Source organism: Mobula hypostoma, chromosome 5 (assembly GCF_963921235.1).
Source record: "Mobula hypostoma chromosome 5, sMobHyp1.1, whole genome shotgun sequence".
In the NCBI taxonomy this organism is placed as follows: Eukaryota; Metazoa; Chordata; class Chondrichthyes; order Myliobatiformes; family Myliobatidae; genus Mobula; species Mobula hypostoma.
Genome location: NC_086101.1, coordinates 21,873,044 through 22,141,740, shown reverse-complemented (window position 1 = coordinate 22,141,740; position 268,697 = coordinate 21,873,044). Strand labels below are relative to the sequence as shown.

General features: G+C 44.7%; 3 protein-coding genes and 3 long non-coding RNA genes across 10 annotated transcripts; 2 read left to right on the top strand and 4 right to left on the bottom strand.

Annotated features, from left to right (window-relative positions):
• Window positions 1–5,963: 5,963 nt before the first annotated feature.
• Window positions 5,964–34,958, bottom strand: LOC134346154 (uncharacterized). 2 transcript variants are annotated; one of them, XM_063047458.1, is made up of 6 exons: window positions 34,757–34,958; window positions 32,182–32,574; window positions 25,942–26,043; window positions 24,856–24,911; window positions 7,416–7,517; window positions 5,964–6,070 (listed from the first exon to the last, which is right to left on the bottom strand). In XM_063047458.1, the coding sequence occupies exons 1-6, from the start codon at window positions 34,830–34,832 to the stop codon at window positions 6,053–6,055; spliced, it is 747 nt and encodes a 248-aa protein (XP_062903528.1). In that variant the 5' UTR covers window positions 34,833–34,958; the 3' UTR covers window positions 5,964–6,052. The 2 variants fall into 2 exon arrangements, with proteins under 2 accessions (XP_062903528.1, XP_062903529.1); XM_063047459.1 differs by lacking the exons at window positions 5,964–6,070; window positions 7,416–7,517 and adding an exon at window positions 12,324–13,331.
• A 27,941-nt stretch (window positions 34,959–62,899) lies between these two features.
• Window positions 62,900–69,896, bottom strand: LOC134346152 (uncharacterized). The gene is made up of 3 exons (XR_010017841.1): window positions 69,750–69,896; window positions 69,523–69,640; window positions 62,900–63,036 (listed from the first exon to the last, which is right to left on the bottom strand). It is a non-coding gene; the product is annotated as an uncharacterized LOC134346152 (long non-coding RNA).
• On the top strand, window positions 69,842–73,840 carry LOC134346153 (uncharacterized). 2 transcript variants are annotated; one of them, XR_010017843.1, is made up of 3 exons: window positions 69,842–69,962; window positions 71,407–71,525; window positions 72,644–73,840. It is a non-coding gene; the product is annotated as an uncharacterized LOC134346153 (long non-coding RNA). The 2 variants fall into 2 exon arrangements; XR_010017842.1 differs by lacking the exon at window positions 69,842–69,962 and adding an exon at window positions 70,041–70,222.
• Window positions 73,841–97,536: 23,696 nt separating this feature from the next.
• On the bottom strand, window positions 97,537–182,745 carry LOC134346151 (uncharacterized). Of its 2 annotated transcripts, XM_063047456.1 has the most exons (10): window positions 182,594–182,745; window positions 166,487–166,801; window positions 158,776–159,042; window positions 152,463–152,576; window positions 151,178–151,279; window positions 135,432–135,557; window positions 130,381–130,476; window positions 129,045–129,149; window positions 99,723–99,798; window positions 97,537–98,777 (listed from the first exon to the last, which is right to left on the bottom strand). In XM_063047456.1, exons 1-10 carry the CDS (start codon window positions 182,658–182,660, stop codon window positions 98,648–98,650), a joined length of 1,398 nt encoding a protein of 465 aa, XP_062903526.1. In that variant the 5' UTR covers window positions 182,661–182,745; the 3' UTR covers window positions 97,537–98,647. The 2 variants fall into 2 exon arrangements, with proteins under 2 accessions (XP_062903526.1, XP_062903527.1); XM_063047457.1 differs by lacking the exon at window positions 135,432–135,557.
• Window positions 108,992–119,991, top strand: LOC134346150 (uncharacterized). Of its 2 annotated transcripts, none has more exons than XM_063047455.1 (2): window positions 108,992–111,303; window positions 118,601–119,991. In XM_063047455.1, the coding sequence occupies exon 1, from the start codon at window positions 109,909–109,911 to the stop codon at window positions 110,932–110,934; it is 1,026 nt and encodes a 341-aa protein (XP_062903525.1). In that variant the 5' UTR covers window positions 108,992–109,908; the 3' UTR covers window positions 110,935–111,303; window positions 118,601–119,991. The 2 variants fall into 2 exon arrangements, 1 of the variants encoding a protein (XP_062903525.1); XR_010017840.1 differs by lacking the exon at window positions 108,992–111,303 and adding an exon at window positions 114,299–116,272.
• Window positions 182,746–190,319: 7,574 nt separating the features above from the next.
• On the bottom strand, window positions 190,320–217,451 carry LOC134346149 (uncharacterized). The gene is made up of 3 exons (XR_010017839.1): window positions 217,233–217,451; window positions 210,407–210,532; window positions 190,320–190,802 (listed from the first exon to the last, which is right to left on the bottom strand). It is a non-coding gene; the product is annotated as an uncharacterized LOC134346149 (long non-coding RNA).
• Window positions 217,452–268,697: the final 51,246 nt, after the last annotated feature.

The window sequence follows — 268,697 nt, the reverse complement described above, 5'->3', positions numbered from 1 at the left end:
TGCCAACAAAGACTGTACATTCCCAAACCAAAAGCCGTGGATGAGCCAGGAGATACGTCGTCTGCTGAAGACTAGATCTGTGGCATTAAGTCTGGCGACCCAGGCCTATACCAGAAAACCAGGTATGATGTGCGGAGGGCTATTTCAAGGGCAAAGAGACGATTTCAAACGAGGTTGGAGGCAATATCAGATGCACGGCAACTCTGGTAGGATCTGCAAGACATTACTTCCTACAAAGTGAAACCCAATAGCATGAGTGGCAGCAATGCTTCACTACCAGATGAACTCAACGTCCTCTATGCATGCTTTGAAAGAGAGAACACAACTACAACTGTGAAGATCCCTGCTGCACCTAATGATCCTGTAATCTCCGTCTCAGAGGCCGATGTTAAACTATCTTTAAAGAGTGAACCCACGCAAGGCAGAAGGTCCCAACGGAGTACCTGGCAAGGCTCTGAAAACCTGTGCCAACCAACTAGCGGGAGTATTCAAGGACATTTTCAACCTCTCTCTGCTATGGGCGGAAGTTCCCACTTGCTTCAAAAAGGCAGCAATTATACCAGTGCCTAAGAAGAATCATGTGAGCTGCCTTAATGGCTATCGCCCGGTAACACTCACATCAACAGTCAGATGTATCAATATTACAGCGGAATGAGGGAAATAACGGAGGCATGAGATAGGAGTTGGCCAGACTGATTTGAAAAAGAAACACTGGGAGGGATGACAGCAGAGCAGCAACGTCTGGAAGTTCTGGAAGCAATTCACAGGGCACAGGATATAAACATCACAAATAGAAGTATTCAAAAGGCAAGATGACACAACTGTGGCTAACAAGAGAAGTCAAGGCCAACATAAAAGCCAAAGAGAGGGCAGAGAATAGAGCAAAAATTAGTGGGAAGTTAGAGAATTGGGAAGCTTTTGAAAGTCAACAGAAGGCAACTAAAAAAGTCATTAAGAAGGTAAAGATGGAATATGAAAGTAAGCTAGTGAATAATATTAGAGGATACCAAAAGTTTCTTCAGATACACAAAGTGTAAAAGAGAGGTGAAAGTGGATTTCAGACCGCTGGACAAGGAAGTGGTGGATAAACTGAATAAGTATATATTGCATTCATCTTCACAGTGGAAGACATTCACAGTATGCTGGAAGTTCCGGGTGTCAGGGATCACGAAGTGTGTGCAGTCACCATAACTAGCAAGCTTCTTGGGAAACTGAAAGATCTGAAGGCAGATAAGTCACCTGGACCAGATGGTGTACATCTCAGTGTTATGAAAGAAGTGACTGAAGAGATGGTGGAGGAATTAGTGATGACCTTTCAAGAATCACTACATTCTGGAATGGTTCTTGAAGACTGGAAATTTGCAAATGTCACTGCATTTTTCAAGAAGGGAGAGAGGCAGAGGAAAGAAGATTGTAGGCCATTTGGTCTGACCTCAGTGGTTGGGAAGACGTTGGAGTCTATTGTTAAGGATGAGGTGTCAGGGAACTTGGAGGCGCATGATAAAATAGGCCATGGTTTCCTCAAGGGAAAATCTTGCCTGACAATCTGTGAGAATTCTTTGAAGAAATAACAAGCAGGATAGACAAAGGAGAATCACTTGATGTTGTGTACTTGAATTTTCAGAAGGCCTTTGAGAAGGTGTCACACATGAGGCTGCTTAACAGGATACAGGTCCATGATATTACAGGAAAGATTCTGGCATGGATACAGCAGAGGCCGATTGGCAGGAGGCAAGGAGTGGGAATAAAAGGAGCCTTTTCTGATTGGCTGCTGGTGACTAGTGGACTAGTTCCACAGTGGTCTGTGTTGGGACTGATTCTTTTTACATTATATGTCAATATTTGGATGATGGAATTGATGACTTTGTTGCAAAGTTTATGGATGATATGAAGAAAAGTGGAAGGGCAGGAAATTTTGGGGAAGTAGAGAGGCTACAGAAGGACTTACACAGATTAGGGGAATGGGCAATGGCGTGTCAGATGGAATACAGTGTTGGGAAGTGTATCGTCATGCTCTTTGATAGAAGAAATGGAAGGGTTGACTATTTTCAAAATGGAAAGAAAATACATAAAAACTGAGGCACAAAGGGACTTGAGAGTCCCTGTGCAGGATTCCCTGAAGGTTAATTTGCAGATTGAATCTGTGGCGTGGACTAAAATGCAAAAGGAAGGATATAATGTTGAGACTTAATAAAGCACTGGTGATGCCTCATGGAGCATTTTGAGCAGTTTTGGGCCCCTTATGTTAGAAAGGATGTGCTGAAACTGGAGACAGGTCGGAGAGATTCACAAGATGGTTCCAGGATTGAATGGTTTGTCATATGAAGTGTTTGATGGCTCTGGGCCTGTATTCAGTAGAATTCATAAAAATGTAGGGTTACCTCTTTGAAACCTACCAAATGGTGAAAGGCTTTGATAGATTGGATATGGAGATGATTTTTCCTATGGAGGGGAGAGTCTACGACCAGAGGACACAGCCTCAGAATAAGTTGTGCAAAAATGGAAATAAAAAAGTAGTGAAGTAGTGTTCATGGGTTCAATGTCCATTCAGAAATCTGATGGCAGAGGGGAAGAAGCTGTTCTTGAATCATTGATAGTGTGCTTTCATGCTTCTGTACCTCCTTCCTGATAGTAGTAATGAAAACAGGACATGACCTGAGTGATGGGGGTCCTTAATGATAGACGTTGCTTTTTTGAAGCATCACTCCTTGAAGGGGTCCTGGATACTATGGAGGCTGATGGTGACGATGGCGCTTCAGTCTAACTAATGTAAACTGCATGCAGATAAGTAGCAAAATAATAGCATGTGAATTGATGGGATCAGTGAATACTAAGATGGGCTACAGAGAAATAAGCAGAGGTGGAAGAGATTAGACTGCTGTTCTGGGAGATTGCATGTCCCCGATGGACTCAGTAATGCTTGTCTGATGCTATGAGCCTGCGATGCCGCTGCAAGTGAGTTTTTCATTGCACCTGTGCGTACGTCTACTTGTGTATGCGACGATGGATTTGACTTTTGACCTTTGACCGAATGATTGCCGTCTATGTAGTAACAAGTAAGTGACAAGATGCAGTGTGAGATGCACAGAGAAGTAAAAATGTACACAACCGTTTTCTATAATCTGCAGTACACTTTCAAATGGCATTCCGGTCCTCGTGGGGGCAAGCGGAAAGCTGGTGGCAGTACTCTGACGCCTGTACTCTCGGCGGATCTTCCAGGAGTCGCAGTGAAGTACCATACTGTGCAAATGAACAACCGATCATCCTACTAATTTGTAATCCCCAGAAAAGTTGAAGCCTGCTGGCTCCTTCACTGCAGGAATGAGGTTGAAGGGGGAGCTGATGATCCTGAGAATGAAGGGGTGTCAAAGAAAAAGAGACATAACTGTATTGTTCTTGCTGACAACACCCATGCAGCAGAAATGTCGCTTGGTGACTAGGCTATGTATACATTTTTTGTATGACTATTTTTACTGCTATCTGCCTTGTCCTGTGTATGACTATAGGACTATAAGATATAGGAACAGAAATAGGGCAGTCGGCCCATTGAGCCTGCTCTGCCAATCATGGGCTGATCCAATTCTACCAGTTATCTCCACTCCCCTGCCTTCACTCCATACCCCTTGATGCCCTGGCTAATCAAGAACCTACCTATCTCTGCCTTAAATACACCCAATGACTTGGCCTCCACAGCCACTCATGGCAACAAATTCCACAGATTTACCATCCTCTAACTAAAGTAATTTCTCTGCTTCTCAATTCTTAAAGGACGTCCTTCTATCCTGAAGTCGTGCCCTCTTTTCCTAGAATGCCCTACCATGGGAAATAACTTTGCCATATCTAATCTGTTCAGGCCTTTTAACATTCGGAATGTTTCTATGAGATCCCCCCTCATTCTCCTGAACTCCAGGAAATACAGCCCAAGAGCTGCCAGATGCTCCTCATACGGTAACCCTCTCATTCCTGGAATCATTCTCATTAATCTTCTCTAAACCCTCTCCAATGTCAGACTGATGGTGCAAGTTGAGTACTCCTTATCTGAAATGTGTGGGACTAGAAGAATTCCAGAATTTGGATTTTCCAGATTTTGGAATATATAATGAGATAGTTTAGGATCGCCATCATTTTTGACTCTGAATTTATGTGCAACCAGTAAGCAGTCTTTGTCTTACACTTGTTTATCACACATTTGTACGTCACTCTAAAAATTGTTGCATACCATTAATATAATATAACTGTAATGTGTGCAGGATAACAAAAACAGCACAGCAGTATCAGAGAATACCTGAATCAGCTGTTGAACAGCAAACAATGGCAGGATTTCAGTCTCTACCTATGATGCCGTCTTTTCATGAAATGTTTACAGCACACTGTGATTGCATTTGAGTTTTTTTTATAGGTTTTATGTAAGGCATTAAAACAATCAGCATTGTAAACTCATTCTGGTGTTAGATTTTCATCAGCAACAGTATTTGCAAGCTTATCAATGAATCTCTGCTGCTTTGTGATCAGCAGACACTTTAACATTCTTGAAATCTTTAAAAACTTAATGCCGTGCCTTTTCTTAAATTTCGGCAACCAGCCAGATAAATATTCATAATTACCTTCAATCTTCAGTTCATCGTGATAGATCTTCGCTTGTTTCATGATCGGCATACTGTTAAGCGGCATATGTTCATTCCAGTGCTGACGAAAGCTTACTTTCAATACACAATTGAGATCTTAATTTTTCACTTCATGCAATGGTTTTCTAGTTTTCATTAACATTACATTTGTGACGTCACTTCTCAGAACTGTCTGGCCAGAGAACCTCTCCAGCACCTTGTGGAAGTTTCCAGTTGTGATATCATGTCAGCACTTTGGAAAAAAAATGAGGATTTTGGCGGTTTTCAGATTTTGGAATTTCAGGTAATAAGTCCCCAACCTGTACCTCGTTTTGCACTTTGACCCCAGAGGAACACTGTTTCATTTGGCTGTATTCATCGGTATTCATGGATGGTTGAATGATAATTAAACATGAACACGAACTTAATATAATGGTGATGTTGATAAGGAAGAGTATCTTGCAGGGATACAGGATTTCTCAAAGGGACTGGGTGACGCATCTGTTCTATGGTTTTTCATGAAGTAAGGTGAAAGCAATCCCAATTCCCACCCCCATTCCTTTGGAATGTGTGAGGAAACCTGAGCACTCGGAGGAAGCCCGTGTGGTCACAGGGAGAGCACGTAGATTCCACTCCGACAGCCCCAGAGGCAGGGACTGAACTCGGCCACGACCAGGCCGTGTGAGGCGCTGGCTCCACCAGTGATGTCACTGTGCTACCCCAAAGTGAGCCAAAGATTCCCAGAAGTCCTGGAGCCAGACAACATGGAAGCAAACCTTTCAGCATGTTTGGTCCACAATGGATGCCAGGCACCCATTGACTCTAATTCACTGGCAATGATGCATTTATTTATGGAGGCTTTCAGCATATCCTTGAATGTGTTCCTCTGTCTACCTTGTAACTCCTTCCACCTGAATAGATCATCTGATTTAGGTCTCGGGTGCCAAGCACGTGAACGATATCCCTAGTTCGCTGCTGATGTTGTTCTTCCAGTGATTCCAAAAGTTTCAAAGGATTCAAAGGTACATTTAATGTCAGAGGAATGTATACAATATACATCCTGAAATTCTTTTTCTTTGCAACCATCCATAAAAACAGAGGAGTGCCCCAAAAATGAATGACAGTTAAATGTTAGAACCCCGAAGACCACCCACCAGATATTCTAACAGGGCTATGAGATACCTGCTGCAGATGGTGTAATTTATTTAAAAAATCATTCAAATTATATATTATCAGAATGAGGTTTAATATCGCTAACATAAGACAAGAAATTTGTTCTTTTATTTACAGTACAATACATTAAAAACTATAAATTACAATGAGAAATATGTATTTAAAAATTAACTTAAATAAGCTGGGCAAAAAGAGAGGAAAAGTAGTGAGCTAGTTGTCGATTCTGGTGATTTTTGATCTGCAGGTTCTTTTAGAGTCTGAGAATCAGAAACTTGTCACTTCACAATCTTTTGCTGAAAGTTTAAAACAGGGAAGTGGGTACAGGGGATGTGAAACTAAAGATTAAAGAACTAAGAACAACAAGAACTAGGATGCAAACAACAGGAATTCTGCAGATGCTGGAAATTCAAGCAACACACATAAAAGTTGCTGGTGAACGCAGCAGGCCAGCCAGCATCTCTAGGAAGAGGTGCATCGATGTTTCAGGCCGAGACCCTTCGTCAGGACTAACTGAAGGAAGAGTGAGTAAGGGATTTGAAAGTTGGAGGGGGAGGGGAAGATCCAAAATGATAGGAGAAGACAGGAGGGGGAGGGATGGAGCCAAGAGCTGGACAGGTGATAGGCAAAAGGGGATACGAGAGGATCATGGGACAGGAAGTCTGGGAAGAAAGACAAGGGGGGGGGACCCAGAGGATGGGCAAGAGGTATATTCAGAGGGACAGAGGGAGAAAAAGGAGAGAGAGAAAGAATGTGTGTATAAAAATAAGTAACAGATGGGGTACGAGGGGGAGGTGGGGCATTAGCGGAAGTTAGAGAAGTCAATGTTCATGCCATCAAGTTGGAGGCTACCCAGACGGAATATAAGGTGTTGTTCCTCCAACCTGAGTGTGGCTTCATCTTTACAGTAGAGGAGGCCGTGGATAGACATGTCAGAATGGGAATGGGATGTGGAATTAAAATGTGTGGCCACTGGGAGATCCTGCTTTCTCTGGCGGACAGAGTGTAGATGTTCAGCAAAGCGGTCTTCCAGTCTGCATTGGGTCTTGCCATTATATAAAAGGCCACATCGGGAGCACCGGACGCAGTGTATCACCCCAGCGGACTCACAGGTGAAGTGTCGCCTCACCTGGAAGGACTGTTTGGGGCCCTGAATGGTGGTAAGGGAAGAAGTGTAAGGGCATGTGTAGCACTTGTTCCGCTTACATGGGTAAGTGCCAGGAGGGAGATCAGTGGGAGGGATGGGGGGGACGAATGGACAAGGGAGTTGCGTAGGGAGCGATCCCTGCGGAATGCGGGGGGGGGGAGGGAAAGATGTGCTTAGTGGTGGGATCCCGTTGGAGGTGGCAGAAGTTACGGAGAATAATATGTTGGACCCGGAGGCTGGTGGGGTGGTAGGTGAGGACCAGGGGAACCCTATTCCTAGTGGGGTTGCGGGAGGATGGAGTGAGAGCAGATGCACGTGAAATGGGGGAGATGCGTTTAAGAGCAGAGTTGATAGGATGGTCATTTTTGCAGAAGGAGTCACTTTCATACCGAGTTAAGGCAAATTTCTGAGATAAACAAGGGCCTATTGGATGGCACACAGGTGTAGCATATTTAACACTCAGCCAATGAAAAATGAAAGATGATAAAACTTACATAAAAATGTAACTTATAACAAACATGAGGATATCTGCAGATGCTGGAAATCCAGAGGAACGCACACAAAATGGTGGAGGAACACAGCAGGTCAGGCAGCATCTATGGAAATGAATAAACAGTCAATGTTTCGGGCCAAGACACTTCATCAGGACTGGGAAAAAAGATGGGAAGTCAGAGTAAGAAGGTGGGGGGAGGGGAAGAAGAAGAAGAAGAAGAGGGTGATTAGTAATAAGTGAAACCAGAAGAGAGGAGGGGTGAAGTAAAGAGCTGGGAAGTTGATCGGTGAAAGAGATAGAGGACTGGAGAAGGAGGAATCTGACAGGAGAGGGTAGAAGGTCATGGAAGAAAGGGAAGGGGAGGAGAAACCAGAGGGAAGTGATGGCAAGAGATAGGAGAGGGAAAGAAACAGGAATGGGGAATCGTGGAAAGAGGGGGGTAATTACCAGAAGGTTGATAAATTTATGTTCATGCCATCAGGTTGGAGCCGACCCAGATGGAATATAAGATGTCGTTCCTCCATCCTGAGTGTGGCCTCATTATGGCAGTAGTGGAAGCCATGGACTGACTTCGGAATGGGAATGGGAAGTGGAATTGAAGGTGGTGGCTTTTTCTGGTGGATGGAGGGTGGGTGCTCGGTGAAGTGGCCTGCCAGTCTATGTTGGGTCTCACCGATATACAGGAGGCCACACTGGGAGCATCGGAAGCAGTAAATGTCGCCTCACCTGGAAGGACTGTTTGGGGTCCTGAATGGTAGTGAGGTTGGAGGTGTGGGGACAGGTGTTAGCACTTGTTTCACTCGCCAGGATAAATACCAGGAGGGAGATCATAAAATGCTATGTAACGGTTATATCATTTTGCCACCAGTAGGTGGAGTCTCACACCACATATTGTGAAAAATATAAGTTATACGTTAGGGAAACTACAAAAAACTCATTAATTCAATTTATAGCTTATTAAAAACTTAAAGAACAACCGATTCCACCAGTAGTGTTCATGGGCTGGTTCATAGTCCATTCAGAAATCCAACATTGGAAGGAAAGAAGCTGTTTCTAAAATGTTGAGTGTGTTCCTTCAGGCTCCTGTTCCTCCTCCCTCTTGGTAGTAACAAACATATTAAATAATGACATTCATTATATATCTTGCTCTACGTTTGTTGTAGCATCAGTAAAATGCTTTTCTTACAATATGTCAATGCTACTCAGAGTTCTTCCCTAAAGAAAGTGCCTCTGAGAGGATTTTACAAGGACCTAGCCCCTCTGTTTCCATGGCAGCAAAGCCCTGAACTGTGGTCCTTCCACACAGAGCCTCTGCTGTGGCTGCACTTGAACTTCAGTGCATCCCTCAGCATGGACTCCTGCAGCCTGGGCCCTGTCAATCAGCAGTGTTCATACGTGGGAACTCCTCACACTGGGAAGACCAGCAAGGTCTGCACAAATCAGTGTTCTGATAAAGAGATTAGCTTTATTTGTCATGTGTACGTCAAAAGATGCAGTGAAATGCGTTGTTTGTGTCAAATCAAGTCTCCGAGGATTATCCTTGGGCAGCCCACAAGTGTAGCCTCATTTCCAGTGCCAAGGTAGCATGCCCACAGCTAAATAACTGTCTCTGAGGGTCTTTGCAATGTGGGATTAAACCAGAGCACCCAGAGGAAATCATGTGGCCGCGGGGAGAACTTGCAAACCCCTGACAGGCAGCATAATGGAGTGAGGGCAATAAGGAAGGCTGAATCCCAACATAGAAGGTACAGGAGCCTCAGGTCTCACACCAACAGGTTCAGGTACAGTTATTACCCCTCAGCAATCAGGCCCTTGAACCAAATGGGATAACTTCACTCTACTTCATCACTGAAATGTTCCCACAACCTACGGACTCACTTTCAGGGCCTCTTCACCTCATGCTCTTTGCTATTTATTGCTCATTTATTTATTATTATTATTATTATTTATATTTGTATTTGCACAGTTTAAAGACTGTGCAAATACATCCTGGTTGGTGTGGTCTTCCATTGATTCTGTTATGGTTATTATTCTATTATGGATTTATTGAGTATGCCCACAAGAAAATGAATCTCAGGGTAGTATATGGTGACGTATATGTACCTTGATAATAAAATTACTTTGAACTTTGAATTTTCTCCCACCATTCTTACACCTGGTATTTTGGGTATTTAACTGACTGGAATTGGTTTATAATTTTCTCATGTACCAGGATCCAGTAAAAAGCTTATCTTGCAGATCATTGCATGGTGCGTTGAGGTGGAACAAGTTAAAACAATAACAGATGCAGTATACGGTGTAACGGTTACAGAGAAAGTGTAGTGTGCAGGTAATTGGCAGTGGTGAGTAGAGTCTGGGGCCATGTGGATGGTGGGAACATGAGGGGATTAGATTACAGAGGAAGTAACTAGGGAAAGGGGTTACTTTGTGATACTGCATGGACTTAATGGTCTGAATGGCCTCCTAATCTACATCATAAGGAAATATGGAAAATGAGAAAGCATTTGTGATAGTACTGAAAGAAAGCAGAGAAAGTTTACAAGGATGTTACCAGAACTTGAGGACCTGGGCTACAGGGAAAGATTGAATAGATTAGTACTTTATTCCCTGGAGAGCAGGGGAATGAGGGGAGAGTTGATAGAGGCATACAGGATTGTGAAAAGTAAAGTAAAGGCAAGAAGGCTGTTTTCACTGAGGTTGGGTGAGTCTAGAACTAGATGTCATGGGTTAAAGGGGAAAGGTGAAATGTTTAAGGGGATCATGAGGGAGGACTTTTTCACTCTGAGTGTCATGCAAGTGTGGAATGTGCTGCCAGTGCAAGTGGTAGATTTGGGTTTGATTTCAGCACTTAAGTGAAATTTAATTAGGTACGTGGATGGAAGGTGTATGGGGGCCAGGGTCTGGTGCAGGTTGATGGAACTAGGTGGAATAATAGTTCAGCACAGACTAGATGGGCCAAATGGCCTGTTTCTGTGCCCATAGTGTTCAATGCCTCCATGAGGGCCCCAAGACCATTCACTGGAAGAACACGTAGGCCCTGTGTGAGTGGCAGAAGGAGCTAATCACCTCACAAACTAGCACCCCTCCACTCCATTCCAATCACCATCCAGAAGGAACCATAGAGCCACAGAAACAGGCCATTCTGCACCCCACTCTGACCGCACACCAAGTATGGTTCTCCTGTGTATGAAACCAAGTAACTTACACTGGCTCTGTTGCTTGCTGTACCTTAGTATCTGAGATCCCCACACTGACCTCTGGACCAAACAAACTGGAGTGCCAGTATGACATACTAACTCCACGGGGTTGACTAAGAAGAGGGAGATTGAGAAGTAGAAGCCACTAGCGGAATTATAGTCTGGGATGGGAACACCAGAGCCTTTGAGTGGAAAATCCTACACAAGTTAGTGGATTCAGCCCAGTACATTACGGGTAAAATCTTCCCAACTCTCTATAGTGGGTACGATCGAGAGAGTGCAGAGGAGATTTATGAGGATGTTGCCTGGATTGGAGAGCATGCCTTTTGAAAATAGGTTGAGTGAACTTGGCCTTTTCTCCTTGGAGCGATGGAGGATGAGAGGTGACCTGATAAGAAGAGAGGCATTGACCATGTGGATAGCCAGAGGCTTTTTCCTAGGCTTGAAGTAGCTAACATAAAGGGGGCATAGTTTTAAGGTGCTTGCAAGTATGTACAAGGGGGATATCAAAGGTAAGTGTTTCACACAGAGAGTAGTGGGTGCGTGGAATGCACTGCCAGTGAAAGTGGTGGAGACGAATACAATAGGGTGTTTTAGAAGCCTCTTATTAGGTACATGGAGCTTAGAAAAACAGCTATGTGGTAGGGAAATTCTGGGCAGTTTCTAGAGTAGGTTATATGGTCAACTCAACATTGCGGGCCGAAGGGCCTGCAATGTGCAGTAGATTTCTAAGCTCTGTGTTCTAACCATTGAGCATATCTACATGAAACGTTGCCATAGAAAAGCATTATCCATCATTAAAGACAATCAGCACCCAGACCATGCTCTTTTCTCACTGCTGCCATCAGATAGAAGGTACAAGAGCCTCAGGACTCCACCACTAGGTTGAGGAACAGTTACTACCCCTCAACCATCAGCCTCTTGAACAAATGGGGATAACTAGGCTCATTTAAGGACTCTTTTATCTTGTTATTTCATGCTCATTATTTATTGTAATTTAGTTATTATCTGCATTTGCACAGTTTGTCATCGATTGATCCTGTTTACAGTTACTGTTCTATAGATTTGCTAACTACTCCTGTAAGAAAAGAGTCTCAGGGTTGTATGTGGTGACATGTATGTACTCTGATAATAAACTTTACTTTGAACTTTATTAAAGCTTGGAGCACCCAGTGGCACAAGTCCCTTTGCATACAACTGCACACAAGTAATAACAACCAAAGGAAAGAAGGGCTTGTGTTTATAAGTACTTTTTATGAATTCAGGATACCCTAAAATGCATCACAGAAGCTGGCATACTTTAGAATGTGTATTTATGGTTGTAACATAGGGAACATTTTACCAGTTTGCAAACTGCAAGGTTGCAAATGTGGCAATCTCATAACGTCGGTGAAAACGTCTGATTGTTGCACCGTATCTAGATGGGTATTGGGTTGAGTGGTGTGGAGGGAGGATCAGTGTGAGTGTCAATGCAAGGAATCAGCCTTGACCGAAGGGCAGGGCTGTACCTGGGATTTGCTGGCAGCACAGGATGACTGCAGTGAGCTGAAAGGTCGGGATCTGATGGTACTTGGATATTGGAATTGGACGGTGGATTTAAAGCAAAGATGTCTGGGGACTTAAAGCAGTTGAGTTTGTTGGATCTGGAGATGATATTGTCCAGAAATCACTTTGCAAGTCAAGAATGAAGCGTAAATCTTGTGGTTACAGTTTTATTAAGTCTCATAACACGGAAATAACAATAACCAACTCAGTCTTCTGTAATGAAGAAAGACAAAGAGCAAAGAACCTGTGGATATCTTTATACTGAAAACTACTTCAAACTAAACAGTCAGGCTTGGAGTTCTGATGAAACATTGACTGTTTATTCCTCTCCATCGATGCTGCTCGACCTGCTGAGTTTCTCCGGCATTTTGTGTGTGCTGCTCAGGATTTCCAGCATCTGCACAGTCTCTTAAGTTACAGATAAGAAAATTCTTTTGATAAGAAAAGCCTTTGAGAAAGTTCAATTTATGGCATGTCATAGGCTGCAGACAAAGAAACTATAGAAAGTACTGATAATCCACTGAGCATTTATAGGCAAACAGGTGATTATACAAACATAGAGTTAAAAGAAAATTAAACAAGAAAATTTACAATGTAGACTATAATCAAGTTGTTGTAGACTCAGTGGAAATTGACTTTTGTAATGTTAGAACCAAACACTAGGAAAATGTAGAAGATGAACCTCTTGGCATTAATTAGTGTCAAATTAAGTTTCACCCTCCAGTTACGATTGGCTTCAGTTCAGGTAGACTCAGATGTAGACAGAGACTCCCAGGGGCAGGAGGTATTTGTTTCGGTGATGAGAATGCAACACCTTTTCAAGCGTATGTGTTGACAATATACATTGAAGACTTGGAGCAAATTCTCTCAAATGCACTTTTCCTTAATTTGATTGAGAAATTCCATTCTCCAGACCACAAGCACCAGGAGATAAGTTCTTGTCCACCGGCCAATTATTGCTTAGTGTGTGTAGGTAACATGTCTACACATTTTGTTTGAGCAAATAAAAACAATTCATACAAACAAGGTTAACATTATTTTATGAATAATTACTCAGTTTCTGAAAATGGCCGCCTTCTGGTTTTTCACCACTTATCCGCTTTTCCCGTAATTCCTGCATATTCTGATGAGTTCATGTCAGAATAAATTACCATGGGGTTGCTTGTTGTTGGATTCTTATGTTAAATAAAGAAAAAGGAACAGATCACAAATTTTGTTAGAGTAATCTAGTAAAAATAGAATTTGATGCATGGAATATTTTTGTTTGTGGGGAGGTGAATTATCATCAATAGAATTTCTGATTTTATTTTGCATTTCCAGAAATTCACTGGTGGGCAAAGCTTTAGCTACTAACGTTGAGCTCTGTAACTCATTAGGACACAAGGACACTAGGAATAAAAGCCAATGTTTAGCTCTCTAGCCATTCCCGTCTGCTCCATGATTCCCCAAGACTTTTAACCTCAGTTCTATTTTCCAGCACTACCCCCACATCCCTCGATTGCCTTAGTAGTCAAAAAGAGCCTGGTATGTCACCAAAGTCTTTAGCAAATATGTGGGTCCTTAACAAAAACCCTCCAAAGATCCAAATATTGATTCCCCATTGTTTATTCTATTAGTCACACCCTTCATAATTCAGTAGATTAGTCAAAACATGATATCGAGCAAAACAAAACGTGTTGCTCAATGAACCTCAATATAGATGTTAATGATGTAAGAGATTCTACAGATGCTGAAAATCCTGAGCAACACACACAAGATGCTGGAGGAACTCAGCAGGTCAGGCAGCATCTATAGACAGAAATGAACAGTTGATGTTTTAGGCTGAGATGCTTCATTAGAATCAAAGCTTCCAATGTCCTGAAGTCCTCATGACGAATCCTTCACTTCCATTGATGCTGCCTGACCTGCTGAGTTCCTGCAACATTTTCTGTGTTTAGCTTGTTATGGGCTTCAGCATTTTCTCTCCAACTAAACTTCAGCTAAAAGCTTGGTAATTCTCTGTTTTCTCTCTTCTTTTCTAAAATAGTCTGGTCACATTTGCAATCCTCCAATCCAAAAGGGCAATTCTAAAATTTATGGAATTTTGGAATTCCCTCTCTAAACTTTTTCTGAAGTTCTAAGTTTGTTTCTATTTGAAGACCCTTCTTAAATATACTATATTGACCAAGATTTTGGTAATTTGATGTGGCATCTATTTTGTTTGATTTCACCTCCATATCATTCTTGGAATGTTTTGCCATTGCAAGTGGAATATTCCGGAAGATTCTGTTGCACTTGTTGTAGAAACATATGAATACGTAAATTAGGATCAGGCATAGGCCATTTGGCCCCTCAAGATTTCTATGTTACTTATTTTTATTATGCTAATTAACTTGACTTTATAATCTTAGCTCTGCAATTCCATCTACTCATGATAGCCTTTCACCAAAGTCTCTAGCACCATAAATATATTCAAAGACTCTGAATCAATGGCACTTTAAGGAAGAGAGGTGGAAAGACTCATTATCCCCTGATTGGAAAACCTTTGTCTCATTTTTCACTTAAGCAAATTTCCCTTGATTTTGAAGTGATCCCAAATTCTAGGTTCTTCCACAAGGAGAAACATCCTCCCCCCTTTAGTGCTGGAGAGCTTTGTGACACTAATGACTCCATCCTACCAAGACCCATCAAGATCGTCCTGCCGAAGTGTCTCAGCCCAAGCGTCGTCTGTACTTTTTTCCATAGACGTTGCCTGACCTGTTGAGTTCCTCCAGCATTTCATCCTTGTTGTTAAGATTAGATTTGTTTCATTCAAGTCACCAGGTTCTAAATCTCAGAGGTTACAAGCCTGGCTTTTCTAACCATCCCCCATACACCAGCCAACTCAGTAAACCAGTACAAATATGGCATTTTCAATTTCAGTAATGCCTAATACATGTGAAACACATTTCCTTATTTTGTATTCAGTTCCTCCAGCTTCCCATTGACTTGATGCACTGCATGTTAGCCATTTGCAGATCATGCACCAGGACACTCAGATCTCCGTGCATCTCTTGGACTAAAATCTTTGTGCCTTTCCAATGATGGAACAAGATAACGTTTGTGTTCAGCACCATTCAATACAATGAGAAAATTGGCTCTTTTTGCCAATAAAACAATAAAGTATGGATGGACAACAATTTCCCACTTTTCACAAAGAGCACTGAGCTATTAAAATGGCAGCTAATTTAGCCTTTCCAGTCTATTTTGTATTGTTATTGTTTTGCCTTGTCCTACCTCAATGTACGTGATCTGCATGACTGTTGGTAAGGCAAAATTTTTCACTGTATCTCTGTATACGTAACAATAATAAACCAATACCTATACCAGTATTGCTCATTTGGTACCAATAGTTAGTTATATTGTACACAATGAGAGCAATATCATGAATATTTATTTGTTCTCTTTTAACATTTGTAACTGATGGAATTACAGCCAGTTTACGAAGAGCGATGCACCTGATCAGAAAATTGTCCTGAATTTCTTTATTTCTTCCATTTCTCTCCCTGCTCCTCCAGTCATTAATTAGTTTCCGGGATGTGCACAGGACAGGTTGTAGAATATTGACTCCCACAGACAGCTCAGAGCTACCACTTCCCAATGACACCTTACTGATGAACCATGCATTTGTTCTTCAGGGCTGCCATCATAGCCAATATTCTGTGGGAGATCTCTGGCTGTGCCCGCTGTGGGAATCAAGGTCATATTGGCTGTGAGCATCTCTGTTATATCATCTTTAGCGATAACTATCATGGCCTAGAGTTGTAGAGTACTACAGCACAAACAGGCCTTTCAGCCCATCTAATACGTGCTAGCCTGGTCTTCTGCCTCATCCCAACTACCTGAACCTGAACCATAGCCCTCCAAATCTGTTCCATTCACGTACCTATCCAAACTTCTCTTAAATGTAACTATTGACCTCCCAACTAGCTTGCAGCTTGTTGCACACTTGCACGACCCTCTGTGTAAAGTTCTCCTTCAGATTCCCATTAACTATTTCACCTGTCACCCTAAACCTATGACCTCTAGATTGAGTCTCACGCAACCTGACAGGAAAAAGCCTGCTAACATTCATGGTATCTGTATCCCTGAGGTCTTCCAATTTGCTGCTCATCGTTGCACCAGGGAGATGATCTGGACACTATATTCACAAATAAGTCAATCAATACGATTTGATTTTGGTAATGAACAGATGCATCTAGGGCACCGGGACCTGCCAGCTTTCTGTGGCATCAAGCTCAGCGCAGAGCAACCAAGCAACAGTGATTCCATTCTCCTTTACTCTTCAGAGGCATGGGCAAACTGAAACCACTCGACAAGTATTACCCCTGCAAAGTTCACCAAACAAACAGGCAGGATAGGTGAGCTAACATCAGCACCTACTCCCAGGCCAATATCCTCAGCACTGATGTTCTGATCATGCTGAATTACCACTGGTGAGCATGTCATACCTGGACCCTGACTTCTGAAATTGGAAAATTATTCCAGGCTCTGGCGCGGGTTTCCAGGAACACAAAGAAAAGTCCTTCCTTGATAAAGTATAACATCTTCAGCAACTCCAGGAATCCTTGAGCTGTGCTTCTTCAAACTGCAGAATCCATTCAAAAACAGGAACCTAAAAGGTCTGAATCTACCCACCCCAGATCTGTCAGATATCATATCTGAACCCATATCTACCGCGGCAAATTCCGCATTGATCTGCAAGTCTCTGTTTCTCTTCCCACTTACTATCCATTGGAACTTCTTTCACTTTCTCTCTCTCTCTACTCTATTATATCTATCTATATATCTCTACCTCTATGAACCTATCTCATTCTCCCTCTATCTCTCTTTTTCTCTGTACACCTCCCTCCCTCTCTCGCTGTTTCTTTTTCTCTCTTACTGCCTATCTTTATATTTCTCCCTCTCTATCACTCTATCTATTTTGCTCTCCCTTTACATCTCTCTCTCCCTTGATCTAACGCCTTATCTCTCCCTTTGCCTCTCTGTCACTTTCTTACTCACTCACCATCCAAACTCTCGAATTAGAATTGTGAACCTCCCAGGAGGACCATACCTCACTCCCCCTGCCTTGTTACCAGAACAGCCGAGCAGCTGAGTGCACTCCTCATCTCTTCATTATCTGCCTTTCTTACTCTCTTTCTATCTTAACCTTTCTCTGTCTCTCACCCACGATATTCTTCTCATGTCCTCTCAGTTGGAACAGACGGTGATATGCATTAGAGTAGGAGATGTCCATGCAACCTTTTTGACATTTAATAGGATTACACCTTGCCAGTAAGAAAATCTTGTGCCCACTTTCTATTTTCTGTTAGATAGCCAGTCTTTTATCCAGCCCAGTCTGTTACCTCGTGCACTATCGCTGTATTTTGCACCATAACCTTTAATACAGATATTTATATAATGCTCTGTGGAAAATCTAAGTATACCACATTTCACAATTCCCTTAATTACACCATATGTTATTTCAAAGAAGCCCAATACATTGGTCAAGCACAATTTCCTTTCCACAAAACCATATTGATTTAGCTGTAAAGTTCTCTTTGAAGAGCATTGCTTTTTAAAAATTAACGCATTTCCTGAGCACTTTAACCTATCAGCCTTGCTTCAAGAGACATCGAAAGGTACACAGCAATGTCAGTAGCCTCCATACCAGTAAGAGCTATTTCTCTACGCTAAAGATTTAGAGAAGTGGCCACTTTATTAAGTATTTGCGTACACCTGCTCGTTAGTGCAAACATCTAATCTGCCAATTGTATGGCAGCAACTCAATGCATAAAAGCATTCAGATATGGTCAAGAGATTCGGTTGTTGTTCAGACCAAACATCAGAATGGGGAAGAAATGTGATCTCAGTGACTTTAACCGTGGAATGATTATTGGTGCCAGATACGGTGGTTTGAGTATTCCAGATTCCCCTGGAAGTATCATGCAGAGAATGGTGCAAAAATCAAAAATCATCCAGTGAGCAACAGTTCTGTGGGTGGAAATGCCTTGTTAATGACAGTGGTCAGAGAAGAATGTCCAGACTAGTTCAAGCTAACAGGAAGGCACCTAACCACAAGTTTCAACAGCGGTGTGCAGAACAGTATCTCTGAACACACAATGCACCAAACTTCAAAGGTGATGTGCTACAACAGCTGGAGGCAATAGATATACACTCAGTGGCTGCTTTATTCGGCACACTCCTGCACCTAATCAAATGGCCACTGAGTGTGTCTCTTTCCCCACAGGGAAATTACCAATACTCATGATGAGTTCTTTCTCTTTGCTGAATGTTTGAAAATTGTTGGTGGCTTTGCAACCACATACAAGCAAACAAAATCAAATAAGACCAGTGGGAAGAGATATGGCATTAATTTGTCCAATTAAATCCTCTATCTCAGTTCAATGCCCTTTTGATGACCTTCATGCTGGATTTTGATTGCCTAGAATTGCAGAGTCTCCTCCATGATTAGAATTGGGCTGATGGAAATCTGGTCATTGTTGTTTAGGGTCTGCTTGACGTCATTAATCCATGACATCCTTGCCACACATGGTCTGGCTTCCAGATGCTGGCCCTAGCTCTTTGAGGGAAAAATCTGGCAAGGCCTGTCTGTCTGTGGTGAACAACTGACTATAGGGGAGGGGTCTACTGCACAGGATCGAAATAAGCTTCAGAGAGTTGTCAACTTCGTGAGCTCCATCATGAGCACTAGCCACCATAGTATCCAGGATATATTCAAGGAGCGATGCCTCAAAAAGGTAGCGTCCATTGTGAAGCACCTCTACTACCCAGGACATGCCTTGTTCTCGTTGCTGTCATCAGGAAGAAGGTACAGAAGCCTGAAGGTACACATTCAACTATTCAGGAACAGCTTCTTCCCTTCTGCCATCTGATTTCTAAATGGACATTGAACCCGTGGAACTACCTCACTACTTAGTATTTCTATTTTTGCACTAGTTATTTAATTTAACTAATATATATATATAAATGTAATTCACCTTTTCTCTCTCTCTCTCTATTATTATGTATTACAATGTCCTGCTGCCACAAATACAACAAATTTCACGACATGTGCCAGTGATATTAAACCTGTTCTGATTCTAATTTTGAGTTGTCTAAAAGTGGCAGGAGGTAAACTGCTGTCCTGTAAAACGGGGACATCAGTGCCTGAGCCTGCACACCAGCTGATTTTTTTTTTAGGGGCAAGGGTCGACAACTGAGCAACTAAAGTACCAGATCATACTTCCATCACCTCAGCCTCCAACATTCACCTGCCTGGCCAGCCCTGATCACAGAGATGGGAAAACCAAAAATGCAGATGCTGCAAATTTAAAATGAAAATATAGAAAATGATTGAAGTACTGAGCTGGTCTGATAACATCTGTGGAAAGAGCATGAGAGTTAATGCTTCAGTTCAAAGACTTTGGCGCTTAACTGTCAATAGATCTGGGAGCTCTCCCTTATCCCCCATCCCATGTTCCCTGTTCTCTGTTTTCTGCCTTTCGTTCCCTATTCTGTATTTCCTGTAACCTGTCCTCTCTGTCTTGACACCTGTCCTCTGTTTCTTGTTCCCCATCCCCTATCACAGTCCTCTCCCTTCTGCTCCTGTCCCCTGTCCCTCCCTGTCGCCTGTCCCCTGTTCCCTATCACCAGGCCCCTGTCCTCTTTCCCCTGTCCACTATTCCCTGTCCCCTGTCCCCTGTCCCTGTCTCCTGTCCCCTGTCCCTGTTCCCTTTCCCTGTCCCCTTTCCCCTGTCCCCTGTCTCCGACCCCTGTTCCCTGTTCCCTGTCCCTGTCTCCTGTCTCCTGTCCCTGTTTCCTTTCCCTGTCCCCTTTCCCCTGTCCTCTGTCTCCTTTCCCCTGTCTCCTGTCCCCGTCCCGTTTCCTGTCCTTGTTCCCTCTCCCCTGCCCCCTGTCCCCTGTTCCCTCTTCCCTGTCACCAGTCTCCTGTTCCCTGTCCCTGTTTCCTGTCACTAATTCCCTGTCCCCCATTCCCAGTCCCCTGTCTCCCATTCCCAGTCCTGGTTCTCTGTCCCCAGTCCTTTGATCCCTGACCCCTGTCCCGTGTCAGCTGACATCTCTCTCTTGACCCCTATAGCCTCTAACTCCATCATTACTGCTGTCCGGCTGCCAAGCCAAGTGTGTCTTTAAGGACTGATTGTCTTTTAGTATTGCTATGCAGCAGTCTTGGAAGTTGCACATAATCTGTGGGAACACAACTTGGCACTTTGGAAGTCATGTTTCTGCACTCTTTCTGAGTGTAGGATACAACATCTTAAAACTTATGTACTTCCTTTGCAACGGAGAGAGACCCAACTGAGAGCTCAAACTCAAACAAGTAAGGAGGAGGAGGAGAAGATGGCGGTGCGACGCAGTGCGCAGCGCCACTCCGGTGAATGATACCTGTTATCTGTCAAGTAGGGTGCCGTGCAAAATCCTGATTTGATGGAGACAGATGTGAGAGCACAGAGGAACATCTGGAGAAACTTCTGAAATGCCTGCTTCACTGCCGCTGCTACTGTGTGATCCAGAATCTCCGGAGGAGAAGGCCCCGAGTCCTCGGCTTTGCTTGTTGTTCAGCAGCCGGGGGCAGGGGGGGGTGAGGGGGTCAAAGCGCTCAGCAGAGCATGGTGCTCGGGAGGCTGTATCAGAGGGGCTGGTCAGAGGTTCGAAGTTTTCGGACAGACTCAGAGTCAGCTGTGGTCGGGTGCTTCCAATGCGTTGACAGTTGTCGGCGCCTGGAGGTTTATGGCAGGGAGAGTTTCTCCCTTTTGCCACCTGCTATCGGGACTATCGGGAGTCGATTGGAACTTTGAGACTTTTTTTTTACCGTGCCCATGGTCTGCTCTTTATCAAATTATGGTATTGCTTTGCACTGCTGTAACTATAAGTTATAATTATGTGGTCTTGTCAGTGTTAGTCTTTGGTTTGTCCTTTTTTTTGTGATATCACTCTGGAGGAACATTGAATCATTTCTTAATGCATGCATTTCTAAATGACAATAAACGAGGACTGAGTGTCCTCATAATCTAATCTAATCTAAAATACAGTGACGTTTGTGAAGAAATTTTTTTAGCCAGAGGGTGGTGAATCTATGCAATTTGTTGCCACGGGCGGCAATGGAGGCTAAGTCATTGGGTGTATTTAAGGAAGAGATTGATAGGGATCTGAGTAGCCAGGGCATCAAAGGTTATGGTGAGAAGGCGGGGGAGTGGGACTAAATGGGAGAATGGATCAGCTCATGATAAAATGGCAGAGCAGACTCGATGGGCCGAATGGCCGACTTCTGCTCCTTTATCTTATGGTCTTATGGTTTTGCACCAAAGCAAAGTAGGTGCAATCTAATTTCCAGGCAATAATTTCCTGATGGATTTAAATTGAGGGATTAAGGTAAGAACTTGGGGACATTTTAGCCATTCTGTTCTATCTTTGTCTTCTAAAAAAATCTGTCGTTTTCTTCACACCACTGAATTGAGAAAAACAGAAGATTGAGATTCATCACTAATTGTAATATTATAGTTTAAAGGGGTTTGTTGCTTTTTTATGGTCATATCCTGCAGCAAAGCATAGGCTGTCACTTCCATTTCCTTTCGTTATTTTTGTGCTTTTAGGTCAGTTAATGTCTGTATATCTGCACCGGGCTTTTAGGTAAACATAAACCAGAAGTAGAAATGAGCTAAATGCCAACCGTAATGTGTGAGGTCACTTTGGCGTGAACATCTAACACTCGAAGATGGAAGAACATTGAATATAACCATCCACAATTACAAATCATGTTTACATGAATTAGAACAGATGCAATATTTTCCTTTGGGCTGTTTGTCACGGTTATAAATAATTCACAAATGGATAAAAATTAATTTAAAAGGAAAATGCGTTTTTGCTTTAAAAAAAATTCTAACTTTCAAACAGTATATTAATTGGAAAACTTTTATACTTCAGTCATAATACAAAAGATAGAAATGCAGAAAATAAAAGCAAGAGTTGGCCATTCTTTATAATAACAGCTGATTGCCTCAGTACTCTTGATGGCGTGATCTCTTTAGTCATCTAACTCCTCCATGAATATACAGTATTTAATCACTTTGTTTCTAAGATGTTCTGCGGTAGAGTTTCACCACTAGTTGGTGAAGGTACAAATAACACTGCCTTGCATCTCAAGGCACCTTGACCTCTGGGACTGCCTGTGTGGAGTTTGCATGTTTTCCCAAGTAGGTCAGCTTCCTTCCATATTCCAAAGAGGCACAGATTGCCCATTGGTTAGCCACTGTAAATCGTGGGGTGGAATCTAGGGGAGATAATGGGAATGTGGGTAGAATAAAATGGGATTAATATAGGATTATATTGACATGGAGACTCAGGAAGGCAGTATCCATCACTAAGGACCTTCACCATCTGGGACATGTCCTCTTCTCATTAGTACCAGAATCAGGTTTATTATCATGAGCATATGTTGTGAAATTTGTCCTTATGGAGAGGAGGTACAGGAGCCTGAAGATCCACACGCAATGTTTGAGGAACAGCTTCTTCCCCTCCACCGTCAGGTTCCTCAATAGTCCATGAACCCATGAACACCACATCACTATTCCTTGTTTGCATGATTTATTTATTTTATTTTTTATTGGTACTTAGTTTAATGGGTAAGTTTGCTGATGACGTGAAGCCATATATCACAAGTATGGTTGCCTAAGGACACAGCAGGGCATAGATTAGCTGAAATCCAAAGATCTGTGCAGGAGCCTGAACTGTCCACAAACTTATTAACTCCACATCATTATTCCACTTTTGCACTAGTTATTTATTTCTGTAACTTATAGTAATTTTAATGTCTTGCACAATATTGTTGCTGCACAGTATATTTCATGACATATGTCTGCAAAGGGTTTGGAGTGGCTATGGTCCAGGTGCAAGTAGACAGAAGACCATGTCGGCATGAAGTAGATGGGCCGAAAGTCCTGTTTCTGTGCTGTAGCAGTCCATGACTTAATGGGACTTGCTTAACCTTTCTGTTTCCTGTTTTCAATGTGCTGCTTAGATCTCCAGCTACTGTATCTGCCAAGATCATCGTCATTGTTATGTGCCATGTTGTATGACGTGGGTGATCGTGGTCTTTCCAACACTGTGGTTGTTCTTGGTAATTTTTTTTAACAAATGTGGTTTGCCATTGCTTTCCTCTGGGCAGTCTCTTTACAAGATGGGTGACTCCAGCCATTATCAATGCCCTTTGGAGATCGACTGCTGGCATCAGTGGTCACATAACCGGGACTAGTGGTATGCACCAGCTGCTCGTACGACCACCCACCACCTGCTCCCATGGCTTCACATGTTCCTGATTGGGGAGGGGAAGGCTAAGCAGGTATTACACCTTGCCCAAGGGTGACCTGCAGGCTAGCAGAGGAAATGAGTGCCGTACACCTCCTTTTGCAGAGAAGTATCTCCACCCCAGCACCCGACATGTCAGCAACAGGTTCAGAGAGGCTATGTTCCAGAGGGGACTATGTAGAAGATTGGGTTGGCACGGACTGGAGGCCGAATGGCCTGTTTCTGTGTTACAGCAGTCTTTGCTAACACTCTGTGTTAATGAGTTCCTTGTCTCTGCTGCCCTTCACCTTTAATCCGTTTCCTTGTCCTTGAACTGTCTGCTATTGGGAAGATGATATGTATTACAGGAATGTTACACATTTTTGGGAGCTATGCATAAGTTAAAGCATATGCAACAGTTGTGGACATGCACAGTAGATACCTTGGGCAATGAAACACAGAAAGGTCATGATATAACCATTTCACAGAAGAATATTGCTTGTGTTCAAACACGGTGTTGGGAATGTGATTATTGTGATGTATACCCTTTCAATTCTCATCTCCGTGCCCTCAGTACAATCATCTGAAAGCCCAGCCATAGCCCTATGGTCAGTGGCCTCTTGGTCAGCTACCTCCTCTACCTAATGAAGTGGCCACAGAGTGTACATTCCTGGTCTTCTGTGCTGTAGCCCATCCTCTTCAAGGTTTGATGTATCGTGCATTCAGAGAGACTCTTCTGCACACCACTGCTGTAATGCGCTGTCCTTGAGTTACTGCCATTTTCCTGTCAGCTTGAACCAGCCTGGCCGTTCTCCTTGGACCTCTCTCATTAACAAGGTATTTTCACTCACAGAACCTGCCACTCACTGGACGTTTTCCTTTGTCGCATCGTTCTCTGTAAACTCTGGAGACTGTTGTGCATGAAGATCACGGGAGATCAGCAGTTTCTGAGATACTCCGCCCGGCACCAATTATCATTCCACTAAGTCATATAGTCACATTTCTTCCCCATTCCGAGCAACAACTGAACCTCTTGAGCATGTCTGCATACTTTTATGCATTGAGTTGCTGCTATGTGATTGGATAATTGGATATTTGCATTAAGAAGCAAGTGTACGGGTGTACCAATAAAGTGACCACTAAGTGTATGCATGTAGGTCACTCACTATATGTAGAATGCTGATGCACAGCTTTACCACGCCATCCTGTTTCTCCACCCTTCCACCGTCACTAATACAACATCTCTTGCCAATAGCCAGCACCAGATGAGCCAAAGTGTTCTCTAAATACATATTAGAGAGCCCATATCTTTGCAGACTGTGGAGGAGCAGCAATTCAAGAATCAAATATCTACATGGATAAGATAATCTCAACGTTCCTCATGGTTGTGCTTACCTGACCATTCTGAGAAGCATTTCCTCTTTTTGATCGTTTTTGAGCTCGTTTAGAATCTAAGAAGAAAAAAAACTCATATTAGTCCCCCTTTGGCAATGAGCAGTTGCTGGTCAGAACCTTGAATTGGTACACTCCAGCCAAAATAATTATATATTAAACATTTAAAGTTGCACAGTAACATCTCAACTAATTTTCTCTTCTGTCAGGATTACAAGGAGTTTCTGTCATGCAAACATTATGTACTGTACTTAATTAATTTTTAACTGGAAGAGAAATGCTCTATCATAGATTCATTTAACAAATAGGATTGCAGAATATTCTATCATTTTAACTTTTATAGGAACTTCACGGCACTAATATTTAGTTATTACATTTATTAGTATTTGTTATTTTATTACTTTTGTAAAATGTTAATGTTGAGGAATTAATAGGTTCATGAGCAACAGTGGTTTCTACACCCATCCTAATTTGGGCGCCACGTATAACAGGCACTCAACTCAACCCATAAGATTGCCATGCAGAGAAAAGTTAAAATGTTACTAACTACACATATCATCATCATCATCATCATCATCATCATCGTGCCATGGAGAAATAGGATGATGTGATAAAGCCATGTATGGTGTAGAAACTGACCTACATACTTTCACTCAGTGGCCACTTTATTAGGTACACCTGTACGCTTGCTCATTATTTCAAATATTGTATCTAATTAGCCGACCATGTGGTAGCCGTGTCGTTTGGTATCTTTGACCATGACTGTACTTGGCAATTTTTCCTGCTGAAGCCTTCTGACCCAAACATCGACTGTTTATTCTGCTCCACAGACACTGCCTGGCCTGCTGAGTTCCTCCAACATTTTGAGTGTTGCTGTGGATTTCCAGTGTCTGTCAATTCTCTTGTGTTTATAATGTTGTTTTTATGTGGCTAAACTGATCTCAGATTGATAGAGGTACAATATGTAATCCGTATAACAGCACAGCATTTTATTAGTTTTGTGTATTAATAAAATAATTGAAAGTTGTAAAAAACACACAAATATCATGCTCAAGTATAGGTAGGCTGTGCCATATCATAATTGCTCACCTCTCCGTATCTTCATGGTAAAACACAAGAAAAACAAAATAAGAGTAAGAGTAACATATCGAATTTTGTCTTTGAATCCTGGAGTTATCTTCTTGGCTGTATCTGTAGAACAAGTCAGGATTGGAAGTTCAAAGTTCAAGGTAAATTTTATTATCAAAGTACATATATGTCACCATAAACAACCCTGAGATTAATTTTTTTGTGGATATACTCAACAAATCTCTAGAATAATAACACAATGGAATCAATGAAAGACCACTCAGCTAGGGTGTTCAACCAGGGTGCAGAAGAGAACAGACTGTGCAAATGCAAAAAGGAGAAACAATAATAATAAATAAATAAGCAATAAATGCCAAGGACATGAGATGGACAGTCCTTGAAAGTGAGTTCATTGGTTGTAGGAATATTTCAGTGATGGGATAAATCAAGTTATCCTCTTTCGTTGAAGAGCCTGATGGTTGAGGGGTAATAACTGTTCCTGAACCTGGTGGTGTGAGTCTTGAGGCTCCTGTACCTTCTTCCTGATGGCAGCAATGAGGAGATATTCAGGTACTTCAAACTTGACAATTGTCAAGCCAGTACATTCATTTAACCAATTTCCCCCTGGATCAATAAAGTATGACTATGACGATGACTATTTAGAAAGGAGGGGATCTCCAGCATGGGGGAAATTGGAACTTCTGCTAATTTCCCACTTAGATTTAGATTCTACATATAAATATAAAAATAAACATTTTATAAATATATAACTCAATAGTTTTATATAAAGTGGCCATACTTGCATTAACTGCTTCCATATAAGTACAAGTCGAAAATTAATTCTTTGGGTTACTGTAGGTTTATTTTTAAACTGATTCTCTCTGTGTGCACGTTGAAAGGAACACTTAAAAGACTTTTTGACTTTTAGGGTGTGTCTGAGAAAAAGAAAACAATATCACTCGCTTTCTGATCCTCTCACTCAGGTGGGATAGGGTTAGGGTTACCTTGATGCCACTACGAAAAAGAAATGATTCCTTACTAATCTTTTGTGATTTTCTGACATTGTTACTATCAGAATAGATAAGGGCAAACTAATTGTGGTCTAACTGAACCCTCAGAAAGTCTTTGATGAGGCACCACAGAAGAGGTTGTTGATAATTAGAGTGCACACTATTGCGAGTAACATACTGACTTGGATTGAAGATTGTTTAACGCATGAAAAGTAAAGATTAGGAATCTGACTAGATTTAACTTGACAAGATTCAGGTTCGGAGATTTTGACCAGTGTAGGGAGAGGAAGTTGGAGAGTGGGATCCCAGCTACTTACTGGATATGGTGAAATTTTGATAAGGGAATCTTGTATAATATATATGAGACAGCTGGTGATACGAAGTACAGAGCCAAAACACTTCAGGGTGCATGATAACATAGCAGTTAGTGCAATGCTACTTGTGTGCCAGTAACTCAGGTTCAGTTCCTGCTGATGTCTGTAAGAAGTCTGTACGTTCTTCCTGTGACCCATGTAGGTTTCCACCAGGTGCTCTGGTTTCCTCCCACATTCCAAAGATGTACAGGTTAGTAGGTTAATAGGTTGCATGTGTATTAGGCAGTGCAGGCCTGTTACCAAGCTAAATGAAGAAAGAAAATAGACGGAAGATGCAGAATCCAGATGATAAATCATAATGGGTCATTTCCTAATGTCCGCTCCCTGTTTGCCAAGATTATTGTTCATCACTCCTATCCACTCCCACCCCCATTCTATCTGCATCTGATTCCACCCATCACTGCCCAGCCTTTCTCCCATCCCTTTCTGACAGTTATAACAACAATCTTTCCTTTTCCCTCTCAGTCCTGATGAAGGGTGTTGTCCCGAAACTTACTCTTTTTGTCTCTGCGGATGCTGCTTAAACCTGGTGCTACAAAGTGGCAGTATGGTCTGTGAGGAGAATCCAAACGTGTTTTATGATGGCACAGTTAAAATTTGTGACTGGGTAATGACACGGCAAGTTGAATATAATGTGCAGAAATACAAGGGAGAAAAAGAGGAAGGAGGAGTATTTTCAAATGGTATGAGATTGAATGTCTTAATAGTCAGAGGGAGCTGGTTGTCCTTATAACATGTATTAATTTAGAGATGAGGCACAGTTACAGTCCCTTCTGGTCCAACGAGTCCCCGGTCACCCAGTTAAAGTTCAAAGGACACTTTATTATCGAAGTACATATACTACCCTGAAATTCATTTTCTTATGGGCATTCACAATAAATACAAAGAAACACAATAGAAATAGCAAAGATGGACAAACAACCAAGGTGCAAAATCACACCCACGTGACCAATCCATACATGATCGGAACGTGGGAGGAAACCGAGGCACCCGGAGGAAACCCACACGGTCACGGGGAGAACGTACAAACTCCTTACGGACAGGGGCGGGAATTGAACCTGGGTCACTGGTATTGTTATAGCATAATGCTCACTGTGACGTTCCACGCAAACTCAGAAATAACATATGGTTGCAGTAGGCAAAGGAAGGTAAGTGACTTGAAATTTCAACACTATATATGCTGAAAATACAAAATAAAAAAAAAATTGGAAGGTCTTCAGCCTGAGCTATTAACTCATTTCCTCTTTCCACAGATGTGGTCTGACCTACTGAATGGGTTTATGCCACGTGTATGTTGGCCTTTATTGTAAGAAGATTTGAGTACAAAATGAGAAAGTCTGAGTCCATGCCTGGTGTGCTAGGTGCAATCTTGATATGGATTTGATGTACGCTAATGTTAAGGATGCATACAGCTCCTCTCCCCTCCCCCTACTGGGAAGGTCAGATCACAACCTGGTGCATCTCAAACCCTGCTACGTGCCTCTGGTGAAGAGTAAACCTGCAACCTCAAGGACAGTGAGGAAATGGTCGGAGGAGGCTTATGAGGCGGTCCAGGGTTGTTTTGATGTGACAGACTGGCAGGCACTCTGTAAGCCACATGGAGAGGATATTGATGGGCTCTCAGAGTGCATCACTGATTACATCAACTTCTGTGTAGACTGCAATGTTCCGACAAGAACTGTCCTTTGTTATTCAAATAACAAGCCATGGGTAACAAAGGACATTAAGGACATCCTGAATCTAAAAAGAGGGTGTTTAGATAGATAGATATACTTTATTGATCCCGAGGGAAATTGGGTAAATTGGGTAGAGATGGAAGATGGAAGATAGAGACGGAAATAGGGAGGAGCTGAGGGCAATACAGAGGGACCTGAAAGCCAGGATCAGGGAGGCTAAAGACAGGTACAGGAGGAAGCTTGAGTGGAAACTCCAGCAGAACAACATGAAAGAGGTCTGGAGGGGGATGAGGGCCATCACTGGATTCCAGCAAACTAGCAACAGAGGAGCGGAAGGCAGTGTGGACAGGGCCAATGAGCTTAACCTGTTCTTTAACAGATTTGACATTGTGGCCCTGCCCATCCCCCACATGAGCCATCTGTTGTTGGCCCCCAACCAACACATATTCCTCTCTCCCCTCCTACCCCTCCTCACAGTCCCCCACCCTGCTCTCATGACCATATCCCTCCCCCACACGAAACCACCACGGTGGGCTTCACAGCTGAACAGGTGAGAGGACAGCTGAAACGTCTCAACTCAAGCAAGGCTGCAGGACCAGATGGTGTCAGTACCAGGGTGCTCAAAGCCTGTGCCCCTCAGCTATGTGGAGTACTTTGCCATGTATTCAACCTGAACCTGAGGCTCCGGAGGGTTCCTGTACTGTGGAAGACATCCTGCCTCGTCCCTGTGCTGAAGACGCCGCGCCCCAGCGGCCTCAATGACTACAGACCAGTGGCATTGACCTCCCACGTCATGAAGACCCTGGAGAGACTTGTCCTGGAGCTGCTCCGGCCTATGGTCAGGCCACACTTAGATCCCCTCCAGTTCGCCTACCAGCCCCGACTAGGAGTTGAGGATGCCATCGTCTACCTGCTGAACCGTGTCTACACCCTCCTGGACAAGCCAGCGAGCACCATGAGGGTCATGTTTTTTGACTTCTCCAGTGCATTCAACACCATCCGCCCTGCTCTGCTGGGGGAGAAGCTGACAGCGATGCAGGTGGTTGCACCCCTGGTGTCATGGATTCTTGATTACCTGACTGGCAGACCACAGTACGTGTGCTTGCAACACTGTGTGTCCAACAGAATGATCAGCAGCACTGGGGCTCCACAGGGGATTGTCTTGTCTCCCTTTCTCATCACCATTTACACCTCGGACTTCAACTACTGCACAGAGTCTTGTCATCTTCAGAAGTTTTCTGATGACTCTGCCATAGTTGGATGGATCAGCAAGGGAGATGAGGCTGAGTACAGGGCTACGGTAGGAAACTTTGTCACATGGTATGAGCAGAATTATCTGCAGCTTAATGTGAAAAAGACTAAGGAGCTGGTGGTAGACCTGAGGAGAACTAAGGTACCGGTGACCCCTGTTTCCATCCAGGGGGTCAGTGTGGATATGGTGGAGGATTACAAATACCTGGGGATACGAATTGACAATAAACTGGACTGGTCAAAGAACACTGAGGCTGTCTACAAGAAGGGTCAGAGCCGTCTCTATTTCCTGAGGAGACTGAGGTCCTTTAACATCTGCCGGACGATGTTGAGGATGTTCTACGAGTCTGTGGTGGCCAGTGCTATCATGTTTGCAGCAGGCTGAGGGTAGCAGACACCAACAGAATCAACAAACTCATTCGTAAGGCCAGTGATGTTGTGGGGATGGAACTGGACTCTCTCATGGTGGTGTCTGAAAAGAGGATGCTTTCTAAGTTGCATGCCATCTTGGACAATGTCTCCCATCCACTACATAATGTACTGGTTGGGCACAGGAGTACATTCAGCCAGAGACTCATTCCACCGAGATGCAGCACTGAGCATCATAGGAAGTCATTCCTGCCTGTGGCCATCAAACTTTACAACTCCTCCCCTGGAGTGTCAGACACCCTGAGCCAATAGGCTGGTCCTGGACTTATTTTCTGGCATAATTTACATATTACTATTTAACTATTTATGGTTTTATTACTATTTAATTATTTATGGTGCAACTGTAATGAAAACCCATTTCCCCCGGGATCAATAAAGTATGACTATGACTATGACTATATCCTCACTTAAATGACAACAGTTTAGATGGAGAGCAGCCAAGATGCAGCTGAATGGTTCTTGGGACACTGGATCTGTGAATGAGGAGAACATTAATGGACAAAGCCATAGTTGTCTTGAGCTTAGTGCAGTAGAATGTCATTGAAACATATAATATGAGGATTGGACAAAGCAGCATAAATGTATGGAGACTGGCTTAAGGTCAGAGCCTCAAATAATGGGCAGGCCATTCAGGCCTGAGGTTAAAGAAATGTCTTCAGTCTGAAAGTGGTGAATGTTTGGCATTTTCTAACCTATGACGAGAAGGCAGTCTGTGGAGAAGAGGGTGGATTTTTGGAAACCACATCTTTGAAATAATCTTTAAAACGTGCCACCTCTTTAGTGTTATACACACGCTCCAATCTTCTTTTGTGGTTAGGCATCAAATTCTGTAAATTAGCCTTCAAGATTCCTGTGATGTTTAACTACATTGAAAACCTGCATGAATACAACTCGCTGGGCTCGTCGTGCCTCATTTTAAATACAATTTCAAAGTTCAAGGTAAGTTTATTGTCAAAGTACGTGTATGTAACCATATACTATCCTGAGATTCATTTTCTGGCAGGCATTCACATTAGAATAAAGAAATACTACAGAATCACAGATAAAACTACACACAAGGACTGGCAAACAACCAGCGTGCAAAAGAAAACAAACTGCAAATACAGTAACTGAATGAACAGATAAATAACCAAATGCTTTGTGTAAGAAATAAATAAATATATAGACAGATACCGGGAACGTAAGTTCTAGAGTCGTTGAAAATGTGTCTACAGGTTGTGGATCAGATCTATGTTGAGGTGAGTGGAGTTACCCACGTTGGTTCAGGAGCCTGATGGTTGACGTGTAATAACTGTTCCTGAACCTGATAATGTGGGACCTAAGACTCCTGTACCTCCCTCGTGCTGGCAGCAGCGAGAAGAGAGCAAGGCACGGGAAAAAAAGTCCTTACAAGTGTTTTCTGTACGCCAGATCAAACTCATCAACGCTTTAAAAGATAACTACAGTTAATACGTTTCCCTCCTACAGTCCGAATCCAAACATTCTCAACACACGGAACAAAACTACTGGGAAGTTACCTACCCATTATCTCCCCGTGGCCGGTTTCATTTGCGTTGTCAGCCTGGACAACTAAGTTAAAGCTTCCTCTTTCGATTCCTCTTGCCTGGCTAACAGATAATTCATAAAGGCCACTGTCGTTAATCTGCAAATGTTTCAGCAGCAGCGAAGCGTTCTCCGGGAAAAGAACAACCCGGTGTTTATAGAGATCAGAGTAAGACATGACGTGGCTGCATTCATCTGAGTTGCTGTTTCGCTCTGATATGCATCTGTATTCCACAATTCTTTTCCCAGCCCTGCTCCATTTGATCCGCAGATAACCCCGTGGGTCCGAGATTGTGTAAGAGGCGGGTAGGAGCACAGAATGGTCCACGCTTCCGTTCAAGCGGTTCTGATGTACCCTCAGTGTTGCAACGGCTAAAGGTGGAGAGTGATACAAAACGAAATGATATTTAAATGATAAAGCCAATCATTGCTTAAACGACAGTGTATCACTAATTACAAAACGAAAACGCTCTCCGGTGTTTGACATTCCGCCGCCACCCGTAGACAGGGACATTAAAGGCGGAGTGGGCCATTCGGCCTTCGAACCGGCTCCGCCATTTAATACGATCATGGCGAATGTCAATACTGTGTTACTGCTCCCTTCCCAGGACCATGATCTCTTTGCCAGAAGAAAGTACCTACAAAGTGACAAACAGGAGAACATCTGCAGATGCTGGAAATCTAAGCAACACGCACAAATGCTGGAGGAACTCAGCAGGTCAGGCAGCGTCTATGGATGCTGAGACGCTTCAGCAGACTGGAGGGAACAAAGGTCCCTAAAAGTGTTTTCTGTCCATCAGAACAAACTCCTCAACGCTTTAAAGGATAACCACAGTTAATATATTCTACCAGCTGCAGTCCGAATCCAAACATTCTCAACAAACCTAACAAAAGAGAACGTCTCGCCCCGAAACGTCGACTGTACTCTTTCGCATAGATGCTGCCTGGCCTGCTGAGTTCTTTTTTATTATTTCAAAATATACTTTATTCAAAAATAAAATTACATACAATAAACCATTCAATGACTCAATCCTTTACATATGTTTCCATTATGGTCTCTACATATCCATATTTTTGGCCACCCACGTGGCGCTCTGTTGTTTCACCTTCCCACACCATTGTTGAGGGATACAGTATACTCCCCGCCACCCGACCCCTCCCACTCCAGCGGGAGAAGAACCCTAAACAGTGGTCCTTCCCCACCGGGCCCTTGCGGTGGCTGCACCGAGTTTCAGTGCGTCCCTCAGCACGGACTCCTGAAGCCGAGAATGTGCCAGTCGGCAGCATTCTGCCACGGACATCTCCATGTGCTGGTAGATCATCAAGTTTCAGGCCGACCAAAGAGCGTCTTTCACCGAGTTGATGATCTGCCAGTAGCACCGGTTGTTGGTCTCCGTGTGCGTCCCCGGGAACATCCGAGTTCCTCCGTGTTCGTGACCTTTTGTTGCTGTAGCCCACCCACTTCAAGGTTCGACAGGCTGTGCGTTCAGAGATGCTCTTCCGCACATCACTGTTGTAACGAGTGGTTATTTGAGTTACTGTCGCCTTCTTGTGAGCTTGAAGAAACAGTCTGGCCATTCTCATTTGATATCTTAATATACCTAACTCCTTAAATACTTTAATTACTTGTCTTCAGTTGTCTTCTGTGGTCGAGAATTTCAAATGAATACAACACGGCGATATTCTTGGTCCCCAGGGATTTAATGCGGGAACTTTATATTCGCCGGGTCAGAATCTGAATTATTTCCTAACATCACTGATAACTGTTACTATTAATACTATGATTCCTCCAAAAGGACCACAGCCCTGTCGTGGTTTGGAGGCCTGTATGCCTCAATGACCGGGAGAGCTTTGTTGGCTGGAGTCAGGGGCTTTGTGGTTTGTCTCTTGGTAGGGTCGCCCATGCCAAACAGGTCAATGGACCGAGGCCAGACGAAGAGTGGCCTACCAGTCCTCCAGGTTCGGGGGTTCAGCTCAGGGCGAACAACCCAAACTGGTCAAACAAAATTGTTACGGAAGCTTCAACATCTGAGTGCGATGGTATTCCTGAGTCCCCGGGTGGGACTTGCATGTCTAACAGTAGTCGTGAAAGCCGAGCTGTGACACGAAGAATCCCTGAACACCGCCAGAGATGGTGGACCTACTCTGCTGCCCCAAATGCCAGCGGTGAGAAATAGGCAGTCAGTATCACTAAGATTGTAGTGTTAATCGCGTTCTTTGTAGCATTCCGCCGGCAATTCTATGCCTTCTTCTTGTAGTTTTACACTGATCGATGAACAGTGTAGGGAGGTTGCCAAGGAGGAGCAGGGGCATCCCAGTGAAACCGGGGGCAGTCTGGCCCTGCGATTATCCACCCGATAATCACGCAAAAATAATCAAACCAGGTGCTCACTTTGAGCAGAACCGCAATTTACAGCGGTGTAAATATATTTTCCAAAATGGTAGCTCCGCTGGACATATTTTCGCCAAGGTAATCATCCGAGATATTTTTCCTACTCTTTGGCAATTATGATTGTAAGATAGACATTACACGAGTTAGTTAAGAAACACTTACCCATCGGGACCAGTAGAGTAAAAGTTAATAGCTGGACGCCATACACCCTGACCCCCTCACTTCGTCTGGGTGACATTATGACTCATTCCACTTGACTTTCCGAGAGGAGAGTTACTGTCAGCGTAAAAATGAGCAGCTTCATGCAGTGCCGCTTTACGCTTACACTTCACACCTCGTACCCACACTGACAGTGACCGTCCCGCCGTGTACAGTACTCAATGCCACGCTCAGACCGACAAGAGTTCCTCTTGCCAAGAGTGACTTTGTCATTGAATCATTTCCTGTCAGAGTCACTTCTTAGAGTCTGTACGGATTCTCCTGCACCTGGATCACATTATGTACATAAAATCAGCCCGTGTGTATAAACTAATCGTACATATACACACACACACACACACACACACGTATATGTGTATATATATATGTATATATGTGTGTGTGTGTATATATGGCCATGCTCAAACAGTTACTTACACACCATGCTCAGAGGATTGCTTTAAATTTATGTTTATTGTGTTTTATGATGCATCGGATCCGGACTAGCAATCACTTCGTTCTCCATTACTCTCCTGTACTGAAGAATAATAAGCTATCATAAATATCGAACCTCGTATCTTAAACATTAACTGTGACATCAACCAAATCCCTTTTCATAGATACGGATAATGTCACTTCTGGTACGAATCTCTCGTGTTAACGGTGATAATCTCACATAGGTGGCGGGGTGTACGGCGCTCCTTCCCTCCGCTAGCTGGAGGTCACCCTTGGGCAAGGTGTAGCACCTGTTTAGCCCCACTCTCCCAACCCTGATCAGGGTCAGGGGAACAGGGGGTGGCGGATTTGCGTATCACAAGTCCTGGTTATACGACCGCTGACGCCAGGCAGGCAATCTCTGAAGATATCGATAATGGCTGGGATCACCCATCCCGTAAAGCCACCGCCCTGAAGAAGGCAATGGCAAACCACTTCTGTCGAAAAAAAATGGCCAAAAACAATCATGGTCATGGATAGATCACGTAAGCTCACGTCATACCACACGGCACAAAATTGTGGTGATAAATCTCAGATCCAGGTCAAAGGCTGTATTGGCTGTATCGTTTCCGGGAATGTGAAAGGCACACTTAAAATGAGGTTCTGTGCAATAAGGTTCTGAACTTTCGTGTTGATATTTGAGAAGCAAAATTGTTAATGGGACTTTCCAGAGTTCTGCTGGAACTTTTAGGGTGTTCCAATGTTTGTACGGCAGTGTGAGGAGACAATTAATCAGAGCTACAGGGAAGTAATCACCCCGAAGTTGCAGGGGGCGAGTAGCTGGGTGACTGTCAGGAGAAATGTAAATGTAAATGAGCAGTTAGAACAGAGCTCCCCCATGGCCATTCCCCTCAAAAATAAGTATACCGCTTTGGATACTGTTGTGGAGGATGACCTCCCGGGGGAATGCCGCACAGACCGGGTTACAGGCACTGAGCATGGGTCCGTGGTGCAGACGGGAAAGAGTGAGAAGACGGGAGTGGTAGTGATAGGGGACTCGATAGTGAGGGGAACAGACAGGAGATTCTGTGGACGTGGATGGGACACCCGGATGGTACGTTCTCTCCCAAGTGCCAGGGTCAGGGTCGTCTCAGGTCGCGTCCACAACATTTTGGAGAGCGAGGTTGAGCAGCCAAATGTCTTGGTACATATTGGTACCAGTGACATCGGAAGGAACAAAGGTCATGAAAAGAGAATTTAGAGAGCTGGATAGAAAGCTGAAAAGCAGGACCTCACGGGTAGTAATTTCTGGATTGCTGCCTGTTCCACGTGGCAGTGAGGGTAGAAACAGGATGATTTGGCGGATGAATGCGTGGCTGAGAAGCTGGTGCGGGGGGCAGGGCTTCAGATTCTTGGATCATTGGGATCTCGTCTGGGGGAGGTATAACCTGTTCAAAAGTGAGGAGTTGCACCTGAACCCGAGGGGAACCAAAATTCTCAGGTTTTCTCGAGCTTTTGGGGAGGGTTTAATTTAATTTGGCAGTGGGGTAGGACCCAGAGTGATGGGATTCAGGATAGGATGGATGGTAAAAAAGTAAAGATAGCATGCAGTCATGTTGTCAGGAAGGGCATGTTGGTGATGGGACTTAGTTGCAGCCAACAGGTTGAGTAACAAAACATTAGGAATGCAGAATCAGAAAGGAAAGCAAATACAGTACTCGAGGTGTTGTATCTCAATGCATGGGGAATAAAAAATAAGTTGGATGATCTTTTTGCACTATTACAGATTGCCAAATATGATGTTGTGGCCATCACTGAATCATGTCAGAAGGATGGTTGTAGTTGGGAGCTGAATGTCCAAGGTTACACTTTGTATCAGAGTGATAGGAAGGTATACAGAGGGGGAGGTGTGGCTCTACTGGTAAAGAATGGCATCAGATCAGTAGAAAGCTGTGACATAGGATCAGAAGATGTTGAATCCTTGTGGGTCAAGTTAAGAAACCGCATGGTAAAAGGACATTGATGCAATATACAGGCCTCCCAACAGTATCTGGGAGGTGGGCCACAAATTACAACAGGAAATGGAAAAAGCGAGTCAAAAGGGCAATGTTATGATAGTCATGGGAAAGTTTAACATGCAGGTTGATTGTGAAAATCAGGTTGGAAATGAATCTCAAATGAGTGAGTTTGTTGAATACCTAAGAGGCAGGTTTTTTTTAGAGCAGATTGTCGTTGAGCCTACTAGGGGATCAGCTATACTGGATTGGGTGTTGTGTAATGAACTGGAGATGATTAGGGAGCTTAAGGTAAAAGAACCCTCAGGAACCAGTGATCACAATATGACCGAGTTCAACTTAAATTGGAAGGAGCTGCTGGCAGTGATGTCAGCAGAACAGCAATGGTGTGCATTTCTGAGAAAAATGAGGAAGGTGCAGGACATGTGTATTCCAAAAATGAAGAAATACTCAGATGGCAAAATTGTACAACTGTGGCTGACAAGGGAAGTCAAAGCTAATGTAAAAATAAAAGAGAGGGCATACAACAAAGCAAAAATTAGTTGGAAGATATAGGATTGGGACGTTTATAAAAACCTACAGAGAGCAACTAAAAGAGTCATTAGAAGGGAAAAAATGAAATATAAAAGCAAGCTAGCAAATAATATCAAAATGGATAGTAAAAGTATTTTCATGTATGCAAAAAATAAAAGAGAGCTGAGAGTGGTTATAGGACCGCGAGAAAATAAGGCAGGAGAAATAATAACGGGGGGGGGGGCAAGGAGATGGCAGATGAACTAAATGAGTATTCTGCATCAGTCTTCACTGTGGAAGACATGAGCAGTGTGCCAGATGTTGTAGTGAGTGAAGGAAGAGAAGTGGGTGCAGTTACTGTTACAAGGGAAAAGGTGCTTAAAAAGCTAAAAGACATTTGAGTACATAAGTCACCCGAACCAGATCAACTGCACCCGAGGGTGCTGGAAGATTAGTGGTAGAGGTTGTAGATGCAATAGTAATGATCTTTCAAAATTCATTGGACTTTGGTATGGTGCCAGATAACTGGAAAATTGCGTAAATCACTCCACTCTTTAAGAAAGGAGGAAGGCAGCAGAAGGGAAATTATAGACCTGTTAGCCTGACTCAGTGGTGGGAAGATGTTATAGTCAATTGTTAAGGATGAGATGATGGAGTACTTGGTGACACAGGACAAGATTGTCAGTATGGTTTCCTTCAGGGAAAATCCTGCTTGATGAATGTGTTGGAATTCTTTGAAGAGATTACAAGTAGGATAGATAAAGGAGATGCAATGGATGTTGTATATTTGGACAAGAGCCCATGGTATTACAGGAAAGTTACTAACATGATTAGAGCATTGGCTGATTGGAAGGAGGCAGTGAGTGGGAATAAAAGGATCCTTTTCTGGTTGGCTGCCGGTGACTAGTGGTGTTCCACAGGGTTCGGTGTTGGGACCACTTCTTTTTATGCTGTATATAAGTGATTTAGATGATGCAATAGATGGTTTTGTTGCCAAGTTTTCAGAAGATACGAAGATTGGTGGAGGTGCAGGTAGTGTTGAGGAAGCAGGTAGGATGCAGAAGGACTTAGGAAGATTAGAAGAATAGGTAATAAAGCGGCAAATGAAATATAATGTTGGAAAATGCATGGTCATGCACTTTGGTAGTAGAAATAAATGTGCAGACTATTTTCTGAATGGAGAGAAAATTCAATAATCTGAGATGCAAAGGGGCTTGGGAGTCCTTATGTAGAACACCCTGAAGGTTAACTTGCAGCTTGAGTCAGCGGTGAGGAAGACAAATGCAATGTTAGCATTCATTTCAAGAGGTCTAGAATAGAAAAGCAGGGTTGTGATGCTGAAGCTTTATAAGGCACTGGTGAGTATTGTGGACAGTTTTGGGCTCCTTATCTTAGAAAAGGTGTGCTGGCATTGGAGAGGGTCCAGAGGAGGTTCACAAGGATGATTCCAGGAATGAATGGGTTAGCATACGAGACACATTTGATTGCTCTGGATCTGGACTTTCTGGAACTTAGAAGGATGGTGGTGGTGGTGGGGGGAGGGGTTCTTATTGAAACCTTTTGAATGTTGGAAGGCCTAGGCAGAGTAGGTGTGGAAAGGATGTTTCTCATAGTGGGAGAGTCTAGGACAAGAGGACCCAGCCTCAGGATAGAATGGCATCCATTCAAAACAGGGATGCAGAGAAATTTCTTTAGCCGGAGGGTGGTGAATTTGTGGAATTTGTTGCCACATGCAGCTGTGGAGGCCTGGTCATTGGGTGCATTTAAAGCAGAGATTGATAGGCTCATGATTGGACATGGCATTAAAGGTTACAGGGTGAAGGCTGGAAAATAGGGTTGAGGATGAGAGAAAAATAAGTTGAACAATGATTGAATGGCAGAGCAGACTTGATGTGCCAAGTGGCCTAAGTCTGCTCCTATGTCTTGTAGTTTTATGGTCTAATATTGGACAGGATGATGAAGAGCCATTTAATTATGGTATCTGAATTTCTTTTTCCTGCCCCCCCCCCTTTGTCTCCTAACCTTCAATGTTTGGTTTTATATTTTTCATCTAACAAAAATCTGGCAATATCCCAAAGAATAGAACTGTATTATTCCATTTCAAAAATAAACTTTTTCATGATAAAAAAATATATGCAAGGTAAGAAATTTTCATGGTCCCGGCTGAACTTTGTCGGGCATCCAGGGTTCAGTGCTCCAATTCCCCAGAGTATGGTTAGCTGCCACTGTCAGACTGCCAATTATTGTCTGTCACATTCCTTCTCGAGAAGTCTGTACTTAAAGGTCCCATGCTGAGCACTCAGTGCTCAATCATAGGAGTTTGATTTCTAGTACTATTGTATGTTATTTTGCCTTTTGATTTTGTTTGTGCTGTCTTGTTATTTTTTGAGACTGAGTGTGAGTTAATTCTAGACCTTTCTCTGCACTTGGGTTCACCGCCATCTATAGCTCTCTCGAAAACATTCATGATTGGTTCATTCAGTAGTATAAACTTAAGAAAAATCACAAACATAGTGCCATTGTCCCTCATAAAGCTCCCTGAGGTGATCTCCCGTTCATGGTCAAGGGGTTTTGTCATGTATAGTAACTCAGCCCATCCATGTGTGGTAGCAGAAGGGGTCTGGATAGAACCTTAGTGTTGTCTGTTTGGAGCTTCCAGCATGTATCTCTACAGCCTGAACTGGGCCAGCCAACAGCATTTCCATATGGACATCTCACTGCGCTGGAAGACCAAAGTACATCTTTCAGAGAGCTGATCACCTACCAACACTTAATGTCTGTCTCAGTGTGTGACCCTGAGAACAGCCTGTAGATCGGAGAGTCCTCTTATACACAGCTATTGGAAAAGAACCTGGGCCCCTGCATCTGCCTCCACACCCTCTTAGCAAATCCACAATCTGTGAAGAGGTGGATGACCTTCCCCATCACAGCCGTCCCAAGGGCAGAGTACATATGTCATCTGTAGAGGAAAGCACTGACTCTGAGGGACCCTTTCTCTGTAAGCCAAATGAGGTCTTGGTGTTTGTTGGTCAGATCTGGTGATAGGACGTTATGCTAGATGGTTTGGATTGCTTGTTTAGGAAACAAACCCATGGACGACAATGTCCCTGCTCCACAGTATCTGCATTCCTTGCTGACCACGGACTATTGGACTTTGTTCAAAGATGGACTCTTCCAAAAAGGCCAGGTACTGCGGCAGCATCCAGCTGACCAGGACGTTGCTCGGCAATGGAGCCAGGCTTCTCTTCTGCAATACCAGGGACAGGTGGAATATCAGCATGTCGTGACACTTGGTGCCTTGGGCCACATTGCTCATGGTAAGATAGTGATGTGCTTGGATGCCATTGCCTCCCCGGGACCAAACAAAGGTGTTTTTCTTTTTTAAACATTTTTTTCTGATCACAGCATTTAGGACTCCATGGTCTGCAGGTCTACTCCAGAAGCGATAACAGAAGAGCTGGAGTAACCGCACTTGGTGCAGACTGTGCTGTTGTCTGCTCGGGAGGGGCATTGGAATTGGTGTGCAGTCTAACAGCGAGTGATTGTCTTGGATGTTTTCCTTGTGAATGCAAGACAATATTGGGCATTAGTAATGTAAAATAATGCAAGTTCGGGCCACTGGTATATTTGTGAAACTGACAGGGGAAGCAGCATGGCCTCCATTGTAGCAAGGACCAGGCCTCATGCCGCGGACTTGCCTGTTGCAGCAGTCCAGGAGGGGTGATGCCGGAGGCAGTATGGTGCGCTGTCCATGCGGGGTTGGGGGCTGGCCCAACCCCTGACTGGTGCTGCCCTCCAGTATTCACTCAGTGGAAAACAACCTTTGTCTACCTGCGTGCATGCATATGCTTGACTGCAGACTGCCGAAAACTGCTTGTTCTTGCCAACAGCACCCATGCACGATTAATTTGCGGGACAAGTCACTCAGGGACTTGGGCTATATACGAGGGGTGATTGATAAGTTTGTGGCCTAAGGTAGAAGGAGTCAATTTTAGAAAACCGAGCACATTTATTTTTCCTACATTTACACACAGTCCAGCGGTCGTGGAGCATACGGATCCCTTCTTTGTAGAAGTCGGCGTCTTGGCCCTCCAGAAATGGGCCCCCACTGCATGGGATGATTGATAAGTTCATGGCCACCAGTAGAACGAGATGAGTTATTAACTTCAAACTTACTGCATTTTCACTCAGATGTTGAACTGCACATACATGTAACGAGAACTGTATAACTCATCTCCTTCTACCTTAGGCCATGAACTAATCAATCACCCCTGCTGTGGACCACCTGGAGATCTAAGACACTCTCGTTACATGCATGTGCAGTTCAATTCTTTGAATGAAAATGCAGAAAGTTTGAAGTTAATAACTCATCTTCTTCTACCTTAGGCCACAAACTTATCAATCACCCCTCGTATATTTATTTTTGTGCATCTGTATGTTTATTGCTGTACCATATGTACTAAATGTGCTCTGTGCTGCGTTTGACTGTGTTCTGCACCTTGGCCCTGGGGACATGCTGTTTCATTTGGCCGTATACATGGGTGTTCAGTAAACGGTTGAATGATAATTAAACTTGAACTTGTTTCACAGAAAATTCAATTGAATCAATTTAAATTAACAAAGGGATAAATTGTTTTCATAACAGTTGGTCTATTTCAGGAGAAGAATAATTCAAAATAAATTTCTAGATTTCGGTTCATTTTCACTGTGGAATTTCTATCCCTCTAATCTTTATCCAACACAATAAATGGATACGATCGGGTCTTTTACGAGACTCCTGGATAGATACATAGAGCTTAGAAAAGTACGGGGCTATGGGTAACCCTAGGTAATTTCTAAGGTAAGGACATGCTCCGCACAGCTTTGTGGGCCGAAGGGCCTGTATTGTGCTGTAGGTTTTTTATGTTCTAACACCACTAAAGCAACAGGATTTTTTATTTCCTCTGGTAAAGAGGGCCAACCAGTCCCTCTCGCCCTCACACTTCCTTGATTGGCTGAGTTTGGTTTTCACCATGTACAACTTCCCATTTAACTCTGCTCACTTCCTCCAAATCAAGGGTTCCCAACCTGGGGTCCAAGGACCCCTCAGTTAATGACAGGGGTCCATGGCACAAAAAGATTGGGAACCCCTGTGCCAAATCAAAGTAATGGCTATGAAAACCCATATGGATCCACGTTGTTTGGGGAATAAATGGAAGTTTGCTTTAGTTCTGCTCACCTCTCTTTCTGTACATTAATGACTGTACTGGTGATGCTTCCTGTTCTAGTTCAGAATTTGTATGTTTCTTTACCCTTCATGCTGAACATTGATGGTCTATTTCAAAGTCAAAGTCAATTGTATTGCCATCTGCAGAAGTACATGTGTGTAGTACTTTCCAGTGCAAATCCTTACTTGTAGCAGGATCATAGGCATTCAGCATTAGAGACACAACATTTACAAGAAAAACATACATTAAACAAAATGATTCAAGAAAAACACACAAGAAAACGAACATGTTGCTGTACTGAGGTAGTGATTAGGGTTGTGCAGGTTGGTTCAAGGATCAAAGAGAAGTAGCTGTTCTTGCACCTGGTGGCATGGGTCATCAGGCCTCTGTACCTCTTGCCCGATGGCAGCTGCGATATGAAAACGTGGCTGGATGGCGGCAATCTTCGATGATTGTTGCTGTTTTCTGGAGGATGTGCCTCATGTCTATTCTCTCAGTGGTTGTGAGGAATGTGCCAGTGATCTATTGGGCTGAATCCATTACTCTCTGCAGTTTCTTACATTCCTGCATATTCAGATTGCCATTCCAGACCATGATGCAACCAGCAGGATACTTTCAACACTGTATCTGTGTAAATCAGAATGCTTAGTGACATGCTGAGCCTCCATAACTTTCTGAGAAAAAGATGCCAATGCACCTTTCTTGATATTTTCCATCCTTGCCATTTCTGATTCTTCCATTGTCTTTCATGACTTCTTGTCCCAATACAGATAATATTAAGTTCAATGTTCAAGGGTCAGAGTAACTTCATTATCAGAGGGCATACATGTCACCACATACAACCCTGAGAATCATTTTATTACGGTCATACACACTAAATCCAAGAAACATGATAGAATCAGTGAAAGACAGCACCCAGCAGGACGGACAAACAACCAAAGTGCAAAAGGCAACAAACTGTGCAAAGACAAAAGAAAAAAAGAAGTAAATATCGAGAATATGAGATGAATAGTCCTTGAAAGTGAATACAAAGGTTGTGGGAACATTTCAATGATGGGGCAAGAGAAGTTGAGTGAAGTTAACCCTACTGGTTTAAGAGCCTGATGGTTGAGGGGCAATAACTATTCCTGTATGATTTTCCATTCAAGGACATTGGTGTTTCCATACCAGGCTATGATGCAACCGGTCAATATACTTTCCATCACACTTCCATAAAAGCTGGTCAAAATCTTAGATGTCATGCTGAATCTTTGCAAACTTGTAAGAAAGCAGAGATACTGCTGTGCTCTCGTAATAATTGCCCTCACATGCAGGGCCCAGGAGAGGTCCTCCGAAATGATAACAATGAGAAATTTAAAGCTGCTGACCCTCTCCACCTCTGATCCCCCGGTGAGGATGGCCCACGGACCACCGGTTTCCTCCTCCTGAAGTCAATAATCAGCTCCTTCATCTTACTGACATTGAGTGAGAGGTTGTTGTTGTGGCACAACTCAGCCAGATTCTCAATCTCCCTCCTATATGCTGATCCATCATCACCTTCGATTCAGCCAATGACAGTGGTGTCGTTGGCAAACTTAAACATGGCATTAGAGCTGTCCTTAGCGTCACTGTCATAAGTGTAAAGTGAGCAGAGCAGGGGCCTAAGCACACAGCCTTCTGGTGCACCTGTGCTGACGGAGATTGTGGAGGAGGTGTTGCCAGTCCAAACTGAGGACATTGAGGGCCCAATTGCACAAGGAGGTTTGAGACCAAGGTCTTGAAGCTTATTGCTTAGATTTCAGGGGATGATGGTATTGAATGCTGAGCTGTAGTGGATAAAGAGCTTCCTAATCATGTATGCACCTTTGTTGTCCAGATATTCAAGGATTGAGCGAAGAGCGAATGAAATGGCATCTGCCGTGGACCTGTTGTGCTGGTAGGCAAATTGGAGCGGGTCTCTCAGCTGCTTCTCATGCATCACCAACCTCTCAAAGCACTTCATCACCGTGAATGTATGTGCTACTGGGTAATAGATATTTAGGCAGATTATGACAGTCTTCTTGGGCACTGGTATAATTGAAGCCTGCTTCAGACTGCTGAAGCGAGAGGTTCAAGGTATCGGTGAACACTTCATCTGGTTGATCAGCACAGGCAATTAGTACTTGGCCAGATACCCCAACTGACCTGGATGTTTTTCATGGCTTCACCCACTTGAAGGGTGATCTCACATTGGCCTCACAGGGTAATCGGGGCAGTGGGAGTTCGTGAATATTTCTCCATGTTCTAATGGTTAAAGCCAGCATCGAAGGCATTGGGCCTATCTTTAAGAGGGAAAAGCATTCAAGCCTTCCCACAGCGTTGAGCATCTGTCAGTGATTCAAGTTTGTCATGGAATTGCCACTTCTGGAAATCGTATTGGACCTCTTGCATCTTGGTTTGTCACCAAGCCTGAATGGCACTTTCTGGCCCTCAGCAGACCGCGATCTCATGGTTTGTCTAGGGCAGGGGTAGGCAACCTTATGCACAAATGATTTTCTAGCATGCGTTTTTCATTAATTTGAGGCAAAACATTTAAATATTTAAATGGATGTCCTCCCATTGGAACCACAAAGTTCTTCATGTTTTCCAGTATGCCTTGGACTTGGGATTCCCATAAATTGTTGAGGTTATTATGTTTATTGGTAAGATTAATATCAGCATGACCTTGAAACAGTTTCTTTATCCTCCTAAAGACGGCTTATCACAGCCCAGAGCAATCCTGAGTTAACAGAACAACACACACAAAATGCAGGAGGAACTCAGCAAGTCAGACAGCATCGATGGAATTGAATAAACAGCTGACATTTTGGGACGGCAACCTTCATCAGGACTGGAGAGGAAGGGGGAAGGTGCCAGAATAAGAAGGTGGGGGGAGGGGAAAGGGGACAAGCTAGAAGCTGATAAGTGGGGGTGGGGGATGAAGTAACAAGCTGGGAAGTGATAAGTGGAAAAGGCAAAGGCCTGGAGAAGCAGGAATCTGATAGGAGAGGAGAATGGACCTGGGAGAAAGGGAAAGAGGAGGGGCACTAGGGGGAGGTGAGGAGAAGAGGTAAGATGCCAGAGTGGGGGAATAAGGGAGAGGAAAGGTGGGGGAGCAGAAGTTGGAGAAATCGATGTTTGTGTCATCAGGTTGGAGGCTACATAGACAGAACATGAGGTGTTGCTCCTCCAGCCTGAAAGTGGCTTCATCATGGCAGAAGAGGAGGCCATGGTCCGATGTGTCAGAATGCGAATGGCGATAGGAATCAAAATGGTTGTCTGCTGGGAAATTCCACTTTGTGGATAGAGCTGAGGTGCTCAATGAAGCGTGTCCCAATCATCTACACTGGTTCTCACCAATGTGATGATAATAATAATAATATACACAAATGATAATATCCCAGCAGTAATATCTACAAGTGGTATCACCACAGTCACGACACAGTAGCACGAAACAATTAGGCCTATACAGCCATATCTATGCAAATCTCCAGAAAGCCTCAATAGTAAACACCACTAGAATAGTCGTAAAAATCCTAGCGATTAAGAAATGAGCGTGCTTGTCTATGTCTGTACCTCAGGTTTCACCAGCTTGAGCTGAGAAACGATAAAAATACGATAAGAACAATAACTTTATTTATAGAGTCCTTTCTATACAGATCATGTAGTTCAAAGCAATTTACAATGGGATAAAATTATAGGTATAAAAATAATATAAAATAGAAATAAACATGTAAATAAAAGACAAAACAATGTTCATTAATAGCAAGGTTAAATAAATCGGATTTGAGCTGGAGTTTAAAAGTGTCAACTGAGTCTGCATCCCCTATAGTTTTAGGTATTGAATTCCACAGAGTAGTTCAAAAAAGCTGGTAAAGGAGGCCACATCAGGAGCACTGTGTACAGCAGCCAGAATAATGTAGTGCTGTTTGGTTTTGTCTTTGATGAAATATGTGATTTTATTTGTGGGAGAACCGAAAGCTGCAATGGTGGTTAGTCCCAATGAAGCTGGAAGAAATCCAGTGAAGTTCCACTTAAAGTTTACAATTTAACTTTAATGTCATTTATGTCCCACTAATTAAATCTACCGTTTTTAATTGCATGCAGTATGACAATCAAAGCATTATCAATTTAGATCTTTAGTACGGATACATGTCACTTTTATTATTTTATATTGATAGTTTATGATTTTATTTTCAATGATGCTGAGACACCTCCTAGGATGCACTGGGACACATCATCAGTGATGTAATCTGCGGTCATCGGGTGTTTCAGGTCTTTCAGCATCAGACTCTCTCGCCCAGGTGAACCAGCCAGGGTTGATCAGTCCCTGGCTTGTGTCCCAGCAGCAATGGTCCTGGGGTCACAGCTCTTGATCCATAGCCATCTGGAGGCTCACTCAGCAGCCTCTGTGATGGTCCTGATGGTTCTTCTGTTTGCAGACCCTGTCATGTCAAGAAGAGAGTAGGTTCTGCACAGTGAGCAGCTGGCAGAACCTCTATACCCCACCTCTGTAGACTCTCATCGTGCCCTCCCCCCTGTCTCGGGCACTGCTCGACCAGCTCCTGGTACCTGGTTTTCTCACACTCAAGTGCCTCCTCAGTCCGGTCTTCCCACGGCACTGTCAGTTCTACCATGACCACCTGCTTTGAGGTTTCTGAGAGTGACCATGTGAGGCCTCAGGGATGATGATACGATGAAGGCCGGGAATTTGCCAATATCGACTTTCAGTTGCCAGTCAGGTGCCATGGTGAACAAACCTGCTGGTGGTTTGAGCTGAGGCTGTGGTTGTTTTCCAGCTTTGACAAAGGATGTGGGCTTTCTGGGTTGGTGGAGGTAATCCATATATATATGAAGAGTTCTAATTATTTTTATGTTTATATCATTATTTATTTAATATACTTTTCTCATAAAGATTCTCTTTTAATATCGTGATAATGATCTTATCATTTTATCACTGTTTACCCTTCCCTGTGGAGAAGTTTCATTTGGGTCCTTTTGATTTGCCCGTTCCTAGTCTCTCCTGGTTGAACACATCTCTTGATGGAGACGCCAAGTATAAATCCCAAGTGTGCACATTTGCACACAGCAATTATTTCATCTGAACAAGCTGCTACTTAGTTTTTGTAGAGAACCATTTCCTTCTGTGCCTCTGACCCTGTTGCTCTGGTTACTTCTTTGGAAGACATTGGTCACTGCTGATACCACTAGGACAGGAAATGTGCTTGCTTGTGGTTTCTCTCTCTCCAAGCACCTCGCTGTTATGGAATGGTTTCAAAAAACAGAAATATTTGTTAGTGTTTCAAGTGTATTCTTACTGAAAAATGTCAATTCGGTAAACACACTCTGTTAAACTTAACAGAACCAATCTTCTCTTTCAGTCAATGAGGCATTCAGTCATCTCTACACACATACATTGAAGAAGACACTTTCCCAGGACAGATATGGCTAATAAGAGGGGGCAGAATTTTAAGATGTGGGCACGTGGCCAAGTGGTTAAGGCATTCGACTAGTGATCTGAGGTCGTGAGTTCAAGCCCCAGCTGAGGCAGCGTGTTGTGTCCTTGAGCAAGGAACTTAATCACACATTGCTCTGCAACGACACTGGTGCCAAGCTCTTTGGGTCCTAATGCCCTTCCCTTGGACAACATCAGTGTCGTTGAGAGGGGAGACTTGCAACTTGGGCAACTGCTGGTCTTCCATTCAACCTTGCCCAGGCCTGCGCCCTGGAGAGTGAAGACTTTCCAGGCGCAGATCCATGGTCTCACAAGACTAATGGATGCCTTAATTAAATAATGTCAAGGAAAGTACAGGGTGAGTGTCAGAGATACTGTAGGTCTTTTACACAGAGAGTGGTGGGTGCATGGAATGTGCTGGCCGGGGTGGTGGTGGAGGCAGATACTTTAGGGATGTTTAAGAGAAGAGAAAAGAGAAAATGGACGTCCATGTGGGAGGAAAGTGTTAGATTGATCTTGGAGTAGGTTAAAAGGTCAGCACAACATTGTGGGCTGAAAGCCCTTTAGTGTGCTCTCATGTTCTGTGTTCTATGACATACTGTATAAAGGAAGCTGGCAGAGAGCTGGCTAAAAAGCTAAAAGGTCCTTGGTAGAAATTCAAAGTAGTGGAGAGAGATGGAGAATGAGAGAGATTCAGGAAGGGAATTCTCAGACCTTAGAATCATAACCACTAAAGACGCATGCCACCAATAATGACATGAAAACAGTGGAGCACACATGAATTGTTTATGCACTTTATGTTCCAGCTTGAAAAAGGAGTTATTTCATAAGTCAAGGGATAGAGTTTAAGAGTCACGGGGTAATGATACAGCTCTATAAAACTCTGTTTAGGCCACAGTTGGAGTACCGTGTCCATTTCTGGTCGCCTCACTGTAGGAAGGATGTGGAAGCATTGGAAAGGGTAAAGAGGAGATTCACAAGGATGTTGCCTGGTTTAGAGAGTATGCATTATGATCAGAGATTAAGGGAGCTAAGACTTTACTCTTTGGAGAGAAGGAGGATGAGAGGAGACATGATAGAGGTGTACAAGATAATAAGAGGAATAGATAGAGTGGATAGCTAGTGCCTCTTCCCCAGGGCACCACTGCTCAATACAAGAGGACATGGCTTTAAAGTAAGGGGTGGGAAGTTCAAGGGGGATATTAGAGGAAGGTTTTTTACTCAGAGAGTGGTTGGTGCGTGGAATGCACTGCCTGAGTCTGTGGTGGAAGCAGATACACTAGTGAAGTTTAAGAGACTACTAGACAGGTATATGGAGGAATTTAAGGTGGGGGGTTATATGGGAGGCAGGGTTTGAGGATCGGCATAATATTGTGGGCCGAAGGGCCTGACTGTGGGGTACTATTCTATGTTCTATGTTCTGTGTTCTATTGCAAGTTAACCATTCACTAGGACCTTACTTATATGGACAAAACTTAATAACCTAATTCACAGTTCCGGCAAGTATTCAACATCAAACAGACTACTGGGCAATGTGCCAAACAGGAAGGTTTGTAACACTAACAAGCAAAATTCAGTGAGACATGAACGATTTGCTGCTCTATCATTAGTGTTGAGATTTGGCGTGTACATTGTCTATTTTCATGTGGAAAATCCCCACAAAATCCATTTTGTATGTAACAGCACTCCGTGCCCACTTTATTACGAACCTCCTTCACCTCATAAAGTGGCCACAGAGTGTGACAGAGTGTATGTTTGTGGTTTTCTGCTGCTGTAACCCATCCACTTCAAGGCTTGACGTGTTGTGCATTCACAGATGCTCTTCTGCACACAACTGTGTTACAGTCACCTTCCTGTCTGCTTGAACAAGTCTGGCTATTCTCTTCTGATCTCTCTCATTACAAGGTGTTTTTGCCCACAGAACTGGCACTCACTGGAAGTCTTTTTGTTTTTCATGCCATTGTCTGTAAAATCTAGAGACATCTGTGCATGAAAATCCCAGGAGATCAGCAGTTTCTGAGATACTCAAACCACCCTGTCTGGCACCAGCAATCAATCCACGTTCTACGTCACTTAGATCACATTTCTTCCACACTCTAATGTTTGGTCTGAACAGAAAAAGGAACCTCTTGACCACATCTGCATGCTTCTATGCATTGATTTGCTGCCACATGATTGACTGACTAGATACTTGCATTGATGAGCAGGTGTTCAGGCATACCTAATAAAGTGCAAGAGTCTTCGGCACGCGTATTTGTCAACATGAGGTGGAGAGTGAGATTATAACGCAAACACATCCTTCCAGGTGAGGCGACACTTCACCTGTGAGTCGACTGGGGTGATATACTGCGCCCGGTGCTCCCGATGCGGCCTTCTCTACATTGGCGAGACCCGACGCAGACTGGGAGACCGATTCGCTGAACACCTACGCTCTGTCCGCCAGAGAAAGCAGGATCTCCCATTGGCCACTCATTTTAATTCCACATCCCATTCCCATTCTGATATGTCTATCCACGGCCTCCTCTACTGTCAAGATGAACCCACACTCAAGTTGGAGGAACAACACCTTATATTCCGTCTGGGTTGCCTCCAACCTGATGGCATGAACATCGACTTCTCTAACTCCCCTTCGTACCCCATCCCTTATTTATTTATTTATTATTATCCCACACCCCCCCGTTCCCCCCTTTTTTCCTCTCTTTTTTTCTCCCTCTGTCCCTCTCACTATAACTCCTTGCCCATCCTCTGGGCTCCCCTCCCCCTTTCTTTCTCCTTAGGCCTCCCATCCCATGATCCTCTCGTATCCCTTTTGCCAATCACCTGTCCAGCTCTTGGCTCCATCCCTCCCCCTCCTGTCTTCTATCATTTTGGATCTCCCCCTCCCCCTCCCACTTTAAAATCTCTTACTATCTCTTCTTTCAGTTAGTCCTGACAAAGAGTCTCGGCCCGAAACGTCATCTGTACCTCTTCCTAGAGATGCTCCTGGCCTGCTGCATTCACCAGCATTTTTTGAGTGAGATTATAAATCTGGAAGGAGCAAAAGACGTTGGAAATGGTGAGGATGGGGTGTCGTGGGAGGGGTGTGAGACAGAGGACAGAGAAGGAGTGCTAGGGGTTGGGGGAGGGTGGCATGGGTACAGACACACCCAGCCCTGAGACACCAGGCAAGGTCCTTTGATTCCAAACAATTGATTACAGAATGTCTCTCTGGTGCTTCCTGCTCCCTCCCCTCTCTTTTCCCCTTTTGCCAACCAGGATTCCCCTCTCCCTGCCTTCTTCCCACTGTCAGTCCACAATAGAGACCTGGATCAGATTCAAGTTCATCATCAGTCACGTTTATCATTACTTTTGTTTGTGTCAGCAGAACAAACCCACACTGTCCAATTGTTCCTATGTGACCAATAATCCTACTAACCATACATCTTTGGAATGTGGGAGGAAATGGGAGCACCCTCGTGGTCACAGGGAATGGTAGTAGTAGTCATAGTCTAGAATACGTACATTTCAGATAGTGGCAGGAATAGGGCCGTATAATACCATGAGATATTGGAGCAGAATTAGACCTTTCGGCTCATCAAGTCTGCTCTGCCATCTCATGGCTGATCAATTTTCCCTCTCAGCCCCAATCTCCTGCCTTCACCCTGTATCCCTTCATGCCCTGACCAATCAAGAATCTATCAAACTCTGCCTTAATGTACATAAAGATTTGGCCTCCACAGCCGCCAGTGGCAACAAATTCCACAGAGTCACCACTTCTGACTAAGAAATTCCTCCTTATCTCTGTTCTAAAAGGATGCTCCTCTGGTCCTAGACTCTCCCACCAGAGGAAACATCTTCTCCACATCCACTCAATTGAGGCCTTTCAACATTCCATAGGTTTAATATCAGGTCACCCCTCATTCTTCTGAATTCCAGTGAATACAGGCCCACAGCCGTCAAACGCTCTTCATATGACAAGCCATTTAATCCTAGAGTCATTTTCATGAACCTCCTTTGAAACCTCTCCAGTGTCAGCACACCCTCTCTAAGATAAGGGGCCCAAACCTGTTCACAATACTTCAGCTGAGGCCTCACCAGTGTCTCAACAGTATACTATTGCTTTATATTCCAGCCCTCGTAAACAGAATGCTAACATCACACTTGCCTCCCTCACCACCTGCAAATTAACCTTTCGGGAATCCTATGCAAGGATATGCAAGTCCTCTTGGATTTTCAAAATTTCTCTCCACTTAGAAAATAGTCTGCCCTTTTGTTTCTTCTAACAAAGTGCATGACCATACATTTCCTGACTCTGTATTCTATCTGCCATTTCTTTGCCCACTCTCCTGATCTTTCTAAGTCCTTCTGTTGACTCTCTACTTCCTCAAAACTACCTGCCCCTCCACCTTCGTATGGCATGCAAGCTTTGCGACAAAGCCATCAATTTTATCATTCAAGTCGTCGACATATAACGTGAAAACAAACACAGGCCCCTGTGGAACACCGCTAGTCACCGTCAGCCAACTAGAAAAGATCCAATGGTTCAATTTAATGTCAGTGAATGTACACAGTATGCAGCGTGAAATCCTTACCCTTTCGATACAACGTGTATCCTTTGATATTCAGCTCCCAGCTATAATCTTCTTTCAGTCATGGTTCAATGATGCCCACAACATCATACATGCCAAACTGCAACTGTGCTACAAATTCCTCTACATTATTCCATATACCAACTTCAGTCCTGTATTCATCCTTTTCAATTTTGTCTGTAACTCATCCTATTGACTGCAATTTTGCCCGATCGTCAGCCTCTCCTTGTTAGGAGTCTCACCATGCACTGCCTCGGTTTGTAAACCAGAACAACATGAGAGAGGTCTGGAGGGGGATGAGGACCATCACTGGGTTCCGGCAGACTAGCAACAGAGGAGCTGAAGGCAGTGTGGACAGGGCCAACGAACTTAACCTGTTCTTTAACAGATTTGACATTGTAACCCCTGCCCATCCTCCTCATGAGCCATCTGTTGTTGGCCCCCAATCAATACATATTCCACTCTCCCCTCCTACCCCTCCTCATAGCCCCCCACCCTGCTCTCATGACTATACCCCTTCCCCACACAAAACCACCACGGTGGGCTTCACAGCTGAACAGGTGAGAAGACAGCTGAAACGTCTCAACCCAAGCAAGGCCGCAGGACCGGATGGTGTCAGCACCAGAGTGCTCAAAGCCTGTGCTCCCCAGCTATGTGGAGTACTTCACCATGTCTTCAACCTGAGCCTGAGGCTCCGGATGGTTCCTGTGCTGTGGAAGATGTCCTGCCTCGTCCCTGTGCCGAAGACGCCGCGCCCCAGCGGCCTCAATGATTACAGACTGGTGGCATTGACCTCCCACATCATGAAGACCCTAGAGAGACTTGTTCTGGAGCTGCTCCAGCCTATGGTCAGGCCACACTTAGAACCCCTCCAGTTCGCCTACCAGCCCCGACTAGGAGTTGAGGATGCCATCGTCTACCTGCTGAACCGTGTCTACGCCCACCTGGACAAGCCAGCGAGCACTGTGAGGCTCATGTTTTTTGACTTCTCTAGTGCGTTCAACACCATCCGCCCTGCTCTGCTGGGGAAGAAGCTGACAGCGATGCAGGTGGATGCTTCCCTGGTGTCATGGATTCTTGATTACCTGAGTGGCAGACCACAGTACGTGTGCTTGCAACACTGTGTGTCTGACAGAGTGATCAGCAGCACTGGGGCTCCACAGGGAACTGTCTTGTTTCCCTTTCTCTTCACCATTTACACCTCAGACTTCAACTACTGCACAGAGTCTTGTCATCTTCAGAAGTTTTCTGATGACTCTGCCATAGTTGGATGCATCAGCAAGGGAGGTGAGGCTGAGTACAGGGCTACGGTGGGAAACTTTGTCACATGGTGTGAGCAGAATTATCTGCAGCTTAATGTGAAAAAGACTAAGGAGCTGGTGATAGACCTGAGGAGAGCTAAGGCACCGGTGACCCCTGTTTCCATCCAGGGGGTCAGTGTGGACATGGTGGAGGATTACAAATACCTGGGAATACGAATTGACAATAAACTGGACTGGTCAAAGAACACTGAGGCTGTCTACAAGAAGGGTCAGAGCCGTCTCTATTTCCTGAGGAGACCAGGTCCTTTAACATCTGCTGGACGATGTTGAGGATGTTCTACGAGTCTGCGATGGCCAGTGCTATCATGTTTGCTGTTGTGTGCTGGGGCAGCAGGCTGAGGGTAGCAGCAGACACCAACAGAATCAACAAACTCATTCGCAAGGCCAGTGATGTTGTGGGGATGGATCTGGACTCTCTGACGGTGGTGTCTGAAAAGAGGATGCTGTCCAAGTTGCATGCCATCTTTGACAATGCCTCCCATCCACTACAAAATGTACTGGTTGGGCACAGGAGTACATTCAGCCAGAGACTCATTCCACCGAGATGCAACACAGAGCGTCATGGGAAGTCATTCCTGCCTGTGGCCATCAAACTTTACAACTCCTCCCTTGGAGGGTCAGACACCCTGAGCCAATAGGCTGGTCCTGGACTTATTTCCATCTGGCATAATTTACATATTATTACTTAATTATTTATGGTTTTATTGCTATATTTATACTCTATTCTTGGTTGGTGCAACTGTAACGAAACCCAATTTCCCTCAGGATCAATAAAGTATGTCTATCTATCTATCTATCTACCTCATCCTCAGCACTATCATACCAGTTTCCATCCCTCCACCAAATTAGGTTAAACCCTCTCGAACAACTCTGGAAAACCTATCAAACCCCACTCGGTGATTGCGCTGACGGCTACACAGCCGCGCTGCTGGTGTGGCCTCTCTACAGGTATCCTTATCACTTCCTCTCCCATTTACCTCTACGTTATCATTTCCTGTCAGTCACCTTATGCGCAGACACTCCTGCACCTAGTATCACTTTATGTACATATGTATATGTTATATGGGCCTATACATATAATCAGAGTCAGAATCACCAGCCTGTCATGAAATTTGTTAACTTAGCAACAGCAATATGATGCAACATGATAATTGTAAGAAAATATAAATAAAACAATTACAGTAAATATGTATATGTATACTAAATAGTTAAATTAAAAATAGCGCAAAAATGAATAATAAAAAAATCCTCCGGCAATGTCTTTCAGATAGTCCACGAAACTGTTTATTTCACTTTTTGTACATCTTCCTTTTATCTTAAATGTGCTTCTGGGACTGTTAGAGTCGGCGATTTACAGTTTAGAGATTGAGTTATCTTGTGCTCTGCTGTCTCCCAGGAGACAAGTGTGTTCAGCCTCATGGTGAAACTCAGAGATGGGCGCGAGTCCATGATCCACTCCATTTCACCAATTAAAGCATCCATTAATTGGCAATTAAAGCGCTGAGGAAGATTGAAACCTCAAGGAGCCGACTATCTGCCTCTTGCAGCTGCCGGATAAGATGTCTGTGTGTGTCTGCCTGTCACTAATTGCTGATGATAAGATGTCTGTGTGTGACTGCCTATCACTCGTGGCTGATAGATTAGGTGTCTCTGTGTGATGATCTTCGCTGCTCTACCTCTGCCTCTGCCTCTGTGTACGAGTTGTCTTCCTCTTCCTCGAGGGTGTCGGAGGATGTTACCGAAGTTCTGTGAGTCATGGATTGGACTGGACTCTCTTCGGTTTAGTGTCAGAATCAGAATCAGAATTAGAATCGGGTTTAACATCACCGGCATATGTCGTGAAATGTGTTAACTCAGTGGCAGCAGTACAACGCAATACATGATAATATAGAATCAATCAATCTATCTATCAATTACAGTAAGTATATGTACGTATATTAATTAGTTAACTTAAAAATAGTGCAAAACAGAAGTTAACAAAGATAGTGTTCATGAGTTCAATGTCCATTTAGAAATCGGATGGCAAAGGGGGAAGAGGTTGCTCCTGAGTTGCTGAGTGTGTGTCTTCAGGCTCCTGTATCTCCTTCCTGATGGTAGCAATGAGAAGAGGGCAGGTCCTGGGTGATGGGGTCCTTAATAATGGACACTGCCCTTATGGATTATATTTATGTTATATATAAAACACCATTTGTACATTTATACAATCTTATGTATTATATTTATTGTGTTTTATTGTTATTATTCTGTATTTTATATTATCGTGTTTCGTTGCGCTGATCCAATCTGGAGTAACAATTGTTTCATTCTCTTTTACACCCGTGCAAAGGAAATGACATTAACCAGTTTTGAGTCTTGAATCTTGAATCTCTCATGGCCAACTCCCAGTGGTGTAGGCATCAAAACCTGTTGTGTTTGTCACCAGTTCAGTGTATCTGAAAGCTTCTGTCTCTGAGTCATTGAATCACAAATCACTACAACACAGAAACAGACCCTTTAGTCCATCTGGTCTGTGCCGAACTATTATTCTGACCAGAGCTACGACTCTTTCAAAAAGCTTTACTTAATGTTCCATCTTTCCAACAAAGCTGAACAGCCCATTATACCTTACTGTTAAACAAGCCTGCAGCCTTTAGGTTTTGGGTTAAAACGCCTGTTAATTAGCACAAGTGGTAGTTTGGTCGGACTGGGCAACGTCTCTTCTGATCGGCGTCAAGTTTTGAATGCATGTTCTGAAAGGGCCAGTTGGAAAACCCAAGGCCCATTGAAAAAAAATTGTGAAGTGATGCACTTCAGAAGGTCATATTGAAGGCAGATTACAAGGTTAATGACATGATTCTTAGTAAAATGTGTAGTGGTAGTTAATAGTGTTATTCCTATGGCACTCCATTAACCACTCCCACATGGGAGGAGTTCACATATTGTACAGGCAGGGTTATCAAGGCTGTTCACTCTATTAATGCCTGTTCATTTTGACACCTCTGTTAAGTCACCTCCCATCCCCCTTCGCTCCGAAGAGAAAAGCCCTAGTTCACTCGACCTTTCCTCATAAGACATGCTCTCTAATCCAGGCAGCATCCTAGTAAATCTCCTCTTCATGCTCTCCAAAGCTTCCACATCCTTCCAATACTCTAAGTATGGTCCAAGCAGTGTTATGAACCTGCAACGTTACCTCACGGATTTTGGATTCAATCACCAGAATAATGGAGAACAGCACACCATACACCTTCGCACCCGCCCAAGCAACTTGTGCAGCAACTTTGAGGGATCTGTAGACTGACACCCCAAGAGCCCTCTGTTGTATTCATTATTGAGGGAGGGTGCAGAGCACACCAGGATGCCAGCGTGCAGGATTCTGAACTGAACTCAGCTCAAACCGTGTCATCAAGTACGCGGCTGGCACAATAGTTGTTGGCCTTATCAAAAACGGTGACAAGATGGAGTATGGAGAGGAAGAGGAGTGGCTGGCAGATCGGTGTGAGGAGAACAACCTGAGCCTGAACGTGGACAACAGCAAGGAGATCATTGTGGACTTCAGGAAGATGCAGACAAACCATCCCCCCCTGTGAATAGTGCTCTGCTGTAGAGCGATTTAAGTGCACCAGGTTCCCGGGAGCTCACATCACAGATAACCTCACCTTAACAACACCTCCCTGAGCAAGGACCCTCAGCAGCACCTCCACTTCCTAAGAAGATTGAGGCAAGCAAGGCTACCCATCCCACCCCCCCCCCACCCAATCTTAACTGTGTTTCACAGGAGCACCATTGAGAACTTCCTGACAAGCTGCATCTCCATCTGGCATGGCAGCAGCTGGCATGGCATCAGACCAGAAATCCCCATAAAATCCCCATAAGGTGGTAGACCTGAGGAGAGCTAAGGTACCGGTGACCCCTGTTTCCATCCACGGGGTCAGTGTGGACACAGTGGTGGATTACAAATACCTGGGGATACAAATTGACAATAAACTGGACTGGTCAAAGAACACTGAGGCTGTCTACAGGAAGGGTCAGAGCCGTCTCTATTTCCTGAGGAGACTGAGGTCCTTTAACATCTGCCAGACGATGCTGAGGATGTTCTACGAGTCTGTGGTCCCAGTGCTATCATGTTTGCTGTTGTGTGCTGGGGCAGCAGGCTGAGGGTAGCAGACACCAACAGAATCAACAAACTCATTCGTAAGGCCAGTGATGCTGTGGGGATGGAACTGGACTCTCTGACAGTGGTGTCTGAGAAGAGGATGCTGTCCAAGTTGCATGCCATCTTGGTCAATGTCTCCCATCCACTACATAATGTACTGAGTGGGCACAGGAGTACATTCAGTCAGAGACTCATTCCACCGACATGCAGCACTGAGCATCATAGGAAGTCATTCCTGCCTGTGGCCATCAAACTTTACAACTCCTCCCTTGGAGGGTCAGACACCCTGAGCCAATAGGCTGGTCCTGGACTTATTTCCTGGCATAATTTACATATTACTTGTTACGAGAATACACATAAAATTAAGATGTTTGCTGGCCTGGGCTAGCATCAGTGGCATCAGCAGTTGGTCTGCTACCTGCCCTCAGGGGAAGGAGAGATAAGGAACAATGGAGCAGCGTCTGGAGATGTGTAATGAAGGGATGTGGGAGGAAGAGCTGTCTGGAGCGGCTCCCCCCTTTGAACCCTGAACTGTTTGAAGTGATGGACAGGCGATACCCCAGCAGGGGGATAAAAAGGGACAGGTTCGCTAAGACAGACACACGCCACCCGAGGTAACGAGACCCTGGAAGCGGTGCGCTTCTCACGAGTGGGTGAGAAGTCCCAGACAACGACAAGGGTGGAAAGGTACGATCAGCGGGAACCCGGTGTGTGTCCGCCCTTGCCTGGGTGCCGGGTTCACTGCAGAGGATCGACCGCATCTGGAGGAGGGGTCACAGTCGGTGACCTCAGGTGACATCACCAAGGACCCGCCCAAAAGCTGTTTGTGAGCCATCTCGCTGGTCTGTGAGCCATCTTGCTGGTCTGTGAGTGAAGCCGTTCTGAATGATGAGTTGTTCCTATTCTATCTCTCTCTTCCCCCACCTTGTCCATCGCCATGGCAACGATTACTGCGAACTGAACTACAAACTGGACTGAACTTTGAGTCATTTTGAAATTGGTCATTTACCCCTAGACAACGATAGAGCTTGATTGATGCTGTTATCTTAATTCTGTGCACATGTGTGGTTATCATTGTTGAATTGTTGCATTTATTATCCTTTCGATTACTGTGTTGCTTGTTTCTTTAATAAAACTTTCTTAGTTCTAGTACTCCAGACTCCAACTGAGTGATCCATTTCTGCTGGTTTGGCAACCCAGTTACGGGGTACGTAACATACTATTTAACTATTTATGGTTTTATTACTATTTATTATTTATGGTGCAACTGTAAGGGAAACCAATTTCCCCCGGGATCAATAAAGTATGACTATGACTATAAAGGGCTGTGAGAACAGCTGAGAGAATCACAGGGGTCTCCCTACCATCCATCGGGGACATTTATCAGGGGCGCCACATGCGCAGGGCCCGTGGTATTTTTAAGGAATCCACTGGTCCACATGGCATTCCTCTTTGACTTTCTACCATCAGGCAGCTGACTACGATGCACAAAAGCAAGACTGGTTAGGATAAGAAACAACTTCTTCTCCCAGGCCATTGGGCTTCTGAACTCCCGGCCGCAATGTATTCGAAGTGTTGCTCTGTACTTTACAATATTAAATATTAATGCACTTTAGTTTGTTATTTATGTGTGATTCACCTGTAAATTTTATCCTTTCCTTCTTAAGTTATAGTGTGTTATGCGTGTCATGTACTTTTCAACCTGGTTTGGAGAAACATTGTCTCGTGTCTATATGTATTACATGCGTGTTTGTAATTAAATGACAAACTTCACTTGACACTTGACAGATAGGCACATGGATGGAAAGGGATGGGTTAGATTGATCTTGGAGTGGGTTTATATGTTGGCACGCGAACTGCCTTTACTGTGTTGCACGGTTCCATGTTGTACGTTAACTCATTGGGAAATGGACAGTCGTCACTTTGGGCTGAGATTCGTCTTCACCTGGACTAACAGCTCCTTGTGTCTGCAAGGTCTGGTCTGGCAGCTCTGCTGTAAAACTGACACTGGCATGCTTGATGCTCTGCAGTCATTTTCAACTTTCCAGATGCCCCAAGCTGCGTAAGAAATGTGTGCATGATATTCAGAACCAGGATCTGAATCAGGATTAGGTTTAATATCACTCGCATGCTGTATGTCGTGAAATTTGCTGCTATGCAAGAGCAGTACACTGCAATTCATTATAATAAAAACTGTAAATTACAGTAAGAAATATATATTTTTAAAAAGTTAGTTGAATAAACACGTTAGCTTAATAAGCCATCCATGAGAACTATTGAAATTCAGTTTGACGTAAATAATAGAAAATATTTTTTAAAAAATGAGTGACTACTACATTAGGTTCATCTGTATAGCTGTTCATCTAATCTGCCAATCATGTTGCAGCAAAGAAAAAGCATGCAGACTTGGTCAAGAGGTTCAGTTGTTGTTCAGCCCAAACAGCAGAATGCGGAAGAAATGTGATCGAAGTGACTTTGATCATGGAATGATTGTTGGTCCCAGACAGGGTGGTTTTGAATAGCTCAGAACCTTTTGATCTCCGTAAGACCATAGATATAGGAGCAGAAGTAGGCCATTCAGCCCATTGAGTCTTCTCCGCCATTTAGTCATGAGCTGATCCAATTCTTCCAATCATCCCCACTCCCTTGCCTTCTCCCCATATCCTTTGATGCCCTGGCTAATCAAGAACCTCTCTATCTCTGCACCCAGTGATTTGAACTTCACAGCCGCTCGTGGCAAAAAATTCCACAGATTTACCACCCTCTGGCTAAAGTAATTTCTCCACCTCTCTATTCTAAATGGACGTCCTTCAATCCTGAAGTCGTGCCCTCTTGTTCTAGGCTGCCCTACTATGGGAAATAACTTTGTCATATCTAATCTGTTTAGACCTTCTAACATTCGGAATGTTTCCATGACATCCCAACTCAATCTCCTGAACTCCAGGGAATGCAGCCCAAGAGCTGCCAGACGTTCCTCATACGGTAATCCTTTCATTCCTGGAATCATTCTCATGAATCTTCTCTGAACCCTCTCCAATGTCAGTAAAGTAAAGTAAGTCTTGTGAGACCATGGATCTGCACCTGGAAAGTCTTCACTCTCCAGGGTGCAGGCCTGGGCAAGGTTGTATGGAAGACCAGCAGTTGCCCATGCTGCAAGTCTCCCCTCTCCATGACACCAATGTTGTCCAAGGGAAGGACATTAGGACCCATACAGCTTGGCACCAGTGTCGTCGCAGTGATTAAGTACCTTGCTCAAGGACACAACACGTTGCCTTGGCTGGGGCTCGAACTCACGACCTTCAGGTTGCTAGTCCAATGCCTTAATCACTTTGCCACATGCCCATGATGTCAGTACATCCTTTCTAAAATAAGGAGCCCAAAACTGCACACAGTACTCCAAGTGTGGTCTCACAAGTGCCTTATAGAGCCTCAACATCACATCCCTGCTCTTATATTGTATACCTCTAGAAATGAATGCCAACATTGCATTTGCCTTCTTCACCACTGACTCAGCCTAGAGGTGAACTTTTTGAGTATCCTGCACAAGGACTCCCAAGTCCCTTTGCATCTCTGCATTTTGAATTCTCTCCCCATCTAAGTAATAGTTTGCCCGTTTATTTCTTCCACCAAAGTGCATAACCATACACTTTCCAACATTGTACTTCATTTGTCACTTCTTTGCCCATTCCCCTAAACTATCTAAGTCTCTCTGCAGGTTCTCTGTTTCCTCAACACTACCCGCTCCTCCACCTATCTCCTGAGATTTTCATGTACAACTGTCTGGAGCGTTTATAGAGAGTGGTGCAAAAAACAAGATGTTTAACAAGATGCGTAACCCTCAGGTCCTCAGGTTCAGCCAGCCCGTGTTCGTCTAGGGGAAAACAGCCTCCGGCCCCACCAAACTGAGAAATCTCGTGTGTGGATGCTGTGTGATGTGTTGCCCGGTTACAAATCCTAACTGCAATGTACCAATCAGTACACCATATGGAATTAAATGATCACACTTCATAACTTTTATTCTGAAGATATTAAAATAAAGAAAAAGAAAATGGGTCCATTTTAAGGAAAAGGCAAAATTGCACGTTGGAGTTCACTGATATGGTCATTCATCAACCATCAAACTCCACCCAGTGTCGCTGATCTTCACTGATCCCAGTCCACTCCATGTGGTGGTCTACCAGGTCTCTCCACTCGCTTCTTCCCTCTTCATCTCTTGCTGACAAAAGACCGCGAAAAAGAACACCATCCCCCTCATTGGCTAACATTACATTCCAAAGTCCCCATTATCTCTAATCATAACCCAAACATTGCTGCTACAGAGAAACCATTACATTAGCAGTGAAACGTTACAGACGCTGAGGAGCGGAAAGAAGGATCAGCTATGATTGAACGGCAGAGCAGACTGGCAGGGCAAAATGGCCTGCGCGAGATTTTTCATGTAGAAAGTCATGATTTTCCAAATATGGGACACACAAGGCACATGAAGAAGAAACAGATTGCTTAATCATTTTGTTGATTTGCTTTCATCGTTACACAACATGGTCGGATGGATTGGATTTCAGTGTTGACTTCTTTTTTTGTTTGATTTTTGAGGCACACCCTGTAATATAGAAAAAAAAATATTAGATCAGTAGCTGCCATTTTCCTTGACAAACAAGTGCTGCTAAACCTAACAAATAAAGTACATCATGGAACGGTTTATTCCTGGAAAACAGGAATTTCCACACTGTGAACCCCTGAGAAGAGCTGACAAAAACTGTTGTTTCCTTTGCATTCTGTGTTTTCTTTAGGTTTTTTTTGATCACATAAAAATGGTATGTGTAGCTATTTATTTTGCATCTCAATTTTTTTGCGCTGCTTCATAAATTCCGTAGGACCAAATTTCCATTTCCAAACTGCCCTAGCATGGATGTACTGAATGCAATCAATGCCAATTTGCAATAATTTAGAAATCGTAATTTCCATCTAATGAAATCTTTCCGTCCAATTATCAGTTTAAATATGGACATTTAAACTTCACAATGTAAGTATGACTTGTATGTACATCCCTACCACCACTATGTGGCGCTGTGTCACCACTCTTGTCATTTTTGTTTGCCGGCTCCTCAAATTTGCTGTAATTCAATCATACAATTGTCTTACAGTGATATAAATGAATCAAAATACTATATTAAACACATGCAAAGTGTATTACTTTATTTGAGTCTATTGCAGATTATTTAGCGATTATCAGCTGTGATAAGCCATCATTAAAATATCAACATGTCATTGGACTACTGGGTGGATATGAATTAAATTAAACTCCAATATTTTTCTTAAAGGGTTTCCTGTCTTTTCATATATCTGTCAGGCTAATTATTTTTTCCAACTACTACTTCTTCCAAAGCCTAACTGTTTTTGTTTTCTCTGCATACTCAGAAGCTTGGGAGATTGCTTATTTATGGCAGGGACCATAATAGAACCAGAGTTAAGAACTGTTAATTAACACACTTGGAGGGGAGCAGAAAGTTGTATTTGTAACAGTAGCTCTGTTTTTCACAGCACATGAGAACAGTTAAAACACAGGTGAAGGTTCTGATGAAGAGGTTGCCAGCATTTGATAGGTAAAAGGTTAAATAGGCTAGTATATTATTCCCCGAAGCACAGGAGATTGAGGGGGATCTTGTGGAGGTACTCAGAAAGATGACTGAATGGGTAGGTGGATACATGGAGGCTTTCCACACCCCCCCCACCCCACCTCAGGTATGGTGAGATGAAAGCTAGGGGCCACAGGTTCAGGGAGAAAAGTGAAATATCTAAGGGGAACCTGAGGGCAAACTTTGTCGGTCAGAGGGTGGTGTGAGTGTGGAAGGAACTGCCAGAGGCGAGTTCAGTTGTAACAGGTAAGAGAAGCTTGGATAGGTACATGGATGAGAGGGGTATGGGAGGCTATGATCTGCGTCATTGAGGCAGAAGGCCAGTTTGGTCTATTTGAGCCAGAGGACCGGTTTCTGTGCTGTAGTGCTCTGTGGCTATGAGGTTGTTCAGCTCATCAAGTCACTACAGGCTCCACAGGAGGGAATTCCAGCTACTGGGCGGAGCTCATTTCGAATATTGTGAGCAATATTGTTATCTAAGGAAGGATGTGCTGGCCTTGGAAATGCTCTCAAGAATGATGCCAGAAATGAAAGAGTTAACATTCCAGGAGCACTTGATGTCTCTGGGTCTGTACTTGATGGACATCAGAAGAATTTGTGGGGGTGGGAGAATCTCTTTGAAACCTACTGAATTCTGAAATGTCTGGTAGAGAATGTTTCCATTAGCAAGGGAGACTAGGATCTAGGGACAGAATCTCAGAATAAGAATTTCTACAGATACAGATGCGTGCAAAAAGCTGGGGGAGCAAAACAGGTCACACAGCATCTATGGAGAGAAATAAAGAGCTGACATTTCGGGCCAAGACCCTGACCTGATGAGGGGTCTTGGCCCGGAATGTCAGCTGCTTATTCCCTTCAATAGATGCTACTGGTACTGCTGAATTCATCCAACGTTTTGCGTGTGCTGCTGAGAATAAAGTGAGATCACCTTAGAACTGAGGTGGAGGAATTTCTTCCACCAGACAGTGCTGAATCTGAGGAATTCATTCCCATGGACGGCTGTGGAGACCAAGTCATTGGGTATATTTAATGTGGAGGTTAATAGGTTCTTGATTAGTCTAGGCATCAAAAGTTATGAGGAGATGGCAGGAGAATAGGATTGGCAGGGACAATAAATCAGCCATGATGAAATGGCGAAGCAGCCTCAATGGGTCAAATAGCTCAACTTTGCTCTTATGTCTTATAGTCTAATAGAGATTTGGGTGAGGCAAATAAGTGGATGGATAAATGGCAGATGAATTTTAAAGCTGAAAAACTTTAATCATGGACGGAAATAATAAAAGGCACCTTTAATTAGATGCACAGTTCTACAATGTTTCAAGAACAAAGAAGGATGGAATTTATACATTGTTCATTGAATGTGGCATAGCAGGTTGAGGTAGCATATAGAATCCTGAGTTTCATAGATTCTCAGGACAAAAACAAGGATATAATGATGTACCTTTACAAATAAACTGGATCTGGCACAGGGAGAATAATATTTCCTGTTCTTGGCTCAATAATTTAGGAAAAATACAAATACATTAAGAATGCTGAAGAGTTACTAAAAATTGTTCCTTACATGGGAGAGAGGTCAGGTTGTTCTGCTTAGGACAGAGAGGCATTACAATGAGACATAAGACCATAAAATATAGGAGCAGGATTAGGCTATCTGGCCCATCGAGTCTGTTCCACCATTCAATCTGATTCTGTTAAACCCATTCGCCCACCTTTTCCTGTTACCATCAATCCCCCTACCAATCAAGAACCTATCAATCTCTGCCGAAATACACCCAATGACATGGCCTACACAGCCCTCTGAGGTAAATGAATCCCACAGATTCAGCACTCTCTGGCTGAAGAAATTGCTGGCTGTGCCCGCTGGTCCTAGACTCCCCCACTATAGGAAACATTTTCTCCATGTCCAATCTATCGAGGGATTTCAATATTCAATAGGTAAATTGATTGAAGTTCCATTAGCTTGTTCCACCATGGGTTACTGGCCTCCCTATCGTTGAGGGCATCTTCAAGGGGCAGTCTCTCAATAAGGTGACGTCAATCATTAAAGACCCTCACCATTCAGGATGTGCCTTTGTCTCATTACTAAAGACCCTCAACATTCAGCCCAGTGCTCGCCAGCCCCCGACACAGGCCCAAAGAACTCATTACAAAGATGATACAAAGATCACCAGCATTAGATAATGTAGAAAATTGCCAAGGCCGCAGCAGGATCAGTTGCAGATATGGGCAGAGGAGCGGCAGATGGAGTTTAATCCAGCCACGTATGAGGCATTGCACCTTGGGACAGTCCACCGCTAATGGCAGGACTGTTAGCGGTGTTGATGTGCAGAGAGGGTCCTGAGGTACAAGTCCGTAGCTCGTTTACGTTGAGCGGCTGATTAAGAGGTGTATGCCATGTTCATTTTATCAGTTGAGGATCTAATTTCAAGAGTCATGAAGCCATATGACAGCTTTATAAAGCTCTGGTTGGAGCATATCTGGAGTTCTGCTCAGCCCATTAAGTGAAGGATGCATGAGATGCAGCACAAGTTTACTAAGACGCTACCTGGGTTAGAAGGCACGTGCTGTAAGGAGAGGTTGGGTAAACTTTGGTTGTTTTTTTCTGGAGCAGCAGGAGGCTGAAGGAAGACCGGATAGTAGACCACAAGATTGTGAGAGGCACAGACAGAGTAGACAGCCAGTATCTTTTCCCATGGGCCGGCTAGTGGTGTAGTGGCATCAGCACTGGACTTCAGGGCAGACGGTCCTGAGCTGAAACCCGGGCAGCAGTGGTATCTGCGCGGAAGAAAGGCCTGGCAATCTGCTTCTGTGTCTTGCTATGAAAACCCCATGAGGTCATGAAGAGTCGGACTCGAACGAACAACAACAATCTTTCCCCAGGGTCAGTGTGTCTAATGCTGGACGGCATTATAGGGAGTAAGTTCCAAGGAGACGTGCAAGACCAGTGTTTCTGTTTTAGAGAGTGGTGGGGGCCAGGAACGAGCTGCCTGGCAAATACCAGAGAGGAGTTTTAAAGGTTCTTAGATAGCGACATGAATATGCAGAGAATGAAGGGATGTGGACATTGTGCAGACAGGGGGATTAGTTTAGTTAAGCACTTCATGAACAGAAGGTCCTGTTCTTGTGCTGGACTGTTCTATGGTTCTAAAACTTCAGTCAGATGTGGAGAAATGGTCTGCTGGAGGGACTCATCAGGCTGTGCAGCATCTCAGGGTGTGGGAGAAAGAACCGTCACCGTTTCCAGTCACGACACTGCATCAGTAGCCTTTTGTGCCTGCAGCAAAAATCTCAGTGCAACGAGATCTGGGTGTCCTTGTTCATCGGTCACTGAAAGTAAGCATGCAGGTACAGCAGGCAGTGAAGAAAGCTAATGGCATGTTGGCCTTCATAACAGGGGGAGTTGAGTATAGGAGCAAAGAGGTCCTTCTGCAGTTGCACAAGGCCTTGGTGAGACTACACCCGGAGTATTGTGTGCGGTTTTGGTCTCCAAATTTGAGGAAGGACATTTTTGCTATTGAGGGAGTGCAGCGGAGGTTCACGTGGTTAATTCCCGGGATGGCGGGACTGTCATATGTTGAAAGGTTGGAGCGACTAGGCTTCTATACACTGGAATTTGGAAGGATGAGAGGGGATCTTATTGAAACATATAAGATTATTAAGGGATTGGACACGCTGCAGGCAGAAAACATGTTCCCGATGTTGGGGGAGTCCAGGACCAAAGGCCACAATTTGAGAATAAGGTCTAGGCCATTTAGAACGGAGTTGAGGAAAAACTTTTTCACCCAGAGAGTTGTGGATCTGTGGAATGCTCTGCCTCAGAAGGCAGTGGAGTCCAATTCTCTGGATTCTTTCAAGAAAGAGTTAGATATTGCTCTTAATGATAGCGGAGTCAGGGGATATGGGGAGAAGGCAGGAATGGGGTACTGATCGTGGATGATCAGCCATGATCACAGTAAATGGTGGTGCTGGCTCGAAGGGGCCGAATGGCCTACTCTGGTACCTATTGTCTATTGTCCTTTGCATATGTTTCCTGTGGTTCACCTGATGCAAATAGAAACCAAATGTGGCACACATAGATTTCACAGACAAAAAGGAAGAACGCTGTAGGCCAGGCAGCATCTGTGGATGTTTCTGGCTGAGACCCTTCATTAACACTGGAATGGAAGGGGGAGGAAACGAGAGAAAGTCTGCAGACGCTGGAAATCCAGAGCAACACACACAAAATGCCGGAGGAACTCAGCAGGCTAGGCAGCATCTGTGGAAAGGAGTACAGTCGACAGGAAGGAGGGAGAAGTCAGAATAAGAAGGTAGCAGGAGGTGGGAAGTACAGGCAGGCAGGTGATAGGTAAAACCTGGCGAGGAGAGAAGTTCGGTGGCGGGTCGATGTGAGAAGCAGGGAGACGATAGGTGGCGAGGTAAACGGCTGAAGAAGCAGGAATCTGAAAGCAGAGGACAGCGGACCATGAATAGGCGGGGATATTTTGGGAGGTGATGGGCACACCACGGGGGGGGGGGGGGTTGGGAAAAAAAGAGGCGAGAGGACAGAGTTGGGAGGGTTCAGAGGGCGATGTTACCGGAAGTTAAGATAAATTTCTGTTTACCCAGCACTTCAAGAATGCCACACTTGCAGATTTGTTTGTGCCGTTACACTGAAGTTTCCCCTAAATAGAGAGGGAATACTCAGATGGAATTCAGAAATATCTATTATTTGTGGCCCCTTACTCCGTCAGAACTTGTTACTCGCACGGAACGGAATGAATTGTAGTCCCGAGAAGGGTCTCGGCCTGAAACGTCGACTGTCCCTCTTCCTAGAGATGCTGCCTGGCCTGCTGCGTTCACCAGCAACTTTGATGTGTGTTGCTTGTACTACAGTATCACTAGGTTAATCAACTGGTGTCTCCTGTTCTGCTCGATGAGGATGGCAGATAACGACATCCTCCAAATGAAGCAGAGATGGCATTTAAAAAAAGAACTGAGGTCGGTGGATTAGTCCGGGTAAACCCCTCTCCACATTAACTTTACATATTCTAGTCTGGGTTTCCATTGCTAGAGCAAAATATCAACACAACCCACACGTCAGCACTTGCTAGATCTGTCTGAGATCGCCAGAGAGACTTCCATAAACAACACACAAAAAATGCCGGAGAAATTTAGCAAGTCAGGCAGCATCTAATAGAGACGCTTCACTAGGTCTGAAAGCGAAAGAGAAATGAATCCCCTTCCACTGGTGCTGATCGACTTGCTGATTTTTCCAGCATTTTGCACGTATTGCCAGAGAACCCGGAGTGACACGCACACAATCCGGAGGAGCTCAACAGCTCAACATTCTTATCCGGCAGCCTCGATAAGAATCGACGCTTCGAGCCGAGACCCTTCACTGAGAGTTTTTTAACAGCTGGGCGGGAATGGGTGGGTTAAACTGCCGAGATCGCTGTGCGGCGAAGCAATACCTTGCTCTGTTCATCCTGCTCAGTCCTTCTCCCCATCAAGCATGTATTTCTCTCCAGCTCCTCCAGGTAGCGATCCCTGTAGGTCGACACACTGATAATGGCCACTTTGTCCATGAACCTACGGAGCGACAGAAATGTAAACTCAGCGGCATCCGGAGTTGCTCAGAGTTTGCAGCGATAAGTGACAGCACGCAAGTCTAACCGTCCATTGCGCCTTTCTGTCTTACCTTTCCAGTGGAGCCTGATACCATTTCATGGCAGATGTGGACATTTTTTTTTTGTTTTTTTAAATTTTTGAAGGGGTGAGGGGAGCCGGGTGTTCGACGTTACTGCCCCGCGATCAGCTGAAAACAAGTACCGAAATAGGGCGTGAAGTTTCTGATTGGATACCGAGCAGTTTCCGGGTTCATTTTCAAAATACTGGCGCGGAGTGGCTGCTGGTGATTTGCCAAGTCCTTTTTTTGGTTGGGATATCTTAAGTGAAATTTAACGGAAATGGGAAGTCTTTGCTTACCTTCAAAAGCCCATATTTCTCAATGTTTTGGGTGATCAGAACCATTTAAAGGCAGCGGGGAGCGTTTTGACAACCCTGCGGTTCACGGCAGACGAGAACTCCGGAGAGAAACCTTGGTTGCGCGAGGGGCGAAGTGGGCGCGACAGGTGGAATCGGAGGGGCCAGGAAGACGAAACACGGGATAATGTGAGGGAGGTGGGGAAGGCCGATAGGAATGGTGGAAGGGGGAACCAATGGGAGCAGGGCGTGGAGATGCTGGGCAATGGATCGGGTAGAGGAGGGCAAATGGTGAAGGGGGCTGTGGTGGATGTAGGGAGAACTGAGGAGAGAGATGAAAGGACGGATTGGGGGACTAGGTTAGCAGAAATTGGTGAGTTCAGTGTTCATGCCATTGAGAAAATAGGCTGGACACTTCAGATTGACAACTCCAAGTTCCCAGGGGCGACCATCTGTCCTGATCCAGCCACATCAATGACACGGCCTGGAAATCTTCTAATTCCTCCTTTCTGGATACATAACAGCTTGGTTTGGCATCTGCTCAGCACATGACCACAAGAAACTGCGGAGAGTTGCGGACATATCTCAGCATCTCACAGGAATCACCCTCCTCTCCAGGGACTCTGTTTACACTCTCGCTGCCTCCGTAAAGCAGACAGCATAATCAAAGACCCCTTCCAGCCGGATATTCTCTCTTCTCCCCCTCTCTCACCAGGAAGAAGATACAAAAGGCTGAAAACACATACCATCAGGCTCAAGGCCTGGTTCTATCCCGCTGTTATCAGACTCTTGAACGGCCCACCAACACTAGAACATGGATTCTTAACGTCACAATCTCCCTGCTTATGCTCTGACACCTCATTGTTCAGCCCGCACTGCAGTTTCTCTGTAGCTGATGCACATTACAGTATTCTGCATTGTTGTTGGTTTACCTTGTTCTGCCTTAATGCACATTGTAATGATCGGGTCCCTATGCAAGGCAAGCTTTCCTCTGTATCTTGGTACACGTGACAGTAGTAAACCATTCCAAGTACCCACACCTGTGCCAGTGCGGAGACTGTTGGTGTGGGCTTGGGGGAAGAAGTACAATGGCGGGAGGGCAGCTCCGGATGGCCGTGCTGGGTGGCGCTCAGGTGCTCAGCAAAGCAGATGTCCAGTTTGCACTTGATCTTACGGATGAAGAGGGTGCCACGTAGGGAGCTACAGGTGCGATGGACAAGGCTAGGAGAAGGGCAGTTTAGGTTCCCGGATGGGTGGTGAGCAAGCAGGTGTTGGCATGGGCGTTACAACTTCACAGTCACAGGGGACAGTGCCAGGGAATGGGGAGGGGTGGGTTTCAGTCTGAAACATCAACTCTTTATTTCCCTCTACAGGCAATGCCTGACCCGTTGAGTTGCCCCAGCAGGTTGTGTATGCTGCTCAATATTCCAAGCATCCCTCTGGCTTCATCGTGTGATTAGAGTGGTATTAGGGATGGTTAGTAGTCAACAAGGTGAGTTGTCATAAGATGGAGAATTCAATGTTGCTTCCTTTGTCTGTATCAGAAGTCATTTTTTATCTCTCTGTCACACTGTATCTCTCTGTATCTCACTCTATTTCTCTCTATCTCTCTGTATCTCACTGTATCGCTCTGTATCTCAGTGTACCTCACTGTATCTCAGTACATGTGCATCAGGTTTAATATCACTGGCAAATGTCATGAAATTTGTTAACTTTGCGGCAGCAGTACAATGCAATGCATGATAACTACAGAAAAACAATGAATTACAGTAAGTAAATATGTATCTAAATAGTTAAATTAAAGTAAGTCATGCAAAACAGAAATTTAAAAAGTAGTGAGGTCGTGTTCATGGGTTCAATGTCCATTTAGAAATCATATGGCAGAGGGGGAGAAGCCGTTCCTGAATTGCTGAGTGTGTGCCTTCAGGTTTCTGTACCTCCTTCCTGATGGTAACAATGAGAAGAGGGCATGTCTTGGGTGGTGGGGGCCCTTAATGGTGGATGCTGCCTTTCTGAGGCACCACTCCTTGAAGATGTTTTGGATAGTACCAAGATGGAGTGGATTAAATTTACAACTCTGTAGCTTCTCTTGATCCTGTGCATTAGACCCTCCCTCCCCATACCAGACAGTCAGAATGTTCTCCACAGTACATGTGTAGAAATTTTCAAATGTTTTAGGTGACAAACCGAATCTCCCCAAACTCCTAATGGAGTATAGCCACTGTCTCGCCTTCTTTCTTGCTCCATCAATATGTTACGACCCAGTTAGATTCTCAGAGATATTGACACACAGGAGCTTGAAATTGCTCACTCTCTCCACTTCTGATCCTTCTATGAGGTTTGGCTTATGATCTCTCATCTTAGCCTTCCTGGAGTCCACAATACTACTGCCATAAAGCAACAGGTCTCATGTGGCAGTGACAATAAACCTGATTATATGGGCTTTCATTGACTCTATTACATCGCTTTGTTCTGATGTGAACACCTGCTAGAAAATGCATCTCAAGATAGTCTATGGTAAAGTAAACTTACATACTTAGACCATAAATTTACTTTGAACATTGACTCTGATTCTAATTTATTTCACTCTCTTTCCTATTTCTGTTGAAGGGCCTCGAACCTGGAATATTAACTGTTCCTCCTTTCACCAATACTGCCTGACTTTCAGACTGATTCCAGAATTATAAGATAAAGGATTAGAATTAGGTTATTCAGCCCACTAAGTCCGCTCTGCCATCCAGTCATGGCCGATTTATTACCTCTCTCAACCCCATTTCCTGCCTTCTCCCTGTAGCATTTGACACCCTGACTAATCAAGAACCCATCAACCTCCATTTTAAATACACCCAATGACTTGGCCTCCACAGCCGTCTGAGGCAATGAATTCCACAGATTTGCCATCCTCTGGCTAAGTAAATCTACCCTCATCTCTGTTCTAAAGGAACATCCTTCTATTCTGATGCTGTGCCCTCTGGTCCTAGACTCCCGTCACTATAGGAAATATTCTCTCCATGTCCACCCCAACTAGGCCTTTCAATATTCAATAGGTTAAAATGAGATCCTCACTCATTCTTCTGAGCTCCAAGTACAGGCCCACAGCCATTAAACTCCTCCTACACCCTTTCATTCCAGGGATCACTCTTGTGAACCTCCTCCAGACCCTCTAAGTTGCCAGCAGAATCTTTCTTAATTAAGTGGCCCAAATTGGGAGGAGAAGATGGCGGGGCGCCTGCGTGCGCGCAGCCCTCCAGTGAAAAACGATACCGTATCTGTTAAAAAGGGGCCGTGGACAATTCTGATTTGATGGAGAATGGACGTGAAAGCACACAGGAACATCTGGAGAAATTTCTGAAACGCCCGTCTGCTGCTGTCATTACTGCGTGGTCGGGAATCTTTCAGAGGGTAGGCCTCAAAATCCCCGGCCTTGCCTGCTTTTGGCGACCGAGAAGGAGGTCGAATCGTTTGGACAGAGATGGCGCTCAGTACTCGGTGTCGGAGAGCTGATCAGAGCTCGAAGTTTTCAGATGACTCAGAGTCGGATTGTGGTCGGCATGGCAGGGAGAGTTTTTCTTCCCTCTCCCGACTGCGTGAGATGTGAGACATTTGAGAAACTTTGAACTTTACTGTGATCACAGACTTCTTCATCAAGTTATGGTATTGTTGCACTGTTGTAACTATATGTTATAATTATGTGGTTTTGTCAGTTTTTTCAGTCTCGGTCTGTCCTGTGTTTTGTGATATCACACCGGAGGAAATAATGTATCATTTCTTAATGCATGCATTACTAAATGACAATAAAAGAGGACTATGTGGCTTCATAATCTAATCTAAATCTAAACTATATTGTATTGCTTTATTTTTCAGTAAATACATGCAAGGTGGACTATGGTAACATATACGTACTTTCATAATAAATTTTACTTTGGCTTGACTTTGCCTTTGATGTGGAAGGTGACTGTGCAGAGAAAGTGCTCCCTGGGACAGAAGGCCAACAAAAATTAGATTCACTTTTCCACTAGTGGGGAAGAGACGGTCACTCTCCGCTTTGCGGACTGTGGGTTTGCGAAGAGGATGTAGCGGAAGATGCAAGGGGCCTGCGTCGCAGCTGCGTGATGGAGGACTCTCTGATCTACGAGCTCTCCCCAGGAACGCACACGGAGATGGACATCAAATGCTGGTCATTCAGGGCCCCAGACAGTCCTTCCAGGTGAGGCGACACTTCACCTGTGAGTCGGTTGGGGTGATATACTGCGTCCGGTTCTCCCGATGTGGCCTTCTATATATTGGCGAGACCCGATGCAGACTGGGAGACCGTTTCACTGAACACCTACGATCTGTCCGCCAGAGAAAGCAGGATCTCCCAGTGGCCACACATTTTAATTCCACATCACGTTCCCAGTCTGATACGTCTATCCACGGCCTCCTCTACTGTAAAGATGAAGCCACACTCAGGTTGGAGGAGCCTGGGTAGCCTCCAACCTGATGGCATGAACATTGACTTCTCTAACTTTCATTAATACCCCACCTCCCCTTCATACCCCATCTCTTATTTATTTATTTAATTAATTATTATTTATTTTTTTTCCCCTTACTTTCTCTCTTTTTTCTCCCTCTGTCCCTCTCACTATATCTTCCTCTGGTACTCCCCCTTCTTTCTTTCTCCCTAGACCTCCCATCCCATGAACCTCTCCCTTCTCCAGCCTTGTATCCCTTTTGCCAATCAACTTTCCAGCTCTTAGCTTTATCCCTCCCACCCCCATCTTCTCATAGAGAGCAGGCTATTCTGGGCTGGGTTTTGAGCAATGAGGAAGGGTTAATTAGCGATCTTGTCGTGAGAGGCCCCTTGGGTAAATGTGACCATAATATGGTGGAATTCTTCATTAAGATGGAGAGTGACATAGTTAATTCAGAAACAAAGGTTCTGAACTTAAAGAGGGGTAACTTTGAAGGTATGAGACGTGAATTAGCTAAGATAGACTGGCAAATGACACTTAAAGGATTGACGGTGGATATGCAATGGCAAGCATTTAAAGGTTGCATGGATGAACTACAACAATTGTTCATCCCAGTTTGGCAAAAGAATAAATCAAGGAAGGTAGTGCACCCGTGGCTGACAAGGAGAAATTAGGGATAGTATCAATTCCAAAGAAGAAGCATACAAATTAGCCAGAGAAAGTGGCTCACCTGAGGACTGGGAGAAATTCAGAGTTCAGCAGAGGAGGACAAAGGGCTTAATTAGGAAGGGGAAAAAAGATTATGAGAGAAAACTGGCAGGGAACATAAAAACGGACTGTAAAAGCTTTTATAGATATGTAAAAAGGAAAAGACTGGTAAAGACAAATGTAGGTCCCCTGCAAACAGAAACAGGTGAATTGATTATGGGGAGCAAGAACATGGCAGACCAATTGAATAATTACTTTGGTTCTGTCTTCACTAAGGAGGACATAAAAAATCTTCCAGAAATAGTAGGGGACAGAGGGTTTAGTGGGATGGAGGAACTGAGCGAAATACATGTTAGTAGGGAAGTGGTGTTAGGTAAATTGAAGGGATTGAAGGCAGATAAATCCCCAGGGCCAGATGGTCTGCATCCTAGAGTGCTTAAGGAAGTAGCCCAAGAAATAGTGGATGCATTAGTGATAATTTTTCAAAACTCATTAGATTCTGGACTGGTTCCTGAGGATTGGAGGGTGGCTAATGTAACTCCACTTTTTAAAAAAGGAGGGAGAGAGAAACTGGGGAATTATAGACCGGTTAGCCTAACGTCGGTGGTGGGGGAAACTGCTGGAGTCAGTTATCAAGGATGTGATAACAGCACATTTGGAAAGCGGTGAAATGATCGGACAAAGTCAGCATGGATTTGTGAAAGGAAAATCATGTCTGACGAATCTCATAGAATTTTTTGAGGATGTAACTAGTAGAGTGGATAGGGGAGAACCAGTGGATGTGGTATATTTGGATTTTCAAAAGGCTTTTGACAAGGTCCCACACAGGAGATTAGTGTGCAAACTTAAAGCACACGGTATTGGGGGTAAGGTATTGGTGTGGGTGGAGAATTGGTTAGCAGACAGGAAGCAAAGAGTGGGAATAAACGGGACCTTTTCAGAATGGCAGGCGGTGACTAGTGGGGTACCGCAAGGCTCAGTGCTGGGACCCCAGTTGTTTACAATATATATTAATGATTTGGATGAGGGAATTAAATGCAGCATCTCCAAGTTTGCGGATGACACGAAGCTGGGTGGCAGTGTTAGCTGTGAGGAGGATGCTAAGAGGATGCAGGGTGACTTGGATAGGTTGGGTGAGAGGGCAAATTCATGGCAGATGCAATTTAATGTGGATAAATGTGAAGTTATCCACTTTGGTGGCAAAAATAGGAAAACAGATTATTATCTGAATGGTGGCCGATTAGGAAAAGGGGAGGTGCAACGAGACCTGGGTGTCATTATACACCAGTCATTGAAAGTGGGCATGCAGGTACAGCAGGCGGTGAAAAAGGCGAACGGTATGCTGGCATTTATAGCGAGAGGATTCGAGTACAGGAGCAGGGAGGTACTACTGCAGTTGTACAAGGCCTTGGTGAGACCACACCTGGAGTATTGTGTGCAGTTTTGGTCCCCTAATCTGAGGAAAGACATCTTTGCCATAGAGGGAGTACAAAGAAGGTTCACCAGATTGATTCCTGGGATGGCAGGACTTTCATATGAAGAAAGACTGGATGAACTAGGCTTGTACTCGTTGAAATTTAGAAGATTAGGGGGGATCTGATTGAAACGTATAAGATCCTAAAGGGATTGGACAGGCTAGATTCAGGAAGATTGTTCCCGATGTTGGGGAAGTCCAGAACGAGGGGCCACAGTTTGAGGATAGAGGGGAAGCCTTTTAGGACCGAGATTAGGAAAAACTTCTTCACACAGGGAGTGGTGAATCTGTGGAATTCTCTGCCACAGGAAACAGTTGAGGCCAGTTCATTGGCTATATTTAAGAGGGAGTTAGATATGGCCCTTGTGGCTACGGGAGTCAGGGGGTATGGAGGGAAGGCTGGGGCGGGGTTCTGAGTTGGATGATCAGCCATGATCATAATAAATGGCGGTGCAGGCTCGAAGGGCCGAATGGCCTACTCCTGCACCTATTTTCTATGTTTCTATGTTTCTATGTTTACCAATTTTAGTTTCAGTATCTATGACGTACAAAATAATGGCATGTGTTATCAAGTAAATGAGTAATCTGATACCCGACATTAGAATTCTTAGCGTAAAGAAACTAAACACAGAAGTGAAAGAAGAGCACTAATTTAGTTAGGCTGTATGTAAAGATTTAAGTTTTGTTCCTGTCTATGTGACTCCGATGGAGTTGTACTGATACTTTAAAAATGCAGCACAACCAGTTTGTGCAGAACAGGGTCCCCTGAAGCAGAATTTCAATAACATCCATTTTATAATATGGTTGAGTAATAAACCTTTTGGAAGAACGGTGGCCAGCGCAACGCTTTACAGTGCCATCGACCTGGGGTCATTTCCTTTCACTGCCTGAAAGGAGTTTGTACGTTCTCCCCGTGACCGTGTGGGTTCCCTCTGGGTGCTCCAGTTTCCTCCCACACTCCAAAGACATACCGGTGGGTAGGTTAATTGGTCATCGTAAATTGTCCCGTGATTAGGTTGGGTTAAATTGGGGGTTGCTGGGAAGCACGACTTGAATGGCTGGAGAGGCCTGTTCCATGATCAAAATTATCAATAAATTAAAAAAAAATGAATAACTGCTCCTTCGAAAAAGTGTACCAAGATCCTTTTACATCAATGTAAGAAAGCTCGTTTTCTATCTGATATAGAATCCATACAGTGATCAACTGTATTCGCCATGAACATTTCCATGTTTACGTTGGAGGGTGATGAATATTGGTAGCTCGGGTTGAGGCGTTTGATGTTGCCGTGTTTGCCGGGCTGGGCAATTAGCTTTCAGACGTTTCGTCGCCAGCCGAGGTGACATTTCCAGTGCGCTGTTGTTGGTGTTCCTCTCTGGGAGTGCTTGTCTTTATATAGCCCCTCACCCCCATCCCCCGTTCACTTGTCTCGTTCCCTTCGGTTGACCTTTGAATTCTACTGGCTCCCATTTCTTTTGGCGGCTCGTAGATGGTGATTACGAGACAATAGCATTCAAAGGTCAGCTGAAGGGGTAGCCAATCAGGACTAAGACAAGCGGATGGGGGGCCATATAAATGCGAGCACTCCCAGACAGAAACACCAACATCTGTGCACTGAGGATGTCACCCTGACTGGCAATGGAAGGCCTGCAAGCTACTGTAATCGCCAAGCTCGGTGAACAGTACAACATCAAACATTTTCATGCATTCGGGACTTGCTGTGGTGTGTTGTTGCAACATGCAACAAAAAGTAACAACGTTCAACAAATATAAGAATAAAGTATTATATCAAAATAAACTAAGTGGTTAAAGTATGGATATAGAATAAAGTGTGTATAAACACATAAATACCAGTGTGTATTGACAATGTAAACAGCATTATAAAAAGTGGTTTAAAGTGTTTACAGTACAGTGCAGTTCCTGTGGGTGGGGTATATGCAGATGTCAGAGTAGATTTTACAATCAAATGCCTGCAGGCTGAGTGGGTTTTGTTGTATGCACGTAAGGGCACTTCATTCATTTGGATTGCAAATGAGCATCAGGTGTAAATTCAAACCGTGATATTATACTGCATCAATATTTGTAATGACATAATGACAGCCTCTGGGGAAAGCAAGTTGCAACTTGCTGGAGTTGTTGTTCATTCTGTACAGATCCCCAAGGTGGAAGAATAAAATTCCTTTGGAAACCACAGTCTCAAACTTAGTCAAAATAATTTGATTATCAAAGTACATATCATCATACAGAAACATAGAAACATAGAAAATAGGTGCAGGAGTAGGCCATTCGGCCCTTCGAGCCTGCACGCCATTTATTATGATCATGGCTGATCATCCAACTCAGAACCCTGCCCCAGCCTTCCCTCCATACCCCCTGACCCCCGTAGCCACAAGGGCCATATCTAACTCCCTCTTAAATATAGCCAATGAACTGGCCTCAACTGTTGACTGTGGCAGAGAATTCCACAGATTCACCACTCTCTGTGTGAAGAAGTTTTTCCTAATCTCGGTCCTAAAAGGCTTCCCCTTTATCCTCAAACTGTGACCCCTTGTTCTGGACTTCCCCAACATCGGGAACAATCTTCCTGCATCTAGCCTGTCCAATCCCTTTAGGATCTTATACGTTTCAATCAGATCCCCCCTCAATCTTCTAAATTCCAACGAGTACAAGCCCAATTCATCCAATCTTTCTTCATATGAAAGTCCCGCCATCCCAGGAATCAATCTGGTGAACCTTCTTTGTACTCCCTCTATGGCAAAGATGTCTTTCCTCAAATTAGGGGACCAAAACTGCACACAATACTCCAGGTGTGGTCTCACCAAGGCCTTGTACAACTGCGGTAGTACGTCCCTGCTCCTGTACTCGAATCCTCTCGCTATAAATGCCAGCATACCATTCGCCTTTTTCACCGCCTGCTGTACCTGCATGCCCACTTTCAATGACTGGTGTATAATGACACCCAGGTCTCGTTGCACCTCCCCTTTTCCTAATCGGCCACCATTCAGATAATAATCTGTTTTCCTATTTTTGCCACCAAAGTGGATAACTTCACATTTATCCACATTAAATTGCATCTGCCATGAATTTGCCCACTCACCCAACCTATCCAAGTCACCCTGCATCCTCTTAGCATCCTCCCCACATCTAACACTGCCACCCAGCTTCGTGTCATCTGCAAACTTGGAGATGCTGCATTTAATTCCCTCATCCAAGTCATTAATATATATTGTAAACAACTGGAGTCCCAGCACTGAGCCTTGCGGTACCCCACTAGTCACCGCCTGCCATTCTGAAAAGGTCCCGTTTATTCCCACTCTTTGCTTCCTGTCTGCTAACCAATTCTCCACCCACACCAATACCTTACCCCCAATACCGTGTGCTTTACGTTTGCACACTAACTCCTGTGTGGGACCTTGTCAAAAGCCTTTTGAAAATCCAAATATACCACATCCACTGGTTCTCCCCTATCCACTCTACTAGTTACATCCTCAAAAAATTCTATGAGATTCGTCAGACATGATTTTCCTTTCACAAATCCATGCTGACTTTGTCCGATCATTTCACCGCTTTCCAAATGTGCTGTTATCACATCCTTGATAACTGACTCCAACAGTTTCCCCCACCACCGACGTTAGGCTAACCGGTCTATAATTCCCCGGTTTCTCTCTCCCTCCTTTTTTAAAAAGTGGAGTTACATTAGCCACCCTCCAATCCTCAGGAACTAGTCCAGAATCTAACGAGTTTTGAAAAATTATCACTAATGCATCCACTATTTCTTGGGCTACTTCTTTAAGCACTCTAGGATGCAGACCATCTGGCCCTGGGGATTTATCTGCCTTTAATCCCTTCAATTTACCTAACACCACTTCCCTACTAACATGTATTTCGCTCAGTTCCTCCATCCCACTGGACCCTTTGTCCCTTACTATTTCTGGAAGATTATTTATGTCCTCCTAAGTGAAGACAGAACCAAAGTAATTATTCAATTGGTCTGCCATGTCCTTGCTCCCCATAATCAATTCACCTGTTTCTGTCTGCAGGGGACCTACATTTGTCTTTACCAGTCTTTTCCTTTTTACATATCTATAAAAGCTTTTACAGTCTGTTTTTATGTTCCCTGCCAGTTTTCTCTCATAATCTTTTTTCCCCTTCCTAATTAAGCCCTTTGTCCTCCTCAGCTGAACTCTGAATTTCTCCCAGTCCTCAGGTGAGCCACTTTCTCTGGCTAATTTGTATGCTTTTTCTTTGGAATTGATACTATCCCTAATTTCTCTTGTCAGCCACGGGTGCACTACCTTCCTTGATTTATTCTTTTGCCAAACTGGGATGAACAATTGTTGTAGTTCATCCATGCAACCTTTAAATGCTTGCCATTGCATATCCACCGTCAATCCTTTAAGTGTCATTTGCCAGTCTATCTTAGCTAATTCACGTCTCATACCTTCAAAGTTACCCCTCTTTAAGTTCAGAACCTTTGTTTCTGAATTAACTATGTCACTCTCCATCTTAATGAAAAATTCCACCATATTATGGTCACTCTTACCCAAGGGGCCTCTCACGACAAGATCGCTAATTAACCCTTCCTCATTGCTCAAAACCCAGTCCAGAATAGCCTGCTCTCTAGTTGGTTCCTCGACATGTTGGTTCAAAAAACCATCCCGCACACATTCCAAGAAATCCTCTTCCTCAGCACCTTTACCAATTTGGTTCACCCAGTCTACATGTAGATTGAAGTCACCCATTATATCTGCTGTTCCTTTATTGCACACATTTCTAATTTCCTGTTTAATACCATCTCCGACCTCACTACTACTGTTAGGTGGCCTGTACACAACTCCCACCAGCGTCTTCTGCCCCTTGGTGTTACGCAGCTCTACCCATATCGATTCCACATCTTCCCGGCTTATGTCCTTCCTTTCTATTGCGTTAATCTCTTCTTTAACCAGCAACGCCACCCCACCTCCCCTTCCTTCATGTCTATCCCTCCTGAATATTGAATATCCCTGAACGTTGAGCTCCCATCCCTGGTCACCCTGGAGCCACGTCTCTGTGATCCCAACTATATCATAATCATTAATAACAATCTGCACTTTCAATTCATCCACCTTATTACGAATGCTCCTTGCATTGACACATAAAGCCTTCAGGCGCTCTTTTACAACTCTCTTAGCCCTTATACAATTATGTTGAAAAGTGGCACTTTTTAATGCTTGCCCTGGATTTGTCATGCATTTACAGGAAAATAAAGAAATACTATAACATTTATGAAAAGCTATACATAAAGAAAATATAAAGGAGCACCATTGTGCAAAAGAAAATAAATTGTGCAAATTAGAAAAACATTGTTGAAAACATGAGTTGTAGAGTCCTTGAAAGTGAGTCTGTACATTGTGGATTCAGCTCAGAGCTACAGTGAGTGAAGATATTGACTCTGGTCCCAGAGCCTGATCAACGTAGCATAATAACTGATCCTGAACCTGGCGCTGTGAGACCTAAGGCTCCTGTACTTTCTTCCCAATGGTAGTAGCAAGAAGAGAACCTGGTCTGGATGGTGGTGGCCCTTGAGGAGGGACGATGCTTTCCTGTAGCAGTGCGTGGGTAGAGGGTGATACTGATAAAAGGGAAAATGGATTCAATCCTTGCAATATATGAGATGGAGAAAATTTTAAGAAATGCTCTCCTTTCAATAAATTAATATTACTCTGAGAAATAAGCTTTCCATGGTAAAAGGTAACTTCAGGTAGCTTTGGAGTAACGGGAATATAACATTACCAAAAAAGAGCAAATTGCAGAGCTGGAAAACTTAGCATATGTGAGTAAAGTAATGAAAATGATTTTAAGACTCTGTATGCTGTGTTAAGTAAGGACTTGGCTAAGATATTAAACAAATACTTGTATTTCTCTTCATTGCAGAATATTGCATGTCTCACACCACTTTGAAAGATTATTGAACCTGTTTGTTTTTCAGCTGCTGAGCTGCTGAGTTCCTCCAGCATGTTGTGGTTGTTCTTCTGCATTTCCAGCCTCTGCAGAGCCTCTTGTCTTTATGAATGCTTTCAGCAGGTCAGGAGGCATCCACAGAGGGAAACAAACAGTTGATGTTTTGGGCCAAGATTCTCCATCTGGACTGGAAAGGAAGGTTGACCCCCATTTTCGTGGCCCTCTCTCCCCTTCTCTTCTCTCTCAGCCCACATGAGCTCCTTCTGATACTTTACCTCCTTCCCTTAATGTCATGATCCACTGCCCTCTCCTGTCAGATTCCTTCTTCTTCAGCCCTTTACTATTTCCACCCTCCCCTCCCAGGTTCTCACATCATCCCGCCTCCCCCACCAACCTAACCTCCCCTCCCCTCCCCTCACCTGCTTTCACATATCACTTGTCAGCTCGTACGTTTTCCCTTCCCCCACCACTTACTGGCTTCTTCCTCCTTACTTTTCATTCCCGATGAGGGTTCTCAGCCCAAAAAGTTGACTGTTCTTTCCTCTCCATAGATGTCACCTGACCTGCTGAGCTCCCCCAGCATTGTGTGTGTCGCTGTGAATTTACAGCTTATGCCCAATCTTTTGTGTCCCAGTTACAGATACCTACGTTTCAACTATGAATTTAACCCCTGGGTCTTCCTGTTCGGAATATATTTGTACCTGTACTGAGAATCCAAACAGAGGTCATAAATATAAAATAGTCACTCTAAAAATCATTAAAGGAAGTCTGGGTAATCCCTACAATCAGTCCCCATTTTATTAGAATCAGTGACGTTAGGGATAAATTTGTCCCGGTGAGGAAGATAAAGAATGGTAGGGTGAAGGAACCAAGGGTGACAAGTGAGGTGGAAAATCTAGTCAGGTGGAAGAAGGCAGCATACATGATGTTTAGGAAGCAAGGATCAGATGGGTCTATTGAGGAATATAGGGTAGCAAGAAAGGAGCTTAAGAAGGGCCTGAGAAGAGCATGAAGGGGGCATGAGAAGGCCTTGGTGAGTAGGGTAAAGGAAAACCCCAAGGCATTCTTCAATTATGTGAAGAACAAAAGGATGACAGGAGTGAAGGTAGGAACAATTAGAGATAAAGGTGGGAAGATGTACCTGGAGGCTGTGGAAGTGAGCGAGGTCCTCAATGAATACTTCTCTTCGGTATTCACCAATGAGAGGGAACTTGAGGACAGTGAGGACAATATGAGTGAGGTTGATGTTCTGGAGCATGTTGATATTAAGGGAGAGGAGGTGTTGGAGTTGTTAAAATACATTAGGACGGATAAGTCCCCGGGGCCTGACAGAATATTCCCCAGGTTGCTCCATGAGGTGAGGGAAGAGATTGCTGAGCCTCTGGCTAGGATCTTTATGTCCTCGTTGTCCACGGGAATGGTACCAGAGGATTGGAGGGAGGCGAATGTTGTCCCCTTGTTCAAAAAAGGTAGTAGGGATAGTCCAGGTAATTATAGACCAGTGAGCCTTACGTCTGTGGTGGAAAAGTTGTTGGGAAAGATTCTTAGAGATAGGATCTATAGGCATTTAGAGAATCATGGTCTGATCAGGGACAGTCAGCATGGCTTTGTGAAGGGCAGATTGTGTCTAACAAGCCTGATAGAGTTCTTTGAGAAGGTGACCAGGCATATAGATAAGGGTAGTGTAGTGGATGTGATCTACATGGATTTTAGTAAGCATTTGACAAGGTTCCACAGGGTAGGCTTATTCAGAAAGTCAGAAGGCATGGGATCCAGGGAAATTTGGGCAGGTGGATTCAGAATTGGCTTGCCTGCAGAAAGCAAAGGGTCATGGTGGAGGGAGTACATTTGGATTGGAGGGTTGTAACTAGTGGTGTCCCACAAGGATTGGTTCTGGGACCTCTACTCTTCGTGATTTTTATTAATGACTTATGTAACGCTCAGCTATATTGGCTCATATTTTTCTAGGGGAAACCCCGTCTGCCGCCAAAACCCCCTGATTCCCAGCCATATGAGACAGCATTTCACCCCAAGAAAGAATAACATGGACACCCATTGGTTCATTTACTCTGTTATAACCCAAGCAAAGTGCTAGCTAGAGACTTTATCAGCATTTAACATAACAAAGAAGCCATTTTAATTAACATACGCTGTAACATAAAAGATGAAACCCCTTACACCTGGATGTGGGGGTAGAAGGGTGGATTGGCAAGTTTGCAGATGACACAAAGGTTGGTGGTGTTGTAGATAGTGTAGAGGATTGTCGAAGATTGCAGAGAGACATTGATAGGATGCAGAAGTGGGCTGAGAAGTGGCAGATGGAGCTCAACCCGGAGAAGTGTGAGGTGGTACACTTTGGAAGGACAAACTCCAGGGCAGAGTACAAAGTAAATGGCAGGATACTTGGTAGTGTGGAGGAGCAGAGGGATCTGGGGGTACATGACCACAGATCCCTGAAAGTTGCCACACAGGTAGATAGGGTAGTTAAGAAAGCTTATGGGGTGTTAGCTTTCATAAGTCGAGGGATAGAGTTTAAGAGTTGCGAGGTAATGATGCAGCTCTATAAAACTCTGGTTAGGCTACACTCGGAGTACTGTGCCCAATTCTGGTCACCTCATGATAGGAAGGATGTGGAAGCATTGGAAAGGGTACAAAGGAGATTTACCAGGATGCTGCCTGGTTTAGAAAGTATGCATTATGATGAGAGATTAACAGAGCTAGGGCTTTACTCTTTGGAGAGAAGGAGGATGAGAGGAGACATGATAGAAGTGTACAAGATATTAAGAGGAATAGATAGAGTGGACAGCCAGCGCCTCTTCCCCAGGGCACCACTGCTCAATGCAAGAGGACATGGCTTTAAGGTAAGGGGTGGGAAGTTCAAGGGGGATATTAGAGGAAGATTTTTTACTCAGAGAGTGGTTGGTGCGTGGAATGCACTGCCTGAGTCAGTGGTGGATGCAGATACACTAGTGAAATTTAAGAAACTACTAGACAGGTATATGGAGGAATTTAAGGTGGGGGCTTATATGGGAGGCAGGGTTTGAGGTCATCACCCAGGACATCTTTCAATTCATCTGGGATCCAAAGCTGAGCAGCTCCAATGAGTTAGAAAGCACGTTTCCAGTAAACGGGGACAAAAGTGTATGCAATGTCGCCCTCATGCCAATGAACACCTTTACATGTGGCTGCTTCAGACCGTGTAGAAGCAAAGTTTGTGGACATCAAGTTTACCTGACCCCGGTGTTGTGGAGGATAGATTTGACTCCGTTGCTGCACAACATCCCAGTCAGCTGGACATTGCCACATTACTAGTCCTTGGTGGAAGTGTTCTTCCAAGCAAACACCTTTGAACAAGTCCATCAGGCAGTGAAACATCCTGTAGACGTTGCAGGACAGGGACTCTGTGGTGGTTCCCTGAGCAAACTGGCAGAACACCTCATTACCAGATCTGAGTAATAAGCACCAGGACCTTCTATGGCTGGCAGTAAGAGGGATCATTCCCACAGTAAGATCCTTCCTGAAATATGTAGGGTTGTCAGGTGAATGATTAGTTTTTGTTGTACTGCAGATTATGGTCTTTCTTGGTGGCTTTGTAATTGCTTGGTTGGTGGGTTGAGGGTGTTGATGCTTTTTGCTAAAGTAAGTAGGGGTGTCGATGCTGTGCTGTGGCTTTGCATGGGAGGGGGAGTAGGAAGGTTTGGGGTTCTACATTTTTACTGTCATTCATTCTTTGGGACACTCTTCTGTTTTCGTGGATGCCTGCAAAGAACAAAAATTCCAGTTGTATATCGTCATAGTCATAGTCATAGTCATACTTTATTGATCCCGAGGGAAATTGATTTTCACTACAGTTGCTCTCTGATACACTAAGGTAGACTCTCTGATATTAAATGGAACTATTGAACTATTGAAATATCATCTGCAATAGGTAAAGCCTTTGGAACAGCTGCGGTGATGGCTTTGAGGGAACTATCGTCGTGGACTTCAAGATCCCCCTATTCCTCTACATTGTTAATAGCCCTGACATTAACATGAGGATCAGAGGGATCTTGGGGTCTGAGTCCATAGGACACTCAAAGCAGCTACGCAGGTTGACTCTGTGGTTAAGAAGGCTACGGTGTATTGGCCTTCATCAATTGTGGAATTGAATTTAGGAGCCGTGAGGTAATGTTGCAGCTATATAGGACCCTGGTCAGACCTCACTTGGAGTACTGTGCTCAGTTCTGGTCACCTCACTACAGGAAGGATGTGGAAGCCATAGAAAGAGTGCAGAGGAGATTTACAAGGATGTTGTCTCGATTGGGGAGCATGCCTTATGAGAATAGGTTGAGTGACCTCAGCCTTTTCTCTTTGGAGCGGCGGAGGATGAGAGGTGTCCTGATAGAGGAGTATATGATGATGAGAGGCATTGGTCATGTGGATAGTCAGAGGCTTATTCCCAGGGCTGAAATGATTGCCACAAGAGGACACAGGTTTAAGGTGCTGGGGAGTAGATACAGAGGAGATGTCAGGGGTAAGTTTTTTACTCAGAGTGGTAGTGCGTGAAATGGGCTACTGGCAACGGTGGTGGAGGTAGATACGACAGGGTCTTTTAAGAGACTTTTGGATGGTACATTGAGCTTAGACAAATTGAGGGCTATAGGTAAGCCTAGTAATTTCTAATATAGGGACATGTTTGGCACAACTTTGTGGGCTGAAGGGCCTGTATTGTGTTGTAAGTTTTCTATGTTTCTATTAAGTCACACTGCCACTTGAAGTACAACTTTGGCTCAGAAAGTGTATCCCCTTTAAAGGTCCAGAGACTCTGATTATATGAAAGATACACAGAGTAATTAGCAGGGAACTTTGCCAGTAGTACATGGGTGGGAACCAGAACACAAAGAAATTGGGAAACAGAGCAAATGGGAAAGGTGGAGACTTGCAAAGGTTTGCCTCTTCGTGCTGTGACAGGCATGAAAAACCTGATTGAACATTTAATTGAAAAGAAAAGCTTGGAGAAAGATAGGGAATGAGAATTATTGGGAAGGGGTTTCTACCTGTCTCAGCTAATATTGGAAGGGATCTGAAAAAGTCACTCGATAATAATCATACACAAGAATTAACAGGAGGTTGTTGACAGTTCCTTGCAGGATGATGTGTTCTAAACATCATGCAATGGGCTTGAGGGAGTTACACCACAGAATGAAGTCATCCTCAACAAATTCCATTGTTTCAGCCTTAGTCCCATTGGATAGATTCATACTATGTTACCCTGCCCTTCCACGCAGATATGGTCATAACGGGGGAGGCAAGTGGGTAGGGGGAGATTACCCTGTCTAACCCTGGGCTGGACAGCACATATCCCTGACTGTCACAGGCAGGGACACTCCCCATGCTCCTCACTGTAACATTTTAAAGCAATGTCACACTATTTCTTTGTAGCCAGACATTTCAGCCCCTGTGTTTTCATTAGAATGAGTTTCCAGTGATTCTAGTATGTAAAGTGAAGGGGAAAGATTCCCTATACTACTCCAGCATGTGGTGAAAACTGCCCAGCGGATTATTGGCACCCAATTGCCCACCATTGAGAACATCTACCATAAACGCTGCTTGGGCAGGGTGAAAAGCATTATCAGGGATGCATCTCACCCTAAGCATGGACTTTTTACTCTCCTCCCATGCGGTAGGTGCTACAGGAAACTCCGCTCACGCCCCAGCAGGCACAGGAAGAGCTTCTTCCCTGAGGATGTGACCGTGCTGAACCTCACATCACAGCACTAAGCAGTATTGCACCCTTATTGTACTGTCTCAGTACTTTTATATTTGTTTGTGGTAACACTTTTTTTTATTCACAGTTATTTTGTAAATAACACTATTCTTTGCATTTCCGGTCAGATGCTAAATGCATTTCATTGGCTCTGCATCTATACTTGGCACAATGACAATAAAGTTGAATCTAATCTAATCTAATCTGTGGTGTTATTAACTCATTGTTGAGTTAACAACAAAAACAGAATTTTTGGAATGAGTCTGTTGGTCAAGCAGCATCTGTGGAGAGAGGAAGCAGTCAGTATCTTGGATCGGTGATGCTGGAAGGAGGAGCGAAAGCCTATGCAGGCACTCTCCATGACATGGTTATTCAGGGTACAGAAACTTACCCTTACAGAATTCATGTGAAGCTACACACACCAAGTGTAGGAGGAACTCGGCAGGTTGGCCAGCATCTATGGAAATGAATAAACAGGTGAGAGTTCTGGCTGAGTCCTTCTTCAAGACTGGAAAGGAAGGGGGGAGACGCCAGAATAAAACCTGGGGGAGGGGAAGGAGGACATGTTCGAGAATGATAGGTGCAGCCAGATGGGTGGGAAGGGTAAAGGGCTGGAGAAAAGGGAATCCGTTAGGAGAGGAGAGCGGACCATGGGAGAAAGGGGAGAAAGGGAAGAAGGAGGGGCCCCGGGGGAGGGGACAGGCGGGTGAGGAGAAGAGGTAGGAGAGCTGAGTGGGGGAATAGAAGAAGGGGGAAGGGGAAGGGAGGAGAAATCAATATTCACGCTATCAGGTTGGCAGCTTTATGTGGTGTGGCTGAGTTATATGTACTGTGTTGTGCAGCTTGGTCCCAACAAAGGTGATTTACATGTACACGGTTTAATGACAATAAACTTGAAGTTGAACTTGATCCACCACTTCCAATGGCAATTTCTTCACTTATTCTAAGTGAAGTTCCTCCTCAAGTTCCCTTTAATTATTTCACCCTTCACCCTTAGTCAAGAGCTCTAGTTCTACCCTCACCATCTACAGTTTGCATATACCCAGTCTATAGCCCTCATACTTCCCTCAGGCATGGTTGTTGTGGGTCAGAAAGTGGTGCGGGACAATGTTGAGAAGCCAGGAGGTATTTGTGATTGAGGCAACAATGCTTACCAACCATGGGTTCTTGGCATCACCTCGACAAGCAGTGAATAAGTCCATTCTTCGTCAACGCTCTCTGTGGTTACAATGTAGAGGCTAAGGTGGTGAAACTGGTGTTGGTTTCTCATTTGGCAGCCTTGCAGGATTAATTATGACAAGGTTCTGCTTCAGCCTTGTGGGTCGTGTTGTGCCTGGAAATACTTGCTTATGGTTCCCATTCTGTTCCACTGCCAGAGTGAGTAGATCAGGAGGTGCCACACTCATTCTTCACCTCTGCTTGGCCCCCACATGTCCAAGATACTCCATGCTTTCCTGGGTCTCCCCTTTCAACTTTAAGTAGTCACTTAAAGTTCCCATTAGATATCCTTCTGGCCAGGCCATCGTCTCCCACACCATCACCAACCTAGTTAACTCTGGAGATCTCCCATCCACCGCCACCGACCACATAGTTCCCACGGCCTGCACCTCCCGTTTCCATCTCCTACCCAAGATCCACAAAGCCACTTGTTCAGGTAGACCCATTGTTTCAGTTTGAACCTGCCCCACTGAACTTATATCGGCATACCTCAACTCTGTTTTATCCCCCTAGTTGAATCCTTTCTATCTACATCACGTGCTCTGGATCTTTTCAATAATTTCAGGTCCACTCACCCCCATCACCTTATTTTCACTATGGATGTCCAGTCCCTATACACCTCCATCCCCACCAGGAAGGCTTTAAAGTTCTCCGTTTTTTTTTTCTGGACAATAGACCCAACCAGTTCCCTCCACCACCACTCCCCTCCATCTGGTGAAACTTGTCCTCACTCTAAATAATTTTTCTTTTGGCCCCTTCTTCTTCCTTCATATAAAAAATGTAGCCATAGGCACTCGCATGGGTCCCAGCTATGCCTGGCTGTTTCTCGGCTATGTGAAACAGTCTATGTTCCAAGCCTACACTGGTGATCGTCCTGCACCTTCCCCCCACTACATCGATGACTGTATTGGTGCTACACCCATGCTGAACTCGTCGACTTCATCCACCTTGCATCTAGCTTCTACCCTGCCCTCAAATTTATCTTGTCCCTTTCCGACACCTCCCTCCACTTTCTTGATCTCTCTGCCTCTATCTCTGGAGACAGCTTATCTATTGACATCTGTTACAAATCCACAGACTCCCACAGCTACCTGGACTATACCCCCTCCCACTCTGTTACTTGTAAAAATACCAACCCTTCACTCAATTCCTCCGTCTCCATCGCATCTGTTCTCAGGACGAGGCCTTTCATTCCAGAATAAAAGAGATGTCCTCCTCCTTCAAAGAAAGGGGCTTCCCTTCCTCCACCGTCAATGCTGCCCTCAACCGCAACTCTTCGATTTCATGCATGTCGGCTCTCACCTCATCCTCCCGCCACTCTAGCAGGGATAAGGTTCCACTTGTCCTCACCTACCACTCCACCACCCTCCGCGTCCAGCGCATAATTCTCCGCAGCTTCTGCCACCAATGGGATCCCACCGCCGAGGACAGCTTTTCCTCCCCCCAAACTTTCTGTTTTACTCAGGGATCACTCCCTACGCAACTCCCTTGTCCATTCATCCCTCCCCACTGATTGCTCTCCTGGAATTTATCCTTGCAGGTGGAACAAGTGTTATACCTGCCCCTATACCTCTTCCCTCACTACCATTCAGGGCCCCCAAGCAGTCCTTCCAGGTGAGATGACACTTCTCCATTGAGCCTTTTGGGGTCACTTACAGTGTCCGGCGCTCCTGGTCTGGCCTCCTGTATATCGGTGAGACCTGACGTAGATTGGTAAACCGCTTTGCTGAGCACCTACACTCCATCCACCAGAAAAAGTGGGATCTCCCAGTGCCCACCCATTTGGATTCCACTTCCCATTCCCATTCCAATATGTCTATCCATGGCCTCCTCCACTGTCGTGATGAGGCCACACTTAGGTTGGAGGAACACCACCTTATATGCCACCTGGGTAGCCTCCAATACGTTGGCATGAATATCAACAACTTGAAATTCTGGTAATGCCCCCCACCATTCACCTTTTCCCATCCCCTTTGCCCTCTTATCGCCTTTCCCACCCATCACCTCCCTTTGGAGCTCCCCCCCCCACTTTTCTCTCTTCCGTGGCCTTCTGTCCTCTCCTGTCAGACACCCCCCTTCTCCAGCCCTGTATCCCTTTCATCTACCAACTTCCCAGCTCTTTACTTCATTCCTCTCCCTTCATGTTTCTCCTGTCACCTTGTGAGCCATAGAACAAAGGGACCAGGGAATGTGGATGCACAAGTGAGAGAGATACTTTTATTGATTCCAAAGGAAATTACAGTGTCACAGTGGCATTACAAGTGTACAGATATACAAATATTAGAAGAGAAGTAAGAAAGAATAAAAAATCAGTTACCTTAAACAGTCTAACGTGGGGGGGGGGTGGGGTGCAGGGCTGGTCATCACTTCCTCAGCTATAGGTTGACTTATTATAGAGCCTAATGGCTGAGGGTAAGAATGACCTGATATAATGCTCTTCAGAGCAACACAGTTGTCTTAGTGTATCACTAAAGATGCTCCTCTGCTCAGTCAAGGTGGCATACAGAGGGTGAGAAACATTGTCCAGAATTGCCAGGATTTTCCATAGGGTCCTTTATTCTACTACAGACAATAGACAATAGGTGCAGGAGTAGGCCATTCGGCCCTTCGAGCCAGCACCGCCATTCACAGTGATCATGGTTGATCATCCACAATCAGTATCCAGTTCCTGCCTTATCCCCATAACCTTTGATTCCGCTATCTTTAAGAGCTCTATCCATCTCTTTCCTGAAAGCATCCAGAGACTTGGCCTCCACAGCCTTCTGGGGCAGAGCATTCCATATATCCACCAATCTCTGGGTGAAAAAGTTTTTCCTCAACTCTGTTCTAAATGGCCTACTCCTTATTCTTAAACTGTGGCCTCTGGTTCTGGACTCACCCATCAGCGGGAACATGCTTCCTGCCTCCAGCATGTCCAATCCCTTAATAATCTTATATGTTTCAATAAGATCCCCTCTCAGCCTTCTAAATTCCAAAGTGTACAAGCCCAGTCGCTCCAATCTTTCGACATATGACAGTCCTGCCATCCGGGGAATTAACCTTGTGAACCTACAGGCTCCAGTCTGTCCAGTTTAACTCTTATAACTCTTTCTAATCAGCTTATTGAGCCTGTTGACATCGCCCCTGTTGATGCTATTGCCCCGGAACACCACCACATGGAAGACCATATTGGCGACAACAGACTGGTAGAATGTGTGAAGGAGAGGCTTGCATGCTTCAAAGGGCATCAGACTCCTCAGGAAGTAAAAGTGACTCTGGCCCTTCTTGTACACAGCCTCTGTGTTGGTGCTCCACTCAAGTCTGTCATCCAGGTGCACCCCCAGGTACTTGTAGGTCCTCACCACATCCACGTCCTCACCATCAATAGTAACAGAGAGCAGTGCATGCTTTCTCTTCCTAAAGTCCATCACCATCTCCTTTGTCTTACTGATGCTGAGCTGCAGATGATTCAGCTTGCACCATTTGACAAAGTCCTCCACCAGGGCCCTGAATTAATTCTCCCGACCTCCCTTTGTACACCCAGCTATTGCAGAGTCATCAGCGAGTGTCTGCAGATGACATGACTTAGTGTTGTATCGAGAGTCTGAGATATACAGGGTAAACAGGAAGGGAGTAAATATATTCCCCTGTGGGGCCCCAGTGCTGCTTATAGCCATGTCTGACACACAGCTCTGAAGCCACAGAGTCTGTGGTCTTCCAGTCAGCTAGTCCATTATCCAGGATACACTGGAAATGCCAACCTGCATTGAACAGAGCTACCCACCCCTCCTCCCTCCCCCCCCCCCCAGCAGTGAGGGCTGTATGGTATTGAAGGCACTTGAGTAATCAAAAAAGAACAAGATCCTCACTGTGCTGCCCCTCATTCTGATGCTTGGTCTGAACAGCAACTGAACATCTTGACCACAAAATGCTCTGCAGATACTGGGGTCAAAGCAACACTCACAACATGCTGGAGGAACTCAGCAGGTCGGGCAGCATCCGTGGGAAAGATCAGTCGCCATGTCGGGCCGGAAACCTTCGTCAGGACTGTAGAGGGAAGGGGCAGAGGCCCTATGAAGAAGGTGGGGGGAGGGTGGGAAGGAGAAGGCTGGTAGGTTCCAGGTGAAAAACCAGTAAGGGGAAAGATAAAGGGGTGGGGGAAGGGAGGCAGGGAGGTGATAGGCAGGAAAGGTGAAGAAGGAATAGGGGAAAGCACAATGGGTAGTAGAAGGAGGCAGAACCAAGAGGGAGGTGATAGGCAGCTGGGGAGAGGGGGCAGAGTGAAACTGGGATGGGGGAACGGAGGGGGACGGAATTACCAGAAGTTGGAGAATTCGATGTTCATGCCCAGGAACTGGAGACTACCCAGACATTTCACTCTGCCCCCTCTCCCCAGCTGCCTATCACCTCCCTCTTGGTTCTGCCTCCTTCTACTACCCATTGTGCTTTCCCCTATTCTTTCTTCACCTTTCATGCCTATCACCTCCCTGCTTCCCCTCCCCCACCCTTTTATCTTTCCCCTTACTGGTTTTTCACCTGGAACCTACCAGTCTTCTCCTTCCCACCCTCCCCCCACCTTCTTTATAGGGCCTCTGCCACTTCCCTCTTCAGTCCTGATGAAGGGTTCCGGCCCGAAACGTTGACTGATCGTTTCCACGGATGCTGCCCGACCTGCTGAGTTCCTCCAGCGTGTTGTGAACCTCTTGACCATACCTGCATGCCTTTATGCATTGACTTGCTGCCACATGATTGGAAGATTAAATAATTGCATAACAAGCAGGTCTACCTAATAAAGCAGCTACTGCATGTATTTCCAAGATCAGTGTATAATTCAGAGGAAAGGTTGAAAATAGTGGTGTTTCCATGCTGTTTTATCCTTGGAGGTAGAGTTTTCAAGTCCAGGAGATGCTACTCATCAAGGCAGATGGGACAGCTTATTGCAAGGACCCCTTTTAGCCTTAATGCTTTTTACAAATAACAGTGTACATACAACAAGGATGAAAAATGATTGTGCCTTGATAATTTTGTGATTGATCTACAGTGTTTGGGTGGGTTTAAACTAATTTGGCAGGGGAATGGGAACCAGAGGGTTAGTGCTAAGGATGAGGTAGTTGCTTTACAAATAAAGGCAATGTGTAGTGAGACTCCTAGCAAGGAGAGGGCGATGATTGGGTAAAATTGCAGTCAACAGGATGAGTTGCAAAGTATAAGGTAGACAAAATCAAAAATGGTGAACATAGAACATAGAATAGTATAGCACATTACAGGCCCTTTGGCCCACAATGTTGTGCCGGCCCTCAAACCCTGCCTCCTATATAACCCCCACCTTAAATTCCTCCATATACCTGTCTAGTAGTCTCTTAAACTTCACTAGTGTATCTGCCTCCACCACTGACTCAGGCAGTGCATTCCATGCACCAACCACTCTCTGAGTAAAAAACCTTCCTCTAATATCCCGCTTGAACTTCCCACCCCTTACCTTAAAGCCATGTCCTCTTGTATTGAGCAGTGGTGCCCTGGGGAAGAGGCGCTGGCTGTCCAGTCTATCTATTCCTCTTAATATCTTGTACACTTCTATCATGTCTCCTCTCATCCTCCCTCTCTCCAAAGAGTAAAGCCCTAGCTCCCTTAATCTCTGATCATAATGCATACTCTCTAAACCAGGCAGCATCCTGATCAATCTCCTTTGTACGCTTTCCAATGCTTCCACAACCTTCCCATAGTGAGGCGACCAGAACTGGACATAGTACTCCAAATGTGGCCTAACCAGAGTTTTATAGAGCTGCATCATTACATCGCGAATCTTAAACTCTATCCCTCAACTCTATCCCTTAACTCTATCCCTCATGGGCTAACACCCCATAAGCTTTCTTAACTACCCTATCTACCCGTGAGGCAACTTTCAGGGATCGGTGAACATGTGCCCCCAGATCCCTCTGCTCCTCCACACTACCAAGTATCCTGCCATTTACTTTGTAGTCTGCCTTGGAGTTTGTCCTTCCAAGGTGTACCACCTCACACTTCTCCAGGTTGAACTCCATCTGCCACTTCTCAGCCCACTCCTGCATCCTATCAATGTCTCTCTGCAATCTTTGACAATCCTCTACACTATCTACAACACCACCAACCTTTGTGTCATCTGCAAACTTGCCAACCTACCCTTCTATCCCCACATCCAGGTCACTGATAAATATCACGAAAAGTAGAGGTCTCAGAACAGATCCTTGTGGGACACCATGAGTCACAACCCTCCAATCTAAATGTATTCCCTCCACTACGACCCTCTGCCTTCTGCAGGCAAGCCAACTCTGAATCCACCTGGCCAAACTTCCCTGAATCCCATACCTTCTGACTTTCTGAATAAGCCTACTGTGTGGAACCTTGTCTAATGCCTTACCAAAATCCATGTAGATCACATCCACTGCACTCCCCTCATCCTGGTCACCTTCTCAAAGAACTCTCTCAACCTTGTTAGACACAATCTGCCCTTCACAAAGCCACACTGACTGTCCCTGATCAGATGATTCTCTAAATGCCCATAGATCCTATCTCTAAGAATCTTTTCCAACAGCTTTCCCACCACAGACGTAAGGCTCACTGGTCTATAATTACCCGGACTATCCCTACGACCTTTTTTGAACAAGGGGACAACATTCGCCTCCCTCCAATCCTCCGGTACCATTCCAGTGGGCAAGGAGGACATAAAGATCCTAGCCAGATCTCTTCCCACGCCTTGTGGAGCAGCCTGGGGAATATTCCGTCAGGCCCTGGGGACTTATCTGTCCTAATGTATTTTAACAACTCCAACACCTCCTCTCCCTTAATATCAACATGCTCCAGAACATCAATCTCACTCATATTGTCCTCACCATCATCAACTTCCCTCTCATTGGTGAATACCGAAGAGAAGTATTCATTGAGGACCTCGCTCACTTCAACAGCCTCCAGGCACATCTTCCCACCTTTATCTCTAATCGGTCCTACCTTCACTCCTGTGATCCTTTTGTTCTTCACATAATTGAAAAATGCCTTGGGGTTTTCCTTTACCCTACTCGTCAAGGCCTTCTCATGCCCCCTTCTTGCTCTTCTCAGCCCCTTCATAAGCTCCTTTCTTGCTTCCCTATATTCCTCAATAGACCCATCTGATCCTTGCTTCCTGAACCTCATGTCTGCTGCCTTCTTCCACCTGACTAGATTTTCCACCTCACTTGTCACCCATGGTTCCTTCACCCTTACTATTCTTTATCTTCCTCACCGGGACAAATTTATCCCTAACATTCTGCAAGAGATCTCTAAACATCGACCACATGTCCATAGTACATTTCCTTGCAAAAACATCATCCCAATTCACACCCGCAAGTTCTACTCTTATAGCCTCATAATCTGCCCTTCCCCAATTAAAAAATTTCCTGTCTTCTCTGATTCTATCCTTTTCCATGATAATGCTAAAGGCCAGAGAGTGGTGGTCACTGACCCCCAGATGCTCACCCACTGAGAGATCTGTGACCTGACCCGGTTCATTACCTAGCACTAGATCTAGTATGGCATTCCCCCTAGTCGGCCTGTCAACTTACTGTGACAGGAATCCGTCCTGGACACACTTAACAAACTCTGCCCCATCTAAACCCTTGGAACGAATCAGGTGCCAATCAACATTAGGGAAGTTAAAGTCACCCATGATAACAACCCTGCTATTTTTGCACCTTTCCAAAATCTGCCTCTCAATCTGCTCCTCTGTATCTCTGCTGCTACCAGGGGGCCTATAGAATACCCCCAATAGAGTAACTGCTCCCTTCCTGTTCCTGACTTCCACCCATACCGACTCAAAAGAGGATCCTGCTACATTACCCACCCTTTTGGTAGCTGTAATAGTATCCCTGACAAGTAGTGCCTCCCTTCCTCCCCCTTCCCCCCCTTCCCCCCTTCCCCCCTTCCCCCCTTCCCCTCCTCCCCCCTCCTCCCCCCCCCTTTCTTTCCCTTTTAAAGCACTAAGATCCAGGAATATTGAGAATCCATTCCTGGCCTGGTGCCAGCCAGGTCTCTGTAATGGCCACTACCTCATAATTCCATGTATGTATCCAAGCTCTCAGTTCATCACCTTTGCTCCTGATGCTTCTTGCATTGAAGTACACACACTTTAGCCCTTCTACCTTCCTATCTTTATACCCTTTATTCTGCTTCTCTTTCCTCAAAGCCTCTCTATAGGTTAGATCTGGCTTTACTCCATGCACTTCTTTCACTGCTGTATCGCTCTGGGTCCCATCCCCCTTGCAAATTAGTTTAAACCCTCCCAAACCATGCTAACAAATCTACCTGCAAGGATATTGCTCCCCCTTGAGTTCAGGTGCAACCCATCCAATCTGTACAGGTCCCACCTTCCCCAGAATATAGGACTGAAGGCATTATATTTGAGTGTGTACAACAAATGTCACTCCTCTCTTCAAGAAAGGCAAGAGGCAGAAGAAAGGAAATTATAGGCCTGTTAGTCTGACCTCAGTGATTGGGAAGATGTTGGAGTTGATAGTTAAGGATGTGGTTTTGGGGTACTTGGAGGCACATGATAAAATAGGCCATTGTCAGCATGGTTTCCTCAAGAACAGAAAATGCAGAGTCCACGAAAATGGAAAGTGAGAGCACGGCCACAGAGCAGATGCACCGCTGGAGCCAGTCAAAGAGCTTGACGAGCAAAATCAGTTCAGAGCAGATGAAAGTAAACCTCATGGAGCAGTGAGCTGAACATCATCCCCCACCACCCAAACTTTCCAATCTAGCGGGAATCTTAAATTGTCCAAGGTGTACTGTCGTCTTAAAAAGCACAACTCACAGAGGGAAGTTACAGGCTGTTGTTTGCCAGAAAAAAAACGATTAATTAATTAGTGCAATTAATAATGTAGTAAGTGATTTTGTTAGTTGCTGGAAAAGGATCACTGAATCTTGATTGTGCCGCCTTTCATCCCTTTGGGGTTCTGTGTTTAAGATGACAATAGACAATAGGTGCAGGAGTAGGCCATTTGGCCTTTTGAGCCAGCACTGGCTGATCATCCACTATCAGTATCCAGTTCCTGCCTTATCCCCATAACCTTTGATTCCACAATCTTTAAGAGCTCTGTCCATCTCCTTCTTGAAAGCATCCAGAGCCTTGGCCTCCACTGCCTTCTGGGGCAGAGCATTCCACGTGTCCACCAGTCTCTGTCCTATTAGATGGCTCTGTTCCATTAACAGAATCACTGCAAGTGAAAGGAAACAGGCATCAGAGTTAAAAGAAATTAAAGGCCAGATAAAAAGAAAAGGTTAAAACAAGCTTGTAAATTCTGCAGAGTTTGCCTGACCATTTGTAACTCTGGTGGCAAGCAAATTCAAAAACCAAAGTTTGGAGTAAATCTATTATCGAAGTACACATACATTATCACATACAACCATGATATTTGTTTTCTTGAGGGCATTCATAGCAAACATGAAACACGGTAGAATCATAGAGTTATGGAGAAGTACAGCACAGAAACAGGCCATTCAGCCCATCTAGTCCATGCCAAAACCATTTAAGCGCTTACTCCCTTTGACCATAGCACTTCATTCCCTACCATCCTTGCACCTCTCCAAACTTCTCTTAAACATTGAAATTAAGCTTGCATGCACCACTTGCACTGAGAGCTCATATCACACTCTCACGACCCTTTGAACGAAGAAGTTTCCCTTCATATTCCCCATAAACTTCTCACCTTTCACCCTTAACCTATAACCTCAGGTTGCAGTCCCACACAATCTTAGTGGAAAGAGCCTGCTTGTACCTACCTTGTCAATACCCCTCATAATTTTGTATATCTCTAAAAAAATCTCCTCTCAATCTTCTACAATCTAGGGAATACAGTCCTAATCTAATCAATCTTTCCTTATAACTTGGGTCCTCCAGACCTAGCCACATCCTTGTAAATTTTCTGTGTACTCTTTCAACCTTGTTTACATCTTTCCTGGAGGTAGGTGACCAAAAATGCACACAATACTCCAAATTAGGCCTCACCAATGTCTTATACAACTTTAACATAAGATCCTGTCTTCTGTACTCAATACATTGACTTATGAAGGCCAATGTGCCAAAAGCTTTCTTTATGACCCCTTCTACACGTGATACTGCTTTCAACACATTACGGACTTGGCACCTGCCAGGTACTAACCCTGCTGTGAGGGGGATGTCGACACCTTGTTGTTGATCCGTCCGATTTCCCCTCTGTTGCTTCTTGTGTTTTGCATCTGTCAATTAGACCACATAACAAGTTATTTTAATCCTTAAATTTACCAAACTTTCTTTTTAACATACTGATACATTTGGATAACTGGAAAAAAAGACACAATTCCCCAATAATATTTCAATAGACGCTGCCTGAACTGCTGAATTCCTCCAGCACATTGTCTGTGCTGCTTTGGATTTCCAGCTTCTGTAGAATTTATGATTTCCAACTCCCCAAGAATATTGCAATACTGGAAAATATTTGTACTTGGAATTGAAGACTCCTCGGGTATCCTCCAACTCCACAATGGACAGTCCTCAGCCTGGTTGCAATAGGAGGAGGGTTGGACATTGGGCAAGCAACCTCATCCCATAAAAACCCAGTGCTACAAAAACACCAACAGAAGCTCCAAAGATCTCATCCCTGGAAGAGAAAGGATCTTCGAAGTTGGGCTACACCTGGGAGCGATTTGAAAGACTGGCCCAGAACTGAGTTGCTGTTGGTGGTCCGTGCCCCAGCAGAGCTGATGGGTTGAAGAAGAAGAGTTCCCCCTATTGGAAAGTCATTGGTTTGTGATGTTCTCTCTACTTCGTTCCCCATCAATGCTTTCTGACCTCATCATGTTCTGATTTTATTTTGGATCTCTGGTACGCACAGTTCGGCAAGGATTCAAGCATAACCCTCCCCCGCAACCACCGCAGACCCAGCATACTACCAGCTAATGACCAGGCCATTGACACCAACATTGATCATTATAACACCATAAGACACAGGAGCAGAATAAGTCATTTGCCCATCGAGTCTGCTCTGCCATTCCATTATGGTTGATGTATAACGTCCTGCTCAACCCTATTCTCCTGCCGTCCCGTACCTTTGAGGTCTTTAGCAATTAAGAATCTATCAACCTTCACTTTAGACTGCCCCAATGACCAAGCCTCCTGTGGTAATGAATTCCATAGATTCACACTCCTCTGTCTAAAGAAAGTCTTTTTTATCCCCGTACTAAAGGGACACCACTCTATTATACGATTGTACCCCCTGGTTCTAGACTCCCCCACTTGAGAAAATATGATGAAATGCAGGAGCAGACTCAATGGGCCAAATGGCCTAATTCTGCTCCTACATCTTATGATCCTAAAAGAGAGGTTATGTGCCTTAATGACTACCGCCCTATGGTCCTGATATCCACCATTATAAAGCGCTTAAAGAGGCTGGTGATGTACAGTAACTCCAGACTCCCAAACAACATCAACCCACTGCAATTTGCCTACCGTCGGAACAGGTCTACAGTGGATGACATCTTGGCCTTAAACCCATCTCTGGAGCATCTGTACAGTAAAAGCACTTCTGTTAAACTACTTGTTGACTACAACTCAGCCTTCAATACAATATCTCTTGGTCAAGATGGCACCAGCGAACGATTCCCTGGGCGACACCTTTCAGATAGCAAATCCATCCGACTTTTCACTTTTTCTACACCTTTTGCTTTTCTTTTTGTCTTGTCTGTGTTACGGAAAATGTTGGTGCATGTGAGGTACAGTTGGGAACTCGACTGAAGGATGCAGCATGCTGCCCCGTCCGGAGAGCAGCCTCCTGGAGGTCGGAGGTGGGGGGAGGGTGGGGCGGCGGTGCAAGAAGGACCGAGAACACAAGCTGACTTGTGGAAAAGACCAGAGATGAGGTGAGGGGTCATGAAACATCTTGGAGTGGCGAGGAAGATCGAAGCAACAAGGTGAATGCGGAGGTGGTCAGAGATGTCTCCCAGCAGAGACGGTTACCAGCTGGATTGGCACGTTCGACCCGGATCGGCAGTGTTCAGACCTGGGTCGGAGACTCCTGGATGAGTACATGGAGGTTAGAAAAATAGAGGGCTATGGGTAAGCCTAGTAGTTCTAAGGTAGGGACATGTTCGGCACAGCTTTGTGGGCCAAAAGGCCTGTATTGTGCTGTTTGTTTCTATGTTATCTTTCAGGGTTATTGGCTATGGGTCATCTGACTGACCTTTACACCTTCTTATTGGGCTGATCAGGTTGTGGTAGGTAGGAGGCATTAGTTTTTTTGTGGGGAAGGTTGATTTACTTTTTAGCTGGTTCAGCACAACATTGTGGGCCGAAGGGCCTGTTCCTGTTCCTGTTCCTGTACTGTTCTATGTTCTGTGGTACGACATCTGCTCTGTCTGAGGCCCCAACAAATGGCAGAAATCTGTGGACGCAGCTCAGAAACCACCCTCCTCTCCATGGATTCTGTCTACGTCTCTCGCTGTTTCAGTACAGCAACGAGACATAATCAATTGCTCCTCCCACCCCGGACATCTCTCTTTCCCTCCTACCCTCTGGGCAGGGGGTACAAAAGCCTGAAAGCATGCACCACCAAGCTCAAGGACAGTTTCTATCCCATCATTAAAAGACTATTGAACAGACCCACCCCTCCCCATCCAATAAGTTGGACTCTTAACCTCACAATCTACCTTGTAATGGCCTTGAAAATTTTTGTCTGCCTACACTGTTTTTTCTCCACTATTGTAACACTTCCTTTTGCACTCTGTGATTGTTTTCCCTTGTACTACCTCAATGTGAATAAATGCTCAGTACAAAATTGTTCACTGTACCTCAATAAACCAATTTACCAATTTACATTCACCTTCTACTCCAGTTTGGCTTGGAGACAAGAACAGGAAAATCTGCTCCAACTGCTCATTTCCAGTAAACTCTGACATGAACTTTCAGTATGTACAATCATATGCCACGAATTCATATGGAACTTCCTCGTACATTTGTTTTTGGAAACTTATGTTGCTCAGATGACACATAAGTTTCATATTATAATGAAAGTTATCATGAGGCGATGACAAGTTGAGGAAGATCAGCTGGCCGCCCACTGTGGTTTCAAAGAAAGGCAATGGATTAAGAAGGATTTGTAATATTATTGGAATGTCAAAACATTCTCTGATTTCTGAGTTTGTTGCCCACAAGGAAGAAAGCGACGTATCTGGTCTCCTCTATAAATCGAGAAGCTAATTCTTATAGGAAACACTTTGTTGAACAACTGCACCTAATTTAATCTGCAGGCACAACCCTGTAACCCCCCCTGGAATTAAGTTTTCCTTCTCTCTTCAGTGGAAGTTCTGTGTGACAGTCTGTCACAGCACCCCTCCTCTGCGAGTGTCCTGGTGAAGGATGACAGCCCGAATTGTTAATTGTTCATGTGAGTCCATAGATGGTGCCTGATCCGCTGAGTTCCTCCAGCATCTTGTGTACGTTCATCGGATTTCCAACACCTGCAGAATCTCCCAACCTGTGTCTGTTCTACAGAGGCAACCCTGTTGCCAACTCTAAAGATCTCCTCTTCTCCTCGACAGCTGGTCTGTGAGACCCTTACTCACTGCTTGCCCCTTTGTGATCTCTGACACTCTCCGACACTTCGACTGTGTGCTCACGCATTCCTGCTTTCACAGCCATGTGTCCTTCCAGTCCTGAAGCAGGGTCTTAGCCCAAAATGTTGACTGTTCCCCTTCACACATGCTGTCTGACCCGCTGAGTTCCTCCCGCCTTTTCTATACGTTGATTCTATTGCCTGCCACTTTAATTCATCATTCTACTCTCCCTCTGACCTGACAGCTTCTGGGCTCCAGTACTGTTGCAGTGAAGTCCATCGCAGTTCCTATTCCAGAGGAGTCCAGAAGGTTACAACATGCCCAGAGAGCTTTCATAGCTGTTCCATTTTGTGTGTTTTTTTGTGCAGGGAGGGGGATTTAGGGGTTGGTGTGTCCATTCTGTTTTTGTTTATTTTTTGTGCAGAGAGTGGGGTATGGGGGTTGATATGCCTGTTCCGTTTTGTTCATTTTTTTTGAGCAGGGAGGGGGACTTTGGGGTTGATGTGCCTGTTCTGTTTTTGTTCATTTTTTTTTGAGCAGGGAGGAGGATTTGGGGGCTGATGATCATGCTGCCTTTCTTTTCTTCCTTGATTTAATGGCTGCCTGGAGAAGAAGAATTTCACGTTGAATGCTTTGATGAAAAATGAATGTTTGAACATCTGAGATGCAATGTAGAATTGCAGGCCGATTTTGATGTGATCTTTGACGTGTTTCCTTTGCCCAGCAAGGGCTCACTGACCTTCCCTCAACTGGGAGCCAGGGATCTGTTGGGGGAAGATGTGAGCTAGGGTGTCCGAACGACATGGCCTATCCAGCCAGGGCCGGACTTTAGGCAGGGCTAGGCTGAGCTGCAGCCCAGGGCCCAAGCTGTAGAGGGGCCCAAAATAGGTAGCTATCATCATGGCGGACAAAAAAAAATACGAGAGTGGAGCACAGAAAAGAAAAAGGAAACAAGAAAAAGAGGACCATGAGAAAGAAGCATTAAAAAAGACATTGAAATTGACAGAATTTCTTAAACCTGTTCTTGATGGTGCACCATCGTTCTTGTCACAGTCTGAGACCGGTGGACAAACGGAGACTTGTTCAACAGCTAGCACTAGCACCAGTGTTAGCACGGGACCACCGTCCTTGCCACAGTCAGCAGCTAACGTTGAATAGGCACAGAGCATGACTTTGGGATTCCCAGCCACAGAGGTCTCCAAACAACCAAGTCGGGCTGCCATTAGTGTTAACGTTTCTGCTACTGAAGCTCCTTACAGCACTGATCCTGCTCGCTGGGGAAAGGAAACGTTAGATGATTCAGTCGGAGCGTACTGGGCTAAGAAAGGGCTGGAGTCCTGCCAGAACAAGGGTGTGGATATCAAAGCTTCGGAATGAGTATACAAACAGCAGAGACATTTTTTCTCCAAATTTCACTTCAAACGCAAGCTCGTAAATGGTGGGTACATATCAAGGCAATGACTCTTAAATTCCCCTTCCACCGGCTGTTTGTTTTGTTTTGCATGCTGCATCTTCAGTGATGGTAACTGTCAGTCCATCTTCGAAACTGGCTTTAGTGACTGGAAACATGCCGCTGAGCGCATAGGAGAGTATGAAAATAGCAAACACCACAGGAAAACAATACTGACCTACGTTACACTGGCATCTGACAGCGGAAGAATAGATACAGAACTGCAAAAACAGTTCGAGTCAGAGAGTGTCTACTGGACCAACGTATTGAGAAGAGTGTTGGTGGTTGTGAAGTTTTTGGTCGAGAGGGTACTGGCTATCCGAGGCTGCAGTGACATATTTGGCAGGCCTGATAACGGCAACTACATAGGCTCAGATCCACAATGGGACAGGACAGGCTGAGTCGTCTTACTCTGATGTCACTCGAAAGTGATCTTGTTCGGAAACTGGATTTTAGTGATCTGATCAAGGACTTTGCTGCAAAGAAATCCAGAAGAACTAGGCTTTAATTTTGAAAAACAAGCATCTGACTTTGTAAATGTCTAGGCTTGCGTGTCAGTTCTGTTCCTGTTTTTGTGGCAATAGGCTAATAGTTGACTGTTTACAAACCTAGTAAAGTGGTCTTTACTCTGCAAGCCACACAGCACAGCAATAGGTTAGAATGTGCTAGATCTCATTTTTCAAAAAGATTGTTGGAGTATTGTCAAGTTTCCTAGTTTGCCATAGTGCCATCTCTCTCGGCCTTTATGTCTTTCATTTCCATTTTACTTTCTCAGAACACACGGTTGAGAAAAATACCTAGATAAAAATGCTTTGGCATTGTTTGAGAGATAAGGCCTATGGTATGTGCAGCAATAGCAAAATAAAGATTTAAGATTGGGTACATCATACTTCATCTCCCTCATAACTTTACTAAGCCAACTAAGTCTAGGTCACTTTTGAGTGCTTTAGATGCTGTCCTTCAAACTAAGAATCTGCATTACTTTCTGTCCTCCCTCTTAAGGCCTGTACATTTATAGCCTACGTATTGTACTAAACCAATGTCTTGGTCCACAGCTGTGATAGTTAGACCAGTACGACCTTTGCTCTTGTTCTTGCCTTTTTTTTGCTTGGTACAGCAGCATCTTACGGTGTTGGCAGGAGCCCATCAGGACCTCCAACCCAGGGGCCCTGGCCCCACTAAATATGGCCCTGTATCCAGCAGGCTTGCAGCTGCTTTATCGTGCTGGAGATGCTGTTCCTTCTAACCTGCGTAAATCCGAAGCAAAAAGTGTGTGTGACGGTGTTAATGGGGTTTAACGGAAAGTCTGCCAGTCCATCCCATTAAAGTCTTTAACATGCCGCCTTATTGAAATGCTATGATTTCCGGCAAACTGAGCCTTTGGCAGCAGCCAAATGGATTTTTGAATTGGCAGAGTTTAATTTCCATGACCTTGTAATGAGTGGTTGGATTGTGTCCTCTGCTGTGAGGGACCCACGGCTGCCCTTATCCAGGATTATGTGTGAGAGAACATTACCCTCTCACCTCCCCCACCTCCCATCGGCTGTGGAATGAATGGTTTGATTTTGCTCATTCCTGGCCAGTATACTGATTACAAACTGTTCTCAAAGAGCCACTCTCTCCCATATACTCTCTCATGAAAACGAAAATGCCCTGCTTAAAAATGTGGACCCCAGGGCTCTTTTGCAGTACCGAGCTCAGCTTCAGCCATGAGGTAGAGCTGTGGGAGCTCCTCTCGCTTCTGGATCGAGTACCGTGAGGCGGCACGGGACTGCGGTGGTGAGCCTGATGCATTACAGCTGTAAGATCGGCGTTCGATTCCTGCCGCTGCCGTTTGGGAAGTTCGTGTGCTCTCCCCATGGGTGAGAGGGTTTCCCCTGGGTGCTCTGGTTTCCTCCCACATTCCAAAGACACGAATCACTTAGGGTTAGTGAGCTGTGGGCATGCTACATTGGCACCATAAGCACAGCGACACTCGAGGGATGCCCAAGTACAATCGTTACTGATTTGACTTGACACAAAGTGACACATTTCACTGTATGTGTCGACACAAATGAGACACATAGAGCTCATCTAATCTAACACCTCGAGACCTGACGCAGACTGGGAGATCATTTCACTGAACACCTACACTCTGTCCGCCAGAGAAAGCAGGATCTCCCAGTGGCCACACATTTTAATTCCACGTCCCATTCCCATTCTGATATGTCTATCCACGGCCTCCTCTACTGTCAAGATGAAGCCACACTCAGGTTGGAGGAACAACACCTTATATTCCGTCTGGGTAGCCTCCGACCTGATGGCATGAACATCGACTTCTCTAACTTCCGCTAATGCCCCACCTCCCCTTCATACCCCATCCATTATTTATTTACATACACACATTCTTTCTCTCTCCTTTTTCTCCCTCTGTCCCTCTCACTACACCGCTTGCCCATCGTCTGGGCTTTTTTACCCCACTCCCCCTTGTCTTTCTTCCCGGACCTCCTGTCCCATGATCCTCTCATATCCCTTTTGCCAATCACCTGTCCAGCTCTTGGCTCCATCCCTCCCCCTCCTGTCTTCTCCTATCATTTCGGATCTCCCCCTCCCCCTCCCACTCCCACTTTCAAATCTCTTACTAACTCTTCCTTTCAGTTAGTCCTGACAAAGGGTCTCGGTCCAAAACGTCGACTGTACCTCTTCCTAGAGATGCTGCCTGGCCTGCTGCGTTCACCAGCAACTTTGATGTGTGTTACCTCCCTGTAAAATTATTTTTGCTGCCACTGACCACCCTCCTCTCTCTTCCACAAGGTCCATCCCTGACAGTCCATCAGCAGGGTGGGTGGGATCCTTCATGATGTTACTGGCCCTTTGCTGGCACCGTTCTGTATGTATGGCCTTGATGACGGGTAGGCCAGTGCCCGTCATGCTTTGACTACCTCTTGAAGAGCCATCCTGTCCGTTACAGTGCAACTTCCACACCACCCATTGATGGAGCTTGTTAGGGTGCTCCCCGCTGCACATCCGTAGGAGAGTAGGGATATAGATGCACATGGTCCAGCTCCCTTCAGCTAGGAAAACAGAGGGTAATGGGTAACCCTAGGCAACTTCCAAAGTAAGGACATGTTCGGCACATCATTGTGGGCCGAAGGGCCTGTATTGTGATGTAGGTTTTCTATGTTTCTAATACAGGACAGGTCAGAAGGAAGGGCAAGGATGTCAAGGAAAGAGAGCTTCGGATGTTGAGAGAGGTGATGAATTTAGTCAAATAGAAGAAAGAAAAGGAATTAGTGCTAGGGAAATTTTAGGCCGTCTGTAGAGTAGGCTACAGGGTCAGCACAACTTAGTGGGCCAAAAGGCCTGTAATGTGCAGTAAACTTCTATGTTCTTTGTCCTGTGAATGTTAAACTTAAAAAAGCTAAAATCAAACAGAGCCCTGAAGGATTATAAAGAAACTAGAAAAGAATTCAAGAAAGGGATTAGGAAGGCCAGGAGGGACCAGGAAAGTAAAATTAAAGAGAATCCCAAGGAATTCTGAACATACGTCAAGAGCAAGAGAATAATTAAGGAGAGGTTAGGACCACTCAAGAATAAAGAAGGTAACATTTGCTCAGATGCGGAGGATTGGTTAAGGTCCTTAATGAGTAATTTAAATTGGCATTTACCAAGGATAGGGAGATCGGAACTGACCATATTGATATTTTAGGGCATTTTAAGGTAAAGGACAAGGGTGGTGTTGATTTCTCTTAGGGAGCATTGAGGTGGATAAATACCCAGGGCCTTATGAAATATACCCCTGGTTATTGGGAGAGATAAGAACAATATTTTTCTGTCCTCTTATGCCACAGATGAGGTCCCAGAGGACTGACGAGCAGCTAATATTGATCTATTATTCAAGAAGAGAATTAGGGATAATCCTGGAAACCAAAGATCTCCGAGTCTTACCTCAGTGGTAGGGAAATTGCTGGAAAGTATTCTGAGGGATAGGATTTAGGAGCATTTAGAACACCGTGGCCTAATTAGGGAGAGCTAGCTTGGCTTGTGTCTTATTCGAGTAACACATGCAAAATGCTGGAAGAACTCAGCAGATCAGGCAGCATCTATGGAAGTGAACTTGATTGAGTTTTCTGATGAGGAGACTCAGGTGACTGATGTAGGTAGAGCTGTGGTTGTCGTCTACATGGATTTTAGGAAGGCATTTGAGAGTCCCTCATGGTGGGGGGCTTATACAAAATATTAAGATGCATGAGATCAATGGTGAATTGTCTGTTTGGATTCGGAACTGGCTTGCCTGTAGAAGGGACCAAACGTGAGGGGATCCTGGAGTGCCCCTATTAACTGTTTAAAGAGAGACAGCGAGAGACCTTCATCATTGATGGTTTGTTTTGAAGAGATAGAGAGATGAAGATTAACAGTTGGACTGTCACTTTAAGGCATTGGAAGTAACTTTGGATTTTTACTGAGTTTGGAGTTGGAGACAGCACCGAGCAGCTCGAAGGTTGCTATGGTGACCAAAGGCAGATTGTTGATGTTACTTTCAAGGACTTGTTGCCTGCTTGCACTTCTTTACAGACAAAGGAGGGAGGGACTCTTTGAATGACAGGTGATGCTCAGCCTGGTGAGATAAATGGGAGGTCAGACGATACAGACCTCAGACACATGATCTGGACACTGAATGAGCATTGTTGTGCCCGCAGAGAAAGTAGGTTTTGGAGGATCGATCAGGCGGATCGATTCCAAATTGCAATTCCAACGTAGGAGAAGGGGTTGACTGGTGGGGAGTTGTCTATGTGTCCACCCTTGCCGGGGTGATAGCTCCACCGCAGGAAAACTGGTCCCCCTGGTTAAAGTCACAGTCGGTGACTTGTACAGGATTTCGGAGGACGACGAGAAGATTGACGGCATCAGCTCAGCTGAAGACTCGACTCGTCTCTCTCTCTCTCTCTCTCTCTCTCTCTCTCTCTCTCCATAGCCACTCAACTAAATACCACTAACTGAACTATACTTAACATCGTAACTTTACTTTTCATACATATATATTCTACACTTACTTTTATATATAATCATTGCTAACCTGTGTGAAATTATTTACTTTGATATTACTGTATTGCGTAGTTACCAATAAATATTAGTAGTTTATAGCAATACGAGACTCCAAAGTGGTTTCTATTTCTGCTGGTTCTTTATCCCCGTCACGGGGTAAGTGACATAAATTGGGGCCTGCGTCCGCAATATGAACAAATTCGTCGGGAGGCTGGTTTGAATTGATTGGGGAAAATCTGTTTTGATTTGGACTTTTGATTTGGTTGTGTGGAAAAACAGCAGAAATGGATGTTAGGGACTTTCTGAAATCATCAGACCCGGTGACTTTGAAGTTAACTAAAAAGGATGATGTGCAGGACACTGCTAAGGAATTGAGAATTGAGGTAAAGAAGGGTGTGAGTAAAGTAGAAATTCAAAGGAAAATAGTTGAATATTATATAGATAAGGGAACATTTGATGAGGGGGCGTTAGAGTTGTTCGTGGAAGGTGAACCTACTGAGGATGAGCTTCAGCTTCTGTTGGAAATAGTAAACAGGGAGCATGAACTGAAATTAAAACAGCTCGAGAGAGAGGCCAGAGAGGCAGCAAAACAGAGAGAAGAGGCAGAAAGACAGAGACAGCTCGAGAGGGAGAAATGGCAACGTGAAGATCACGTGGCAGAAAGGCAGAGACAGTTTAAAAGGGAGAAGTTGCAGCAAAAAGGTTTAGTGTCAGACCCTGATGATCTTCACAGCTCGGAAGGGCTCGTTTTGTGTGATGAATTTGAAAGTTGTATTCCTGGTGAGGTAAGGGCATACCCAGTGGCAGAGGATGCCCCTACCCTGAAGGGGTTTGATAAGAAAGCAGACAAAGAAGTTTTAACCCACAAGGTTGGGTTTACTCCAGAAAGGAGTTTGCCAGAGAGTAGCTGGGAGGTTCGAGATGACCTTGAATTTGAAACTGGGACAAGTGATGACAGCCCAGAAGAGGCAGTTGTTCTGATTGATTGTGTTCAGGTTGTTGAAGTACCTGTGAGTTCACAGGATTCTGAACATAATGTTGAGGCTCAGTTAAAGTCTGAGGTGCCTGACTTGGTTGAAAGGGAATGCAGTCCTTGTGTGTCAGATGATCTTGGTTCAGTGAGTAAGGGGTTAACCTTGGTACCAGTGGAAAGTGAGGATTCTCAGTCATTTGTAGTAGACCGTGTTTTGGAAGCTGATGAGGTCAATGTTGCTGGAAGTAATGGGAAGAGTGCTGTTCCTGGAATTTTGGATAAAGTGCTGGAAAAGGTTGGATTGGTTGTGCGACCTTTGACCCTGCTTGCAGGATAAAGGCCTGCTGAGAGAGGATGTGCTAGTTTGTTGGATTTTGTTTGGACATGTGGAAGTAAGCACCCGCAAGGTCATGCTGTTATTCAGTGTAATGGGATGGAAGCAAGGCGTAGTGAAGGTCGGAGAAAGTTGATAAAGAGTTTGTTTGGCCTCTTTCATATTCTCATCAGCCTGATGATGGTACTGAGTTTAATAAACAATGGAGGCATGTTGACAGCTCTCCAAGATAAGAGTGTTTCAGCAATTCAGCTAATGAGCAATGCTGCTGCTGAGGCCTATAGCAAGACCAAAGGTTTAAATTATGATGTGTCAGAGACTTTTCTACCTTCCAGATTTCAGCAGGACTTAGAGAGTCGTACAGCTGATAAGGTAAACACAAAATAATCTGCAGATGCTGGGGTCAAAGCAACACTCACAACACGCTGACACGCTGTAGGAACTCAGCCGGTCAGGCAGCATCCGTGGAAAAGATCCGTCGACGTTTCGGGCCGGAACCCTTTGTCAGGACTGTAGGGGGAAGAGGCAGAGGCCCTATAAAGAAGGTGAGGGGAGGGTCGGAAGGAGAAGACTGGTAGGTGCCAGGTGAAAAACCAGTAAGGGGAAAGATAAAGGGGTGGGGGAAGGGAAACAGGGAGGTGATAGGCAGGAAAGGTGAAGAAGGAATAGGGGAAAACACAATGGGTAGTAGAAGGAGGCAGAACCATGGGGGAGGTGATAGGCGACTGGGGGAGGGGGCAGAGTGACATAGGGATAGGGGAAGGGAGGGGTAGGGAATTTCCAGAAGTTGGAGAATTCTGTTCATACCAAGGGGCTGGAGACTACCTAGACCGTATATGAGGTGTTGCTCCTCCAACCTGAGTTTAGCCTCATCATGGCAGTAGAGGAGGCCATGTATGGACATATCTGAATGGGAGTGGGAAGCAGAGTTGAAGTGGGTGGCTACTAGGAGATCCTGTCTGTTTTCGCGGATGGAGTGGAGGTGCTCGATGAAGCGGTCCCCCAATCTGCGTCAGGTTTCACCGATGTAGAGGAGGCTGCATCGGGAGCACCGGATGCAATAGATGACCCCAACAGACTCAGACTCACAAGTGAAGTGTTGCCTCACTTGGAAGGACTGTTTGGGGCCCTGAATGGTAGCAAGAGAGGAGGTGTAGGGACAGGTGTAGCACTTGCACTTACAGGGATAAGTGCCAGGTGGGAGATCCGTGGGGTGATAAGGGTAAGGTGTATAAGAAAGGTTTGGCTTTGTTGAGAAAGGAATGTATCTAGGAACAGAAGCGAGATTCTGGAATGGTGGCTCTCACAGGAAAGGAGGTTCAGAGAGAGTCAGTGGAACGTTACCTTAAAGATGAGGTGTTGATGAGGAAGTGGAGACCAGCTACTATGCCTGCAATTCACGTGGTGGTTTTGAAAGGTTATAGGGTTGAAATGTTCAACATGGCTTACAGTATGCCTTTAGGTGGACATCACTGTGTGAGAAATGAGGAAAATGGGAACGAGGGGGTTCCCCTCCTTTTATTTATTGTTGGAGATTTGATTCAGAAGGCAGTGAAGGGTAATTTGTTGGAACCTGTGTTCAATTACAGGCCAAAAGGACCTTTGACCCTACTCAGAGAACACTGGAAGGGATTTAGTGAGTTTTGTGACTTTGCTAAGGAAAGTTTACAAAATAGTCGAGTCAAAATAAGACACTTGTTTACTAGAATTGCAGCTGGGAGAATTGTTGAAGTACAAAATGGAATTGTGAAATCTGATAATGGAATGGAAAGGCATGCTTACCCACTGAATCTAGACTCACCAAGATGTCAGAATTCCATTGTTTTGAAAAATATTACTGATAAGGTCCACCAGTTGGATCCAAAACCAAAAAACTAATTGGTGTTTTGAAATGGTGCACAGGTGCAGTGCATCACGTCATTATGAATCCAGCCCAGCCTGTGAAACAGCATCTTCACAGAGTGAAATTTGAGGAAAGTAAAATGGGTGAAGAAGAAATTATAAACAAGAAAGAACAAAGAAAGAGAATGGAACACTGTATTGCTAGAGTGGGGAAGGCTAAATACCTTATTAAGATTGACTTGTTAAAAGGGTACCGGGGTGTTCCTTTAACAGAGAGGGCTAAAGAGATATCAGCATTTGTGACACCATCTTGACTGTATGAATACAATGTTTTACACTTCAGGATGAAGAATGCTCTGGAAACATAGAAACATAGAAACATAGAAAATAGGTGCAGGAGTAGGCCATTCGGCCCTTCGAGCCTGCACCGCCATTTATTATGATCATGGCTGATCATCCAACTCAGAACCCAGCCTTCCCTCCATACCCCCTGACCCCTGTAGCCACAAGGGCCATATCTAACTTCCTTTTAAACATAGCTAATGAACTGGCCTCAACAGTTTGCTGTGGCAGAGAATTCCACAGATTCACCACTCTCTGTGTGAAGAAGTTTTTCCTAACCTCGGTCCTAAAAGGCTTCCCCTCTATCCTCAAACTGTGACCCCTCGTTCTAGACCTCCCCAACATCGGGAACAATCTTCCCGCATCTAGCCTGTCCAATCCCTTTAGGATCTTATACGTTTCAATCAGATCCCCCCTCAATCTTCTAAATTCCAATGAGTACAAGCCCAGTTCATCCAGTCTTTCTTCATATGAAAGACCTGCCATCCCAGGAATCAATCTGGTGAACCTTCTTTGTACTCCCTCTATGGCAAAGATGTCTTTCCTCAGATTAGGGGACCAAAACTGCACACAATACTCCAGGTGTGGTCTCACCAAGGCCTTGTACAACTGCAGTAGTACCTCCCTGCTCCTGTACTCGAATCCTCTCGCTATAAATGCCAGCATACCGTTCGCCTTTTTCACCGCCTGCTGTACCTGCATGCCCACTTTCAATGACTGGTGTATAATGACACCCAGGTCTCGTTGCACCTCCCCTTTTCCTAATCGGCCACCATTCAGATAATAATCTGTTTTCCTATTTTTGCCACCAAAGTGGATAACTTCACATTTATCCACATTAAATTGCATCTGCCATGAGTTTGCCCACTCACCCAACCTATCCAAGTCACCCTGCATCCTCTTAGCATCCTCCTCACTGCTAACACTGCCACCCAGCTTTGTGTCATCCGCAAACTTGGAGATGCTGCATTTAATTCCCTCATCCAAGTCATTAATATATATTGTAAACAACTGGGGTCCCAGCACTGAGCCTTGCGGTACCCCACTAGTCACCGCCTGCCATTCTGAAAAGGTCCCGTTTATTCCCACTCTTTGCTTCCTGTCTGCTAACCAATTCTCCACCCACACCAATACCTTACCCCCAATACCGTGTGCTTTAAGTTTGCACACTAATCTCCTATGTGGGACCTTGTCAAAAGCCTTTTGAAAATCCAAATATACCACATCCACTGGTTCTCCCCTATCCACTCTACTAGTTACATCCTCAAAAAATTCTATGAGATTCGTCAGACATGATTTTCCTTTCACAAATCCATGCTGACTTTGTCCGATCATTTCACCGCTTTCCAAATGTGCTGTTATCACATCCTTGATAACTGACTCCAGCAGTTTCCCCACCACCGACGTTAGGCTAACCGGCCTATAATTCCCCGGTTTCTCTCTCCCTCCTTTTTTAAAAAATTTCAAAGGATAATCAATTTGGTGATTGGAGGGTTAGAAAGCACAGGAGTTCATATCAATGATTTAGTGGTCTGGAATGACACATGGGAAGAACATATTGCAGTTGTAGAAAAACTGTTTGATAGACTGTCTAAGGTCAATCTTACAGTGACCCTTGCTAAAAGTGAATTTGGCCATGCCACAGTCACATACCTGGGTTATGTGGTGGGCCAAGGCCAACTGGCTTCTGTACAGGCCAAGGTTCAAGCTATTGCTGAAGTTCCTGTTCCGACTAGCAAGAAAGCTTTGAGAAGGTTTTTAGGGATGGTTGGGTATTATCATAAGTTATGTAAGAACTTTGCTGACATCGTTTTCCCCCTAACAAAACTCCTGGGGAAGAGTGAAAGATTTGAATGGAGTGACCTTTGCCTGGAGGCATTTGAATGTCTGGAAACCATCCTGCGTTATCATCCTGTGCTCAAAGCACCTGATTTTTCGAAGCCATTTTCTATAGCAACAGATGCTAGTGACGAAGCTGCTGGGGCAGTACTGTTACAGAAGGGAGTGAATGACATTGAACATCCAGTAACTTATTTCTCAAAGAACTTTAATGTACACCAGAAAAATTATTCAACTGTTGAAAAGGAATTACTAGCACTTATTCTGGCTTTACAACATTTTGAGGCCTATGATCAGTGACCTCAAAACCCTTCTGTTGCTCTGAAGCCACTTGTGGTTTACATGGGTTATAATCCGCTGGTGTTTTTAAATAAAATGAAGGATAATAATAGAAGGTTGTTAAATTGGAGTCTAGTATTGCAGGAAGGTGACTTAAAAATCAAACATGTAAAAGGTACTGACAATGTTATAGCCGATTAGTTATCCAGATGTTAAGTAGGAAATTGTACACATTTTTTTTTGCTTTGTCATCTGATGTTTTTTTTCCCCGTATTGTTTAAAACCCTGTGATGGACATTTTAAAAAAATCATCTTCGACAATTTTTTTCCCCTGATGAAGGGGAGTGTGAGGGGATCCTGGAGTGCCCCTATTAACTGTTTAAAGAGAGACAGCGAGAGACCTTCATCATTGATGGTTTGTTTTGAAGAGATAGAGAGATGAAGATTAACAGTTGGACTGTCACTTTAAGGCATTGGAAGTAACTTTGGATTTTTACTGAGTTTGGAGTTGGAGACAGCACCGAGCAGCTCGAAGGTTGCTATGGTGACCAAAGGCAGATTGTTGATGTTACTTTCAAGGACTTGTTGCCTGCTTGCACTTCTTTACAGACAAAGGAGGGAGGGACTCTTTGAATGACAGGTGATGCTCAGCCTGGTGAAATAAATGGGAGGTCAGACGATACAGACCTCAGACGCATGATCCGGACACTGAATGAGCATTGTTGTGCCCGCAGAGAAAGTGGGTTTTGGAGGATCGATCAGGCGGATCGATTCCAAGTTGCAATTCCAACGTAGGAGAAGGGGTTGACTGGTGGGGAGTTGTCTATCTGTCCACCCTTGCCGGGGTGATAGCTCCACCACAGGAAAACTGGTCCCCCTGGTTAAAGTCACAGTCGGTGACTTGTAAAGGATTTCAGAGGACGACGAGAAGATCAACGGCATCAGCTCACCTGAAGACTCAACTCACTCTCTCTCTCTCTCTCCATCACTACTCAACTAAATACCACGAACTGAACTGAACTGAACTTTACTCAACATCGTAAGACTGTATCTTTTTACCTCTAGACTTAAAGAAGCTTGTTTTTTATCATACATATATATTCCACACTTACTTTTATATATAATCATTGCTAACCTGCGTGAACTATTCACTTTGATATTACTGTATTGCGTAGTTTCTAATAAATATTAGTAGTTTATAGCAATACAAGACTCCAAAGTGGTTTCTATTTCTGCTGGTTCTTTATCCCCGTCACGGGGTACGTGACACAAATGTCTGAAGCTTTTGCACCTTGGCTGGTCAAATGTAGAGAAAGTACACTGTTCAGGACAGTATTGATGAGGGTGTTGAAGTTCAAGTTCATAGCTCCCTGAAAGTGTCTACACAGTTTGATGGAGTGGTTAACAAGGCCTGTGGCATGCTTGTCTTTATTATTTGTAGGCACTGATTTCAAAGGTCAGAAAATTATGTTGCAGCTTTATAAATCTCTAGTTAGGCCACATCTGGAGTATTGTGTATATTATAGGATAGATGCTTAGGCTTAAGAGAGGGTGTGGAATAGGTCTACCGGGATGATGCCTCAATTGTAACGACTGGGCAAACCTGGGTTACTTTCGCTGGAGCATCAGAGGCTAAGGGAAACCTGATAGAGGTTTATAAGATTATGAAGGCATAGATAGAGTTGGCAGACAATATCATTTTCCCAGGGTTGAAACGTCTGATACCAGAGGCCATGCATTTGAGGTGACAGTGAGTAAATTCAAAGGAGATGTGAGAGGAAGTTTTTTTTTTCACAGAGATTGTGGGTGCCTGGGGAACGTGGTGTCTGGGATGGTGGTAGAGGCAAATACATTTAGGACATTTAAGAGATGTTTGAACTTCTGCTGCTAAGTTAACAAATTTCATGACACGTGTCGGTGACAATAAACCTGATTCTGATTCTGAACCTGGGCCTCTGTTCCTCCCTCTGTAATTCCATCCTGGACTTCCTAACTGGAAGACCATGATCTGTGTGGATTGGAAATATATCTCCACCTCACTGAAAATTAACACTGACACACCTCAGGGGTGTGTACTTAGCCCACTGCTCTACTCTCTCTCCACACCCACGACTAAATTTGCTGGTGATACAATCATTGTTGGCAGAATCTCAAATGGTGACAAAAGGGAGTACAGGAGTGAAATATATCAGCTAGTTGAGTGGTGTCGTAGCAACAACCTTGCACTCAACATCAGTAAGACCAAAGAAATGATTGTGGACTTCAGAAGGGATAAGATGAAGGAACACACACCAGTCTTCATAGAGGGGATCAGAAGTGGAAAGAATGGGTAATTTTAAGTTCCTTGGTGTCAATATCTCTGAGGATTTAACCTGAACTCAACATATTGATGCAGCTACAAAGAAGGCAAGACAGCAGATCTATTTCATAGGGTGTTTGAGAAGATTTAGTTTGTCACCAAGAACACTTGAAAATTTCTACAGCTGTACTGTGGAGAGCATTCTAACTGGTTGCATCACCGTCTGGTATGGGGCGAGGGGGGGGGGCTACTGTAGAGGTCGAAGTGAGCTTTGGAGAGTTGTAAACTCACTCTGCTCCATATTATCCAGGACCTCTTCAAGGAGGGACACCTTATATATACGTATATTAATAGAGGGTTTTCCCCTCTATTATTATGTATTGCATTTTACTGCTCCTGCAAAGTCAACAAATTTTATGACACATGCCAGTGATATTAAACCTGATTCTGATTCCCCTCAACACTGACTCCACAATCTATTGGCTCACTTCCGAGGTCTCTGCAACTCAGTATTATTCACATAATTCAAGATTGTTTAATGTCATTTCCGGTAAATGTGTAAAGGAGAACGGAATAATTGTTACTCTGGATCTGATGCAGGACGAAAAAAAACCCACAGTAAGATAAAGAACAATGTAAAGAATAATGTAAAAAGAAAACAAAGACTGTAGATGCTTAAGAAAGCTTATGCATGTTTATTGATTGTACTTCTGTAAAGTGAGGCCTGGCACAGGAGTGTCTGTACGTGAGACGACTGACAAGAAATGATAAAGCAATGCTATTTGGGGATGTGGAGGGGTGAGTTAGCGGGTGGAAGTACTGATCAGTTTTACTGTTTGAGGAAAGTAACTATACAGCCTCCTCCTTGACGGGAGTAGGACAAACTTATTTGCTTTTTAAATTATTTGCATGATTTATATTCTGTTGCATACTGGTTGTTTGTCAGTCTTTGCAGGTTATAGCTTCTCACAAATTGGATTGCATTTCTTTACATTTGCCTGCCAGAAAAACAAATCTCAAGGTAGAATCCACTTTGATAATAAACTTATTTTGAACTTTAATCTGCAGAAGCGAAAGGAGAGTGGACACGAGAGACTGACGATGCCGGAAGACATAACAGAGTGCAGTCAAGCCCTGAAGCAGGGTCTGGCCTGGACGTTGCCTCTACAGATGCTGCCTGACCCACTGAGCTCCTCCAGTACTTTGATTTCTTTTAAACTTCAGTTTTTTAAAATTTTATTTTGAGGCTTCAGGATCATGTTGGAGCCAGACCAAGTTAGAGCTTAGTACAAAATGTTGAAAGCTTCCTCTGACCCTTATTGTAGGGTTTGGAGGCTTGTGTGTCCCCTAGGCCTGAGTCGACGTAGTAGTAGTAGTAGTGTCTCAAGGACCCCGAGAGCTATATTGGCAGGAGTCTGGGGCTTTATGCTTTAGGGTCACACATGCCAAGCAGGTCAAAGGGTAAAGGCCAGACTAAAGAGTGGTCCACTTGTCCTCCAGGTCTGGAGGTTCAGCTCAGGGCTAACAACCCTGAATGGTCAAACAAAAATTTGTTACGAAAACATCAACGAACATTCATTCTACGTGGCCAAAGACAGAGAGAGATGGAGAACCTTCATTGCTGCTCTAAATGCCAGCAGCATAGCAGGAAATTAATTAAAAACTATAGAGGTATACAGAATTATGAGAGATATAGATAGGGTAAGCACAAGGTGTTTTCCTCTGAGGTTGAGTCAGAGTAGAGCTAGAGGTCATAGGTATTTCACATTCGTTTTAAACTTAAGGGCAACCACAGGGGAATTTTCTTCACTCAGAGTGTGGTGCAAGTGTGGATTAAGCTGCCAACAGACGTGGTGGATACAGCTTCAGTTAACGCAGTTAAAGGAACTTTGGATAGGTTCATCAATGAGAGGACTGTGGAGGACTATGGGTAGATGGGACCTTGCAGAAAAATGTGTTGGTCTGGACCAGATGGGCCGAAGGACCTTTTTCTATGCTGCAGTGCTCTATGGCTCCACTTTAAACTGTGGTTTACAGTGACATGAGTAAAGGAAACTGGACGAGACACAAGCAGACTAAAGTGGAAGCCAGCGAGGAGGATTTGTTCACTGGAAGATTGATGTCAAAATAAAGTGAGATAAATTACAGCAGAGTCATTGAAAGTTGAGCCAAAAAAAAAAGCACCGTCCTTCTGCAAACAGTGAGGAATCTGTGGGGAAATGGTCTGGACACCCCACATCAGTGAGGCTAGCGGGGCATTCAGGATGTGCTGATATATGGGGCATGTCACATGCCAGCCAGGGAAGTGCAAAGCTTTCGTCTCCAATGTGTAAGTGTCCAACCACCTGCCTGCAATATTTAGAGCGACACACAAAAGGCCAGAGGAACTCAGTGGGTCAGGCAACATCTCTGGAGGGGACAAAGAGTCGATGTTTTGGGCTGAGACCATTCACCAGGACTGGAAAGGAAAGGGACAGAAGCCAGGATAAGGTGGTTGGGGGGTAGTGGGGAGGAAAAGAAGCTGGCAAGTGATAGGTGAGATCAGGTGAAGTGGGGAGGGGGAGAGGGGGACTATATGTTATATTCACAAACCAGAGCATTACTGAGCCTTCCATTATCAAAACCCAGGAAACCATTGATGGAGGAGAGATGCAAGGTCAGAGGCTAGGTACTTTGCAGTGAACAAATAACTTCCTGGCTCCTTATTTACATTTTTTAAGGGAAGGTTGGTGAGCTGTTAACTCTCCCAGATCCAGGGTTCCCAACTTGGAGCCCATGGCGTAAAAAAGGTTGGGAACCCTTTCTCTAGATTGTTTTACCTTTCACGAAAACTTTAAAACATCAGTTAGCTTCCCTCCCTACCACCCATGACTGGGCTTAGGCTGAGATGATACTCTGCCCTTCCCCATGAAAGATAGTCATCTCTGTTCAAACTGCAGGTGCAACCCTGAGCTTCCAGACTCATGATTCAGATTCGGACTGAGCTCAAAACATACAGTAAAATGTTCCGTGTGCAGTGACCCCCAGGGATGTGCCGGGGGAAACCTGCAAGTGACATGCCCACGCTCGGCTCCTCTGCTCCATTCTTACTGGTCTCGATTCAGCTTCATCCAATGCTCGATGTAGACTTGACAAACAGCTACACATCCGCATAACCATGATACATTTCTCAGCACTCACCACAGTACAATTCTGGGAACTAGTCTGATAACATCAGAAACCCAAGCCCGCGCAATTCTATCACACCACTCAGCCGATTTATCTCCGTGTAAACTTGTGTTTGTTTCAATTTCATTTTATGACAGCTCTCAGTTTTTGGAGCCTCACTCTTTGTATTGGAAACTAAGAGCAGGAATGAGGGTTGAAAATGGGACAAGTGATTTTGTCCCGATTAAGAGGGGAAACAGACAGGGTTGTGTTCTCTTGCCCGACCTATTCAATCTTCATAGGGAGAAGATCCTAAGAGAAGTTAGCAGTATTCCAGGCATGATAATGGGTGGATGCAATCTGAAGAAACTGCAATAAGCAGATGGTACAGTCCTGATAGCTAGCTTTAAGAGAATCTCCAAGAATACTAGATGAAGTTGCTGAAGAAAGTCACAACAGCTTCGTGTGCTATGCAACAGATTTCAACTGACATCCTGCTTGCCTGCACAGGCCATGGAAGATGGTAAATTATACTCCATTTCTGCACTGAAGTATGCGATTTGGTGCGTTTGCCATCATTAGTCGGGGGATTGAGTTCAAGAGCCGCCAGGTAATGCTGCAGCTCTATAAAAGCATAATTAGACAACACCTTTTCTCGTATTGTGTTGTATTGTGATCACCGCCTCATGAGAAGGAGGTGGAAACTTTAGAGGGTGCAGCGGAGAATTATCAGGTACTGCCCACATTAATGAGCATGTCTTCTGAGGATAGGCTTTCTTAGGGCGGAAGGACAATGAAAGGTGATTTAATAGAGGTGTACAAGATGATAAAAGGCATAGACTGAGTGGACAGCCAGGGATATTTTTTTCCCCCAGGGCAGAAATGGTTGACATGAGGGGGCATGATATTAAGGGGCTGGCAGAGTGGAGATACATTTCTACCAAAGGAGGTGTAAGGTGCTCCTTCTCTCCACTAAACTGCAGGTCACACTTGGGCAAGGTGCAACACCGGCTTAGCCTCCCCCCACCCACCCACCGACCAGAGCCACGTGAAGCTATAGGGAGCAGGTTGCGATGGTCATACGAGCATCTGGTGCATATCCCATGTGCTAGTTATAGAATAGTACAGCACACTACAGGCCCTTCAGCCCACAATGTTGTGCCGACCCTCAAACCCTGCCTCCCATATAAGCCCCCACCTTAAATTCCTCCATATACCTGTCTAGTAGTCTCTTAAACTTCACTAGTGTATCTGCCTCCACCACTGACACAGGCAGTGCATTCCACGCACCAACCACTCTCTGAGTAAAACCTTCCTCTAACATCCCCCTTGAACTTCCCACCCCTTACCTTAAAGCCATGTCCTCTTGTATTGAGCAGTGGTGCCCTGGGGAAGAGGCGCTGGCTATCCACTCTATGTATTCCTCTTATTATCTTGTACACCTCTATCATGTCTCCTCTCATCCTCCTTCTCTCCAAACAGTAAAGCCCTAGCTCCCTTAATCTCTGATCATAATGCATACTTTCTAAACCAGGCAGCATCCTGGTAAATCTCCTCTGTACCCTTTCCAATGCTTCCACATCCTTCCTATCGTGAGGCGACCAGAATTGGGCACAGTACTCCGAGTGTGGCCTAACCAGAGTTTTATAGAGCTGTATCATTACCTCGCAACTCTTAAACTCCATCCCTCGACTTATGAAAGCTAACACCACATAAGCTTTCTTAACTACCCTATCCACCTGTGAGGCAACTTTCAGGGATCTGTGGACATGTACCCCGAGATCCCTCTGCTCCTCCACACTACCAAGTATCCTGCCATTTAATTGTACTCTGCCTTGGAGTTTGTCCTTCCAAAGTGTACAACCTCGCACTTCTCCGGGTTGAGCTCCATCTGCCACTTCTCAGCCCACTTCTGCATCCTATCAATATCTCTCTGCAATCTTTGACAATCCTCTACACTATCTACAACACCACCAACCTTTGTGTCATCTGCAAACTTGCCAACCCACCCTTCTACCCCCACATCCAGGTCGTTAATAAATTCACGAAAGTAGAGGTCCCAGAACAGATCCTTGTGGGACACCACTAGTCACAATCCTCCAATCTGAATGTACACCCTCCACCACCACCCTCTACCTTCTGCAGGCAAGCCAATTCTGAATTCACCTGGCCAAACTTCCCTGGATCCCATGCCTTCTAACTTTCTGAATAAGCCTACCGTGTGGAACCTTGTCAAATGCCTTACTAAAATCCATATAGATCACATCCACTGCACTACACTCATCTATATGCCGAGTCACCTCCTCAAAGAACTCTATCAGGCTTGTTAGACACAATCTGCCCTTCACAAAGGAATGTTGATTGTCCCTGATCAGACCATGATTCTCTAAATGCCTATAGATCCTATCTCTAAGAACATTTTCCAACAGCTTTCCCACCACAGACGTAAGCCTCACTGGTCTATAATTACCCAGACTATCCCTACTACCTTTTTTGAACAAGGGGACAACATTCGCCTCCCTCCAATCCTCTGGTACCATTCCCGTGGACAACGAGGACATAAAGATCCTAGCCAGAGGCTCAGCAATCTCTTCTCTCGCCTCATGGAGCAGCCTGGGGAATATTCCGTCAGGCCCCGGGGACTTATCTGTCCGAATGTATTTTAACAACTCCAGCACCTCCTCTCCCTTAATATCAACATGCTCCAGAACATCAACCTCACTCATATTGTCCTCACCGTCATCAAGTTCCCTCTCATTGGTGAATACCGAAGAGAAGTATTCATTGAGGACCTCGCTCACTTGCACAGTCTCCAGGCACATCTTCCCACCTTTATCTCTAATCAGTCCTACCTTCACTCCTGTCATCCTTTTTTTCTTCACATAATTGAAGAATGCCTTGGGGTTTTCCTTTACCCTACTCGCCAAGGCCTTCTCATGCCCCCTTCTTGCTCTTCTCAGCCCATTGTTAAGCTCCTTTCTTGCTTCCCTATATTCCTCAATAGACCCATCTGATCCTTGCTTCCTAAACCTCATGTATGCTGCCTTCTTCTTCCTGACTAGATTTTCTACCTCACTTGTCACCCATGGTTCCTTCACCCTACCATTCTTTATCTTTAGGGACAAATTTATCCCTAACATCCCGCAAGGGATCTCTAAACATCGACCACACGTCTGTAGTACATTTCCCTGCAAAATCATTATCCCAATTCACACCTGCAAGTTCTAGCCTTATAGCCTCATAATTTGCCTTTCCCCGATTAAAAATTTTCCTGTCTTCTCTGATTCTATCCTTTTCCATGATAATGCTAAAGGCCAGGGAGCGGTGGTCACTGTCCCCCAGATGCTCACCCACTGAGAGATCTGTGACCTGACCCGGTTCATTACTTAGTACTAGATCTAGTATGGCATTCCCCCTGGTTGATCTGTCCACGTACTGTGACAGGAATCCGTCCTGGACTCACCTAACAAACTCTCCTCCATCTAAACCCTTGGAACTAATCAGGTGCCAATCAATATTAGGGAAGTTAAAGTCACCCATGATAACAACCCTGTTATTTTTGCACCTTTCCAAAATCTGCCTCCCAATCTGCTCCTCTGTATCTCTGCTGCTACCAGGGGGTCTATAGAATATCCCCAATAGAGTAACTGCTCCCTTCCTGTTCCTGACTTCCAACCATATTGACTCAAAAGAGGATCCTGCTACATTACCCACCCTTTCTGTAGCTGTAATATTATCCCTGACCAGTAATGCCACCCCTCCTCCCCTTTTCCCCCCTCTCTATCCCTTTTAAAGCACTGAAATCCAGGAATATTGAGAATCCATTCCTGCCCTGGTGCCAGCCAAGTTTCTGTAATGGCCACTACATCATAATTCCATGTATGTATCCAAGCTCTCAGTTCATCACCTTTGTCCCTGATGCTTCTTGCATTGAGGTACATACAATAGACAATAGACAATAGGTGCAGGAGTAGGCCATTCGGCCCTTCGAGCCAGCACTGCCATTCACTGTGATCATGGCTGATCATCCACTATCAGTATCCAGTTCCTGCCTTATCCCCATAACCTCTGATTCTGCTATCTTTAAGAGCTCTATCCATCTCCTTCTTGAAAGCATCCAGAGACTTGACCTCCACAGCCTTCTGGGACAGAGCATTCCACATATCCACCACTCTCTCGGTGAAAAAGTTTTTCTTCAACTCCGTTCTAAATAGCCTACCCCTAATTCTTAAACTGTGGCCTCTGGTTCTGGATTCACCCATCAGCAGGAACATGCTTCCTGCCTGCAGCGTGTCCAATCCCTTAATAATCTTATATGTTTCAATAAGATCCCCTCTCAGCCTTCTAAATTCCAGAGTATACAAGTCCAATTGCTCCAATCTTTCGACATATGACAGTCCCGCCATCCTGGGAATTAACCTTGTGAACCTACGCTGCACTCCCTCAATAACAAGAATGTCCTTCCTCAAATTTGGAGACCAAAACTGCACACAGTACTCCAGGTGTGGTCTTACCAGGGCCCTGTACAGCTGCAGAAGGACCTCTTTGCTCTTATACTCAATTCCCTTTGTTATGAAGGCCTGCATGCCATTAGCTTTTTTCACTGCCTGCTGTACTTGCATGCTTGCTTTCAGTGACTGATGTACAAGAACACCTAGATCTCGTTGTGCTTCCCTTTTTCCTAACTTGACTCCATTTAGATAATAATCTGCCTTCCCGTTCTTACCACCAAAGTGGATAACCTCACATTTATCCACAGTAAACTGCATCTGCCATGCATCTGCCCACTCACCCAGCCTGTCCAAGTCACCCTGCATTCTCATAACATCCTCCTCACATTTCACACTGTCTCCCAGCTTTGTGTCATCAGCAAATTTGCTAATGTTACTTTTAATTCCCTCATCTAAATCATTAATACATATTGTAAACAGCTGCGGTCCCAGCACTGAACCCTGCAGTACCCCACTGGTCACGACCTGCCATTCCGAAAGGGACCCGTTAATCGCTACTCTTTGTTTTCTGTCAGCCAGCCAATTTTCAATCCATGTCAGTACTCTGCCACCAATACCATGTGCCCTAATTTTGCCCACTAATCTCCTATGTGGGACTTTATCAAAGGCTTTCTGAAAGTCCAGGTACACTACATCCACTGGCTCTTCAAACATTTCAGCCCTTCTACCTTACTGTCTTTACACGATTTATTCTGCTTCTCTCTCCTCAAAGCCTCTCTGTATGTTAGATCTGGCTTTACTCCATGCACTTCTTTCACTGATCTATTACTCTGAGTTCCATCCCCCTCGCAAATTAGTTTAAACCCTCCCGAACCATGCTAGCAAACCAACATCTGCAAAGATATTGCTCCCCCTCGAGTTCAGGTGCAACCCATCCAATCTGTACAGGTCCCACCTTCCCCAGAAGAGATCCCAATGATCTAAAAATCTAAAACCCTGCTCCCTGCATAAACTCCCCAGCCACGCATTCAACTGCCATCTCCTCCAATTCTTACCATCACTGTCACGTAGCACTGGCAGCAATCCTGAGAACGCCACCCTTGAGGTCCTGTTCTTCAGCCTTCTGCCTAGTTCCCGAAACTCACACTTCAGGACCTCATCCCTCTTCCTGCCTATGTCATTGGTCCCAACATGTATCACGACTTTTGGTTGCTTTCCCTCTCGTACCAGGATGTCGTGCACCCGGACAGAGACATCCCGGACCCTGGCACCCGGGAGACAACAAACCATGCGGGTGTCCTTCTCACGTCCACAAAATCTCCTGTCTGCTCCCCTGACTATAGAGCCTCCAATGACGACAGCTCTCCCCTTCTCCGTCCCACCCTTCTGCACCACAGGCTCAGACTCAGTGCCGGAGGCCCTGCCACAGTGGCTCACACCTGGTCGGTCGTTCCCCGCCAGCAGTATCCAGGACGGTAAACTTATTATTCAGGGGAATGGCTACAGGGGTGCTCTGCACTACCTGTCTGCTCACCTTCGCTTTCCCCCCTCTGACTGTCACCCAACGACCAGCTTCTGACAGCCTAGGTGTGACTACCTCCCTGTAGCTCTCATCTATGACTGCCTCGTTCTCCTTTATGAGTTGAAGGTCATCCAGCTGCTGCTCCAGATTCCTTACACGGTCATCCAGATCGCCCAGCCGTATACACTTCTGGCAGATGTGACTCTGCGGGAGAGGGGAGTTCCCCCATGACTGCCACATCTCACATGAGAGGCACATCACCGTCTCAGGAGACATTGTAGAAACTAACTGCGAGCTAGCTTGTCCTCCGCAACTTCTCGTCGAAGCCTCTCGAGTCAAAGCCTCAAAGCTCCACTCCTTCACTGGCCCACTCACTCACTGGCCGCTTTCTACTGTAATTTACTTTTATGTAACCACTGATGCCAGGTAGGCAATCTCTGAGGAGTACTGATAATGGCTGGGGTCACCTGTCTTGTAAAGACCCTGCCCAGAAGAAAGCAGTAGCAAACCACTTCTGCAGGAGAATCTGTCAAGAACAATCATATGAACCATGACTGCCAACGTCTTACAACACTGCATATGATGATGATGATGATAGCAATTATAAGGTAATTGGAGAAAAGTATAGTGCCACATGTCAGAATTAGGTACTCTATTTTAACTTGTTCTGTTATTCTTTTATTTTGGTGTGGGTGTGGAACATGCTGCCAGGAGTGTGGCAGAGTACTCGAGGGATACTTAAGAAACTCGTAGGTGTGTACTTTTACAAAGGTATCCAAACAATGGTAAATGCACAGCTTTTCTGACCTTTCACCTTTCACCTTTCACCAAAGTGAACTGTGGATTCATGACCTGGGATCTAGAACAGAAGGCAGCCAGCACAATGGGTGACAGACCTGCTTCAGGTTGCTTGCCTGATCAAATGTGACAAAAGAGGAGCCTCGAGCCTTTGAATAACTGGAGGGGGTGGGTCCTCACTAAATTCCCTACTTGCCCCTCACCATGTATCCGAGTCCTTCTGCCTCCATCACCTCCACAACCACCACCAGAATTCCCAATTCCTCCTCACCGTCCCATCACAACCACAATGGTCTCCTAGCGCATCATGTCTCCAGCTCTCATGCAGATGTTCAGCTCATCCTGGAGATCCTTGTTCTTGCCCTCACGACAGCAAAGGGTGACCGAGAGGTGCAAAATGTCAAAGGTGGATATGATCAGGGCCGTTACGCAACAGTGCTCTGTGATGTGAACTCATGCACAAAATATGTGTTGCACCCATTCTATTTTCCAAGTGTACATCAATTCCTAGGTCAAAGTAAGCAACCACATGGAGTGGTAGTCTTCATTAGTTCAGGAGCCATGAGGCAATGTCACTGCTCTATAAAACTTTGCTTAGGCCACATTTGAGATATTGCATTCAGTTCTGGTTGTCTCATTATAGGAAGGATGTAGAAGCTTTAGGGATGGCGCAGAGGAGATGCACCAGGATGCTGCCTGGATTGGAGAGCACGTCTTATGCAGAAAGATTGAGCGAGCTGGGGCTTTTCTTTTTGGCGTGAAGGAATATGCGAAGCAACTTGATGGAGGTGCAGAGGATGATAGGATCACAGAGCAAGTGAATAGCCAGAGACTGTTTCTCCGGGTTTGAAATGGGAAATATGATGGGGCATAATTTTAAGGTGATCAGAGAAAAGTATAGCGGATGTCAGAGATGAGTTCTTTTTGTTTAACACAGAGAGTGGTGGGTACATGGAACGCACTGCCAAGGCTGGTGGCAGAGGCAGATACATTAGGGACATTTAAGATAGATACATGGATGATAGAAAACTAGATGGTTATGTCGGAGGGACGGGTTAGATTGATCTTGGAGTAGGTTAAATGCTCAGTGCAAAATTAAGGGCCAAAGGGCCTATATTGTGCTGTAATTCAAGATTCAAGATTGTTTCATGTCATTTCTAGTACACAAGTGTAAAGGAGAACAAAATAGTTGTTACTCCAGATGTAAAAAGCACACCAAGATAAAGAGCCATATAATAAAAAACACAATAAGTATAAATACAAAAGACTGCTTATACACATAGATTGAGAGCATGCCCACAAAATAATGGTAGACGCAGGGTGTGCCTGTACGTGAGGCGATTGACAGGAAATGATAAGGAGGTGATGTTTGGGGCATGGGGGTGTTGACAAGCCTTATCAAAGGCTGGTGGTTCGGTTGTGGATACCAGACAACCTCCTCCCAGATCTGAGTGGAACAAACAGTCCATGAGCAGGGTGGGTGGGATCCTTCATGATCTGTGTTCTAAATGATCTTGAAACATATTACTCTGCATCATACATACACGGTTGCTGTGACATAATTTTGTTCTGTATTTGTGGTAAGGTTACTTACAAAATAAGGCATAAACTGTGAAGATGATCACCAGAACTATCAATGGTACCACCACAGTAAAGATGATACTTGTCTGTAAATTGGCCGGCGTTTTGCACCCTTTTCCTGCCAACAGAGAGCATCATGTCAATAAACAAACTGCATATTGTTTGCAATTTACCAGTTAAAAAAAAACACATGCAAATTCCAACTCTTGATAAGAGGGTGGCCTCATCTTGGAGCCAGTGATAAAATGAGGGGTGTAGAATCGAGGGAACATTATGCACTGTGCACCCCAATGTTGAAGGTAAGGGTTAGAATCGTAAGTCTATTTCTGAGTACACTGTACAAACCATTGCCTCATTGCCAGAACTCATCAAGACCTCACTTGGCTGACAGTGAGTGGTGTCCTCCCTGTCAGAACTTCCCCCTACAGATGACATACCTTCGCCAATGCACACTGGCCTCTGGACAACCGTGGTAGAGAAGAGACAGTCTCTCACGTCTCGGCAGACTGTGCTCCTGCTGAGATGTTGTGGAGGTGCGTGCAAGGGTCCGTGCTGTGCTTCATCCCCGGCAGCTGAATAAGAGGACTCTCTGATCTCCGGGCTGATCCCAGGGTCACACACTGAGACAGACATCATCTGCTGTGGGAGCGGCATCAGCTCAGTGATGGGTGCTTTCTGGTCCGCCCGAAACTTACTGCGGTGTTCCAGCGCAGCGATATACCCATGAGGGAATGCTGCTGACTGGATACATTTCCGGGTATGGGAGTACGTGCTGAGGCTCTGTGGAGAAGAACTACAGGATCGGTGCCTTCCACTACTGCGCATGGATGGGCTGAGTGGGGTGGAAACCCCCCTCAAACATCAATGTACTGTGTTACCACGGGGGGGGGGGCTCATGAGTGGCAATGGTGTTAGAGTTTAAAAACACGGTAACACTACTGAATGCAATAGTTTTACACTGCATCTTCTTTTGTATGTTTGTATTATTGTGAATAAAGATTTTGAACTATAATGAACTTTAGTCGGGGTGTGAAGAGGTTTGAAAACCTTCTTCACCAGACACACTGTCACAAGGAGTGGCTGAGATGGGGATCATTGCACCTGATAAGAGGAAAGATAACACAGGACTAAGGAGAAAGTCTGGTTCAGCACTGCTGTGCTTGGATTAGTCCAGCAAAGCATAGCACAGGCGCAGCAAGTCGAATAGCCCCCTCCAAGGTGCTGAATTTTGGTTTTAAGCCTTTCCGCAACGTCTCTCAAGAATTAGCATGGCAGTTTCTCTACTATCTCATGGACTGTTACTTTAAGAATTAATCTTATGATTAGGGCGACCACCAGTTAACACCCACCGCTTTCTTTTGTTATTTTTGAGATCAGGATTGAAGATGAACAGATGACGATGATTCCACTCAGGGGGCTTACGACATCCAGAATGACCCTGCAAACTGTTACCAGATAAAACAGTAAGTGTTACAGTATTCTCAACAAATGCACCCAATCCTAAACCAAAACACAGAGTGCAAGAGGAACTCAGCAGGCCAGGCATCAACTATGGAAGATTTATTATTGTTACAGCAAGAAGTTTGTCTTGCATACTGTTCATACAGATTGACTCATTGCGCAGTGCATTAGGGAACCATTCAGTGATTGTCTAACGGTGGAGTAGAAGCTGTTCTTAAGCCTGGTGGTACATTCTTTCAGGCTTTTGTATCTTCTGCCCAATGGAGAGGAGAGAAGAGAGAAAGTGCAGGACTCGTCTGGGTTGTTCGATTTGCTGGCTACCTTACCAAAGCAGTGAGAAGCATAGACAGTCCATGGAGGGGAGGCTGGTTTCTGTGATGTGCTGAGCTGTGTCCACGTCTCTCTGCAGTTTCTCGAGGTCACAGGCAGAGCAGTTGCCATACCAGGTTATGGTGCACCCAGATAGGATGCTTTCTCTGGTACATCGATAGAATAATTGAAGAGGGCCGAAGGGGACATACCAAGTCTCCAACTGAGACTTGAATCCAGATGAAGGGTCTTAACCTGAAACGTCAACTGCTCATTTCCCTCCACAGATGCTACCTAACCAATTGAGCTCCTCCAGCACTTTGTGCATTTTTCTTGATTCCAGCATCTGCAGTCTCGTGTCTCCACAACACTAAACTCTGTTTCCACCAGTGCATGAGGGAGAAGTTGTTTGCTGAGGACAGAAGGTGTTTACTAGACAATTAGGAGTCAGGTGGATGCATAGAAAATGGGAAGAATGTTTAAGTAATGACCAAAAAATCCTCTCGCACTCTGGCTAATAATCATCGATTTGTTACTTGTTCTACCAGATACTGGCTAACCCTACTGACTTCCTGGAAGGTACAAAGGATTCTGGACTTTGTTTTCCTGCACACTGCAGTGCAGAAGGTGGGAGCACACCAAGATTAAATCTGGATGCATTCAATCATTGAATTACCATAAAACAATACAGCACAGTTTTGGCTCTTTGGCCCATAGTGTTGTGCTGACCTTTTTACCTTCTCCAAGGTCAGTCTATCCCTTCCTTGCACACACAGCCCTCCATTTTACTTTCATCATTGTGCCTTTCTAAGAGTCTCTTACATGTCCCTCATGAATCTGCCTCTGCCACTGCTAAAAAGAGCTTCCTCTCGGCTCAAAGTCTGTTCTTGATATCACAGCCATCATGACATTAACATTGAAGGTTACTTTGGGTTTTCTGTGTTCATCGTCTAAACTTTGAATTCTGTTTTCAATAGTTTTTTTTTTCTGAATTGAAGTCTGAGGCCACTTGGTCTGTTGCTCCTTTTCCAAGTTGAATACATGGTCCCTAGCTACTGGTTTAAAAAAATCTCTGCTCTTTATTTTGGGCTCTTCCTGACCCTTGCCTCCAGTCCAGGTTTGGGGAGTATCCAGATGGATGGGGTTTATTAATAAGCTGAGGACAGATGCCTGAACTAATGAAACCCACTCAGAATAGCCCTGTCCCTGGTGATACAGACATATGGGGCATGAAGTACCGAAGTCTGAGATCCCACGTCACCAGGTCCAGCCAGCACGTCTAATCTCCACAGTTTAGCAACACTGCGACCACTTTAACAAGTTTCCACTAAAGTGGGTTTTGCTATTTCTTGTTCTAATTGAGTTCTCTCTTGTAGCCAATGCGTGTGGATTCTGTTTAGCTTATGCCTTTCTTGTGAATGCTGTTTATATGATACCATGTGCCTGGGGTACTGCTGCAGGTTTGTTTTTCATTGCACTTGTGCATACATGCACACAACAATAAACTTGACTTTGACCTTCACAAAAGCTCGCATTTTTGTAGCGACTTTGATGTCATTCAACATCACAAAATAATTCATTGGAATCGTTACCAAACAGAATGTGAATGGAGGCTTACAGTGAGACACTTAGGAAGACAGTCAATCTTGGCTAACATTGTGAATTATGATATCCAAAAATACCCTCCCATAAGGAATATAGAAGTGGAGATGTTTAGAGAGGAGGCTAAGCCCAAGAGTTATAAAGAGACTACGTCACCATGGCAGTGATAGAACTTTGATATGCAAAATGGTGAGACAATGGAGAGCGGGAGGTTACAAGAAAAGTTAGGTGAGAATATTAGAATTGTGATGTAATCAAATCAGCTGTCAATGTGGTGCAGTCGGACTGGGAATGTGCACATTGTGAACAGTAGGGTATTGGATAAGGGCAGCTTTAATGGCCTGGAGGCTGCTGAATCTGCACAATGAAAGTCTACCTGTGGAGAGTGTAGACCTTTCATTTGTGGTTCTCCTAGTGGATTTTATCAGTCTTGGTTGATGTGTGCTGACTGAATGACTGTGAAAGTGAGCAATTATACATCATTTCTCTCTTCAGTAGCAGGGTCATAGAGTTACAGAAATCTACAGCACAGAAACAGGTCTTTCATCTCATCCATCAAATCATAAGACACAGGAGCAGAATTAGGCCCATCAAGTTTGCTCCACCACACAATCATGGCTGATCCTTTTTTACCTCCTCAACCCCTTTCCCGGCCTTCTCCCCATAACCTTCGATGCCATGTCCAATCAAGAACCTATCAATCTCTGCCTTAAATACACCCAACGACCTGGCCCCATAGCTGCACGTGGCAACAAATTCCACAAATTCACTACTCTCTGGCTAAACAAATCTCTCCACATCTCTGTTTTGAATGGATGCTCCTCGATCCTGTGCCCTCTTGTCCGAGACTCTCCCACCATAGGAAACATCCTTTCCACAACTACTCTGTCTTGGCATTTCAACATTTGAAAGAGATCACCCCTTAACCTTCTAAATTCCAGTGAGTACAGACCTAGAGTCATCAAATATTCAACGTATGATACCACTTTCATTCCCGGGAATCATCCTTGTGAATCTCCTCTGGACCCTGTCCAATGCCAGCACATCTTTTCTAAGATGAGGGGCCCAAAAGTGTTCACAATACTCAAGGTGAGGCCTCACCAGTGCCTTATAAACCCTAAACTCATATCCCTACTGTTGTATTCTAGACCTCTTGAAATAAATGCTAACATTGCATTTGCCTTCCTCACCACTGACTCAACCTACAAGTTAACCTGTAGAGTGTTCTTTCTGCACAAGGACTCCCAAGTCCCTTTGCATCTCAGATTTTTGGATTTTCTCCCCGTTTAGAAAATAGTCCGCACATTTATTTCTACTATCAAAGTGCATGACCTTATATTTTCCAACATTATATTTCATTTGCCTCTTTCTTGCCCATTCCTCTACTCTTTCTAAGTCTTTCTGCATCCTACCTGTTTCCTCAACACTACCTGCCCCTCCACCAATCTTCATATCATCTGCAAACCTGGCAACAAAACCATCTATTTCATCATCTAAATCATTTATGTACAGCATAAAAAGAAATGGTCCCAACACCGACCCCTGCAGAATACCATTAGTCACTGGTAGCCAACTAATCAAGGCTCCTTTTATTCCCACTCGCTGCCTCCTACCGGTCAGCCTACGTTCGAACCATGTTAGTAACTTTCCTGTAATACCATAGGTTCTTAACTTGGTAAGCAGCCTCATGTGTGGTACCTTGTCAAAGGCCTTCTGAAAGTCCAAATGTAGTCCATGTTGGCCTGATCTTCTGCCTAGTCTCATCTGCCTGCACACATCCCTGCCATGTACTTAGCCAAGCTTCTCTTAAGTTACAAAGGAACCCACATCCACCATCCCCACTAGCAGCTCGTTCCACACCGCATCACACTGCGCGAAGAAATTTCTTCTCAGATGTCCCTTCAGTATTTCACCAATCACCCTTAACAATGACCTCTAGTTCACAGTTCACCCAACCCGAGGGGAATAGCCTGCATGTATTCACCCTATTTATGCCCCTCATCATTTTGTGTACCTCTATGGCATCGCCCCTCATTCTCCCGTGCTTTACTTAGCTTGTTTGTAAGAGACAAGAATAATTGGGCTTTATCTTGCCTCTCGCAAACAAGCAGGAATATAATTGAGCTCCCTTCAGTGCATACCTGTTAAGCATCAGACTCAAACATCTCAATAACGAGGGAGATAACTAGGTAGAGGAAGCAAGTTAACTTTCCTGGGAGAAGTTTACAGAAGATAGTCATTCTGTTTGAGTAATTGTTGAAGGGAATATTCTCTTGAGAAACCAAGCCAGGAATGTGTTCATTAATGCTTTGGGAGACATACTGATGAAGTCGACAGGAGAATGGGTTAAAGCTATAGAGAGCATTTAGAGAAGTAGGAAAGGATGAGGTCTAAATAAATAGACTATGAAGAAATCTAACCTTGGCTTTTAAACATGTTTTGCAAGATATAATACACACAAGAGATTCTGCGGATGCTGGAAATCCTGAGGAACACACACAAAATGCTGGAGGAACTCCACAGCGTCGATGGAGGGGTAGAAACAGTCAATGTTTCAGGCAGAGTTCCTTCATCAGGACTGAAAGGAAGGGGGAAGAAGCCCGATTAAGAAGGTGGGCTGGGGAGAAGGGGAGTTAGTACAAGCTGCCAGCTAATAGTTGAAGCCAGGCGAGGGAGGGGAGAAGTGGTTGGATGGAGGAGAGGGGATGAAGTGAGAAGTGGAAAAGGTAAAGGGCAGAAAATGAAGGACTCTGACAGGAGAGGAGAGTGGACCATGCGGAAAAGGAAAGGGGGCGGGGTACCAGAGGGAGGTGATGGGCAAGTGAAGAGAGAAGAAGGGTGAAGAAGGAAGCGAGAATGTGCAATGGAATAAGAGAGAAGGGGAAGGGGCAAGAAGTTAACAGAGTTTAGTGAAATTGTTGTTTAAGCCACCATGTTGGAGGCGACCCAGACAGAATATGAGGCATTGTTCTTTCAACCTGAGAGTGGCTTCTTTTTTAAAAATATGATAACTCTTTTTTGAACTTACATTTGGTTGAGAACATTTTATTGATCCAGTTCGTGTGATATTCCTTCATACTACACATCGCCAATATAACCAGTATTAGCAGAAGGCACAAAATCACCATCAAGGTCACTGGGACGTCAGAATATCCTAATAAAAGAACAAGATGAAGCTACTTTATACATGAAATTTAAAACTACAGAGAACACTAAGCACTACATTAAAGAATGATCAAAGAAAGCAGAAGCTGAAAACCTGAAATAAAAGCAGAATGCTGGAATAAGTGTCGGTCAGGCGGTATCTGCGGAAAGAGAAATAATTCACATTGCTGTTCGAAGATCCTTTATCGGAACTGAGAAAGAGGAAATAAGTTAGTGAAATTTGCAGAGAAGGTAGGGGAGGCCAACCAGTAGAACGAAACGAATTTCTGTGATACGATGAAATATTGTAGCCATTAAGTGAGCTATTAAGTTCACAGGTAAGGGAGCTCACATACGAGTATGATGATAAATCTGATTCTGATATGAGTCTCTGTTGTGGACTGAGAGTGGGAAGGGTTCAGGAGAGGAGAATCATGGTTGGGAAAAGGTAAAGGGAGAGGGGAGAGGAGAGCGAGCAGGAAACAGAAGGGTCCTGCCGAAGGGTTTCCGCCCGAAACGTCGACTGTACTTTTTCCCATAGTTGCTGCCTGGGCTGCTGAGTTCCTCCAGCATTTTGTGGGTGTTGCTCAGATTTCCAGCATCTGCAGATTTTCTCTTGTTTGTGACATTATGTAATGATCGATAAACCAATGGTTTGGAATCAAATGGCCTTGCCTAGTGTGTCTGCACCCACACTCTGGCCCCTGGCACTGCTGTCCCAAAACCCTCTCACACTGCTCCATCTTTGCCATTCCCAACATCCTTTGCTCCCATCAGATTTCAAACTTGCTCTCTGCTCTACCTTACAAATACAGTATTATTCAAAAGTCTTAGGCAACCCAGCTCGATAATATTATATGCTAAAACAGCAGTAAGGTCAACGAGAGAAGAAACCAAAGGAACTGTAAGTAAAGTTACACTCAATACCCACTTTATTCACTACCTCCTGTACCTAATAAAGTGGTCACTGAGTGTATCTGAAATTGAGCAGTGAACATGATGTCCAGTAGGTGCTTTGTGCCCAGTTAAAAGCTGAAGTGATGTTAAAGGAGCTGGTTGGACCTTGTAACAGTGCAAGGAGCCAAAGACAAAGACAAAGTGGGACAGTAAATTATATTAGAAGGCAATCAGACACTCAGGTTCACTTCTGAGGACTGGGCGTGGGTGCTTCACAAAGTGATCCAACAGGTTATGCCTGACCTCTCCGATATAGAGAGGAGACAGTGATCTACCTGCCCTTCTTCCTGTCTGCTGAACTGAATTTGATCTTCGGAAGTGTGGCCTTCTCCAAACTCAGAAACCACTTGGGTGATCAATTTGTGAAGCGGCTGGGCACAGTCTGCAGCGGGGATCACCAGTTTCCTGTTACCATTGGTACACCTAACCAGGGGGAATGAGAATTACGAAGGAGAATTTCATTGAAACTGATCAAATATTGAGAGGCCCAGACAGAGTGGATAGAGAAAGGATGTTCTCTATGGTGGCAGAGCTGAGGATCAGAGGGACAGACTCAGAGTAGAAGGATGTCCCATTAGAACAGAGATGAAGGGTAAATTTCTTCAGCCAAATGATGATCAATCTGTGGAATTTATTGCCCTAGACAGCTGTGGAGGTCAAGGCATTGGGTATATGTAAAGTAGAGGTTGATAGGTTCTTGATTAGTAAGGGCAAGGGTTTGGCAAGAGGACAGGTTAATAAATCAGCCATGATGGAATGGTGGGACGGTCTTGATGGGGTGTTGGCCTAATGCTGCTCCTTTGTCTTATAATGGGAATACTTTTTAAAGATTTGATATTGAATTGTCATTTGTAATTTCCTGAGAAGGAATGATGATTATTTTGTTTCCTGAACTGCACGTTGACAGTAGAGATACAACTCATTTGACCCATGGGACGTGTAGCAGTTCCATGTTGAATTGCTTCACCCTGCTGATTCTCCACAGACCCCCTAATATTCCCTGAGAATGTACCGTGGTCTTAGTGCTCCAGCCAAGGTTATGGTTCAATAATCTTGGTATCAAGGAGATTCTTCCCAACCCATCTGCTTACCACCTCAGTGACATTAAATTTCTCAGCACTATCAAGTGTTACGAGAATACACCTAAAATTAAGATGTTTGCTGGCCTGGGCTAGCATCAGTGGCATCAGCAGTTGGTCTGCCACCTGCCCTCAGGGGAAGGAGAGATAAGGAACAATGGAGCAGCGTCTGGGGATGTGTAATGAGGGGATGTGGGAGGAAGAGCTGTCTGGAGCGGCTCCCCCCTTTGAACCCTGAACTGTTTGAAGTGATGGACAGGCGATACCCCAGCAGGGGGATAAAAAGGGACAGGTTCGCTAAGACGACACACACGCCACCCGAGGTAACGAGACCCTGGAAGCGGTGCGCTTCTCACGAGTGGGTGAGAAGTACCGGACAACGACAAGGGTGGAAAGGTACGATCAGCGGGAACCCGGTGTGTGTCCGCCCTTGCCTGGGTGCCGGGTTCACTGCAGAGGATCGACCGCATCTGGAGGAGGGGTCACAGTCGGTGACCTCAGGTGACATCACCAAGGACCTGCCCAAAAGCTGTCTGTGAGCCATCCCACTGGTCTGTGAGCCATCTTGCTGGTCTGTGAGTGAAGCCGTTCTGAATGATGAGTTGTTCCTATTCTATCTCTCTCTTCCCCCACGTTGTCCACCGCCATGGCAACGATTACTGCGAACTGAACTACTAAACTGGACTGAACTTTGAGTCATTTTGAAATTGGTCATTTACCCCTAGACAACGATAGAGCTTGATTGATGCTGTTATCTTAATTCTGTGCACATGTGTGTTTATCATCACTGAACTGTTGCATTTATTATCCTTTCGATTACTGTGTTGCTTGTTTCTGTAATAAAACTTTCTTAGTTCTAGTACTCCAGACTCCAACTGAGTGATCCATTTCTGCTGGTTTGGCAACCCAGTTACGGGGTACGTAACATAAGTGGGGTTCTCGTCCGCGATTTTGAACGCTAAATTTGGGACGGAGTAAATTGATTGGGTTAAAATTCCCGAAAGAAAGAAAAGACAAACAGCAGAAATGGAGGTTGAGGAATTTATAAAGGCGCCGACCTTGGAGGCATTAGAGGATGCCAGGAAATCGGAATTGATAGCTGTGGCAAAACGGGTGAATCTTGCTAAGGTGAAGTCGACAATGAGGAGAGAGGAGATACACAGAGCTATTGTAGAGCACTATGTATCTAAAGGTGTGTTTCCCCAAGGTGAGCTGGGGGAGGTGTCTATTGAAAAACCTGCTGGAGACGCGGTACAGGTACAGCTTGAAAAACTGAGACTCGAGCACGAGTTCCGGGTACGGCAGTTAGAACACGAAGAGAAGCAGTTAGAAAGGCAGGAGAGGGAGTTAGAAAGGCGGGAGAAAGAGAGAGAGTTAGAAAGGCAGGAGAAAGAGAGAGAGTTAGAAAGGCAGCAGAAAGAGAGAGAGTTAGAAAGGCGGGAGAGAGAGAAAGAGTTAGAAAGGCGGGAGAGAGAGAAAGAGGTAGAAAGGCAAGAGAGAGAAAGACAGTTGGAGAGAGAGGAGAAACAGAGGGAAAGGGAATTTGAGCTGGAGAAGTTAAAGATAAGGGCCGAGCAGGGGCTCGTGCCGAACCAAGGTGGAGGGTTCCGGGCGACCCAGGAGGTTAGGCTGGTTCCCCCATTTGACGATACCGATGTGGATCGGTACTTCCTCCACTTCGAAAAAGTGGCTATAAGTCAGGACTGGCCGAGGGATAAGTGGGTTGTTTTACTTCAGTAGTACTGAAAGGGAAGGCCCAACAAGCTTACTCCGCTTTATCCGCGGAAGATGCCCAGAAGTATGAGGTGGTGAAGGAGGCCATCCTCAGGATTTATGAGTTGGTCCCGGAGGCATATCGGCAGAGGTTCCGGAATGCGAGGAAGCGGTGGGACCGCACGTATTTGGAGTTTGCTCGCGAGATGCAAACATATTGTGAGCGTTGGTGCGCCTCGAAAGGGGTAGAGGGGGATTATGACAGACTGCTGCAGCTGATTCTGATTGAGCAGTTTAAAGGTTGTGTCCCTGAGGGTATGAGACCCTACCTCGATGAGAAAGAGGCAGCCACGTTAGCCGCAACTGCTAAGTTAGCGGATGAGTATGCGTTGACGCATAAAATGAAGTTTGCCCCGAGTAAAGGCTACCAGAAGGGTAGTCAGGACGGCGGGGAGAGTCCACCGGAAAAGTCAGAAAGTAAGCCGGGGACTAGTGAAAAGGATAAGGTAGACCGGGAGCAGTCTGGTAGGAAGTCTCCTGGGGTCGTCTGTTATAATTGTGGGAAAGTCGGACACTTTGCGTCCAGGTGCTTTGCCCCAAGGAAGGAGACGGGGAAAGGAAAAGCGGAAATTTTGAATGGCTGTATTGAGCTGTTAAGCGAACCGCTAGGGAAGGACAGGTCTGAAAAAGTCCAGGAAGGGCGCGAGAGGTTTATCTCGGCCGGACTGGTGTCAGTGAAGGAGAGGTTAAAACCAGTTCCAGTGCGGATCTGGAGAGACACGGGAGCGTGTCAGTCACTAATACTGAAGAGTGTATTAGAGTTTAGCTCAGAGACCCAGACTGGGGAGGTAGAGGTCAAAGGTGTTGGGGAAGGGACAGAGTCAGTCCCTTTGCACCAGATACACTTACAGAGCAACCTGGTCTCTGGACTAGTCACGATTGGGGTGAGGTCCGAATTACCGATGAAAGACGTGGAAGTCTTGCTCGGTAATGACATCGCCGGAGGAATCGTGTTCCCAGTCGTGAGATTGACGGGTCAGCCTGCCAGCATGGAGGCCCCGCCCGCGATGGTGAATTTGGCTGAAACATTTCTGCCAACCTTGTATGAGACAGGGTGTAGTGAGATAAGAGGTAGTGAGGGAGCTGGGACGGACGTAGCAGTAGCCAGGAAAGAATTTGTGCAGACGCAGGAGCGAGACGAGGGGCTGATGGTTTTTGCCGAGACCGCTCTCTCTGACACAGCCTTGACAAGCTATTGTGCGGATGAGGAAGTGCTAAGGAAGAAAGGGAAATCAAGTACAGCATCCGCAGATGAGGAGTGGGGGGTGGTGCAAAAGAGTTATGGGGATGAGGTTTTTAACATGGCCCACGAGGTACCCCCGGTGGACATTTTGCGGTGCTGGAGGAAACAGTTGGTGGAATCATGAAAGAGAGTTACCGGCTGCCCAGGGGGAAAAATGTTATTGATCATGACCGACGCGAACTGAGACGGTCACCGGCTTTTGATATGCTAACAAACCTAGTCGGTGTTAGCGTGGAAATCAATGAAGCTAGGGGCCCCCTGCTAAGAGAAAAAAACCATTTTGAAAAGATTAGGATGGGATCGGTCAGATGGGAGAAGGCTATTGTTTTGGCCAGGTCTACTGATAAGGTCTCTCCCTTAATCCCCGAAGGAGTAATTAAACGACTCGCACCCATGTGTTTGATTGTCCCGAGGAAATGCAAAGAACTGGGACGTTGGGTGATTGTGGTTACAATAGGGCAGCCAAGCAAACAACACCCATATTTTTCGAGTAATTCAGTGACTAAAGGGCTGATGAACACAGAAGTGTGTATTGGCAATTTAACACGGCTGTCTGAAGCCAGTTTGATAGTGAACCTTGAAAAAAATGAATTTGGCCACACGAGAGTCACTTACCTGGGAATTGTGGTGACACAGGGGCAGCTGGCAGAGATGCAAGCTACAGTGCAGGCTATCGCTGACCTCCCAACCCCGACAGACAAGAGGGCCCTCAGAAGGCTCTTGGAGATGGTGGCGTACTGCAGGAAGTTTTGCAATAACTCTGCGGTCAATACCCGTCCCCCTCCTACTAAGCCCTTGCGAGAGAAAATTGAGTCGGAATGGGACGACCCTTGTTGTTGTGGTCCGGGACAAAACCAAATGAGAGGTTACATTGGTCGCAATTCATCAGTGTTTTTGGCCACTATGAAGTTTGCTGAGTTGGAGCCTGGTCTAAGGGATTATTAATAACACGTGTAAAAGGAACAGAAAATGTGATGACTGTCTGTCAAGGTGTTGACAGCTTCAAATTCTCTGTATTAGCTAAATAACTGTTAAAGATGTATATTGTGTATGTATCAGATAATGTAGTCATGTTTGTAATTTTTACCTCCCGGTAAAAGTCCTTAAAGGGGGGAAGTGTTACGAGAATACACCTAAAATTAAGATGTTTGCTGGCCTGGGCTAGCATCAGTGGCATCAGCAGTTGGTCTGCCACCTGCCCTCAGGGGAAGGAGAGATAAGGAACAATGGAGCAGCGTCTGGGGATGTGTAATGAGGGGATGTGGGAGGAAGAGCTGTCTGGAGCGGCTCCCCCCTTTGAACCCTGAACTGTTTGAAGTGATGGACAGGCGATACCCCAGCAGGGGGATAAAAAGGGACAGGTTCGCTAAGACGACACACACGCCACCCGAGGTAACGAGACCCTGGAAGCGGTGCGCTTCTCACGAGTGGGTGAGAAGTACCGGACAACGACAAGGGTGGAAAGGTACGATCAGCGGGAACCCGGTGTGTGTCCGCCCTTGCCTGGGTGCCGGGTTCACTGCAGAGGATCGACCGCATCTGGAGGAGGGGTCACAGTCGGTGACCTCAGGTGACATCACCAAGGACCTGCCCAAAAGCTGTCTGTGAGCCATCCCGCTGGTCTGTGAGCCATCTTGCTGGTCTGTGAGTGAAGCCGTTCTGAATGATGAGTTGTTCCTATTCTATCTCTCTCTTCCCCCACGTTGTCCACCGCCATGGCAACGATTACTGCGAACTGAACTACTAAACTGGACTGAACTTTGAGTCATTTTGAAATTGGTCATTTACCCCTAGACAACGATAGAGCTTGATTGATGCTGTTATCTTAATTCTGTGCACATGTGTGTTTATCATCACTGAACTGTTGCATTTATTATCCTTTCGATTACTGTGTTGCTTGTTTCTGTAATAAAACTTTCTTAGTTCTAGTACTCCAGACTCCAACTGAGTGATCCATTTCTGCTGGTTTGGCAACCCAGTTACGGGGTACGTAACACAAGGAACCAGTGTACAAGTACCATTACGAAACGGGCATGGCAGTGTCCCTGTCCTGTACAAGACCAGAGGACCATAAGACATAGGGACAGAATTAGGTCCTTCAGCCCAACAAATCTGCTCCGCCATTCAATCATGGCTGATCCTTTATTCCTTACCTCAGCCCTTTTCCCTGGCTTTCTCCCTATAACCTTTGATGCCATGTCTAATCAAGAACCTATCACTCATCATCTTAAATGCACCAAACAACCTGGCCTCCACAACTGCCTGTGGTAACAAATTCCACAAATTCACCACCCTCAGACTTAAGAAATTTATCTGCATCTCTGTTTTGAATAGATGCCTCTCTATCCTAAGTCGGTGCCCTTTTGTCCTAGACTCCCCTACCATGGGAAATATCCTTTCCACATCTACTCTGTATAGGCCTTTCAACATTAGAAAGGTTTCAATGAGATCCCCCTTCATCCTTCTGATTTCCAGCGAGTACAGACCCAGAGCCATCAAATATACCTCATATGATAACCTTTTCATTCTTGGAATCATCTTTGTGAACCTCTTCCGAACCCTCTCGAATACCAGCACATCTTTTCTAAGATGAGGAGCCCAAAACTGTTCACAATACTCAAGGTGAGGCCTCACCAATGCCTTATAAAGCCTCAGCATCACATCCCTGCTGTTATATTCCACATCTTGAAATGAATTCTAACATTGCATTTGTCTTCCTCAGCACCGACTCAACCTGCAAGTTAAACTTTTGGGTTTTCTTAGAACCTTACCTTTTAGAAGTTTGCTCAGATTCAGTATGTCATCTAAAACTTTGACAGGCTTCCATAGATGCACAGTGGAGAGTATAATGACTGGTTCCATCATGGTCTGGTATGGAAATTCCAATTCTCTTTTGTGGAAAAGCCCACAAAAAATTGTAGAGTTCAGTCTGTCACAACCTCCCCACCACTGAGAATATCTACATGGAGCAGTGTCAAAGAAAAGAAGCATCTATCTATCATCAAGTATCCCCACCATTCAGGCCATGCTCCTTTCATACTGCTCTCATCAGGAAGGAGGTAACAGAACCTCAGGACCTGCATCCCCAGGTTCAGGAACAGTTATTACCCCTCAACCATCAGGCTCGTGAACCAGGGTGGATAACTTCACTCACATCCAACTGAACTGATACTAGAAACTATGGATTCACTTTCAAGGACTTTCAAAGAGCTTGAGGATGTTTGGTATGTCACCAAAAGCACTTACAAGTTTCTACAGATATACCATGGAGAACATTCTACATTCTAACTGGTATGGTGGGGTGGGGTGGGGTGGCGGTGGAATCTACTGCACAGGATCAAAGCAAGCTGCAGGGAGTTATAAACTTAGTCAGCTCCATCATGGGCACTAACCTCCGTAGTATCGAGGACATCTTCAAGTAGCTTTGCCTCAAAATGGTGGCGTCTATCATTAAGGAGCCCACCACCCAGGTAATGCCTTGTTCTCATTGCTACCATCAGGAGGGAAGTACAGAAGCACGAAGGCACATGCTCAGTAATTCAGCAACAGTTTCTTCCTCTCTACCATCCAATTTCTGAATGGACATTGAACCCATGAACACTACCTCACTACTTTTTTTATTTCTATTTTTGCACTACTTTTAATTTAACTATTTTATTTATTGGGCAGGATGAGAACCCATTTCTTCCCCTGGGCCATGATATACTAAATTCCAGGCCACATTGTATTCAAAGTGTCACTGGTTAATCTCACAAGATCACAAGACAAAGGAGCAGAAGTAGGCCATTCGGCCCATCGACTCTGCTCCGCAGCTCCCCCATGAGCTAAACTATTCACCCATCTAGTTCCAATTTCCGGCTTTTTCCCCATATCCCTTGATACCCTGACTAATTAGATACCTGTCAATCTCCTCCTTAAACACCCTCAATGATAAAGCCTCCACAGCTGTATGTGGCAACAAATTCCACAAATCCACGACGCTCTGGCTAAAAAAATTTCTCCTCATCTCTGTTTTAACTGGGTACCCTCTAATTCTAAGACAATGGCCTCTTGTCCTGGACTCACCCACCAAGGGTAACAACCTTTCCACATCTACTCTGTCCAACCCTTTCAACATTCGAAATGTTTCTATGAGATCCCCTCTCATTCTTCTATACTCTAATGAATACAGTCCAAGAGCCAACAAATGCTCATCATATGTTAGCCCCTGCATTCCAGGAATCATCTTCGTAAATCTTCTCTGAACTCTCTCCTACATCAGTATATCCTTTCTAAGATAGGGGGCCCAAAACTGCACACAGTATTCCAAATGAGGTCTCACTAATGCCCCATAGAGCCTCATCAACACCTCCTTACTCTTATATACTATTCCTCTTGAAATGAATGCCAACATAGCATTCGCTTTTCTTACCGCCAATCCAACTTGGTGGTTAACCTTTAGGGTATCCTGCACGAGGACCCCCAAGTCCCTCTGCACTTCCGATTTTTGAATTTTCTCCCCATCTAAATAATAATCTGCCCGATTATTTCTTCCTCCAAAATGTACAACCGTACATTTGTCAGCGTTGTATCTCATCTACCATTTCTTTGCCCACTCTCCTAAACTGACTAAGTCTTTCTGCAATCTTTCCGTTTCTTCAACATTTCCTGCTCCTCCACCTATCTTGGTGTCATCCGCAAACTTGGCCACAAAACCATTTAATCCATAATCCAAATCATCGATATGCATCGTAAAAAGAAGCGGCCCCAACACCAACCCCTGCGGAACACCACTAGTAACCGGCAACCAGTCAGAATAGGATCCCTTTATTCCCACCGTTTGCTTTCTGCCTATCAGCCAATGCTCCACCCATTCCAATATCTTTCCTATATTTCCATGGGATCTCATCTTATTAAGCAGCCTCATATGCGGCACCTTATCAAAGGCCTTTTGAAAATCCAAATACACAACATCCACAGCCTCTCCCTTGTCAATCTTATTCGAGATTACCTCAAAAAATTCCAATAAGTTGGTGAGGCAGGATCTTCTCTTCATGAAACCATGCTGGCTTCGGCCTATCTTGTCATGCACCTCGAGGTATTTCATAACCTCGTCCTTGAGGATTGACTCCAATATCTTTCCAACTACCGATGTCAGACTAATAGGTCTGTAATTTTCTTTTTGCTGCCTCCTTCCTTTCTTAAATAGCGGAACTACAGTTGCGACCTTCCAGTCCTCCGGAACCATGCCAGAGTCTATTGATTCCTGGAAGATCATTTCCAATGCTTCCACAATCTCCAAAGCCACCTCCTTCAGAACCCTTGGGTGCACCGCATCCAGACTGGGAGACTTATCTATTCTTAGTCCACTTAGGTTTCCAAGCACTTTCTCTCTAGTAATCTTGACTGTACCTAATTCTATTCTATTCTATTCTAATTCTCCCAGTAGAGGTTGATTGTAGGGGATTCATAGCCCGTTCTTTAGTTAGAGCCTTCAGCATTTTGGGCATCGAGGGAGAGAGGAAGAGGAGAGCCATCCGCAGTACCACCGATGCGGCAGAGAGGGCCTCAAGATGGCTGTGGCTCAAAAGAGGGGAGCCATGGAGTCATAAGTAGCTAGCTATCTGGACACAAGCTGGGGTCTGATCAGCCCCGGCTGGGTCACCTGGAGGAGGTTGTATGATGTTGAAAGACCCGAAACACCCGACGATTCCAGGAACATCACTGAAGATGTGTCCAGAAGCATCAATAGATGTATGTACACAGCTATTCCCTGATACCTCTGGCTATCAGGTATATTGCTCATGTCTTCCACTGTGAAGACTGATGCAAAATACTCATTCAATTCCTCCGCCATCTCTTTGTTATCCATTATAATTTCTCCAGCATCATTTTCAATCGGTCCTGTATCTACCCTTGCCACTCTTTTACTCTTCATATATTTAAAAAAAATTCTTAGTATCCTTTTTTATGTTAATCGCCAATTTCCTTTCATAATTCATCTTTTCTTTCCTAATGACTTTCTTAGTTTCCTTCTGTAAGTTTTTGAAAGTCTTCCAGTCCTTATTTTTCCCACTAATTTTTGCTTCTTTGTACGCCGTTTCTTTTGCTTTTATTTTTGCCTTAACTTCTCTCATTAGCCACATTTGTGCCATTTTTCCATTCATGATTTTCTTTATTCTTGGAATATATTTTTCCTGCATTTTCCTTATCTCATGTAGGAATTTCATCCAATTCTGCTTTGCCGTCCCTCCATTTAGTTTACTTTTCCAATTGACTTGGGCCAGTTCCTCTCTCATACCACTGTAATTTCCCCTGTTCCACTGAAATATCGATACACCTGATACCAGCTTCTCCTTTTCAAATTTGAAACTGAACTCAATCATATTATGATCACTACTTCCAAGGGGTTCCTTTACCTCCAGCTCCCTAATCACCTCAGCTTCGTTACACAGCACCCAATCCAAAACAGCCAGTCCCCTGGTGGGCTTCTGGGCAAGCTGCTCCAAAAAGCCATCCTGTAGGCATTCTACAAACTCCCTCTCCTGAGATCCATTACCTTCCCGACTTTCCCAATCCACTTTCATATTAAAATCCCTCATAATTATCTTGATATTTTCCTTCTGACACGCTTTTTCTATTCCAAACCTTACAATATTTAATATTAATGTACTTCAGCTTCTGGTTTATGTGTGATTTATCTGTAGATTTTATCCTCACCTTCACAAGTAATCAAGTGTTTTACACCCTGGCTCAAAGAAACATCTCTTTTTTATACATTATATGCATGTATGTTGTTAAATGACAATAAACTTCACTTAACTAATATATCATACACTCACACACTGTAATTTATAGGTATTTTCTAATATCATGTATTGCATTGATACTACTGCCACAAAGTTGACAAATTTCATGAAATATGCTGGTGATATTAAATCTGATTCTGATGTTTTCAGTATTATTAATTAATTAATTTGTTTATTTTTTTCATATTGGCCAGTTTGTCTTCATTTGCACATTGGTTGTTTGTCAGCCTTTGTGTGTATCATTGCTTTCATTAATTCTATTGCATTCGTTGTTCAGCTAATAATGCTTGCATGAAAATGAATCTCAGTAGCAAATACTGGTATATATGTATGTTGATAGTAAGTTTACTTCGAACTTTCAACTTGAAATTAATTCAGTGCTAGTTGTTTCCACACTCAAAAATACCTCTTCAGCAGGAAAGGAGTGAAAGGGACTGTATAAAGCCACATTGTTCTTTTATGGTTAACTATCGGTTATCACCAACTCTGTCAGCTGTAATTAAAGAACATATACAAGGTAGTAAAATAACCCAAATCCCTATGTAAGTGCTACGAAACATGATCTGATGCAAACACCCCTGAAGGAGATATAAAACCAACTGAAACCATTGTCAAGAGAGCATACTTAAATCAGGAAAGAGAGGGTATGACAAAGGAATTACAAGCGGTGATTGATAAGTTCATGGCCTAAGGTAGAAGGAGTCAATTTTAGAAAACCCAGCACATTTATTTTTCAACATAGTCCCCCTCCTACATTTACACACTTAATCCAGTGGTCCTGGAGCATACAGATCTTGGACCTCCGGAAAGTGTCCGCAGCAGGGGTGATTAATAAGTTCATGGCCTAATGTAGAAGGAGATGAGTTATACAGCTCTCGTTACATGCACATGCAGTTCAACTCTGAGTGATTATGCAGTAAGTGTGAAGTTAATAACTTATCCCCTTCTACCTTAGGCCACGAATTTATTAATCACCCCTGATGTGTTATTAACTGATGAGTTATTAACTTCAAAATTTCTGCATAATCACTCAAAGAATTGATCTGCATGTGCATGTATCGAGAGCTGTATAACTCATCTCCTTCTACCTTAGGCCATGAACTTAATATAACACCTGCTGTGGACACTTTCTGGAGGTCCAAGATCTGTAAATTCCACGACTGCTGGATTAAGTGTGTAAATGTAGGTGGGGACTTGTTGAAAAACAAATGTGCTAGGTTTTCTAAAATTGACTCCTTGTGCCTTAGGCCACAAACTCAGACCTCCCACCTCTCCGGGAGTTCTGGGAGTCTCCCGCATATCGACAGTGGCTCCCTGATGCCCTCAATTTATATACAACATCCCGGAAATCTATTTTTTAGAGAGGGAGAGGGAGAGGGAAAAAAAGAAAGAAAATGAATGAATCCTGCTTGATCTCTCTTTGTGCTAGGTAAACCTATCAGTTTTTTCTGTGGGCGGGTTTCACAGTCAACCTCTCTCTCTCTTCCATAGTCCATCAGTTCAGTTACTGCCACCTGTAATGACGCTGAAATCATCCAGACAACTGTCGGTGATGAAGTACAAAAGCCAGGTGAAGAAATTCCCAAGGCTGGCGGTGGCAACCTGCCTGTGCAAGGCTGTCCTATCGAGGCGGGGCGCGTTGGCGTCTTAAAGGGGATTAGAGCAGGGTTTAAATTGGAGCGAAATTCCAAAATCGTCCACTAAGACATCTTTAAAAACGCGCTCGCAGCAAACAAATTCTTTGTTTTTTTTTCCCTGAAACACTTCCACTTACAGGTACATCGAAGCCCGCGATGGGTTGGGTTTAAGCACAGCTGTTTTCAGAAGAAAAAACAATTTTAATAAATACCCGGCCCCCACCGAGGTCTCGTCATTAGGACAGCGAACTCTTTACCTCTGCTGCGCACTTTGTATGCATTTTGAATTACACTTTATTAAATAATATGGTAATATATTGTTTTATCTGGTGTGCGTGATGTTTGTATTGTGGCTACACCATGGTCCGGACAGAGGTTGTTTCATTTGTGGACAATCAGCCAGATGACAATAAACTTGAACTTGAAAATACAGAACTTCTAAATCACTCATTTAAAACCCCCCATTTCGATGTAAAAAAGTAAGTTCTGATCCCGACTATTCGTCGTTGTCGTGGCTGTCCCTCGAGGTCGAGGATAATGGTCTTCGTTCTATTGATCTATAAGAAGTGGCCCACAGAGCGAAGGTGCCCGTGCGTGTATTTGTTTAACGTGTACTTGATGTTGCACTCCAAGAAGCACACGATACTTCACAAATCAACCAACTGATTCCAATGGCATGGAAACCACGATGATTGGAGCTGATGGATTTGTTGCAGCCTTCATCCGCCTTCACAGGTGTTGAGTTCATCCGCCTGTTCCACCGTTGAGTCTTGGTTGGATTGTTCTTTGTCAGGGACCTCACCCTCGACCTTACCGCCATGGGTGACCCTACCAGCAGCATAGCTCCAGACAGCATCGCTCTCGGGATCTCGGGACCACACAAGCTTCTCCACCACGACAAGGTGACAATCCACAGAGAAGTACCGACTCTGTGTGTGTGTGTGTGTGTGTGTGTGTGTGTGTGTGTGTGTGTGTGTGTGTGTGTGTCTGTGTCTGAGTGTGAGACTACGGACGTATATGAGATCGGACGTTGTCCGAATGAACGTTAAGCGGCGCACACCTGTAATAAGGATACACCTTATGCTTTTATTTCTTTTAGGGACCACAACATATTAGGTAGGCTAAGCGCAGGGAAGGCTGCTCAAGTATTTCACAGTTTTTTTCAGCAGAAAACCAAAGTCTGACAGAGAAGGTCACTAGAGCTGAGGTGTACTTTACATCTTTCATCGTTGAGCATAACCTGCCATTCCAGGTATGTAAGCACACAGGCAAGCTATTCAGCAAAACGTTTCCTGATTCAGAAATAGCAAAAAAACTATGCCTGCTCGTCAACCAAGACAGCAGCTATTGTGAACATGGCACATTAAGACAGAATTCAGAAGTCAGCTGTCTCACAAAACACTTGTGAGTCTGATGTCTTGCAAGATTAACAAATTCATTGACACAGACTGCTATAAGGTTGAGACTTCCAGTTGAGACCTCCCTGAAATGAGTTTTTGCAGGGTAGGATGTCTGCAAACTTATCAATCACCCCTCGTACATGGTTTAATGCCATGGCAACCAAAAAAAAATCCTGCAGTGTATCAATTACAATTGGAATGTGCAGGATTTTGACCATACTTATCTTCAAAGTTCAAAGTAAATTTATTGTCAAAGTGTGTATGTGTCATATACTGCACTGTGAATAATCTTCTTGTCAGGATTCACAGTAGAACAAAGGAATACAATAGAATCAATGAAAAATTATGCAAAAAGAATGACAAACAAAGAAAGCCATAAGAATAGATACATAGATGGATAGATAGATATATTGAGGCCATGTGTTGGGGAGTACTTGGAAGTGAATCCGAAGGTTGTGGAATCACTTTAGTGATGAGGTGAGTGAAGTTGTCCGTGCTGGTTCAGGGGCCTGGTGGTTAACTGTTTCTGAACCAGATGGAGTGGGACCTAAGGCTCCTGTACCTCCTTCTCAATGGTGGCAGCAAGGAGAAAGTATGGCCTGGATGGTGGGGGTTCTTGATGACGGATGCTGCTTACTTGTGGCAGGGCTTCTTGTAGCTGTGTTCCTATACTAAATGCTCACCATACTATTATACCTACAAGATTAGATAACAAGTTATCAGCTAAGAGAGAAACAGATGCGCATACTGTACCTGCAGTTGCTCCCCAGCACAAAATTGCAGCCAAGAGAACAATGAGGGAAAGTGCTCCAGCACAAAGGTGAAATAGCAGCATCTTTTTTTGCAAAGGAAGAGCTGGAAAAAATAAGCATTCTGTTTCAACATTACACCTAGGATCATACAATGTTACCATTCAGAACGTGCTCAGTCATCTGGTCCTGTCTACTTTTTATTGAAAAGCGACATGTCCAACCCTCCCCCACTCACTCCACCCCCATAAACATTGTTTACGCTTCCCACTGCCTCAGTAAGGCAGCCGGCATAATCAAGGACCCCACCCATCCTGGCCATTCTCTCTCCTCCCTCCCCCATTGGGCAGAAGATACAAAAGCCCACAAGAAATAGGAGTAGAAATAGGCTATTTGGCCCATCAAGTCTGAAAGCACGAACCAGGCACGAGGACAGCTTCTACTCGCTTACTAAAGAACTATTGAACTATTCACTAGTACGTTAACATGGACGCCTGATTTCATAGTCTACCTCGTTATGATCTTGCGACTTATTGTTTACCTGAGCTGCAATTTCTTTGTAGCTGTTACACTTTATTCTGCATCCATTATCATTTTACCTTGTACTACCCTCAATGTACTCTGTAATGATACAATCTGCATGAACTGCATGCAAGACACTGTACCTCATTAATAATAAACCAATTCTGATATGGAAATTCAAATTGGGAACCATTTTCAGTTTATTCTTACAAGCTTTTTCTATTGATCTAATGCCACTTGAAAGCTGTGATCAAATTTGGTTCTAGCTGGAGAATGAATCTGTGGAAATCAGTGCCACAGACTATTGTGGAGGCCAACAGTCTTTGGGTATATTTAAAGCAGAGGTTAATAATTTCTTGATTGGTAAGGGTGTCAAAGGTTACAAGGAGAAGGCAAGAGAACTGGGTTGAGGGGGAAAACAATTCAGCTGTGAATGAATGGCGGAGCAGACACGATGGGCTGAACGGCCCAATTCTACTCCTATGTCTTATGATCTTAAGCAGGGGTTTCCAGACTGGGGTCAATGGACACCACTGGCCCTCGGTTAATGGGAGGGGCTCATGGCAATGTAAGGTTGGGAACCCCTGGTCTTAAGGCCCACAGCCTTTCCAAACATAGATCATCCACACATTCAAATTAATCACTTCACACCCAAAGACAAGAATTTCAGACCATTTGGATGTCATAAGCCAATTTATACAGGGCTCAATGTTTAAGATGTAATACATTTAAAAATTTCAACAGTACAAATAACAAAAACCTCTTACTGATTGTGCTTTCTTCATGCAAACAGAAACTTATTATGCCGACGAAGACAGCAACTCCACAAATTAGTGCTACAATGGACAGATTCAAGGTAGAGTGATGCAGAGTTGAAAAACCTGAAAGAGTGAATATTATATTAAACATTTTAGTTCAAAACAACATTGCAAATTGCTACAGGGATGTGTTTTTCTCAACAGCACAACTATGAACACTCATAGTAGAAAGAGCAAAAGGGTGATCTCAGGGAAGTATATGATGACATACGTGTACTTTGATAATAAATTTACTTTGAATTGGATTTACTCAAAGTAATTAAAATTATGAGGAATTTTGATGAAAGGATGGGGTCTGCAACTAGTGGATACAAATTTAAGGTAAACTGTGTGAAAAAAAATCACAGAGCAGACTTGTTTAAGCTGATCCAAAATTCAATACCTGAAAGGATGGTGAAAGCAGATTGGATGATACGGAAAGAATGAGATTGTTTGAGAGCTCTATTAGTATGTTGCACTGAATATTCATGTCCAATATAAAGATAAATGCCAACATAAAGCAACCCAATGCATGGAACAATAAAAGTATTCATGGCTTTGCACAAACATTTGCGACTAAGTTTTGTACAAACCATATTCCACAAAAGCAGCGTTAGGACTTGGCTAAATAAGTATGACATTAGTCACACCATGCTCAATCTTTTGATTCCTGACCTTGTCTGAGGGCTTAACAACATCTGTCTCCGTAACTTCTCCCCTATTGTATCTGTTCTGGCATTCTGGTTCCCATCCCCCTGTAACTCTAGTTTAACCTCCCCACACTCCCCGTGCTGCATTAGTAAACCTTCTTGCTGGGATATTAGTCCCACTCTCGTTCCAGTGCAAGCTGTCTCTTCTGTACAGGTCCCACCTTCCCTGGAAGCGAGTCCAGTGTAGGTGAAGCTCTATTCTAAGACTCAGTCCTCAGAAATAAATTTTGCAGGATGAAATTTTCATTATCAACATCAGGCCTTCTGTTGGGATCCTTCGATGCTAATTTTATTGTGAACTCGATTTCAGAAAGAACACTCTTATCAGCATTTCCCACAGTTCTCAGCTGAACAATGTTTGGAGGTATGTGAAAATAATGGGAAGATTTCCAAACTAGCAGGTTATGTGAAAGATGCACATTCTCTAAAATACTAACTTAAAAAAGTGATTTTCTTCTCAGAGTAACGCCCAAAATTCTGAAGCAATTCAGCAGGACAGGCCACATCTAGGAACAGGAATGGAGTCAATATTTCAGAACATAAACTCTTCATCAGGATGCTGCCTGACCTGCTGAGTTGCTCCAGCATTTTGTGCGGATTTTCAGCATCGGCAGAATCACTTGTGCCTATGATTTTCTTCTCACTTTTCCACCCTGTGTAGAATAACATAGAACATAGAAATTTACAGCACATTACAGGCCCTTTGGCCCATAATGTTGTGTCAGCCATGTAACCTGCTCTAGAAACTGCCTAGAATTTCCCTAGTGCATAGCCCTCTATTTTTCTAAGCTCCAAGTATCTATCCAAGTTATCCACTTCCACCACCGCCAACGGCAGTGCATTCCACGCACCCACCACTCTCTGTGTGAAAAACTTACCCCTGACATCCCCTCTATACCTATTTCCAAGCACCTTAAAATTATGCCCCCTCATGTTAGCCATTTAAGCCCTGGGGAAAATCCTCTGGCTATCCACATGATCAATGCCCCTCATTGTCTTATACATCTCCATCATGACACCTCTCATCCTCCATCTCCAAGGAGAAAAGGCCAGGTACACTCAGCCTATTCTTATAAGGTATGCCCTCCAATCCAGGCAACATCCTTGTAAACCTCCTCTGCACTCTCTCTCTTTGATCGAGGCACGACTGCGCAAGTGTGTGGACATCAGTGAGTTAGAACAGCGAGAAGAGTTTTAAAAGGAGAGCAGCTTTATAGAGCGGGCGCCCAAGTAGAGAGACACAGAGTAGGAGGGCTTTGGTGGTAACGGGTCGAGGCGAGGTAGGATATCTGTGAAGAATAGGAATAGGAAATATATCTGTGAGGCCAGTGTTCTGTACTGGGAGTCAGATGTGGGATGTCTGGGAGAGTGAGGAGATGATAGATAAGAGCTATAGGGAAGTAGTCACACCAGGGCCTTGGGATACAGATAAGTGGGTTACAGTCTGGAGAGGGAAAGGCAAGAGTCATATACTAGAGAGTACCCCTGTGGCTGTCCCCCTTAACAATAAGTACTCCTGTTAGAGTGCTGTTTTGGTGGGGGGGGGGTCAGCCTACCTGGGGGAAGCAACAGTGGCCATGCCTCTGGCACAGAGTCTGGCCCTGTGGCTCAGAAGCGCAGGGAAAGGAAGAGGATGGTAGCAGTGATAGGGAACTTTATAGTTAGGGGGTCAGACAGGCAATTCTGTGGATGCAGGAAAGAAGCACGGATGGTATTTGCCTCCCAGGTGCCAGGGTCCGGGATGTTTTCGATAGTGTCCATGATATCCTGAAGTGGGAAGGAGAACAGACATGTACATATGGTACCAACGATATGGGCAGGAAAAGGGAGGAGGTCCTGAAAACAGACTACAGGGAGTTAGGAAGGCAGTTGAGAAGCAGGACCTCAAAGGTAGTAATCTCAGGATTACTGCCTGTGCCACATGATAGTGAGAATAGGCATAAAATGAGGTGGAGGATAAATGCGTGGTTGAGGGATTGGAGCAGGGAGCACGGATTCAGATTTCTAGATCATCGGGACCTCTTTTGGAACAGGCATGACCTGTACAAAAAGAACGGGTTGCACTTGAATCCCAGGGGGACCAATATCCTGGTGGGGAGGTTTGCTAAGGCTACTGGGGAGAGTTTAAACTAGAATTGCTGGGGGGTAGGAACCGAACTGAAGAGACGGAGGAAGGGGCGGTTGGCTTAAAAACAGAGAGAGCTTGGAGACAGTGCGAGAGGGAGGATAGGCAAGTGATAGAGAAGGGATGCGCTCAGACCGATGGTTTGAGTTGTGTCTATTTTAATGCATTATGAACATAGCAGATAAGCTTAGATCAGTACTTCGAACTATGATGTGGTGGCCATTACAGAGACTTAGAAGGCAGGAATAGTTTCTTGGAGTACCAGGCTATAGATATTTCAGAAAGGACAGGGAGGGAGGGAAGAGAGGTGGGGGCATGGCACTGTTGATCAGAGATAGTGTCACGGCTGCAGAAAAGGAGGAAGTCATGGAGGGATTGTCTACTGAGACTCTGTGGGTGGAAGTCAGGAATAGGGAGGGGTGAATAAATCTACTGGGGTTTTTTATAGACCACCCAATAGTAACAGGAACATCGAGGAGCAGATAGGGAGACAGATTCTGGAAAGGTGTAATAATAACAGCGTTGGCGTGGTGGGAAATTTTAATTTCCCAAATATTGATTGGCATCTCCCGAGAGCAAGGGGTTTAGATGGAGCAGAATTTGTTAGGTGTGTTCAGGAAGGTTTCTTGACACAATTGTTTATATGTAAGCCTACAAGAGGAGAGGCTGTACTTGATCTGATATTGGGAAATGAACCTGGTCAGGTGTCTAATCTCTCAGTGAGAGAGCATTTTGGAGATAGTGATCACAATTCTATCTCCTTTACCATAGCATTAGAGAGGGATAGGTACAGACAAGTTAGAAAAGCGTTTAATTGGAGTAAGGGAAAATATGAAGCTATCAGGCAGGAACTTGGAAGAATAGATTGGGAATAGATGTTCTCAGGGAAATGTACGGCAGAGATGTGGCAAATGTTCAAGGGATATTTGTGTGGGGTTCTACATAGGTGTGTTCCAATGAGACAGGGAAAGGATGGTAGGGTGCAGGAACCATGGTGTACAAAGGCTGTTCAAAATCAAGTCAAGAAGAAAAGAAAAGCTTATGAAAGGTTATAAAAAACTAGGCAATGATAGAGATCAAGAAGATTATAAGGCCAACAGGAATGAGTTTAAGAATGAATTTAAGAATGAAGGGGCCATGAGAAGGCCTTGGTGGGTAAGATTAAGGAAAACCCCAAGGCATTCTACAAGTATGTGAACAGCAGGAGGATAAGATGTGAGAGAATAGGACCAATAAAGTGTGACAGTGGGAAAGTGTGTATGGAACCGGAGGAGATAGCAGAGGTACTTAATGAATACTTTGCATCAGTATTCACTACAGAATAGGATCTTGGCGATTTTAGGGATGACTTGCAGCGGACTGAAAAGCTTGAGCATGTAGATATTAAGGAAGAGGATGTGCTGGAGCTTTTGGAAAGCATCAAGTTGGATAGGTCACTGGGACCGGATGAGATGTACCCTAGGCTACTGTGGGAGGCGAGGGAGGAGATTGCTGAGCCTCTAGTGATGATCTTTGGATGATCAATGGGGATGGGAGAGGTTCCAGAGGATTGGAAGGTTGTGGATGTTGTCCCCTTATTCAAGAAAGGGAGTAGGGATAGCCCAGGAAAAAATAGACCAGTGAGTCTTACTTCAGTGTTGGTAAGCTGATGCAAAACATCCTGAGATGTTTATGAACATTTGGAGAAGCGTAATATGATTAAGAAGAGTCAGCACGGCTTTGTCAGAGGCAGGTTGTGCCTTACGAGCCTGATTGAATTTTTTGAGGATGTGACAAAACACACTGATGAACTTAGAGCAGTAGATGTAGTGTATATGGATTTCAGCAAGGCATTTGATAAGGTACCCCATACAAGGCTTATTGAGAAAGTAAGGAGGCATGGGATCCAAGGGGACATTGCTTTGTGGATCCAGAACTGGCTTGCCCACAGAAGGCAAAGAGTGGTTGTAGATGGGTCATATTCTGCTTGGAGGTTAGTGACCAATGGTGAGCCTTAGGGATCTGTTCTGGGACCCTTACTCTTTGTGATTTTTATAAATGACCTAGATGAGAAAGTGGAGGGATGGGTTAGTAAATTTGCTGATGGCACAAACGTTGGAGGTGTTGTGGATACTGCGGAGGGCTGTCAGTGTTTACGGCGGTACATCAATAGGGTGCAAATCTGGGCTGAGAAGTGGCAGATGGAGTTCAACCCAGATATGTGTGAGGTGGTTCATTTTAGTGGTCAAATATGATGGTAGAATTTAGTATCAATGGTAAGATCCTTGGCAGTGTGTAGGATTAGAGGGATCTTGGGGTCCGAGCCCATAGGACACTCAAAGCTGCTACACAGGTTGACTCAGTGGTTAAGAAGGCATATGGTGCATTGGCCTTCATCAACCATGGGAATGAGTTTAGGAGCCAAGTGGTAATGTTGCAGCTATATAGGAACCTGGTCCGACCCCATTTAGAGTACTGTGCTCAGTTCTGGTTGCCTCACTACAGGAAGGATGTAGAAGCCATAGAAAGGGTGCAGAGGAGATTTACAAGGATGTTTTCTGGATTGGGGAGCATGCCTTATGAGAATAGGTTGAGCGAACTCTGTCTTTTCTCCTCGGAGCGACGGAGGATGAAAGGTGTATAAGATGATAAGAGACATTGATCATGTGGATAGTCAGAGACTTCTTCCCGGGGCTGAAATGATTAACACAAGAGGGCACAGATTTAAGGTGCTTGGAAATAGTACAGAGGAGATGCGAATTATTTTTACACAGAGAGTGGTGAGTGCGTGTAATGGGCTGCCGGCGACGGTGGTGGAGGCGGATACGATAGGGTCTTTTAAGAGACTCCTGGATAGGTACACGAAGCTTGGAAAAATAGAGGGCTATATTTAACCCTAGGTAATTTCTAAAGTAAGTACATGTTTGGCACAGCATTGTATTGTGTGCCTGTATTGTGCTGTAGGTTTTCTATGTTTCTATAGTATCTACAATACGTAAGTAATGTATACTCTGAAAGTGGACACGACCAAAATATTTCTTTTTAATTTATTTTCATTTATTTCGGGATACAGAAAGGAACAGGCAGTCTAAATGTCTGATAATCAGCTCCGCCCAGCAACTCACCTATTTAACAGTAGCCTCATTACAAGACTATTTAGTGACCAATTAACCTACAAACCAGTATGTCTCTGAGCACCTAGAGGAAATCTGTGTGTCACGTGACAACTTTGAAAGTCCTTACAGACTGTGCCGGAACTGATCTCCAGGCTCTGATGGCCTGAGCTTTAAGAGTATTGTGCTAACCGCTACCCTGGCGCCTCATTTCTTCTAAACAGGAATTTCAAGGCATCTTGTGGGGAACTGCCAAGTAAATGTCTATGACAACACACAGTGTATCCTTGAATATCCTTTGAGTCCAGTGGAAAGGCATATGTACTGATTTTCAAAAAGAAATGGATTTCACTCACCGTAAACATCAAGCTGGTAAGAACTGTTCTCCTGGCTCACAGCGTTCTCTATTAAGCAGGAGTACATCCCGCAGTCCGATTTCTTGGCTTGAGAAATCAGTAACGTGCGATTGTCTTCCATGAACTGGTACTGGCCACTGTTTATCACTTCGTTATCTTTCATCCAGAGAATGGAACGTGGAATTCCCACAGGTATTTGGCAAGCCAGTGCAATGTCGGTGTCCACAAAGGTAGAATTACCGCTGATCAAAGGTTTTGACAGTCGTTCTGATAATTAATGAAAATAAATAGTCTGAGCATTAAGGTCACATTATGGTTTTGCACCACAGGGCATATCTGTGAAAAACTGTGTTATTTATCCAAGCTTTAGAGTCAGGATCGCTGATGTTACTTCCAGTACACAAGTGTAAAGGAGAAAAAAATCATTGTTCTCCAGCGCTGATGCAGCACCCAAAAAACACAATAAAGAGTACAATAATAACAAAACACAAGAAATATAAATACACAAGATAGCTTGTACAGATAGATTGATTTTATGTACATAAAGTGACTAGGCGTAGGATTGTCTGTACAAAGTTGACTCTGACAGGAAATGACAAAGTACTGGTGGTAGGGTGGGTTAGTGGGTGGAGGTGTTGATCAGCCTTACTGCTTGGGGAAAGTAACTGTTTTTGAGTCTGGTTGTGCTGAAGTGGATATTATGCAGCCTCCTCCCTGATTGAACAGAGCTTAGATTTTCCCTCCACATGTGCTACTTGGTCTGCTCGATATCGCTAGGATTCTCTTCTGTTTCAAGATTGCATTTTTCTCTTGACTGCCCTCGTTCACCTCTGTACCAGGCACACACCCCACCCCCCATCTTAAATCAACAGATCAACTATAAATAACAACATTTCTGTTATATGGACAGCCTTGGTCCGTACCCTATCCCTCGTTCCTCTGTTCTCCATCTCTATATGATGCTCTCTTGATCTCCAGGTGTATTTCGTTATGACCTTGCACCTCACTGTCTACCTGCCCTGCACTTTTGCTATAACTGGAGCACTTTAGTCTTTCCCTACCCCTGCCCCCCCCACTTTCCGCAGGGATCGCTCCCTACACGACTCCCTTGTCCATTCGTTCCCCCCCAATCCCTCCCCACTGATCTCCCTCCCGACACTTATCCTTGTAAGCAGAACAAGTGCTACACATGCCCTTACACTTCCTCCCTTACCACCATTCAGGGCCCCAGACAGTCCTTCCAGGTGAGGCGACATTTCACCTGTGAGTCGGCTGGGGTGATATACTGCGTCCGGTGCTCCCGGTGCGGCCTTCTATATATTGGTGAGACCCGACACAGGCTAGGAGATCATTTTGTTGAACACCTACACTCTGTCCGCCAGAGAAATCAGGATCTCCCAGTGGCCACACATTTTAATTCCACGTCCCATTCCCATTCTGATACGTCTATCCACGGCCTCCTCTACTGTAAAGATGAAGCCACACTCAGCTTGGAGGAACAACACCTTCTATTCCGTCTGATTAGCCTCCAACCTGATGGCATGAACACTGACTTCTCTAACTTCCGTTAATGCCCCACCTCCCCTTCGTACCCCATCCTATATCTATATATTTTTTTTCCTCTCTCTCCTTTTTCACCCTCTGTCACTCTCACTATACTCCTTGCCCATCCTCTGGGCTTCCCTCCTCCCCCTTCCTTTCTCCCTAGGTCCCATGATTCTCTCATATCCTTTTTGCCAATGAACTTTCCAGCTCTTAGCTTCATCCCTCCCCCTCCTGTCTTCTCCTATCATTTTGGATCTCCCCCTCCCCCTCCACTTTCAAATCTCTTACTATCTCTTCTTACAGTTAGTCCTGACGAAGGGTCTCGGCCCAAAACGTCGACTGTACCTCTTCCTAGAGATGCTGCCTGGCCTGCTGCGTTCACGAGCAACTTTGATGTGTGTTGCCTGAAATTCCAGCATCTGAAGATTTCCTCATGTTTGAGTCTGAACTCTGTTACTGTTTCACTTTGCCATGGCAACTGCTCAGCCCGGGTGCAACCACCGCAAGGGCCCGGTGGGGAAGGACCACAGTTTTGGTTTCTTCACCCGCGGGAGCGGGAGTGGGAGGGGTCGGGGGGCAGGGAGTATACACCTCAACAATGATGTGGTAAGGTGAACAACTGGAGTGTCACGTGGGTGGCCATAAGTATGGATATGTACAGACTATAATGGAAACGTATGTAAAGGATGGAAAGTTATTGAATGGTTTATTGTATATAATTTTATTTTTGAATAAAGTATATTTTGAAATTTGAAAAAAAACTGCTCAGCTCAGGACTGCAAGAACTTGCAGAGGCGTCAACATTATCACAGGAACCTTCTGTCCATGGACTGGCTTTACTTCTCACTGCCTTGATAAAGCAGCCAGCATAATCCAAAACCCACCCACCCCAGGAACTCTCTCTTCTCCACCCTCCCGTCAGCTAGAAGATACTAAAGCTGTAAAGCACATACCCACAGGATCAGGGACAGCTTCTACCACACTTATAAGACAATTGAATAATTTCCTTTTACAATAAGATGGACTATTGACCTCACTGTGCATCTCAATATGACCTTGCACCTGGTTGTCTACCTGCACTACACATCCTCTAAAATTGTAACATTTTGTTCTGCACTGTTATTGTTTTACCCTGTGCTACCTCAACGCAATGTTGTAAAGAATTTGTTTGTAGGAATGGTATGCAAGGCAGGTTTTCAATGTGTCTTGGTATATGCAGCGATAACATGCCAATGTACCACTTTTATGAGGAGCATTCGATAGCTTTGGGCCTGTACTCACTGGAGTTCAGAAGAATGAGGGGAGGATCTCATTGAAACCTATTGAACATTGAAAGTCCTCAGTAGAGTGGATGTGGAGTGGATGTTTCCTACGATGGGAGAGCTTAAGACCAGAGAACACAGCCTTGGAATAGAGGGACGTCTATTTAGAACGGAAATGAGGAGGAATTTATTTAATCAGATGGTGGTGAACCTGTGGATTCATTGCCACAGGCAACTATGGAAGTCAAGTCATTGGGTAGATTAAAGGCAGAGATTGATAAATTCTTGACTAGTTAGGGCACGAAGGCTTATGGGGAGAAGGCAGGAGACGGGGGCTGAGAGGGAAATGGATTAGCCATGATGAAATGGCAAAGCAGACTCAATGGGCAAAATGGCCTACTTCTGCTCCTATATCTCATGGTCTGTTCCAATACTTTTTTTCTCACTTTTCCAGTCTGAAATATTACTGACAAAAGATTTTAACTTTGCTTCTTGCTTCACAGATGCTACCTAACCTGCAGATCACATACAAAATACTTTTGTTATTATCTATGTGCTTTGTAGTAGTTTTATCTGTGTGAGACTGCATCCAGTAAACGTTAACCATTGACATGAATATATAGAGTCTATATTAACTTGTTCTGTGACCCCAATATTAGCATATTCCATTCTACATTAAGGAATCAAAGAATTCTCCCTTCGAAATACATAGGCAGAGAATGACAGGGATCATGCTTCTTTTAGGCTTTGTGGTGTTAGAATACTGAATATTGAAAAAGACCATATTTATGATGAATATGATGAATTTCCTCAAGTAATTGGAGAAAATATGGGTCTATCAGAATATACCAGAGACTCTGACAGGGATCATAGGCTATTGCATTTTTTAAGCAAGATTCCTTTGCTGTGTCTGTGGAAGAGTAGTTAGACCATAAGTTCACAAAGCATAAGAGCAGAATTAGGGCATTTGGCCCACCGAGTCTGCTCTGCCATTTCATCATAGCTCTTTTATTATCCCTCTCAACCTCCTTCTCTCTATAACCTTTGACACCCTGACTAATCAAGAACTTACCAACCTCGATTTTAAATATACCCAGTGACATGGCCTCCAAAACCATCTGTGGCAATGAATCCTATAGATTCGCTACCCTCCAGCTGAAAAAATTCCTCCTCATCTCTTTTGTAAAGGGGTGTCCTTGTATTCTAGGCTTTGCCCTCTGGTCCTAGACTCCCTCACGCTCGGAAATACCCCCTACATGTCCATTCTATCTAGGCCTTTCAACATTTGATACATTTCAATGAGATTCCCCCCCGCCTTGTTCTTCTAAACTCCAGTCAGTACAGACTCAGAGCCATCAAACACTCCTCATAAGTTAACTCTTTCATTCCCAGAATCATTCCCAGAATCATTCTCTTAACATTAGTGATAATTAGTGATGCATTAGTGATAATTTTTCAAAACTTGTTAGATTCTGGACTAGTTCCTGAGGATTGGAGGGTGGCTAATGTAACCCCACTTTTTAAAAAAGGAGGGAGAGAGAAACCGGGGAATTATAGACCGGTTAGCCTAACGTCGGTGGTGGGGAAACTGCTGGAGTCAGTTATCAAGGATGTGATAACAGCACATTTGGAAAGCGGTGAAATGATCGGACAAAGTCAGCATGGATTTGTGAAAGGAAAATCATGTCTGACGAATCTCATAGAATTTTTTGAGGATGTAACTAGTAGAGTGGATAGGGGAGAACCAGTGGATGTGGTATATTTGGATTTTCAAAAGGCTTTTGACAAGGTCCCACACAGGAGATTAGTGTGCAAACTTAAAGCACACGGTATTGGGGGTAAGGTATTGGTGTGGGTGGAGAATTGGTTAGCAGACAGGAAGCAAAGAGTGGGAATAAACGGGACCTTTTCAGAATGGCAGGCGGTGACTAGTGGGGTACCGCAAGGCGCAGTGCTGGGACCCCAGTTGTTTACAATATATATTAATGACTTGGATGAGGGAATTAAATGCAGCATCTCCAAGTTTGCGGATGACACGAAGCTGGGTGGCAGTGTTAGCAGTGAGGAGGATGCTAAGAGGATGCAGGGTGACTTGGATAGGTTGGGTGAGTGGGCAAACTCATGGCAGATGCAATTTAATGTGGATAAATGTGAAGTTATCCACTTTGGTGGCAAAAATAGGAAAACAGATTATTATCTGAATGGTGGCCGATTAGGAAAAGGGGAGGTGCAACGAGACCTGGGTGTCATTATACACCAGTCATTGAAAGTGGGCATGCAGGTACAGCAGGCGGTGAAAAAGGCGAATGGTATGCTGGCATTTATAGCGAGAGGATTCAAGTACAGGAGCAGGGACGTACTACTGCAGTTGTACAAGGCCTTGGTGAGACCACACCTGGAGTATTGTGTGCAGTTTTGGTCCCCTAATCTGAGGAAAGACATCTTTGCCATAGAGGGAGTACAAAGAGGTTCACCAGATTGATTCCTGGGATGGCAGGACTTTCATATGAAGAAAGATTGGATGAACTGGGCTTGTACTCGTTGGAATTTAGAAGATTGAAGGGGGATCTGACTGAAACGTATACGATCCTAAAGGGATTGGACAGGCGAGATGCAGGAAGATTGTTCCCGATTTTGGGGAGGTCCAGAACGAGGGGTCACAGTTTGAGGATAGAGGGGAAGCCTTTTAGGACCGAGATTAGGAAAAACTTCTTCACACAGAGAGTGGTGAATCTGTGGAATTCTCTGCCACAGGAAACTGTTGAGGCCAGTTCATTGGCTATGTTTAAGAGGGAGTTAGATATGGCCCTTGTGGCTACAGGGGTCAGGGGGTATGGAGGGAAGGCTGGGGCGGGATTCTGAGTTGGATGATCAGCCATGATCATAATAAATGGCGGTGCAGGTTCGAAGGGCCGAATGGCCTACTCCTGCATCTATTTTCTATGTCTCTATGTTTCTATGTTAACCTCCTCTGGACCCTCTCCAATGCCAGCACAACTTTTCTTAGATAAGGGGCGCAACTCTGTTCACAGTACTCAAAGTGCAGTCTGGTGTTAGCATCACATCCTTGCTCATATGTTCTAGTCCTCCTGAAATGAATGCTAACATCATATTCGCCTTCTCTACCACCTGCTCAAACTGCAAGTTAACATTTAGGGAATCCTGCACGAGGTTTCCAAGGTCCCTTTGCACTTCTGATTCCTGAATTTTCTCCCTGTTTATAAAATAGTCTATGCCTTTGTTCCTTCTAACAAAGTGCATGACCAAATACTTCACAACATTATATTTATCTGCCACTTTGCGGCCAAAAAGTTCTATTCAAAATGTTCAAAAGAACATCAAAATAAGCCTGATGCATTTTGGAAACAAGTCCTGTGGACTTAAAAGTTAAAATAGAACTTTTTGGCCGCAATGAGCAAAGGTGTTTGGAGAAAAAAGGGTGCAGAATTTCATGCAAAGAACCCCTCTCCCACTGTTAAGCACGGGGGTGGATTGATCATGCTTTGGGCTTGTGTTGCAGCCAGTGGCACGGGGAACATTTCACTGGTAGAGGGAAGAATGTATTCAATTAAATACCAGCAAATTCTGGAAGCAAACATCACACCGTCTGTAAAAAAGCTGAAGATGAAAAGAGGATGGCTTCAACAACAGGATAATGATCCTAAACACACCTCAAAATCCACAATGGACTACCTCAAGATGCGCAAGCTGAAGGTTTTGCCATGGCCCTCACAGTCCCCCGACCTAAACATCATCGAAAATCTGTGGATAGGCCTCAAAAGAGCAGTGCATGCAAGACAGCCCAAGAATCTCACAGAACTAGAAGCCTTTTGCAGGAAGAATGGGCGAAAATCCCCCAAACAAGAATTGAAAGACTCTTAGCTGGCTACAAAAAGTGCTTACAAGCTGTGATACTTGCCAAAGGGGGTATTACTAAGTACTGATCATGCAGGGTGCCCAAACTTCTGCTTCGGGCCCTTTCCCTTTTTTTGTTATTTTGAAACCGTAAAAGATGGAAGTAAAAAAGTAATCTTGCTTAAAATATTAAAGAAATGTGTCATCTTCAACTTCATGCCTTTTGGAAATCAGGTCATCTTTTACTCGCTTAGCTATTCACAGTAACAGAAATTTTAACCGGGGTGCCCAAACTTTTGCATGCCACTGTATAGTGAAGAGCCATAGGAGGGGTGTGGGACCAGTGGCAGAGAAGGAGTGCAGGGCAGGATGCAGCCTTGGTGCAGTACACCCAGTCCTGAGACACCAGGCAAGGTAATTTGATTCCAAGCAATTGCAAATATCTAATTGGCCAATCATGTGGCGGCTACTCAATGCATAGAAGTATTCAGACATGATCAAGAGCTTCAGTTATTGTTCAGACAACACCCTCTTTTCATCAAAATGGGAGAAAGAAATGTCTCCTAAGTGATGTTGTCTGTGGAATTATTGTTGGTGCCAGATGGGGTGGTTTGAATATGTCAGAAATTGCTGACCCCCTTGGATTTTCACGCACTACAGTCTCTAGAGTTCACAGAAACTGGAAAAAAAACATCCAGTGGGTGGCAGTTCTGTGGGCAAAAGTGCTTTGTTAATAAGAGATGTTGGAGGAGAATGGTCATACTGTTTCATGCTGACGGAATGGCAACAGTAACTCAGATAACCATGTGTTACAACAGCGGTGTATGTTTCTGAACATGCACATCGAATCTTGAAGTCCATGAACATACACTCCGTGACCTCATATATTAGGTACAGCATTTCTGATTAATATTAAAGACATGTTATAAATGCAAGTTTTTCTTCTTTGAAGTACATTGACTGTGAAGAATGGAATAGCAGGCTTGCCACCTTTCAATACAAGAGTCTCGAGTTGAAGCAACACAGTAATAAATAGACTCTGCACTTACCAATAACATGCAGTTTTATGATTTTGCTTCTGTTGGCTTCTAAATTGATGGTAATTTTGTAGAGTCCCTCATCGTGGCTCACTATATTTTCCAATAGCAGTGATCCATTGGAAGAGAAGAAGGTACATCGGTTCCTGTATGGGTTGGTGAAGCTGGCGTTTTTTGATTTATCATAGTAATCTAGAATCCGTGTATCGCCGAACTCCCACCGAATATGCTGTACATTCTTAACTTCACCGTTAAAACCAGGCAACAAAATGGATCCGCCAATGGCACAGGGGAATTCCTGGTTTACCTTCCATGTTTCCTGGTGTCCTGGTGGCCAAGGAAAGAAGTGATCATGCAGGAGGCACAGACATTTCCAGGTAGGAGCATTGATTTGACCTTGGGCAGATTCCAGTTCACCTCTTAACGTGCTGAAGAGAATGAAGAGGTATTTCGCCAGAGTGGGGCTGATTGTTGTGAAAATGCTCAGATGACTGGGGAGATGGGAGGTTACCTGCAATACTGGGTGACTGAGTATTCGAAGAAAGTGGTCAAAATTGCTTTCTTATTGAGAATGGAAAAAGAGAAAAAAGAATACTTCCCACGTAAATACTTGCGTGGGAAGTATTTACTAGAAGTTAGGGAATTTTCTCATTTGATTCTATTACTCATTGTCACTGGGTGAGTAACATACACAAAATGCAGGAGGAACTCAACAGCTCAGGCACCATCTCTGAAGCACAGTCAACGTTTCTGTCAGAGGCCCTTCATCTGAAAAAGGGCCTTCAGCCTGTTTCTCTTTCCAGAGATGTGACCTGTGCTGTGGAGCAGTTGGGCTGAAAAAACCTGTTGCTGAGCTGTTGTGGTCTATGATTCTGTGACTCTAAACCACAGAGCAACTGCCCTGAGTGGTCTGCTTCTGCACTGCAGAATTCTGAATAGTCAGCACAAATTAAAGTAGCTGGAGCACTCGTGAAATTGGTACAAAATGCAAGTAGAACTGGAGATGAAGAAATTTTTCAGAAAACATTAAGTTTTTGTTTTAATATCCTAATGGTGCTCTCCAGAAAGGAACATTTGGAAAAGGTAGTTTACAGGCTCACAATGACTTTTCCTGCCCATTTTTTTCATCCTGGACACATGCAGGTCCTACAGAAATGGTAGACTGCAGCCTATGACCTTTTCTGCTAACCTGACAGGAAGTACTAAAGCAGTATTGACAACATACCTTTCCCTCCCATTTGCAGCCACGAGACCAGGGTGCACTCTGCTAATTAAGCTCTCCAGTTCCCTATTCCTAACTGGTTCCACCACAGTCAGGATGCACAGCCCCTTTATGCCTCCGCTCCAGATCCAGGGAATTTGCTTCTTCCCTGAATGGAGGCCTAACCTTTTCAAACAAACTAATTTGGCAGCTGCGTTTCTCTTCACGTTAAGAGACTCCATCTTCACTTACTTCCTCTAGGTCAAAAGTGTCATTATGGGTGCAAGCTACTTTGCTTGTGGGAGGGAAAGAGGAAAAAGGAACCGTTGTCTTAGTTTCAGAAACTCAAGCAATTCTTTAGATGCTGGAAATCCAGAACAACAGATACAAAATGCAGGAGGAACTCAGCCAGGCAACGGCCAAGGAATGGAACAAATAGTCAATGTTCCAGGGCGCGAACCTTCTTCTGTACCGGAAAGGAAGATGGAAGAAGCCAAAATAAGATGGTGGTGGGAGTGGAAGCAGTACAAGCGAGAAGATGATAGGTGAGGGGTAAGATAGATGGGTGGGGGAGGCGGAATGAAATGAGAAACTGGGAGGTGATAAGCTGAAAAGGTAAAGGGGTTGAAGAAGGAGTCTGATAGGAGAGGAGAGTGAACCATAGGAGAAGGGGTGTCATGGTCTGGTCCATGAAGTCCACATTCCAGTTCACGGTTTGGTCCATTGATCCGTATTCCAGGTTTTCCGGTTTTCCCTTGTCCTGTTGTGTGCCTTAATTGAGGGACATGATTCTGATCTTGGGCTGCCTACATAAACAGCTCCTGGGTTCAGCTTCAGTTGCTGGACTGTTCCCTTCCCTTCGCTTCCTCCCGGAGCCCTGCTTGAAGCCTTGCCTCACCTTGCATCACCTTGCCTTGCCTCACCTTGCCTCATCTGAAGCCTTGCCTCACCTTGCCTCGTCTGAAGCCTTGCCTCGCCTTGCCTCGCCTTGCCTCGTCTGAAGCCTTGCCTCACCTGAAGCCTTGCCTCGCCTGAAGTCTTGTCTGTAACCTTCGCCTGCACCACTGTCAAGTTCAACTGTCGGAGCAAGACCAGAGCCTTGCTGTGTCAGGATAAGAAACTATCTGTCATTGTTTGGAACTGTCTCTCTGTGTCCACACCTCCACTAGCTAGTGTTGGGAACTGTGTCTGTGTCCACGCCTCCGTGAGGTAGGTCCGGCCGTTTGCCGCTACCTAGTGTTGGGAACTGTGTCTGTGTCCACGCCTTCACTAGGTAGGTCCAGCTGTTTGCCACTACCTTGTGTTGGGAACTGTCTCCCTGTGTTCTGTATACAAGTCCCGGCCCTACGTCCTGCTCCCGAGGAAGGGTTCTGACTCTGTGTAGAGCCCCAGCCCCAAGTCCTGTTTCCAAGGAGCGGTCCCTTCTTGGTGTTCCATGTCTCTGCGCTCCTGTCCTCTCAAGACCAAGGCTTTGTGTTCCTGTCCTCCCTCAACCAAGGTTCTGCGTTCCTATCTCCCTCGACCTAATCAAGGTTTCGTATTCTCATCCTGTTAATGTGCCTCACCCAGCCCAGTGCTTGGGTTCCCTCGTCCTGTCCAAGACATGTCCAAGAACCTCGTCCTGTCCAAGTCAAGGCTTTGTGTCCTCATCCTGTCTGTGTGCCTCGTCCTGTGCAGGAGTTCCACGTCTAGTCCTGTAGCCACGTCATGTTTTCGTCTAGTTCCGGAGTCCGAGCCCGAGTCAAGACCCAGGTTCTTGGTCCTTGCCCAGTCTCTGGCTCAGAGTCCATACCCAAGCCTCATCATGTCCTCACCTTGAGAAGCCCAAGCCTCGTCATGTCCTCACCTCGAGGAGCCCAAGCCCCGTCATGTTCTCACCACGAGGAGACCAAGTCATGAAGTACCCAAGCATGAAGAACCCAAGCCTCATCATGTCCTCGCCTCGAGGAACCCAAGCATGAAGAACACAATCCATGTCCAGTCCTGTAACCACTTCATGTCCTTGCCTAGTTCCGGGGTCCGAGCCCGAGTCAAGACCCAGATTCCGGGTCCTTGTCCAGTCTCCGGCTTGGAGTCCAAGCCCAGGCTCCGAGTTCCCAGTGCCTTGTCCTGGTCCTGCTTGCCGAGCCAATGTCCGAGCCCAGTCTGTGTTCTTGTCCCAGCTCTCTAGTCAAGTCTTGTTCCTAGTACTTCAGTGTCTGTGTCTTGCATCTCGGTCTGCTCCCAATGCACCCCGTATGACAGAACAGTCCAGCCAAATATGGACCCAGCAACACAGACAATGTCGTTTAGCTCTCGTTATCCTGGCTTCTCTCCTGTTGAATGCCCCCCCAATCACCCATGTCATCCTTAGTCCTAGAGAGCCTGTTCAGTCGCCAAAAGGCTCCCATGGGTGGGGGGGGGGGCGGGCGGTACTGTCATGGTCCGGTCCATTGATTCGTATTCCAGGTTTTCCGGATTTCCCTTGTTCTGTTGGTGCCTTAATTCAGGTACATGATTCTGATCTTGGGCTGGCTACATGAACAGCTCCTGGGTTCAGCTTCAGTTGATGGACTGTTCCCTTCCCTTCCCTTCCTCCTGGAGCCCTGCCTGAATGAAGCCTTGCCTCGCCTTGCCTGAAACCTTGCCTCACCTCACCTGAAACCTCACCTCATCTTGCCTCGCCTCACCTCGCCTGAAGCCTTGCCTGCACCACTGTCAAGTTCAACTGTTGGAGCAAGACCGGAGCTTTGCTGTTTCAGGATAAGAAACTGTCTGTCATTGTTTGGAACTGTCTCTCTGTGTCCACACCTCCGCTAGGTAGGTCCGGCCATTTGCCGCTACCTAGTGTTGGGAACTGTGTCTGCGTCCATGCCTTCGCTAGGTAGGTCTGACCATTTGCTGCTACCTAGTGTTGGGAACTGTGTCTGTGTCCACGCCTTCACTAGGTCGGTCTGGCCGTTTCCCGCTACCTTGTGTTTTGAACCGTATCTGTGTCCATGCCTTTGCTAGGCAGGTCTGGCTGTTTGCCGCTACCTTGTGTTGGAACTGTCTCCCTGTGTTCTGTATACAAGTCCCGGCCCTACGTCCTGCTCCCTAGGAAGGGTTCTGACTCTGTGTAGAGCCCCGGCCCCAAGTCCTGTTTCCAAAGAGAGGTCCCGGCTTGGTGTTCCATGTCTCTGCGTTCCTGTCCTCTCAAGACCAAGGCTTTGTGTTCCTGTCCTCCCTCAACCAAGGTTCTGCACTCCTGCCTCCCTCGACCTAGTCAAGGTTTCGTATTCTCATCCTGTCAAAGTGCCTCGCCCTGCCCAGGAGAACAACACCCAGCCCGGTGCTGGGGTTCCCTTCGCCTGTCCAAGTCACGTCCAAGAACCTCGTCCTGTCCAAGTCAAGGCTTTGTGTCCTCGTCCTGTCTGTGTGCCTCATCCTATGCAGGAGTTCCATGTCCACTCTGCGTCTAGTTCTGGAGTCCAAGCCCTAGTCAAGACGCAGGTTCTGGGTCCTTGCCCAGTCTCTGACTCGGAGTCCATACACAATCCTCATCATGTCCTCGCCTCGAGGAGCCCAAGCCTTGTCATGTCCTTGCCTCGAGGAGCCCAAGCCTTATCATGTCCTCGCCACAAGGAGCCCAAGTCATGAAGTATCCAAACATGAAGAACCCAGGCCTCGTCATTTCCTCGCCACGAGGAACCCAAGCCATGAAGTACCCAAGCATGAAGAACTCAAGCCATGTCCAGCCCTGTAGCCACGTCATGTCCTCGCCTAGTTCCAGGGTCCAAGCTCGAGTCAAGACTAAGATTCTGGGTCCTTGTCCAGTCTCCGGCTTGGAGTCCAAGCCCAGGCTCCGAGTTCCCAGTGCCTTGTCCTGGTCCTGCTTGCCGAGCCAATGTCCGAGCCCAAGTCTGTGTTCTTGTCCCAGCTCTCTAGTCAAGTCTTGTTCCTAGTACTTCGGTGTCTGTGTCTTGCATCTGGGTCCGCTCCCAACGCCCCCATTATGACAGAGCAGTCCAGCCAAATATGTCGTTTAGCTCTCACTATCCTGGCTTCTCTCCTGTTGAATGCCCCCCACCCCAACCACCCATGTCGTCCTTAGTCCTAGAGAGCCTGTTCGGTTGCCAAAAGGCTCCCATGGGTTGGGGGGGGGGTGGTAGTGTCATGGTCCGGTCCATCGATCCGTATTCCAGGTTTTCCGGATTTCCCTTGTTCTGTTGGTGCCTTAATTCAGGCACATGATTCCGATCTTGGGCTGGCTACATAAACAGCTCCTGGATTCAACTTCAGTTGCTGGACTGTTCCCTTCCCTTCCCTTCATCCCGGAGCCCTGCCTGAAGCCTTGCCTTGCCTCACCTCACCTTGCCTTGCCTGAAACCTCATCTCGCCTCGCCTCACCTGAAGCCTCACCTCGCCTGCACCCGTGTCAAGTTCAACCATCGGAGCAACACCTTGCTGTGTCAGGATAAGAAACTGTCTGTTATTGTTTGGAACTGTCTCTCTGTGTCCACACCTTCGCTAGGTAGGTCCGGCCATTTGCCGCTACCGAGTGTTGAGAACTGCCTCTCTGTGTTCTGTGTATGAGTCCTAGTCCTATGTCCTGCTCCCTAGGAGGGGTCCTGACTCTGTGTAGAACCCCGTCCCTAAGTCCTGTTCCCAAGGAGGGGTCCCAGCTCTGTGTTCCATGTCTCTGCATTCCTGTCCTCTCAAGACCAAGGCTCTGCGTTCCTGTCGTCCCTCAACCAAGGTTGTGCATTTCTGTCTCCCTCTACCTAGTCAAGGCTTCGTGTTCTCGACCTGTCCATGTGCCTCGCCCAGCCCAGGAGTACCGCACCCAGCCTGGTGCTGGGGTTCCCTCATCCTATGCTGGGGTTCCCTCGTCCTGTTCAGGAGTTTCTCATCCTGTCCAAGCCACATCCAAGAACCTCGTCCTGTCCAAGTCAAGGCTTTGCATCCTCGTCCTGTCCGTGTGCCTGGTCCTGTGCAGGAGTTCCACATCATGTCTTCGTCTAGTTCTGGAGTCCGAGCCCCAGTCAAGACCCAGGATCTGGGTCCTTGCCCAGTCTCTGGCTCGGAGTCCATACCCAAGCCTCGTCACGTCCTCACCTCGAGGAACCCAAGACATGTCCAGTCCTGCAGCCACGTCATGCCCTCGCCTAGTTCCGGGGTCCAAGCCCGAGTCAAGACCCAGGTTCTGGGTTCTTGTCCAGTCTCTGGCTTGGAGTCCAAGCCCAGGCTCCTAGTTCCCAGTTCCTTGTCCTGGTCCCGCTTGCCGAGCCAATGTCCGAGCCTAAGTCTGCGTTCTTGTCCCAGCTCTCTAGTCAAGTCCTGTTCCTAGTACTTCAGTGTCTGTGTCTTGCATTTGGGTCCGCTTCCAATGCCACCCGCCCCCCCCCCCCCCGTGACAGAACAGTCCAGCCAAATATGGGCCCAGAGACACAGACGTGCCGTTTAACTCTTGCTATCCTGGGATCTCTGCTGTTGAATGCCTCCCTACCCACCCATGTCGTCCTTAGTCCTGGAGAGCCTGTTTGTTTGTCAGGAGGCTCCCATAGAGTTGGGGGGGGGAATACTGTCATGGTCTGGTTTGTGAAGTCTGCATTCGGGTTCACGGTCCAGTCCATCGATCCGTATTCCAGGTGTTACGGTTTTCCCTTGTCCTGTTGTGTGCCTTAATTGAGGGACATGATTCTGATCTTGGGCTGCCTACATAAACAGCTCCTGGGTTCAGCTTCAGTTGCTGGACTGTTCCCTTCCCTTCACCTTCCTCCTGAAGCCTTCAACCTTCGCCTGCACCACTGTCAAGTTCAACCATCAGAGAAGGACCTGAGCTTTTCTGTGTCAGGATAAGAAACTGTCTGTCATTGTTTGGAACAGTCTCTCTGTGTCCACACCTTCGCTAGGTAGGTCCAACCATTTGCCGCTACCTAGTGTCGGGAAACTTATCTGTGTCCACGCCTTCGCTTGGTTGGTCCGGCCGTTTGTCACTACCTTGTGTTGGGAACTGTCTCTCTGTGTTCTGTGTATGAGTCCCGGCCCTATGTCCTGCTCCCTAGGAGGGGTCCTGACTCTGTGTAGAGCCCTGGCTCCAAGTCCTGTTTCCAAGGAGAGGTCCCGGCTCTGTGTTCCATGTCTCCGGGTTCCTGTCCTCTCAAGATCAAGGGTCTGTGTTCCTGTCCTCCCCCAACCAAGGTTCTGCGCTCCTGTCTCCCTCGACCTAGTCAAGGTTTCATGTTCTTGTCCTGTCCATGTGCCTTGCCCAGCCCAGTGCTGGGGTTACCTCATCCTGTCCAAGCCACATCCAAGAACCTTGTCCTGTCCAGGTCAAGGCTTTGCATCCTCGTGCTGTGCAGGAGTACCACGTCCAGTCCTGTAGCCACATCATGTCTTCGTCTAGTTCTGGAGTCCGAGCCCGAGTCAAGACCCCCCAAGTTCTGGGTCCTTGCCCAGTCTCTGGCTCAGTGTCCAAACCCAAGCCCCGTCATATCCTCGCCTCGAGGAACCCAAGCCCCATCATGTCCTCGCCTCAAGGAACCCAAGCCCCGTCATGTCCTCGCCTTGAGGAACCCAAGCCTTGTCATGTCCTCGCCATGAAGAACCCAAGCCATGTCCAATCCTGTAGCCATGTCATGTCCTCGCCTGGTTCCGGGGTCCAAGCCCGAGTCAAGACCCAGATTCTGGGTCCTTGTCCAGTCTCTGGCTCAGAGTCCAAGCCCAGGCTCCTAGTTCCCGGTACCTTGTCCTGGTCCCACTTGCCGAGCCAATGTCCTAGCCCAAGTCGTGTTCATAGTACTTCAGTGTCTCTGTCTTGCATTTGGGTCCACTCCCAGTGCCCTCCCTTAAGAGAAGGGGAAGGAGGAGAAGCACCAGAGAGAAGTGGAGAAGCAAAAGGGAAGCCAGAACGGGGAAGAGAAAGAGGGAGAAGGATAAGGGGGGAAATTACCAGAGGTTAGATAAACTAATGCATTTCTCTTTCAGTTTTTTGATTTGAAGGAGGAGTGCACCAGAGGGCGGTGGGAGGTAGATGATAAGAAGAGTTAAGAGGGGACCCGGAGTTGTAAATGGCGGAAGGGAGGGGGAAGGGAAAAGTTACCAGAAGTCAGAGAAATAGATGTACGGTGTATGTAATCAGGTTGGAGGCAACTCAGGTAGAAATTGAATGTGTCGCTCCTCCAATGTGAGTGAGTGGCCTCATTGACACTGTGGAGGAGGCTTTGCCTCGGTCCTGCTCAAGTTCACTCCCCAAAATCTCTGGAAGAATCAGTGACTCTGTATTCATAATATTTCCTGCAGCTTGTACCAAACTCAGAAACGCAACATTTTTGCTGCCATTTTTTCACCAGCTCATTACCTTTATTTATTCCATTCTCACCCCTTTCCTTTCTGGATCTCTCCATCTTCATCCAGTCTCTGATTGTCCGCACAAGTCCACACATTCCTTCCAAACATGCCTCACTTTCCCCATTCCACCCCCCCATCACAATGTATTCTCTCCAATGATGAGATGCCCCAGATGCCTCTGAATTGCCTTCTTTCTTCCTGAACCCTGGATTCCCTCCACCATAGTAACCACTTCTCCTTTGATTCATGTGCACCTCTCTAATCTCCTCTCCTCCTGGATGGAGCTCCTGCGGCCCTCATCTTCCGCCTTCACGTTCAAAGCATCATCCTGCCACCTGTATCAATATTTTGCCAATTCATCATTCTTCCTGCCACTGCCCTCTGATGCAGACCATATTTAATTTATGAACTTCTTGCCCACTCACCAATTCTGTCAGTGTTTACATTTAAGCCAATTGTCCTGACCCCTATGTTTTATTTTATTTTCATATTTTTGCCTGTTGTTGAAATCAACTGCAGTTTCTCTGCAGCCACTCATTACAGTTGTCAACTTACAGATGACCTTTTTATGCAACACACATCAAAGTTGCTGGTGAATGCAGCAGGCCAGGCAGCATCTCTAGGAAGAGGTACAGTCGACGTTTCGGGCTGAGACCCTTCGTCAGGACTAACTGAAAGAAGAGCTAGTAAGAGATTTGAAAGTGGGAGGGGGAGATCTGAAAAATAAACCTGATTCTGATTCTATGTCCACTAGCTTCTGTGTCTCCCCGGTAACTTGGTTCACGATACAACAGCAGAAACAGTACGAAATTTGTTAACAGTTGTAAAATGGTGGGAATGTTTGCTTGATGCTGTTAGAATGAAATGCTATAAGCTGGAGATGAGAGTGCATAGAGGGGTGAGATATGCCAACTAGTGGAGTGGTGTCGCAGGAACAATCTTGCACTCAAAAGGGCTGATCGTGGACTTCAGGAAGGGTAAGATGAGGGAACATATACCAATCCTCAGAGGGATCAGAAGTAGAGAGAGTGAGCAGTTTTAAGTTCCTGTCTGTCAAGACCTCTGAGGATCTAGCCTTGTCCCAGCATATCGATGCAGTTATAAAGAAGGCAAGGCAGTGGATATATTCTGTTAGCAGTTTGAAGAGATTTGGATTTTCAACTAAAACACTCAAAAATTTCTACAGATGTACTGTGGAGAGCATTCTGACTGGCTGCATCACTGTCTGGTATGTTGGTTGGGGCTTGGAGCGGTGGGGGTGGGGGTGGTGTTACTGCACAGAACTGAAAGAAGCTAAGAAAGTTGCAATATTAGTCAGCTCCATCTTGGGTACCAGCCTCCATAGTACCCAAGACATCCTCAAGGAGTGGTACCTCAGAAAGCTGACATTCATTATTAAGGACCCTCAATCACCCAAGACATGCCCTCTTCTCACTGTTACTATCGGGAAGGAGGTACAGAAGCCTGAAGGTACACACTCAGCACTACAGGAACATCTTCTTCCCTTCTGCCAGACAATTCCTAAATGGACATTGAACACACACACATACACTGTTTACACTAAGTATACACTTACTGTAATTGATTTCCTTCTTTTTCTTTTTATACTATCATGTATTGCATTGAACTGCTGCTGCTAAGTTAACAAGTTTCACGACACGTGCCGGTGATAATAGACCTGATTCCAATTCTGAAAAGATACAGTTAAAATTAAATCAAAAGTCCTCGTAGAGGCTGATCTCGCCACATACACTTCCACAGAAGCAGGCCGTTTGCAGGTTGACTTTTGCTGACTCTTTTCCTAATAGATATCATCTCCTATTCAAGCACTAACTTGGCTCAAGTCAGATTAGGATCTTGGATCACAAATAATCATGATAATGGAGCCGAAGGCATTGCGGCCAACTTTGCAGATACCATGATAGGTGGTGGCGGTGTGGAGATATGCCTCTATCAGAGGAGGTGCTTCCCTCTGTTGACCTTGGGCAAGGTGTAGCACTTGCTTACCACCACCGCCCCCACCCCCCCGATCAGGGGAATAGGTGGTGGATGGTCGTATGGGTAACTGGTGCGTATCTCAAGACTTTGTTATATGACTACTGACGCCAGGCAGACAATCTCTGAAGAGCATTGATAATAGCTGGGGTCACCCGTCTTGTTAAGACACTTCCCGGAAGAAGGCAGTGGTAAAACCACTTCTGTAGAAAAATTTGCAAGAACAACCCTGGTCATGGAAAGACTGTGATCGCCCATATCATACGACAAGGCACATAACCAACGAATGAATCTTGATAGGTGGAAGGATGGACACTGTTGCAGAAACAGGAAGTCTTAAGAAGGACTTGGGAAGGTTAGGAGAGTGGCAAGGACGTGGCGGATGGAACACAGTGTAGGAAGTGTGTGGTCATGCCCTTTGGTAAGAACAATAAAGGTGCCGAGTATTTTCTAAATGGGGAGAAAATTCAGACGTCAGTGGTGCAAAGGGACCTGGGTCTCATAGTTCAAGATTCCCTCGAGGTTAGTCAGTAGTAAAGAAGGCAAATGAAAAGTTAGCATTCATTTTGAGGGGGCTAGTATATAAAATCAAAAATGTACTGCTGGGGCTTTATAAGGCATTTATCAGAACGCATTTGAAATATTGGGAGCAATTCTAAGCCCCATACTTAAAGATTGATGTGCTGGCCATAGAGAGGGTCTGGAGAAGGTTCACAGAAATGATCCCAGGAATGAAAGGTTCAACATACTAGGTGTGTTTAATGTGCCTGGGCCTGTAGTTGGTGAAGTTTGAAGCCTTTGAAATACTGCAAATCCTAGATAAAGTGGAAGTACAGAGGATGTTTCCTTTAGTAGGAAAGTCTGGGGTATGAGGGCACAGACTCAGAATAAAGAGGCACCCTTTAGAAATGAGATGAGGAGGAATTTTTTCAGCCAGTGGGTGGTGAATCTGTGGAATTCATTGCCACGGAGGGCTGTGGAGATTAGGTTATTGGGCATGTTTAAGACAGAGATTAATAGGAATTAAGGTGCAGAGATTAATAGGATCTTGATGGGAAAGGGAATTAAGGTTTTCAGCGATCAGGTAAATGAATAGCATTAAAACAGCCATGATTGAATGGCAGAACAGACTAGATGAGCTGAATGGTCTAATTCTGCACTTGGTCTTATGAATCAGGAATTTGCAGAGGAGTAGCAACAGGCAAAAATGAAGAGAAAGTTCCATAGCAAAAATAGTAGCGTAATTATTGTTGATAATAAGAGATCAAAAACTTGCATTTATGTAGCATTTGTAATGTAGGTACTTTACAGGATATTAAGTGGAGGAACCAGAAGTGAGAAGTTAGAACAGCAGTTGAAAAAAAAACTAGAAATAAAAGTAGGAATATTTGTAAAAAGTGGATCTGAATTGTATTAAATTTACAGTGTGGAGTTGGCCCATTTGATGTAGGCTGGTATCATATGAGCATACTGCTGTCCAAGAATACACTTATATCCTTTTCTCCCTCAAATACTCATCCAACTTTACTCTAAAGAACTTCCACTCTGTTTGCCCCAAATATTTCCTGTGTATATCCCAAATACTATTGTGCTGATCAATCCAGGCTTGGAGCTCCTGTGTTCCTTACAGGTGATTGGCTTATGTTTATGGGCCCTGACTTTGGACTCCACTGTGGCTCAAACATTTCCACCACTCTCTCACCAAACCCTTGTCTACTTCTGATAACCTCTAGGAAGTCATGAATCTACGATGAAAGGGAAGTGATTTCCCCTGAAACCTGTTTTCCTCCATCAGTATCAACTTTAAATCATATGGAAAACACAAGGCATGGTTCAATGAGACTTTGACCTAGCTTCTCTAAGTTTACATACATTTCTTTTGCAATGTGAATAAGTATTTAATAGCTGAAGTTTAAAGGCAAATACACATCAGGCAAAGCCCTCCCCACCATTGAGTACATTCACATGAGCATCCATCATCAAAAATAGGCCCCGTCCAGACCATGCTCTCTTCTAGGTCCTACCATCAGGCAGGAGGTACAGGAGCCACACCACCAGGTTCAGGGACAATTTTTACCCTCCAACCATCAGGCTTCTGAACCACCATGGATACCTTCACTCACCATTACTCTGAACTGATTCTACAACCTACAGACTCACTTGCAAGGACAGTTTACAACTCAGGTTGTCAGTATTATTTTCAATTGCAAAATTTGTCTTGCACATTGGTTATTTGTCAATCTTTGTTCACTTATGCATAGTTTTTGTATTTCTAATTTCCCTGTAAATGCCTGCATGAAAATGAATCACAAGGTAGTATATGATAAAATATGCCTTCTTTGAAAATATTTTTTTTAATTATAGGAGGAGTGCTGATCATAAAGAATGTCCATGACTTTACATCATCCCTTTTGTTAGGCAATTGTTATTCACAACTTTAAAGTTGTGACAGAATTACACCAGCCTGCTTTAACCTTACAGTTTAACCACATTGTATTAAAATAGACTTTCTGTTCTATTTGCTTTCTTTCATAGAGTCATAGAAACATAAAGTACAGAAACAGACCCTTCAGCCCATCTAGTCAATGCCAATTATTTAATCTGCCCTGCTCATCAACCTGCACTGGGACCACAGCCCTCCATATCCCTAACATCTCTATACCTATACAAATTTCTCTTAAATATTGAAATTACATTTGCATGCTTCACTTTCACTGGTAACTCATAAACCATTCTCACGACCCTCTGAGTGAAGATGTCTCCCCTCATGTTCCCCTTAAACTTTACACCTTTCACCCTTAACCCATGACCTCTAGTTATATTTTAATTCAGCGTTCGTGAAAAAAGCTTTCTTGCATTTACTCTATCTACCTCTTTTCAATCTTCTACATTCCAAGGAATAAATTCCTAAGCTATTCAATCTTTACTTACAACTCAAATCCCCCAAATTCGGCAACATCCTTGTGAATTTTCTCAGTACTCTTTCAACCTTATTTACATCTTTTCTGTATGTAGGTGACCAAAACTGAATACTTCAAATTAGGCCTTAGCAATGTCTTATTCCAATTTCTTGTAATTACTGTGCATAATTTATATTTAATTTATGTTTTATTTCTTATGAATGTTGCTTCTATGCTTATATGTGCCCATGATCCAATTGTAAGTAAACTTGCATATGACAATAAACTCTACTTTGATGAATAAACTCCTGGCATTTAAGAGACATTTGGACATGGCAAATGATTGTGCAGGGCTGGAGGGGCAGTGATCATGTGCAGGCAGAAGAGGTCACACAATGGATTCTGCAGATGCTGGAAATCTTGAACGACAATATACAAAATGCTAAAGAGACTCAGCAGATCAGACAACATGCATGGAGAGGAACAAACAGATAACATTTTGGGATGGGACTCTTCATCAGAAAGGATCAACTGAATCAGACATTATGTTCTCACACACACATTGTGGACACAAGGGTCTGTTCCTCTGCTGTTCTGCTATAGAGTCATTGAGTCATAGAAGTCTACAGCAGAGAAAGATGCTGAACTATTCAACTACCTAGTCCCATTGACCTGGACCTGGACCATGCCCCTCCATACTTCTCCCATCCATGTACCTATCCAAATTTCTCTAAAATGTTGACGTTGAACCTGGATCTACCACTTCCTCCAGCAGCTCACTTACACTTTCACCACCCAAGTTGGAGTTCATGGTTTAAAGGTGAAAGGTGACTTTCGCTCAAAGATTCCCTCTCAGGTTCCTCTTAAACATTTCACCTTTCACCCTTAACCCATGACCTCCAGTTTTAGCCTCACCCAACTTCAGTGGAAAAAGCCTGCTTGCATTAACCCTATCTATACCCCTCATAATTTTGTGTTATCAATTTCGTTATATGCTGTATCGTATGACATGGGTGATCATGGTCTTTGAGCATGATTGTTTTTAGCAAATTTTTCTGCAGAAGCAGTTTGTCATTGCCTTCTTTTGGCCAGTGTCTTTACAGGATGGGTGACCCCAACCATTATCAATATTCTTCAGAGATTGTCTGCCTGGCGTCAGTGGTCGCATAACCAGGACTTGTGATGTGCACCAGCTGCTCATACAACCATCCTATGGCTTCACCTGACCCTGGTAGTGGGGCTAAGCAGGTGCTACACCTTACCCAAGGGTGACCTGTAAGCTAGCGGAGTGAAGGAGCACCTACACCTCCATTTGTAGAGACACACTTCCATCCCACCACCCTATCACATCACTTCTTATTCTTCTCTGCTCCAGGGATTAAAGTTCTAATCCATTCACCGTTCCACAACAACTCAGGTCAAGTCCTTACAACATTCTTGTAGATTTTCTCTGAACTCTTTCAATCTTATTGATGTCTTTCCTGTTGGAAGGTGAGCAGAAATGAACATAATACTCAGAATCAGAATATTCTGAGTAGTAAGAATGCATCTTAATGCATGCATTACTAAATGACAATAAAAGAGCACTGTGTGTCCTCATAATCTAATCTAAAAAATATGGTTTACTATCACCGGCATGTGTTGTGAAATTTGTTAACTTATCAGCAGCAGTTATATAATATGTAACTTGCAATATGTAATATAGAAAAAAACAAAATAAAATAATAATAATAAATAAGTAAATCAATTAAACTATATAGAATAGATTTAAAAATCATGCAAAAAACAGAAATAATATACATTAAAATGAGACCTCAAACTAAGCCTCAAAGTGTTTCTTCAAGTGTTATTTATTTAAATTTCGCTAATCTCTTTTAAGGATTATATCTCATTCTCGCATCCTTAATTAAACTGTAAATATCTGTATATATTTTGTTCAAATTTGCATGAGCAATTAAATTTATTTCCAGTTTCCTTTTACTAAATTTTACATTCTGTACAGTTTTCATTTGAAGTTCTATCTATCGCCCCCATTTTCCAGGTTCATCATCACGTTTGACTTTTTTTTGAGTGTTTTATACAGTATTATGAAACTCTACACTTTACCCATGACTAGGTTTGCTCAGTTCGCCGTGTTTCTTCAGACTTGCCCAGGTAAAGAATTTACACTCAATTCACCCTTAACACATATGATCATGTCCGAGGTTCCATCTCCGCTTTTCGACCTGTTCTCAGTGGAAAAAGTTTTAAAGCAACGGCGGCAGAATACAGATTACAAATTACCCCTGTGACAAAAGTGGCATGAGAAATCCGAATTTACGCCTGGACATAGCATTAAAATGCCCATAGCAGCGGGACCAAATGAAACCCTGCAAGAGGTGATAATGGAGATTGCGCGCAAAGTGATGTCAGGCGGCAAGTGTGGAAAACTACTATGTCCGAGTGCCGCCCAAAGCAGGTTTTGTTTCAAAATGAATGAAATGACAACCCGGAAGTCGATGGGAGAGAACAGTTACAATGACCAAACTGTAGCGAGGGGGCATCTACCTGAAAACCATTCAAGCAGAAAGTTTGAAATTCCGTCCCGCTGTTAGATAGGGAAACGCGAACTGTAAGAAAAGGGTGTACCCTTCCGCTGCAGCGCGCTTGGAGATTACCTCTCACAACTTTCACAAACGGCGAGATTTGTTCTAAAACGCCCATGTAGTTTACCTGCAGAAGCAACGAGGTCAGGGCGAAGGAATAAAACGGCGACAGCGTAGAAACTGTATTTGGACATTACTGGACACTTGCTTTGCAAACTCCTTCACGTTTCAGCGGTGCTGAAGCCTCCCAGTAACACAGTGTGGCTGTCGCAGGCTGAGTTATCAAATGTAAATCCAAGATTTACCGGATATATACCAGTTTAATTACATGAGGTATCCAATGGTCGTGACTGAAATGAAATGAGCATCAGTCTTTAAAAGCTAGTGGCTATTAATATTCCTTGTATGACCGAGATAATACACCAGTTACTCGCATTTACTGGCATTTAATGCGCTCGCTTATATATATATATATATTTTGCAGTTATACGTCGATTACACAATCACAAATTTGAAACTCAAGCACAATTACATTTATCTTTGCTGACTCGGGTTCTGTTTACTTTTGCAAGGGGGGAATAGGCATAAACTGAAAGCAGGAGAAACACGCCGGGGCCAGCGGCTAAGCAGAAGCAGGTGGCGCGGGGAGGAACTGTCTCGACAGGGAAATAGTAGAGCAGCTATTAAGGGACGAGGGCCATGTTCTCCCGCCCTCTGTGTCATCGCCACACCCTCCCCTACCTTTGTTTTTACCCATTCTCTCCACCCCTGCTCGAGCCTTTAATTCTTTCAGAACATAGGACAGGCCCATCAGTTCACAGCACTGTGGCAAAAATTAAACTAGTAATCAGATGTCGAACTAATTTCTGTCTACACAATGCCCATATGCGCCCGTTCTCTGCCCGTGCCGAAGAGTTTATAAAACCCCTGACTGCTTATTCCGGGCTTCCAACAGTGTAAGAAAAAAACCATCACCTTTGAAATTCCATCACCCCTCTCACCAGCACACACACGCTAAATGCATGCCCTTTAGTATTAGATCGTTTTACCCTGATTCTGGCTGTATATCAATGCCTAGCGTAATCATGTATGCGCTAAAGATGCTGGCTGTGTGTGTCTATCGGGGCTCCCCTCAGCATCCGACGCTCCAGAGAAAACAGGGTACTCCATGATAAGGTTCCCCAATCAAGGCTTATTGAGAAAGTAAGGAGGCATGGGATCCAAAGGGACATTGCTCTGTGGATCACAGAAGGCAAAGAGTGGTTGTAAACGGGTCATATTCTGCATGGAGGTCGGTCACCAGTGGAGTGCCTCAGAGATCTGTTCTGCGACCCTTACTCTTGGTGATTTTTATAAATGACCTGGATGAGGAAGTAGAGGGATGGGATAGTAAGTTTGCTGATGACACAAAGGTTGGAGGTGTTGTGGATAGTGTGGAGGGCTGTCAGAGGTTACAGCGGGACATTGATAGGATGCAAAATGGGCTGAGAAGTGGCAGAGGGAGTTCAACCCAGATAAGTGTGAGGTGGTTCATTTTGGTTGGTCAAATATGATGGCAGAATATAGTATTAATGGTAAGACTCTTGGCAGTATGGAGGAACAGAGGGATCTTGGGGTCCGAGTCCATAGGATGCTCAAAGCTGCTACACAGGTTGACTCTGTGGTTAAGAAAGCATACGGTGCATTGGCCTTCATCACTTGTGGAATTGAATTTGGGAGTCAGAGGTAATGTTGCAGTTATATAAGACCTTGGTCATACCTCACTTGGAGTACTGTGTTCTGTTCTGGTCACCTCACTACAGGAAGGATGCGGATACTCTCGAGAGAATGCAGAGGAGATTTACAAGGATGTTGCCCGTAATGGAGGGCGTACCTTATGAGAATATGCTGTGTGAACTTGGCCTTTTCTCCTTAGAGTAACGGAGGATGAGAAGTGACCTGATAGAGGTGTATAGGATGATGAGGCACATTGATCATGTAGACAGCATGAGGCTTTTTCCCAGGGCTGAAATGGCTACCACAAAGGGGCATAGTTTTACGGTGCTTGGAAATAGGTACCTAGAGGATGTCAGGGATAAGTTTTTCACACAGAGAGTGGTAGGTGTGTGGAATACACTGCCAGTGGCGGTGCTGGAAATGGCTATAATAGGGTCTTTTAAGAGCCTCTTAGATAGATACATGGAGCTTAGAAAAATAGAGGGCTATATGCAAGGGAAATCCTAGGCAGTTTCTAGAGTTGTCATGGTCCAGTCTGTGAAGTCCACATTCCGGTTCATGGTCTGGTCCATGGACTCAGGACTCTGGGTCTTCCAGCTGTCCCTTGTTTCGGTTGGGTTAATCATAGGCACCTGATTCTCATCTTGGAGCTTGGAATATAAATAGCCTTGGAGTTGAGTGTGGGCTGCTGGTTTGTCTTGTCAAGATTCCCGGGGAGCATCCTGCCGGTGGAAGGCTAGAGCAGCCACTTGCCATCTTTCGGCCTCATTGGTGAACCATTGCTTCATGGAGCTTTGCGGTCGGTAGTCGGATCTGTCTTTGCAATATGGATTTGCTGTATGGATTTGGCTGTTTCCTGGACCAGCTGAGTGGCCGTCAGCCGCTCCGAGCTAAATAGGGATCCGGCTATTTCCATAGCCAGCCGAGGTTGCTAGCCATAACTGCGACTTGGAGCAACCCCGATGCAGAGATGGAACTGTCTGTCATTCTTCGGTGTTTGTCTCTTCTTGTCCTCACCTCTGTGGGGTAAATCAGGCCATTCTGCTCTTGCCCTGTGGGGGGATCTGTCTTGTCCTCACCTACGTGGGGCAAGTCAGGCTGTTCTGCCGTTGCCCTGCGGGGGGACCTGTCTTGTCTTGTCTTTGCCTCTGTTGGGTAAGTCCAACTGTTCTGCCGTTACCTGATGGATGGACCTGTCCCACCTTGGTGTGGAGATAAAGATGAGTCCCGGCTTTTCGAAGGATAAGTCCCAGCTCTGTGTTGATGTTCAGTTCTCAGTCTGTCTCCGAGCTCCAGCCTCTGAGTTACCAGCCTCCGTATTCCTAGACTGCAGCCTCAAGCCTCAAGCCTCAAGACCCCAGCCTCAAACCTCAAGCCTCTAGACCCTGGCCACATCCTGACATGTAGCCAAGTCATGTCCTTGCCTGGTTCTGGGGTTTGAGCCCAAGGCAAGACCCAGTTTCTGGGTCCTTGTCCAGTCTCTGGCTCGGAGTCCAAGCCCAGGCTTCTAGTTCAGGGTTCCTTGTCCTGGTCCCGCTTTCCCAAATCCAGGCTCCTAGTTCATGGTTCCTAGTCCCGGTCCTGCTTTCCCAAGCCCAGGCTCCTAGTTCTTAGTTCCTTGTCTGGGTTCCCTGTTTCTTGTCCATGTCTTTGCCCAGGTCCTGCATCCTAGTACTGTCCCTAGTACTTCAGTGTCTGTATCTTGCATTTGGGTCAGTTCCCAATGCCTCCCCCCATTGTGACCGAACAAACCAGCCATTCATGTACCCAGCAATGCAGACACTGTCGTCTAACTCCCTCACCCTGAGTTCCCTCCTGATTGAATACCCCCCTCCAGCACCCGCCTGAGTTGTCCTTAGTTCGGGAGAGCCTCTTTGGTCACTCGGATGCTCCCATAGATGGCGGGGGGTTACTGTCATGGTCTGGTCCGTGAAGTCCGCATTCCAGTTCACGGTCTGGTCCGTGGACTCAGGACCCCAGGTCTTCCGGCTGTCCCTTGTTTCAGTTGGGTTAATCATAGGTATCTGATTCCCATCTTGGGGCTTGGAATATAAGTAGCCTTGGGGTTGAGTGTGGGCTGCTGGTTTGTCTTGTCAAGATTCCCGGGGAGCATCCTGCCAGTGGAAGGCTAGAGCAGCCACTTGCTATTTTTCGGCTGCATTGGTGAACCATCACTTCATGGAGTCTTGCTGTCAGTAGTCGGAACTGACTTTGCTGTATGGATTCGGCTGTTTCCCGAGCCAGCTGAGTGGCCGTCAGCCGCTCCGAGCTAAGTAGGGATCCGGCTATTTCCATAGCCAGCCGAGGTTGCTGGCTGTAACTGTGACTTGGAGCAACCCCAATGCAGAGATGGAACTGACTGTCATTCTTCGGTGTTTGTCTCTTCTTGTCCTTGCCTCTGTGGAGTAAGTCAGGCCGTTCTACCGTTGCCCTGTGGGGGGATCTGTCTTGTCTTGTCCTCGCCTCTGTGGGGTAAGTCAGGCCATTCTGCTGTTGCCCTGTGGGGGGACCTGTCTTGTTTTGTCTTTGCCTCTGTTGGATAAGTCCGGCCGTTCTGCCATTACCCGTCGGACGGACCTGTCCCACCTTGGTGCGGAGATAAAGATGAATCCTGGCTTTTTGAAGGGTAAATCCCAGCTGTATGTTGATGTTCAGTCTGTCTCCGAGCTCCAGTCTCTGAGTTATCAGCCTCAAGCCTCAAGCCTCAAGCCTCTAGACCCCAGCCACATCCTGTCCTTGCCTGGTTCTGGGGTCCGAGCCTGAGGCAAGACCCAGGTTCTGGGTCCGTGTCCAGTCTCTGGCTCAGAGTCCAAGCCTTGGCTCCTAGTCCACGGTTTCTAGTCCTGGTCCCGCCTTCCCAAGCCCAGGCTCCTAGTTCTTAGTTTCTTGTCCGGGTTCCCTGTTTCTTGTCCATGTGCTTGCCCAGGTCCTGCATCCTAATCCTATCCCTAGTACTTCAGTGTCTGTGTCTTGCATTTGGGTCCGTTCCCAATGCCTCCCCCCATTGTGACAAGAGTAGATTACATGGTTGGTACAACATTGTGGTCCGAAGGGCCTGTAATGTGCTGTAGATTTTTATGTTCTATATTCTGTGCACTGATTTGATGCCATTTTTACCAGCAGAGTCCCGCCAACCCCTCTGCCTACCTTTCTATGCCTCTGATACAAAATGTATCCTTGGACACTCAGCTCCCAACTACAACCATTCTTCAGCCACGATTCAGTGATGGCCACAACATCTTACCTGGCAATCTGTAAAAGTGAAACAAGGTCATCCACCTTATTTCTACACTCCGCGCATTGAGATGTAACACTTTTGAGTACTGTATTTGCTACCCTTTTTGGTTCTACATCCTTAATGTGCTGATATCCCTGCTGGCTGCAATTTCATCCTATCATCTGCCTGCCCTTCCTGACTGCTTGACTGCACGTTGTCTTTTCTGTCCTGGGGTCCTTCACTCCGATTCCCATCCCGCTCAGTTTAAACCCTCCCCTCAGGTTCAGGTGCAACCCGACCCTTTCCTATCAGTCATACCTCCCCCAGAAAAGGTCCTAATAATCGAAGAACCTGAAGTTCCCCCCCACCCCCGATTCAGAAAAAAATGGAAATTTAATAAAACTTACCCGGATAACTTACCCAGAACCAACGCCTCCTCCGAGCTGAAGCCTCCTTTGAACTAAAGCCTGACACTGCCACTCTCACGAACGAAATGACACGAAAGTTCTTTAAAACGAGCGCACCGACCTGTGGGAAACCTCGCCGTACATTGTCACCGCCGGAATGACACTGTACGCCCGCGAAGTAAAGACAGAGTGGGTGTGTGGGTGGGGGGGGGGGGGTGGGCAATGATTGTGAGAGAGGGAAGAGTATTTGAGGTCCTGAGAGTGTCAGTCCTCAAGATCGGCCGTTGGTGATTCAGTAATGCATCATAACAGTAATGGTGAGCAGAGTCTGAGTGTGCAGCTCAGAGCTGTGGTAAAGCAGACCATCAAAACATTGACAGAACTATAAAGCGGTGATGTTGTAAATCAAACAGAAACCTTGGTACTAAAGGAGAGGAGGTGGCGCGAGTGCGGGACAAGCTGTCAGCGAAAGTGATAAACGCAGAATCCATTGAAACATCGAAGAGAAGTCTGGGTAGGTACGTGGATGAGAGAGGTATGGAGGGCTACGCCCTGGGTGTGGGCAGCAAGGACTAGGCAGAAATGAGGATCAGCATGGACTAGATGGGCTAAAAAGCTTGCTTCTGTGCTGTAGTGCCCTAAGAGCCAAAATGTGGTGAACCTGTGGAATTTATTGCCGCACATGGCAGTGGAGGCCAAGTCATTGAGTATATTTAAGGTGAAGACTGGTGGCTTCTTGATTACTAAAGGTGTCAAAGGTTACTGGGAGAGGGCAGAAGAATGGGGTTTTGGGAGATAATAAATCAGCCATGATGGAGTAGCAGAGCAGACTCGATGGACTGAATGGCCTAATTCTGCTTCTATGCCTTATGATGTTTTAACTCCTTAAAAAATAGGAGCCGGGGTAGGCCATTCAGCCCTTCAATCCTGCTAGAAAATTGAACAAGATTGTGGTTGACCTTCCAATATTAAATTTCCACTCCCCTGGTAGAAGTGAATAAATTAGGAGAGGTCTTGATAGGGTAGGCAGTCAGAATCTATTTCCTAGGGTCGAACTGTCAAATACAAGAGGGCATGTATTTAAGTTCGGGGTGGGGGAGTTTAAAGGAGAAGTATGGGGCAAGGTTTTTTTTTACAGGAGAAGTGAGTATCTGGATCAGGCTGCCAGTGTGGTGGTGAAATTAGATACAGTAGCAGCCGTATAAGAGGCTGTTAGATAGACACATGAATACACAGAGAGTGGAGGGGGGTGCATCATGTACAGACAGGAGGGGTGTTGCTTAATTTGGCATCATGTTCAGCACAGACACTATAGTCAGAAGGGCCTGTTCCTGTGTAGTCCTGGTCTCTGTGAACGTTCGTGGGGCTTTCTCTCTGTCTGGTGTGCTGGTGGCGGCATCTCCCTCACCTGTCTCAGTTGTAGGACTGCCATCTTGCTGTGGTGCTTGTTCATCAAATGAAGTTTGGTCATCATTATCACCATCTGTTTGAGTAGAATTGTTCTTCTCATTCTCATTGCTCTGATTATCAGCATGTCCTGTACCGCTTACACTGTCACTTGGCACTGCAGCCCCATGCTGTGACGATGGTGCAGTCGGCAGGCCTTTACAGATTCAGGTATAGAGGCCCAGGTTTTGGAGTTTGCTGATTAGTACTGAAGGCATGATGGTGTTGAATGCCATCAGACTGCTTAATTCATGCTGACGCAACTGTATTTCTATGTTATATTGACTATCCTGTTATACATAATATTTATCATAAATAATATAATTGCTCATTGCACATTTGAGCGGAGATGTAATGTAAAGATTTTTACTCCTCATGTATTTGAAGGATATAAGTAATAAAGTCAATTCAATTCATACCTTCTAGTTTCCTTTCAGTGACCTGTGTAAAGGGACACCAAAATTCCTTTCCACATTAATGTTTCTCCTTTCACTATACAGTACTGTCTCAATAATACTCTTCTGCTTATACAAAGCGAGTGTATAGATTTTCTGCGTCTGCTCACTGTAACATCAAATTGAGGAACATGATGCTCAGGGTCTTGGGCTATATATGCGTTTTTTGATGTGACTATGATTTTATTTTTGCTCGCTGTTTTGCATGAACTGTTGTTTGTTTTATGCCTTGGCCCCAGAGGAATACTGTTTTGTTTGGCTGTGCTCATGTATGTTTGAACGATAATTAAAGACGAATTTGATTTGATTTGGTTTGAACATAGACAACTTCACATTTACCTGTGTTACAGTGTCTACTTCTATTTGCCTGTTCACTCAATTTAAAAAGGTCAGAGGTCCAATTCAATGTCAGAGAAATGTATACAATATACATCCTGAAATGCTTTTTCTTCACAAACTTCCACGAAAACAGAGGGGTACCCCAAAGAATGAAGGGCAGTTAAACATAAGAACCCCAAAGTCCCCCCACCTCCCCTCCCTCCCGCGCGTAAGCAGCGGTGAGCAACAATCCCCCCCTCCCCCCACTGGCAAAAACAAACCAAGCATTGGCACTGTTGCCGAGCACTCAAGCATGAGCAAAGCAATAGCAAAGACACGGACTTGCAGCTACCCCAACGACTTCACGTTTCACCCAGTATTTGACATACCGCAGGTTCTCTCTCTCCCTAATAAGGGAGAAAGAGGTGTCTTCATTTTCCCAGAGAGCAGGGAGACATAAGAAACAACTTGCTGCCTTACGATGTTAAGAGTCTGTTACGTTGCTTTTTCCAGATCGCCAAGATCTCAGGCCTTCAGGCCCACATCAGTAGATTTTCCGACTTCCCCGACGACAGACGTCTCCTGCCGCGACACCAACCCTCGATCTGCCCATCTCCAGAGTCCCAAGCTTTTAAGCTTTCAAATCCGAGCTGGACTCTCAGACCGAACCCTTGGTGGGCCGAACAACGGCCAGTCCTGAACCCCCGAGAGCAGGTCCCATTCCCGCAAAGAACCGAAATCAGCGTGTAACTCCAGGTGAGGGTCTTCAATAGCACCCTGAAAGGGAAAAATAAAGATATTAAAGATGGAAATAGAACATATCACATGGAACACTGCAGCACAGTACCAGCCCTTTGGCCCACAATGCTATGCTGATTTTGTAATCTACTCCAAGATCAAACTAAATTTCCCTCACACGTAACCTTTCATTTTTCTTTCATCCATGTGCCTATCGCAGAATCTCTTAAATGTGCCGACTACATCTGCCTCTACCACTACCCCTGGCAGCACCCTATATGTAAAAAAAAGAGACCCTGCCTTCTATATCCTACTATATGTACAGATGAGTGATGAAAGTGTGCTGGCTGGCTGCATTACGGCCTGGAATGGGAACACCGATGCATTTGAGTGGAAAATCCTACAAAAGGTAATGGGTTTGGCGCAATACATCATGGGCAAAACCCCTCTCAACCATTGAGCTCATCTACATGAAACGTGGTCGTAGAAAAGCAGCATCCATCATCAAAGATCCTCACCACCCAGGCCGTGCTCTTTTCTCGCTGCTGCCATCAGGTAGAAGGTACAAGTGCCTTAGGACTGGCACCACCAGGTTTAAGAACAGTTACTACCCCTCAACCATCAGGCTCTTGAACAAAAGGGGGTGACTGTACTCATTTAAGGACTCTATTATATTGTAGTTTCATACACATTATTTATTGCTATTTATCTATATCTGCATTTGCCCAGTTTGTTTACAGTTTACAGTCCCTGATGTTTACAGTTCGGTTACTGTTCTATAGATTTGTTAAGTATGCTCACAGAAAAAGAGTCTCAGGGTTGTATGGGGTGACATGTGTTTACTCCGAAAATAAATTTTACTTTGAGCTTTGAAATCACCTTAAAATTATGCACCCTCATATTAACCATAACATGCCTGTCCACTCTACCTATGCCTCTAATCATATTGTATACCTCTATCAATTCACATCTCATCCTCCTTCTCGCCAAAGAGAAAATACCTAGCTCACTCAACCTATCCTCATAAAACATGTTCTCTAATCCCAGAAACACGAGGAAATCTGCAGATGCTGGAATTTCAAGCAACACACATAAAAATTGCTGGTGAATGCAGCAGGCCAGGCAGCATCTCTAGGAAGAGGTACGGTCGACGTTTCAGGAGGGGTCTGGGCCCGAAACGTCGACTGTACCTCTTCCTAGAGATGCTGCCTGGCCTGCTGCGTTCACCAGCAACTTTTATGTGTGTCTCTAATCCCAGCATAGTTTGGACAAGTTGTCTTGAAGTTGCTTTCCTCCCCCCTCACAACTCACAACCCCATCGGGTCTTGCAGAACCAACAAACTTGGAAACAGTACGCCTGCTTTCCTCATCCAAGTCATCGATATATATTGTGAATGTCCAGGGCAGAAGCAATGGTCCCTTAACTACACTACTAGTCAGCACCTCCCACTCTTGCAAAAAAGAATCTTCCTCCTCTTTGCTTCCCATTTATCAAACTATTATCAATTTAGTCAAATATATTAGAGTGATATTGTGCACTTTAATTTTGCACCCTCAGCAAGAGATCAGATTTCAGATTCAATGCAAATCTATTTATCCCATGTACGTGGAATCATTCAGTGAAATGAGTCATTTGCATTAACAGCCATCACATCCAAGGATGCGCTGTAGACAGCAATTAAAACCACAGCAAGCCTCTTTGCTCCCTCTTACCTAAACACACACTCAGACAGTCCTCCAATCTTAATATAGGCCTCCAGTCTCCAGGCTTCAAGGCAAGGCAAGTTTATTTGTACAGTATAACACTTTTCAAACACAAGATAGTTCAAAGTGCTTTACACAGAACAAGATAGAAAAATCAAACATCAAATTTCAGATAATATAAAGGAGAATCAAATCATGTAAAAATAAGATAAATAGATTAAATAGGAATAAAAGTTATAGTGCAGGAGATTCTATTCGAAAGCTACAGTGAAAAGAAAAGTTTCAAGCCTTAATTTAAAGGAGCTGAAAGTTGAGTCAGACTTCAGGTCCTCTGGAATGTTATTCCAAATATGTGGAGCATAGTAACTAAGAGCTGCTTCACCATGTTTAGTTTTGACCCTGGGGACAGTAAGCAGACCTGCCGCAGATGGCCTGGGAGCTCGGGAAGTTTCATAATGCAGCGGGAGATCAGAGATGTATTTTGACCCCAGACCATTCAGTGCTTTATAAACCAGTGGTAATATTTTAAAGTTAATCATATGATGGACAGGAAGCCAGTGGGGTGATCTGAGAACTGGGGTGATGTGTTCTACTTCCTTGGACTTAGTGACTGGGCTTTAACTTCCAGACTTCTGATCAACCTTGGGGCTTCAATCTTCAGTATCAATCCCCAGACTAGTAGAAGATGGGAACCCAGATTCCAGGCTCGAAGTCAGGTCTTGCCAACTGTCCGACCCCTATGCCTCCTGCACCCACAGACATCAGACCCTCGGACCCATCGACGTGGGACAGCCTGACATCCATGAATGTCCTTCCTCACACAGCCATGTCACTGGCCTTTGAGGGCAGAGCAGCGGCCGAAACTCTGGATGTCCTTCATTGCCACGTCCACATCACAGGACCTGGAGCACGGAGCAAAGGCCGGAACTCCAGGCGTTCCTCATCACCGTCCATGTTGCTGGACTTCAAACGCAGAGTGGAGGGAGGTGTATCATGTACAGGTAGAAGAAATGTTGTTAAATCTGGCATCGTGTTCAGCACAGACACTATAGTCAGAGGAGCCTGTTCATGAACAAGACTGGCCAACCTTCTATGTTCCTCTTATTACTTTTGCCTTATGGGTTTAGAAATGGGGAGTATGAGGTTTAGAATTGCACAGATTCTCCACACTCAGCGTGAAGAACTGTATCCTCAGCTCAGTCCTAAATATCATATTTGTATCCCAAGACTGTGGCCTCACATTCCATGTGCCAAGGCCAGAAAGACAATCATCACTCCACTTCGCTGTTTAAGGTGTCGAGGAAGATTGAGACATCGAGACAAATGTGGAAGGCAAACGAGACTACCTTCCTTTTGATTGCTGCCGGGGAGGGAATCTGTGTGAGGCCTGTCGCTGTGTGGCTCGCTGTGGCAGTCAGGTAGGCCTCTCTGCCTTCGTGTGGTCTCCCTCTCTTTGGATGGTAATGTGGTTCTGCCTTTATGGATTGCACTGTTGTGTTCATGAACCGTGAACTTTTTGTGGTTTTAATATTCTGTGTTGTTTATCACCTGTTCCTTTTCCTTTTTATTATGTGAGTGGAAGGTGTTTGGGGGTTGATATTCTGTTAGTATTTTTGTGTGGAAGAGGGGTTTTTTGGTGGTCGATATTCCTGTTCCATTTCCTGTGGGGGGAGGGAGTTTTGGGGGGTTAGTGATCACGATGCTGCTCTTTTTTGTATGGGGAGGGTGGATTTGATGTCGCTCTCTGACTGATTTTCATGCTGTTTCTTTGTCTCGTGATGATCTGGAGAATACAAATTTCAGATTAGGATATTAATAGCAACACACATCAAAGTTGCTGGTGAACGCAGCAGGCCAGGCAGCATCTCTAGGAAGAGGTACAGTTGACGTTTTGGGCTGAGACCCTTCGTCAGGACTAACTGAAGGAAGAGTGAGTAAGAGATTTGAAAGTGGGAGGGGGAGGGGGAGATCCAAAATGATAGGAGAAAACAGGAGGGGGAGGGATGGAACCAAGAGCTGGACAGGTGATAGGCAAAGGGGATATGAGAGGATCATGGGACAGGAGGTCCGGGAAGAAAGACAAGGGGAGGGGGAACCAAAGGATGGGCAAGGGGTATATTCAGAGGGATAGAGGGAGAAAAAGGAGAGTGAGAGAAAGAATGTGTGTATAAAAATAAATAACAGATGGGGTACGAGGGGGAGGTGGGGAATTAGCAGAAGTTTGAGAAGTCAATGTTCATGCCATCAGGTTGGAGACTACCCAGACGGAATATAAGGTGCATATATGTATATGTAAGGAGTGTGTGTGTGTGTGTGTGTGTGTGTGTGTGTACTAATACATGTTTTGGTGATACATGAACCTAAAACTGTAAAATACTTGTAAGTTTCGTGGAGATCCACTCAAATTTCTCTGTTACATTCTCTCTGTGGTGAGAGAGTACTTTGTACTTTGTTGAGAATGGAAAGCTCCAGTTGTGATCTGACTAAAGCTCTCTACAGGTGAGTTAGCCACGCTTGCTCCTGCACTGAGAGCCGTTTGCACTGAATCAGAATCAGAATCAAGTTTAATATCACTGGCATTTGTCATGAAATCTGTTTTGTGACAACAGTACATTGCAGTACAGAATAAAAATCTTTAAACTGCTAAAAGAAATATATGTATATATAAATTAAATTGAATTTGTGCAAACTGAGAAAAGTTGAGGGCATAGTTCATTGTCCATTCAGAAATCTGATGGCGGAGAGGAAGAAGCTGTTCCTAAAACACTGAGTGTGTGTCTTCAGCCTCCTGTACCTCCTCCCTGATGGCAGAAATAAGGGGAGGGCCTGTCCGGGGTGATAGAGATCCTTAAAGATGGATGCTGCCTTTTGAGATATCCTCTGTGCTGGGGGGTGGTGGGACTAGTGCCCATGATAGACCGGGGTCAAGTCAATGGCTCTGCTCTATCTATGCTTTTGTGAATATCTGCGCACAAGCAATGGTCCCTTCATTACACAGCTAGCCAGCAACTACTACTCGTGCAAAGCAAAAACATTTCTCCCACCTCTTTACTTCCTATTTATCAACTATATTCAATTTATCCAAATATAGTACACTCGTATCATGTGCTTTACTTTTGCAGGCTAATATCTTATTGCAGGTCCTTAACCAAAGATCATATCTCAGATTTATTTATCCCACATACGTGGAAACAAAATTAATCATTTAAATTAACAACCATCACACACAAAGCAAAACTAAAACCACAAAAAAACAAGCCCTTTGCTCCCTGTCATCAGCCACAGACTCGGACAGTCCTCCAACCTCCACGAGCCACCAGTCTCCAGGCTTCAGTGACTGGACTTCAACTTTCAGAATTCTGATCAGCCTTTGGGCTTCAATCTTCGGTATCGATCCCCAGATCAGTAGATAATGGGATGCCAAACTCCAGGCTCAAAGTCAGGGCTTGCCAACTGACCGACCCTCATGCCTCCTGCTCCTACAGACATCAAATCCTCGGATCCATCGACGTGGGACAGCCCAACATCCCTGAATGTCCTTCCTCACACAGCCATGTCAGGGGCCTTTCAGGGCGGATCAGAGGGTGAAACTCTGAATGGCCTTCTTCACCATGTCCACGTCACAGGACTTTGAGCATGGAGTAGAGACTGGGACTCCAGGCCTTCCTCATCACCATCCATGTTGCTGGATTTCAGGAAGCCTGACCTGTAACTCCCCCACATCACTGTCCCTAAACCCTAACCTGGCCTCCAACTGCCCCACATCACTGTCCCTAAACCCCAATCTGACCTATAACTGCCCTACATCACTGTCCCTAAACCCTAACCTGGCCTCCAACTGCCCCACATCACTGTCCCTAAACCCCAATCTGACCTATAACTGCCCTACATCACTGTCCCTAAACCCTAACCTGGCCTCCAACTGCCCCACATCACTGTCCCTAAACCCCAATGTGACCTATAACTTCCCACATCACTGTCCCTAAACCCCAATCTGATCTATAACTCCCCCACATCACTGTCCCTAAACCCCAATCTGACCTATAACTCCCCACATCACTGTCCCTAAACCACAATCTGACCTATAACTCCCCTACATCACTGTCCCTAAACCCCTACCTGACCTCCAACTGCCCTACATCACTGTCCCTAAACCCCAATCTGACCCATAACTCCCCACATCACTGTCCCTAAATCACAATCTGACCTATAACTACCCCAAATCACTGTCCCTAAACCACAATCTGACCTATAACTCCCCGACATCACTGTCCCTAAACCCCAATCTGAGCTGTAACTCCCCACATCACTGTCCCTAAACCACAATCTGACCTATAACTCCCCACATCACTGTCCCTAAATTCCTACCTGACCTCCAACTGCCCCACATCACTGTCCCTAATCCCCAATCTGACCTATAACTCCCCCAAATCACTGTCCCTAAACCACAATCTGACCCATAACTCCCTACATCACTGTCCCTAAACCACAATCTGACCCATAACTCCCCACATCACTGTCCCTAAAGCACAATCTGACCTATAACTCCCCTACATCACTGTCCCTAAACCCTAACCTGGCCTCCAACTGCCCCACATCACTGTCCCTAAACCCCAATCTGACCTGTAACTCCCCACATCACTGTCTCTAAACCACAATCTGACCTATAACTCCCCTACATAACTGTCCCTAAACCCTAATCTGACCTATAACACCCCACATCACTGTCCCTAAACCCCAATCTGACCTGTAACTCCCCACATCACTGTCCATAAACCCCAATCTGACCTATAACTCCTCCACATCACTGTCCCTAAACCCCTACCTGACCTATAACTCCCCACATTCCTGTCCCTAAACCCCTACCTGACCTATAACTCCCCCACATTCCTGTGCCTAAACCCCAATCTGACCTATAACTACCCCAAATCACTGTCCCTAAACCACAATCTGACCTATAACTCCCCGACATCACTGTCCCTAAACCCCAATCTGAGCTGTAACTCCCCACATCACTGTCCCTAAACCACAATCTGACCTATAACTCCCCACATCACTGTCCCTAAATTCCTACCTGACCTCCAACTGCCCCACATCACTGTCCCTAATCCCCAATCTGACCTATAACTCCCCCAAATCACTGTCCCTAAACCACAATCTGACCCATAACTCCCTACATCACTGTCCCTAAACCACAATCTGACCCATAACTCCCCACATCACTGTCCCTAAAGCACAATCTGACCTATAACTCCCCTACATCACTGTCCCTAAACCCTAACCTGGCCTCCAACTGCCCCACATCACTGTCCCTAAACCCCAATCTGACCTGTAACTCCCCACATCACTGTCTCTAAACCACAATCTGACCTATAACTCCCCTACATAACTGTCCCTAAACCCTAATCTGACCTATAACACCCCACATCACTGTCCCTAAACCCCAATCTGACCTATAACACACCACATCACTGTCCCTAAACCCCAATCTGACCTGTAACTCCCCCACACACCTGTCCCTAAACTCTAACCTGGCCTCCAACTGCCCCACATCACTGTCCCTAAACCCCAATCTGACCCATAACTCCCCTACATCACTGTCCCTAAACCCTAACCTGGCCTCCAACTGCCCCACATTACTGTCCCTAAACCCCAATCTGACCCATAACTCCCCACATCACTGTCCCTAAACCACAATCTGACCTATAACTTCCCACATCACTGTCCCTAAACCCCAATCTGACCTATAACTCCCCACATCACTGTCCCTAAACCACAATCTGACCTGTAACTCCCCGACATCACTGTCCCTAAACTCTAACCTGGCCTCCAACTGCCCCACATCACTGTCCCTAAACCCCTACCTGACCTGTAGCTCCCTACATTCCTGTGCCTAAACCCCAATCTGACCTATAACTCCCCCATCACTGTCCCTAAACCCCAATCTGACCTATAACTCCCCACATCACTGTCCCTAAACCCCAATCTGACCTATAACTCCCCACATCACTGTCCCTAAACCCCAATCTGACCTATAACACCCCACATCACTGTCCCTAAACCACAACCTGACCTATAACACCCCACATCACTGTCCCTAAACCACAATCTGACCTGTAACACCCCACATCACTGTCCCTAAACCACAATCTGACCTATAACACCCCACATCACTGTCCCTAAACCCCAATCTGACCTATAACACCCCACACAACTGTCCCTAAACCCCAATCTGACCTATAACTCCTCCACATCACTGTCCCTAAACCACAATCTGACCTATAGCACCCCACATCACTGTCCCTAAACCACAATCTGACCTATAACACCCCACATCACTGTCCCTAAACCACAATCTGACCTATAACACCCCACATCACTGTCCATAAACCCCAATCTGACCTATAACTCCTCCACATCACTGTCCCTAAACCCCTACCTGACCTATAACTCCCCACATTCCTGTCCCTAAACCCCTACCTGACCTATAACTCCCCCACATTCCTGTGCCTAAACCCCAATCTGACCTATAACTACCCCAAATCACTGTCCCTAAACCACAATCTGACCTATAACTCCCCGACATCACTGTCCCTAAACCCCAATCTGAGCTGTAACTCCCCCCACATCACTGTCCCTAAACCACAATCTGACCTATAACTCCCCACATCACTGTCCCTAAATTCCTACCTGACCTCCAACTGCCCCACATCACTGTCCCTAATCCCCAATCTGACCTATAACTCCCCCAAATCACTGTCCCTAAACCACAATCTGACCCATAACTCCCTACATCACTGTCCCTAAACCACAATCTGACCCATAACTCCCCACATCACTGTCCCTAAAGCACAATCTGACCTATAACTCCCCTACATCACTGTCCCTAAACCCTAACCTGGCCTCCAACTGCCCCACATCACTGTCCCTAAACCCCAATCTGACCTGTAACTCCCCACATCACTGTCTCTAAACCACAATCTGACCTATAACTCCCCTACATAACTGTCCCTAAACCCTAATCTGACCTATAACACCCCACATCACTGTCCCTAAACCCCAATCTGACCTATAACACACCACATCACTGTCCCTAAACCCCAATCTGACCTGTAACTCCCCCACACACCTGTCCCTAAACTCTAACCTGGCCTCCAACTGCCCCACATCACTGTCCCTAAACCCCAATCTGACCCATAACTCCCCTACATCACTGTCCCTAAACCACAATCTGACCTATAACACCCCACATCACTGTCCCTAAACCACAATCTGACCTATAACACCCCACATCACTGTCCCTAAACCCCAATCTGACCTATAACACCCCACACAACTGTCCCTAAACCCCAATCTGACCTATAACTCCTCCACATCACTGTCCCTAAACCACAATCTGACCTATAGCACCCCACATCACTGTCCCTAAACCACAATCTGACCTATAACACCCCACATCACTGTCCCTAAACCACAATCTGACCTATAACACCCCACATCACTGTCCATAAACCCCAATCTGACCTATAACTCCTCCACATCACTGTCCCTAAACCCCTACCTGACCTATAACTCCCCACATTCCTGTCCCTAAACCCCTACCTGACCTATAACTCCCACACATTCCTGTGCCTAAACCCCAATCTGACCTATAACTACCCCAAATCACTGTCCCTAAACCACAATCTGACCTATAACTCCCCGACATCACTGTCCCTAAACCCCAATCTGAGCTGTAACTCCCCACATCACTGTCCCTAAACCACAATCTGACCTATAACTCCCCACATCACTGTCCCTAAATTCCTACCTGACCTCCAACTGCCCCACATCACTGTCCCTAATCCCCAATCTGACCTATAACTCCCCCAAATCACTGTCCCTAAACCACAATCTGACCCATAACTCCCTACATCACTGTCCCTAAACCACAATCTGACCCATAACTCCCCACATCACTGTCCCTAAAGCACAATCTGACCTATAACTCCCCTACATCACTGTCCCTAAACCCTAACCTGGCCTCCAACTGCCCCACATCACTGTCCCTAAACCCCAATCTGACCTGTAACTCCCCACATCACTGTCTCTAAACCACAATCTGACCTATAACTCCCCTACATAACTGTCCCTAAACCCTAATCTGACCTATAACACCCCACATCACTGTCCCTAAACCCCAATCTGACCTATAACACACCACATCACTGTCCCTAAACCCCAATCTGACCTATAACTCCCCACCATCACTGTCCCTAAACCACAATCTGACCTATAACTTCCCACATCACTGTCCCTAAACCCCAATCTGACCTATAACACACCACATCACTGTCCCTAAACCCCAATCTGACCTGTAACTCCCCCCCACACCTGTCCCTAAACTCTAACCTGGCCTCCAACTGCCCCACATCACTGTCCCTAAACCCCAATCTGACCCATAACTCCCCACATCACTGTCCCTAAACCACAATCTGACCTATAACTTCCCACATCACTGTCCCTAAACCCCAATCTGACCTATAACTCCCCACATCACTGTCCCTAAACCACAATCTGACCTGTAACTCCCCGACATCACTGTCCCTAAACTCTAACCTGGCCTCCAACTGCCCCACATCACTGTCCCTAAACCCCTACCTGACCTGTAGCTCCCTACATTCCTGTGCCTAAACCCCAATCTGACCTATAACTCCCCCATCACTGTCCCTAAACCCCAATCTGACCTATAACTCCCCACATCACTGTCCCTAAACCCCAATCTGACCTATAACTCCCCACATCACTGTCCCTAAACCCCAATCTGACCTATAACACCCCACATCACTGTCCCTAAACCACAACCTGACCTATAACACCCCACATCACTGTCCCTAAACCACAATCTGACCTATAACACCCCACATCACTGTCCCTAAACCACAATCTGACCTATAACACCCCACATCACTGTCCCTAAACCCCAATCTGACCTATAACACCCCACACAACTGTCCCTAAACCCCAATCTGACCTATAACTCCTCCACATCACTGTCCCTAAACCACAATCTGACCTATAACACCCCACATCACTGTCCCTAAACCACAATCTGACCTATAACACCCCACATCACTGTCCCTAAACCACAATCTGACCTATAACACCCCACATCACTGTCCATAAACCCCAATCTGACCTATAACTCCTCCACATCACTGTCCCTAAACCCCTACCTGACCTATAACTCCCCACATTCCTGTCCCTAAACCCCTACCTGACCTATAACTCCCCCACATTCCTGTGCCTAAACCCCAATCTGACCTATAACTACCCCAAATCACTGTCCCTAAACCACAATCTGACCTATAACTCCCCGACATCACTGTCCCTAAACCCCAATCTGAGCTGTAACTCCCCACATCACTGTCCCTAAACCACAATCTGACCTATAACTCCCCACATCACTGTCCCTAAACCACAATCTGACCTATAACTCCCCCACATCACTGTCCATAAACCCCAATCTGACCTATAACACCCCACATCCCTGTCCCTAAACCCCTACCTGACCTATAACTCCTTCACATTCCTGTCCTTAAACACTTATCTGACCCTTATCTCCCCCCTCTGACCCCAAAAGAGACAACTAAGTCTGAATAATGATCTTGACGGAGACCAGAGTTTCCCTTGTACCACAACATTCTCCAAAAACTCCGGCAATTTATCAGAGATGGTTTCTGTTTCATAGATCCATGTAAAATTTATCTTGTTGACATTTTCTGACAGATCATTAGCACATCTATATCTTAGACTCTAAAGACTGTTAGTTTAATTAACTATCTATAGTTGCGATTTCTGCCCCAGCCTTATGTAAATAGTGGATTATATTTACCACACTCCAACCTATAGGATCTGTGCTGTAAAAAATAGAACTTTGGAAGATGACTACCATTACCCACCTCTTTTAGTCCCATTAATTTCTCCGGCATTTCTTACTAGCCAATAAGACAATTTGTTCTGTAGTTGCTGGAAATCCAGTGTACCACACACAAAATGATGGAAGAAATTAACAGGTCAGGCAGCATCTATGGAGAGGAATAAATAGTTGACATTTTGGGCTGAGACCCTTCATCATGACAGTCCTGATGAAGGGTCTCAGCCTGAAACGTCGACTGTTTATTCCTGTCTATAAATACTGCCTGTCCTGCTCAATTCTTCCAGCATTTTGTGGGTGTTTTATGAATTAATACCACTTAGCACAAAACCAGCTCTAAAGGTGGTAAAAACCTGGCCGGGGGGGGGGGGGGGAAACAATGTCAGCATTTCAGAACAGCTTTGAAAACACAAATTGGATATTCAGTGAGGTTACAACCACATTAATATCGAGGAGTATGTGGATACTGTGACCCAGCTATATAGAGAAGTGTACTGAGGAAGTTCCCATCATGAAACACACCCATGTGAGGGCAAATGGCTTACTGTAGAGGTCCATGCACAGCTGAGGGATCGTGATGCTGCCTTTAGATGCAACAGCTGTCAGTGAAGCAAGTGCTGTGCTTTCCCACTCCAACAGGAAAGCAAATAGGGGCATTCTCAGAGAATATACAACCACTTCCTTGATACCAAAGACACGAGGCACAGGCAGCAGAGAATTCAGAGGATTACAAACTACAAGGGGCTGGTCATGGAGCACATTAAAGATTTTCTCCTGGCTGCATTGGACCTTTTCCAGTTCAATTATCACTCAAATTGATCCATAATTTTGACTGCACCACTGATGTTCGATCTCAGTTATGAGTGCTATCACATTTTGGTAGTTCTTCCATAATCACCCAACAAGTCATTCAAAGTTCAAAGAAAAGTTAAAGTACATATACGTCACCATATACAACCCTGAGATTCATTTTCTTGCAGGCATATTCAGTGAATCCAAGAAGTATAATAGAATCAATGAAAGACCACACCCAACAGGATGGGTAAACAGCAATTGCGCAAAAGATAACAATCTGCGCAAGTACAAAAGCAAAGAAAAACATAAGTATTAAATATCAAGAACATGAGGTTAAGAGTCCTTGTAAGTGAGTCCACAGGTTGTGGAGACAGTTCAGTGGCGGGGTAAGTGAAGTCGAGTGAAGTTATTGCCACTGGTCAACAGGCTGATGGTTGAGAGGTAATAACCGTTCTTGAATACTGTCTTGAGACTCCTGTAGCTTCTTCCTGATGGCAGCAGTGAGAGGAGAACATGGCCAGGGTAGTAGGGGTCCCCGAAGATAGATCTGCTTTCTACGACGCTCTGTGTCGATGTGGTCAATGGTGGGGAGGCCTTTACCTGTGATGGACTCGGTGATATCCACTACCTTTTGTAGGATTTCCCATTTATGGGAATTGGTATTTCCATATCAGGCTGTGATGCAACCAGTCAATGGACTTTGCACCACACATCTGAAAGTTTATCAAAGTTTTAGATGTCACATCAGAAAACACATTCTCATTGGACAGTGTACAATAGCCTGTTTCCTATTTGGCTGGTCAACAAATAATCCTGAAAAAAATTATCCCCATACATTCCAGGAATAGTTTTGTCAGTCGTACATAGATTAATAAAACCCATGATTAATGTTGTGTTCTTATTGGACACAATAAGTCCTGATGAAGGGTCTCAGTCCGAAATGCTGGCTCTTTATTTATTTCCATAGATGCTGTCCAACCACTGAGCTCTCCCAGCATTTTCATGTGTTGCTCTGGGTTTCCAGCAACAATATTGAATATTGTTGGAAAGTCAGTACCCAGCCTGAGTTACTTACATAGATGGAACACAACATAAGGCATTGGTCAGACCACTTTTGTTTTTTTTTGTGGGTGGTTTTATGCCCCATATCTAAGAAAGGATATGTTGATATTGCAGAAGGTCCAGAGGAGGTTTATGAGAATGTTTGTGGGAAATAAAGGGTTAATGTATGAGAAGTACTTTCTGGCTCTGGGCCTGTACTCAATGGAGTTTAGAAGAATGGGGGTGGATTTCATTGAAACCTGCTGAATACTGAAAGGCCCAGAAAGAGTGAATAAGGAGAAGATGTTTCCAATAGAAAAAGTCCAGGACCAGAGGGCACAGACTCAGAATACTAGGGCATCCAATCCAGACTATGCTCTCTTCTCTCTGCTACCATCTGAAATGAGGTACAGGAGCCTTAGGTCACACATCACCAGGTTCAGGAACAGTTATTACATTCAACCGTCAGCTTCCTGAACCAGCGTGGATAACTTCACTCACCCCAACACTGAACTGATTGAATAACCTGTGGACTCACTCCCAAGGACTCAACAACTCATGTTCTCAGTATTATTTATTTGTTTGTCTGTCTGTATTTGGACAGTTTGACTTCTTTTGCACATTCATTGCTTGTGTAGTTCTACATTGAATCTATTGTATTTCTTGGTTCTACTACGAATGCCTGTAAGAAAATGAATCTTAGTGTTGGTGTATACATACATGGATAATAAATTTACTTTGAACTTTGAATTTCTTCAGCCAAAGGGTGTTGAATTTGGAGGTCAAGTCTTTGGGTGTATTTAAAGCAGAGGTTAATACGTTCTAGATTAGAATGGGTGTTAAAGGTTACTGGGAGAAGGCAGGAGAACATAGTTGAGAGGGACAATGAATCAGCTGTGATTGACTGGCAGAGAAAATCAAAGAGCCAAGTGGGCTAACTTTGCTTCTATGTCTTACTTTGCCACCATACAGAAAGGAGGTCAAGGCAGTGCAAAGATACCTGAGCCCACTCATCAATGCTACAGTAAAAAGAAGTCTTTAAAATTTCTGGATTGCTGCCAGTGTCACTGACCAATGAGTACAGAGCAAGAAAGGTAGAAGAGATGAATTCATGGCGGGGAGATGATGAACAAAGGAGCGCATCTGATCCTGCGGTATTGGGGCTGTTTCTGGTGCACAACAGATTCTGCAGATGCTGGAAATCCTGAGCCAAAATGCAGGAGGAACTCAGCAGGTCAGGCTGTTCACTTCCCTAACTTACAGATTTCCTCCAGCATTTTTACGTGTCTGACATCAATGGTGGGAAAATGATCAGAGAAGACTCTTAGAGACAGGATTTATAAACATTTTCAGAAGCACAGTCTGATTAGGGATAGTTAGCATGGCTCTGTAAGGGGTAGGTTGCGCCTCATGAGCTTGATTGAATTCTTTGAGGAAGTAACAAAACAAATTGATGAAGGTAGAGCAGTGGATGTAGTGTATGTCCTCCGTGACTGCTTTGAATCGGTGGACTGGTTAGTATTCAAGGACTTGGCAGCTAACCTCGATGAGTATGCCTCAGCTGTCACGGACTTTATTTGGAAATTCATGGAGGACTGTGTGTCTTGCAAGACGATCTGGGTATTCCCTAACTGGAAACCTTGGATGAATTATGCGGTCAAGTCCCCGTTAAAGACTAGAGCTGCGGCTTTTAGGTCCAGTGATGCCAGTCGCTACACGGAATCCAGGCGCGAACTCCGGAAAGCCATTAAGGGCACCAAGAGGCAATATCGAGCCAAGTTGGAAGCCCAGGCTAACCAAAGGGATGCCAGTAGACTATGGCAGGGTCTAAATGAGATCACTGGGCGCAAAGAAAAGGCTGGAAATATCAATAACTGTGGCGCTTCTCTTCCTGACGAACTTAACGTTTTCTACGCAAGATTCGAACAGAAGAGGAGCGTCCCGCTCCCTCCGGATGAACCGGACCTGGTGGCATCGAGATTCATTGTCACCGAGGAGGATGTTAGAAGGGCCTTCCTGAAGATAAATCCAAGGAAGGCGACGGGCCCAGATGGCGTCCCAGGACGGGTTCTCCGGGCCTGTGCAAGCGAGCTAGCTGGAGTGTTTGCTGATATCTTCAACTGCTCCTTGCTTCAGTCTAAGATCCCCTCGTGTTTTAAGAAGGCAACGACAATCCCAGTGCCGAAGAAGAGCAAGGTGGCATTCCTGAATGACTATCGAGCTGTGGCTCTGACATCAATTGCTATGAAGTGCTTCGAGAGATTGGTTATGGCACACATCAACCACAGCCTACCCGTCAACCTCGATACTTCGCAATTCGCCTACCGGAGCAACAGGTCAATGGCAGATGCCATCTCTCTGGCCCTACATTCCTCCTTAGAACACCTGGAGAATAAAGACGCATACGTAAGGCTCCTTTTCATTGACTACAGCTCTGCCTTTAATACCATCATTCCAAATACATGAAAACTGATTCCTAAGCTCCGGAACCTGGGCCTTAGCACTCAGATCTGCAGCTGGATCTTCAACTTCCTCACAGACAGGACCCAGGCTGTAAAAATAAGGGACAAGCTCTCCTCTACAATCACTCTGAGCACAGGTGCCCCACAAGGCTGTGTACTCAGCCCCCTGCTGTACTCACTGTACACCCATAGTTGTGTAGCCAAGTTTCCATCAAACTCAATATACAAGTTTGCTGATGACACAACAATTGTCGGCCGTATCTCGCGTAATGATGAGTTTGAGTACAGAGAGGAAATTAAGAACCTGGTGGCATGGTGTGAAGACAATAACCTATCCCTCAACATCAGCAAGATGAAGGAATTGGTTGTTGACTTCAGAAGGAGTAGCGGACCGCAAGGCCCAATTTACATCGATGGTGCGCAAGTGGAACAGGTCAAAAGCTTTAAGTTCCTCAGGGTCAATATCACAAATGACCTGACTTGGTCCAACCAAGCAGAGTCCACTGCCAAGAAGGCCCACCAGTGCCTTTACTTCCTGAGAAAACTAAAGAAATTTGGCCTGTCCCCTAAAATCCTCACTAATTTTTATAGATGCGCCGTAGAAAGCATTCTTCTAGGGTGCATCACAACCTGGTATGGAGGTTGTCCTCTCCAAGACCGGAAGAAGCTGCAGAAGATCGTGAACACTGCACAGAACATCACACAAACCAATCTTCCGTCCTTGGACTCACTTTACACCACACGCTGTCGGAGCAGTGCTGCCAGGATAATCAAGGACAAGACCCACACAGCCAACACACTTTTCGTTCCTCTTCCCTCTGGGAGAAGGCTCAGGAGCTTGAAGACTCGTACGGCCAGATTTGGGAAGAGCTTCTTTCCAACTGTGATAAGACTGCTGAATGGATCCTGACCCGGATCTGGCCCATATCCTCCAAATATCCGGACCTGCCTCTCCGTTTTTTTGCACTACCTTACTTCCCATTTTTCTATTTTCTATTTATGACTTATAATTTAAAATGTTAATATTTATTAATTTAAACTATTTTTAATATTTAATATTTGTACTCCAGGGAGTGTGAAGTGCAGAATCAAATATCGCTGTGATGATTGCACATTCTAGTACCGTGCCGAGCTTTAAATATCAAACTTTTAGAAACGTTCTGAAGACTGTTACAGTGGATCCTGATCCGGTGTCAGTGGGAGGGAGGGGTTGCTGCAACTCGAGACCAGACTGCTGAACGGATACTAAAACTCACGCATAAGTGGATAGATAGATAGATAGATATACTTTGTTAAACCCGAGGGAAATTTGGTTTCGTTACAGCCGCACCAACCAAGAATAGAGCGTAAATATAGCAATACAAAAAACTCCAACTATCAAACACCAAAATGCAAACTATGCCAGATGGAAAATAAGTCCAGGACCAGTCTATTGGCTCAGGGTGTCTGACCCTCCATGGGAGGAGCTGCACGTTCAATGGACACAGGCAGGAACGACTTCCCGTGCCGCCCAGTGTTGTATCTCGGTGAAATGTGGCCGAAGTCCAACAGTAAAAAGTTCAATAGCCAGTCTGCAAACACGTTTCTTGATCGTAATATACCTCGGATTGCACCATCCGTTGTTAGCCAGAACAGTAAGCACCCAATTCCTTTGCGCTTACCGCTCTTAGTGCACTTCCGGTCAGCCGGAACGGTATTACCCACCAAACTCCTCTTCTCCAAAAGTCGCTGTTGTCTCGACCCGGTCCTCTTTCCTCCGATTGTGATCTCCCTCTGTGTGTTTTCCACCGGATTTCAGCAGGGATAGGCATGACACCTGTTATCTACTTATATACTTCTATACAGGTACACACAGGTAGGCTCAGGGACAGATCCCCTTGTCCATTTCCTCCTTCTGGTATCTATGTGCCCCTTTAAAACCACTGCCCCCCATGAATTTGCTTGTCCTTCAGTGCCCCCACCCTAATCATCAGTAGGATTCCCATCTTCCAACTCTCGTGTGGACCTCCTTACTTCTTACACCCCTCTCCATCCTTATTTGACCCCCGCCACTTTGTCCTTCCCTGCACTGGACACTCCTACTTAAGAAGGATAGACCCGAGGCACAGATTATTAAATGACAGAACAGGCTCTATTTGTGACAACCTCATCATGGTCCAGAGAATATTTGTGAACATCTGGACGGTGGGAGAAGAGGGAACATTCCTGAAGAACAGATTCAGTGTGATCGTCAAGAGACACTTGGAAAGAGCTGTTTGTGATCTCTGTCCTTTAGTTTTAATCAACCAAATAAAACCCACAACTATAATATTCTCTGAAAGAGGATAATATTTTCTATTATATGATATAATATTCTCCATTTCACCACTGTCTAAAATAACTCCCTGGAAATTTCTTCATACTTATGTACCCCCCCCACCCCCGGCAAGCCTCAGGGTCGCTCAACTCGCTGTCGTCTAGGGAAACAGGGCTCGGCCCCGCCAAACTGGGTAATTAAGTTTGTGTAGATGCTGTGTGATATACCCCACCCCGCCAAATAACAGACAATACACCATATACGATTAAATGAATTACAGTTTATAGATATTACTAGAACTATATAATTAATGCAGCACTGAGCGTCATAGGAAGTCATTCCTGCCTGTGGCCATCAAACTTTACAACTCCTCCCTTGGAGGGTCAGACATCTTGAGCCAATAGCCTGGTCCTGGACTTATTTCATAATTTACTGGCATAATTTACATATTACTATTTAACCATTTATGGTTCTATTACTATTTATTATTTATGGAGCAACTGTAACAAAAACCAGTTTCCCCCGGGATTAATAAAGTATGACTATGACTATGACTATAATAGAGATAAAATATAAAAAGAAAATAAAAGGCGCCACACTTGTCAAAGTTCAATCTCTTTGTGCACAAACAATTGGAACTCTAGTAACGATCCTCTCTTCACCATTTGATCCCCTCTGACCACCTCGACCTGCCGCCTGGAACCAACCACGGTGGTTGACAAGACGCTCCACACGAGTCTGTCTCCGTCTCCTCTCCTCACCGAAAATCCTGGACCCGGGACTCCTACTCGCGGTCCGACCCCGTTAGCCGGCTCACAGCACCTTGTCCATCCTCTCGCTCTCTCTCTTTTTCACGCCTTCTGTCCAAAAACCCATGCATCACAATAACTTACAGACACACTAGAAAGCATAACATCTATCCCAATTGTTCGTTCGCTCTGTTACCAATAATATAACCCAAACAAACTGCTAGCAAGAGGTCTTTCTCAGCATTTAACATAACAAAGAAGCCACTTTAAATAGCCTACGCAGTAACATAAAAGAAGAAACCCCCTACACTTATCAAGCACATGATTTAGCATCAAGCAGGGGTGTGTTATGGGAAAGGCAAAAGCATGGAGTGTTTAGTCAGTTTGAAGTTCAAATGCCATTTATTGTGGAATTATATCCAGAATTTGTCACCTCAAGTATTCACAAGAAGGTAGAAAATAGAGGAGTGGACCAGCAGCTCCACCTTGCTCCACCACTAAAATAACCGTCTTATCTTATCTCAAACCCTTGTCCTGATAAGGAATCTTGGCCCAAAACTCCCACTTCCATTCCTGTCCTGCTGAGTTCCTCAAGTTTGTGTATTTTTCCTGAGACACACTTTTGTCGCATTAATTTCAACGTTAAAAGTTCAAAATAAATTTATTATCACAATGCATACCTGTCACCATATAAAACGCTGAGATCCATTTTCTTGTGGGCATACACAGTGAATCCAAGAAAGATAATAGAATCATGGAAGGCCACACCCAACAGGACAAACAGACAATAAGGAAAAGACAACAAGCTGCAAATACAAATCAGAAAATAATATTATTAATAATAATAATAATAATAATAAATAAGCAATAAATATTGAGAACTCGGGATAAAGAGTCTTTGAAAGTGAGTCCATAGGTTGGGGGGAACACTTCGGTGATGGGGTGAGTGAAGTTACCCTCAGAAGCCTAATGGTTGGGGGGTAAAAGCTGTTCCTGAAGCTGGAGGTGTGCATTCCGAGGTTCCTGCACCTGCTTCCTGATGGCAGCAGCAAGAATAGAGCATGTCCTGGGTGCTGGGGGTCACTGACGCTGGATGCTGTTTTGCTGCAACTGTGCTCTGTGTAGATGTGATCAATGGTGGGGAAGACTTTACCCGTGGTGCACTGGGCCATATCCACTACTTTTTGTTGAATTTTCCATCAAGGTTATTGGTGTTTCCAAACTAGGCTGTGATGTAACTTTATACCTCTTAATTTCATTGAGATCTAAAACAAGGGAGTACAGAATAGTCCCTTTGGCCCATGATGTTGTGCCAACATTTTAACCTACTCTCTCTCTGGTTATCCATCTCATAGGATGATGATGGTACCTTTCAGTCAGTTAGGGGGGGTGATACCCCACTCCTCAGAAAGGAACACCATGTGCGTGAATGGATTTTAGGTGAGTAGGGGGTTGCACAGGTCCAGACCCACCCTCTTGACATCCCCTCCCGGATCCAGCAGCATGGCGGGGTCCAAGATGGCTGGGGGAAGTTCTGTTGCAGTGAATGGCCAGACCAAGCTTCGATGCAAGGATGCCCTTTCTGCGCTTCATGGCACGTGTTTGCTAGATGGGCTGTTGACCCTACGAGAGGGTGGGGAAACCGGTTTAGTCGCCGACCACCCAACAATGCGACAGGTAGTACTGGGTTACATGGTACCAGTAGCACTCAGACCTACTCGAAGATCAATCTAATCATTTTCTCCCACAGATCCCTCCATTTTCCTTTCATCCATATGCCTATCTAAAAGTTCCTTAAATGTCCCTAATGTATCTACTTCGAACATCATCTCTGCCAGCACGTTCCACGCACCTACCTCTCCGTGTAAAACACGTACCGCTGACATTCCTTCTATACCTTCCTCCAATCACCTTAAATTTATGCCCCCATTTCCACCCTGAGGAAAAGCCTCTGGATGTCCACTTGCCTCTTAACATCTTGTATGGCTCTATTAAGTCACCTCTGATCCTCCTTTGCTCCAAAGAGAAAAGCTCTAATTAGCTCAACCTACTCTCATAATACTCCAGTCCCAATAATCTCCGCTGCACCCTCTCTAGATCTTCAACATCCTTCCTATAATGAGGTAATCAGAACTGAACACAATATTCTAAGTGTGTTTTAACCAGAGCTCTATAGAACTGTAACGTTATCTCACACTCTTGAACTCAATCCCCTGACTAATATAGGTCAATACACCGTGCACCTTTTTTAACTCACACAATGTCTTTGAGGGACCAATGGACGTGGATCCCGAGATTCCTCTGTTCCTCCATTCTGCTATGAATCCTACCATTAAACCTGTATTTTGCCTTCAAGCTGATCTTGCACTGTGAATCATTTCACACTTTTCCAGATTGAACTCAATCGGCCACTTCTCATCCCATCTCTGCTTCCTATCAATGTCCTGTTGATACGCTCAGCAACATTCTCCACGATCCACCAACCTTCATATTGTCTGTAAACTTTCACTCCCACATCCAGGTCATTTTCTCGACATGACAAAGTGCAAGGGACCAAGAATGGATCCCTACGGAAAAGCCCAAACTATTAGTCTGCAGGCAGAATATACCTGTCACGAAATGTAGAGGAGGCTTGACACAAACACAGATCAGCTCAGACAATTTAGCGGTGGGTGATCACTTTATTAATCAACTGCAAACTAACAGTCACAAGACAAGAGAGAACAGATGCTTAACAGGATAAGGCAATGAGATAACTAAGGCTAGGAGCAACTGGTTGAGCCTGTCTGGTTCAATGGGTGAACAAGGACTGTGGCTGTTAGTTGGGTTTAAATAGGCTGCAGGTGATGGACAAGGGTGGCAGGTGATTCCTGTTAGCTGTGTGGAGACTGGAAGCTACCTGCCTGTGCAGGCCTGACAACTCCATCTACTGCCATCCTTTGCCTTTTGTGGCCAAGCGAATTCTGGGGGGGAATGTAGACCACTGTCAGTGTGACCGAGGTGAATTCCCATGGCAGATAGTAGGGATGACACTTCACCGACAGGCCTGTCCCCTAAAACCCTCACTAATTTTTATAGATGCACCGTAGAAAGCATTTTTCTAGGGTGCATCACAACCTGGTATGGAAGTTGTCCTGTCTAAGACCGAAAGAAGCTGCAGAAGATCGTGAACACGGCGCAGCACATCACACAAACCAATCTTCTGTCCGTGGACTCACTTTACACCGCACGCTGTCGGAGCAGTGCTGCCAGGATAATCAAGAACAAGACCCACCCAGCCAACACACTTTTCGTCCCTCTTCCCTCCGGGAGAAGGCTCAGGAGCTTGAAGACTCGTATGGCCAGATTTGGGAACAGCTTCTTTCCAACTGTGATAAGACTGCTGAACGGATCCTGACCCTCCAAATATCCGGACCTGCCTCTCGGTTTTTTTTGCACTAGACCATAAGACAAAAGGAGCAGAAGTCGGCCATCTGGCCCATCGAGTCTGCTCCACTATCTTATCATGAGCTGATCCATTCTTCCATTTAGTCCCACTCCGCCGCCTTCTCACCGTAACCTTTGATGCCCTGGCTACTCAGATAACTATCAATCTCTGCCTTAAATACACCCAATGACTTGGCCTCCACTGCTGCCCATGGCAACGAATTCCATAGATTCACCACCCTCTGGATTAAAACAATTTCTTTGCGTTTCTGTTCTGAATGAGCGCCCTTCAATCCTTAAGTCATGCCCTCTCATACTAGACTCCCCCATTATGGGAAAGAACCTTGCCATATCCACTCTGTCCATGCCTTTCAACATTCGAAATGTTTCTATGAGGTTTCCCCTCATTCTTCTAAACTCCAAGGAATACAGTCCAAGAGCGGACAAACATTCCTCATATGTCAACCCTCTCATTCCTGGAATCATTCTAGTGAATTTTCTCTGTACCCTCTCCAACGTCAGCACATCCTTTCTTAAATAAGGAGACCAAAACTGCCCACAGTACTCCAAGTGAGGTCTCACCAGTGCCTTATAGAGCCTCAACATCACATCCCTGCTCCTCTACTCTATTCCTCTAGAAATGAATGCCAACATTGCATTCGCCTTCTTCACCACCGACTCAACCTGGAGGTTAACCTTGAGGGTATCCTGTACGAGGACTCCCAAGTCCCATTGCATCTCAGAACTTTGAATTTTTTCCCCATTTAAATAATAGTCTGCCTGTTTATTTCTTCTGCCAAAGTGCATAACCATACACTTTCCAACATTTTATTTCATTTGCCACTTCTTTGTCCATTCTTCCAATTTATCCAAGTCTCTCTGCAGACTCTCTGTTTCCTCAGCACTAACAGCCCCTCCACCTATCTTCGTATCGTCAGCAAACTTAGCCACAAAGCTGTCTATTCCATAATCCAAATCGTTGATGTACAATGTAAAAAGAAGCGGCCCCAACACGGACCCCTGTGGAACACCAATGGTAACTGCCAGCTAACCGGAATAGGATCCCTTTATTCCCACTCTCTGTTTCCTGCTAATCAGCCAATGCTCTATCCACGTAAGTAACTTCCCCGTAATTCCATGGGCTCATATCTTGTTAAGTAGTCTCATGTGTGGCACCTTGTCAAAGGCCTTCTGAAAATCCAAATATACAACATCCACTGCATCTCCCTTGTCTAGCCTACTGGTAATTTCCTCAAAAAATTGTAGTAGGTTTGTCAGGCAGGATTTTCCTTTAAGGAATCCATGCTGAGTTCTGCCTATCTTGCCATATGCCTCCAGGTACTCTGTAACCCCATCCTTGACAATCGACTCCAACAACTTCCCAACCACAGATGTCAAGCTAACAGGTCTATAATTTCCTTTTTGCTTCTTTGCCCTCTTCTTAAATAGCGGAGTGACATTTGCAATCTTCCAGTCCTCCGGAACCATGCCAGGATCTATTGACTTTTGAAAGTTCATCGCTAATGCCTCCGCAATCTCCACAGCTACTTCCTTCAGAACATGAGTGTGCATTCCATCTGGTCCAGGAGATTTATCTACCTTTAGACTATTCAGTTTCCTGAGTACTTTCTCTGTCGTAATTGTGACTGCGCACACTTCTCTTCCCTGCCACCCTTGAGTGTCCGGTATACTGCTGATGTCTTCCTCAGTGAAGACTGATGCAAAATACTCGTTCAGTTCCTCCCCCATCTCCTTATCTCCCATTACAATTTCTCCAGCATCATTTTCTATCGGTCTTATATCTACTCTCACCTGTCTTTTACTCTTTATATACTTGAAAAAGCTTTTAGTATCCTCTTTGATATTGTTTGCTAGCTTCCTTTCAGAGTTAATCTTTTCCCTCTTAATGACCTTTTTAATTTTCTTTTGTAAGCTTTTAAAAACTTCCCAATCCTCTGTCTTCCCACTAATTTTGGCTTCCTTGTATGCCTTCTCCTTTGCTTTAACTTTGGTTTTGACTTCTCTTGTCAACCATGGTTGCATCCTTTTTCCATTCGAAAATTTCTTCTTTTTTGGAATATACCTGTCTTGCACCCTCCTCACTTCTTGCATAAACTCCAGCCACTGCTGCTCTGCCGTCCTTCCCGCCAGTGTCCCTTTCCAGTCAACTTTGGCCAGTTTCTCTCTCATGACACTATTATTTCCTTTACTCCACTGAAATACCGACATATCAGATTTCGGCTTCTCTTTTTCAAATTTCACAGTGAACTCAATCATGTTATGATTACTGCCTCCTAAGGATTCCTTCACCTCAATCTCTCTAATCACCTCCGGTTCATTACACAATACCCAATCCAGTACAGCCGATCCCCTAGTGGGCTCAACAACAAGCTGTTCTAAAAAGCCATCTCGCAGACATTCTACAAATTCTCTCTCTTGAGATCCAGTGCCGACCTGATTTTCCCAATCCACTCGCATGTTAAAATCCCCCACAATTATCATAACACTGCCCATCTGGCAAGCCTTTTCTATTTCCTGTTGTAATTTGTAGTCCACGTCACTGCAGCTGTTTGGAGGCCTATAAATAACTGCCATCAGGGTCCTTTTACCTCTGCAATTTCTTAGCTCAACCCATATAGATTCGACACCTTCCGATACTGTATCACCTCTTTCTAATGATTTAATATCATTTCTTACCAATAAAGCCACACCTCCCCCTCTGCCTACCTTCCTATCCTTCCGATACACCGTGTATCCTTGGACGTTAAGCTCCCAGAGACATGCATCCTTTAGCCAGGTCTCAGTGATGGCCACAATATCATACCTGCCAATCTGTAGCTGTACAACAAGATCATCCACCTTATTCCTTATGCTGCATGCATTTAAGTATAACACCTTAAGACCAGTATTAGGTACTTTTTGCTTTGATTTCACTGTAACTTTATTGCACTGCAACTCATCCCAATGGCTACAAATTTGCCCCATCACCTGCCTGTCTTTCCTGACATCTTTACTGCTCACTATCTTAGATTTATTTCTGTTTTCCCCTTCCTCCGCTCTATCATTCCGGTTCCCATCCCCCTGCCAAGTTAGTTCAAACCCTCCCTAACAGCTCTATTAAACTTTCCCGCCAGGATATTGGTCCCCTTCAAGTTCAGGTGTAACCTGTCCTTTTTGAGCAGGTCATACTTCCCCCAGAAGAGATCCCAATTATCCAAGAATCTGAAGCCCTGCTCCCTGCACTAGTCTCTCAGCCACGCATTCATCTGCCTGATCCAACTATTCTTGCCCTCGCTAGCATGTGGCACAGGTAGCAATCCCGAGATTACTACCCTGGAGGTCCTGCTTCTCACCTTCCTTCCTAACTCCCAGAAATCTCTCTTCAGGACCTCCTCTCTTGTTCTATTTATGTCATTGGTACCAACATGTACCAAGACAACTGGCTGCTCACCCTCCCCCTTCAGAATATTCTGGACCCGATCCGAGACATCCCGTACCCTGGCACTTGGGAGGCAACACACCATGCAGGTGTCTCTACCAGGCTCACAGAATCTCCTGTCCGTTCCCCTGACTATGGAATTTCCTATGACTACCGCATTCTTCTTCTCCCTCCTTCCCTCCTACACAACAGCGCCAGGCTCAGTGCCAGAGACCCAGTCACCGTGGGCGTCCCCTGTCAGTTCATCCCCCTCAACAGCATCCAGAACAAGATATTTGTTGCTGAGGGGGACAGCCACAGGGGTGCTCTCCACTATCCGGGCATTTCCCTTCCCTCTCTTGACAGTGACCCAGTTTTCTGACCCCTGTAGCCTAGGGATGACTACCTCCCTGTAGCTCCTGTCTATCACCTCTTCACTTTCCCTGATAAGCAGTAGGTCATCCAGCTGCAGCTCTAGATCCCTAACAGGGTCTCTGAGGAGCTACAACTCGGTGCACCTGGCGCAGATGTGGCCATCAGGGAGGCTGGAGGTCTCCCAGGATTCCCACATCTGACACCCTGAACAAAGCACTAACCCTGCAGGCATGCTATCTAATTATACAGGAATGAAACAGGAAAAATAAGTCTACTCACCCACTTACCTCGCCAAACAGACGAACTTTTTAAACCTTTAGCTCGTACCATTAGCTGTGAGAGCCCAGCTGCTCCTGTCTGTCCGGGCCGATTCACGAAGGGGGGAGGGGAGAAAAAAAAAGAGTTGGTGCCTCGCTGTTGCCTCTTCCCGTTTACTGCTGAAGCCTATTGAAGCCAAAGCCCTGCACTCTGCTACCACTCACTCCGCTGCCCACTCCGACAGCTGCTCACTGTGTAGGGTGGTCTCCTTTTTAAATTCTCCGCGCTGTCCTGTTACGTCACGCGCCTGCACAGTCTTGTCCTTCTTGCACTCAAAGAAGTTTTTTTAAAAAACTGCCTTCCTTCAGAATTCAGCTCCCACACCACTCTGTAGTCCCGATCCAAAAATAGTTCCAAGAGGAAGGAACTATTTACATTGTCTATATTTTTGGCAGTTTTACAATTCTGTCAAGCAGCTCAGAGAACAGCCTGCAGCCATTGGAACAGAAAAGATTGTAATCAGTAACATTCCTCACAGTCATGGGACAAGTCAGGTAGTTAGGGTTGTAAAGAAAGCTTTTAGCACAATGGCCTTATAGATCCAAGTATCGAATACAGCAGTTGGGATGTTATGTTGAAATTGTCTAAGATATTGCTGAGGTCTAATTTGAAATATTGTGTGTAGTTTTGGTCACCTACCTATAGGAAAGATATCAATAAGATTGAAAGAGTACAGCGCAAATTTACAAGGATGTTGCCACAACTGGAGACCCTGACTTATATCGAAAGATTGACTGGATTAGAACTTTATTCCCTAGAATGTAGAAGATTGAGGGAAGATTTGATTGAGGTATACAAAATTATGAGGGGTACTTGGTAGGATAAATGCAAGCAGGCTTGACAAACTGAGGTTGGATGAAACTCAAACTAGAGGCAATGCGTTGAGGGCGAAAGGTGAATTGTTTAAGGGGAACGCGAGGGGAAGCTTCTTCACTCAAAGGGTGGTGAAAGTGTGGAACACGCCGTCAGTGCACATGGCTGATTTCAACGTATAAGAGAAGTTTGGATAGGTACTTGAATGGGATGGGTAAGCAGGGCTATGGTCCCGGTGCATGTCCATGGGACTAGGCAGTTTAAGTGGGTTGGAACATACTAGATAGGATGAAGGGCCTGCCAGTGTGCTGTAGTTTTCTATGACTCTGTGACAAAACCTAAAGAATTTTCTTTATTTTATGGGAACCTGATTATTTTTTTTTACCTCGAAGTCCCTGTATGTTACCATTTTATTCAGATTCCCATCTTAATTATTTTAGTATCATGAGATCCATTTTCCTTTGTAAGAACATCATTAACTTTTCAAAACTTTCAAAAAGGAAGCAGGGCCCATTAGGTCTGAAAAAAAAATGTTCTCTCTTCTCATAATAGTGTCTCACAAAGGTGGAGCATAGAGTCAGAATCACATTATTAGAACTGAAAAGTGAAGTCATACATAACCATGGCATGAAAAGTTAGAACAGTGAGCAGGAAATGTTCTCTGCATGTCTGATCACTACAGTGATAGAACAGCTTAAGCAAGGGCCTCTAATAGTTTCTGCTTGCCAAGCTTTGACTGATTCAACTGGAATTCAACTGATTCAATTGTTTTCATCTGTTTGGCACTAGCCTTCTTGCAATTACTGCTTTCTGTTTGGATAGTCTGCATTGTATTCTGCACCCATTCCAAACCTTTTGCCATCATGATTGCTGTTCAAGGTTGTGGCTGATAGGACGGTAGTGGTGTGAGTTTAGTGTATGGGCTCTGTTGCCAGAGAAGGCAACCTGAAGGGAAAAATCCTGCATGCATTCACCCAATCTGTTGTTCGAATATTGATTGTGTTCTTTCCAGGATCATGGTTGATCCTTGCAAGTTTTTCTACACAAGTGGCTGCCATTGCCTCCTTCTGGGCAGTGCATTTAAAAGATGGGTGACCCTAGCCATTATCAATACTCTTCAGAGACTGTCTGCCTGGCGTCAGTGGTCGCATAACCAGAACTTGTGATATGCACCAGCTGCTCATTCCACCATTGTCCATCTGGTTCCACAGCTTCCTGGTGTGCAACCTGCTCTGTCGGGCTCTGCAGGGAGTGGTGCAGACAGCCCAGCGCATCTGTAGATGTGAACTTCCCACTATACAGGACATTTACAAAGACAGATGTGTAAAAAGGGCCCGAAGGATCATTGGGGACCCGAGTCACCCCAAACACAAGCTGTTCCAGCTGCTACCATCCGGGAAACAGTACTGCAGCATAAAAGCCAGGACCAACAGACTCCGGGATAGCTTCTTCCACCAGGTCATCGGACTGCTTAATTCACACCGATACAATGTATTTCTATGCTATATTGACTGGCCTGTCGATTACAAATTACTGTAAATTGCACATTCCACGTTCAGATGGAGACTTGGCGTAAACATTCTCACTCCTCATGCAAATGAAGGATGTGAGAAGTAAAGCCAATTCAATTCACGTAACCCTGATCGGGGATCGAAGCAGTTACAACGCCTTGTGCACGGGTGACCTGCCGGCTAGCGGAGGGGAGGGATGCCTCACACCTCCTTTGGTAGAGATGTAACTTTAACCCACCACCCTAACTATAACCCGCATAATTGTGTGTCCCTCCAGAGGCACTCTACTGGTTCTCTTGCCTTCCAGAGAATAAAATTAAAATCTTTCCTTATTACTCAGGTTTCTCAAGTCCCGGTGATATCCTTCCTCTTTGGACAAATGGAGTTCTGGTTTTCTTGATACTTGCACTGTTTTCCTGACCACATCCCCCGTCGGTCCAGTTGCTGTTAGACTTCTATTAAGACAAGAAAATGAGAACAGTTTCATGATTAATTGTGTAAGGGGTTTCTTCTTTTATGTTACTCTGTATGGTAATTAAAATGGCTTCTCTGTTATGTTAAATGCTGATAAAGTCTCCAGCTAGCACTTTGCTTGGGTTATAATGTAGATAACAGATGTACTATGAACCAATGGGTGTCCATGTTATTCTTTCTTGGGGTGAAATGCTGTCTCGTATGACTGGGAACCCAGGGGCTTTGGCGGGGAGTCAGAGGAGAGACAGTGAGGACGACGGACGTGAGGGAAAGCTCAGGTTGATCACTCTGGGTGGTACGGAGCTGGGAGTCGAAGAGGTCAGAGTGGTCCCAAAGTGGTTCCCGAGCTCCAACGTGTGCACAAAGAAATTGAACTCTGATAATGCCTTTTCCATTCCTTTATTGTGTTGAATTTCTAGTAATCTCATAGACTTATTAATATCTATAAAGTGTAACTGGAAAAACGTACATTGTGTGCTGGCTGATGACTGATGTTTGAAGCTGAGTGTGGTGGCATTTGTACCGCAACAGACATAACCAGGAGACCAGGTGGGTGGAAGTCGGGGTTTCCCCTAGATAAATACGAGCCAATATAGCTGAGCGTTACAATTGCTTGCAAAAGACAGATAGATATCACAGGTCAAGAGAATATTATATATCATTATGCAGTAATCTCCCACCGTTGAGAACACACGGGCAGATTTTCCAGGCTATGTGACATTACCTCCCTAAGAAGACAACCCACTCACAAATCATTCCATTTAGCTGATCCACAGGAGTGTAAATGATTTATAAAAAAACAGTGAGTTTGAAGACAGCAAGTTTACAGAGGAAGAGGAGAGCCATCCGCAGTACCACCGATGCGGCAGAGAAGGCCTCAAGATGGCTGTGGCTCAAAAGAGGGGAGCCATGGAGTCATAAGTAGCTCGCTATCTGGACACAAGCTGGGGTCTGATGAGCCCCGGCTGGGTCACCTAGAGGAGGTTGTACGATGTTGAAAGACCCGAAACACCCGACGATTCCAGGAACATCACTGAAGATGTGTCCAGAAACATCAATAGATGTATGTACACAACAGGGAACATGGGGATGAGGCCCTGCTGACTTTATATGCACTGTGACAAGGAGCTCTGGTGAGTCTGTGAAGAGAGTGGGAAGGGGTTCAGTGAGTCTGTGAGGAGAGAAGGGAGGATCACAGTGAGTCTGTGAGGAGAGAGGGAAGGATCACAGTGACTCTGTGAGGAGAGGAGGGAGGATCACAGTGAGTCACAGTAAGTACAAGAGATATCACACAATGCGCCAGTTGTTGAAATGCTGGGTTTCAAAGTAAATGCATAGAAGTTATAGGAGCTTAGTTTTAAGTACTCTGAAGTAGTGTGTGCTCGATCACATGTCAGAGAAACAGTGGGGAAGGATAGTGGTCTCTCCGGTCCATCTACCAATCTGCCATCAGTGGCAACCATCAGGAAGAGCATACAGACTCCTTACAGACAGTGGCAGGATTTGAATCTGGGTCACTGGTGCTCTGAAGCACAACACTAACGGCTGTGCTGCTGTAATAGCCCTCTTTCTAGAGTGCATGTGAGAAAGCTGGTAGATTGTGAACCCCAGTCCCTCCTTAAACGATGCTGAAGAATGTGTGAATGTTACAAGAAGCAGAACATAAATAGCACGGTACAGACACTTCAGCCCACGACATTGTGTTGACCTTTCAACCCACTTCAAAATGAGTTTTTCTAATCAGAATCCATTGCTGAGGAATGTGTGAACATTTTTTTTTAGTAATTACTCTTAACAGATAATTGTAGCCCGGACAGGCTTTCCTCTTTGACTTCACCTCCTACATGTGAAGTTCATGGATTGCAAAGCAGAATGTGTCTCCTTGAAATGGTTTCAGCTGATCAGGAAGTGTTGTGCTCTGTTCCACAAGCCCCCATGCTCATCAGACCCTGGGGCAAGACTGGTGGCTATCCTCGGGTCCAGGGTGAGTTGTGCCAAGACTGAAACAAAACTTGAATTGAAAGCCCAAGAGGTGCTGGAAATCTTGAGCAATACACCCAGAACGCTTCAGGAACTCAGCAGGTCGGGCAGCACCGTGCAGCAAAATAAACGTCGGCAATCGTTATCGGGGGCCGGTTTTGCCCACTGCTATGCAATGTTTTCGCAGTTTTCCTCAGCATTGAGGCAGAGACTGCAGACCCGCTCCAGCTACTCTGGGCTTCGTGTCTGCGAGCTCCGCGACGAGTTGCTCTGCTGTGTGATGAACTGAGGCCGAGGTGGTGTCCTGCTCCGGCTGCTCCAGGCCTTGTGTTGATGGACTCACTTTGGCTCTGAATGTTGTTGCTTGCTTTCACTGTTTGCACAATTCGTGTTTCATTTTCTCTCCCTCTGCTCGTTGGGTGTTTGTGAGTTGTTTTTCAATTGGGTTCTTTCGGGTTTCTTGTTTTGTGGCTGCCTGTACGGAGGTGAATCTCAAGGCTGTATAATTTATACATACTTTGATAGTAAATGTGAACGTTTATTGGACCTTGAAATGTGAACATTTTTATAGAGGTATACAAAAGGATGAGAGATATAGATGGGATGAATGCATGCAGGCTTTTTCCCTTCAGGTTGGGTGAGAGAGGTCACAGGTTTAGAGTGAGAGATGAAATATTTAAGGGAAATACGCTATGGTGGGGAAAAGCTTCTTCACTCAGAGGATGGTGATTGAGTTGCCAATGGAAGTGGTAGGTGTGGGTTCAGTTGGAAAGGTAAATGACCAACAGGGGTATAAAGTGACATGGTCTGCGTATAGGTTAATGGCACAAGGCAAAAACTAGGCCACACAGATGAAGTGGGTGGACGGGCTTGTCCCTGTGTTGTAGGGCCTATCCCTGTACTCCAGGGAGCGTGAAGTGCAGAATCAAATATCGCTCTCCTATTATATCTAATTTCCTTTTTCAACCTTCCACTATGGATCAAGCTTACTTTGACTGGAAAATCAAAGGTATAGTACGTTTTCGTGATTTATTTTTGGATAATTGTTTCATGTCCTTTGATCAACTTCCTAATAAATATAATTTACCCAGATCTCACTTTTTTAGATACCTACAGATTAGAAACTTCTTAGTTACTGTTTCTCCTAATTTTCCACACTCAGATCCAATGGATATTTTGGAAAAAATTTTAGATTTAAATCTCTCTCGGAAAAGTGTTGTAGCAATTATTTATAACATAATTATGAATTTATGTCCTGATGGTTCTAATAAAATTAAAACAGATTGGGAAAGAGAACTTAAGTTTATTATACCGATTGAAAAATCGGAAAAATTCTTCAATTAGTTAAGTCATCCTCTATATGTGCTAAACATGCGTTGACACAGTTTAAAGCAGTGCACTGGGCTCATATGTCCAAAGATAAACTATCTCATTATTATTCTTATATAAATCCAATATGTGATAGATGTCATTCTGAGATAGCTTCTTTAACTCACATGTTTTGGTCATGTCCTTCGTTGGAAAAATATTGGAAAGATATTTTTGATATTATTTCAACGGTTTTGAATACAGACTTACAACCTCACCCAATTACTGCTATTTTTAGATTACCAATGATAGACTCAAATCATTTAACCTCTTCAGCTCGTCAGATGATTGCATTTCTTACTTTAATGGCTAGAAGATCTATTTTGCTGAATTGGAACGAGATTAACCCTCCTACTGTATTTCACTGGTTTTCACAAACTATATTGTGTTTAAATTTGGAAAAAAAATTAGAAGTGTGGTTTATGACCCTTCCATTAAATTTGAAAAAACTTGGAGGCCATTTATTCAGCATTTTCATATGATGTAATTTGACCATTTCCAAACTTATTTTACTTCTCTGTAGTGTTGGCTGAGAGGAACAGAGTCGTTGACACTAAGGTTTTCTTTTCTTTTCTTCCATTTTTACGTCGTTAAAATTGCCCAGGTCTTTTTTTAGTTTAGTTGATTAATTCTGTTTCGATTGGGTTTTTTTTAGGGTTTTTTTTTTCTTTTTTTTTCTTTTTTCATGATTTTTGTCTACATATTTTCTTTTTGTCCTGTATTATTCATTGGTATCCTACATGATTGGGAGTTTTGTCAATTAAATACTATTTGGTTTTATAATTACTCATGTTAAGTATAACAATGTATTCCCAACAACTTTGTATTATTGTTATGTTATGTTTATATTCTATGAAACTAATAAAAAGATTGAAAAAGAAAAAAAGTATCGCTGTGATGATTGTACTGTCTAGTATCAATTGTTTGGCAACAATAAAGTATAAAGCAGTGTTCTATGACTCTGTGAAACTTTGAGGAAAGGCTCTTCATCAGGATGGTGGGTCTCAATCCAAAACATTATGGTTTATTTCCCTCCATAGGTGCTTCCTGACCTGCTGAGTTCCTCCAGCATTTTGGGTATGCTGTTAGTGAATGAGATGTGATTTAATTGAAAAAGCCAAATGGCTACATGGAGCGTAGAAAAATAGAGGGCTACGGGTAACTGCAGGTAAATTCCAAGGTAAGGACATGTTTAGCACAGCTTTGTAGGTGGAAGGCTTGTATTGTGCTGTGGGTTTTCTGAGTTTCTATGTGTCTATGAGTCATTCTTGCCTGTGGCCATCAAACTTTACAACTCCTCCCTTGGTGAGTCAGACACCCTGAGCCAATAGGCTGGTCCTGGACTTATTTCATAATTAACTGGCATAATCTACTTATTACTATTTGACTATTTATGGTTCTATTACTATTTATTATTTATGGTGCAACTGTAACGAAAACCAGTTTCCCCCGGGATCAATAAAGTATGACTATGACTGTGACTATGATATTACCACCAATTCCCTCAACAGAGTAAAAAGAGGCTTTCATCCCCCATCTATTTCCCCTGGGACATGGACTCTGGTGCAGGACCTTCCTCCCCATCGCTAAGATCAGTCTGCTGGATCCTGGCATTGTCTGGTCATAATACCTCTGGAGGTGACAGCACCATGTCCGTATACACTGTAGTCAGTGGCCAGCAACACTTCATGGAGACCAGCAGGATTCAAATGCAGCCTCTTCCTCATTGCCTCCAGGTTTTCTTGAACTGACCTGAAAAACCCTAACACTACCTCGGACTATAATTCTTTACCTCTCTGTTACATTAATCCAGTGTTATTATGTTTTTTAAATGCCAGTTATGCATCACTTATCTTTGTGATGGGCCGAGTGGCCTGTTTCTGGGCTCTATGGCCCCATGATATTTGTAATGAACAAACTCATGTCAGTAATGTACTGTGCCATGGTTGCAAAAAGATCAGAAACAGGATCAGGTTTAATACCTCGGCAGAATTGGTGCTCGGTGCTCGGTGTCGGAGAGCTGGTCGGAGGCTTGGAGTTTTCGGACGGACTCGGAGTCGGACTGTGGTCAGATGCTTCCAGGATTCTGCATCGGCAAGTTTGCAGTGCTGGAGGTTTACCGTCTGCGTGAGATGATGGAACTTTCTAGAGACTTTGAGATTTTTTCCATGCCCACGGACTGCTCTTACCAAATTACGGTATTGCTTTGCACTGTTGTAACTATATGCCATAATTATGTGGTTTTTGTCAGATTTAAAATCGGTTTGTCATGTGTTTCTGTGATATTGCCAGATCCATCATCCTCCCGGTGTCCTTGTTGAGCAATGCCTTGGGACGCAGTATAGCGTAGAGACTCAACACTGTTCTCATATACTCACGATTTTCTTGGGCAATCTTTACATGTCCTTTAACAAGCCTATTTCCCAGTCTTGAACTGTCTTGTTTTCTCAATCTGAATTTGGCTCATGCCTCCATAGCAAATTTATGAGCTGCACTTACATGGTGGGTTTTGAAAGCTGTTGTAGCTTTCCGCCAGTTGCGGTAACCGGTGACAGTGAAGGTAGACTCAGAATGGAACCCATGTCCTCCACACAGGAAATGCCTGCATGCGAAGCAGAACATAGAAACGTAGAAACATAGAAATAGGTGCAGGAGTAGGCCATTCGGCCTTTCGAGCCTGCACCACCATTCAGTATGTTCATGGCTGATCATCCAACTCAGAACCCTGCACCAGCCTTCCCTCCATACCCCCTCATCCCTTTAGCCACAAGGGCTATATCTAACTCCCTCTTAAATACACCCAATGAACTGGCCTCAACTGTTTCCTGTGGCAGAGAATTCCATAGATTCACCACTCTCTGTGTGAAGAAGTTTTTCCTCATCTCGGTCCTAAAAAGCTTCCCCTTTATCCTTAAACTGTGACCCCTCATTCTGGACTTCCCCAACATCGGGAACAATCTTCCTGCATCTAGCTTGTCCAATCCTTTTAGAATTTTATACGTTTCAATTAGATACCACCTCAATCTTCTAAATTCCAGCGAGTATAAGCCTAGTCGATCCAGTCGATCCAGTCGTTCATCATATGAAAGTCCTGCCATCCCAGGAATCAATCTGGTGAACCTTCTTTGTACTCCCTCTATGGCAAGAATGTCTTTCCTCAGATTAGGGGACCAAAACTGCACACAACACTCCAGGTGAGGTCTCACCAAGGCCTTGTACAACTGCAGTAGTACCTCCCTGCTCCTGTACTCGAATCCTCTTGCTATGAATGCCAACATACCATTCGCCTTTTTCACCGCCTGCTGTACCTGCATGCCCACTTTCAATGACTGGTGTACAATGACACCCAGGTCTCGTTGCACCTCCCCTTTTCCTAATCGGCAACCATTCAGATAATAATCTGTTTTCCTGTTCTTGCCACCAAAGTGGATAACCTCACATTTACCCACATTAAATTGCATCTGCCATGAATTTGCCCACTCACCTAACCTATCCAAGTCACCCTTCATCCTTTTAGCATCCTCCTCACAGTTAACACTGCCGCCCAGCATCATGTCATCCGTAAACTTGGAGATGTTGCATTTAATTCCCTCGTCTAAGTCATTAAAATATATTGTAAACAACTGGGGTCCCAGCACTGAGCCTTGTGGTACCCCACTAGTCACTGCCTGCCATTCTGAAAAGGTCCTGTTTATTCCCACTCCTTGCTTCCTGTCTGCCAAACAATTCTCTATCCACATCAATACCATACCCCCAATACCGTGTGCTTTAAGTTTGCACACTAATTTCCAGTGTGGGACCTTGTCAAAAGTCTTTTGAAAATCCAAATATACCACATCCACTGGTTCTCCCCTATCCATTCTACTGGTTACATCCTCAAAAAATTCTATGGGATTCGTCAGACATGATTTTCCTTTCACAAATCCATGCTGTCTTTGTCCAATGATTTCACTGCCTTCCAAATATGCTGTTATCACATCTTTGATAACTGACTCTAGCATTTTCCCCACCACCGATGTCAGGCTAACCGGTCTATAATTCCCTGGTTTCTCTCTCCCTCCTTTTTTAAAAAGCGGGGTTACATTAGCCACCCTCCAATCCTCAGGAACTAATCCAGAATCTAAAGAGTTTTGAAAAATTATCACTAATGTATCCATTATTTCTTGGGCTACTTCCTTAATCACTCTGGGATGCAGACCATCTGGCCCTGGGGATTTATCTGCCTTTAATCCCTTCAATTTATCTAACACCACTTCCCTACTAACATGTATTTCCCTCAGTTCCTCCATCTCACTAGACCCTCTGTCCCCTATTATTTCAGGGAGATTATTTACGTCCTCCTTAGTGAAGTCAGAATCAAAGTAGTTATTCAATTGGTCTGCCATGTCCTTGTTCCCCATGATCAATTCACCTGTTTCTGAATGTAAGGGACCTACTTTTGTCTTAACCAATCTTTTTCTTTTCACATATCTATAAAAGCTTTTACAGTCAATTTTTATGTTCCCTGCCAGCTTTCTCTCATAATCTTTCTTCCCTTTCCTAATTAAGCCCTTTGTCCTCCTCTGCTGGACTCTGAATTTCTCCCAGTCCTCAGGTGTGTCGCTTTTTCTGGCTAATTTGTATGCTTCTTCTTTGGAATTGATACTATCCCTAATTCCCCTCATCAGCCACGGGTGCACTACCTTCCCTGGTTTATTCTTTTGCCAGACTGGGATGAACAATTGTTGTAGTTCATCCATGCGATCTTTAAATGCTTGCCATTGCATATCCACCGTCAACCCTTTAAGTATCATTTGCCAGTCTATCTTAGCTAATTCACGTATCATACCTTCAAAGTTACCCTTCTTTAAGTTCAGAACCTTTGTTTCTGAATTAACTATGTCACTCTCCATCTTAATGAAGAACTCCACCATATTATGGTCACTCTTACCCAAGGGGCCTCCCACGACAAGATTGCTAACTAACCCTTCCTCATTGCTCAATGCCCAGTCTAGAATAGCCTGCTCTCTAGTTGGTTCCTCAACATGTTGGTTCAGAAAACCATCCCGCATACATTCCAAGAAATCCTCTTCCTCAGCACCTTTACCAAATTGGTTCACCCAATCTATATGTAGACTGAAGTCACCCATTATAACTGCTGTTCCTTTATTGCACGCATTTCTAATTTCCTGTTTAATGCCATCCCCAACCTCACTACTACTGTTAGGTGGCCTGTACACAACTCCCACCAGTGTTTTCTGCCCCTTAGTGTTATGCAGCTCTACCCATATCTAGTGTAGAGGATTGTCAAAAATTGCAAAGAGACATTGATAGGATGCAGAAGTGGGCTGAGAAGTGGCAGATGGAGTTCAACCCAGAGAAGTGTGAGGTGGTACACTTTGGAAGGACAAACTCCAAGGCAGAGTACAAAGTAAATGGCAGGATACTTGGTAGTGTGGAGGAGCAGAGGGATCTCGGGGTACATGTCCACAGATCCCTGAAAGTTGCCTCACAGGTGGATAGGGTAGTTAAGAAAGCTTATGGGGTGTTAGCTTTCATAAGTCAAGGGATAGAGTTTAAGAGTCGCGATGTAATGATGCAGCTCTATAAAACTCTGGTTAGGCCACACTTGGAGTATTGTGTCCAGTTCTGGTCACCTCACTATAGGAAGGATGTGGAAGCATTGGAAAGGGTACAGAGGAGATTTACCAGGATGCTGCCTGGTTTAGAAAGTATGCATTATGATCAGAGATTAATGGAGCTAGGGCTTTACTCTTTGGAGAGAAGGAGGATGAGAGGAGACATGATAGAGGTGTACAAGATAATAAGAGGAATAGATAGAGTGGATAGCCAGCGCCTCTTCCCCAGGGCACCACTGCTCAATATAAGAGGACATGGCTTTAAGGTAAGGGGTGGGAAGTTCAAGGGGGATATTAGAGGAAGGTTTTTTACTCAGAGAGTGGTTGGTGCGTGGAATACACTGCCTGAGTCAGTGGTGGAGGCAGATACACTAGTGAAGTTTAAGAGACTACTAGACAGGTATATGGAGGAATCTAAGGTGGGGGCTTATATGGGAGGCAGGGTTTGAGGGTTGGCACAACATTGTGGGCTGAAGGGCCTGTACTGTGCTGTATTATTCTATGTTCTATGTTCTATGTTCTATATCGATTCCACATCCTCCTGGCTAATGTCCTTCCTTTCTATTGGGTTAATCTCCTCTCTAACTAGCAATGCCACCCCACCTCCTTTTCTTTCATGTCTATTCCTCCTGAATATTGAATATCCCTGAATGTTGAGCTCCCATCCTTGGTCACCCTGGAGCCATGTCTCTGTCATCCCAACTATATCATATTCCTTAATAAATATCTGCACATTCAATTCATCCACCTTGTTACGAATTCTCCTAGCATTGACACACAAAGCCTTCAGGCTTACTTTTACAACACTCTTTGCCCTTATACAATTATGTTGAAAAGTGGCCATTTTTGATTTTTGCTCTGGATTTTTGCCTGCCACTTTAACTTTTCACCTCACTACTTTTTGCTTCTACCCTCATCTTACACTGCTCTGTCTCTCTGCACTTGTTCCCAACCCCCTGCCACACTAGTTTAAATCCTCCTGAACAACAGTAGCAAACGCTCCCCCTAGAACATTGGTTCCAGTCCAGCCCAGGTGCAGACCGTCCGGTTTGTACCGGTCCCACCTCCTCCAGAACTGGTTCCAATGCCCCAGAAATTTGAATCCCTCCCCCTTGCACCATTTTTCAAGCCACGTATTCATCTGATATATCCTCCTATTTCTACTCTGACTAGCACGTGGCACTGGTAGTAATCCAGAGATTACTACCTTTGTGGTCCTACGTTTTAGTTTATCTCCCAACTCACTAAATTCACCTTGTAGGACCTCATCCCTACATAGTATCTTTCATGATTGAATATTCCAGCCAGGAGTACAGGTCAAACCAGCCATGAATAAAACTCCTTTGCTGATTGCCAAACTGTTGTGAAGGGTACTTTTTCAATGCTGGCCGATGGGATCCTTCCTCAGGCTGCTGGCTAACATCGCTAACAGCATTCTCACTAGCACTAAGAGCAGCTTCATCCACGTTCTCTTCTGAATCCCGCTCCATTTCTTGTTCCTCTACTTTGCCCTCACACTCCTTCGATGAACTGCTGTCGTCCTCATCCCCACTTACTTCTTTCTGCATGTCACTTTCAATTAAGACATGCTCAGGCTGAGACACCACTGATTCCTCTGGATGAGGTCGTTTTCTTATTAAAAATCGATCCATTTTTCACGCCGGCCAAAATAATGCACGTGCCAGGCCCACACTAGCTTGTAAAAGTACAATGGGTGTGTGTGTGTGGCGTCCGTCAGTCTCACGAGACCATGGATCTGTGCCTGGATGTATACTATCAATCTCTCACGTGAGTGAGAGTGAGTGACCTCACCACCTTAAGTGATCTTAGATTAGCTTAACTGATCTGAGGACAGCAACGGCAAGACATTGACAATGAACGAATAAGCAGAAGTGTAGAGTGGATCTGACAGAGTTTATAACTTTATTGCTGCATGGGTGCTATGGTAATTGGGGCGCTGTTTCACTAGATCAACTGGAGAAACAAGCTGTATTCAAAACTATACAGAGAAAGCAAAGCAGCTGCAATTTGTATGTGAAATTTCAGTTAATTTCTTGGTGGTGCTATGGTGGTGCTGTTGTAATATCTGCAGGTGCTATAGCACCAGCTAGCACCACCTTAGCGCCACCCCTGATTTGCAGATATTTCCAACCTCTCCCTACTTCAATCTGAGGCCCCCGACTATTTTAAGCAGACCACTAACATCCTTGTATCTGAGAAATAACAAGTAATGTAATAAAGTCTGTTGTTGTTTGTCCTTCGTAGTCAAAGATGACCATGGCTTCAAAGTCAAGTGGGTGATTGGTGGCTGTGGGTCCGGAGGTGACTGATGAGGCCAATCCGGGCCCTATAAGGCTCGCCCACATGTGGGACATAAGATATAAAGTCTACAGCTAGTGGCTCTGACATTCACCATCCTGAAGTGCTTCAAGAACCATGTCAAGGCGCTCATTAATTCTGGCCTCCCAGAGAAACTTGACCCACTGCAATTGCTGCATGCCGAAAAGGGTCTTCGGCAGATGTCACATCCCCAGCCCTGCACTCATCCCTGGAGCACATGGACAGAGAAAGCATCAACATCAGACTATTGTTCACTGACTGCTACTCTAACTGCAATACAGTAGGTTCCAGTTAATTGGGACACATGGGGAGCAGCACATCTTGGCCCAATTAAACAGTTGTCCCAATTAGCCTGCGTTTCATAGAAATAGTTAAAAGGTATAAAAATAACAAACTACCATTTAACTGAGTATCAATTTGCGTATTTAAATGCAAAACAGAACAAATTAGAACACTACCAATAACTCTACAGTACTATCAATCTGTGTACTAGTGCCTCATCATCGGTGACCAATGGTGTTCTGCAGGAATCTGTTCTTGTGATTTTTATAAATGACCTGGATGAGGAAGTAGAGGGATGGGTTAGTCAGTTTGCTGATGACACAAAGGTTGGGGGTATTGTGGATAGTGTAGAGGGTTGTCAGAGGTTACAGCAGGACATCGATAGGATGCAGAATTGGGCTGAGAAGTGGCAGATAGACTTCAACCCAGATAAGTGAGAAGTGGTTCATTTTGATAGATCCAATTTGAAGACAGAATATAATATAAATGGTAAGACTCTTGGCAGTGTGGAGGATCTGAGAGATCTTGGTGTCCATGTCGATAGGACATTCAGAGCTGTTGCACAGGTTTACAGTGTTGTTAAGAAGGCGTATGGTGTGTTAGCCTTCATCAACCGTGGAATTGAGTTCAAGAGCCGTGAGGTAATGTTACATCTATATAAGGCCTTAGTTAGACACCACTAGTTGTGCTGTGTTCAGTTCTGGTCGCCGCACTACAGGAAGGATGTGGATACTATAGAGAGAGTGCAGAGGAGATTTACAAGGACGTTGCCTGAATTGGAAGGTGTACCTTATGAGAGTAGGTTTAATGTACTTGGCCTTTTCTCCTTGGAACGATGGAGGATGAGAGGTGACCTGATAGAGGTGTATAAGAAGATGAAAGGCATTGATTGTGTGGCTAGCCAGAGGCTTTCTCCCAGGGCTGAAATGGCTAACATGAGGGGATATAGTTTTGAGGTGCTTGGAAGTAAGTACAGAGGGGATGTCAGGGGTGAATTTTACACACAGAGAGTGGTGAGCGCGTGGAATGTTCTGCCAGTGGTGGTGGTGGAAGCGGATACAATAGGGTCTTTTAAGAACCTCTTAGATAGATACATGGAGCTTAGAAAACTAGAGGGTTATGTGGTAGGGAAATTCTGGCAGTCTCTAGGGTAGGTACATGGTCAGCACAACATTGTGGGCTGATGGACCTGTAATGTGCTGTAGGTTTCTATGTTCCATGTTCTATTGCTGTACATGAACAGAATTAGCACAGCACCTAGTGAGTCTGTGTACAAGGAGGGCCAGAGCCCCCTCTACTTCCTGAGGAGGCTGAGGTCCTTTGGAGTATGCAAGCTTCTCCTTCAAATGTTCCAGCAGCCTGTTGTCACCAGTACAATCTTGTATGTGGTGGTGTGTTGGGTTAATGGCATCAACATGAGTGATGCCAACAGGCTCAATAAACTGATTAGACAGGCTGGCTCTGTTATAGGAGTCAAACTGGACACTCTGGAGGCTGTGGTAGAACAAAGGACCCTATGGAAAATCCTGACAATTCTGGACAATGTTTCTCACCCTCTGCATGCTACCTTGGCTGAACAGAGGAACACTTTTAGTAATAGACTAAGACAACTACGCTGTTCCAAAGAGTGCTACATGAGATCAATCTTACCCTTGACCATTAAGGTCTGTAATGAATCAACCTGCGGCTGGGGAAGTGATGACTCCTCCTGTTAGACAGCAATTAACCTCTGTTTACCACATCCTGTTATTGTGAAGACCTGTGCAATACTACCATCGCTTCCTCTCTGGACTGTGTGAATGTGCACCCATTACTATATAATATTATGGTAAATCTTGCACTGCCAGTTGATCAGTGTGAAACTGGAAATCTGGATAATCTTGTAATCTTTGACTATATATTTTATGTACTGCACTCTGCTGCTGCTGCAAAATGCCAAATTTCATGAAGCGCATCCTCCTGTACCTAATAAAGTGTCCACTGAGAGTGTGTTTGTGGTCTTCTTCAGCTGTAGCCCATCCACTTTCAGGTTCGCTGTGCTGAGCATTCAGAGATTCTCTTCTGCACACTACTTTTGTAACAAGTGGTTATTTGAGTTACTGTTGCCTTCCTGTCAGCTTGAACTTGTCTGGCCATTCTCCTCTGTCCTCTCTCATTAACAGGGCATTTTCATCCACAGAACTGCCATTCGCTGCATTTTTTTTTTTGTTTTTCACACCATTGTCTGTGAACTCTAGACACTGTTATGCGTGAAAATTCCAGAAGATCTGCAGTTTCTGATATACTCAAACTGCCCCATCTGGCACCAACAATCATTCCACGGTCACTTTACTTCCCCATTCTGATGTTTGATATGAATAACAACTGAACCTCTTGATCATGTCTGCGTGCGTTTATGTATCGAGTTACTGCCGTGTGATTGGCTGATTAGATATTTGCATTAATGAGCAGGTGTACCTAATAAAGTGGCCACTGAGTGCATGGTAATGAAAATGAAGCTTATTCTGGTTCTGACTTCTGAAAGGCACTAATTTCACTCCTTGCTTTTGTAGGTCTGACTTAACGGACAACAATCCTTGTTCTCACCCAGCTGAACAATCTGTGCCAAAAGGCAGTGAATCATTTCAATGCGACAACCCTAAGGCTGGAGAGACGAGTGGCAACTCTACCGGGTGTCTTTTATCTACTTCTCGAACATCCAGTAACACTTAATGCAGAGAGGAAAAGTTACTACTATCCGGGAGACCCACATTCAATGATTTAGCAACAGCTTCTTCTCCTCTGCCGTCAGATCCCTGAACAGTGCACGAACCCAAGAACACTATCTCGCAATTCCTCTTTTGCATGAGTTAGATATGTCCTTTTCGAGCTTATCGAAATTTTTTTTGTTTTGCACCAGTACTGCAGCCACAAAACAATAAAAGTCATGACATATGTCAAATGATAATTCATCCGATTTGGATTCTGAACAGATGCAGTGATTGTTAGGTTTTCCTCTCTCCAGTGGCTTTGCTGTTGTTATGGTAACCCAATGCAGATGAGAATATAACAAGTTAATATCGTAAGACTCTAATTTTCATTTTATTTTCAAATCTTGTTTATTAATTATTATTAAAGATCAACAAAAAATACATTAAGGTAAGTTAATACGTCAGTATGTACAATGAGGAATTAAATTAACAAATGACTGATTAACAAAGCTAAGCAATATATCAATAATAATAAGAAAAAATAAAGTGTCAAGAATATTTTTTGAAAGAAAAAAAGGAAAAAAAGAACCCCTACTAACTAAGAAAAAAACTCTACTAACTAAAAAAAACAAAAAAAAAACCCACTGAGAGCACAACCCTGGAGCTATACACCATACAAACTTCCATGCAAGAAAATCATCAGTACGCCAACACAAATTCATTTAAAACAAAAATCGGAAGAAAACCATATTAATTAACTCAAATCAGATGATAATAGCGGGGAAATGAGCCCCACCTTTTCTCGAAATCAAATCGACGATCAAAAGTTCGACTTCTGATCTTCTCCAAACTAAGACATAGCATCACCTGAGAGAACCATTGTATCAAAGTGGGAGCAGAAGCATCTTTCCATTTCAACAAACAACCCTTCTGGCCAATAATGTAACGAATGCAATTACATGTTGGTCAAATAGAGAAATACCATGAATATATTGAGGGATTATACCAAACAAAACTGTCAATTTATTAGGTTGTAGTTTAATTTTTAAAACTTTAGAAATTGTAGAGAAAATAGATTTCCAAAAATGTTTCAATACAGAAGACGACCATAGCATGTGTGTCAGTGTAGCTGTCTCGGTTTTACATCTATCACACTGACTATCAACATTAGGGAACATTTTAGACAGTCTCTCCTTTGTCAAATAGTAACGATGTACAATTTCAAATTGAATTAAAGAGTGACTGGCACAAATCGAAGAAGAGTTAATAAGCTCTCTCTCCCAATCTTGCTTAATCTTAAGTGAAGCGTAATTGTGCTGTTGTAACAATAAATTATAAATTTTCCCAATAAAACCTTTGACTAAAGGGTTCATTTAAAAAATAGTATCTAAAAGAATCTCACTTTCTACTAATCTCCATTCACTGTATTGTGAAGCAGTTGTTTGGGATATAAAGAACCCAGGGACGATAGACAAAGGGGACTCAGTGGATGTTGTGTACTTGGATTTTCAGAAGACTTTTGACAAGGTGCCACACAAGAGGTTGCTTAACAGGATAACAGCCCATGGTATTACAGGAAAGACAATACCATGGATAGAAGATTGGCTGACTGGCAGGAGGTGAAGAGTGGGAATAAAAAGGGCCTTGTCTGATTGGCTGCTGGTGACTAATAGTGTTCTGCAGGGGTTGGTGCTGGGACCACTTCTTTTCATGTTGTACGCCAATGATTTGGATGGACGGAGTTGATGGCTTTGTAGCCAAGAGTGCAGGTGACACATAGGTAGGTAGTCGGCTCAGGTAGTATTGAGAAAGCAGGGAGTCTGTTGAAGGGCTTGGACAGATTGGGAGAATGGGAAAAGAGTGGCGGATAGAATATAGTGTGGGCCAGTGTATGGTCATGCACTTTGGTAGAAGGAATAGAGGCATAGACTATTTTCTGAATGGGGAGAAAATTAAAAAAAATCAGAGGTGCAAAGGATTTGTGCGGGATTCCTTAAAGGTTCACTTGTAGCTTGAGCTGGTGGTAAGGAAGGTAAATGCAATGTTTGCATTCATTTCGAGAGGACTAGAGTATGAAAGCCAGGATATAATGCCAAGGCTTTATAAGGCATTCATCACAATGAAGTATTGTAAGTATTTTTTGGCCCCTTCTCTAAGAAAAGATGTGCTCGCATTGGAGAGGACCCAGTGGAAGTTCATAAGAATGATTCTGGGAATTAAAGAGTTAATGTATGAGGAGCACTTGATGGCTCTGGGCCTGTACTTGATGGGGTTTAGAAGAATGAGGGGGTCATCTCATTTTAACTTATCAAATATTGAAATGTCTAGATAGAGTAGATAAGGAGAGGATGTGTCCTATTGTATGGGAGTCTGGAACCAGAGAGCGAAGTCTGAGTATAAAGGGACGTCCATTTAGAACGGCGATGCAGATGATTTTTTTTCACTAGAAGATGGTGAATCTGTGGTATTCATTGCTACACCCAGCTGTGGAGGCCAAGTCATTGGCTATATTTAAAGGGAAGGTTGATAGGTTCTTGATGAGTAAGAGTAAACAGTAAGAACGTGGGGCGGGGGGGAAGAAATACAAGACGGTAGGTGATAGATGAAACCAGGAGAGGGGGAGGGGTGAAGTAAAGAGCTGGCAAGTCGATTGGTGAAAGAGATAAAGGAGAAGGGGTGAATCAGATAGGAGAGGTTAGAAGACCCTGGAAGAAAGGGGAGAGGGAACATCAAAAGGAGGTGACAGGCAGGTAAGGAGATAAGGTGAGAGAGAGAAATGGGAATGGGGAAAGGTGAAGGTGGGGGGCATTAGCAGAAGTTCGAGAAATTGATGTTCCGCCATCAGGTTGGAGGCTAACCAGATGGAATATAAGCTGTTGCTGTTCCAACCTGAGTGTGGCCTCATCGCGGCAGTAGAGGAGGCCATGGACTGACATGTTGAAATGAGAAGGGAAGTGGAATTAATATGGGTGGCCACTGACATATCCCGCTTTTTCTGCTGGATGGAGTGTAGGTGCTCCGTGAAGCTGTCTCCCAAGCTACATCGGGTCTCACTGATATAAAGGAAGCCACACCAGGAGCACTGGATACAGTATATGACCCCAACAGACTAATGGGTAAAATGTCACCTCAACTGGAAGGACTGTTTGGGGCCTGAATCGTAGTGAGGGAGGAGGTGTAGGGCTGGTGGAGCACTTGTTCAGCTTGCAAGGATAAGTGATAGGAGGGAGACCAGTGGGGAAGGACGAAAGGACAAGGGAGTCGTGAAGGGAGCAATCCCTGCAGAAAACAGAAAGTGGGGAGGAGGGAAACGTGCTTGGAGGTGGGACCCTTTGGAGATAGCAGAAGTTACGGAGAATTGTGTGCTGGGTGTGAAGGCTGGTGGAATAGCAGTAGAGGACAAGAGAAACCCTATTGCTGGTGGGGTTTGAGGATGGGATGAGGGCCGACATGTGCGAAATGGAAGAGATGCGGGTGAGGGCAGCGTTGATGGTGGAGGAAGGGAAACCAGTTTGTTTGAAGAAGAAGGACATCTCCTTAGTTCTGGAATGAGCAGGTGTCTCCACTTCCTGGACACTTTGCTCTGGTCTTCTTTTCGCTGCTAACTGCCAACGAGACATCAACCATCTCGACTTCACCCACTCCTCTCTCCAATTCCAATCTCACGCCTGAACGCACTGCTTTCCACCCTCTCTGCACTAGTCCTAACCTCACCATCAAACCCACAGATAAGGGTGTTGCTGTAGTAGTCCGGCGGACAGACCTCTACCTTGCTGAGGCCAGGCGACAACTGTCAGATACCTTCTCTTACTTACTCTTGGGACAAGACCCCACTAAGGAGCACCAGGCCATTGTCTCCCACACCATCACTAACCCTATTAACACCGGGGATCTCCCATCCACTACCACCGACCTCATAGTTCCCGTACCCCGCACCTCCCATTTCTACCTCCTACCCAAGATCCAAAATCTGCTTGTCCAGGTAGACCCATTGTTTCTGATTGTTTTTGCCCCACCAAACATACATCTGGACACCTTGACTCAGTTTTATCCCCCCAGCTCAGTCCCCTCCTATCTACATCCGTGACACTTCACAAGCTCTTGATCTTTTCAATGTTTTCAAGTTCCCTGGCCCTGAGCATTTTATTTTCACTCTGGATGTCCAGTCCCGAGACACCTCCATCCCACATCAGGCAGGCCTCAAAGCTCTCTGTTTCATTCTGGACACCAGACCCAGCCAGCTCCCCTCCACATCACTCTCCTCCGCCTAGCGGAACTTGTCCTGACTCTCAAGAATTTCTCCTTTGGCTCCTCCCACTTCTTTCAAATAGAAGGTGTAGTCATGGGCACTCGCATGGGTCCCAGCTATGCCTGTCTTTTTGTCGGCTATGTGGAACAGTCTATGTTCCAAGCCTACACTGGTATCACTCCCCAACTTTTCCTGTGCTACATCGATGACTGCATTGGCGCTGCTTCCTGCACGCATGCTGAGCTCGTCGACTTCATCAAAGTTGCCTCCCTCCAACTTCCATCCTGCCCTCAAATTTACCTGGTCCATTTTCAACACCTCCCTCCCCTTTCTTGATCTCTCTGCCTCTATCTCTGGAGACAGTTTATCTACTGATATATTTTATTAACCCACTGATTCTCACAGTTATCCGGGCTATACCTCTTCCCACTCTGTTACTTGTAAAAATTCCATCCACTTCTGTCAATTCCTCTGTCTCCACCACATCTGCTCTCAGAAAGAGGCTTTCCATTCCAGAACTAAGGAGAAGTCCTCCTTCAAAGAAAGGGGCTTCCACCATCAACGCTGCCCTCAACCGCATTCCTTCGATTTCACGCATGTATGCCCTCATCCCATCCTACCACCACCCCACCAGAAATAGGGTTCCTCTTGTCCTCACATACCACACCACCAGCCTCCACGTCCAGCGCATAATTCTCGATAACTTCTGCCATCACCAATGGGGATCCCACCACCAATTTTCCCTCTCCCCGTCCCCCCCACTTTCTGCTTTCCACAGGGATTGCTCCCTACACGTGTCCCTTCTCTATTCATCCGTCCCCACTGATCTCCCTCCTGGCACTTATCCTTGTAAGCAGAACAAGTGTTATACCCGCCCCTACACCTCCTCCCTCAGTATCATTCAGGGCTCCAAACAGTCCTTCCAGGTGAGGCGAAACTTCACTTGTCAGTCTTTTGGGGTCATATACTGTGTCCCGTGCTCCTGGTTGGGCCTCCTGTATCTTGGTGAGACCCAACATAGATTGGGAGACCCCTTCGCTGAGCACCTACGCTCCGTCTGACAGGAAAAGCAAGATCTCCCAGTGGCCACCCATTTTAATTCTACTTCCCATTCCCTTTCCAACATATTAGTTCATGGCTTCCTCTACTTCTGCAATGGGGCCACACTCAGATTCGAGGAGGAACACCTTATATTCCGTCTGGGTAGCCTCCAATCTGATGGCATGAACATTGATTTCTCGAACTTAGGGTAATAGGCCCACTTCTGCTTCACCATTCGTTGTTGTGATGAGAGATTTTAACTTTCCTCAATTTATTGGCATGTCCTTAGCACAAAGGGATTTAGATGGGGTGGAGATTGTTAGGTGTATTCAGGAAGGTTTCATGACACAATATGTAGATAAGCCAACTAAAGTAGAGGCTGTATTTGATCTGGTACTGGGAAATAGACCTGATCAGGTGTCAGATCTCTTGGTGGGAGAGCATTTTGGAGGTAGTGACCATAACTCTATCTCCTTCACCATAGTGCTGGAGAGAGAGAATAGAAGACAATTTGGGAAAACATTTAATTGGTGTAGGGGGAAATATGATGCTATTAGGCAGGAACTTGGGAGCAAATATTCTCAGTGCATGGCAGAAATGTGGTAAATGTTCAGGGAATATTTGCATGGAGTTCTGCATAGATATGTTCCATTGAGGCAGGGAAAGATTAAAGAACCATGGTGTACAAAGGATGTAGGATCTAGTTAAGAAGAAAAAAAAAGCTCGTGAACGGTTCAAGAAACTAGGTATTGTTAGAGCTGTAGAAAATTACAAGTTTGCTAGGAAGGAGCCTAAGAATGGAATTAGAGAGCCAGAAGGGGCCATGAAAAGTCATCGGTGAGCAGGATTGAGGAAAAACCCCAAGGCATTCTACAAGTATGTGAAGAGCAAGAGGATGAGCTGTGTGAGATTGGGACCAGTCAGGTGCGATAGTGGGAATGTGTGCATGGAGTCGAAAGAGGTAGCAGAGTACTTAATAAATACTTTGCTTCATTATTCACCAGGGGAAAAGACCGTGGCAATTGTGGGGTTGACTTACAGCAAATGGAAATGCTTGTGCATATAAACATTAAGAAAGAGGATGTGCTGGAGCTTTTGAAAAGCTTTGTTAGATAAGTTACTGGGACCAGATAAAATATAACCCAGGCTACTGTAGGAAGCGAGGGAGGAGATTGCTGAGCCTCTTATGATGATCTTTGCATCATCAGTATGGGCGGGAGATGTACCGGAGGGTTGGAGGATTGCAAAGGTTGTTCCCTTGTTGAAGGAAGTGAGTAGAGATAACCCAGAAAATTATAGACCAGTGAGTCTGACTTCAGTGGTGGGCAAGCTATTGGAGAAGATCCTGAGAGGCAGGATTTATGAGCATTTGGAGAGACATAATCTGATTAGGAATATTCAGCAAGGCTTTGTCCAGGTTGTGCCTTACGAGCCTGAATGAATTCTTTGAGGAAATAACAAAACACATTTGAAGGTAGAGGAGTTGATGTAGGGTTTATAGATTTCAGTAAGGCATTTGACAAGATTCCCAATGCAAGGCTCCTTCAGAAAGTAAGAAGGCATGGGATCCAAGGAGACCTTGCTTTGTGGATCCAGAATTGGCTTGCCCACAGAAGGCAAAGAGTGGTTGTAAATGGTTCATATTCTGCATGATGGTCAGTGACTGTTGGTGTTCCACAGGAATCTGTTCTGGGACCCCTCCTCTTTGTGATTTTTATAAATGACCTGGATGAAGGAGTAGAGGGGTGAGTTAGTAGGTTTGCTGATGACTTAAAGGTTGGGGTGTTGTGGACAGTGTGGAGGGCTGTCAGAAGTTACAGTGGGACATCGATAGGATGCAAAACTGGGCTGAGAAGTGGCGGATGGAGTTCAACCCGGATAAGTGTGAAGTGGTTCATTTTAGTACGTCAAATTTGAAGACAGAATATAGTATTCATGGTAAGAGTCTTGGCAGTGTAGAGAATCTAAGAGATCTTGGGGTCCATGTCCATAGGACACTCAAAGCTGCTGTGCAGGTTGACAGTGTTGTTAAGAAGGCATATAGTGTGTTAGCATTGATCAACCATGGGATTGAGTTCGAGATCGTGCCGTAATATTACAGCTATATAAGACCTTGGTCAGACCGCACTTGGAGTACTGTGTTCAGTTTTGGTCACCTCACTACAGGAAGGATATGGATACAATAGAGAGAGTGCAGAGGAGATTTGCAAGGATGTTGCCTGGATTGGAGAGCGTACCTTATGAGAATAGGTTGAGTGAACTTGGCCTTTTCTCCTTGGAGCGACAGAGGATGAGAGGTGATCTGTTAGAGGAGTAAAGGATGATGAGAGGCATTGATCATGTGGATAGTCAGAGGCTTTTTCCCAGGGCTGAACGGGCTATCTCGAGAGGGCACAGTTTTAAGGTGCTTTACTCACTTTCATCAACAAGGGAACAAACTTTGCAATCCTCCAACCCTCCGGTACTTCTCCCGCCCATATTGATGACGCAAAGATCATCATAAGAGGCTCAGCAATCTCCTCCCTCGCTTCCTACAGTAGCCTGGGTTATATTTTATCTGGTCCCAGTAACTTATCTAACAATGCTTTTCAAAAGCTCCAGCACATCCTCTTTCTTAATGTTTATATGCACAAGCATTTCCATTTGCTGTAAATCAACCCCACAATTGCCACGGTCTTTTCCCCTGGTGAATAATGAAGCAAAGTATTTATTAAGTACTCTGCTACCTCTTTCGACTCCATGCACACATTCCCACTATCGCACCTGACTGGTCCCATTCTCACACAGCTCATCCTCTTGCTCTTCACATACTTGTAGAATGGTCACCGATGACTTTTCATGGCCCCTTCTGGCTCTCTAATTCCATTCTTAGGCTCCTTCCTAGCAAACTTGTAATTTTCTACAGCTCTAACAGTACCTAGTTTCTTGAATCTTTCACGAGCTTTTTTTTTCTTCTTAACTAGATCCTACATCCTTTGTACACCATGGTTCTTTAATCTTTCCCTGCCTCAATGGACCATATCTATGCAGAACTCCATGCAAATATTCCCTGAACATTTACCACATTTCTGCCATGCACTGAAAATATTTGCTCCCAAGTTCCTGCCTAATAGCATCATATTTCCCCCTACACCAATTAAATGTTTTCCCAAATTGTCTTCTACTCTCCTTCTCCAGCACTATGGTGAAGGAGATAGAGTTATGGTCACTACCTCCAAAATGCTCTCCCACCAAGAGATCTGACACCTGATCAGGTCTATTTCCCAGTACCAGATCAAATACAGCCTCCCCTTTAGTTGGCTTATCTACATATTGTGTCATGAAACCTTCCTGAACAGACCTAACAATCTCCACCCCATCTAAACCCCCTTGTGCTAAGGACATGCCAATAAATTGAGGAAAGTTAAAATCTCTCATCACAACAACTAATGGTGAAGCAGAAGTGGGCCTATTACCCTAAGTTCGAGAAATCAATGTTCATGCCATCAGATTGGAGGCTACCCAGACAGAATATAAGGTGTTCCTCCTCGAATCTGAGTGTGGCCCCATTGCAGAAGTAGAGGAAGCCATGAACTAATATGTTGGAAAGGGAATGGGAAGTAGAATTAAAATGGGTGGCCACTGGGAGATCTTGCTTTTCCTGTCAGACGGAGCGTAGGTGCTCAGCGAAGGGGTCTCCCAATCTATGTTAGGTCTCACCAAGATACAGGAGGCCCAACCAGGAGCACGGGACACAGTATATGACCCCAAAAGACTGACAAGTGAAGTTTCGCCTCACCTGGAAGGACTGTTTGGAGCCCTGAATGATACTGAGGGAGGAGGTGTAGGGGCGGGTATAACACTTGTTCTGCTTACAAGGATAAGTGCCAGGAGGGAGATCAGTGGGGACGGATGAATAGAGAAGGGACACGTGTAGGGAGCAATCCCTGTGGAAAGCAGAAAGTGGGGGGGATGGGGAGAGGGAAAATTGGTGGTGGGATCCTCACTGGTGATGGCAGAAGTTATCGAGAATTATGAGCTGGACATGAAGGCTGGTGGTGTGGTATGTGAGGACAAGAGGAACCCTATTTCTGGTGGGGTGGTGGAAGGATGGGATGAGGGCATACATGTGTGAAATCGAAGGGATGCGGTTGAGGGCAACGTTGATGGTGGAGGAAGGGAAGCCCCTTTCTTTGAAGGAGGACTTCTCCTTAGTTCTGGAAAGGAAAGCCTCTTTCTGAGAGCAGATGTGGTGGAGACAGAGGAATTGACAGAAGTGGATGGAATTTTTACAAGTAACAGAGTGGGAAGAGGTATAGCCCGGATAACTGTGAGAATCAGTGGGTTAATAAAATATATCAGTAGATAAACTGTCTCCAGAGATAGAGGCAGAGAGATCAAGAAAGGGGAGGGAGGTGTTGAAAATGGACCAGGTAAATTTGAGGGCAGGATGGAAGTTGGAGGGAGGCAACTTTGATGAAGTCGACGAGCTCAGCATGCGTGCAGGAAGCAGCGCCAATGCAGTCATCGATGTAGCACAGGAAAAGTTGGGGAGTGATACCAGTGTAGGCTTGGAACATAGACTGTTCCACATAGCCGACAAAAAGACAGGCATAGCTGGGACCCATGCGAGTGCCCATGACTACACCTTCTATTTGAAGGAAGTGGGAGGAGCCAAAGGAGAAATTCTTGAGAGTCAGCTCAAGTTCCGTTAGGCAGAGGAGAGTGATGTGGAGGGGAGCTGGCTGGGTCTGGTGTCCAGAATGAAACAGAGGGCTTTGAGGCCTGCCTGATGTGGGATGGAGGTGTCTCGGGACTGGACATCCAGAGTGAAAATAAAATGCTCAGGGCCAGGGAACTTGAGAACATTGAAAAGATCAAGAGCTTGTGAAGTGTCAAGGATGTAGATAGGAGGGGACTGAGCTGGGGGGATAAAACTGAGTCAAGGTGTCGAGATATATGTTCGATGGGGCAAAAACAATCAGAAACAATGGGTCTACCTGGACAAGCAGATTTTGGATCTTGGGTAGGAGGTAGAAATGGGAGGTGCGGGGTACGGGAACTATGAGGTCGGTGGTAGTGGATGGAAGATCCCCGGTGTTAATAGGGTTGGTGATGGTGTGGGAGACAATGGCCTGGTGCTCCTTAGTGGGGTCTTGTCCCAAGGGTAAGTAAGAGAAGGTATCTGACAGTTGTCGCCTGGCCTCAGCAAGGTAGAGGTCAGTCCGCCGGACTACTACAGCAACACCCTTATCTGTGGGTTTGATGGTGAGGTTAGGACTAGTGTAGAGAGGGTGGAAAGCAGTGCGTTCAGGAGTGAGATTGGAATTGGAGAGAGGAGTGGGTGAAGTCGAGATGGTTGATGTCTCGTTGGCAGTTAGCAGCGAAAAGAAGACCAGAGCAAAGTATCCAGGAAGTGGAGACATCTGCTCATTCCAGAACTAAGGAGATGTCCTTCTTCTTCAAATAAACTGGTTTCCCTTCCTCCACCATCAACGCTGCCCTCACCCGCATCTCTTCCATTTCGCACATGTCGGCCCTCATCCCATCCTCCCACCCCACCAGCAATAGGGTTTCTCTTGTCCTCTACTGCTATTCCACCAGCCTTCACACCCAGCACACAATTCTCCGTAACTTCTGCTATCTCCAAAGGGTCCCACCTCCAAGCACGTTTCCCTTCTCCCCACTTTCTGTTTTCTGCAGGAATTGCTCCCTTCGCGACTCCCTTGTCCTTTCGTCCTTCCCCACTGATCTCCCTCCTATCACTTATCCTTGCAAGCTGAACAAGTGCTCCACCAGCCCGACACCTCCTCCCTCACTATGATTCAGGCCCCAAACAGTCCTTCCAGTTGAGGTGACATTTTACCCATTAGTCTGTTGGGGTCATATACTGTATCCAGTGCTCCTGGTGTGGCTTCCTTTATATCAGTGAGATCTGATGAAGCTTGGGAGACAGCTTCACGGCGCACCTACACTCCATCCAGCAGAAAAAGCGGGATATATCAGTGGCCACCCATATTAATTCCACTTCCCTTCCCATTTCAACATGTCAGTCCATGGCCTCCTCTACTGCCGCGATGAGGCCACACTCAGGTTGGAACAGCAACAGCTTATATTCCATCTGGTTAGCCTCCAACCTGATGGCGGAACATCGATTTCTCGAACTTCCGGTAATGCCCCCCACCCTCAACTTTCTCCATTCCCATTTCTCCCTCTCACCTTATCTCCTTACCTGCCCGTCACCTCCTTTTGATGTTCCCTCTCCCCTTTCTTCCAGGGTCTTCTAACCTCTCCTATCTGATTCACCCCTTCTCCTTGATCTCTTTCACCAATCGACTTGCCAGCTCTTTACTTCACCCCTCCCACTCTCCTGGTTTCATCTATCACCTACTGTCTTGTATTTCTTCCCCCTCCCCCCACTTTCTTACTGTTTACTCTTACTCATCAAGAACCTATCAAACTTCTCTTTAAATATAGCCAATGACTTAGCCTCCACAGCTGGGTATAGCAATGAATACCACAGATTCACCATCTTCTAGTGAAAAAAAATCATCTGCATCGCCGTTCTAAATGGACGTCCCTTTATACTCAGACTTCGCTCTCTGGTTCCAGACTCCCACACAATAGCACACATCCTCTCCTTATCTACTCTATCTAGACATCTCAATATTCAATAAGTTAAAATGAGATGACCCCTCATTCTTCTAAACCCCATCAAGTACAGGCCCAGAGCCATCAAGTGCTCCTCATACATTAACTCTTTAATTCCCAGAATCATTCTTATGAACTTCCACTGGGTCCTCTCCAATGCGAGCACATCTTTTCTTAGATAAGGGGCCAAAAAATACTTACAATATTTCATTGTGATGAATGCCTTATAAAGCCTTGGCATTATATCCTGGCTTTCATACTCTAGTCCTCTCGAAATGAATGCAAACATTGCATTTACCTTCCTTACCACCAACTCAAGCTACAAGTTAACCTTTAAGGAATCCCACACAAATCCTTTGCACCTCTGATTTTTTTTAAATTTTCTCCCCATTCGGAAAATAGTCTATGCCTCTATTCCTCCTACCAAAGTGCGTGACCATACACTGGCCCACACTATATTCTATCCGCCACTCTTTTCCCATTCTCCCAATCTGTCCAAGCCCTTCAACAGACTCCCTGCTTTCTCAATACTACCTGAGCCGACTACCTACCTATGTGTCACCTGCACTCTTGGCTACAAAGCCATCAACTCCGTCCATCCAAATCATTGGCGTACAACATGAAAAGAAGTGGTCCCAGCACCAACCCCTGCAGAACACTATTAGTCACCAGCAGCCAATCAGACAAGGCCCTTTTTATTCCCACTCTTCACCTCCTGCCAGTCAGCCAATCTTCTATCCATGGTATTGTCTTTCCTGTAATACCATGGGCTGTTATCCTGTTAAGCAACCTCTTGTGTGGCACCTTGTCAAAAGTCTTCTGAAAATCCAAGTACACAACATCCACTGAGTCCCCTTTGTCTATCGTCCCTGGGTTCTTTATATCCCAAACAACTGCTTCACAATACAGTGAATGGAGATTAGTAGAAAGTGAGATTCTTTTAGATATTATTTTTAAATGAACCCTTTAGTAAAAGATTTTATTGGGAAAATTTATAATTTATTGTTACAACAGCACAATTACCCTTCACTTAAGATTAAGCAAGATTGGGAGAGAGAGCTTATTAACTCTTCTTCGATTTGTGCCAGTCACTCTTTAATTCAATTTGAAATTGTACATCGTTACTATTTGACAAAGGAGAAACTGTCTAAAATGTTTCCTAATGTTGATAGTCAGTGTGATAGATGTAAAACCGAGACAGCTACACTGACACATATGCTATGGTCGTCTTCTGTATTGAAACATTTTTGGAAATCTATTTTCTCTACAATTTCTAAAGTTTTAAAAATTAAACTACAACCTAATAAATTGACAGTTTTGTTTGGTATAATCCCTCAATATATTCATGGTATTTCTCTATTTGACCAACATGTAATTGCATTCGTTACATTATTGGCCAGAAGGGTTGTTTGTTGAAATGGAAAGATGCTTCTGCTCCCACTTTGATACAATGGTTCTCTCAGGTGATGCTATGTCTTAGTTTGGAGAAGATCAGAAGTCGAACTTTTGATCGTCGATTTGATTTCGAGAAAAGGTGGGGCTCATTTCCCCGCTATTATCATCTGATTTGAGTTAATTAATATGGTTTTCTTCCGATTTTTGTTTTAAATGAATTTGTGTTGGCGTACTGATGATTTTCTTGCATGGAAGTTTGTATGGTGTATAGCTCCAGGGTTGTGCTCTCAGTGGGTTTTTTTTTTGTTTTTTTTAGTTAGTAGAGTTTTTTTCTTAGTTAGTAGGGGTTCTTTTTTTCCTTTTTTTCTTTCAAAAAATATTCTTGACACTTTATTTTTTCTTATTATTATTGATATATTGCTTAGCTTTGTTAATCAGTCATTTGTTAATTTAATTCCTCATTGTACATACTGACGTATTAACTTACCTTAATGTATTTTTTGTTGATCTTTAATAATAATTAATAAACAAGATTTGAAAATAAAATGAAAATTAGAGTCTTACGATATTAACTTGTTATATTCTCATCTGCATTGGGTTACCATAACAACAGCAAAGCCACTGGAGAGAGGAAAACCTAACAATCACTGCATCTGTTCAGAATCCAAATCGGATGAATTATCATTTGACATATGTCATGACTTTTATTGTTTTGTGGCTGCAGTACTGGTGCAAAACAAAAAAAATTTCGATAAGCTCGAAAAGGACATATCTAACTCATGCAAAAGAGGAATTGCGAGATAGTGTTCTTGGGTTCGTGCACTGTTCAGGGATCTGACGGCAGAGGAGAAGAAGCTGTTGCTAAATCATTGAATGTGGGTCTCCCGGATAGTAGTAACTTTTCCTCTCTGCATTAAGTGTTACTGGATGTTCGAGAAGTAGATAAAAGACACCCGGTAGAGTTGCCACTCGTCTCTCCAGCCTTAGGGTTGTCGCATTGAAATGATTCACTGCCTTTTGGCACAGATTGTTCAGCTGGGTGAGAACAAGGATTGTTGTCCGTTAAGTCAGACCTACAAAAGCAAGGAGTGAAATTAGTGCCTTTCAGAAGTCAGAACCAGAATAAGCTTCATTTTCATTACCATGCACTCAGTGGCCACTTTATTAGGTACACCTGCTCATTAATGCAAATATCTAATCAGCCAATCACACGGCAGTAACTCGATACATAAACGCACGCAGACATGATCAAGAGGTTCAGTTGTTATTCATATCAAACATCAGAATGGGGAAGTAAAGTGACCGTGGAATGATTGTTGGTGCCAGATGGGGCAGTTTGAGTATATCAGAAACTGCAGATCTTCTGGAATTTTCACGCATAACAGTGTCTAGAGTTCACAGACAATGGTGTGAAAAACAAAAAAAAAAATGCAGCGAATGGCAGTTCTGTGGATGAAAATGCCCTGTTAATGAGAGAGGACAGAGGAGAATGGCCAGACAAGTTCAAGCTGACAGGAAGGCAACAGTAACTCAAATAACCACTTGTTACAAAAGTAGTGTGCAGAAGAGAATCTCTGAATGCTCAGCACAGCGAACCTGAAAGTGGATGGGCTACAGCTGAAGAAGACCACAAACACACTCTCAGTGGACACTTTATTAGGTACAGGAGGATGCGCTTCATGAAATTTGGCATTTTGCAGCAGCAGCAGAGTGCAGTACATAAAATATATAGTCAAAGATTACAAGATTATCCAGATTTCCAGTTTCACACTGATCAACTGGCAGTGCAAGATTTACCATAATATTATATAGTAATGGGTGCACATTCACACAGTCCAGAGAGGAAGCGATGGTAGTATTGCACAGGTCTTCACAATAACAGGATGTGGTAAACAGAGGTTAATTGCTGTCTAACAGGAGGAGTCATCACTTCCCCAGCCGCAGGTTGATTCATTACAGACCTTAATGGTCAAGGGTAAGATTGATCTCATGTAGCACTCTTTGGAACAGCGTAGTTGTCTTAGTCTATTACTAAAAGTGTTCCTCTGTTCAGCCAAGGTAGCATGCAGAGGGTGAGAAACATTGTCCAGAATTGTCAGGATTTTCCATAGGGTCCTTTGTTCTACCACAGCCTCCAGAGTGTCCAGTTTGACTCCTATAACAGAGCCAGCCTGTCTAATCAGTTTATTGAGCCTGTTGGCATCACTCATGTTGATGCCATTAACCCAACACACCACCACATACAAGATTGTACTGGTGACAACAGGCTGCTGGAACATTTGAAGGAGAAGCTTGCATACTCCAAAGGACCTCAGCCTCCTCAGGAAGTAGAGGGGGCTCTGGCCCTCCTTGTACACAGACTCACTAGGTGCTGTGCTAATTCTGTTCATGTACAGCAATAGAACATGGAACATAGAAACCTACAGCACATTACAGGTCCATCAGCCCACAATGTTGTGCTGACCATGTACCTACCCTAGAGACTGCCAGAATTTCCCTACCACATAACCCTCTAGTTTTCTAAGCTCCATGTATCTATCTAAGAGGTTCTTAAAAGACCCTATTGTATCCGCTTCCACCACCACCACTGGCAGAACATTCCACGCGCTCACCACTCTCTGTGTGTAAAATTCACCCCTGACATCCCCTCTGTACTTACTTCCAAGCACCTCAAAACTATACCCCCTCATGTTAGCCATTTCAGCCCTGGGAGAAAGCCTCTGGCTAGCCACACAATCAATGCCTTTCATCTTCTTATACACCTCTATCAGGTCACCTCTCATCCTCCATCGTTCCAAGGAGAAAAGGCCAAGTACATTAAACCTACTCTCATAAGGTACACACTCCAATTCAGGCAACATCCTTGTAAATCTCCTCTGCACTCTTTCTATAGTATCCACATCCTTCCTGTAGTGAGGTGAACAGAACTGAACACAGTACACCGAGTGGTGTCTAACTAAGGCCTTATATAGCTGTAACATTACCTCACGGCTCTTGAATTCAATTCCACGGTTGATGAAGGCTAACACACCATACGCCTTCTTAACAACACTGTAAACCTGTGCAGCAGCTCTGAATGTCCTATCGACATGGACACCAAGATCTCTCAGATCCTCCACACTGCCAAGAGTCTTACCATTTATATTATATTCTGTCTTCAAATTGGATCTATCAAAATGAACCACTTCTCACTTATCTGGGTTGAAGTCTATCTGCCACTTCTCAGCCCAATTCTGCATCCTATCGATGTCCTGCTGTAACCTCTGACAACCCTCTACACTATCCACAATACCCCCAACCTTTGTGTCATCAGCAAACTGACTAACCCACCTTCTACTTCTTCATCCAGGTCACTTATAAAAATCACAAAGAGGAGGGGTCCCAGAACAGATTCCTGTGGAACATCTCTGGTCACCGACTATTAAGCACTAGTACACAGATTGATAGTACTGTAGAGTTATTGGTAGTGTTCTAATTTGTTCTGTTTTGCATTTAAATACACAAGTTGATACTCAGTTAAATGGTAGTTTGTCATTTTTATACCTTTTAACTATTTCTATAAAAAGCAGGCTGATTGGGACAGCTGTTTAATTGGGCCAAGATGTGCTGGTCCCCATGTGTCCCAATTAACTGGAACCTACTGTATTGCAGTTAGAGTAGCAGTCAGTAAACAATAGTCTGATGTTGGTGCTTTCTCTGTCCAGGTGCTCCAGGGATGAGTGCAGGGCTGGGGATGTGACATCTGCCGAAGATCCTTTTTGGCATGCAGCAATTGCAGTGGGTCAAGTTTCTCTGGGAGGCCGGAATTAGTGAGCGCCTTGACATGGTTCTTGAAGCACATCAGGATGGTGAATGTCAGAGCCACTAGCTGTAGACTTTACTTGTTATTTCTCAGATACAAGGATGTTAGTGGTCTGCTTAAAACAGTCGGGGGCCTCAGATTGAAGTAGGGAGAGGTTGGAAATATCTGCAAATCAGGGGTGGCGCTGAGGTGGTGCTAGCTGGTGCTATAGCAGCCGTAGAAATTACAACAGCACCACCAAGAAATTAACTGAAATTTCACATACAAATTGCAGCTGCTTTGCTTTCTCTGTATGGTTTTGAATACAGCTTGTTTCTCCAGTTGATCTAGTGAAACAGCGCCCCAATTACCATAGCAACCATGCAACAATAAAGTTATATATTCTGTGCTGGTCTAAGGTCACATCCACTCTACACTTCCGCTTATTCATTCGTTATCAATGTCTTGCCGTTGCTGTCCTCAGATCAGTTAAATTGATCTAAGATCACTTAAGTTGGTGAGGTCACTCACTCTCACTCACGTGAGAGATTGATAGTATACATCCAGGCGCAGATCCATGGTCTTGTGAGACTGACGGACGCCACACACACACTGTGTGCTTTTACAAGCTAGTGTGGGCCTGGCACGTGCATTATTTTGGCCGGTGTGAAAAATGGATCGATTTTTAGTGAGAAAACGACCTCATCCAGAGGAATCAGTGGTGTCTCAGCCTGAGCATGTCTTATTTGAAAGTGACATGCAGAAAGGAGTAAGTGGGGATGAGGACGACAGCAGTTCATCGAAGGAGTGTGAGGGCAAACTAGAGGAATAAGAAATGGAACGGGATTTGGAAGAGAACCTGGATGAAGCTGCTCTCATTGCTAGTGGGAATACTGTTAGCAACGTTAGCCAGCAGCCTGAGGAAGGACCCCATCGGCCAGCATTGAAAAAGTACCCTTCGTAACAGTTTGGCAATCAGCAAAGGAGTTTTATTTGTGGCTGGTTTGACTTGTACTCCTGGCTGGAATATTCAATCATGAAGGATATGTAGGGATGAGGTCCTACAAGGTGAATTTAGGGAGTTAGGAATAAACTAAAAAGTAGGACCACAAAGGTAATAATCTCTGGATTACTGCCAGTGCCACGTGCTAGTCAGAGTAGAAATAGGAGGATATATCAGATGAATATGTGGCTTGAAAAATGGTGCAAGGGGGAGGAATTCAAATTTCTGGGGCATTGGAACCAGTTCTGGAGGAGGTGGGACCGGTACAAACAGGACGGTCTGCACCTGGGCTGGACTGGAACCAATGTCCTAGGGGGAGCGTTTGCTACTGTTGTTCAGGAGGATTTAAACTAGTGTGGCAGGGGGTTGGGAACAAGTGCAGAGAGACAGAGCAGTGTAAGATGAGGGTAGAAGCAAAAAGTAGTGAGGTGAAAAGTTAAAGTGGCAGGCAAAAATCCAGAGCAAAAATCAAAAATGGCCACTTTTCAACATAATTGTATAAGGGCAAAGAGTGTTGTAAAAGTAAGCCTGAAGGCTTTGTGTGTCGATGCTAGGAGAATTCGTAACAAGGTGGATGAATTGAATGTGCAGATATTTATTAAGGAATATGATATAGTTGGGATGACAGAGACATGGCTCCAGGGTGACCAAGGATGGGAGCTCAACATTCAGGGATATTCAATATTCAGGAGGGATAGGCATGAAAGAAAAGGAGGTAGGGTAGCATTGCTGGTTAGAGAGGAGATTAACGCAATGAAAAGGAAGGACATAAGCCGGGAAGATGTGGAATCGATATGGGTAGAGCTGCATAACACTAAGGGGCAGAAAACGCTGGTGGGAGTTGTGTACAGGCCACCTAACAGTAGTAGTGAGGTCGGGGATGGCATTAAACAGGAAATTAGAAATGCGTGCAATAAAGGAACAGCAGTTATAATGGGTGACTTCAATCTACATATAGATTGGGTGAACCAAATTGGTAAGGGTGCTGAGGAAGAGGATTTCTTGGAATGTATGCGGGATGGTTTTCTGAACCAACATGTCGAGGAATCATCTAGAGAGCGGGCCATTCTAGACTGGGTATTGAGCAATGAGGAAGGGTTAGTTAGCAATCTTGTCGTGCGAAGCCCCTTGGGTAAGAGTGACCATAATATGGTGGAATTCTTCATTAAGATGGAGCGTGACATAGTTAATTCAGAAACAAAGGTTCTGAACTTAAAGAAGGGTAACTTTGAAGGTATGAGATGTAAATTAGCTAAGATAGACTGGCAAATGATACTTAAAGGGTTGACAGTGGATATGCAATGGCAAGCATTTAAAGATCGCATGGATGAACTACAACAAATGTTCATCCCAGTTTGGCAAAAGAATAAATCAGGGAAGGTAGTGCACCCGTGGCTGACGAGGGCAATTAGGGATAGTATCAATTCCAAAGAAGAAACATACAATTTACCCAGAAAAAGTGGCACACCTGAGGACTGGAAGAAATTCAGAGTCCAGCAGAGGAGGACAAAGGGCTTAATTAGGAAAGGGAAAAAAGATTATGAGAGAAAACTGGCAAGGAACATAAAAACTGACTATAGAAGCTTTTATAGATATGTGAAAAGAAAAAGATTGGTTAAGACAAATGTAGGTCCTTTACAGTCAGAAACAGGTGAATTGATCATGGGGAACAAGGACATGGCAGACCAATTGAATAACTACTTTGGTTCTGTCTTCACTAAGGAGGACATAAATAATCTTCTGGAAATAGTAGGGGACCGAGGGTCGAGTGAGATGGAGGAACTGAGTGAAATACATGTTAGTAGGGAAGTGGTGTTAGATAAATTGAAGGGATTAAAGGCAGCTAAATCTCCAGGGCCGGATGGTCTGCCTCCCAGAGTGCTTAAGGAAGTAGCCCAAGAAATAGTGTATACATTAGTGATAATTTTTCAAAACTCTTTAGGTTCTGGACTAGTTCCTGAGGATTGGAGGGTGGCTAATGTAACCCCACTTTTTAAAAAAGGAGGGAGAGAGAAACCAGGGGATTATAGACCGGTTAGCCTGACATTGGTTGTGGGGAAATTGCTAGAGTCAGTTATCAAAGATGTGATAACAGCACATTTGGAAAGCAGTGAAATCATCGGACAAAGTCAGTATGGATTTGTGAAAGGAAAATCATGTCTGACGAATTTCATAGAATTTTTTGAGGATGTAACTAGTAGAGTGGATGGGGAGAACCAGTGGATGTGGTATATTTGGATTTTCAAAAAGGCTTTTGACAATGTCCCACACAGGAAATTATTATGCAAACTTAAAGCACACAGTATTGAAGGTATGGTATTGATGTGGATAGAGAATTGTTTGGCAGACAGGAAGCAAGGAGTGGGAATAAACAGGACCTTTTCAGAATGGCAGGCAGTGACTAGTGGGGTACCACAAGGCTCAGTGCTGGGACGCCAGTAGTTTACAATATATATTAATAACTTAGACGAGGGAATTAAATGCAGCATCTCCAAGTTTGCGGATGACACGAAGCCGGGTGGCAGTGTTAGATGTGAGGAGGATGCTAAGAGGATGCAGGGTGACTTGGATAGGTTAGGTGAGTGGGCAAATTTATGGCAGATGCAATTTAATGTGGATAAATGTGAGATTATCAACTTTGGTGGCAAGAACAGGAAAACAGATTATTATCTGAATGGTGGCCGATTAGGAAAAGGGAAGGTGCAACGAGACCTGGGTGTCGTTGTACACCAGTCATTGAAAGTGGGCATGCAGGTACAGCAGGCGGTGAAAAATGCGAATGGTATGCTGGCATTCATAGCAAGAGGATTCGAGTACAGGAGCAAGGAGGTACTACTGCAGTTGTACAAGGCCTTGGTGAGAACACACCTGGAGTGTTGTGTGCAGTTTTGGTTCCCTAATCTGAGGAAAGACATTCTTGCCATAGAGGGAGTACAAAGAAGGTTCACTAGATTGATTCCTGGGATGGCAGGACTTTCATACGATGAAAGACTGGATTGACTAGGTTTATACTATCTGGAATTTAAAATATTGAGGGGGGATCTTATTGAAACGTATAAAATTCTAAAGGGATTGGACAGGCTAGATGCAGGAAGATTGTTCCCGATGTTGGGGAAGTCCAGAACGAGGGGTCACAGTTTGAGGATAAAGGGGAAGCCTTTTAGGACCGAGATGAGGAAAAACTTCTTCACACAGAGAGTGGTGAATCTGTGGAATTCTCTGCCACAGGAAACAGTTGAGGCCAGTCCATTGGCTATATTTAAGAGGGAGTTAGATGTGGCCCTTGTGGCTAAAGGGATCGGGGGTATGGAGAGAAGGCAGGTACAGGCTTCTGAGTTGGATGATCAGCCATGATCATACTAAATGGCAGTGCAGGCTCGAAGGGCCAAATGGCCTACTCCTGCACCTATTTTCTATGTTTCTATGTTTCTATGTTTCTATGTTCCTATGTTCTGCTTCGCATGCAGGCATTTCCTGTGTGGAGGACATGGGTTCCATTCTGAGTCTACCTTCACTGTCACTGGTTACCGCAACTGGCGGAAAGCTACAACAGCTTTCAAAACCCACCATGTAAGTGCAGCTCATAAATTTGCTATGGAGGCATGAGCCAAATTCAGATTGAGAAAACAAGACGGTTCAAGATTGGGAAATAGGCTTGATAAAGGACATGTAAATATTGTCCAAGAAAATCGTGAGTATATGAGAGCAGTAGTTGAGTCTCTACGCTATACTGCGTCCCAAGGCATTGCTCAACAAGGACACTGGGAGGATGATGGATCTGGCAATATGGGAAACTTTGTTGAGTTGCTCAGTGTAATTGGGCAGTTTGATAAGACTGTAGCTAAAAAAAATAGAGGGCAATCTTGGAAATGCAAAAACACCCATCACGATATCCAAAATGAAATTATGGCAGATGTAGTCAGACATCAGATAAGTGCAGAAATCAAGGAGGCTGGACATTTTGCCATCATGGTGGATGAAAGTAAAGACGAGTAAAAAGGAGCAAATATCAGTGGTGGTGTGGTATTTGAATAGCAAAACAGTGCTTGAAGAATTCTTGCACTTCACTCCAGCAGAAGGGTTGGTCACAGAGTCGCTTCTTAAAAGCATTGAACAGACACTCGCCCAGTGTGTTATTGATAAGAACGCGTGTATAGGTCAGTGTTATGACGGGTCGGCAGTGATGTCTGGGTGCAATAACGGAGTATAAGAGAGGGTCAGGAAAGAGGTCCCGCAGGCATTGTATATACACTGCCATGCTCACAGACTTAACCTTGTCTTAGTGGATGCTGTGAGCAATGAACAATAAGCGGGTGAGTTTTTTGAAACTGTGCAGCTGCTTTACAACTTCTTTTCAAACTCTGTTGCCCATGATCTTTTCATGAAGAAACATGGAGAACTGGAATCAACTACACAGCCCGAGGAGTTGAAGAAATTGTTAGATACACGCTGGGCATGGCAGTATACAGCTTTGTGGGCTATAAGGAGATCACTCCCCGCCATTCTAGCTGCACTACAGGATATTACGGGTCAACCAAATGCACGGAGGAAAACGGAGGCCAGAGCCGTAAATGGACTGATTGACGAGCAGTTTGCTTTACTTCTCACTCTGTTTGAGGATTTATTCCGAGTCACCAAGTTCATGTCAGACCAGCTACAATCTCCCAGTTTGGAGCTTTCATCCGCTGTGGACTTGGCTCAGTCTGTTATTGATGCACTCTCAGCAAAACGGGCAGAGGAATCATGAGCCACCAAACACAACAACAGACGGATTGTGCTTCTCTGAAAACATCAACATGCAGCTGATTTTTAAAAAATTTGCGCCAAGACTAATGCTGATTATTATTACTATTTTGTGGTGGATACCCCATAGTCCTTACGTTTCCTGCAAATCCTAAAATATTACATTTACTGCTATTAAGCCTACTGGTTTTACTTAGACTTCCAAGCAGTGATTCTGTTATTTTTTGTTTTAAATTCAGTAGCCGAATCAATTGAGGTATTGCATGGTCAGAGTACGATTAGTCCAACTCCTGGTAAAAACTTGCATCTGTTGTTTGCTTTATTTGACTTTAATAACGGTGTATCTTTTGGCATTGTCTGTCTACGTAATGCAAATAGCAGTGGACATTGTGGGTTAGTGTTGTGTTTTTCAGTTGAAAAGCACACATTTGACGCTGATTGCGGGATTGGCGCTGATTCACGTTGTGCGCTGTGGGTCGGATGTTCTGTTGGTTGGTTTGTTTATGCTCTGTGTAGCCCGGGTTGTCTCCGATGCTGTTGACACTGTTTCAGTTCACTTCTATATTATAACTATCAATTGCTGTTTCTTGTGAATCAACAGAGGCATGTATAGCAGGCACATAATGCTTGAAACTGACTTTTGAACGCCACGCGTCTGGCCTTGCGAATACATATTACCTTAGGGTACATCCCTCAGCACCAGCACTGAATCATTCAGCCCCATTGTAGCACCAGCAAGAAAAAATCTCTGGCGCCGCCACTGAATTACAGTAAGATAAATAAATTAAATTAAATAAGAAGTTACTGCAACAGTGAAGTGACGGAGTGGATGGAATAGAACTACTTACCAGTTCAAGACAGCTTCAATGCGCTGAGAAAGAAAGGAACAGAGCAACATTGTTGATTCTAGTTACAAAGAAGCAGCTTCAAATCTTTAGCACCAGGTTGACAATTGCACTGCATTTAACTAATCATTTGGAAAAACGAGATGTTCATCCCTGAAGGAACAGAATACATTCCAGCAATCCGGATGAGACTGAAGTAGAAACGAAAGGCGAAAGATTAGTGAATGGTGCAGTCAAAAACTCCAGAAGTCCTACATCACAGAAGGTGCATAGAATCAGAGAGACACAGCATGGTAAATTGTCCCTCAGCTCAACCCATCCATGCCAACCAAGGTGTCCATCTAGTCTAATCCCATTAGCCTACACTACACTCAGGTCCTCCTAAACCCTTCCTATCCATGTACTGGTCCAAATCCTTTTTAAATGTTGCTATTAGATCTGCCTTATCCACTTGCAGCAGCTTGTTCATGATATATAGCACATAAGAACATAAGAAGTAGGAGCAGGAGTAGACCACCTGGCCCATCGCTCCTATTCCGCCATTCAATAAGATCATGGCTGATCTGGCCATGGACTCATCTCCACCTACCTGCCTTTTCCCCATAAGCCTTAATTCCCTACTATGCAAAAATCTATCCAACCTTGTCTTAAATATATTTACTGAGGTAGCCTCCACTGCTTCATTGTGCAGAGAATTCCACAGATTCACCACTCTCTGAGAAAAGCAGCTCCTCCTCATCTCCATCCTAAATCTACTGCCCCAAACTTGAGGTCTATCCCCCAGTTCCAGTCTCACCTGCCAGTGGAAGCATCCTCTGTGTGAAAAGGCTACCCCTCACGTTTGTTCCCCTTAAGCCTCTGCCCCTAGCTCAATTCCCCTGCCCTGGGGAAAAGGCTCCTCTGACAGGGTCAGACTCGTTTTTATTGAAACTGAGGAAATGAGATGTGGGGCAAGGAATCCTCAGCATTTCTAGAAGATGATAGTTCAGGCGTGCTGGTGTTTCAGTCAGACACATGAAAGGCAATGAAAGGCGTGGATCAGACCTGTTAACTGCTGGCCTCTGTATTATTTATTTATTTTTACTTATGTTCTCAGTATTATTTATTTTGTAACTTTTTTGTAGTATTTGCACAACTTATACACTGGATGCTTGTCAGTTTTTAGGAGAAGGCAAGAGAGAGGGGTTGACTGAGCCATGACAGAATGACAGCACAGATTTGATGGGGCAGATAGCCTAATTCTGTTCTTATGTCTTACGGTCTTAGGGTCTAATTATAGTTTCTCATAAATTTCCATTTTATTTTTTTACTTTCCTGTAAACACCTGCAATAAAATGAATCTCAGGGTAGTATATGGTGACATATACAGTATATGTGTACTTTGATAATAAATTTACTTTGACTTTGCCTAAAGATGCTGCCCAATTTACAGCCTTGTGTACTGTTCACCCATTTTTTCAACAAATGCACACACATTGACATGATTGGACACACACACACACACACACACACAAAGAGATCACAGTTAGTTAAATTTAGATAGGGTGCAACTGGAGGTTTGTAAGAAAATATTTACGCAACACAAGAACAACAGACCGATTTTTACTGTGGAAACTGATTTATCCTATTTAATGAATCTTCATTTTTAAAAAATCTTTAGAAACCCCTTTTGATTGGGTGTTTCTGGAATTGTGGCTTGCTAGTCCCTTGCTGACAGCCACTCGACTCCGCAGACAGAACCCCACCTTTCTCAGGTTACGCACGTTTAGGGTGTATATGAATTTGGTTCTGCCAAATCAGTGAGGTTGGGATGTCCCACCCACCCAGACCCCGGCTTAAGTGAATGCTATGTGATTTACCTACCCCTGTAATTGCACGTCAGCAAGAAATAGCAGATCCTACACTACATACAATTATAAAGAAAGTATATTTATGAATGTTAGCTTAACCAAAGAGTCTTAGATAAAAGAAAAAAACAATAAAGGGTCGTTATAACTAAACAGCCAAACGTGCACAGAAGTTGTGCTCATCCTGATCCTGCCTGTCACTCATGCGCTGGAGCCTCAGACAGTGTGAAAGCACACACCACCTTCTGAGTGTCGTTCGAAATCCACCTCAAACTAACAGGCTCCCCCATGGAAGTATCGGTCCTTGAAGCCATTCATCAGCCTAAAACACCTTGTGCAACAGGGACGGCATCCTCAGACATTTTCCCTCCTGTCTTCTCCCAGCTCCTGCCATAAAAATACTTCAGCCCACAATATTGTCCCTCAAAAAAGAACCTCTCTGCCCAGCCTTCTCTAGAGATTTCTCCAAAAAAGTTAAAAAATAAATAATACTGATTAGCTGACACCACATTCCTAAGATGAAGAGCAAAGCCCCTTATCTTTGCTCAAACCCAAACAGGCTGAAAGCAGAACAGACTGCTCTTACAGAACTGCTAAAATGAAATACCTACAGCAGAGCAGTAAAAATCTTCACCAGGGTGTAACACTTACATTCAGAAAGACAAGAGATTCTGCAGATGCTCGTAATCCAGAGTAACACATACAAAATGCTGGAGGAACTCAAATGGTCAGGCAGCATCTATGGAGCAGACAAAAGATTGATGCTACAGGCCAACACCCAGTGCTGATGATATTCTCGGCCTGAAATGCCAGCTGTTTATTCTACACCATAGATGCTGCTGATCTGCTGAGTTCCTCCAGCATTTTGTATGTGTTACTCACTTTCAGGAGTGATCTGCCTAAGGAGAAAGGGCATCTTTACCTTGAGAAGCTCAGAGGCTTCATGTAAATCATCCTTATCTTGTAGATCTCTTATAGCTTTCTCGAGGGAAGCCATTTCGTCACTGGTCCTTTTTAAACTGTTTTCTATTTCATCTATTATTTTATCTGCCTCTTGCTCCAGCTGTGCTTTCATCAGCTCCTCTTTCTCAGAAAGCAACTCATACATTTTGTTTTCAAGCTCAACTCTAGTTGCTTTCCTCAGTCCGTTGGCAATGGGGCTGTGAGCAGAGTACATGCAGAACAGAAAGAATAACATTTATAATCTCAGTGTCCATGGGCTCTGCAAAATTAAATGTTTCATCCAATAAGGTTTTGCCACACTTCAAAGTGTCAAACAGTGTGTCAAATTAATTTATCACACTGTACGTCACATCTTAGTGTCACATAGCCTTGACAAAGTGAGTACTTTCTGAATTGTTCTGCAAGTAACATTAGCTGACTGCTGATTTAACAATTTAGCCTTTTTCTTCACTCTTGTGAGCTTACAGGCATTTGTGGTGCAGTGAGAAATAGACACGGTTGAACTGTGATAGACATTGTAACATAGGTACTCCTGTGGTGTTCTAGGCCAAAGCCCTCGTGATGGTGAAAGATTGTTAATACTTTTCAAAACCAGGAGAGTATGTCACCTGGCTCTGATCTGATCAAGCACCTTGGTTCTGTCCATTGCAAATCCAGGATCACCCAGTAGCCACCATTTCAATTCAACTTCCCATTCCCACATCAACATGTCTGCCAATTGCTTCCTTGACTACCACAATGTGCCCAAACTCAAGTTGGAGGAGAAGTACCTCATATTCGGTCTGGGTAGTCTCCAACTTGATGTCTTGAATATCAATTCATCAGACTTACAGTACCTGCTCCGCTCTGTTTCCCTCACCACCATTTCTTTTTATTTAACTGCTGGTTCCTTCAACCCTTCTCTTCTCCTCCCCTGCCGCCACAACCTGCCCATCACCTCCCTCTGGATCCCTTTCTCCTTCCCTTTATTCCATGATTCACTATCCTCTCCTATCAGATTGCTTCTTCTTCAGCCCTTTTCCACCTATCACCTCCCAGCTTTTCACATCATCCCACCCCCCTTCCCCCTCACCTAGTCTCACCTATCACCTGCCAGCTTGTACTCCTCCCCCATCCCCCCACCCCACCTTCCTATTTTGGCTTCAGCCCCCTTCCTTTCCAGTACCAATAAAGGGTCTCAGTCCAAAACGTCGACTATTTATTCCCCTCCATGGATGCTGCTTGACTTTCTCAATTCCTCTATCATTTTCTGGGCATTGCTCTGATATCTTGGGGATGGAATGTCAACATTTTGAAAAGTGCCATAGATGCGGTCCTGTTGATTACAAATTTAAAAGATGGGACTGTGTTTTGGATAATGTTGATGTTTCTGAGAGTTGCTAAAGCTCACCCAGGCGAATAGAACATGTTGCACTTCATGACCAACATGCCTTTCTGGTGAGTTAATTGCTCCAGACTACCTGGACAATTGCAGTCATGGTATTAACATCACTGCTTTAGTTAAATTCCCGATTAACAATGACTTGTAGGATGAGAATGGTCTTGAATATCAAGGTGGTTGTTAGATTCTCTTGCTTGAGCTGATCATTGTCTAGCACCTGTATGACTGAAATGTTATTTAACAGGTAAATCCCACGGCTGAATATTGTTCAGTCTGCATTGCTATCTAAGACAGGATCTATTTTCTGACAGGTAAGACATCTAAACCACTTGCCGATGAGGTGTGGCTTAGCCCAATGCTATACTGTCTTTATACACGTGCTAGGCATAGCTCAAGTACCATCTACAAATTTGCTGACAATACAACCATTGTTGGTAGAATCTCAGGTGGTGACGAGAGGGCATACAGGAGTGAGATATGCCAACTAGTGGAATGGTGCCGCAGCAACAACCTGTCACTCAACGTCAGTAAGATGAAAGAGCTGATTGTGGACTTCAGGAAGGGTAAGACGAAGGAATACATACCAATCCTCATAGAGGGATCAGAAGTGGAGAGAGTGAGCAGCTTCAAGTTCCTGGGTGTCAAGATCTCTGAGGATCTAACCTGGTCCCAACACATTGATGTAGTCATAAAGAAGGCAAGACAGCGGCTATATTTTATTAGGAGTTTGAAGCGATTTGGCATGTCAACAAATACACTCAAAGACTTCTGTAGTTGTACCGTGGAGAGCACTCTGGTATGGACGGGGCTACCGCACAGGACCAAACTCCATCTGGGTTGAACTCCATCTGTCACTTCTCAGCCCAGTTTTGCATCCTATCAATATCCCGCTGTAACCTCTGTCAGCCCTCCACACTATCCACAACACCTCCAACCTTTGCGTCATCAGCAAACTTACTAACCCATACCTCCACTTCCTCATTCAAATCATTTATAAAAATCACGAAGAGTAAGGGTCCCAGAACAGATGCCTGAGGCACACCACTGGTCACTGACCTCCATGCAGAATATGACCCGTCTACAACCACTCTTTGCCTTCTGTGGGCAAGCCAGTTCTGGATCCACAAAACAAGGTCCCCTTGGATCCCATGCCTCCTTACTTTCTCAATAAGCCTGGCATGGGGTACCTTATCAAATGCCTTGCTGAAATCCAGATACACTACATCTACTTCCCTTCCTTCATCAATCCTCAAAAAATTCCATCAGGCTTGTAAGGCATGACCTGCCCTTGACAAAGCCATGCTGACTATTCCTAATCATATTATACCTCTCCAAATGTTCATAAATCCTGCCTCTCAAGATCTTCTCCATCAACTTCCCAACCACTGATCTATAATTTCCTGGGCCACCTCACTCCCTTTCTTGACTAAAGGAAAAACATCCGCAACACTCTAATCCCCCCGAACCTCTCCCGTCCCCATTGATGATGATTCAAAGATCATCACCAGAGGCTCAGCAATCTCCATCCTCGCCTCCCACAGTAACCTGGGGTACATCTCATACGGTCCCGGCAACTTATCCAACTTGATACTTTCCAAAAGCTCCAGCACATCCTCTTCTTTCATATCTACATGCTCAAGCTTTTCAGTCCACTGCAAGTCATCACTACAATCACCAAGATCCTTTTCCATAGTGAATACTGAAGTAAAGTATTCATTAATTACCTCTGCTATTTCCTCTGGTTCCATACACACTTTCCCACTGTCACTCTTGATAGGTCCTAATCTTTCACGTCTTATCCTCTTCCTCTTCACATACTTAGATTTAGATTATGAGGACACGCAGTCTCTTTTATTGTCATTTAGTAATGCATGTATTAAGAAATGATACAATTTGTTCCTCCAGAATGATATCACAGAAACACAAGACAAGCCAAGTCTAAAAAAACTGGCAAAAACCACATAATTATGACATATAGTTACAACAGTGCAAGCAATACTGTAATTTGATAGAAGAACAGACCATGGGCACGGTAAAGAGTCTCAAAGTCTCTCGAAAGTCCCATTATCTCATGCAGACGGTTGAAGGAAACTTCCAGCACTGCAAACTTGCCGATGCAGCATCCTGGAAGCACCCAACCACAGTCCGATTCCGAGTCCGTCCGAAAACTTCAAGCCTCCGACCAGCTCTCCGACACTGAGCACCGACCACCATCTCTGCCAAGCGCTTCGACCCCAGCCCCGGCAACAGGCGATAGGCAAAGCCAAGGATTTGGGGCCTTCCCCTCCGGAGATTCCTGATTGCACAGTAGCAGTGGCAGCGAAGCAGGCATTTCAGAAGTTCCTTCCCTCCACTAGCCTGCAGGTCACCCTTGGGAAAGGTGTAGCACCTGCTTACACCTCCTGCCCCATCCTGAAAGAACGCAGAAAAAGCTTATAAGCATGTCATTCTGAATGGTGGAGCAGACTTTAGGAGACAAATTCTCTACTACTGTTCATATTTCCTATGAATCTGTTTGTTTTTGTCTGTGTCTCCATACCTATTCACTTCTTGGTCTCTTCCACTCCTGTTCTCTGAAGACGCCACCTTTTTAATATAGGAAGCCTTAGGTCAAGGCTGAGATCAAGTCAGGGCTTGAATAGTCCTGGCATGACAGAGCATCAGCAAGCTTGAATGTTATCAGTAATTTGATTTTAAATGACTTCAGTCTTTGGGACTGCACCAACCAACTGACTGAAATGCTCAAGAACATCTTCCGTCTCTCACTGCTGCAGTCAAAGTTTCTCACCTGCTGGGTCACAGTTTAAGGGGAAAGGGGAAGACTTTTAGGACCGAGATGAGGAAAAACTTCTTCACACAGAGAGTGGTGAATCTGTGGAATTCTCTGCCACAGGAAACAGTTGAGGCCAGTTCACTGGCTATATTTAAGAGGGAGTTAGATATGGCCCTTGTGGCTAAAGGGATCGGGGGTATGGAGAGAAGGCAGGTACAGGGTTCTGAGTTGGATGATCAGCCATGATCATACTGAATGGCGGTGCAGGCTCGAAGGGCCCAATGGCCTACTCCTGCACCTATTTTCTATGTTTCTATGTAATGAAGTTGGTCATGGCTAGAATTCACACTTGACTGATCAAGCACTTTGACCGTCTGCAACTTGCCTACCGCCACAATAGGTCTACAACAGATGCAATCTCACTGGTTCTCTACTAGGCCTTGGATCACCTGGATGACAACAAAGCATACATCAGTCTGCTGTTTGTAGATTACAGCTCAAAATCTGGGCCTCTGTACCTCACTCTGCAACTGCACCCTTATTAAGAGACCACAGTTAGTGCATATTGGTAACGATATCTTCTCCTCTTTGACAGTCAGCTCAGATGCACCTCGAGGATGTGTGCTTAGCACACTGATCTACTCCGCACCACCAAGGACATCTTCAAGAGGTGCCTCAATAAGGTGCCATTCATCATGAAGGACTTTCACCATATGGGACATGCTCCCTTTTTGTTACTGCCGTTGCTGAGGAGATACAGGAGCCTGAAGAAACTCGCTCGATGATACTTTCACTGCCTCTTCCTCTCCACCATTAGAGTTCTGAACGAACCTGGAACCCATGAGCACTACCTCATTATTCCACGTGGTTTTCACTTTTAATTTATTTTATGGTATCTCTCTGTCTTTGCCTCCACAAAGCAACACATTTCACATCATATAAGTCAGTGACATTAAATCCGATTCTGATTTGTTTCTGAGTGCTGGCTTCAGAAAATATGATACATTACTCTATCTGGTGAGAAATGTGACTATTGGTTTATACCAATGATATTAGTAAAAGCACTTATTTAACTAATAATGTTTCTGGTGAAATGTCTTCAGGATTGCAAGATAATACAAATACTCTTATAATTATCTTTCCTAGTCTGACTTTGCATGAGAAATGATATTAAGCATTTTCACTTCCTCAAATTAGCTTTTGTTTTGAATGAGTGTATTGTGGCCTCCTACTGATGACTGTGCAGTCAACCATTACCTGTAAAGGCTTGTTGCAACACTGCCTCCTAGTAGCATCTTATTGATATGAAAAACAAATTCAACGTTTTCATTAACTCTCATCAGGGAAGTCCTGATGCCTGTTCTTCAACATCATGCTCGTCAAATCCTGGGACAAGATGATCACTGCTTTGTGTCCCGCCTGCGAAGCGCTGGGAGTGAAAGGAAACTCATTATAGGAAGGATGTGGAAGCTTTAGAGAGGGAGCCGAGGAGATTTACCGGGATACTGCCTGGGTAGGCGAGAATGTCTTAGGAGGATAGGTGGAGTGAGCTTGGACTTTTCTCTTTGGAGTGAAGGAGGATGAGAAGTGACTTGACAAGATGATAAGAAGCATGGAGGCCAGTATCTTTTTTCTCCAAGGTAGAAATGTCTAATATGAGGAAGCATAATTTTAAGGTGATTGGAGGAAAATATCGGTGGGTGGTGGGGTATATCAGAGGTGATTTTTTTACACAGAGAATGGCGGGTGCATGGAATGTGCTGCCAGGGGTGATGGTGGAGGAAGATACATTATGGGAATTTAAGAAACGCTTAGGCATATGGATGATAGAAAAATGGAAGGCTATGTAAGCGGGAAGGTTAGATTTACTATGAAGCTGTCTGCAATTGAAACTAGTGATTTAGGTTTTGATGGTGTGCTTTTGGGCTGATTGAGCAATCTGGCACTTTGCCATCTCTGAGGGCGTTCGATGAGGTTTGGTGGGGGGTGTGGGGCCTGGAAACCTGAATACGGGGCATGAGCCCAAGGGCGACTCGGCTGCTTCTCACTGATTGAGGCGTCGAGCAGAGTCGAAGTCAACAAGGATGAGAGCAGAGGACAGGCAAGTGTTCAGCACCGTCCATCCACATTTGACCTGTCTTCCTCCCCCTTTCACTAGATGATATCAGAGGAAAGGGCAGGAATCTTAGGATCCATGCAGCAAAGATTGATCAGTGAGGTTGTGGATGTGTTTTGGGGGACTTTGAGGTTCATGTTGCATGTGTTCCTGGATTCTGGTTACTGTTTTTTTTTGCCGATTTTGTGTAGTTTGATCAGGACGATTGATGCTGACTGGCACACTTCAGCGAAGAATGGCTCTGCATCCTGCAGTTGGCGAGTGGCCTGGTGCTGAACTGAACTAACCTGAATACTCCTGACCTCCTGGTTTCAATGTTTAATATTCACTCATTTTCTGCCATTTGCACAATTTGTTCTTCCTTCTTCTGTTGGGTGTTTTCTTGAAAAGATTCCATGGTGTTTCTGTGTTCTGTGACGGCCTGTAGGAAGACAAATCTCAGAGTTGCATTCTGTATACATACATTTATAATAAATGTACTTTGTATCTTTGAATATTTGATTTTAGTGCAGGTTAAAAGGTCGGCATAAAATACAGAGCCGAAGGGTCTGTACTATTCTCTATTGTTCTATGTTCTAAAACGTGCTGTGATAAGAAAGCTAAATGAGGAGATCTGCATGTATGGTGATAGCTGTCAACATGCTCTCAGTCCATGAACTGGAGAGGCTCAAGGCAGGACAACTTCCATCTTTATTCGTTCAGTGAAGGCTTTATTCAGTCTTCTTAAAGATCCTAGAAGAATCAAAAGAATCAGGTTTATTACCACTGACGTACAGATTGCTGTGAAATTTATTGCTTAGCAACAACATCCTTGCTGGACTAACTTGAAGAAATCACTGCCCAGTTATCATCAGCACATCACCTGTAGCACCAGGGGATCCAACACAACGAGTCACTGCTACAGTTCCATCAAGAACACCTTGGCCACATTTCGGGAAATCTGGGATTCTGGCAGTCCACCTCCAACTTGTATATTGGCAGAAGCTGAAGAGCAAGCCACTAGAGGTAAGGGCAACAAAGAGGTGATCAGGAGAGGGAGATAGATGGTTATGGGATTGCATCGAGTCAGTGAACTGGGTCATGTTCAAGATCTCATCAGAGTACCTGAATGAATATGTCACTTTGTAAGACCACTCATGAATATGTCCCCAGAAAATCATTCAGTCTTTCCATCCAGAAGCCCTGGTGAACCAAGAAATTCAAAATCTGTTGAGGGCTAGATTACAGGTGTTCAGGACCGGTGATCCAGGAAAGTAGAAGAAGTCCAGGTATAGCCTCTAGGAAGCCATCTGACATGTGAAGTGACAATCCTCGATCAAACACAAATCTCAGAAGGACGCTCGAAAGCTGTGGCAGGGCTTGAATGCCATCGCCTCCTGCAAAGCAAAGCAAAGCAACATAAATGACAACAAATATTTAGCTCCCAGATGAGTTCAATGCCTTTCATGCTCACTTTGACCGAGAAAACACAGAGGCACCTTCACAGCTCCCGAGGTACTGTAAGTGCATGGATGGTAGGGGTATAGAGGACTAAGGTCCAGGTGCAGGGCGATGGGACTAGGTAGAATAACAGCTTAGTGTGGTCTAGATG

Bases quoted from the DNA above. Each gene is read 5' to 3' on its own strand.
- LOC134346154 (XM_063047458.1), bottom strand. From the start codon at position 34,832: ATGTCACCCAGACGAAGTGAGGGGGTCAGGGTGTATGGCGTCCAGCTA. The intron at 26,044-32,181 runs GTAGGTAACTTC...CTTGTTCTACAG, and splicing joins CGGCCACGGGGAGATAATGG to ATACAGCCAAGAAGATAACT. The intron at 7,518-24,855 runs GTAAGCACAACC...TCATTTCCATAG, and splicing joins ATGCTTCTCAGAATGGTCAG to ATGCTGCCTGACCTGCTGTG.
- LOC134346150 (XM_063047455.1), top strand. From the start codon at position 109,909: ATGGATGTTAGGGACTTTCTGAAATCATCAGACCCGGTGACTTTGAAG.
- LOC134346151 (XM_063047456.1), bottom strand. From the start codon at position 182,660: ATGTCCAAATACAGTTTCTACGCTGTCGCCGTTTTATTCCTTCGCCCT. The intron at 159,043-166,486 runs GTAAGTGCAGAG...ATTAATTATCAG, and splicing joins CATAAAACTGCATGTTATTG to AACGACTGTCAAAACCTTTG. The intron at 129,150-130,380 runs GTGGGTGTTAAC...CTCTGTTGGCAG, and splicing joins AAAAATAACAAAAGAAAGCG to GAAAAGGGTGCAAAACGCCG.